Here is a 244,617-nt window from a genome sequence, read left to right on the forward strand (position 1 = left end):
GGCTCGGCGCCCCATGTCTGTGTTATCACTACCCTGTGCTGCTTTCTCCTCCAATTGTACATACAGAATTTTGTAAGCAGTCATGCAAAGTTGTCTCTCTTCTTAGAAGTCAACTCCGTGGGTCTAACAACTGTGTCTGTCCTATTCCCCAATGAGGGACCCAGCATGCAATTCAATACCTTCATTATAAGGGGCACTTAATAAGCATTTGTTGAATGAGGTGCCCGAGATGGGTAAACACAAAAGCCAATGCATTTCATGTTATAAATTGCTTAGAGACCAAGGTCCTAAACCTTGAATAACCACAAGAGCAATGCTTAGGCTTTTAATTTCCAGTGTATGTGTGTTATATGTTACATCCAATATGACTTTTAAAAAAGATTATGAGCTGTGTTATGCTAAACACTAAGGATTCAAAGATGAATGATACACGGATCCTGCCCTCAAGGAGTGAGTCTAGTAGAAAAGACAGTCATTTAACTATTTGAAAATTGGTAATTTCTCATGTTTTATGTATATGAATCAGCATATTTAATTAGCTAGAGCATCTGTAAAAAGTGTCAAACAACCAAGAATAAACATAAATTGTTATACAAATAATAGCTGACATTTACTGGGTCCTTCGTTTGGTCCAGGTATGGCAAAAAGCGTATTTCACACATGATGTCATTTAATCTTTATAACACCCTTTGAGATATTCTTTAATCTCATTTTGCCTTTTTTTTTTTTTTTTTTTTTTTTTTTACTAAAGAGACATTAAAAGCTTAGATAACTTTAAGTCTCCCAGGATTTGAAACCGGGGCGTCCAACTGACCCTGACACTCTTTGCTGGGGTGCTGGGGCTGACAAGTAATCTTGGAGTACTGCTACAAGAAAAAAATAAAATAAAGGACACTTTCATCAGTGCTTGCTACTTGGTGTCCCAGTTTCTGAGCTATGTGTACACACTTTCATAGGAAAACAGCAGCTGTTGAAAAACCTGTTACTGATAAGGTAGGGTTTCTGTGGGCCCAACGCTCTAATCACTGAATGTGGACTTTGAACCAAATCTTTCCTATAAAGAAATATAAATTAGAAATTATCAAATTGTAAAGAAAACTGCCTGCTGTGAACTTAGCCTGTCTCCTCAGCCAAATTGAAAGCTCTGCTTGTTTCCTTCATTGTGCAGTGGATCTTGTCTGCTTAGTTCCTACAGATGGGTTCTGATCAAAAGGAAATTTATTATGTTTTAAAAGGGAGAAATTGTTAGGGTAAATTACATGTGTGCACTCTGAACCATGAAAAACGGTTTTCTATTAATTATGAATATTTGGGAATCTGTTTTCAATTTTTTTATTAAGGAAAAATCTCCATCATATACAAAAGTAGTCCAAATAGTATAATAAACCCCCTTGTACCCATCACCCTACTTCAACGATGATCATCAACTCACAGCCAATCTGTTTCACTTATATTGCCATGGACTTCTACCTCTCTTGTTTTGTCTTGCAGCAAACACGTTTGGGAATATTTTGAGTGCTACATTCTATTAGTAAAATGTAGAATGTTTGGAAGCAATAACGTATATAAACATGACTTGGTCAGCAAGATGCTTGGGGAAACAGGAACAAGAAAGAGGAATAAGCTGTGTGGTTTTGAGCACAGGAAAGACGGGAGGACTGGCATGGATGGTTGGGGGCATTTGCACAAGCAGACAATAATGCACCATGTGGGCAAAGTTTTGATTGTGGACAAGGGAATATGGTGGGTCTGTCAAGGGTCTTGAACACATAACCTCTGCCTCTGGTTCTTCCCCTCCGGCATGTTCACCACCAATGTAATTAAGTCATTTGTTTATGGGTCCATCTTGCCTCCCTGTCTTGCCTAAACCATGAAAGGTATCCCCTAGAGCAGCACTATCGTAACATGAGCCACAGGTGACACTTTACATATTCTCGTGGCCACATTGTAAAAAGTAAGGAGAAGAAACATGTGAAATTAATTATAATTTCCTATTTCATCTAACCTAATGTATATAAAATATCATCATTCTGATACGGTATCAATATACAAAAATCATTATTAAAATATTTCACCTGCTTTTCATTATGCAGTGTATACTTTGAAGTTACAGCATATCTCAGATTGAGCCACTGATGTTTTAAGGGCTCAACAGCCATATGTACTAGTGGCTACTCTATTGGGCAGACTAGCCCTAACGATCCCAGGGCAATGGACTCAACAGCGACTTTGTCACTTACCTGAAAATAATGCTCCTAAAGGTTTCTGGTGAGAGTTGAAGTATATTATGTCACTGCTCGGCTTCTCCAGGAAATCTACTGAGATAACAAGAGAAAAATACAACAATAAAAAAAAAATGTAGACAAGTCCATCCAAAAGCAAGGAAATAACTACAACCTCCACAACCCAGGCTATGAAGAAATGTGGCTCTTTGGATGTTGAGAAAGGCTATTGCAAGTGTAGAAAGCAGGTCAGTGGTTCCTGAGAGGTTCTTCATTTACAACAAGTGTGGTGATGTGCAGTGGCTCTGGTTACTCAAACCCTGGTTCTGTTCTTTACATCATGTGTCTTGAGCATGAGCCTCAGTTTTTCCTCTGTAAAATGGGGATCGTAACATCAAGAGCGGCTGTAAGGATTCAGTCAGGTAATACCTGTAAAGCATTTATAACTATGCTTACTTCTCTGTGAACGTTCACCAATAGCAACAGAATAGTGGACAGACCAAGAGGAAAGTGGAGCCGGTGCTAAAACTGAATTCCCAAGTCATTTTTATTTTCTCTGAAACCTGGGTTCTAACCTAATGAAGTGGCTTGGAGGTAAGATGAAGAGAGGAAACCAAAGCAGGCTTGGCCGGTGTCAACCAGAACCCTTTAAGCACAGTTAAACCCCAAATCACCAGCTATGGTCCAGGACATCCAGCTACCTCCCACTTGGGCAACCTGCTCACGGGAGGGGAGCCGTCCCACCCAGAACGAGCACCACACAGATAACTTGGCGAGAGCATCCTGAGGCAGCATCTTCACTTGGAAGCTGCCCACCAAGCCGGTTCACTCCGCCGACCCTCCTCAAATTGTTTTTGAACAACAGACAGACCCAGATACAGCTGTTCACATCTGGAGGGGAGTCAAACACAGGAAGTGCAACTTAAGTCATAGCAGCACAACTGAAAGAGAGAGACACGTATGGAAGGCTTTTTAAGAAAACTACTGCTCTCGGAGAATTTAAAAAGAACCTATGATTCATTGAACCTATGATTTGAGAGCTTCAGGAAGAGGTATGAGACATGAGACAGGAAGATGAAGGAAGAGGGCATCAGCCAGGAAAGAAATGAAATCCGACGTTGAAACCATTTTGGAAATGAAAACCACAACAGAAGTGATCAGAAGTACAGATGTGTCTGAAAAAAATAATCAACGACTTGGAAGATGGGCTTGAGAACATATAGAAGGCTGAGGCAAAGGGAAGGCAGTGAGTCGAGAGGAGAGCTCTGAGGAGGGGTGACTCAAAATAGGGCACTCATCAACCCTTCTGGGAAAAGTTGGCTGCAAGATCTGGACAATTGAAAGACAGGCTAAGATAAAGAATTTAAGAATTGGGAAAGACACTGCCCTAATGGATCACTGGTGAGCAATTCGTCCTTTAAACATCAAACAATAGCAAGAATTATGCCAATGTGGGGTACCTGGGTGGCTCAGTGGTTGAGCGTCTGCCTTGGGCTCAGGGCGTGATCCTGGGGTCCTGGGATGGAGTCCCACACCAGGCTCCCAGTGGGGAGCCTGTTTCTCCCTCTGCCCATGTCGCTTTCTCTCTTTCTGTGCTTCTCATGAATAAAGAAAGAAAATCATTAAAAAAAAAAAAGAATTATTACAATGGATTGCAAGGTTGATATCATCAAAGTAAATCATCAGGCAGTCTAGGAGGGCAAGCTGGGCATCTGGACCCCGAGGCACCTGCAGTGGGGTGTTCATGGGCGCGGTCATCAAGGCACAATTTGGCATTGTTCCTGTCTGCAGAAGTGCATTTGGCTCTCTGGTCTGCCCCGAGACTCTCTGAGCTTCCATTTTTAAAAGTTTCTTTTTTGCCTAAATTAGCCAGAGTGGATTCTGTTGTTTATCATTGAGACCCTGTCTGATGATCCCGTCAAATAACATTTAAGAAAGACAGGTACGTGGTCCATGGGGTGAGTGAGGGAAGGCCAGTGCCCAGCCGGTAGCAATGTTGTTCCAACCCGTTGAAAGGGCAATTTGGAAGTGTTGATGAAAATTTTAAACATAAATCCCCATGACCCAGAAATTGTACTTCTATTCTAGGAACTTATCTTACATATTTAAACACTTTCATTCACTCAACACGTCTACACTGAAAACTGCTAGATACTAGGGATACTGCAATAAACAAAACAAATCCCTACTCTCTCAAAAAAAAAAAAATAAATCCTAACCCTCTTGGAGCTCACATCTTGAGGAGGAAGGCTGGAGGGAAAGCAGTAAAGAAAGGCAAACGCTTCAAAGATCCAGTATGATAGGAGGTGAAAAGCACTAAGGGGAAAGGAAAATGCAAGAAAGGGAACCGGGAGGTTATCAGGCACTTCGTAATTTGTGGTCAAGGGAGACACTCACGTGAATAAAGACTTGAAGGAGGTAAAAGACGGAGTGTTACAGTATTTGGAAGAAGAGATTTACGAAAAGAGGACATGGCAAGTGCAAAGGCCCTGACGCAGAAGCGTACATGGCACATTAAAAAAAAAGACGAGCTAGGAAGCTAGTGTGGCTGCAGTAGAGTGGAATATGGTTCAGAGAGGTAACGGTACTGGGGGCAGACAGAGGAGCTTTACAGGCCATTGTGGGGACTTTGGTTTTCACTCTGAATTTGAGAGAGAAGCCACTGGAAAATTTTGAACAGAGAGGGGTAGTATCTGATCTGACATTTTAACATGCTTATTCCAGCTGTTGGGTTGAAAGAAAGAGAGCAAGGGCTGATACAGGGAGCCATTCAGGAGGCTGGGCAAATAATCCAATCAACAGATGGACAGTGGCGTGGATTTGGGGGTGGGGGGGGAGGCAGGGGAATGGGGAGACATGGTCAGCTTACAGGAATGGGCCGAAGTGTAAGGGACAAAGGTGTTCCAGGCAATGTTTGTAACGGAGAGAGACCAAAATAACCTAAATGTCTAGTAATAGAAGGCAGGTTAAACTATGGTAAATTTTTATTATTTAAAAGCTACAGGGGCATGTGGGGTGGGTCAGCTAAATATCTGATTCTCTCTCTCCTTTTTAAAAGATTTAATTTATTTATTAATGAGAAACACAGAGAGAGAGGCAGAGACACAGGCAGACGGAGAAGCAAAAGTATCCAAATCTTGATTTTACTTTGGGTCACAGTCTGAGGGTTATGAGATCGAGCCCTGCGTCAGGCTGTATGCGGGTGTGGAGCCTGCTTAAGACTCTCCCTCTCCCTTGGCCCCCCTCCTCCAAATAAAAATAAAAGTAAGAAATAGAAAACAATTAAGGAAGGCACTTTTTATGATGAGCACTGGGTGTTGTATGTAAGTGATGAATCACTAAATTCTACTCCAGAAACTAATACTGCATTGTATGTTAATTACCTAAAATTTAAATTAAAAAACTGCAATTGTTGAAAGAATGTATTTTTTAATTAAAAATCTTAGTGAATAAAAAAAATCTAAGTGAATAATACTTATTTTTAATGCTATTTAATCTCGGCAAAGAGGAATATGATGTAGTTTCAACAAAAACATGTTTTGGGAGCATTAAAACATTCTGTTTGGTAATTAAAAATGCAAACCTATTAAAATTAGAGTTTCTTATTTAAAAAAAAAAAGAGTCAAACAGAAATATGCACCTGTATCTGTCAAACTAGGGTGCCAATAATTCATGACTAGTCACGACAAAGCATGTGTTTCTTTCTATTCTTTCATTGTTAAAATATTTTATTTATTTTAAGTCAACTGTACACCCAACGAGCAGTTCGAACTCATGACCGGGAGATCAAGAGGGGCAGGCTCTATGGGATGAGGCAGCCAGGCACCTCTCCATTCCTTTTTCAGAAACAACTTTTGGGACAGCAGATATAGTCCAGAAATTGAGGAAACAAGATACCAGACAAACGACAGTTTTTACTTAAAGATTCACTTTTCTGTTACAAAGTATTTAAGATCTGAATAGGCAAAAAAAAAAAAAAAAAAAAAAAGCCTGCGGGGTGAAACTGGAAAGCAGATATGTGATTCTGAATCTCTCTAGGCCAGGTATCCATCTGGTGGAGGCTAAAAACTATTAGACAGGAATTATCTCAATGATCATTTATTAATCACTCACCATATGCCAGGCACTGTGCCTTGTGTTTTTATGACAACTTCCAATTATACCATACAGATTCTAATTTCACAAATCTGCCCAAAGTCGTTAGCAAAAACAAAAACAAAAAAAAAAAAAAAAAAGGAAGAGCTTAAATTCACATTCTCACCCTTGGGTTGTCTCATCCCAAACTCCATCCTCCTTCTGCCGTTAATACTCCGCATCAGGTAGGCTATTAATCAGGGCTGATTTTTGAGGCTTATTCTTGGGAAAGAATCTGTGTCCCCTGGGACTGTGTGCAACTGCCCGTGACACCCCCTGAGCGAGGGTGCCTAACCCGCGTAAGGCAGTTCTTCCCCTGGCATCCGGAGCCCGGAGCTAGGCAGCTGGGGGGGGGGTGGTGCTCCCCCTTCTCTCTGGTGTGTCGCCCTGGGGTCAAAGACCGGCTGCTCCTCCTCCGACTTTGCAGCCACCTCCCAGCAGGAAGGAAGCAGGAGGGCTGGGGCGGCAACCGTCCTGGGAGAGCAAAGTCTCCGGGCGCGCTGGGCGACCGACCTCCTCCTGCGGCTCCAGGGCCAGAGTCAAGTCTTGCGGCTGCCCCGCAAGGGCCTCTGGGAGCACGAGCTGCCTTGGCTCCGCACACCGCCTCCCTGAGCAAAACCTGGGTTCCCTTGGGAAGCGAGGGGAGCGGGCTCCAGGAAGGCGGCGAGCCGCGGCAGCCCCACGGAGAAGGGCTCAGGGAGCCAAGGGCTCGGGGGAGGAGGAGCCGGGGCCTCCAGTGGATCCCAGGAGCTTCAGTGGATCCTAGGGGCTTGGGCGGATCCTAGGGGCTCCAGTGGATCCCAGCGGCTCCGGCGGATCCCAGGGGCTTCAGTGGATCCTAGGGGCTCCGGCGGATCTTAGGGGCTCCAGTGGATCTTAGGGGCTCCAGCGGATCCTAGGGGCTCCAGTGGATCCCAGGGGCTCCGGGGGATCCCAGGGGCTCTGGTGCCACCGCTGGGGAGTTGTTGCAAGACGGGCAGGGGGTGGCGCCTCCGCGCCGCGCGGCCCCAGGCTCGGCTTCAGCGGGCCCTGGAGGGGGGCTGGCCGCGGGGTGAGCTCGGCCCGCTCCCTGGGAGGCCCCGCACCCCCGGCCCGCTGCCCGCCTCGCTCCGCGGCATCTCCGCGGAAACAGTTCACGTCCTGTTGGGTTTTGCCTCCAAATTCCTGGTTTAATACGGACTTGCTTGTTTGAGGAAAAAAGGGTCCCAAACACCAGGCTGTTCACAAAAACAACCCACAGTGTCAACTTCAGTTTTCTAAATCTGAAGACCATCACACTAATTGTTTCTCTAGAGGATGCGTTTGACGTGCCAACCGTCACTCACAACACGCGTTGTTGGGGTGGCACAGCCCCACGCAGCCCTCCCACGGGGGCCTGGGTCCTTCCTGGCAGCGCCCCCCGCCCCCGCCCTCGGCAGCGCGCCCAGGCCCGGCCCCGGACCACGTTCCACGTGTTTAAACGCCCACGAGTTGTAGGCGTCCAGCGAACACTCTTTTTCTTTTTAGATTTTATTTATTTATTCACGAGAGACACACAGACAGAGGCAGAGAGACACGGGCAGAGGGAGAAGCAGGCTCCAGGCGGGGAGCCCGATGCGGGACTCGATCCCGGGACCCCGGGGTCCCGCCCTGAGCCGCAGGCAGACGCTCCGCGGCTGAGCACCAGGCGTCCCAAGCAAACACTTTCTGAACAAACACAACATCGTAGCACGTTGTTGGAAAAAAGGAAGGCGATGCAACAGGCCTGCGCTACCTGCACCCGGGCTATCTGCAGATTTTGGTACCAAGGCGGCGTCCTAGCGGCCCCTGCCGCCCCGCACCCCCGCCCCGCGGCAGCTCCGGGGGTCTCCCCGGGCGGGGGCGGCCCCCGCGGACCGCGCGCTCGCTCGCTCGCTCGCTCGCTCCCGCCCCCCCGGCAGGCGGCGCCGTGCAGCAGGCCTCCCGCCGGGGTCGCGACGGGGCGTGCGCGTCCACGGCCGCCGGGCTCGGGCGCCCGCACTTCCTGGTCCGAGCCGGCCCGGCCGCCGCGGGGTCGCCGCGGGGTCCCCGGGGCCGCGCCCGCCGCTGCCGCTCCTCCTCCGGGGAGCGCTCGGGGCGGAGCCGGCGGGCGCGCGGGGCTCCCCCTCCCGGCGGCCACCTGGGGCCGCGCGCAGCAGGTGTCGGGGCGGCCGCCCGGGGCGCCGGGGACGCGGAGCGCGAGCCGGGAGCCGCGACGCGCGGGGTGAGTGCGGGGGCCGGCGGTTCGCCGCTGCGCGCGGGCCCGGGGCGGGGGGCACCGGCACCGGCCCCGCGCCGCCCGCCCCTGGCCCGCGGGACCCCTGCGCGTCGGCGAGGGCGGGCGAATTTCTCTTCCAGGGCTTCGGACGCTGGCGTTTCTCCGGCACCGACGGGATCGCGGGGCGGGGGGGGCGCTGGCGGAGAGCTGAGACACCCCCCGGAGCTGAGCCCCCCCAGCTGAGCCTCCGACCCCCGAGCTGAGCACCCCCCAGCTGAGCCCCCCAGCTGAGCTCCCCCCCGGAGCTGAGCTCCCTCAGCTGAGCCTCCGACCCCCGAGCTGAGCACCCCCCAGCTGAGCCCCCCAGCTGAGCTCCCCCCGGAGCTGAGCCCCCCAGCTGAGCCTCCGACCCCCGAGCTGAGCACCCCCCAGCTGAGCCCCCCAGCTGAGCTCCCCCCGGAGCTGAGCCCCCCAGCTGAGCCCCCGACCCCCGAGCTGAGCACCCCCCAGCTGAGCCCCCCAGCTGAGCTCCCCCCGGAGCTGAGCCCCCCAGCTGAGCCTCCGACCCCCGAGCTGAGCACTCCCCAGCTGAGCCCCCCAGCTGAGCTCCCCCAACTGAGCCACCCCCGAGCTGAGCGCCCCCAGCTGAGCCCCCCCGGAGCTGAGCCCCCCCAGCTGAGCCCCCCCACCGGAGCTAAGCCCCCCCCGGAGCTGAGCTCCCCCGGAGCTGAGCCCCCCCAGCTGAGCCCTTCCCCGACCTGAGCTCCCCCAAGCTGAACCCCCCGAACTGAGCCCCCCCAGCTGAGCCCCCCCGGAGCTGAGCCCCCCCAGCTGAGCCCTCCCCCGACCTGAGCTCCCCCCAGCTGAACCCCCCGAACTGAGCCGCCCCCCGAGCTGAGCCCCCCCGGAGCTGAGCTCCCCCAGCTGAGCCCTCTCCCCAGCTGAGCCCCCCCTCCCCGGAGCTGAGCCCCCTCCCCCGCTGAGCCCGGGCTTGCGGGTTAGCACGGGGCCTTCGCGGCGGCGGTCTGTGCGGGGTTTGGGGTCCGGGGATGGAAGCGGGGGGCCCCCCCGGGCTGGCCAGACACTCGCGCCCCGTGTTTCCGGTGGACGTGGGTTCCAAACAGTATAAAATAGGGGATGTCTCGGAAATGGTGTGTGTCCTGCCCGTGCTCCCGGCACCGGGGCGGGGCGGGGGGGGGCTGGGTCTGTACAGGGACGCGCGCTGGGGGCCCTCGGCGTCGGGACCGGGACCCCGGGGCGCTGGCGCCGGGCCCGGGCTTCGGGGGTCCCCGCCTCCCGGCGGCCGCCCCTGGGCCTGCGCCCCGCCACTCGTGGGCCGAGGCTCCGCTTTCTCACCTGGGCGGGTGGCCCCGGCAGGTGGCGGCGGGCGAGGCCGGTGGACGCAGGTGGAGGCGGGTGCGGCCGAGCGCCAGCGGCCGGGAGGGGACCTGCGGGTGTCAGCCCCGGTGATGCGGCGCTGCAGGGCGCCAGCTTGGTTAGGTCCTGACTTGAAGGGAGGAAAGTCCATGAAAAATTGAGCCGATAAAAGGGGATTGGGCCGGCTAGTTGGTCGTCTGAAGGATATTAGGTTTGCTTAGCTATTTTTGGTACCGGTGTTACGGTTTTGTTTTGTTGTTGGTTTTAAAAAACCTTTATCTTTTGGAAATACATACTGAAGTTGAAATATAGGGGCAGGATTTGCTTCCAAATAATCCAGTTTGGGGAGAGGGCTGCAGGGGCAAAAGTGAGCGATGAGCTCCGAGGACGGGGGCTGTGAGTTGTTATTGGTTGAAGCGGGATGAAGGCTGGGCTGTGGAATTCCTTACACAAGTGTCTCTGCTTTGGTATGTTTAGCATTTTCCTTTAAAAGTAACATCACCACTTTTTTTGTTGTTGTTTTGTTTTGTTTTGTTTTGCAGAAGGTAGAGTTGGAAGGCACTGCTAGTGTTTCTGGATTCAAGGCCTTGTGCACACCCTCACTCTTTGTAAATCGGGTGTAAAGTCTTTTTTTCTTTTTTCCCTCCTGCGGTGCTGCTGCTGCTTTTTTTTTTTTTTTTTTTTTATTTTTGCTACGAAGGCACCGGGTGTTGCTGAGCATGACTGAGCTGAGGGGATCAAGTTGATGCAGGTGGATGCTGGGTCAGCTTTTTTTTATACAAAGGGTATTAGTAAGCTGGGAATTGAGTTGTGTCCCAACAGACAGGTTGTGTAAAATGTGTTAGCAAATTTTTAGAACTGCCCAAATCCTTTCTAAGTTATGCTCATCAAAAAACAGAACTTAGAGGGACGCCTGGGTGGCTCAGTGGTTGAGTATCTGCCTTTGGCTCAGGTAGTGATCCTGGGGTCCCGGGATCGAGTCTGGCATGGGGTTCCCTGCAGGGAGCCTGCTTCTCCCTCTGCCTCTGTCCCTGCCTGTGTCTGTCATGAATAAATAAATAAAAACATTTAAAAAAAAAAGCAGGTCAGAGTAGTAAACATACAACTTACCCATTTAAGTTTTGTGTATACTTCTGGAAACATGGTATACATAAATAAAAAGTGTATATTATAAAAACAAATCATGGGGTGAATGGAGATGTACTTATTGCCTGAAAGAAATCTTATATTTGTATTGCCCTTTTCACCGTGTTTGCCTCCGGCATCAAGACGTGTAAATATTTAGTGAAATATTGACTCCTAAAACATTCTGCACTGTTCTTTTTGCTTTCCAAGAACCTTGCTTTGAAGAAGAGGGACGTGGGAAGTAATATCTGTATATTTATCCAACTTGCTCATTTTTTTCACTGTAGATTCATCATACAATTCCTACTCATCCTGTCATGCTTGATTAGTAATTTGGAAATGTGATTGCATAAAGGGGCCATTCAAGTCTGGGGTAGGAGAAGGCATAAGATAAACCTACATTTCTTAGTAGCTGCAGTGGAATTGATTTTAATGCCTCTTTGCTTTTTTCTTTTTTTTTTTTTCCTTAAAGATTTTATTTAATCATGAGAGATATAGAGAGAGAGGCAGAGACACAGGCAGAGGGAGAAGCAGACTCCTCCTGGTGAGCCTGATGCAAGATCCCAGAAACTGGGATCACGCCCTGAGCCGAAGGCAGATGCTCAAACACTGAGCCACCCAGGCGTCCCTGATGCCTCTTTGCTTTTAAGAGAAAAACTAAGTAAATGATACTGTAATTGTTGAAAGTCAAAGTGCTAGGTTGGCCCGTCAGCCCAGCCCTGGCTGGGATGGTTAGTCTAAAAGGAGTTGTAAAGATGCTTTAAGTCAGTTGAGGAAATGCCAAAGCATGTCCCAGTTTGGTCACAGGGTGTGGGGAAATGAGAGAACTGACAAAAATCCTTTTTCAGTTGGAAAATGTCATAGCGAATTCTCGATGATACTTAAGTGTAGTTGTTTGGCCTGTGGCTCCAGGTTTTTTGTGTGGGTAAGAGAAAGATGCAGCTGGTAAGTGACTTTATGTTCTACCTCAGTTCTCTAAGAGGAGAGCATGGAGAGAGAAAACAAACCTGCTGGGCCTCTAAGTGACCAGGCGGTGACCTAATGTTTCCTGGCCTCTGTGAGGGTGGGGGGACTGTCGGACCCTGGGGAGTTGATTGCTGAGAATCACCACAACCGCGATTCCATCTTCTCCCCGCATCGCGCTATGGAAGGGGTAGAAACACTTTAGGAAAGCAAATTAGTGCATCCTGGGCCTCGAAATGGGAGGAAAGGGTGTTGGCGTTCAGGTCGATCATACTTCTCTAATTTGTAAGCACCTGCTTCCATCTGCACCACTTCATCCCATCCAGTGCGCTTAGAGCAGCAGGGCTGGAGGGTTATTCTTGTTTGTAACAGAGGAGAACCGTGACATCTAAAGAAGCTGAGAGTTGGCCAAGTTGGTTTTTTGGGGGTTTTTTGTTTATTTATTTTTTTTAAGAGCTATGGGGGAAGGAAATTTGACATTTAGGAAGAGTTCATGGTCGTCTTCACACACACACACACACACACACACACACATTTTGAAGCCTCACAAATTTCTCAGTGTTGGGTATTATCAGCCCATCTTGCAGACGGACGTGGAGGTACGGGAGGTTGGGTAATAGTTCACTTGAGGCCTTGCAGGTAGTCGGAGGTGAGCCGGGATCAGACTCAAATCTGTTGGATCGCGGTGACTCCACGGTTCTCCAGCCTCCATGCTGAGCTGGGCACACCCAAGAGCGGGTGAGTCAGTCCGGGCAAGCTGTCTTCTGACCTCTGTCATCTGCCTTGGGTACAGACTGGGGGCAGGGGCCGTATTCACCCAGCAGATGTTTCCTCAGGCCAGCCGAGGGTTCACACTGAACCAGTGTTGAAAACTGGGAGATTCAGCGAGTCTGTGCCGGGGGATTCCCACAGGCGTTCCTGGAGCAGAGGAGTGCTCCCTGGTTCCCGCCGTGTCCGCTCCTCCCTGAAGTGGCCGCCACCCTCGGGGTCCGGCCCCAGCACCCTGGCGTTGTCGTCTTCTCCTGCAGTCAGCAGTCTTTCTGGGTATCCGTCTGTCCAAAAAGGGATAAACAAAAACAGGTCGAGAGGCTCTCGTCCCACGCACAGTGGGGAAATGCACATGTTCACCTGCGGGAATGAAGAGTCCTGCTTTCTCTGCAGGGTTTCCGTGTCAGAAGAACACCAGGTGTGTCATCCTTTCCCCACACTCTGCCTGCTGTGCCTGTCGCACAGAGCTCTAGTGTCCCACCCCTGCTGTACAACACGACCGGGTGCCGCGTGGTGGGCAAGCCACGGTGGAGAAGAGCAATGTCCCCGATACCCCAACCATGAACTCTCTGTGAGTGGGGAATATGGGTCTTGTGCACCTTGGGAGTCCCCAGGAGGCCCCATGGGGATGGGGCACCAAGAAGCCCTCTGTCTCTAAACAGCCTGGGACGCACCTGGATCCCTGAGCTGGTGCACTGGCTCGCCGTAGCTGCCCAGGGTGCTGAGGACCTGCGGGGGTGCTCCCCACCCTGCGTCCGTGTGCACCTGTCTGCAGCCGGCGAAGGTCTGCTGCTGCTCCCACCGCCTAGGTGCCGCCCCGTCTGAGCGCTCTGCAGAATGAGGAATGAGAGGTGCCCACGGCCCAGCCCTTTCGAAATTTCTGTGATACAGGTTGAAGGACGGCCTAATCCTCATCTTGAACCTTTGAGCTAAGGGTCACAGAGTAGATGTCCTCGCCCCTGTGTTTATCAGGAGTTTTATTACAGTTGAAGCTTCTGTGTTGATCTTTATGGCCTTCCCCCCAAGTCTGAGTGTTCATAGATCTCGGGGGTGGGGGTGTCAGAGAGGAAGAGAAGAGACCCCAAGTGGAACCTCGAGGAGTAGTTTTGAGGAAGCGTCGGGTGGTCATGAGGCCTTTGTCACTGTCCGTGTAGCATGTACCTACCTCTGGGTGGGAGGAGAGAACAAAGCAGGGCTGCAAGCCGAACGCCTTGTTTAGTTGAAAGACACGCATTTAGAGACTCAGGTATTTGGGAAATGCTAGAAGAGCCAGTTGATTGGATCCCTTAACAGAACTCAGATCCCGGCTTACAGGTGCGTGCTCCCTCAGAGGCGCTTCTTAGTCCCTGGTTCAGCGGACAGGTGGCGAGGGAAGGCGGGCTGATTGGTTAAGGGCCACACCTGACAGGTGAGGCGGAGCCATCCTGCCTGTGTGCTGTCACCAGGTCGCTGGATTTATTTCTGGTTCTTCTGCTTCCTGTGTGTCCTTCACCTTTTTTTTTTTTTTTTAACCACTCTGAGCCTCAGTTTTCTCCTGTGTAAAACAGAGGTAATAATCCTCGCCATCCTGTAGGGCCGTGCAGGTCCCCTGGCCCGTCCTGAGTTATGGGGTAAGGATCCACCTTGTGTTGGCTGTCGCTGCCGTTGCTAGAGCCCTACCCCTTTCACCTTTGCCCGTATTTGCAAGATTTTCCCCCAGAGCTGTTTGCAGCTCTGACCACTCTGTTCTTGAGCAGCCCCGTGGCCTTAGAGAAACGTTCTCCACGACAAGTGCTGTAGCGGGGTGTTTGGTGCAGCTGCAGCTTTGGAATCGGTGAAGCGGGAGGCCCGGGCTCCTGGCCCTGAACCCCGAGCTTTGGCCCCGTTGTTGGGGGACTAGACTCTACCCTGACCCGGGGCAAGGGATGGAATCTCCTGGCGTGTGGATGCGGACGGCATCCCGCGGTGGAAGCACGGGCGATGTCAGCACGGGATGGGGGGACCGGGAGGCCTCTGGGGGGCTGGTGGCAGACCAGGACTGTGCAGCCCCGTGTCCAGCTTTGCCCCGTGCCAGCGGCGAAGCCATGGGGCAGGTTCGCTGGCGGGTTTACCCTTCACCCCGGAGAAGCGACGAAGCTGCTGCCAACTCCTGCACCGGTCGTGCAGCGGCCGCGAGTGGTCTGGTGGGATCACGGGCCGTGGTGCAGCTTTCCTCGCATTCGTCCCTGCGGCCCCTTGTTGCCTATCGGGGAGGTACGACAGCAAAGCGAGGATCGGGCCAGAAACGAGCCCAGAAGTGGGAACATAGCAGTGGGCGTTATTTATTTATTTATTTATTTATTTATTTATTTATTTATTCATTCATTCATTCATTCATTCATTCATTCATTCATATTTTTTATTGGAGTCTGATTTGCCAACATACAGCATAACAGCGACGCCGTTATTAGGGAAGGTCAAGGTGAGCGCGTATCCTTAGGCCCTTGAGGAGCCCGACGCCGGGAGGGAAAGGGAGACACTGGTGGTTAGGGTGGCCCCAGGAAGCAGAAAGCACCTGCTGTGTCCAGGGAGGCCGAGCGGAGGAGCAGCCGGGCGCCTCGAGCCATCCGAGGCAGAGGTGGCCCCTGTTGTCAGCTGGGGGTCAGGGAGGAGGGTGGTGGGCTGTCGGCCGCCCCCAGCCCCCCGAATCCAGCCTCGTAGCTTCAGTACGGGGTGCAGCCTGCGCTCTAAGCCTGCCGTCTTTCTCCTTCTCCCACTTCTCTCCCCTCCAACCAGCCAGGGTTTCCAGCAGGCTCTCTTACAGCCGCACCCCGCAGCCTGCTCCGGGGCACCAGCCCTGGGACGGCTCCTCTCCACTGCCTCCTCCACCTGCCACGGGTACCCTTGCATCTGTTTTTTTTGTTTGTTTGTTTTTGATAAAGAGAGACACACAGAGAGACGCAGAGACACAGGCAGAGGGAGAAGCAGGCTCCACACTGGGAGCCCGATGCAGGACTCGATCCCGGGACCCCGGGGTCAGAACCTGAGCCAAAGGCAGACGCTCAGCCAGTGAGCCCCCCAAGTGCCCCGCATCTGTTTATCCTAATCACATTTGAGCTCCTTCCTTTCCATTTTATCCCGGAAGGGTGAAAGGAAAAAAAATCCCCCCACTCTTCAAGGATCCAAAGACATGAGCAGTTTGGCATATTTCTTGCCAGTTTTGTTGCATTTTGCTTTTTTTAAAAAAAATTTTAGGGATCCCTGGGTGGCACAGCGGTTTGGCGCCTGCCTTTGGCCCAGGGCGCAATCCTGGAGACCCGGGATCGAATCCCACATCGGGCTCCCGGTGCATGGAGCCTGCTTCTTCCTCTGCCTGTGTCTCTGCCTCTCTCTCTCTCTCTGTGACTATCATAAATAAATAAAAATTAAAAAAAAAATTTAACTTGGAGGCGCCTGGGTGGCTCAGTCCTTTAAACGTCTGCCTTCGGCTCAGGTCAGGATCCTGGAGTCCCGGGACCCAGCCCGGCGTTTGGCAGGTTCCCTGCTCAGCGAGGAGTCTGCTTCTCCCTTGCCTGGTGCTTGCTCTCTCACTCTCTCTCAAGTAAATAAAATCTTTAAAAAATAATAACAATTTTAATATTTTATAAACTTATAATTCATTTTACATTAGCATCTTAACAAAGTTCTCATACTGTGATTAAACTTTAAAATTTATTGCATTTTTTCCTATCATTACAAATATGTGTAGTAATTACATGCTATTTCAGCCCTTTTTTAAGCCATTCTTTTAATAGTAGAGAACTAGGTGGTTGCTTAGTTCTTGCTATTGTAAATCATTCTAAGTTGCACGTATGTAAACCTTTGATTCTGTGATATAATAGGAAATAAATACACTTGGTTGTCATCCCTGGTTCTGGTACAGAGCTCCTGGCCAGAGGAGTGTCTTGTTATTCAGAATAAGCCTCTTTGGATTATTCAGGAGTTTATGCTAATGAGGTGACCCTTGCAGGATGGGGGCTGCTTGCCGGAGGAGCCTACACTGTGATTAGAGGGGTGGGGTGGAGCTTTCAGCCCCTCTCTCCCCCCAACTGAGGGGCTGCAGATTGACTTAATCATTAATGGCCAATTATTTAATCAGTCCTGCCTGTGCCATGGGGTTTGGAGAGCTCCGGGTTCGTGAACACATCAAGGTGCTTGGAGGGTGAAGCTCTGCGCCCTCTCCTCCTACTTCACACCCCCCCGCCCCTGCTCTGCTTGGTTGTTCCTGAATCATAGCCTTTATGATGAACCAGTCATAGTAAAGTGCTGCCCTGCGTTCTGATAAACTGGTAAGCCTGAGGAGGGCATCGTGGGAAGCCCCAATTTTCAGCTTGATAGAAATGGAAGTGACAGTCTGGACTTGTGGCTGGCCTCTGGAGTGGGAAGCAGCCTTCTTGTGGGGCTGAGCCCTTCCCCTGTGGGGTCTGCGCTCACTCTGGGCAGAGGCAGAACTGCTTGGTGTGGAAAACCTCACATTCGGTGTTAGAAGTGCTGTTGAGCAGAGACCATGTTTTTATCTTTTGATTCCATCACATTATATTTGGGATGGACTCCTGTAAGAATAATCACCAAGTCCCAGGCTTTGAATAGTAGGAAGTTTTCTTTCTGATTATAAAAGCAATACATTTTCGTTGCAAAGGATCTGGTGACCATAGTGGGGGTGTAAGAAGTAAATGCACCCATCCTGTGACCAGCCAGAAAGTCACCGTTAGTGCAGCTTGGCTGTCCCGCAGGATGTGTACATCCCCAGCTTTGCTTCTCCGTGTGTGGCCTGTGTGGACCGGCCGCCTGGGTGTCACCTGGGAGCCAGAAATCCAGAATCTCAGGCCACGCCAGACATCGAATCAGAATCCTTTATTTAGTTAGTTAAGATCTTATTTATTTACTCGTGAGAGACACAGAGGCAGAGACACAGGCAGAGGGAGAAGCAGGCCTCATGCAGGGAGCCCAACGTGGGACTCGATCCCAGGACCCTGGGGTCATGACCCGAGCCAAGGGCAGACAGTCAACCACTGAGCCACCAGGCACCCCCAGAATCCACTTTTTAACCAGACGCACATTCAGGTCTGTAAGGCCCCAGCCTTCCTCGTCAGGGGCCTGGCGCGGATCACCCCGGCCCTCTGTGGCCACACGCGTTTTCCCTTCCCAGCCGGTCCTGGGGTCGCACTCCAGGTGAGGACGAGAGCTCATTCCCCGCAGTAGCGTGATTCTGGGGTCACAGGATCTTGGGGAAACGGGGGGAAGTCCGCCGATGCCCCCCGAGAAGCCCTGCGCTGCCCTTTAACCTTATGCTGTCAGCATTTTCCGACACTCTTCCTGCAAAGCTTGTCTTTCAAGGCAGCGGATGGTGTGACCTTCATAACTCGTTTGACCACTTCGCTGTCGTGGGGCATCTCAGTTGTTTGGATTCTTTGGGGCGGGGGGGGGGGGGGGGGGGTGTGTGTGCAGGAGAATGTTCCCTGGGCCCTGGGAGTCTGTAGCAAAGGCGCTGCTCTGCTAACCTCCTGGAGTGCAGGTTTGGGATCAAGGGCCCCAAACATCATAAACACCCTTGAAAATGTGCCAGGAGCATAGGACGTACCCCGGCCTCCTGGGCCCCGGCCCACGCGGCGTGGACAGGCTCTGGGGAGCAGGGGTCGTGCCTCATTCATCCTCACGGCTCCAGGCCTGGCTTAGAGCAGACTCCAAGGTAGAGACTCCTCGGAGGGGCCGGGGGAGTGGAAGAGAAGCTACTGGAAGGGGGGTGGCTTCCTGTGGTGCTGGCATCCCTTCCCCCTGGCCCGAGGCCTGAGTTGAGGAGCCACTGTCCAGGCAGCCCCTTCGGGGCCATCTCCGGGGTGGGGGGGCTGGATGCACCTGTAGCTCCGGGAGGCCCCAGACGGCGCCCCGTCTACTAGTTCTGAACCTGCTGACTGGGCTGGCGGCGGCCTTGGCTCTGCTTCCTGAGGCTGGGACGGTGAGGGGGCCGGACACCGTCTCTTCCCGTGACCAGACGAGGAGGCTCACGGGAAGCAAACAGGATTCTCTGAAAGGTGCACTTGAGTCCCACCTAAAGGGGAAGTGAACCCTCAGTATTGTATTTTTAATTGAGTTTCCGTTTGAACTTAGATGCCTAGAGAATATTTTGAGCCCCCCATAAATATTTTTGGAGCGAAGGAGCCAGTGAACGTACAAAGAATACATGAGTCTGATTCTGTTCCGTAACACACGTAAGTTGAATATATGTGTTTGACATGATACAGTTAAAACATTTAAAAATGAGTATTAAATCATTAGCCACTCATCAACCGCTTGACATGTTACAATTTCCAAATAGACATGTACCGTGCCTTCTGGAAATAAGTGAGATTGATTGATTGATTGATTCAGAGTTTGCCGAGCAATAAGGTTTGCATGGAATTTCGGAGGGCATTTTTAATCATTTGAAAATCCATCCAGGTGCATACAGTAAAATGCACGGATCTTAATTTTTGTAAAGCTTTGATCCGTGTGTATGCACCCAGACAAACAACATCCTTGTCAAGGTACAGAACATTTTAGGGCGCTCAGTTGGTTAAACATTCAATTCTTGATTTCAGCTCGGGTCATGATCTCGGGGTCCTGGGGTAGAGCCCAGCACTCAGCAGGGAGTCTGCTTGAGGATTCCCTTTCTTTCCCTCTACACGGCCCTGCAGCTCGTGCTCTTTCTCTAAAAAAAAAAAAAAAAAAAAAAAAAAAAAAGGATATAGAACATTTTCATGCTCCAGAAAGCTCTCTTTGCCCCTTCGCAGTCTCCCTACCCCAAAGGCAATTGCTGTCCTGATTTCTAGCACCATAAGTGAGCTTTGCCTGTTCTTGAACTTCGTATAAATGAACATGTAATATGCAGTATGTTCTTTTATAATGGACTGCAGTATACAATAGAACAAAACTGGCTTCTTGTCAACATGTTTTGGAGATTCATGCGTGTCATGTGTTTCAGTAGCTCGGTTTTTTATTAATAACTAATACTCCATTTTTTAATATACCACAATTTATCTCTTCTCTTTTGGAAGACCATTGGGGTTGTTTCCAGTTTGAGGCTATTATGATGAATAAAGCTGTTATAAGCATTCTCGTACAAGTTTGAAAAAAAAGTTTTATTGAGGTGTAATTTACATGCCCTAAAATCCATCCATCATAAATGTACAGTTTTATTTTTATAGACTTTTACACCCATCACCACGTTCCAATTTCTGTCCTCCCCCCCCCCCCCCCAAATTTCCTCATGTCAGCTTACAGCCAAGACAGCCATTAATCTACTCGCTGTCTTTTGCCTTTTCTGGATATTTCCTACAAATGGAATCCTAGACTATACAGTTTTTTGTGTCTAGCTTCCTTCACTTAACATAATAGTTTTGAGGTTCATCCACATTGCCACTTGTATCCGCAGCTTGTCCCTTTGTATTGTTGAATAGTATTTAATTTTACAGAGGTACTGTATTTTGTTTATTCATTTACCAGTTGATGGACATTTTAATTGTTTCTAGTTGTTTGGCCCTTTTGGATCATTTACAGGTATTTGTGTGGACCTTTGTTTTTATTTTTCTTGGGGAAATTCTTAGGAGTGTGATTACTGGATCATACAGTAAGTTTATATTTAACCTTTTAAGAACCTGACGAACTTTTCCCAGGAGTGGCTGTACAATGTTAGAGTCTGACCAACAATATAAGAGGGTTTTTGGTTTCCCAATGTTCTTGCGAACATTTGATATTCTTTCGGTTATAGCTGTTCAAGTGAATGTGTGGTGATGTCTCTCTGCAGTTTTAATTTACATTTCTCTAATGACTGATGATGTTGAGCACCATTCTGTGGACATCTTCTTTGGCAAAAAGTTTAGTTAAATCTGCTCGTTTTTAAAATTGGGTTCTCACTGTTATCTTAGGTTCAAAATATTTTAAATCTTTAAATTATAAAGGGGCACCTGGGTGGCTCAGTGGTTGAGTATCTGCCTTTGCCTCAGGTCGTGATCCCAGGGTCCTAGGATCAAGTCTGGCATTGGGCTCCCTGCATGGAGCCTGCTTCTCCCTCTGCCTATGTCTCTGCCTCTCTCCCTGTGTCTCTCATGAATAAATAAATAAAATCTTTAAAATATTTAATGAAAATAATCAGATTTTTAAAAAATTATTTTAAAAAGTCTTTTTATCAGATATATGATTTGAAGATATTTTCTCTGAGTCTATGACTTACCTTATTTTTCTAATGGTGCCTTTTAAAGAAAAAGTTTTAGATTTTGATGAAGTCTAAGCTACCCAGGTTTTTTTTTTTATGGTTTGTGCTTTTAATTAATATGTAAGGAATATTTCCTAATCTACAGGCTTTTTTTTTTTAGTAGACTTTATCTTTTAGAGCAATTTTAGATTCACAGCAAACTCGAGCAGAAGGTACAATTTCCTGAAGAGATTCCCCATACGCGCCCTACCTGCACACATGCACAGCCTCCCCTGTTATCAGCAATCTCTACCAGGGTGCTATATTTGTTGCAGTTGTTGAAACTACATTAATACATTCATAATTACCCCAAATCTGCAGTATACATTGCAGTTCACTCTTGGCAGTGTATAGTCTATGGGTTTGGACAAGTCCACAGACATGTATTCACAGTTATAGTATTAGACAAAGTGATACTAAAAATCCTCCGTACACCCCCTGTTCTTTCCTCCCTCCCCTCTATCTCCTGGCAACCACTGATCTTTTTACCATCTCCCTAATTTTGCCTTTTACAGAATGTCATTCACTTGGAATCATAGAATGTGTAGCCTTTGTAGGTTGGCTTGTTTCACTCAGTAATATGCATTTAAGTTTCCTCCCTGTCTTTTTGCGGCTTAATAGCATTTTTCTTTTTAAAGCACTGAATAATAGTTTATCCAGGGACATCTTGGTTGCTTCCACATTTTGGCAATTAGAAGTAAAGCTGTTCTAAACGCTTGTAAGCAGCCTTTTGTGTGGACATGAGTTTTCAACCCCTATGGGTAAGTAAATACCAAGGACGACTTTTGCAGGATCGTATGGTAAGAACAGACACTGAGCTGTTTAGGGGCACTGGGCTGGCTCAGTTGGTGGAGCATGTGACTCTTGACCTCTGGGTTGAGTTTGAGCCCCATAGTGGGTTTAATGACTTAAAAATACAATTAAAAAAATGTCTAGTTTTGTAAAATACTGCCAAACTGTCTTCCAAAGTAGCTGCGCCATTTTGCATTCCCACTAGCAGCGTTTCTGTTGCTCCACATCCTCACCAGCACATGATGTTGTCATACAAGTTCTTTGGCGGACATACAAGTTTCTCCTGAGTAAATACCTGAGAGTGGAAGTACGGAATCATAGGATAGGTATATGTTTAAGCTCAGCGCTGTTTTCCAAGGGATTTCACCATTTTATACTCCTGCATTTTTTCCAGTACTTGGTATTAGTCATTTTAATTCTAGCCATTCTGATAGGTGAAATTGTATGTTATTGTGTTTCTAATTAGCTTTTTCCCAATGACTAATGATATTGAGCACCTTTTCACTTGCTATTGATCATTTGTACATTTTTCTTTTCAAGTATTTTGCACATTTTTTGTCTTTTTATTCTTGATATATATATATATATAAAAATGTTGATATATATATATATATATATATATATATATATATATAAATGTAGTCTGGTAGTCTGAGCACAAGTGCTTTGTTAGATAGACATATTGTGAATATTTTCCCCAGCGCGTTTCTTGCCTTTTTGTTTTCTTATGAGAAGAGTTTAATTTTATTGAGTATCAGTTTTTTTCTTTTATGGTTGGTGCTTTTGTATTTTGCTTAAGAATTCTTTCCCACCCCAGAATTGCAAGGATATTCTCCTTTGTTTTCCTTCTAGAGGGTTTAGTCTTAGCTTTTATGCTTAAACTTGTGATCCATCCTGAATTAACTTGTGTGTATGGTATGAAGTGGGATTGAGGTCCCTTTGTTTTTCTCACAGATTTATCCAGTTGGTCCAGCACCATTTATTGAAAACACTTCTTTTCTTCCATTGAATTGCCTTTGGTATTTTCTTGTAAATCTAATGGGCCTTTGGAGCCCTCTAATTTGTTCCGTTTGTTCTTAAGTCAGTACCACACTGTCTTTGGTTCTGTAGTTAATAGGTCTGGAAATCAGGCATTGTAAATCTTTCAACTTTGTTCCTTTTTCAAAATTTTTGATTCTTCCAGTCCTTTGTATTTGCTTATACATTTTAGAATCAGCTTGGTTGATTTTTCTACCAAAAAAGCATAATTGGATTTTGTCAGGACTACATTGAATCTGTCAATCTGGGAGCATTGCTATCTTAATACTTCTCTTTCTGTTCATGGACATGGTATATTTTGCCATTTATTTAGGTCTTCAGTTTCTCTCAGCAGTATTTTATAGTTTTTAAATTTGATGTTTTGATCATATTTTAAAAGTTATGTTTCTATGTATCTGTTTATGAGTTTTTTGTAAATGGTATTTTTATATTTAAAACTTTTGAATATGTATGTGTGTATATATGTAATTTTTAAAATTGATCTGAAACCTTAATTAATATATTAATTCAAGTAAGTTTTTGGTTGATGCCTTAGCATTTTCTATATATTTGAATAATACAAGGGTTAGAGGTGCTGGCCTCCCCTCACAGTCCAAAATCCACAGTAAACTTTTGATTCCCTGAAACTTAACTACTGTTGACCAGAAACCTTACCAATAACATAAAAAGTTACTGCATATTTTATAGATGTATTATATACTGTATTCTCACAATAAAGTAAGCTAGAGAAAAGAAAATGTTAAGAAAATCATAAAAGAAAATACATTTACAGTGCTGTACTGTATTTATTGATACCATAAGTTGATGTTGCTTGCTCACAAGATGAATATTTGTCTGTCAGTACCTACATCAGTTATTGTCTTATATGGTATAAATACTGTGGCTGTTACATATATAGCTAACACTAGATGTTAAAAATGGAAAATAATGTGAAAAAGAAATTCATGTTTATTTACCAGTATAATGATTCATGCGTTGATAACAAAGAAGCAACGATATGATTGCTTTTGGTAGCTTAGCCTGTACACTAATGAATGAATCATTATAATATTTTTGTGGCAGGGGCACCTAGGTGGCTCATTTGGTTAAGTGTCTGACTCTTGGTTTTGGCTCAGGACATGATCTCAGGGTCATGAGATCAAGCCCTGTGTCAGGCTCCGTGCTCAGCATGGAGTCTGCCTGAGATTCTTTCCCCTTCCCTTTCTGTCCCCTACCCCAAATCACACACACTCTCTCTCTTTCTCTCAAATAAATAAAATCTTCAAAATTTTTATGGCATATACTATTACAGTCATATTTGTAATGCAGTGTTGGAAACATTGTTAAATTTTTTAAAAAAACCCCTTACCTGTGATGATAGGCTGATACATAGTTTCTCCAATTAGGAGAGAGGGGAGCATACTGTGTGGTAGTGTTAATCTTTGAAAACAGAGTTATTAAAACAGAGAATTAACACATTATTAACGTTACATTAAATATCACTCAGCTTGTGCCTATGTAGGAGACGTCATCTTCTTCCACTCAAGCTTGTTGCATGATGGTTTACATGGTGAATACTTAGGTGATGATGTTGATGATGACGCAAAAATGTGTCTTGTGGTTCTTGCCATACAGTTATTAGACTTTCGCACAAAGATGCTCACACACACACACACACACACACACACAAACAGATAAGCTTATTAACTGTACAGCATGATTATTTACTGCTCGTTAAGTGCAAGGGGACCATTATAAAGGTCTTCATCCTCCTCATCTTTGCACTGAGTAGGCTGAGGAGGGTGGCAAAGGTAGAGGACGTGGAAGGAGAGTCAGGAGGCAGACGCACTTGGCGTAACTTTATGGAAATACATTATGATTTCTGTCTGATATTTTTTGCTCTTTCATTTCTCTAAAAAAATGTGCCTATAGGGTACCAATCCTCCTCCTACCATTTGCTTTAGCTTCTCTGCTGGTATTAGAAAAGAGTCCATATCGTAAGAGTAAACAGCAACCTTAAATAAGCAGAACCTGTATTGCCTGCAGGTTGGCAGATGCAGTTTGGTTTCTGGTGCTGCTGCTTCCACATATTCTTATGATCTTGGCCCAGGTTTGGAGGTACTCAAGTCATTTCCTGTTAATTCCTCTAGCGTGGTGTCCATTAGCTCTTGAATTTCTTAAAAACTCGTGTCTTGAAACCCTTTCCCTCCACCTGCATTTTATTTACTTATTTACTTTTGCTGCATTCACAGTCTCTTTCGTGATTTCTCTGATTGGTTCCGTTGTGAGTCCTGTGAAGTCATGCACTACATCTGGACACCGTTTTCTCCAGCAGGACTTTGTTTCAGGTTTGATGGCATTTGCAGTGGCGCAGTCCTTCCAGGCTTTGCTGATGATCTCTCCACCAGGGTTCTCTTCCGTAGCATTGGCAATCCTTTCCATAGAGTGCCATGTGTAACGGGCCCTGGAGGTCCCTTGATCCCCTGATGTAGAGGCTGAATTGGAGGCATTGTGTCTGGAGGCAAGCAGGTCACTTTAATGCCTTGGCTTGAACCACTGGGGTTCCGGGGTTTGTAATAGGGGTCCTTTCGTGCAAGGTGCTATGCGGAGATGATTAAGTCAGCATCACGTGGTGTTTTAAGTAGATGCTCCTAGCACCTGAGCCGACTGCAAATAGGAGGTGGCTAGGAGATTGTTACAGTAGTACAGTATATACAACAGTTAATTTAATGCAGTTATGATTTCATACTGCATCTCTCACGCCTGTTTACATTTCTCTTGACTGTAAATGGTGCCTTGGGCAGCCTGTAAGTATTTGTGTAAGTTTTGATTACGTTTACGTTTTTATAATAAATTTGTGTGTATTTCATGGTAGTAAATGTTAAAACAGACTAGTATAATATATCTACACATATTTTATGCACTCGTGGCATACCTTTTTGTTAATTTTTTTCCATATTTCTAAGCTACACAGTTCATGTCTGAGTTTTTTTCAAACTGTCACGGATCTCCAAAAAATTTTCCCATAAGTTTATTGAAAAAATCTACATGTAAATGGGGCTGCACCGCAGAACCCCTTATTGTTCAAGGGTCAACTGTATATATGCATCACCTACAAATAGTTTTACTTTCCCTTTCTAATCTCTGCTCTTTTTTTCCCCCCTTGCCTTACCGAACTGGCTAGGATATCCTAAAATGGTGGATTGAAGTGATCAGAGCAGATATCCTTGCCTTGTTCCCAGTTTTAAGGGGAAAGTAAGTGGTCAGTCTTTCACAGTTAAGTAGATGATAGATGTTCTTTCTCAAGTTGAGGAAATTTCCCACAACTCTAACTTTGCTGAGAGGGCTGAGAGGTGTTTTTTGTTTTTTGTTTTTTTTTTATCATGACTGGATATTGAATTTTGTCAAAAACTTTTTCTGCATCTCTCAATATTATCATATGATTTGTTTTCCTTTATTCTGCTAATGTAAATAGGTTTCTTTTTCATAGGGACTTTCTCCTCAAAGTAAGGAAAAATTATTAGGAAAAAAAACTATTACTCAATTTTAATGCTTGAACATCTTAGTATCATTCATGGAATGTAGGTTCAGGAGCATGATTTAGACACTTTGCATCTCATAACCTCCATAAAATATAAACTAAAAAAGCACCGTATATGTATTTAGGTAGAATTATTTGTCTTAAGGGATACACCTGCCCAAAAAAACTTGTTTTAATCTCTGAAACTTCCACCTTTAGTGTTGACACTTTAAAAAACAACAACAATCAATCCAAGGAGATGTGTATGTTCTATTTTCTGAACCCTGAGGGAGTGGAAACAAATTAGGCAAGTGTTTATGGTCTTAGAGTAAGCTGGTGCGGGACTTGGGTGCCACTGTGGTTGGTTGGTGAGGCTATCCCAGATTGGGAGCTGTTGAGGACAGGCTTCCCTCAGGTAACTGGCTTGGTTCACTTTCTCAGCAATAACAAACAGCCATGGTTTTAGAAGCCATAGAAAACTGAACTTGAGCAGTGTCATCATCTCTGTAGTTGTTGAGTCATCCCAGGAGCTGTATTCAGTAGTGGGGGACCTCTGAGTAAGGTCTCAGGAATTACTGAGTATGTATTTCTGACTGGTACTTCCTAGGTCATTGTATGATCACTTTCCCTTTGCTTAAGAGCAAGGCTAAAATTGATGATAATCAGTGACAACCAGGAAGCAGTCTGTAGTTCAAATGTGCTTTGATGACAAAACCTCTTGTATGAGTGTGTTTGCTAAGCAGTCATCCTATCTGTATTTGGACGTTTCTGGTGGTGGTGCAAACACAAGTTCCCAAACGAATATATCCTCCTTTCCAACAACTCTAATCCTTATGACCCTTGAACTGTTGCTGTTTTGAATAGCTTTCCCGGGTTTGTTAATTATTTCAGGCATATTGCTATTTATTGGTATCTTAAAATTTTGTAGCAAAAAGATAATAACTAATACAAGGTATAGAACTCCTTTTTCCCTAATTCTGAACATTGTACTTATATTATCAGTTCCCAACAAGGTGATGCAGAGGTAAATAAGAAGTAAATGCAGTAAATAAGAAGACACAGTCATATTGTGAGGGAAGAATATGTTAAAATATACATCACCAGAATATTAACTTCTGTTTAAGCAAACTTAGGGCTTTGGGTAAAAATTAATGGTAGCTGTATGGAAAACTGAATCATATCTGTATAACCTAATTTTTTCAAGAACATTGGAAGGATCTGGAGGAAGCAGTGCACATATATCTTGACTTTCTCATACCGTTGATTTAATTATGAGAAATGTAATCATCAACAATCCAGGGAAACATAGTTTAGCTCAGATGATACCACGATTAGATGGTGGGACCGTCATACAGAGACATCATAAAGGGTATGATGCTGGTGTGGATAGCTTTTATCAGTTAACCTTCCAGAGGTCAGGCTGGGACCCAGTTTTATTTCATCAGTTTTTGATCCATGATTAGTGACGCACTGTGTATATCTTTATTTGTATGCTAGAAATACTGGAAACAAGTCAAAATAATCTGGATAAATTGGGTGCTTAAAAACTGGACAAAGTCAAATGAAGGTCAATTAATTTTATAAGTAGAAAGTTCAGATTGCTAAATGATTGGCTTTGTCCCTGTTCCTGGCAGAAAACCCCCCTGGGCCAGGATGAATCACAAAGTGGTTGAGCCATCAACAACTATAATACGAGTATATGCAGAGTACCACACTTCATAAGTCTGTGCTCCGGTTCAGAATATTTATATGAGGCTGGCAGCAGGCAAAAGGTATAGTGAAGGCTTCTAGTGAATGAAAATTGTGTAATAGAAGTAGGGACATATTCAGCAGGAGGGGAAAGATAATGAGTAAGAACCAGTTAGACATATATTGTATTAAGTACAGTGGGCTAAAATGCTGTACAGATAGGCCAAAAATGCAATGGCTCAAATCTAGTACAAGTTTCTTTGTTGTAGGTGGATATTTCAGGTCATTGGGTAGCTCACAGTTGTAGGTGGGTATTTCAGGTCATTGGGTGGCTGTGCATATTCAGGGGCCCAGCTGATGGTAGCTCTGCTGCCTTCACCATGTGTGTGTGTGTTTTTTTTTTTTTTTTTTTTTTGAGTTGTTCTGGTTGTCCACAGGAAGGTGAGCTCAGCCCTGAAGTGGGTAATAGTACATCTGCTTACATCCCTTTGGCTAGAAATCACCTTTGCATCCATACCCAACTACAAAGGAGTTTCCATAGCTGGGAAATACAGGTCAGCTCTGGGCTTCAGAAAAAGAAGGGGACATAGATTTTGAGAGCCACTGGCAATTTCTGCCAAACTATAGCTAAATTGACAGCAGATTTCTCATCAGCAATAGAATTTAGAACACAAGAGACTAATATTTCAACTTAGAATTCAATATTAGTTAAGCCATCATTCGAGATTGAAGATCAGCTAGGGAAAAGATATCAAAGTATCCCACAGGCACACTGAGGCAACAATTACATCTCTGCAACTGACTCTGAAAACATCCTGAAGATTGGCAGAACCAATCTAGTCAGAGATAGAAGGCCACATTGAAAGGAGTTGGATAAGTAGAAATGCAGTCTAGAACCAAACTCCCCACTGTGACTCACTACAAACAGGAAGCATGGAAGAGCAAGGGGCACTGGGCACCCTAGGCCTGGAAACCCACTCTGGGAAAATAAGTCCCTTTAACATCTGGCTTTGAAAATCAGCCCAGGCTTAACTTTGGGAGAGTCCGCGGGTGCCCAGAAACCCAAGTCCTTGCCCTTCTAGAGCCAGCACACTAAATAACTTTCTGGAGACACAGCATAGAAGCTGCAGTTTGAAAAGCCCCTGGGGTATACATGAAGGAGATTTATTGATTAGTCTTAGGTGCTGCAGGGACAGGAATCTGCAGATTTCTCCTGCAATGGAAGCGCTGGGATGCCATTTTTCTTACCCTCCCTTAGCCCAGACAGCCAGACACTTGCAGGAGCCAGTTCAAACATTCTCCATCTACCTTGCTAACACTGTGTGCTCTGGTCCAGAGTTCCCTGCAGACTCATCCCTCCCAGCCCACCTGCCTCTGCAGGTACCACTCCAAGGGGATTCGTGTCCTAGGGAGGCAAAGGAAATAATCCCACACACTTGCATACCCTGAGTTCCTGCAGGCAAACCTCTTAGGTAGCGGCTGGGGGAGCAAGCCCTTCCCTGCAGTGTGCCTGCAGCTATGGCAGCAGTTAATTGCAGATAGTTAGGCTGAGTGCCAGCCCCGCCCACCCAATGAGCCCACCACAGCTGCAGCTGGGCCTCTCAACAGCACAGGCAGTAAACTCTGCTCAGTGTATCCACAGTAGGTGAAGCAGGTCATTGCAGCCAGGTGGGCTAAAGGCCAGCGCCATCCACTAGCATGCCCAGCCAGTGCAGGAGGACTGATGCGACCCACACAGGGAATACCCCTGGAGAACTGGTATTGTGGCCAGCAGGGATTATGCCATAGGGAACCACAGAACCTTTTCTACACAAGGCCACTACTTTCAAGACTAGGAGACAGCTGACCTACCTAATACATAGAAACAAATACAGAGTTAGACAAAATGAAGAAAAAAAGGAATATGTCCCAAATGAAAGAACAAGACAAAAATCACAGAAAGAGAGCTAAATGAAATGGAGACAAATAAGCAATATACCTGATGCAGAGTTTAAATTAATGGTCATGAAGATACTCACTGGCCTTGGGGGAAAGAATGGATGAATGAACTCTGAGAACTTCAACAAAGAGATAGAAAATATAAAAAAGAACCAGTCAGAGATGAAGAATACAATAATTGAATAAAAACCACTCTAGAAGTAATCAGCAGGAAATTAAAGGATTTGGAAGAATGGATCAGAAATCTGGAAGAAGGGTAATGGAAAACAACCAAGCTGAATGGCCAAAACAAAAAAAGGAAAATAAAATACAAGAATAGATTAAGGGAACTCTGTGACATCATCACGCATAATAACATTCACTTTCTATGGATCCCAGAAGGAGAAGAGAGAAGGGAGCAAAAAACATATTTGAAAAAATATTAGCTGAAAATCTCTCTAATCTGGGGAAGGAAAAAGATATCCAGGTTCAAGAAGGACAGAAATCCGCTAACAAGATGAACCCAAGAAGGGGCACACCAAAACACACAATAATAAAAAATGGCAAAAAGTAGTGATAAAGATCATCTTAAAAACAAGAGAAAATAGTTATACACAGGGAAACACCGTAAGGCTGTCAGCTCAGTTTTCAGCAGAAACTGTGGGCGAGAAAGGAGTGGCATGATATGCTCAACATGCTGAATGGAAAAAACTACAACATAGAATACTCTCCACCAAGGTTGTCATTCAGAGTTGAAGGAGAGAGTTTCCCAAACAAAAGTTAAAGGAGTTCATCACCAGTAAACCAGCCTTACAAGAAATGTTAAACAGAATTCTTTAAGTGGGAAGAAAGGGCCATAAGGAAAAGAAAATTATGAAAGGAAAAAATTTCACAGGTAAAAGCCAACGTCTAGTAAAGGTAGTAGATTCACCACTAATAAAAAGCCAGGGGAGGTCAAAACGACAACAACAAAAAATCGTAAAATCAGTTGTATCTAACAAAATTAGTCAAAGGATACACAAAATGAAAAGATGTAAAATATGACCTACATAAAATGTGGAGGAGGGAGTGGAAGCTTAATGCTTTTGGAATATGTTTGAATAGGATGCCTGGGTGGCTCAGCGGTTGAGCGTCTGCCTTTGGCTCAGGTTGTGATCCTGGGATCCGGGATTGAGTCCCACATTGGGGTCCCTGCGGGGAGCCTGCTTCCTCTGCCTGTGTCTCTGCCTCTCTCTCTCTCTCTCTCTCTGCATCTCTCATGAATAAATCTTTTTTAAAAAATGTGTTTGAATTTAAATGACCATTAATTTAATATAGACTCTTACACAGGATGCTAAAAATAACCCAATGGCAATCACAATCAAAAACCTCTAACAGATATACAAAAAATAAAGAGAAAGGAATCCAAACATAACACTCAAGAAAGCCACCAAATCACAAGAAGGGAACAGAGAAGAACTAGAAAAAGAACCAGAAAACCGTGAACAAGATAGAAATAAGTATGTACCTATCAACAATTACTTTAAATGTACTAAATGCTCCCACAAAAAGATGTAACTGAATGGATTAAAAAACAGCATCCATCTATATACTGCCTGCAAGAGACTCATTTCAGACCTAAATACACATACAGACTGAAAATGAAGAGATGGTAATAGATATTCTCTATGGAAGCAAAGCAAAACAAAACAAAGAAAACTGAAGGCATAATTTAGAGAAAATAGATTTTAAAACAAAGACTATAGCAAGAGACAGGGGCATTAGTTAATGATAAAGGTATCAATCCAACAATAGGACATAACAATTGTAAAGATCTATACACCCAACATAGGGGCACCCAAATACATGAAGCAAATATTTATTGGCATAAAGGGAGAAATTGAGAGTAATAAATAGTAGGAGACTTTAACACCCCCACTTACATCAATGAATAGATCATCCAAACTGAAAATCAACAAGGAAGCAATGGCTTTGAAAGGCCAGGGGAGGTCAAAGGTGGACTTAATAGATCTATAAAGAACATTCTGTCAAAAATACGCAGCAGAATACACATTCTTTTCAAGTGCACATGGAATAGTCCCCAGGACAGATTACATGTTAGGTCACAAAACAAGTCTGAATAAATTTAAGAAGATCCAAATCATGTCAAGCATCTTTTCTGACCACAATAGTATGAAACTAGAAGTCACAAGAAAAAATCTAGAAAAACCACAAACAAATAAAGGCTAAAATATACTAAACAACCAGTGGGTCAACGAAGAAATCAACAAAATAAAAAATACATGGAGACAAATAAATGAAAACACAATGATCTAAAAATCTTTAGGACACAAAAGCAGTTCTGAGAGGGAAGTTTAAAGCAATACAGGCCTATCTCAAGAAACAAAAAAAATCTCAAATAATCTAACTTTACCTAAAGGAACAAGAAAAAGAACAAACAAAACCCAAACTTAGTAGAAGGAAGAAAATAATAAATATTAGAGTGGAAAACACTGAAATAGAAACTTAAAAAACAACAACAGAAAAGATCAGTGAAACTAAGAGGTGGTTCTTTGAAAAGATAAACAAAATTGTTAAACTTTAACCAGACTCACCCAAGAAAGAAAAAGGGAGGACTTAAATAAATAAAATGAGAAACAAGGAAAAGTAAAACCACCACACAAATGCAAAGGGTTATAATACTATAAAAAATTACATGCCAACAAATTGGACAACCTAGAAGAAATGGATGAATCCCTGGAAACATACACTCTTCCAAAACTGAATCAGGAATAATACAAAATTTGAACAGACTGGTAACAAATTGAATCAGTTATCAAAAAACAAATGTAAGTCCAGAATGAGGTGCTTTCACGGGAGAATTCCACCAAACACCTCAAGAGTTAATACCTATTTTTCTCAAACTATTCCAAAAAATAAAAGAGGAAGGAAAACTCCCAAATTCATTTTACAAGTCCAGGATTAGCCTGATACCAAAACTAGACAAAGACATTACAAATGAAACAAAACTATAGGCCAATATTCCTGATAAACATAGATATCAAAATTCTCAATGAAATGTTAGCAAAGCTAATTGTAATACATTAAAAATATCATTCACCATAATCAAGTGGGATTTATTCTAGGGATGTGAGAGTGGCTCGATATTTGCAATTCAATCAGTGTAATGTATTACATTAACAAAAGAAGGTTAAAAACCATGTGACCATTTCAATAGATGCAGAGAAAGCATTTGGCAAAGTACAACATCCAGTGATGATAAAAACCCACAACAAAGCGGGTTTAGAGGAAACATATGTCCACATAATACTCAATGGTGAAAAACGGAGAGCTTTTCCGATAAGATCAGGAACAAGACAAGGATATTTATATTCTCCACTTTTATTTAACATAGTACTGGAAGTCCTAGCCTTGGCAGTCAGACAAGAAAAAGAAACAAAAGGCATCCAAATTGGTAAGGAAGAAGTAAATCTTTCACTATTTGCAAATGACATGGTATTATATAGAGAAATCCCTAAAGATTCCACCAAAAAACTATTAGAATTCAGTAAGCCTGAAGGATACAAAATTAATATACAGAAATCTCTTGTATTTCTATATATTTATAATGAAGTAGCAGAAAGAAATTAAGAAAATACCATTTGCATATTGCATCAAAAAGAATAAAATACCTAGGAGTAAATTTAACCAAGGAGCTGAAAGACCTGTACTCTGAAAACTATAAAACACTGATGACAGAAATTGAAGACAACACAAATGGAAAGGTATTCCATGCTCATGGAATGGAAGAATTTTACTACTCAAAGCAAGCTACAGACTCAGTGTCTGCAATCTCTATCAAAATACCAGTCGCATTTTTCACAGAACTAGAGCAAACAATCCTAACATTTGTATGGAACCACAAAAGACCCGTAAGAGCAGAGCAATCTTGAGAAAGAACAAAACTAGAGGTATTGCAATCCCAGATTTCAAGGTACACTACAAAACTGTAGTAATCAAAACGACATGGTACTGACACAAAAAAATAGACACATAGATCAATGGAACAGGAAAAAGCCTATAAATAAACCCATGCTTATATAGTCAATCTGTGACAAAGGGGGCAAGAATATCCAATGGGAAGAAGACGCCTTCAATAAATGGTGTTGGGAAAACTGGACAGCTACATGCCAAAGAATGAAACTGGATCACTGTCTAACACCATACACAAAAATAAAGTCAAAATGGATTAGAGAACTAAATGTGAGACCTAAAACCATAAAACCCCTAAAAGAAAAATAGACAGTAATCTCTTAGGCATCGCCCTTAGCAACATTTTTCTGGATATGCCCTTCAGGCAAAGGAAACAAAACCAAAATAAACTATTGGGACTACATCAAAATAAAAGGCTTTTACACAGCAAAGGTAACCATGGACAAGACAAAAGGACAGCCTACTGAATGGGAAAAATATTTTCAAATGATATTATTTGATAAGGGGTTTTTATCTAAAACACATAAAGAATTTTTACAACTCAACACCAAAAAAAAAAAACCAAAACTATGTATGAGGTGAAACTTTGTTGGGGAGCAGCGTAGTGTCACCATCTCCCAGATTTACCCTGGAGGTTACTTACTGATCACAGGAGGGAGAAGGTGCCCAGCAGACACCTCAGGGAAATACAAGTCAAAACCACCATGAGATATCACCTCACACCTGTCAGGATGGCTAAAATCAAAACCACAGAAAATAACTATTGGTAAGGATATGGAGAAAAAGGAACCCTCGTGCACTGTTGGTAGAAATGAACACTAGTGCAGCCACTGTGGAAGACAGTGTAGAGGTTCCTCAAAAAACTGAAAATAGAACTATCCTATGATCCAGTAATTGTACTACTGGGTATTTACCCCAAGAAAATGAAAACATTTGTGCAAAAAGATATATGCACCCCTATATTTATTGCAGTATTATTTACAACAGTCAAGATATGGAAGCAACCCAAGTGTCTGTAGATAAATGAGTGGATAAAGAAGGTACAAGTACACACACACACACACACACACACAAATACAAATGGAATAGAACTCAGCTATAAAAAAGAATGAAATCTTGCCATTTGGACAACATGGGTGGAGCTAAAGGGCATTCTGCTAAGTGAAATAAAAATACCACATGATTTCACTTATATGAGGAGTCTTAAAAACAAGACTACTAACCAGGGATCCCTGGGTGGCGCAGCGGTTTGGCGCCTGCCTTTGGCCCAGGGCGCGATCCTGGAGACCCGGGATCGAATCCCACGTTGGGCTCCCGGTGCATGGAGCCTGCTTCTCCCTCTGCCTGTGTCTCTGCCTCTCTCTCTCTCTGTGACTATCATAAATAAATAAAAATTAAAAAAAAAAAAAACAAGACTACTAACCCAGAAAACAAACTCTTAACTACAGAGAACAGAGTGGCTGTTGCCAGATGGGAGATGGATGGTGCGATGGACAAAAGTGGTGAAGCAAATTCAGAGGACAAACTTCCAAGTATAAAGCCGGTCAGTCATGGAAATGAAAAGTGCAGCATGGGGAATATATTCAATAATCTGTGACAATGTGGTATGGTAACAAATGATGACCAGTTATTGTGGTAAGAAAAAAAAAAAAAAAAAGGAAGTCAGCAGTCACTATGGAGAATTTGGTGATAACCAACAGAAGTATATAAGCGTTTACCCTCTGACTGGGCAGTTTCACTCCTAGTAATTTTTCTGGAGGAAACACCTCCACAGATCACTTTTGCAGAAGATGCTTAGGAGCTATAAACCAGAAACAAGTAGTAAGTGGGTGGTGGATATGCTTGGAGGAGGATAAGGATGGAAATGGGACTTTCCTGAGTATTCTTTCATATATAGTTTTACTTTGAACCATGTAAATATTTTACATATTCAATTACATAAAATTAAATAGAATGAAAACAAAGCAAATCCTATAATTGAATATACAAAGAGCAACTAATAAAAACAGATTGATTGTAAACATAAAGTGAAAAACTAAGAATTTGGTAACTTTAACACTGTGTTAAAGTCACTGTGTGACTATACACGTAGTGGGATATGGTCTCAGGACAAAAAGAGGGGAAAAGAAATGTTACCCTTTATTTTATTGTTAGTTGTTGGCAATGGTGTCAGTGTGGTAAGTCAGAAACTAGTTTGTATTGTAGTCAGAGCAAATAAATCAAAATACTAATGCAATTGGGAACCAGATTCTAATTATGGGAGAAGGGAGATAAAATTTTGGAATGAGGTAAGGTGAGAGGAGGAATCCTGTGATGCTGGCTTTGAATTGGAGGTTATCATCAGTATGAACTCTTGGTTTTTAAAAAAATGAGTTTCTAGCTCCACCTACTGAAAGGGCCTAGACACAGTGACACCCCAGTGCAAGGTGCATACCTTGAGCTCAGATTTTGCTGTCTAAATACCTTTTTTTTTTTTTTCCAATAAAAGGAACTAGGGTTCCTTGAAAATAAAAAAATGACTCTGGGTCAGCAGAAGGTCAAGATGCCAGAAAGCAAACGAGCACTTAAAGCCCAAGACATATCAAGAGGACACAGGAGCTAGCTTGAAAGAACTCTAATGGGAGAAATTTGGAAAACCTTTGGGCATTCACAAGAAAAATGATGGCAGTGGATTATATAACACATTGAGTAAAAACAAATCCAAAATATAGTTCCAGGAAAAAAACAATTGCCCATTTGTGAAAGCAGAATGAATCCTAGAATTAGAAAAATCACTGTTTTGCAATTCCCCATATGGTCATTGATTCAGGCAAGGACGATAAACTATGTATGAGGTGAAACTTTGTTGGGGAGCAGCGTAGTGTCACCGTCTCCCAGATTTACCCTGGAGGTTACTTACTGATCACAGGAGGGAGAAGGTGCCCAGCAGACACCTCAGGCAAGTGATCTGACCTCACACGAGCAGTAACAAGACCAACTGACATGACGGGAAGCATGACCTAGATGGTGGTTTTGTGGAACATGTTTAATACTGAGGACAGTGATTGCAGGGGGCCATCAGCATCCTGATTTGAGATAAAGAATGTTGGGGAACGGTGTGCCCTAAAAATAGATGAATACAGACTCATGTCTTTTTTTTTTTTTCAGACTCATGTCTTAAAGTAAAATTTCCTTATTGTCATTTTCAAATATAACTTTGATTTTTACCCAAGTAACAGAGGTGCCTTATTCAAAGGAGTGTCTAGTTGGGTCACAGATTTATTCAGGACTTAAAAAAAAAAAAAAGTCCTTTCTCTGCTGGCTCCTCACAGGCAACTTCAGTTCCTTTCGTTGATGGTATTTACCTTCCTACCTCTGGTAACATGCTTACTACACAAACGGCATTTCTCCCTCTAAGCATTACCTGTTTACTCCCTAAGGGGAAGGTGATGATTTAAGCCTCTTCTGTCCTGCTGGGCAGCCCCACAACCATTGCAATACCCATGCACACTTCCCAGGCCCCGGGCCGTCAAGATTACTATGTTCTAATCATGTTTAGAGCACTGTCAAGTGTTGACTTGAGGACTCTGCAGAAACCGTCCCCGGCTAGCCACCGTCGCCTGTGTATTACCATTACATTTCCTTTCCTCAACAGCTTGTTTTCCCTTGGTTTCTTTTCTTCTTTATTTCTTTATATTTCTCGCTAGTTCAGCCTTAAACTCTTCCCTATTCTGTAACTCTCTTCAGGTACACTCAAAGGGACTTGGGATATCCATCTTCTAGAAATTTCTCCTGTAGCTGTATGCTTTACTCTGATTTATATGGAGTGCTGTACATCTGGTGTATAAATACACTTTGCCCTCCTTTTCCACCTCAGGAGCCTTCTTCCCCTCTTCTAATGCATTCTCCATTGCCTTGGTTCCATGATTTTCTCTCTCTCTCTCTCTGTTTTTGTTTTGTTTTTTAGTTTCTTCTCTTGTTTTGATGGGATATGCCTTCTGTTGGCTTCCTGAGAACTTAAAGTGATGCAGACATTTTTAAGACCTCACATGCCTAAAGATGGCTTTGTTTTGTAGAAGTACTTATTTGAAAAAAATTAAAATAAAAAAAAAGTACTTATTTGACCATTTAGCTGGGTATAGAATTCTGCATCAGAAATTTTTCTCATTCTGGGAAACAAACAAGGGGTGGTGGAAAGGGAGGTGGGCGGGAGGTGGGGGTGACTGGGTGACAGGCACTGAGGGGGGCACCTGATGGGATGAGCACTGGGTGTTATGCTATATGTTGGCAAATTGAACTCCAATTAAAAATATATATATGTAAAAAAACAAAAAAGAAAAAATAAAAAGAAAAAATTTTTTCACATTAAAGGCTTCAAAGCTTCTTAAACTGAGTACTTAAATCATTTGTAAGTTGAGAGTTGTACCAATTGTAAATAACTTAGTTTTTCCTTATTCAGTGTATTTAATTTTTGGAATACTTGATACATTCATGTGATTAGGAGGACTTTAGTAGTAGGGAAAATGTATATATTGCCAGATAGGCAGTTTCTAACCTATATGAGCCTATATAACCATTTCTAACTTGTTAAGTGTCCTTAAGTTTCATTATGCATATAAGGAATATGTTTTTAACTATCCTTTTTCTCTCCCCCCTTTTACACAGAATGGTGATGCATTCTGTGTACTCTTCTGTGTCTTGCTTTTTTTTCCTTAACAGTGTATCTTGGAGACATGTCCACATCAGTATGTGGAGAGTTTGCTCATCTTTGAAAGACAGCCCCATTCTATTACACTGGTTATGTGTGTCATAATTTATTTAACGGTTTTCTTACTGATGGACATTTAGATTATTTCCATTCCTTTCTTACCATGAACAGTACTTCCATGAATAATCTTAAAAACTCCCAATTTTTCATTCATACAAGTAAATTTGTAAGATAAATCCTGAGGAGTGGAATTCTTGGCTCAAAGAGTATTTATTTATTTATTTGCTTACTTATTTATTTTTAAGATTTTATTTATTTATTAATGAGACATACAGAGAGAGAGACAGAGACACAGGCAGAGGGAGAAGCAGGCTCCATGCAGGCAACCCGATGTGGGACTCAATCCTGGGTCTCCAGGATCAGGCCCTGGACTGAAGGCAGCGCTAAACCACTGAGCCAGCCAGGCTGCCCACGAAGAATATTTATACTGTGTTTGTAACTTTGACAGATATTGCCAAGTTGCTTTTATTTATTTTTTTTAAGATTTTTATTTATTTATTTATTCATAAGAGACACAGAAAAAGAGAGGCAGAGACACAGGTAGAGGGAGAAGCAGACTTCCTGTGGGGAGCCTGATGTGGGACTCGATCCCAGGACCCAGGATCATGACCTGAGCCAAAGGCAGACATTCAATCACTGAGCCACCCAGGAGCCCCAACCAAATTGCTTTTCACAGGAGGTATACCAGTTACACTCCAACAGCCTCACAGAGAAAAATATTCTGTTGATGAATTTTGGAGGCAAACAGTATCATTTTTAAGAAGCAAACAGTATAGTTTAAGTTTCTATGTTTCTTTTTTGTAAGTGATGCTGACCATCTCTCCATATGTTTAACAACCCATTTTATTTATGTGTGTTAATTGCCTCTTTGAATCCCTTGCTCATTTTACTATCTCACTATTGGGCTTTGGTATTCTTTTAATTTATTATTTTTTTTAAATTTTATTTATTTGAGAGTGTGAGCTCACGAGATGAGAGGAGGGGCAGTGGGAGAGGGAGAAGCAGACTCCCCGCTGAGCAGGGAGCCCGATGCAGGGCTCAATCCCAGGACCCTGGAATCATGAGTTGAGCTAAAAGCAGATGTTTAACTTACTGAGCCACCCAGGTGCCCTTATTTATTTATTTATTTTTAAGTGGGCTCCATGCCCAATGTGGGGCTTGAACTCACAACCCTAATATTAAGTCATGTGCCCTACTAAATGAGCCAGGCAGGCACCCCTTGAACTTTGATTTCTTTTCCTGTTTAATCCAAGAGTACTTTATAGTTAGGGAGACTAACATTTTATAATGATCCCCCACCCCCAGTTTGTTTCCTTTAGATTTTGCCTATATTTTTTATGCCCGCAAAGTTTTTTAGTTTTTCTTGTTTGATTTTTGGTTGAACTACTTACCCCTTAGAGTTAAGGGTATCTCTGGCTTCCAGTGTTGCTGAGGAGCCCAACCCCATTCTCACCCTTTTATTTTTTACAGATCTTCTTTTAAAAAACTGAAGTACAGACACAGAGAGCCATACATAAAAATGTATAGTTTAATGGACTATGAGACAAATACCCTTGTAACTGCCACTCAGATAAAGAACTAGGCCTCTGTCCCATACAGCCCTTCTGTGTGACGTCTCCCCATACCCAGTTCCCTTTCCCCAGAGTAACACGGCTCATAGAGCAGTCACTTTCTTGCATTTCTAAAAAACCGTTTTATCACCCAAATGCGTATCCCTGGAGACTTTAGTTTACTCTTTTAAAAAATTATTTGAGAGATCTTTCCTTTTTTTTAAAAAAAAAAAAAAAAAAGGCTCCACTCCCAGCGTGGAGCCCAACATGAGGCTCGAACTCACGACCACCTGAGATCAAGACCTGAACTGAGATCGAGAGCCAGACACTCCACAGACTGAGCCACCCAGGTGCCCCTGACATGTCTTCAGTCTCTTTTTTGGACTCTGCTGATTGCTTCTCCATTCCGTTTTCCCCTTGTTTTTCTATTGAAGAACTGAACCATTGGACCTTCCGAGTTTTCCGCAGTGGAACTTTTGCTGATGACGCACTCATGGTACCACCCAGTGTTTCCCTCTGTCCTCTGTATTTCTTTTCTTGATGGACGTATAATTAACATACAGTAAACTGCACATACTTCCTGTGTACAGTTGCTACCTTCTGCCCTATGTTTGCACCCACGAAAAGATCCCCAGCATCAGGATTGTAAATACAACTATCACCCCCAAAAGTTCCTTGTGCTTCTTTGTAGTTTCTCCCCATTGCCTCTCTGGATCTCCTCTCAACTAAGGATCTGCTTCCCTTATCACAGCAAGTGTGTATTTTCTAAGATTTTATATAAATGGAATCATGCAGTGCACACTTCTCTTTTTTCTTTGGGCGTGGCCTCTTTCATTCAACATAATTATGAGATTATGTTGAGATCCATCCCTCTTGGGCCTCTTTCATTCAACATAACTATGAGATGAATTGAGATTCATCCCTATTGTTGCAAGTTTCGATACTTTTCTTCCTTTTTCTTGCTGAGCAGTATTCCATTGTGTGGATACACCACTGTTCATTCAGTTGTTGATAGGGATGTGAATTGCTCCCACCTCGTGTCCTCTGTATTTCTTTCAGATTGGCAGCTGATCTGGAGATTGTGTCAGACTCAGGGTCAGTCTGTAGGAGACAGAGAACGTCTGGTTTCTCTCCTGTTGTGACGATGATAGTGATAGTTGGTTAATGTTCCTATCTGTTAATTCCTGGGTAGGAGGTTGGGGAAGAAGAGTTAGTTGCAAAACGATGGAATTCTAAGTCTACGATTTATTTTACATTCTGCAAGTCGGAATCCTCTTTAAAGAGATACTTGCCCTCATCTGCTACTTGGTTATCCAGGCGGCCCTCTTTTATGGGGCAGGTAAATGCTTTCTTCTTTCCCTTAATTTACCTGTTTTGAAGATATCTAATCCAGGTCTCATTTCTTTGAATGAAACCTGTTCTTTTTATCTTTCTGTTGGAAAACTAGTGATCTCTTTACTGTTTTGAAATTCCTAATGATGTGCCTCCATGTGGGTCTGTTTTCTTCCATCAAGGTGTGGGCACTGATGGACTCTCTTACTCTTGAAAAACTAGTTCTAGAAAATGTTATAGCCCTTTTCTTTTATTTCTTCCCTTCTAGATCATTCACTTTCTGTGACAGCCATTATTGAGATTTTGTACCTGTTGGAATGGTTATCTAATTTTGTCCTTTACCTTATTCTGTTTTTGGGAATTTCCTGAATTTTCTAACTCATGTTCAGCTTATCATTTCTGCCATGATCATATTTTTATTTTCCAAGAGTGCTTTCTTGTTTTCTGTTGTCATTTTTAAATTGCCTCTCTTCATGTTTCATGGATGAAGTATTTCCTCCCTGAAAGCAATGAGTTTCTAAATAAAGTTTTCTTCTAACATTGATTCTCTTTCCTCCAAGTTGTCTTTTTCAGTCCTTGTGGATTTGACTTTTCATAGTTGAGATTTTCTTTGGATGTCTGGTTCTTTGGATGTCTAGTCATATTGATCAGTAGGGCACTATCTAGTATATTTCCTTAGAGAAGACTCAAGCTCAATATCGTTAGATATTTTTGTGATAATGGTATTCCTAAAACCCAAAAGTGGAAAAGGCGGCTGCACAGGTCTCAACATTTAACATGTGTATTTTGTCTTAGTCTCCCTGTTTTCAGCATTCTCAAAATTTTTCAGGGTCCAGAGACCATCCCTTTTACTCTTGCCAGAGAAAACCTCCATTCTTATTCCATGGAGAGGTAGTCATCTGTTGTACTGAGTCAGAGAAGGGACCTGGGATCTAATTTTTTTTTTTTTTCTCTCCTGTCTACTATAAATTCTTTTGTCCTTGGAGGTTTTTGCCTTTAAAAAATTTCATGAAAAATTTCAAACATACATACAAATAAATAGAATTACCATTAACCTGTGACCAGTCCTGCCCCATCTATGCTCCCATCAACCCCCACCCCGGCCAGACCTATATACTGTGTTGTTTTGAAGCAAATTCCAGAGAACGTATCTCATCTAAATATTTCATTATGTATTTTTACATCTTTTAAGTTGCCATAGAAGTTGTGTAGGGCTAACATAACAAAATATTACATACTGGCTTAAATATCTATTTTCTCATAATTTCAGAGGCTAGAAGTCCAAGATCAAGGCCTCAACAAATTTGGTTTCTCCAGAGGCCTGTCTCCTTGGCTTGCAGATAGCCACCTTCTAGCATGTCCTTGTGTGGCCTTTCCTCTGTGTGCGCCCTGCCTATGTGTCTCTTGTGTGTGTGCAAATCTCACCTTATGAGGATACCAGTCAGATTGGGCTAGGTCCCATCCAAGTGGCCTCATTTCATTTTAATTTTCTCTTTCAAGGCCTCATATTCAAATACAGTCACGTTCTGAGGTACTGGAGATTAGGGCTTCCACATATGAATTTGGGGGCCACAGTTTAGCCAATCACAAAATACCATTATAATGCCAAAAAATTAATAACTCATTAATACCCCCAAATTTCTATGCAGTGTTCTAATTTCCAGTTGTCTTATAAATGAAATTCTTTTGTTTCATTGAACTCAGATAAGTTCTACACATTGCACTTATTTGATATTATCTGAAATCTCATTTAATCTTTTGTTACTGAGACAATTTATTGAGCAGATAAGTTGTTTGTCGTGGAGAGTTGAGTACCATCTGGATTTTGCTTATTGAATCTTCTGGGGTTATTTAACATGTTTTTTTCTTTTCTTTTCTTTTTTTGTTAAATATTTGAATCTGCAGGCCTGGTCAGGTTCCGTTTTCAGCAAGTCTACTTCATAGGTAGTGGTACATCCTTCCATCTCTTCCTTTGGTTGTTAGTAGCTGCTGATGATCATTGGCTGCTTCCATTTAATACATCAGGAGTTACAGAATGGTGATTTTCACTTTTTATTATTCCTTTTTCACTTTAATTAGAGTGCTTCTATAAAAGTAAATATCCCCTCACTTACTGTTCTTGTCACCAAGTGGTAAAGAAAGAAAGAAAAAAGAAAAGAAAGGGAAGAAATAAGGAAGTGTTTTGTTTTCTGTTTTTACCAGTTTAAAAACATAGTGACTTGTTTTCCTGGTGTCCTCACCTGTGACAAATTAGGTTTGTTTGTTCATTTTAGAATTGGGTACAAATTCAACTTAGTTTAGTGGCAGTATGAGAACGAGTAGAGGTAATTGTATTTATTCAAAATGCCATCTTTCATTGGAAGTTATATCATAATTTATATAGCTAGTTTCTTATTGTTGGTATTTAAATTAATTCCGGGCTTTCACTTGTATATCCAATACTGTGAGATGAACATCCTTAAAAATAAATAAACCGTACGCTCATTTTCAGTGTACAGTTTGAATTTTGAAAAATGTATTCTCAAGAGAGTCGAACCACCACCTCAATCCAAATATAGAACATTTGCGTCTCTACAGAAAGTTGCCTGGTGCCCTCTTGCCACCACCTGGCCTCAGATTTTCCCTCATGGTCTGTCTGGTTTATGGATTTGTTTTGCTATTTTGGAATTCCATATGATGGGAACCATGCAGTCAGTACTCTTTTGTGTTGGGTTCTTTTCATTCAGCACATTTCTGAGATTTATCCCTGTGTAGCACATATCCTTTTTAGTCATTCCTTTTAATTGCCGAGAAGTACACTGTATGGATACACTACAATTTGTTTATTCATTCTCCTATTGATGGACGTATGAAACATTTCCAGTTTGGACCCATGAATGTGCTGCTACGCACATTTGTGTACACATTTTGTGGACATATGTTTTCATTTCTCTTGGCTAAATAGCTAATAGTACGGTTACTGGATGAAGTGGGAATTGAATGTTTAACATTGTCAGAAAGCTCCAAACTGATGGAGCAGGGTCTGAGAGGTCGAGTTGTTCTATTTCCTTGCCATCACACGTATTGTCAGTCTTCTAAATTTTACTATTCTAGTGGGTGTGCAGCGGTATCTCATTGTGGTTTTCATTTGCATTTGTGTCTTTTCAGTGTGTCTGTTCAAAGCTTTTGCCCATTTTTCTAATGGGCTAATTGTCTTACTCAGTGGTGAGACTCCTTTTACATTCTGGATTCAAGTCACTGGTCACATTTTACATTTTCTCCCAGCCTGTAGCTTTCCTTTTTCCTAACAATGCTTTGAAAAAGAAATATTTAGGACAGCCCTGGTGGGTCAGCGGTTTAGCACCGCCTGCAGCCCAGGTGTGACCCTGGAGACCCAGGATTGAGTCCCATGTCGGGCTCCCTGCATGAAGCCTGCTTTTCCCTCTGCCTGTGTCTCTGCCTCTCTCTCTCCTCTCTGTGTATTCTCCTGAATAAATAAATATTTTTTAAAAATACTATGTCTTAAAAAATAAAAATAAAAATAATAAAAAAATAAAAAAATAAAAAAATACTGTGTTTTCATGGGACACCTGGGTGGTTCAGTGGTTGAGCGTCTGCCTTTGGCCCAGGTCATGACCCCGGAGTCCCAATTGAGTTCCACATCGGGCTCCCTGCATGGAGCCTGCCTCTCTCTCTGTCTCTCTCATGAATACATCTTTTAAAATCTTTAAAAAATGAAAAAAGAAAACTTAAAAAAAAATACTGAGTCTTCCAACCCATGGTATATGTGTGAATTTAGATCTTTGATTTGTGTTGTTTAAAATTTTCAAAATACTGTGCTTGCATGTGCTTTGTCAAATTTAACCATAAATGTTTCAAATTTTTAGCACTGCTACTGTTATTTCATTTTTCAATTGTTTATCACTAGTGTCTAGAAATAGAATTTTTTAAAAACCTGTGCCCTTGCTAAATTTGTTACTTTTAGTAGCTTTATTATAGGTTTAGATTTCTAAGAACATGATCCATGATTATAGTTTTCTTTCTTTCCAGTCTGCATGCCTTATATTTCCTCTTAAGGCCTTATTGTACTGGATAGAACTTCCAAAAAAATGTTGAGGAGTGAAGGGTGGATCTTAAGTGGGAAAATGAGGCCATTCCTTCATCACTAAGCATGAGGTTAGGTTTTAGGGTTTCTTTATAGCTGCTTTTTATCTGGCTCGGAAGTTCCCTCTTATTATTTGTGAAAGTTTTAATCACGTTGGGTTTTGTTACTTTTTCTGTGTCAATTCAGATTATCTTAACAGTTTTTCTCCTTTATTCTGGTAACAGTGAATTACATTATATTGATTTTCTAATGTTAAACCAAGCTTGCATTGGCTGTGATGTATTAGGGTATATTATTATTTTTATATATAGATGGGTTTAATTTGATAATATTTTAAGGGTTTTTTTGGACAATGTTCTTGAGGGATGTTGATTTATAATTTAGTTTTCCTAAAATGTCTTTGTTTTTGGTATCACGGAGATTCTGGTCAAGGATGTTAGGAGGCATTTCTATCTTTATCTGTGTAAGTTTGGTATTTTTCCCTTAAATGTTTAATATAATTTAGCAATGAAGACATCTGACCCTATGTTTTCTTTGTGGGAAGATTTTAAAGTGCAAAATCTGTTTCTTTAATAGAGATTGTTAGGGATGTTTCTGAATGAGATTTGGTATTGTCCTTCCAGAAATTTGTTTCATGACAGTTGTCTCATTTATTAAGATTATTCGTAATTGTCCTTTGTTATCCTTTTAATGTTTGTAGGATGTGTAGTGAGGTCCTCCCTTTCCTTATTTTGGCAGGTTCTTACTTAGTTTGGCTGAGGTTTTATCAATTTGTTGTTTTGTTTTTCCAGAGAACCAGCTTTTGGTTCATTGGTTGTTCTCTTTGTTTTATAAACTTCATTGTTTTCTGCTCTTATAGCCTTCCTTTAGCTTACTTTGGGTTTAATTCGCCTTTTTTTTTTAAGGTAGAAACTTAGGTCACTGAATTGAGACCTTCTTTTCCAATGCAGACAAATATAATTAGAACCAAACAATGCAAAAGCAGTTAATGTAAGGGAAATTAAACCTGAATTTTTACTTTACCAATTTTCTGACATTTGCACTGTTACTTTTTCTTTTTTTCTTTAAGATTTATTTATTCATTCATGACAGACACAGAAAGAGAGGCAGAGACATTGGCAGAGGGAGAAGCAGGCTCCCTACAGGAGCCCGATGTGGGACTCGATCCCAGGATCCTGGGATCACGACCTGAGCCAAAGGCAAACACCCAACCACTGAGCCACTCAGACATCCCGCACTGTTACTTTTCAAAGTAGTTTTCTACTATAGCTTTTTAAAATTCTGATAATATTAATAATACATGCTGTTGAAAAATTTCAAAGTACATGAAACTGAGTTAGGATAGGCCATAAGAAATAATCACAAAATCCAAGCAGCTTGATACGACAGACTTTTATTTCTTGTTCACATCATCCACTGTGAATCATCAGGGGCTTTGCTCCAGTCACTCAAGGACCCAGGTTGACAGAGGATGCACCATTTCAGGCCGTACCATCTGGAACACGTGGCCTCTTTATTCCCTGTGGCAGGAGGAGAGAGCACTGAAGGGCTCTCCTCTGCAATTAAATGCTTTGGCCTCATAGCCCTTTGGCTAGAAAGAGCCACATCGTGGGCCCACCTAATAGTTAAGGGTCAAGGAACTGAAATCTCCCCGTGGGCCTAGACACAGAGAAGTAGGTAGGAGTGAGCACCGCGATTGTATACTCCAGGAAGAAGAGATCACCTGTCACCCTACTCTGAGGTAATCCCTACTCCGGTCTTCCTGCCAAGCCTCGCTGACCTTCCTCATGGCCAGCCTTATGTTTGGGATTGGTGGGAAGTACTCCTCTGATCTAACTAATCATTGAGTTTGTATTCTGTTGTGTTCTCTACCTTTGCAGCTCTTATGTGATTTTATCAGTCTATGAATGAGACTTGGGAAAGGGCATGTCAAGAATTCTTTTCTAGGTGCCTTAACAACATGGAAATATCAAGTTTCTTTTTAAAACCTTGCTTTAGAGTATCTCTGAAAAATACACAAGTAACTGGTAACCATAGTTTTATCTAGGGAGGGAACTGGACTGGATCGTGAGGAGTCGGGGCTGAGGGGTGTTGAAAGGGTGGGAAAGATGAATAATTTTCACAGCATACACTTCTATAACTTGACTTTTGTGCCATGTAAATTATATTATGTATTTTTAAAAACAAGTAAAAACCTGTTTCCTGTATTTTAACTTCCTATATTGAATTTAATTATACTGTGGAAATGTATAAAAACATGTTTCTTCAAAAGTTGTCAGAGTTGAATGACATTTTGTTCTTTCACTGAGTTTTGACACATCGAGCCAGGACAATATTTTGAAAAGTTTATTTATAGTTACCTTTTGAAGGAATAAAATTACGTTATCCACATAGACTAGTTTAGTTACAGCCCTTTGGGTACCAGTAATCAACACAGTCACTTTTATTTGGATTGTTACCTTTTCAGAAAGTTGTTTCAAATACATAAATTTTTTTACAATTCCAGTTGTGAGTTGAGCCATAATGTAGCTTACTGAAGAACATGAGCTTTGAATTCAGAACTGAGCTTGAACCTCAGCTCCAACGTTTATTAGTCATCCAACCTCAGGAAATGTATTTATTTATGCCTATTTCCTTATGGGGGAGAAATACCTACCTTTTGTGATTGTTGTAAGGGTTAGGTAAAAGGTACATATACCCCTGGAAGAGGGTCAGTATGTTGTTTCTGCTATAGGCTTTCTCCGTTCATTGGGATCAGCAAATCTAGCTACAGTGCTCATTCCATTTTCTGTACAAGAGTAGACCACAGGGTTAACCCTGCTCCTCTCTACATACTGCTCTTTAGTGCAAATGGTTCTGTCAGACTTTTTTGAGACTGTATAACACAACTATTGGACTATAGTATTATGTATTTTTATTCTCAAGTCTCTCATTGTGTACATAGGACTCTGCAAAAAGCTACATGATGTGTGATATCACAACTGATCAACTACAGATGAGAATTCAGCTACCTGCTGTTGAGCTCAACACCAAAGCAGTTTCTGAAATGTGAAAAAAATGCCATTCTGCTCACTAAATTTTTCTGTTTGGGAAAATACAGTAATTTTTCCTTAATATTATTATTATTATTATTTTTTTTTTTTTTTGCTTATGTTAACATGCAACAAGTCAAAAGGTCCTGAAACCAAATAGTTTGAGAACTATTGGTTTAGACTCTGAAGCCTAGAGGTAAAAACTGCAATGCAAGCAAGACTTCTTTAAAGAGATGCCATGTTCTATATACCCACATCTCAGGGTCTTTGGGGGGACTTCAACCTAAACGTATCCCCTTTCTTCCTTTTCCTGAAAAAAAAAAATATAAGCAGTTAATGACTGGCTCTAATCCCACAGAAAGTTGTAGTTTCTCTAAACAGGAGAGTTGGAGCCAGTTACTTACACTGAACTCCCATTATGACTGCTATTGATGATAGTTTTTTATGTTTTCTGTCTTTCACACAGAGCTTATTCACGTGGCATTTTGGAACGCCAGGTATCAAAAGTAAGATCATTGAAGGCAGTAAAACGGAGATCATCAGCCAAGAAAGACCTGCTGGAGAAAGCAGAGTAAGTATGTTGTGTCATGTTGTTAAGAATTAATTGGGTTTGTTGTTGAGTGAGAGAGAGGAGAGGAGAGGAGGGGAGAAAGAGAGTGAACATTGGGGGAAGTGTAGAGGGAGAGGGACAAGCAGACTATCCTGAGCACGGAGCCCAACACAGGGCAACAGGGCTCAATTCCACGAACCTGAGATCATGACGTGAGCGAAATCAAGAGTCGGATGCTTAACCAAGGTGCCACCCAGGTGCCCCACCGAGTTTTAAATAGGAAACCAGAGACTGGATCAGTGAAAAGAAATCATGGTTTGTTTCTCTAAGGCTCTGCTAATTCTTCCAAACTGGCCAGAATCGGAAAGCAAGCCCAAAGATGCCTTAAAAGGACTTCCACTTGAACTATTCACATTATATATGAAACATATGAGTTGATTTATATGTAGTTTAAAAAATCATTCAGGAAACAAGCTGTATCTCACAAATCTCTGGATCTCTGGTGGTAATGTAAACATTTTTCGAGGCAAAATTCAGTTCAGGTAGCCTATACAAAGGGTTTTTCGTCTTGTATTGGGAGGCTGTCTAAAGAACAAAATAGGGATCCCTGGGTGGCTCAGCGGTTTAGCGCCTGCCTTTGGCCCGGAGACCCGGGATCGACTCCCGCGTCGGGCTGCCGGCATGGAGCCTGCTTCTCCCTCTGCCTGTGTCTCTGCCTGCCTCTCTCTCTAGGTCTATCATGAATAAATAAATAAAATCTTAAAAAAAAAATAAAGAACAAAATGGAATTTTGAATACTTTCAGTGGTTTATGGGGAAGTGTGGTACAAAATCGGTATCCTGAGAAAATTTTGATTGGTTTCCAGGATCACGATGTTCAGGAACCATTGTAAAATGACTAGAATCCTCGTGTTCCTATATATTTCCTTTTGATTACTTTTTATTGCCTTTCGTACCTTCCCAGAGCCTTTTCCCCCTCATCTCCAGTTTCTTACAGCTTTCTTACTCTCTGACACATTCCATTTCAAACTTCTCTTCATTTTTCCACTCCTCTTCTAAAGAGGTTCATGGCTTGTGCCTTGGTGGCTGTAGGTGACCATCCTTCTCGGTTACTTTCTTCCTGTCTTTGTCCTTCCGGTTGGCCCCTCTCTAAAAGCCAATGAGATTATGGAAGCTCCAGAAATATCCCTTGGATGCTGACCACTTAAAACATGGATTCTTTAGCTTTATTTATTTATTTTTGGATGAGTTATAAAGGATAAAATCATTTTATACAGATAATTCTATTTCTTTTATCCTAAAGATATTTTTTAGATGGGTCTTTATAAATATGAACCTATTCTATTTGCCTTGTTTACAATCCTGAACTAACCTTGGCACGACCTTTTTTTTCCTTGGCACAAGAACAACTTCAGATATTATCATTCCATCTGGACTTCTTATCCAAACACCACCACTTACAGGGCCAGTGGCATTTGTCAAGGTGGTAGCCATGATTCTATGTCTTTTACATCAAATCTGAATGGAACTTTTTGGCACTGGGTCAAGTTAAACTATATATAAACTATAAATTTCTCTTTTTTTAAGATTTTATTTTATATATTCATGAGACAGAGACAGAGAGGCAGAGACACAGGCAGAGGGAGAAGCAGGCTCCATGCAGGGAGCCTGATGCGGGACTCGAGCCCAGATCTCAGGATCAGGATCTGAGCCAAAGGCAGACACTCAACTGCTAAGCCATCCAGGTGTCCCATATTTAAACTATAAAGAATTTATATATATATATATTTGGGAAAAAATTTGAGCATACAAAAATTATTAGTTCCTCAATAGTTATGAAAAAAGGTGTTAACTGATTTTTTATAACTGTCTTTACACATATACACTGTGTGTGTGTGAATACATAAATTTGTATACCTTAGTAAGACAGCTTTTGACATGGTAGATTTACAGCCATGACAGGATGTTAAAGAAAAAATCATTCATGACCCTTGCTAAAGAATGGGAAGGCCGACTTTACCCAGGACCTTTGCGGTAGGTGTAGGGACCACTACAATAGGATTTTGCAGCAGGGTACAAAGACTGAGCTCAACTCTGAATACAACAAGGAATAGTGGGAATTCACAGCTAATGAGCAAAGGTGGTTACTGGGTGGAATATTATGTAGGAAACATCAGAGATGATAAGAGATTCTTGCTAAAGGCATGCCAGGGTGATAGGTCATCATTGGAGGATGGTGCAGGATGAGGAACCTGACCAGATACTGAGGGTGACAGCTTTTGGCTAACCTCACTTAGCAGGATTCTTGCTAAAGCTGGGCAATGAAAACATGGACACAGAAGCTCAAGAAATCAGTTGAACTTTCTTCTCAACGTGGAAAGAAGACTAAGTTAGGGTTCAGTCTGTCCAGAGAACTGATAGCCACCTCTCACAGGGATCTTTTTCTTTACCCTCTGACAATATCCTCAGCTACTCCCTTGAAATTATTTAATTATCTATCTGGTTTTAGGGAAATTCCGTTTTTTTAGTTTTTAGATGTGATATTCCTTTACTTATTCCTCAAAGTTTGAGAAACTCAGAGTCCTCTAACACTGTCTTAATAACCTGATGTGCACCCTTAGATATGTTGATGCATAAGGCTTTAACATTTAACGAGTTTAAAAGAGGCAAAGTGAAAACTAAGTCTTCCTCCTATCCCGAGAAACATTTTTAATAGCAAATAGTACATCATAAGGATGTACCATGTACTATATGTCAACTAGAATTTAAATAAAAATTTGGAAAAGGAAAAAAAAAAGATGTACCATGTGTCATTTTTAGCCCATCTCCAATAGTTGACATTTGTGAGGGGATTTGTTACTGTTGTTGTTTAATGATAAATTTCTTGAATTTCCTTCCATCCTTTAAAAAAAAAAAATTTTTTTTTTCCTTAAGTAATCTCTACCTCTAGCATGGGGCTCAAACTCACGACCCTAAGATCAAGAGTCACATGCTCCAGCAACTGAGCTAGCCAGGCACCTCTCCTTCCATCCTTTTCTGCTTTCCTACCCCTTTGGCCTTGCTTTTTCAGCGTCTTCTCTTTTTCCTACCAGCCTCAACTCCTGTTCCTTTTTTACCTAGCACTTCTTAATGTTCTCTGGTATCCATAGTCTGTCTCTATTCCTTACCCAGATTCCCTTGTCTGTCCAGGTGCCAGATCTGAAAGATCATGTACCTAAGAGAAATCTTTCTTTCCTTTACCTATGTACCCAATATCTTCAGCTTTACTGTCTGCTTTAACTCTTTTGAGTTTCAGGATGATGATCCTGCAGCAAAATGCTCTCCTAAATTTCACTGACAGAAAGCTGGGTGGGGTAATGTTCATTGTCTGGAGTCAGAGTGAAACTGAGTTAACAGCCATCAGTGATTGTTATGGAGCATTACTCTCAGGCTGCTATTTTAATCCTGTGTTTTGGTTCTGGTAGATAGAAGTACTTTTCTTATCTCTACAAGTTATTAAAACCTGTATTTTTATAGAAGTTATAGTAATTTATATGTAACATTTTACTTAGAGATCTGAGAGTTCCCAACCATCTGGGTCTCAAAAAAACGACAGAAGGGTACACATTAATTCCTTCTGATCACATTCTGTATTATGAAAAACATAAATTTCTATTTATATGTTTATAGCTGAACCTTGAACAACACAGGTTTGAGGTGCAATGGTCCACTTATATGCAGATTTTTCCAATAAATATAATAAATGTATTTGCCCTATGATTTGCCTATTTTCTCTAGCTTGCTTTACTGTAAGACAGTAATAAGTTATATAACACATATACAAAATATGTGTTAACTGACTTATCAGTAAGGCGTCTGGTCAACAGTAGGCTATTAGTAGGGAAGTTCTGGGGGAGTCAAAAGTTATAGATTTTTGACCGTACAGGGGATCAGCACCCTTAACCCTTTCCTTGTTCAAGGGTCAGCTGTAATTATTTGGGGAGATGACTGGATTAAATTAGTTCTTTGAGAATAAAGTTTTAAATTAGACGTCACATCAAGTTTTCTTTTTCATCTTTCCTTACAGGGATGGAAAACAAAGTGAAATGGTGTTTTAGCCTATGTATTTCAGCAGACCTTCTGCAATTCAGCTAAAACCATGACTGCTCTTTCTTCAGAGAACTGCTCTTTTCAGTACCAGTTACATCAAGCAAATCAGCCTCTAGATGGTAACTGTTTGCTGTTTCTGATTATACTTGGGAAAATACTACTGAATATCCTCACACTAGGAATGAGAAGAAAAATCACCTATCAAAACTTTATGGAGTATTTTTGCATTTCACTAGTATTCATCGATCTTTTACTTTTAGTAAACATTTCCATTATATCCTATTTCAGGGATTTTGTACTGTTAGGCATTAGGTTTACTAAATACCACATCTGCCTATTTACTCAAATTATTTCTTTCACTTATGGCTTTCTGCATTATCCAGTTTTCCTGATAGCTTGTATAGATTATTACCTAAACTTCTCTAAAACCACAAAACTTGGGTTTAAGTGTCAAAAATTATTTTATTTCTTGACAGTAATTTTAATTTGGGTTTCAGTCCTTGCTTATGTTTTGGGAGATCCAGCTATCTACCAAAGCCTGAAGGCACAGAATGTTTATTCTTATCAGTGTCCTTTCTACATTAGCATTCAGAGTTACTGGCTGTCATTCTTCATGGTGATAGTTTTATTTATGGCGTTTCTAACCTCTCGGGCAGAAGTTATTGCCTTGGTACAGGCTGTTAGGATGACCTCCTATATGAATGAGACTATCCTATATTTTCCCTTTTCATCCCATCCTAGTTATACTCTGAGCTCTAAAAAAACGCTCTTGCCCAAGTTCATTATCTGTTTTCTCGGCACTTGGTTACCATTTGTACTACTTCAAGTAATTATCCTTTTACTTAAAGTCCAGATTCCAGCATATATTGAGATGAATGTTCCGTGGTTGTACTTTGTCAATAGTTTTCTCATTGCTACAGTTTATTGGTTTAATTGTCACAAGCTTAATTTAAGAGACTTCGCATTACCTGTGGATCCATTCGTCAACTGGAAATGCTGCTTCATTCCACTTACAATTCAGAATCTTGAGCAAACTGAAAAGCCTATATCAATAATAATTTGTTAATGTTGCCATGTTAAAATTAATTAAAATGACAACTACAGTAAGAATCATAATTTCACAAACGGGAAAGAATGAAGACTCAGGACATATAAAGATTGAACTGGACTGAAGCTCCCCTCCCCAGCCCCAACTTTCATACCATTTCAGAATGTGTCTTTTGGGAGCTATTGTATTAAAAAAAAATTCCAAGAAAAATTTGTATACCTGTTCAGGAACACTGTGTGTTACCAATATTAATTTAATACAAAAGTGAAAGAAGTTAATATTTGGCCATACTGATTTCATGTAACCCAAAAAACGACTGGATGCAAAACTGTTATGTAAATCTGAGATTCTCTGCCAATAATATAACAAATGTAAATAAACACTTTTATTAAATTCAGAGCACGAAAATCACGATCATTTTCTTAAAATTATATTCGTTTAACATAAAGGGAAGATTAGCTCAACTTAAATTTAGGTAATTTTCAGAAATATCTCTCTGTTCTTAATGCAGATACTCCTGGAAGAAAAGTTTTAGTTGCTCACCTTACAGAACTGGGAGTAGTGACTAGGCCTCTTTCCACAACATACCAGATTCATGTTCATTTATAACTTATATGTCACATACTTGCATGTCAAATCATAACGACATTGACAATGTATCACACACTGTAAAAGGAGGGTTTCTTATCCTCAGCACTATACACATTTTGGATTGGATGATTCTTTGTTGTGGGAGGCTGTCCTGTGCCCTGGAGGGTGTCGGCAGCATGCCTTTCCTCTGCCCAAGACACGCAGATCCGGAGTATCTCCAGACACTGCCAAACCTCCCCTGCTGGGCAGAGCCACCCAGCCCTCAGGTGAGAACTGCTGGAGCAAAGCATTTAAATGGCAGAATATCTGAAGTCATTTTGTCAAACGACACAGATACTAATAGGTCACAGTTTCTAAACTTGGTCCCTGCCACTTCTCTGACTGTACCACTTTCTAAACTGGCCAATACATAGGACTGGGACACTTTAAAATATATTGTACTTAATTAGTAAAGATTTACACTCTGCAGTTTTTAAATAGGCAAATTTATAACTATATCAAAGCCCTCATAAGCTTAAAGAAAAAAAATTATTCAATAGACCAGCCAAATGGAAGAGGCTTTTATTTGTAAAGAAATGAACTTACAACTGGTCTACAATATATTATTGTAATATAAACAATATAAATAAATGATCCTGTAGGCCCACTAACCTTCCATCCAGACCCACATGAGGCAATGTTAACAATATTCTATGTGAAAATGTGCAGGTAACAAAGGTGCAATTACAAGCAAGTTTAAGCAGCAGAGTATAAGGTGCTTTAATTTAACAGTTAATGTTGCCATCAACAAACATTTGAATGCTCAATTTTACTTCACTGAATACAGACACAACAAATATGAAAATCTAAAATTCATACACATGCTACTTGTTAATATGAAAGTGCTTTCTCCTTTAAAAAAATACACCAAATGGACAGTCTTTTTACATAGATCATGGTGTGCTCTTAAAATGCAAAATTAACTTCATTTTCAGGTTATACATTTTAAAACTGTAGCTATAGACACCAATCTAGGAATGCTAATGCTAAGAGTGCTAAAACTATTTCATTTCCTGTAAGGAGGACTCTAATACAATATCCAATGGAAAGAATACATCTATATATAATCTTAACATTTTTTTTTTCTGTAAAAGTAAAAAAGGTTTCCTTTCCCCTTGGTGATGCTTTTGTTCAACCTGGGTAGATGAGCTTCTGAGGTTTTAGTAATATGAAAGTTCTATTTTAGGACAATGGGAGGAACCAAAAGGAATTTAAAGATCCGTTAACAGAAAAAAAAAATCAGTGAACATGTGTTTGAAGCATCAAAAAAAAAATTACAATTTGCCTTTGTTAGATCAACAGAGTAACATTTCTTTTTAACAAGCAAAAGCAGTAATTTAGCAAAGGCTCGAAATGCCCACCTCTCTCATCAGTACCTCTCCTGCACCCTGTGTCTACAACTCCAGCCTTCACCACAGCTCACTCTTTACTCTGAGGATGGTTTTAAAACTCGCTTTGACTTTTTTTTTCCCCTATGGAAAAAACAAGACCAAGCTTTTGAATGAGGTGATTGGGAATCTAGTTGAATGTCCTGGCAACTGGACGTCTAAAATTACACCATCTCAGCACACTTCCTTAACTTTTTAAAATTTAAAAATACGTATATAAAAAGTATGCAATAGATATTTTAACAGCATAAAATATTTGAAAAATTAGGTATATCAAAACATTTTAAAAGTAATTTAAAAGTTTTTTTAAACACAGACTGTCTGGTTACTTGGATGTCTGTGTCCTATTTTCAGTCAGTTTTAGATTCTAACATGTATTTGGACATTTTCCTGCCTAAAAACCTGCAACTGTGGTGCATAAAAGATTTTTAATATTAGGTATTTTTAATTTGAAGAGGTGAAGGGAAAAAAAGATATTTTCATTTTGTACCTTTATGGAGAAGTTAGCATCAAGTGATGTTAATCTGTATCGCTGGGTCAACAGGAAATAGAACATAATTTCACAGAATCCCCAAGTGGTAAGGAAACTTTACTCCATTAATCAATGCCATTCAATGTATATTCCCCAAACAGTTGTCAATTCAAGCATGGAAAGGTTTTATGTTTACCAGTTCTGCATTTTTTAAAGGAAACCCTTTTACTGTGGTAATACATGTGTGCTTTCTTAAAAAGTTGCTATTTGTAGTAACAGTAAGTTTTGTGTAATTTTTTGGCTTTAAAAACAAAAGAGAATTAAAAAACAAACCTGTTCAGCGATCTCCTTTGATTGAGACTTTTCAGTTTTAGAAACTTACTTCACTGTCAATACTGGGTGTAAAGCTTTTGTAGTTAAAAATGTACAGTAAGTCAGCACCAGCTTCTGTATGTATATCCTTCTGTCACACACCCTGTATAGCAACACCTTGGAATAGATTCAAGTGTCAAAATAATTCTGAGAAATATGGGCTGTCACAACAGTCTCAAAATGTAAATCCTTATTAGGTACCCTAGATTTTGTAACCTCATCAGGTATTTGACTATGATTAGTATGTGAAATGTGTTTTAGGAACAGGACTGTGATTCACTCAGACCCCCCCTTAGATGTCATCTAGCTTAACAGTTTATTTACCCAGTGCATAAAAAATTCCCCTCTCAGTTCCAAGTTTACATTCAATAGAGTAAATAATAATAATGTCCATGTTTGTTTAAAGCCACAGTTGGAATTTTGCTTGGGAAGGTTCTGTTTACTTATTACTAGGCTCCTTAAGTCATGTATACCACACGTTGCACATAAGTGTTCAAAGAGTTTGCTAAATGAATGGATGAATGCATTAATGAGAATGTTCAGATGTGTTCATGTGTTCAGTGGTTAACTACCAGGAGGCATTTAGAAAAATGCCCTCATTTGCTTGTCTATACAATTTTTCTTCTCACTTAAATCGGTAAGAGAACCAAGCCTACAGGTGACCCAGGAAATGGATGCTTAACAATTCTCTTTTGGCAAGAGCTCTCAGTATGAAATGAACCATTAAAAAGGGAAAGAGAATTAAGTAGAAGCAACTTTAAAAATACCCCATTATGTGGCCTAGAATCATAGTTTTAGAGTTGGGAAGTACCTGAAAGATGATTTAAACCAAAATCAGCCTTTTGAGTAGTAGAGGCTCCATACTGTATATTCAGAAGACAAAACAGATGAAAGGCTAAGGAGAGGATGAAGGTGTCACATGCTGCTGTTGCCAACTGCAAGTAAGACTCCCAGCCCCCCAGCCAGCATTTTATCTTCATTCATCATGTTAATTTAATGATTATGTTCATCTATTTACTACTGAAAGTAGACTATTTAGTGCTATCTAAAACAAAAAGAATTCAGACTTTAACAACACATTCTAAACAAAGATTTTAAGCAGTGGACACTTCTGGTTTGCTTGAGGCAAGACTAAAAAAGTTCCTTCTTTCTAAAACAAACTGATGTTTATTTCACTACCAGCCCCACACTATCTTATGAACACTAACTTCTTCACCTCCGTTAATTAGGATTTAACACTGATAATATTCCCTACAGCATAACTTTTAAGCCAATAAATGATGGCTACTATCAATCCTTAAGAAGATTACTGGAATCAGTTTAAATAGTTGGTCTAAAAGGACTTACTAAAGTATGCTTATATTTAAAACTATGCCATGTTAGCATAACAGTATTTTAAATTTATATTAAGTTCTTTTTGCTGATTAAAATTCATCACTAGTCTTCTTTTCAACAATACATTTTAAAACCTTTGTACAGGTTCTATGGATTCTTTCTATGGATTCATACTGAAGCCATCAATATCACTGAGAGCAATTATACTTTTCAAAAGCAGTGGGAACAAATACTTCTCTGATGTACCCTCTTTAACATCTGAGATTAAAATTGTCATCTTTAAATAAAATTAAATGTTCACAAGCTATAAAAAAAGAAAAAAATGAAACATTCATAGAAAACCTTTCCCAAAACGTCCCATAAACATGACACTTAAGAGGTGTGTGTTCATGGGTTTGAGTAGAACAGGGTTTTCATTAGCGAAGCTGGGCCTCAGATCTGAGGAGGAGGTGGCCACTCCCTCTTAATGTCTTGTGAGCTCAAGTGAAAGTTCAGAAAAAGCCAAACACTGTGCTCTGGAAAAATGCTAATTTGTATTAGTGCTTTACAACTTCCAAAAAAAGCTTTCTTTTAGTATTATTTTAAAATAGATTAAATAAGCTCTAAAAAATAACATGTAAAATTTTAAATTCTTAGAAATTTAGGAAACTTTTTCCAAAGAAGATAATATAATTTTCAACCTTTTTTTTTTTTTTTTTAATTGAAGAAATTGCTGCTATGAAGGAAACTATATAGTGGTACATATTGTCAACTAACAAAAAAGGATTATCTTCCCAAAGAATTTTTTAAAGATGTACAGCTTATAATAGGTTGAAATTAAACTTTAGTAAGATTGCATATTTATTTTTCTAATACTGTATTTGTGCTTATCTAAATTGAATCACAATCTGTAAGATAAAGTCAAATGCTCTTAAATAGACTCATAAAATACCAATATTGATGAATGTGAATTAAACAGTTCATTTCATGATCCACACTACTGTGCATCAAAGAAATAGAGGTAGGCTTCTGTTGAAATCCACACTAATAAAGAGAAAGCTAGTATAGCTCTTTAGTCATCCAATTCAACCTAACAAATAAAATACTATCTTAAAATGCCTTTATTAACAATCTACAAGGTTGGTTCAACTACAGTATCTGAAAATGGATACTCTCCTCTAGAATTCCAATAACTCAATTATAACTATTAACATTTGAGTTTTTGACAAATATTCTCCAAATACAATAGCTGTCACCTTTTTTTGAAGTAAAAAAATCACTAACATGTATTATTGGAGCTATTAATATGCTCTTAGGGGTAGGATCACTTGACAGAGAATGACAGAATGAGTATGATTACATACTGTAAGTGAATCTTATTGCTGTTAACTGGGATCCAACCATTACAATTTATCATTCTGAACTACTGAAGGTCTTACCAATACTACACAACCTCACTCCATTAACTGTACTATCCTCTTGGGTTTGGAATACTTTTCCTCCTGTTTGTCTCTTCTTCCACTTCCCTATCCTTCCCCCTGAAAAATCTCCCTCATGGCCCAGCTACATACATGGTACACAGGAAACAGACTGAACACTGTGCACAAACGGGCCAGTTTCTGCTGCTCAAAGGTTTCACTGAAATAGGACTTAAGTATTTGAAAGTCCTGCCCCAACTGCCTTCCTAAAATTAACCCCAGTACAAAATCCTCTCTAAAGTTTCAGGCAGAGGTGTCTGAGAAGTTTTCACACAGTTCTCTAAGGGCTACAACAGGCTTTAGGGAGGAAGGCAGTAAGTGAGGCCCTTTGAAGCTGTCAGGTTAATGCTCGGTGCCAGCTGCACATAGACAGCATGTGTTCTGCCATTAAAGGGTGAGATCTTCAAACCACAAAATATTATCAGATGGTTCTAGTTCAAATTGTCTTTAAAACTTTTTAACAGTGTATCCAATCAGGGATTTCATCTACTCAGTATGGCTGTGAGGACAGCATCATGCACATACACTTAAAATAGTTTATTCTTTCCAAAACTGTTTGCACACAACGTAAACACAACCTAAGATTATACAACCTATATATTGCCTTCCTGCCCTACTTCTGCCATGATGGTACCAGAACCTTGCAAAAGCAAGTAACAGGACTTTATAACATTTAATTAAACAAGTCTGTGATATGGGACACTGTGACAGATGATTACAGTCTCAGACTGGTATTTGAATAAATGTCTGACTAGAATTTCACACTAGATATATGAAGATTAGCTAGGTCAAAAATTATTCAAAGGCATGGCCACAACAATACCTACTTCATACATTTCTAAGTAAGTGTTTCAACATATTAGGAAACAAAAACAAACAATGGGCTACCTATAAAAATTGTTTCTATTTTAAACTAGGTAAATTATGAATATTAACTTCAAAAGTGCAGAAATTTGCTCAGTGTTGAAGTGGGATAAGCAAAGTGGCAGGTCTCCTGTCTGCCTCTCCCCCATTCTCCAGCTTCTTCATCAACATGTCTTCCCTGCCCCATTCCACCTTCTCTACTCCTCCCTGACAGCCCTTAAGCTGAGACCAAGAAAAACGGCTGTTTAGTGATGCCACAGCAAATTAAAAGTATCGTTCTGGAGAACGGTATGCGTCACTTAAAAAGTGTCACTTAAATGTGTCACTTAAAAAGTGATGGGTTTGAGAACAGCACTCTGCCTCATATGACAGTGATTATATCAAAGCTGCACAGCTTGTCAGACACGTGCCTACACAAGGCTTGATGAAAATCCATGTCATGTAAAAACGTTTACAAACAGCTCTCAGTTTATTTTCTTAGGAACACATGGCTTAAAGCAAATAAAATTTGAAAAGTGTAGGTTTTGTTTCCCTCAATGGGAAAAGAGTGCATCAGTTTAAAGAAGTCAGAAAATGCAAACTTAGGTAGCAAAAGTAGGAAGAACCTCCCATTTCCCTTTTTTGTCATTCCCTCTCCTCAATGAAAATCCTAAAAACAATCAGTAGTGTGAAGGAAAGAGAAAATAACACTCTCCCCACCTACATCATACCAGAACTGTGCTCAGAACTTAGGAGGGAGGTGGCCGCCCAGTGTTATTGTCCATATCCATCATATGTAACTGAAGCGCTGGTTTTAAGATGGTTAAATCCTCTAAAAAGAAAGACCTGCAGAGCTGCATCAACAGGGAAAACTACCAGTTGAGCAAATGAATAAAATAGCTCACTTGAAAAAAGCAAGTATATTTTCTAGGTATGTTTTGAGTGCAGACAAGAGAAGATCTGGACTAGTCTTGAAATTATTACAAGATTTAAGATTATAAGGTGCTCTCAAGTGGAAACCCCCCTTCTTAGAAGCTTGCTGGGATATTTAACACAGTGCTAGGCACAGGGGCTTTCAGATAGTACATAATGACTGGTATTAGAAAAGGAAGAAAATAAAAGGAGAACCTATACAAAACTCAAATTTAATACCTTAAAGGCTATCTTATACAGTTATGGGAAGTAATCACTATTGCTAGGGGAGTCTATCCCCAAATAATCAATTTTTTATGGATTATCTATGATAAAGTTTTAATTCCAGGGAAGATTTTCCTTTGTGCCCTCCCTGCCCCCCCTACAGTGGGCCATCTCCTACTAACACTTGGCCTATACTTGTGTTCTGAAACTTAAAGATGAGGGGGAAAAGTCAAGCACATGACAACTCTGTCATAACGATTAACTGCTAATAAGTGAACATTGACTGTAGAGTACCTACCTTTCCTTGAAACTTTAATCCAATAATTAAAAACGTGGAAGAAAGAAATATGTAACGTAGACTACAAGCTATTGTAGGTCTGGAACATGAGCCTTACACTATATTACACATTCTAATCCTACACATAACTATCAGTAAACATCTTTTTTTAAAACATTACTACACGAAAGAATCCCACAAAGCATACATTCAAACAAGAGGCATCTAAAGATTAAAAAAATTACCCGCTGTATTTTTGTATAAAAATAATCAACATTCTCTAATGTACACAAAGCCAAAAGATAAATATCTGTGATGTCCTTAATGACATCTTTAGTCCTCTACTAGCTCAACACAATCTTTTTGAAAAGAGCAGTGACAATGACTAAAACCCATGGACTCTTCCCCACTTACTGAACTTCTGCCAAATATCTGTATATGATCCTATTTTAAAACATTTCCATCGTGTGACAAAGATATAAAAAAACAAGGTTAAAACAAATTTTTTATGTCCAGGACTATAAGGCTCTCAGGGCTCCCATAACAATTTTATTTTAATGTCATAATTCTGATAGGACACTAACTGTTGAGTGAAAAATTTTCCTTTGAACTTTTTTTCCCTAAAACATGTACATATAAAATTAAATCTGATAATCCAAGAGATATTATTTGGTGGGTACTTCGTAGGAAGCATGCGAGGGTTTAGTCAAGGAAAAAGGAATGTGCATTCTAGCTAGACCCAGCATGTTCAATGTTAGAATAAAGTCCAAAGACCAACCACATACCCACCACAAACTACTGTCATGCCAGCAAAGGCTATGCACTGGTTCATAAGGTATAATCACATTATGCCTTCATCAGTGCAGAGGAGCAGATATGAAAGATAATTAATATGAATCTGTACTTTCTGAGAGTAAAATTATTTGTATGCTATCCCTTATTTTACAGGTCAGTTTGGAGTTTTCTTTTCTCTAGTATGCATAAAACTGGGAAAAATACTTCGGCAGAACATTAATGCTATCTGAACTATTTCCACTGTATCATGTATTCCTTATTATGTCCCATCTTTTCAAGATATCCCTTTGGGTAAAAAAGAGCAACCTTTATCACTCCTATGTCAGGGTTTCCAAACCTTGACAGTACTTGATATTTTGGACCAGATCTATCTTTGTTTTGTAGGACTGTCCTGTGCACTGTGGGATATTTAGGAACATCCCTGTCCTTGGTCTACATGCCAACAATCCTACCCAGCCCCTGCAAGCCATGACAACCAAATGTCCCTAGACATTGCCAAATGTCCCCTGGGGAGCAAAACTGACCTCTATTGAGAACCACTGCTCTAAATATACAAAAACTGAAAGGAAAACTAACTTTCTCAGCCGCACCAAATTCTTGGGCAAGTTTGGAATAGAAACCAAACTTCTGACTTCCAGATCAGTATTACTCATGCTAGAATGCAATCCTTTTTTATAGACAAAGCAATTGTCTGACAGGTTTTTTAAAATGCACATTGATATCTCATTGCATACAATTCCAGTCACTGGACTTCTAAACTATTCCTAAATTACTCCTAAATTATCTCTCTCATGGCAACCTATAGAAAACTTACAGGGTAGAAAAATGTGTAAGAAAACCGAATCAAAAGAGGAGAAATGTAAATCATTAAATTACTTTTAAAAGGATTCTTTATATTAACGATAAACATCACCTTTAAAAAATTATCTAGTATAACACGTTTCTTTGAAAAATATCATGGCCCTCTATATCAAGTCTTTCATTGTTGCATGTAACCTGTAAAATTAATTTTACCAATGTTGGCTAATTATGAAAATGTATGATGAATTGTATCTGTAGAAGAAATGTCAGCTTTTGATGTGGAGATCCCAATGTGCTTGGCTATCCACCACAATATATGATAATATTCTAGGCCAACTTGAGCCTTTACCTTACAAGTCTGTTTAAGAAGAGTAAAACTGCTGTTTTCTCACAGCCTCATGATCCTGTTAAGATTCCTTCAGAGAATTGATGCGTGCACAGATCTTTAGGGCCGGGCCTAGTTTGATATTCATTGCACTCATAAGATGGTCTTCTTTTAGCAAAAGAAGGGCCTGTCCATCAATCTCCTGTGCTCTGAACTCATCTGCGATATCTTGACAGCCTGGAATTTGATCAGAGGAAGTTAGCATTAATACATAACAATTAGATGTTACTTCTAACAATCATAGTTATGCACTCAGTGGGTCTGAGTATCTGAAAGACAGGCTGAGAAACAAATGAAATTTATTTTTGGTAGTCTTGGGTTCACTCCTGAAGAAGAGAGTATTTCTTGGCATTCTGAAAATAAGAATTAATTCAAAATCCAGGTAAAACAATTTACTTGGAATTCTTGTTCTAAAAATATTATTATAGAAATAGTAAGAGTCAGGAAAAATGTAGATTCATCAGTTCTGACATAATATACCTTGACGAAAAGGACAATGGTATTACCTCAAAATATGCCACACGTATAACAAGTTTGGATTAACTAGTTATTATACCTCATGAACTCTTCTTTGTTTAGTATACGCTTCACATACAGGTGTAGAGAAATAAAATATACTGTTCTGTCATGTTAACAATTTAGAAATATTTTCTCAACTACCAGTGTACCACTTTCATTATCATTTGTACCTTACTCTAATTTACAACCTTCAATTGCCAAGCACATGTAAAACATTTTTATTTTTTGTTCAGGAAAGAACTAAACCAACAAGACTGTAATATCAATCTATTGCAATGCTGTTGAAATGTATTTCACGGCTCAACTTGTAATTTCAACTTCAAATCTTAGTATCACTGGACTTGTCTCCACTTCTGATAAGAAAACATAAATTCCCATTGACATTATGAACTTGCCCCCTAGTCTCTTGCCAAATATTTTCTCTCAGCATAAACCAGGTGCTTTACTAACATCTACTTAAACCTCAAACATTTTTATTATCTACCAAATTTTGCACAACTAGGTTACTCAATAAACTTCCCCACTAAGGGTAAAGAAACAACCAGGGAAGGTAATGAGTTTAAGAAACCAAGAAAGGAGAGAATGCAATAATGTAGAAGCTTCCTTAGAAGAGACAGTGAAATTATAAAAATGAATTTAAGAGTAAAAACTAAGAGCTTCAAGTCTATTTTATCCAAATCAGGATTCTAAGAGAAAACACAGAGATAATGAATAATGGAAATGATTACATTACACCACTGGCTAGCACAACTTTGCTGGAATGATTATCCCATCTATTGCAAACGTATGATCCACTTGTTTACCTAAGATAATGATGTCATCCCTATAACCCCTACACCAAGCACAAAAAGTTGTTAGGTGCTAAATACATATGTTTTTGTGTAAGTGAAGGTCTAGATGAGTGAATAAACAAACAATAAACAAAAAAGAATCTGCTATAGAGGAGCTATTTTTAAGAGTAATACACTTTATTCTGTATTCAGCTACATGGCCATCTTTTCTCTTGGTTATTTCTTTTCCCATATTCTCTGTTAGTTGTTTCTTTCCTGTTTCATATATAGCAGCCAGCTTTTCAATTTCTCCATTTTAATTTCTCAGACTTTAAAACTGACATTTCAAAAGTACCCTGAGCAGATTGTTGTGGTTTTGCCCATTTACCATATAAAAGAAATGATACAGTTAAAATGGGATTACTCACCATAGAAAAGCTCCCTTTCTTTTCCCAGAGGTAGCTCTCAAAACTGGGCAGACAAAACTGACTAATCTTGCATCTAGTTGTGACTTCATCCTTCTTTTTATGAAAGAACTAATGTTCTTCTCTCTTCAGTCTTAGTTACAAGAACACAGGAAAGAAAAGAAGAGAGAGAAAGACAGGGCAGGACTTACTTAGATTCAGGAAACAGGAGCAATGAGAAGTAATGAGGACTGTAAGAGCTACATTTGGGAATAGAAACAAGGAGTTCTCCATGAGGAGATATATATAGCATGTTTTGTTCCTCTGTATTGTGAGATCCCTCTTCAAATGTCTTCTTGTGGTAAGTAAATGTGTTAGCAAACTAATAAAGAACAAAAAATGTTTTGAGAAACAGCATGATTGAGTAGGAATGCATTATCTTCAGAATTTCAGATCACAACTTCCATAAGCCAATCACTACACAGAGCAGTTATACTAAACATTAGTATAGGAATGAAAAAATAAAATTACTTAAAAAAAAAAGAGAAAAAAAAAGCAAATTTTTTCCAGAAACTCATTAAAGAAAAATGAATTTTCAAAAACTTTTTAGATGCTCAAGGTATACTGAGCTAAAGTTCAATGAGTTTCTGATAGAATCTACCTCTCTAAAGCAGCTGGTGCCCCAGGGACTCATACAAAACCTATCCCAATTGCAGCAACCAGTCAGCACTGCTGGCTTTATGTCACCAGAAGCAGCTTATCAGGATGGGCGTGGACCTCTGCAAATGGACCTGAGTCCCAACTGAACTTTGCAATATCCAGTCACTTTTCCAGCTAAACCCAAAAACAAAACACTCTGCACAAAAATGATCTCAGTAAGCCTGGTGAAACTGTATCACCTGCCACTTAGTATTACATAATAAACAAGTCCCAATATTAGTATTATGAAAACCAATAGTCATATGTTTTTAGGTAATTCCTACTCTATATGCCTACAGAGAAACCCAATCTACTACAGATTCACAAATCAATACAGAATAAACTGATCTTTGCACTGTATCAAGAGTTAAGATAACACAGTTCATTGAAAATAAGAAGGAATCCTATAGTTTTCCTACAGAAAACTTTTTAATGCACAAAAATTAGAAGAAAATGAATTTTAATTTAGAGAAAGAGAAAGCGAGCACACACAGCTATGGGGGGATGGGGACAGAGCGGGAGGGGGAGAGAGAATCTTAAGCAGGCTCCAGGCCCCAGCAAAGAGCCTGACTCAGGGCTCCATCTCATGACCCTGAGATTACAACCTGAGCCACAACCAAGAGTCAGACACTCAAATGACCGAGCTACTCAGGCCCCCCAAAGGAAAGTAATTTTTCACTGTGGTAGCAGTTCCAAGACTGGATATACAGCATACTGGCTCTAATACGTTCCCACCAGGATAGTTCACAAGATGACATTATACAAAGAGAAGAGAAAACTCTAGGAGTAAATATAGGTGCCCTGATAAAAGAGGGAAGCCTATCTCAAAATACTAGGGATTACAAAATTTGTAAGCTTGTTCATTTTATGAGGAAAGTTTGGGAGTAGACTACTTGGGAGGGGGGAACAACACAGCCCCAAATGAGCTTGAAAGAGGATCAAAAGATGTTTACAAAGGCCAGCGGAGCATAGAGAAATGAAGACAAAAGCATCTTCTGATACGAGATTTTACTTTAGGCCACAGGCATTCTCAGAGAGAAACACTGGGAAAGAAGATGTAACTAATCACAGAAATAAGCCTGTTATTTAGCCTGCAAAGAAGTTTGGAAATACTCCCATTTAATCAGTAAAAGCAAAGCAGACTCTTACATAGTACCAAGCAGTTCTAAATTATAAAGCAGTTTCCCTTTAATGATAAGTAATGTTCTCTAAATAGCTGGCAACAAAATTGGGTCCTGATTAACTAACACAGCATCCCAAATATAAGCCATCTTGTTGTCTTAACTGAAATGAAGCAAGAATGAGACAGGAGTTTAGCCTTCGTTCCAACAGAGCAGCCAAGAGTAACCTCATGGCAAACGGATGTTGGGGAAAATTAGAAAATCAGCCCTAAGAAAAAGCATATGAAATGATAGAAGAATCAGATACCTATTGTTTGTTCATTATTTGACTAAATACTTTCCTCAGGATATGAACCAACCCCCACCCTCTCCAAGGAAAGAAAATAGTTTCCCCAAATGAAATCAGGCTAACAGCTCACAGGTCCCATGTGGAAGACTGAGACTGACTACTTCTGAAGATGACAATATCAAAGTCTAGCCCTAGGGGATCAGTACAGATTCCACTGTTAATTCTCAAGATACTTAGACCAGTCTAAAAATTAAAATTTATGTCATTAAGTATTAAAACCACAACCAGTGAAGACTCATCATCTTCTAACATATCAGTTTTGAAGCAGATTCTAAACCTATCAGGACTTAACTCACATCTAAGTTTTCTTAGGTGCATGCTTAAAAATCTTCCATGAAAAACGTATTCCCTTCAAATAACTGCAATCTTCCTTTAAAAGTGACCATATCTCTTGTTTAAAAAAAAGAAAACTTATTTAGCATTTCTGAAACAAGCTACTGAAAAAATAATGTCATAAGAATGCTGTATATAAGGTAAAACGGCAGACGGTCTTTTTTTTTTTTTTTTTTTTAAAGCACTAATAGTTCTGAATATACTTTCTTCACTCAGCACGTTAACTGTAAATTTGCTTCGGAGATAGTGGTTACCTTCACAGAAAGACTAATCAGCAAAAATAGCTGAATTAATTTTAATAAGTCTGTAGACAAGTTCAAAGAGGATATATTTTTCTGGAAAGCTTGTGTCAAGAGAAATAGTATGATTCACAATAAAATCAAAGTGGAGCAAACATTTAAAAAGTCTCCTTGTTTTTCACATTCATAAGGTCAAAATGAATAAGATTTGCTGATTTTAAAAAATATAGTCTTAACATATATAATCAGTGTGGGTCTCATCATGGGCAGTGGTGCAGTTATCTTTAGTAACCAGCCCCTTGGAGAAAGTAGATATGAAAGATTGCTGCATTAAAGAAAAAAGATAAAGAACATAAAGAATTAAGCTGATGGAAAGAGTACCAAAACGAGAGATCAGAAAAACAAAGAAAGTCACCCTCAATATTGGAATGGGATATCATAAATGGATTTCAGTTGTCTACTTAAAAAATCAAATTTTAGAAGTGTTCTTGATGTCTACTTATTGAAAAGAATCAAGGAATGCAGCTTCCTTTAAAAGAACCAGCTTGATTTTTAAAAAAGAAACCAAAATGTTATCATATACTAAAAGGTCTTGATTAGCTTTCAAAAATGCAAAAAATATATATATATATAGTCCCTCTTATTTTATTTTAAAAAGGTTAAATTAGGAAATAAAGAGGAAATAGAATAGAAAAATAGAAGAGCAGAAGGGAAGAAGTGTCTGACTCAATCTCTCTACTGACCTCTCGAGAGAAATCAGACTGAAGAGAAGAGAGCACCTTTAATATCTTCACCGGCTGAGGTATCACAGCAGAAGCAGGACTAGTCAGTTTTTATCGACTTGGGGGGGTATGAGAAAATACCCAGTTGTGCTGAGGGAATAAGCAAGAGGAAACAGATCACATTTCAATAGCAAATGCCATTTAGTTAATACATATACATAGTACTTCTCTAGCCCTTTTGTGCAATAGGTGTGGATGGAGCTAACATCATTCCTGTGTGTGAACGCACAAGAAAAACCTAAGGCCAAAGTGGTAAAATTACATACCAGGCAAAGAATGGATGAAGGCCCAAACATCATCAACTGTCCATATAGATGGCTCTGCTTGTGCAACTGGTAGCAAGTCATTGTTCTCAGGCATTTTCCTAATTCTCACATCCCGAAGCTCACGTTCTCTTTCCCGCTCACTCTGCCTGCGCAGGCGTGTGGTCATAGCAGATGAAACAGAATCTTCATGAGAAGCCAAGTCTTCTTCTGCAGATGGATAAGTAATTGGAAGCTGGAAAATGTAGTACAAGTAAAATACAGCATTGCACTTTCCTTGCATTTCTGAAAAGGGTATTGTACATTGAAGCAAGGTTTCTACAGACCTGCCTAAGGATATGTTCTCTTGCTGCCCCATCAGGGCCACTTGGACGACGGCCACGATGCCCAAGACTTTGATTATCAGGCTTACGATTCCAACGACCAAGTGCAAATTTTTTAGAACAGCTAACATTGTACCTAAGAAATTCAAGTAAGAAAAAATATTAAGTGATATATGGAACACTCCATTTAGTACTTAATTATGACTTTAAAGTGCACTTGTGAATCAGTAAGTGCCATGTACTTCATTAAGGACCGTAATACCTCTGAAAGTAAACCATAGTGTCCAAAGGATTTACTTATGCTGACAGTCAAAAAATGGCCTCTGTGTACTTCATAATATAACTCTCAATACACTACTGAACACCTATAACAAGATATTGATATTTTCTCCTAATAACAGCATGATAGTGGGAAACTTAATGCAAAATACAGATAATTTTTTGCAAAATAATCCAAGGTTCAGGAGAAAATGAAGTTATGAATTAATTATGTAGATGTTCAAACTGATGTTTTCCCAAATAATAATTTCTGAAGAGAGATTAAGAGGTTAAGAGAAGGGATCCCTGGGTGGCGCAGTGGTTTGGTGCCTGCCTTGGGCCCAGGGCGCGATCCTGGAGACCCGGGATCGAATCCCACGTCGGGCTCCCGGTGCCTGGAGCCTGCTTCTCCCTATGTCTCTGCCTCTCTTTCTCTCTCTCTCTCTCTCTCTCTGTGACTATCATAAATAAATAAAAATTAAAAAAAAGAAAAAAAAAAGAGGTTAAGAGAATAGAGGGGGGGGAATCTCAAAGGCTACTAAAAGATTTTTCAAATATTACTGAAATCAAAGTCTGGAAATGTAAAGTTGAGATTTCAGAGTTACAAGGAATTCATAGTTCTCACTGTTCAGGAAAGTCAAATACACATAGTTCTTTAAAATTAGCTTAAAGATTATTTTTAAATAGACTAGTATTTTTCAATATAGACCTTTATAAGACACAACTGACAGTTTAAAAGAGTCCTATGCTGTTTACTGGGTTTCAAGGCCTAGAACAGGGCTGGCAAACCTTTTCTATATAAAGGGCCTAGATATTTTAGGCTTTTTGGACAATACAAATCTCTGTCACAACTACTCAACTCTGCGACTGGAATATGAAAAGAGCCATAAACAATAATGAATGATCACGGCTGTGTTCTGATAAGATTTTATTTAGGTTAAAATGTGAATTTCACATAATTTTCATGTGTCGTGAAATATTCTTCTTCATTCTTTTCTCCCAACCACATAAAAATTTAAAAACCATCCTGACTCAGGCACCATCCAAAAATATGCTAAATGAAGGAAAGACTTGGCCTGGGTACAGTTTGCCAACCCCTTCCCTAGAAAGAAGAGCAAAAAGAATCTAAGAAACAAATTTCTGCTGAGTGAAGTCAGTCGGAGAAGGACAAACATTATATGTTCTCATTCATTTGGGGAATATAAATAATAGTGAAAGGGAATATAAGGGAAGGGAGAAGAAATGTGTGGGAAATATCAGAAAGGGAGACAGAACGTAAAGACTGCTAACTCTGGGAAACGAACTAGGGGTGGTAGAAGGGGAGGAGGGCGGGGGGTGGGAGTGAATGGGTGACGGGCACTGGGGGTTATTCTGTATGTTAGTAAATTGAACACCAATAAAAAATAAATTAAAAAAAAAAAGAAACAAATTTCTGAAAAGCTAAAGAAAGGCTAAGAAAAATATATATAGTTTCTTTTTTTATATACATATAAAACCGCCACTGTAATTTCTTATTTTTAAAACTCTTTTGCTCTACGAAGATTTCTCAAGAAAATGACGAGAATAAACCCCAATGAACTTTCCTACTATTTGCTAGATAACTAGTCTAGGACCAATATACAGGTACCAAAATAAATATTCCTCATCTATGTTTTATGAAAATATCAGGGTGGAATAAGGAGTACTCTGAAAAGGAATAGGCTTTTTTTTCCCTTAAAAAAAGTATAATTTTTAAAAAAGTATCCTGATGGTCACTTCATTTTACCTTCAAATGATTCAACAAGTTCCTGCTGTGTTCAATATACAGATCTGTGGCTCAGCTCTATAGGTTTCTGATTTGCATTCACAGCAGTCTACAAAACTTCCTCCCCCACTGACTAGAGAACAAAGAGAGACTAACCTTACACTTATTTAGTCCCTAAATATTTAGATCTCCAAGGTAGACATGCACAAAGCAATTCTCCCCTTAATTTATCCTCTCCTTGCTCTCTCATCTGCATTTCCCTTATATTAAGATCCCTAACCTCCTAAAGAGGTTCACCTAAAGGTGTAATAACTTGACAACTCAGCAATCATGTCTGGGAGGAGTGATGGTAGTGTTAAATGTTCTGAAATATTTAATAGTCAAGATATTTAAATATCGTTGAAGACCGTCCTTTTCCCTAGAGTAGTTAATCACTTAGAATCAGAAAGCCACTCGTCCTTTCTGTGGTGTATGCAAACTGGAAAACTCCAGAGGTAAAACGGGAGTTACATAACTTAGTTATTACGGCTGTCAATAACACAGGATAATATATGAATAAAAGACTGACAACTGAGAAACCAAATCAAGACATTTTTGTAGGAAAATACTCCTATTATTTATTTAACTTAAGTTTTACTAAGTATATTGTAGTGGCACCATACAAAAGCATATGTTCAAGCAAGAAAATCCCTAGATGCAAACAATTAAGATCTTATATTCTTTGAGAGAATAATCACTTTTTGGAACACAGAGCAAATTGTAAAATAACCTGTGCGTACACTTCACCTCTAGTGGTAAATATCTATATTTGGATTTTCAGAATCAGAAGGTTTTTTTTTTTAAACGTAAACTAAAACTGTGACAAGAACAATGAAGATACTGAACGTTTCTTTTATTATTAATAGTTTACCTATAATAGTTCTATTGAAAATAGATTTAGAAAATATTATTTTGCTCTCTGATGATGTAACAATGTGGAGAACTTGTGCTACAGCTGTCCCACTTAAAAACCTAGAATAAACAGGATATAATTAAAACAAATGAATACAGTTTACAACAAAACAACGTAAATCCTAGTATTTTCATATTGATCAAAGAATGACATGATAAAACAAATACTGTTCTGATACTTTAAGGACTAGTAGGTCTGTTCACAGGAGAGAGTCTCCTAAGCATATTCTTATCAGGAGATTGCTACTTCAATATTAGAATATGCTATAAAACTTACTATAAATGTTATGAATATGTAACTTTCACATAGAAAAATTTAGTAACTAAATATCAAAGCTCCAGATAATGCCTATTTGGTATTCTTCCTCTATATTATAGTGTCTAGTTTTGGTTACTGGTAAATTCTACAAATTCTGGGGCTTTGTTACAGTAGTCGTTGGCTTACGCTTTAGGAAAGTCAAGAGCACAGAAATACCTTTTGGCACAAGACATAGTGCAGAATCGTTTTGACCGAAGAAATTCATTAGCATATCCCATCTTCCCACAGAATTCACATTTGAGCAACTCACTGTCCATTTCTTCTAAGGTCTCTAAAAAAGAAAGAAACAAAGGAAAAAACTTCCAAAAATTGAATTGTGGCAAATTTTCTTTTAGCATCTACTTTAGTTGGATACAGCTAGTTCAGTCCCTCCAGAAAACTTAAGGAATGGTCTTTTAACTTTTTAATCGATAGCCACTGTGGCAAAGAAAATGCGTCAAAAACAGCTGCATCCACCAAATCCCTCTTACTCTTCCTTAAACATTTCCACAAATAGAGTTTTCTCTGTGTAAATAAGCAATGCATTTTTAAAGGTTCATTTTGTTAAGACTCCAACATACCTAAAATGTGCAAATGACTTTCCTGAGCAGTGTAAAAGAAATGAAGATGAGTAAGACAAAGTGACAACCTCCAGGAGGAACACTTTCAAAGCACTGTGCAGGATATGAATTTTGGTGCATTGTGGTTAGGAAGATACACAGCAGAGAACAACTTGATTGTAACTCCAGAGAATGAAAATGACTTCAAAAAGAAGCTAAAATTTTGCTATGCTTAATTTTAAAGGAGGATGTAAGATAATTAACACTTTCAAAGTCTGCAGTGTACAACAGAAAACATAGATACAGATATCCAATTATAAAACAGTCCCTTTTAGTCTCTTCAAGCCATATTACTAGACCCGAGGACACTTCCTACCTAAATCCTCAACTATCCAGCAGTAGTCACCTATGAGCAAACAATTTTATTTTCCTAACCCACAGTATTTTCATCTGTAAAATGGGGTTTATATACTTTTCCAAAAGAACTGCAATGAAGACTACCTAAATACCCAGTAGATAGATAGTAGGCACAAAAAAGTGACAGTTCCATTTTCTATTTTCCACATAAGAATTAAGAGTACCAAGACCTGTAATAAGTACTTAAGAAATAAAAACTGTTAATTCTTTTTTTAAACTGTTAAATTCTTAAACCCACCCTATTTTGCCATGTTCCTCTATCACCATAATTCCTATGCCAAGTCATGCAGAATACACAAAAAAGTAGTTTACTAATAACTAAAGCTTTTAGCTATGAGTTCCCGTGTGCTTTTCTGTTACTCATTTCACCAAAGGCTTATTAAGATGAAGAAAGGGACTCTGAAATGTAGGTATGGATGACATGTACTCAAAGTTTAAGTAGTCATGCTATCCTACTATTAACCAAAGAAGCAAATGGCAAAGTGCTAAATCAGTACAAGACAGCAAGAACTACTAAAACACATACTACGAAATATCTGAAGTTCCAAGGGACATCCAAATATATCAACGTGACTGATCAAATCATGAGCTAGCAGGAATTCATTATAAAAAAAAAAATCTCAGGACTACTTTCATAAGCAAGTCATCTGGTGAGTAGCAAAGAGAAGGAAAGAGTCTGAAACAAGTAAAATTAAAATTGCTCCTTCCAATGACCTAGAAATGGCTTTTACACAGCTGTGGCTCAACAACACATTCCTGGGACCTGATGTCACAACTTCCAGTATTGTTTTCACTTTGTCATGCTTGTAAACTGGTCTGACAGGAGACAAAACCTCTCACTCCAACACCACTACCACCAGTCTGGCCCCAAAGAATCTAGTCATGAAGTTGTTCCACTTCCAGACTACACTGGAAGTTTTAAAAAGTTTATACTCAGGGCGCCTGGGGGGCTCAGTCGATTAAGCATCTGACTCTTGGTTTCAGCTCCGGTCATGAGTACAGGCTCCTGGGATGGAGCTTCGTGTGGGGCTCTGTGCTCAGTGTGGAGTCTGCTTGTCCCTGTGCCTCTGCTCCTCCCACTGGCTTGGTTCTCTCTTGCACTCTCTCTCCATCTATCTCTAAAGTAAATAAATAAAATCTTTTAAAAAGTTTGTATTCATTAATGTAGCAACATACAGCAATTGATAGGTTAGAATTCCCTATAAAGAAGGAAACGTTTTTGCTGGTGAGAGGGGAGATCCAAACAGGTATGGTCTAAGTACTAACAACCTAACAAAAAATGAACATGTTTTATTTCTCATAATGAAGAGAGGAACATTAACATTCAAAAATCCCTGTTTTCATGACTGTCAGAATTCTTACAAATTTGGTATTACCAAGGCCACTTATTCACTTTTGTGAATAAAAAATTACAGAGCCAAATGAGTTCAAAAACTGTTCCTATAGCTAATAAAGATGGGAGTCTGTGGCATAGACACCTGGTAATTCTCCCAACACCAATTCTTCACGGTTCTCCCACAGTAACAAAATCCTAATTTTCAGCTAGGTATAGGGGCTCTGAAAAACTACAGTTTCTGCCCTAGTTGTGGCCATCCATAACACATGAATGGAAATGCTTGAAAATTCCAGATGGTGTCCTTTTCCCATCTCATAGATTAAAATGTAATAATGAAAATTAGCTATCTTGGAAATGAAAGCAAGATTCTAGGGATGAGAGCACCATAGCACACCGGCAGCTTAGGTGCTTAACACCTGCAAGCCTTTGGGCAAAAATTAAACTTCTACCTTATTTAATCAAATATTATTCTGGGTTTCTAATGGAGTGGCCAAACATATACCTTACTAAGGGATGTCCCCATTTTCTGTGTGTGAGGAGTAGATACTTTTTAATTTTTCTTAAGACTTGAGATCAGGTAACAATAAGAAGCAAAAGAGAGAGGCAATGAGATAGAAACCATGGTCAATGTGATTTCCCAGGAAAAGAAAAGATATTCTGGTAAATCACAGTCTACTGGTTAGAGATACTAGTTACAGAACCAGTCCAAAGAGAAACAGTTTATCCTTTAAAAAGAGAATAATCCTTACACTAAGTTTCTAAAATACTGAATTAAACTGTATATCCTACTAAAGCTACTAAACAAGTGACTTCATCATTTCACCCTATAGTACTTCCCATTAACAGTAATAGAAACAGTTTATAAAATTACCTTGGGAAATTAAATTATCAAATATTTAAAATTTGGCCTATTCTAAGATTTTATTTGAGAGAGACACAGAGAGACAGACAGCGACAGAGATAGCAAGACAGCGTAAATGAGGAGGAGAGAGGAGCAGGTTCCCCGCTGAGCAGGGAGCCCCACACTGGGTTCAATCCCAGGACCCTGAGATCATGACCTGAACCGAAGGCAGACACTTACCAGACTGCACCACCCAGGTGCCCCCAAATTTGGCATATTCTATGTAAATATATCTCCACTATGAAACAGATTAATCTTTTTTTACTATATTTACCTTTTAACACTGCGAATTTAAGTGTACAGTGTTAGTTTGATACATTTCTGATTGTTGTAGCAATATTTAGCACCTCCATCATCCTCTATCACTTTACATAATTATCCTTTCTTTTTAGTAACTGGGATACTTTGAAGTTTTAGTCTCTAAGCAATACTGTTGTCTATACTCATTAGACTATGCATTAGATTGCTATGGCTTATTTACTACTCAATGTATAGATTAATCATCTTTAAATCTTCCTCTTCTTTACTCTGGTAACTTATCCTATTAAACTACCCTTTATCTTGTCTTGATAAATCCTTTCCTTCCTCTTCCCCCACAATCTACTCTTCACTCTCTCCTCCTAAAGTTATGTGAATATCCTTTGTACATTCATTTCATGGTTCCAACCTGAAAGGTTCTTCCTGTTTGTTATCGTAAATCTACGTCTTCCCATTCAAGAGCCAGATCAAATCTCATCTCTACAGAAAACTTATCAAACTGGCAATAATCTCAGCCAGGTTAGTTGTTGCTTTTGTTCTGTTCCATTATGATAAGTGTATTCTTTAATCCCCATCACCTATTTCACCCACTTCCCTTCTGCTAACCAGTTTGTTCTCTATGTTAATGGTCTGTTTCTTGGTCTCTTTTTTTCCTTTGTCGTTTGTTTCTTAAACTCACATACGAGTGTGATCATATAGTATCTGTCTTTCTCTAAATTATTTTACTTAGCATTATACTCTCTAGCTCTATCCATGTTGTTGTAATGGCAAGATTTCATTCTTTTTTATGGTTAAGTAATATTCCATTATATGTATATATCACATCTTTATCTATTGATCTACTGATGGACACAGGCTGCGTCCATAGTTTGGCTATTGTAAAGAATGCTACAGTAAACATAGGAGTGCATATATCCCTCAGTGTTTTTGTATTTTGGGGGTAAATACCTAATAGTGCTATTAATGGATTGCAGGGTAGTTGTATTTTTAGTTTTCTGAGGAACCTCCACATAAGTTTTCCACAGTGGGTGCACCGGTTTGCATTCTTTTCAAGTGTTCTACAGAAACAACCATAAAACAAGTAACAGGGGCACCTGAGTGGCTCAGTGGCTGAGCGTCTGCCTTTGGCTTAGGTCGTGATCCTGAGGTCTTGGGATCAAGTCCCACATTAGGCTCAGGGAGCCTGCTGCTCCTTCTGCCTATGTCTCTGCCTTTCTGTGTCTCTCATAAATAAAATCGTTAAAAAAAAGAAAAATGTAACAAAGTAGCAATAAATACATGTCTATTAATAATTATTTTGAATGTAAATGGACTAACCACTCCAATAAAAAGACATAGGGTAACAGAGTGGATAAAAACACAAGATACATTTATATGCTGCCCACAAGAGACTCATTTCAGACAGAAAGACATACTTTCTTGAAAGTGTGGGGATGGAGAAACATTTATCATGCAAATGCATGTCAAAAGCAAGCTGGCATAGGAATACTTACATCAGACAAAACAGACTTTAAAACAAAGACTGTAAGAAGCGACAAAGGACACTAATAATTCAACAAGAAGATATAACAATTTTAAGTATTTATGCATCCAACGTGGGAGCACCCAAACACATAAAACAGTTAATAAGAAACAGAAAGGATATAATCAACAATAATAACAGTAGGGGACTTTAACACCCCACTTCCATCATGGACAGATCAAACAGAAATCAACAAGGAAACAGTGGCTTTGAATGACATATACTCAGAACATTCCATCAACCAGGTTTTTTTTTTTTTTTAATTGAAATGTAATATTAGTTTCAGGTGCACAACAGAAGCATTCAACAATTATATGCATTATAAAATGCTTGCTACACAGGTATTAAATATTAGTCACTATATTCCTTCTGTACTTATTAATCCTGTGACTTATTTATTTTATAACTGGGAGTTTGTACCTTTTAATCTCCTTCACCAATTTCACCCAGCCTCCCAACCCTCCTTTAGCAACCACCAGTTTGTTCTCCATATTTATATATCTATTTCTTTCTATTGTTATTTGTTCACTTGTTTTATTTTCAGATTCCACAAATAAGTGAAATCCTAGGGTATTTGTCTTTATCTGACTTATTTCATTTATCATAATACCCTCTAGGTCCATCCATGTTGTCACAAATGGCAAGATTTCATTCCTTTTTATAGCTGAAAAATACTCCTTGCATATATATACCATATCTTTACTCATTCACCTATTAATGGACACTTAGGTTGTTTCCACATCTTGACTATTGTAAATAATGTTGCAATAAACATAGGGATGCATATATCTTTTTAAATTAGTGTTTTCATTTCCTTGGGGTAAATACCCAGAAGTGGAATTACTGGATCATATGGCACATCATTTTTAGTTTTCTGAGGAACCTCTATACTATTCTCCAGAGTGGCTCCACCAATTTACATTCCCACCAACAATGTATGAGGGTTCCCTTTCCTCCACATCCTCTCCAACACTTGCTGTTTCTTGTCTTTTTGATACTAGCCTTTCTGACTGGTGTGAGGTGATACCTCATTGTGGTTTTAAAACCAAAGTGTAGTTTATTTCAACTGGCTTTAAAACCAGTTTTAATTTCCGAAGTTCTTACCATCTATACAATTCATTTAAAACTTACCATAGGATACTCCTTAGTTATCTTAAATTCACTAGTTCCTACTAGATTAAAAGCTCCTCTCAGGTTCTGACACAGTCTAACATACGCTGTATGTCTATTACATTTAAAACCATGAGTATCATGACATATGCTGTGAAGCTTCCTGAGCAGTTTTCCATTTTTCTCCGATGTATACACACAACAGGGCACATCAAAAATGCTTTTTAGCCTAAAACTTTCACTTATACACTTTATACACTTCTTGTAGTTAGAAGAAAAAAAATCCCTGTGGGGCATCTGGGTGGCTCAGTCGGTTAAGCATCTGACTCTTGATTTTGGCTCAGGTCATACTCATGGGGTTGTGAGATCCAGCCCCGAGTCAGGCCCCACATTGAGCATGGAGCCTGCTCGCTATTTTCTCTCTTTCAATCTGCCCCTCCCCTCCAAAAAAAAAAAAAAGAGAGAAAAAAAATCCCTGCATATTCATCTTTACTACTCTTCAACTCAAATGAAACATTTTCTCAGATAAAATTGTATGCACAACTAAAAGTATCCAGGAATTAAATGAAATTAAAGTCCTAACAACAAAAAGCAAAATGTAGACACTGTCTGGATTCTGATTTGAAAAATAACTATAAAAGGATATTTATACAATTTATACAATTCTACAATTAAAAAAATCTCAATATGAACCAAGAACTAGATGACCCCAAGGAATTATTATTAATATTGTTTTGTGTGATATAGCATTATAGTTACATACTAAAATGGATTTTTTTTTAGAAATTCACAATGAATTATATACCAGTGAAATGAAATGAGGACTGTGAATTTTTTTAAAAACAGAAAGGAGGAGGGAATAAAAGAGAAAGTGAAAAGCAACAGAGAAAGAAAAGGGGGCATGGAGGGAGGAAAACAAAAGGGATAGATGAAGCTAGTGTGGCAAAAATAATGTTTGAAATTGGGTAACAATGTTGAGTCTGGGTGAGTGAGGATTCATTATACAATTCTAATTCATGTATGTTTGAAATTTTTCATTGTTAACATTCTTTTAAAGTAAAAAAAATCAAACTGATCTCAGTAGAAGTTAGCAGTAAAAACCAAATTTTATACTACTATCATATTCTGCTGTTCAAATAAAAAGTAAACCAGTGATGAATACATTTCAACAGTTTGTAACTTCCTGACAATGACTGAGGTGCCTTCCTTTTAACAATGAGGAAAACTGTGGGAAAGACTATTTTGTTTACCAGCATGCTATTTTGCTTATTTTAGCAAAGTACAGACACATAGTACATGCTCAATACATATGTGAAAATTAATTTTAGACAAAATATACTAAGATATTAAGGATAATTACTTAGATGTAGATGTTAATTAAATCACTACTATTAGAATTCTGAACACACTAAATGCTATCTGATTAAGTTAAACTGTATCATAATTACAGGGCCATGATCAGAATCAAGAAAAATAAAATATATCACTTCTGCATTTGTGTTTGTTTTCCTATGGTCTATCTGTATATAACTGATTTTCCTGGAATATTTTACTATTAGACTTTAGTCTAATTTCTGACATTACAAAGATTTAGTGTTATTTTCCTCTTTGAACATGTTTAATCACCTCTTGATTGACAAGTACATCCTTAATACAACTGTAATACCTACCTGACATCAAACATCAGAATATAGAAAGTCTAAAACCAAACAACCCGGAGCTTTAAGTTAAACAAACTCAGTAAAGCAGACAATTAAGTCTGCTTAGGGAGAAAGAGAACTGGTTGCTTCAATGCTAAAATTCTAAATTAATTTCATATCTAATGGAATATTTTTCCTCCTACACTCCTTCAAAAGTCAGGTTGACATTATGCAAATTAAAAACATCAATCTTGCTATTTGAATTATTTGGCCATTAAAGGCCTGATTAGCTTTCCATTTACCTCAGTTAAATAATGCATTATATAGGAATAAAAGTGAATAACTTCCTAGTATGTGAAAATATATGTAGAATAAAAATCCATATCCTGTTTCAAATGGTAAAAGTCAAAGTTAATTTAAACAGTATTGTAAGTAAAATCCACAAACCTTCAGCAATCATGTCTTCCATCTCTGTGTCAGATGAATTATCTGCATGCTTTGCATTATTCTGTAGCTCTGGCTGCACACATACAGAATTTATCACCTGATTATCCAAAAGAGGCCTTTTTTTCACAGGTTGTTCTATTAGCAAAGATGAACGACTCACCTTTAAAACAAAGAATAAAATAATCTTTTAAAAGGCTTTTCAGGGCAGCCCGGGTGGCTCAGTGGTTTAGTGCTGCCTTTGGCCCAGAGTGTGATCCTGGGCACCCAGGATCGAGTCCTGCGTCGGGCTCACTGCATGGAGCCTGCTTCTTCCTCTGCCTGTGTCTCTGCCTCTCTCCCTCTCATGAATAAATAAAATCTATAAATAAATAAATACATACATACATAAAAGGCTTTTCAGAAATAACTTTGTTAAAAAAAAAAAAACTCTTGAAATCACTAGTATCTGTGCTAATTTACTTGTTCAACTGATCAGATTCATTAAGTGTTTTTTATTCCTTAAGAAAATTTTAGGCAATCTGGATTATCAACAGTTTGTATTTCAAGTCATCAGCAATATGGATGCTTCAAAATCTCTGTCAAATGGAACCTAGTGTCCTAGTTTAGGGAAGTAGTTAAAAAAAAAAAAGTCTTTAAAAATCAGTAATAGGGATGCCTAGATGGCACAGTCAGGCGTCCAACTCTTTGTTTTGGCTCAGGTCGTGATCTCAGGGTCCATGAGATTAGACTGAGCCCTGCACTGGGCTCTGAACCCTTGCAGAGTCTGCCTGTGACTCTCTCTCTCTCTCTCTCTCTCTCTCTCCCTCCCTCAACCCCTTCCACACTTGTCCCAACACCACCACCCCATGCTCACTTGTGCGGTCTCTGAAATAAACGAATCTTTTTAAAAATAAATAATTAAAACCAGTAATAAATTTTGATTAGTCAGTATCCTTATTTTTTTCTGCAAGAACTTTTAAGATTTATTTTTCATGTACAAAGCTTTTTATTTGCAGCAATGTCTCCTCAGGATAGATCATTACTGTATGTATTTTAAAGATAAGTGAATTAATGTTCTAAGTATTTAGGTGATTTCTTTACAAAAGCAGAATCAGGACTAGAACTCAAGTCTCCTGACTCCTAGTTCAGCAACCTAATCCATGATAACACAAAAATGAATAGATAAATCCTCAAACATTAACATGAAAATCAGTAACAAAATATTCACATGTTCAATATAGTTGGTTAAGTCATAAATGCTACTAACTTTAAAAATGTTTTCAGTACAAACAATCCAGACCGAAAATATTTACTGATTTGCTAGTGAACTGTCAGCTAATCTAAAACAGAACCTCCTATTTAAGAATGCTGGTTAAGTCTCCCATATCTGCCATACATAGTGAACAATATAGCTTACTATAAACTTCTCCATTTAACTTTAGAGAATAATCACCCAACTTTTAAATTTTGTTCATTTCAGTTAGTATATTTAATATGCCTCAAGTAAAATTTACAAAAGGTATTGATTGCTGAAGAAACTGTAATACACTCAGTGCTGCTAAGAGTTCCCACTTCTGGTGTGAATATATTTAAATAATCTTTCCAGGAGCGCCTGGGTGGCTCAGTAAGAAGGGCATGTGACTCTTGACCCTGGTGTTGTGAGTTTGAGCCCCACAATGGGTGTAGAGATTACTTAAAAATAAAATCTTTAAAAATAAAAATAAAGCAAATAAATAATCCTTCCAGAAAATAATTTGGCAATATATTATCATGAGCCTTACGAACACATATGTAATATGATTCAATATATGTACTTCTAAGAATTTGTGCTAAAGAAATGATCAAGTATGGAAGCCTAAAATGTCCAACAATGCAAAGATTCCGTAAATTATGACTGCCCATAAAGTGGGAGTATTATGTAACCTTTCAAAATGTTTCCAAAGTACTATTAATCATATGAAAAAACAAAAGCTCTAGATGTACTGAAAGAAGAACTATATATATGATAATCTTGATCATATGAAATATATATGTAAAAAAATATACATTGTGGTATTACTGAGGATTATTTGCTCTGTATATTTCCCATATTTTCCATTCAAAATAATACATTATTAATTTTGTAATCAGAAAAAAAGTTGTAATTGTCACTAGTGATTATTAATAATAGCAGCTATGGGTATCAAGTGCCAGGCACTGCACAAAACAATATGTGCACATATAATCCTCACAACAACCCTAAGAGCAAAGTATCATCTCTACTTGCCAGATGAGCAAAAATGAAGATCAAAAAGGTTGAGTGACTTAACAAAGGTTATGTATGCAACACTGCCAAGATCCAAACCCTGAGGAGCAGGGGAAAAAGACTATTGCTCCACTATCAGAATTCTTATAGGAGATCCAAATTTAAAATACACAGTTAGGGCAGCCCCGGTGGCGCAGCGGTTTAGCGCCGCCTGCAGCCTGGAATGTGATCCTGGAGATCCAGGATCAAGTCCCACATTGGGCTCCTTGCATGGAGCCTGCTTCTCCCTCTGCCTGTGTCTCTGCCTCTCTCTATGTGTGTGTGTGTGTGTGTCTCATGAATAAATAAAATCTTAAAAAAATAAAAATAAAAATAAAATACACAGTTAACTGAAGACAAAGGCAAATGATGAAGCAACCCATTAACACAATGCAAGATCTTCACCAGCCATGAATCTAAAACACCTGGTATGATTCAAAGGCCTCTGAAATGAATTCTTTGATTGTCTTAGATTTTGGCTTTGACTTTGGCCACTTGCCTTTATTTTCTAAGGAAAAATGTTCATCTCTAGATACTAGCATATAAATTATGTACAGCTAGTCTCAACTTAACAAGAATTTCAGTGATAGAAATAGCACTTCCATTTTGAAGTGAAGATTTTAAGGCATTTTTAAAATCTGACTGAGGACTGAGATTTTTTTTCATGTTTGGAACTTTTTAATAAATTTATTTTTTATTGGTGTTCAATTTGCCAACATAAAGAATAACACCCAGTGCTTATCCCATCAAGTGCCCCCCCTCAGTGCCCGTCACCCAGTCATACCCACCCCCCACCCACCTCCCCTTCCACCACCCCTAGCTCGTTTCCCATAGTTAGGAGTCTCTCATGTTCTCTCTCCGTTTCTGATATTTCCCACTCATTTTTTCTCCTTTCCCCTTTATTCCCTTTCACTATTTTTTATATTCCCCAAATGAATGAGACCACATAATGTTTAGGACTGAGATTTAAGAATGAAAAAACCTATCTGCTAATTGTAAACTATCAACTTGGTAACTTCAGAAGTATTAGGTCATTGGGAAGTTATTTTGCACACTCAAGTTAAAATTCTCAAAGCATCACATTATATAAGAAATACCATTTCCAAAAAATAATGCATTTCAGTGCCCTTAAAAAGAAAAAATTTATTTCACTGGAGTACACTTACAGTGATCTTTCTTTAAAAATTATAAAACTGATATCCTTAATATCTTGAAAACATTTTCCTTTGTTTATATATAGCTAGCATAAAAATTCCAGAAATATATTTGGAAATACATAAAAGAGTACAGAGAGAAATTCTATATAAGGGATTGACAACTTTTTTGAAAAAATTGTAAGCATTTTATTAAAGAATACACTACAATTAAAGATAATGCTACATGGAATAATTTTAAAAATACAAATTTGCTTACTACTTACAGGAAATGGCTCCAATCCCTCCTGAATCACAAAGCCTTCAATGACATGGGTTAAGATCTGTGGTTTAACAATAGCCTGTGGAGGTTTGTTTTCTATATTGGGAATGCTACTGGGCACTGATGTACTATTACTCCTTGTGGTAGCAGCTGGAAGTAAGAGTGGAGGTGGAGGAACAGAAACATGTGAAGGATCTGATGGAGATTTAATTACTGAAGCACTGACTGATGCCACAGCAGGTAATTCCACTTGCTCTGGAAAAAAAAGTCATTTTTTTATCTTTAGCATTCTGTGTAGGCAAATATGAAAAAAGAATCACAAAAAAACATTAATAACAGTAACAGTCCACACCTGGTGCTTTAAAACATCATTCTAAGAACTTTATATTTAATTTCATTTAATCTTAGGAGATAGAAGCCACTATTATCCCCTCTTTACAGGAGGGGATACCTTGCCCAAAGTGATCATTCCAATCTTGGTTAAAAAGAACTGTCCCATAAGACATGAAAGTGTTTTAGAACATCAATTTAAGAATAATTGTCAATGTTGGTGCTTTTTTAAAAAGTTTCAAGCTACAGATATTAAATTCCCTATGTTCCTATTTATATATTCCAGATGGCATGGAGGAAAAAGTACTTTGAAAGTACACTTAAATAGGAGCATAAAATCCATAGACTAAGTACAGATTTTTAAAGGATTACACACCACCACCTTTATTTCAAGTAGTAAGGCTAATCCAAATCTATGCACAATTTTTCTTTAACAACTCTTCAGTAGCCCTGTGTATGTCAATTTGGGGGAACATTTTAGTATCAGGCAATTGTAAAATATTGGGTTGGATCACTGTGATTCCTCCCCTTCAAACTCTGAAGACCGCAATAAGACTCCATAGCCTGTAATCAACTTTACCTACCCATATAATAGCACCAAACCGGGATGCCTGGGTGGCTCAGAGGTTTAGCGCCTGCCTTCCGCCCAGGGCGTGATCCCGGGGTCTAGGGATCGAGTCCCATGTCAGCTCCCTGCATGGAGGCTGCTTCTATCCTCTGCCTGTGTCTCTGCCTCTTTGTCTCTCATGAATAAGTAAATAAAATGTTTAAAAAAAAAAATAGCACCAAACCTTTACCGACTGTATTAAAGTAGAAAGATAAACCAGATGGCAGCTAAAAATATATGTGAGTACAGATGTCTAAGAAAAATAACAAAGAGCTCATGTGTAAAGATAATAGTACAAGTTACTGAGCACTTCACATGCCAGGTACCGTATAAATGCCTCACATGTTGTAACTCATTTAAAACTCGAAACTACCCCAAGAGTAGGCAGTACTGTTATCTCCATTTCATAGTGTGGAAACAAAAAGATAAAGTAACTTGCTGGAGGGCACACACCTAACTAGGTAATGGAGCTGTGATAGTAACCTAGAGAGTCAGTTCTTGAGACAAGGCTCTAAATTGCTATGGTAATTCCTCTCCACTAGTATAAAAAGGGTTGACACCACTACCGAAGATGCTCAAAATCTTAGGTAGAGAAGAATAGGAATCCCTAGAGAATAAAAATTTCAGCTAACAAAATAGTGTAGTTATTATCTGTATAATCTCAGAAATGGAAAAGCTCTAACAATTCACACTCACAAACACCAATGTGATTAATATAATATTGCTTATCATAGCATTATTATAAGCCATTTATTAACCTAGTTCCACCAAATAATCCACCAAGATAAACTGCACTGGAAAACCAGTTTAAAATTACACAATCCCTTATTAAAAACTAAGTAAGAAAGTCAACAGAAAATGCTCGTTTGCTGATTTCAGGGAATAAACAGAACATTGTACACACGCATTACCAGACTGAGGAACTCCAGGAAAATCCTATCCCACATACCAAATCATCACATCTACTCCTAGAGGGATAAAAATTATAAAATTCTAAAGTGGGACTGAAAGGTATTTTTTCTGCTTAAAGGAAAATACAAATCTATGAGGTACTGAAAAATAAGATAAAATATTTATGTCCCTTACAGACTTATACATACTTGTTACTTTAGAAATATAAAGTTGCCTTGGGAACCTGGGTGGCTCAGTTAAGCCTCTGACTCTTGGTTTCAGCTCAGGTCATGATCTCGGGGTTGTGAAATCAAGCCCCATGTTGGGCTCCCGGCTCAGCACGGAGTCCACTTGAGATTCTTTCCTTCTCCTCCTTTCTCTGCCCCTCCCAACCACCTTGCTTGAGCTCTCTCTCCCTCTAAAATAAATAAATGAAAGCTCTAAAAATATTTATATAAAGCTGCATTAAGTATAATATGGTTTGTTAAGAAAATACCGGCTTGGCATATGCTCTAATTAATTTTTAGATCATACATACAAATGCACCCATCTTTTAACATCCTAAATGTTTTTAATACTAGAGCTGTTGGGACGCCTGGATGGCTCAGCAGTTGAGCGCCTGCCTTTCGCCCAGGGCGTGACCTTGGAGTCCCGGGATGGAGTCCCCACACTGGGCTCCTTGCATGGAGCCTGCTTCTCCCTCTGCCTGTGTCTCTGCCTCTCTCTCTCTCTCTCTCTCTCTCTCTCTCTGTGTCTCTCAGGAATAAATAAATAAAATCTTTAAAAACAAACCAAAAAAAAAAAAAAAAAAAAACTAGAGCTGTAAGTTATTGACTTCTGAAGAAGCTAATAGCTATTACTTGCCAAGGTATAATCAGCTGTTAAAACATGTGAGAAACACTGATGTATTACAGTAGAACAAAAACACAATTTTACACTCTCTAGATTTAAGATAACTGTGAAAGAAAACACAACTGATAGAACTTTGCCACAGGGTACTCTCTGCCTATTCAAAGACTCATTTTCTGAGTAAGATCTATGAGCTTTTTCCACCTTTTTTTATGGCTGCTTTTTACTTTTAAGGAATTTTTAGAGATTTATGAAAACTGAATGCTGGATGGAAACAAATCCCTTTATGTTCGCAGGTCAGTTTATTTTGTGATTTGATGAGATATTCTAAGAATCAACCTGTGCTTGCTTTCCCCCCTCATATACACTGCAGAAGAGTAATTAGTATGAAATAAGTTATAGGAAGATTCAGAAGTCTACACTATAGTCAGGCAATTTAGCCAGAGGGATATGATTGACAGGATCTTGAATTGTATTCTTGAGGAAAAAAATGTGAAGATGTTCTTGTGTTCCAATATTTCAGAAGCATTCAAATTTTCTTTGCATTACTATTACTAATGCTTTTTAGGTAACTAAATCATAGTCACAATGCAAGGTTAGTATTCAATTAAACTTTTATTGCTGCCTTTAAATCAAACTTCGGGAACATTAAATCCATTTTCAGTGTAGAGAAACTACAAAGATTTAATACTACAGATTTTCCTAAATCTACCTTTTGTGGTAATGATTATAATAAATAAACACAGGCAGTACTACTAAACTTGTCAAATATTTTATATAATTTTATTTGACTAGACATTTTCTATTTTTCAGGAGGGAGAAAATATTGGAAGAAAACTGTTTTTCCCCTTCTGTGCTTTCAAGAGAGTCACACTGATAGGGAATAAAATCAGAGAGAAAGGAAGGGTTAGAGCAGTGGCACACTTGAAAAAAGAGGGAGGGCAAGGGTAGCTTTGGTAGCAAAGTCAGTGACTGATTACAATTTGTTTCCATCAGGTGACAGTGGTTCTTGTTTACTGTAAATAATTACAAGGGCCATGAGATGTTCTAGAGAACTGAATACTTACATGGAAGACTGAATCAGATTAGTATTATCTAATGGTCAGGGTCAGCAAGCTTTCTCTAAAGGGCCATATGGGCTTTGCAACTACTCTTCTTTGCCACAGCAATACAGAAGTAAACATAGATAATATTTGAACAGGTGAATGCAGCTGTGTTATACAGAATTTTATTTATGGACACTGAAATTTGAATTCTGCATATTTTTCTCACATGGCATGAAATATTACTCTTTTGATTTTCTTCAACCATTTAAAAATTTAAAAACCATCCTCAGCTCATGAGCCATGTAAAAACAGCAGGAAAGATTTAAAGCATGAGCTAGTCTGCCAACCCCAATCTAAATAAATTATTTATAAATTTTTCAAAAATCTAACAGTCGGTAGAGCATGCAGCTCTTGATCACAGGGTCATGAGTTCGAGCCCCATGTTTAAAGGAAAAAAAAAAGATGTCTCTAGTAAGAATTAGTGAAGTTTAAGAACTGTCTAAGAAAGAACACTTTTAAAAACATCCTCAGCCTGGATCACAAGCAATTATGAGGCATCTCAGATAGGACTCAACATGCTTTGTGATTTCTGGTAAGTGTAACTAAAATCTTTTAATAGAACTCTGATTTATTCTAATTTTTAAGCTTAGAAATAGCTTGACATATGAATCTGAATGAGCATATAAAATGTATCTGTGCAAACCACTAAAAACTACAAAGCTATTTTTTTTTCAAAGCTATTTTTTTTAAGATTTTATTTATTTATTCATGAGAAACACACAGAGAGAAACGCAGAGACACAGGCAGAGGGAGAAGCAGGCTCCATGCAGGGAGCCCAACATGGGACTCGATCCCGGGTGTCCAGGATCATGCCCTGGGCTGAAGGCGGCGCTAAACCACTGAGCCACTCGGGCTGCCCTAAAGTATGTTTTTTTATTTCGGTGGTTCTTCAACAACTCTTTTAATTGTTCCTCATTAAAAAAAATCAAGTTCTATTAATATTTTGCTGCAATTACAGAAAAAATCAGTTTAATACCATTTCCAGTTATTAAACTTCACTAACTTTACTAAACGGTATTACTAACATTTACCTAATAGAAAATTCCCCAAAATTTAGGTATATCCTCACCTAACAAAGGATGCTCAGAAGTTAAATCTTCTCTCCCCACAGTTATAGCTGCTGGGGACAGTGTGGGGGGCGGTGGGGTTCTGTCCATCCGGACACATTCATCTGACTCTTCCGGCATTTCTTCTTCACACACATCTTCTACTTGATAAACCTGCAATGACAAACCACACTGCCTTATTAACATGTTTCTAAAAATACATTTACTAAGGTGTTCCTAAGTTAATTGAAAAAAACATAAATTCTAAGTGTTTTAAATTTTAAAAAGGCAAAATGATTATTTGACAGGTGAGAAAAAAACTTTAAAAAGTTCAAATGAAGTTTTTCATAATGTTTGACAATATTTTACTAAAAACAAGTTATGGATCAATATCTAAGCTACAAATTACTAAAGTTTCCAAAAAGGTGACCATCAAGTCAGAACATATTTTTAATTTTGAGAGTTAAAAAAATTTTTTTGATCTTATAAATTCAAATAACTATTTGGAGAATTTACTATTGATCCTATTAAATTCAATTGTGATAAATCAAAATAAATACTAGTATTTCTCACAAGCACACTAAGTAAATCTCCAAAGTGACATATCTCAGGAGCTGCTTAAAGGATGACACCCCAGGCCCTTCTTCATTATGCTTATGTGAACTAAAGATTAAATTATGAAAAGTAATATCTGGAAACATACAAAAAAGGTATGCAATTATATCTTTAATTCTTTAATCTTCTGATCTACTCAAGAATCGAATTAGCTTCTATAAGCTAGCATCAGGTAACCAGAAAATATATGTCCTTAAAACATAAACACACCCCAGCTAAGCCATTTGACACATTATTTTAGTTCTTTAATATTGTTCCATACTTATAAAATTTTTAAGTTTTTAACCTAACAGCCTTGTTAACTAATGCTAAGGAGCATACTGTAAGACTAAAACATGAATTCAATCTGAGAAGGTATTATGTAATTAAAAATAACTTACTAATTTTTTATGAAACTTAAGACCGAGTTTTCAAAGTCCACTTTTAGACTATTTTGTCATCATTATTTAACCATTATTTCTGGAAAATGACAGGTTACTAAAAACAAAGCCACAAAGCAATTCCCTTCCTTTCTTATAATACAAAACTTATCACTTAAATTTGCAAAAGGTCCTGAGTTTTATTTAAGACTACTTACCTAAATTGATTAATATTTCTAATAAATATTAAAACAAAAAAACCTTTCAACAACATTCACAAAAAACTTTGTGATATTTAAAATTTTATTTGTAATCAAACTACTGAAAAAGTTTGAAGTATATAAAAGCTAAATATAAAAATGATCAAGATTTTTAAAACCAGAATAAACCATGTTATAAAAATGACTATCAAGTTTCATCTACAAAGACACCTAGCTAGCAGAAGGGAGTTTAAAAAAAAAAAAAAACCAGGGCAGCCCCAGTGGCACAGTGGTTTAGTGCCACCTGCAGCCCAGGGCCTGATCCTGGAGACCGAGGATCGAGTCCCACGTCGGGCTCCCTGTGTGGAGCCAGCTTCTCCCTCTGCCTGTGTCTCTGCCTCTCTCTCTCTGTGTGTGTCTCTCATGAATAAATAAATAAAATCTTTAAAAAATAAATAAAAATAAAAATAAAAAATAAACAAAAACCTAACTTTCCAAGCCTCTGTTAATATCTTTAAAAAGAGAATGTCTTTTTAAAAATTTAAAAATCCTAAAAAAAATTTAAAAATATTCCAGTTACTGATACTTTTATACCAAATATAATATCCAGAACTGTGATCTGTATCAACTACATAGGCTACATTTTTAAAAGTTATTTGCTCCCAACCCTGCACCTGGAAACCTCTTTTTTTTGTTTTGTTTTTTTTAAGACGTGGACTCAATCCGAGTCTCTAAGATCAAGCCCTGGGCTGAAGGCGACACTAAACCTCTGAGCCACCCGGGCTGCCCAATATTATCTTTTCTTAAAGTGTTGAAATTCTCTCTTTAATTATTAATGCTGTCACAAGTTTTTCAAACACCTATTACAGTATCTCTTAAGGAATCTAAGTTTGATTATGCATAGAACTCTGGCTTTTAAAAAATAATAAAAGTGGGTAGCTGGGTGGCTCAGTTGGTTAAGTATCTGCCTTTGGCTCAGATCATGATCCCAGAGGCCTGGGATCAAGTCCCTCGTCAGGCTCCCTACTCAGCCGGGAGTCTGCTTTTCCCTCTGCGCCTCCCCCCCTGCTTGTGCTCTCCCCTTCTCTCTTCTCTAATAAATAAAATCTTTAAAAAAATAATAAAATAAATAAAAATTTAATGAAAGAGTTTTAAAGGATAAAAAAGTCGTATCATAAACAGCATATTCTAAAATAATCCATCATAGAATATTACAAAATTCTTGTGTTTCTTTATAGGTAAGCCTAACTACACATACTTTCTTTCAAATTTGCTATGTAATGGCAAAATAAGTTAATAAAAGAAATAGGCAAAAACTGATCTGTCACAGACATCTGGCACCATCAGCACAAAAAATCTAAGTGCAACAACTAAAATACTGCATAAAGCAAAGGAATGGAGATTTTACTCACAAGATCATTAGGAAACTGCACAACACAATTTCTGTTTAGCTCATAACTACTACTCTAAAACTAGCAATGACTGCCAAACTTACCTCAATAAAATACATTAGTCCCATCTGTCTCCCTTCCCTAAACAAACTGTAGAACATTAGTTCTAAATTATCTATTCTCACATATCTTACTTATCATACCCAAATGTCAGTGAAAAATTTTAGTTTTATAAATGCATCTTTTATAAATGTATTTTTAAGTAGACTTTTACTTTGATAATTCATACGGAATCTTTTAAAATTTCACATCTCTTAAGAAGTAAATAGATATTACTATATATATACTATACTACCTTTAAATATTTGAAACCAGGTAATTGTGAAAAAATGTGCAATTCATGAAAGAACATGATTTGATTAAAACAATAATAAGATGTGATCAAGAGTAATAAAAGAAAAACATAATAACTTAAGACTATGGTACTCAAAGAAAGATAAAAGGCAAGAAAGATAACATAGGAATATCTATAGCAAGTATGACCACACCAGTGACAGCAGAAAAAGTTACTATTTTTCATGGGGGGGAAAAAACTTCCAAAAATTGGATAACATAAATTTAAAAAAATTTTTTAAGGGAAGACAGAAGTAACAACGTAAGACCTTAAATTTTTAATCTTTAAAATTTCTCCTAATGAAAACAATTAGAAAATTAGAAGGCATACAAAGAAATTTTACTTTTTACTTATTAAAACCCAATTCACTGAACTAGAAATAGAAATTTAAATTTGATTTCTTTGAAATTACACTTTGAAGCCTATGTTTTTATGTTACAATATCCACTGTAAATTTTTCAAAAATCTAAAAGATATAGAGACATGGGAATTGAATGACAAATTTATTTCTAAATGCTCAATGTTATTTCTATTGAGCTGCTTTTAAATAAAAGTAAGTTAAAAGTGGAACTCAATCCCTTTATACCTATTAATAACATCAGTGAGGATGATAAGAATATCTATAAATTTGCAACCTGAAAACCAAAATGTTTCTCATTAAGGAAAGACTTTGAAACTCCTTTCTGAGTTAATGATTATTAATTTTTAAGTGATAAAATCTTTTCAGTGAAATTTAGTATGAAATCTCCTTTGAGAAAACTGTTTTCCTCAGTTACAAATTATTAATTTGATCATTCTGCCTAAACATTTAGAGATCTTATTTCAATTTTTATTGTAAATTATTTTACAAATTTAAAAAGTCTTTTAGAGAATTAAAAAAAAAAAAGTTCCTCAAGCTAATTTTCTTTTCCAGGCAACATGTACCATTGCTAGAGGTGTATTCTGATAAATTGCACCATGATCCCAATTATGCAAAACTTTTACTCCACTCAATGGATTTTTTCATTCTTTTATTCAATTTATCCACTCAGTTTTTTTAGCTTTTTAAATGAGAAATATTTAAAGTAATACTTTTTCTTCATAGAAATTTAAAAATCAGAAGTTTAAGAATACTAAAAGATGGTCTATAATGTTTTTTGCAAAGCTGGATTCTTAATTTTTTTCCTACAAAATCTAATTTTACCCCCAAATTACATCATATAAGCATACCTCACCTTGAAACCAAAGCCCCTACTGGCCCAGGACTTCAGAATGCACACAACCAAAAAGGTTAGGTAGATAAACCATACGTTTAAGAACATAACAAGCCAACAGAAGGGATCTATGAAGGATAATCACCTTAAGAGAAAAAACTTTGTGCAGATGACACTGGTTCAAATGCATTCCCTTGGGGAAAAAAAATCAACTCTGTAAAGATAGCAGATGGATTTGTTTAAATAGTAATAAAATTAACGAGGGACTTTAATAACCATCACAAATTATCAAGCATGCAACCATACTACAACAAATGGCATTTTTTTTTTGCCCATACAGCATGTTTGTCAGACACTGACAGATGGAAATTTCAAGCTTTTTAAATTCATAGGCATTTAGATCTAGCAATACAACATAATGTGGAAGAAAATAGTTTTTACTTTCAGTTCAGCAAGAAAGTCAAAGAGCTTCCAAGGGCTTACCACTGGTGGATCAACAGGTGCTGGTGGTTGTACTTGTAGGTTTACCGCAACAGTCTGTGGAGGAGGAAGGGTCTGAAATGGCAACTGGACCAAAGCTTCTGCAGCTGGAAGCTCCTCTTCTGACACCAAAGCATTCTGCACCAAAACCTGGCCCTGGGACAGAATTTCAGGCTGCACTTGTAAAGACTGCATAGACTGCAAGGGCAGTGGTGGAATCTGAGCTGGAGGAGATGCCGACATCTGCGGAGGGGTTGCGATTGGAATTGGAGAGGACTGCAGGGCTGAATATTGCTGGTGTGATGTTGGAGACACAATCTGCTGACCTGGGGACACCAAAGTGGACTGCTGAACTGGGCCAATGTGTACAACAGGGGAAGCTGGAAGTGGAAGATGGGATGGAAGATTCAGCTGTGCTGTAGGCTGCACCTGATTAGCAGTGGACTGCTGCAGGTTTGGCCCTGGCTGGAGAGCTGATGACACAAGCGAGTGTGGCTGAATAAGTGCTTGTGGATGAATAATTATAGTAGGAGACTGACTTGGTGAATGAGGCGGTGGAGGAGACACCACTACAGACTGCTGTGCTGACTGGGACTGGCTAGGAGACATTGTCAAAGGAGGGGGATGGCTCTGAATTGGTGAACAATGTTGTGACTGGGCATTACTAGGAGCTGGAGGAAGGCCATGGTTTTGGAGTGGCATACAGTGCTGGGATGGGGGTGGGTCTTGAGTTGGATTTTGAAGTGTGATTGGCTGAATTTGCTGTTGCTGCTGTTGTAATATCAGCTGATGATGGGAAACCTTGGGAGGTGGTGAATGAAGAGGAATCTGCTGATGTTTTATTAGAGGATGAGGCTGAATTGGAGGATATGAAGCTGCGAGAGAAAAAAATGACAATTAGTATTTTTTTCCAAAAACAGCATAGAAACTTCTAAATATATCTAAAGAAGGAAAGTTTTCACATCAGAAGGTCATAACCATCAGAAGTCTATTGTAAGTCTTCCAAACAAGAGTGATTAGAAAATGTAATGACAAACAACTTTTCCTTGGAAAACTAGAACAATTTCATGAAATAAAATGTACCGTGATAAGCTCCAAAAGAAAAAACTGCCTAAAACAATTGATTCATGAATCTGAAACATGATTTATTCTTACTAAATTTTAGAGGTCACCAGAGTATCTGCATTAACTTTTAACAGTTTTTCCAAAGAATTCCTCCTTTGGGGAGAAGGAGTATCAGTGAACAAATATATCTATAAAAATAACTTCGAAATCATAAAAATGCAGTATCAGAATGCATAAAGGTCTCATACTTTCTAATCTATGTCTAAATATTCTTCCAACAGTCAATGTAATTATTTATAAACCTTCTCAAGTAAGTTTCCAAATTTGAGCCAAGATGAAAAGTTGGTATTATTTGACCCAGAAAGAGAAAAATTAACTTGTATAACAAGTTAATTTAGCTAAGCAAAACACATGTGTGAATTCTATAGCACTGTTCTATAATCATTATAACTAACAAAATTTCAGGGGCCATTCCAAATCCAGGAGAGCACTAGTTTTTGCTTGCAGAGAGAATGAGGCAATCAGAAGTCCATGCTGATTATAAAGGATCTTGTTTTACTTCTCCTCCCTACCCCCCCCCAAAAAAAAAACAAAAACAACAAAAAATCCTACAGCAATCCATACATGTCCATTTTCTCCACAAAGGAGTCACACACAACAGAGATTTTATATAGAAGAATTAGCAAAATCAAGTAGTATATAGTTGTCCCATCATTATGCCTCTTCTGCATACTAGTGCCTATGTTTACACAGAGAAAATGCTGGTGAAATCCTCCCTAAATAAAAGTGGAAATGGGGTTCACTAGAAGGTAAGTTGAAAAAATTGCTTAATATCTTACAAAGGCTATATGCATTTAAAATAGGTCTAGAGAGATGGCACATATTTTTCTTAATCTCAGAATAATAAGATAAAGGCTATAACATCTTGCATCTATTTTTATACTTAACCACATTTGTGAAAAAGGCCTTATAAAAACTTGTAACAACTTTTTTTTAAGACTCTTACACTTGGTTATCATTTAAAATTTTGGAGATCCTTTAAGGAAATTAACATCTGATTAACATCTCAAAAGAGGCATTTAGAAGTTCAAAAAAATACCCACAAATTGTATTTTTTTAAAAAAATGGAAATTAGGTCTAAAATTTCACCTAACAAAGTAATTTTCACATAACTAGACTAGCACTTCAAACTAAGACTGAAAATTTTATGCTAGCACTTTATAAAGACTTTATAAAGCATTCAACAAAATCTTAGAATTCTAGAATGTCTTTCCTCCAAAGGGTTCAAGGTGCTTTCACATTTCTCTCACTTGTATTCACAAAATGCCTGGAGTAGGTTAGTATTATTTTTCCTCTATAGGGAAATAGAGTTTTTGCCAGCATGGCAGCAAAAGCCCACTTTAATTCAATTTTTAAGGTATAATTAAAATGTACCATATTCTTGAACATACACTGGATATCATATTTATGTGAATAAAAATTCTCAACTCAAGTAAGCAAACTTTTTTTATATTCTAGAGTCAATAATTCAGTAGATTAATACTTTCACCTAAGTTAAATTTTACTCTGATGAGAATTCAAAATGAGTCTATATAATTTTATATAGTCCTTAAGCCCAACTGACAAGCATATATATTACAGAATAATTACAAGGATATCTGAAATAATACTTCTATATAAGAAAAGTCCTAGTGCTCTGGAGGACGGTACCATGTTGTTAATTTCTCTGATTTTAATAAACCCTTTATTATTGTCAGGATGGCCTTTATTTGGAGAATTAATGATTGGCATCATCTCTCACATTATATAGATAGAATTCTTTATATAATTACTTACAATTAAATATATTATTAAATAATTATATATTATTGCAAATTATTAAGCACATATTTTACTAAATAGTTACATCAACCCTATGAGGTAGACAGGGTACTATATTAGGCCAATTTATTACCCGTCAAGAAACTGGGCAGTTAAGTGCATTGCCTGAAATCGTTCCAATTTTAGTATATGTGCTGCCGAAGCGAGCACCATTGCCTGAAATCACCTGGCTATTAAGGGGCAGCCCTGGGTCTAAAAGAACCCATAATCCTAGCTGAATCTGGCTCCTACTACAGACTGAATGCGAGTCCTCAAAAATGTGTATGTTGAAACTATAACCCTAATGTAACTGTATTTGGTAATGGGGACTCTAAGGAAATAATTAAGGTTAATGAGATCAGAAGGGTGGGGCCCTTACAAGAAGACGCACTGGCACTCAGATGAAAGGCCATGTGAGGACAAAGCAAAAAGGCAGCCATCTGCAAGCCACGAAGAGAGCTCTCACCAAAAACCAAACACTGCCAGGCATTGATCTTGGTTTTTCCAACCTCTAGAAGTGTGAGACAATAAAGTTCTTTTGTTTAAGCCACCTAGTCTATGGTATACTTCATGGCAGCCTGAGCAGACTAGCATAGGCTCTTCACTACACATTAATGTCTACAAAAAGTGGTATGTAGTTTTTCCAACTAATTTCATAAAAGCTCTAAAAACCGCTATAAAAACTTGAACTCAAATACAGTTCATGTAATTTCTAGTCATATAGTTAAAATTCACCTTTATTTTATATATTAAAAATAAATTAACTATCAAATGAGAGCTACATTCAAGAAGAAATGAAAAAAAATGATTTTAGCACTCTAGAAATAAATATAAAGAAACAAGAACCAAAAAAAAAAAAAAAGAAACAAGAACCATTTTGTTATAATAATTAGTCTATACTATATTAGAACACCAGTAGGTTTTTTCCTATTTGAAAGATACGTATACAAATAAGCCTTTTCCTAACTGAGGAATAGAACAATTTACAATTCAGGAATCTCAAACAAAACAAAACACAACAACAAACAAAATCACTTAGCTTTAGACTAACTTCCCACCAACAAGAGCAGAAAAACTAAAAGTGGAAACATCCAGCTATTGCCTAGCCAGAAGATACAAATTGCTTTGAATCACTGCAGTGTAAGGCTTGAATAAATTTCTCTTTAATTTTTTTTTAAGATTTATTTGATAGAGGGAGAAAGAACACAAGCAGGGGGAGCAGCAGACAGAGGGAGAGGGAGAAACAGGCTCCCCACTGAGCAGAGATCCCGACATGGGGTAGGGGGTGGGGGGGTTGATCCCAGGACCCTGGGATCTGAAGGCAAATGCTTTAACCAGCTGAGGCACACAGCTGCTCGGGTTTGAATGAATTAGTAAGTTTAGTAGCTGCAAAAGTTTTTGTAGCTTAGGGTGTTTCATTTGGTTTTGTTTCTAATCAAAACCACAATGGGAAAAAGATCTAAATTTGGAACTGGAGTTGTTCTAAGAGTCTTAACAGTTTTAACTTACTGGTCCCCTCCATATATACATAAAATATTGGCTGTCAGGGGAAGGCAACTATAGGGATCCTATCACACTATTAGTGAAAGAAAAGGGGAAGAGTAATTGTCAACTTAGAACCAGGTATCAGGAGTTCAGGAGAACTGAAAATCTAAAAGTAGATCTCCTTGCTTGAGCTAATCCTGCAAGAAGTCCTAGCTTTATCTGAAAGTAGCATTCTCTTTGAAAAGAAAATAACCTACCCTCCATTATAATCTATCAAAATTGTAAGAATCACTAAAAATTGCTCCCTGGGCAGTCATGTCCTGTGTAGTGGGTCATTAATGTTCCACAATGATTCCTATTCAAAACTAGCCAGAGACTGATTTGAGGCTGAAAATACTCTGGATAGTACAGTATAAAAATACTATTATCAAGCCATACAGACAGCAGGACCTAGGCACACAGATGTTTATAAAAAAGAATTCACATCACGCTTTTATGTGAATGCTTTTATTCACATTGTCCTTTTTCTTTTATAGGTATTTATATACTTATTGATCTTAACTTTTCTACTATATATAGTAAGCTCTTTGAGAGCTTACTATGAATGGATTAATTTATACATTATAACAAAGCCTGTACTTATCTGAAGATTCAGATTTAGTTAAGAATTCCAAGCAGTGGTACCCAATCAGTACAAATGAAAAGAATTGTGCTGTAATTTCCAAAATTCAAATGGAAAAGAATAATCAACTATTAATTCAACAAATATTCACTGTCCACCTACTGTAGGTACATACAAGGGACAACTTAAGTGCTGTCATGACAAAAGGATGAAAGGTGAATCTGAAAAAGGATTAAAGGAGTTAATAACTGTAATGTACTTGACACATAAGTGCTCATTATTATTATCCTACTCTCAAAGAGCTTACTATATATATAGTAGAAAAGCTAAGATCAATAAGTATATAAATAGCTATAAAAGAAAAAGAACTACAAAGAGGCATAAAAATGCTATAAAAGTTCAAAGTGCTGAGAGGTTTTTATAAAAATTTTATTTATTTATTTGAGAGATAGAGAGAGCAAAAGCACAGTGAGCAAGAAAGGGAGAGGTAGAAGCAGACTCCTTGCTGGGCAGGGAGCGCAATGAGGAGCTTGATCCCAGACCCCTAGGATCATGACCTGAGCTGAAAGCAGCCACTTAAGGGCCTGAGCCACCTAGGCACACCCCCGAGAGATTTCTAACTAGCAGAATCAAACAATTCCAAGACACTGAGATTGGGTGCTACAGAGAATGCAGGCAATATTAGCACAGAGAAAAGCAAGAGAAATAGGTTTAGGTGGGGAAAAAGCACACTTCAGTAGTATAAAATGAATCTTTAAAAAGTAAGTAAAGTTATAAAAAGACAGAAAGAAGGTGCTTACTTGAAGCCGAATCAAGGGAGGATTTTTTTTTTTTTTTTTTTTTTTACTGAAACATACGTGGTGTCGAGCCCAGTGCTCACACACAGAGTTTCAATAAACAATATTTGGACTGGAATAAAAATATATGCAGATGTATTACAAATAGGAGAGATCCAAGTATGCTTGAGAAGCAAAGGAAAGGATCCAGCATGAGGAAGACAAAAGATGCTACAACAACTACAAGAGAAGGTCAGGAGCTGGTAAAAAAGATGCAATCAATGACATAAGCAAACAGTGTTAACTTTAAAGTAGAAAATGAATATAACTCCTTATTTTTTTTTTTTTGGTATAACTCCTTATTTTAATACAAGTGAAGAACGCTCAACACTGAGTAATTCTGAGATGAACAGAAGAGATGATAAGGAAACTCACTCTGGATGGCCCCAACATTTCCTGCATGAGAACCATAAAGCAAGGTTATCTTGTGGATAGCAGAGGGAACACAAGTGGGATTCAAAGGTAGATGAGAATGAAAACAACTTAGTTGATTGCCTGACCATCTTCCTCTCAGAAATGAAATGAGAGATGGAAAAAAAAGCAACATGGTAAGGAAAATAATTACACAAAATCCTTATTTTTGGAAAGTGGTAAACTCCACTCACTTTAAACAAAAAATATATGTGCTTTCTTAAGAGCTTTTAGTTTTGTTCCACTAAAGCATATTAAATAAACTACAGGCAAATCTTTTTCTTTTTTTTTTTAAAGCTAAAAGATTTTACAAGAAACAAGTGTTGACGAGGATGTGGGAAAAAAGGAACCCTACTGTACAGCTGACAGGAATGCAAACTGGTGGAAAATAGCATTGAGGTTCCCCCAAAATTAAAAACAGAACTATCCCACAATCCATTAATCACACTATTGGGTAATTACCCAAAGATGAAAACACTAATTTGAAAGGATACATGCATCCCTATTTATTGCAGCATTATTTACAACGGCCAAATTACAGAAGCAGCCCAAGTGTCCAACAACAGATGAATAAAGATGTGATACATACACACAATGGAATATTATTCAGCCATACAAAAGAATGAAATGTTGCCATTTTCAACAACACAGAGCTAGAGAGTATAATGCTCAGCAAAATAAGTGTCAGAGAAAGACAAGTACCATATGATTTCACTCACATGTGAAATTTAAGAAACAAAACAAATGAATAAAGAAAAAGAAAGAGACCAACCAAAAAAACAAACTCAACAGAACAAAAGATTACCAGAGGGTAGTAGATGGGGGGGATGGGTGAAATGGGTGATGGGGATTAAGAGCACACTTTTTTTTTTTTTAAAGATTTTATTTATTTATTCATGAGAGACACGGGGGTGGGGGGCAGAGGCATAGGGAGAAGCAGGCTCCATGCAAGGAGCCCGACGTGGGACTCGATCCTGGGTCTCCAGGATCACGCCCTGGGCTGAAGGTGGCGCTAAACCGCTGAGCCACCCGGGCTGCCCACACTTTTCTTGATAAGCGCTGAGTAATACATAGAATTGTTGAGTCACTGTATTGTATGCCTGAAACTAATATAACACTGTACATGAACTATACGGGAGTTTTTTTTAATTAAGTAGATAAATAAAAAATAAATGCTATTGGTTTTACCAATATAATGGAAGACCAACACATAGTGAAGATGTTAATCAAATGTCAATTAACCAAAAAAATTTATTTATTATAATTTGTTTTAGTTCTTGGGCTCTTTTGATTTGTTTTTCCAAGCTATAATATACTATTTTTAAAATCATGAAATTCACATTTAAAAATGTTTTAAAATTATTGTTCTCATTCAAATAATAGATATCTTTTTGTTTTGCTCTGCCTACTAATAAAGTGAATAATGCAACTATTTTCAACAAGTTTATCCCACCTGGTGCTATTAACTGGTGAATACTTGATGTCCGGGTGACAGCTGTGCTTCGTGATTCCAGACTTGGACTTTCTCCTTTCTTATTACTTTCTGGAGAAGGATCTCGTTGGCTGATTTTAGAACTCGTCACTGTTGTTTTGTTATGACAAATTGTCAATGACTGAGTTTGACTAGTGCTTTTTGGCGGACCATTCTGTGAGCTAGATAATACACCCAACTTCTGGCTGCGTAATGTTAAATTCTGAACCTAAGAACCACACAACAAAAAATAAGGATGAAACAGATGGTATTAATTGAGATGTGATAATCGTTACCAGTATAACAACGATGATACATTTATATTATTTTTTTTACATCAAGTTCCAAGCACTTGAAACGACTGATTAATCCTAAAGGAAAGGGGAGTTATTCTTCTAAGTAATCATACCTTAAATATTAAGACATTCTTAAAAAGACATTAAGGGAATCATTAAGAATGAAATGAAAACTATATATATATATATGTATATATCAAATGAACTACGAATATGAGGAAATAACTCTGCAACATACTGCCTTTTGAAGTTACCAGCTCAGATACAGCCAAAAGGAAGGAGAGAGAAGGGTACTCCAGATAAAAGGGAAAACTTGAGCAAAGTTGCAGGGGCAGAAGAGCCCGGGGTATGTAAGGGAAGAAGGAGCAATTCCTTCAATTTCACTGACTTCTCCAGTCCAGAAGTGTGAAACATTGAAGGTTACAAGTGCTTGATACTCTTCAGACATTACTAGAGTTAGAAGTGTGCATACACAATACTGCCATTCTCATAAAGATCAGAAAGAGAGAACTCAAAAAAAAAAAGTTACCCATTCTACAGAGATTATAAGAGAACACTCATCTTGTAAGTTAGAAAACGAATTTATCAAATTACCTACCCATTGTGATAATTACAAAAACCATTTACCATCAACTCCTTTTTAAAGTCCCACTGTTGTTATGGAATACACACTTGCTCACTTTGAGAACCAGACCTCGTGAACTGAAAAGATTGTGCATGACCTCGAAATGGCTCATGTCAAGGCTCCTGTCTACACCTAGGGCTCTTCTAAACATACCACCAGTCAGGATGGTAGGCAAGATGATCCCAAGGACTCTCACTTGAGGTTTAAAACATTTCCAAATGGCAAGGCAAAAAATGCCTCTCCAATAGCTGCCTAACCTTTTACCTATCTGGAATGAATGCATTAAATACATTTATGCTAGCACTGACCCTGAGAAGGAAACTGAAGCAAAAGATTCTAAAGTAGCAAAGCAAATGAGATACTGCTGCTTTATGAACATTCTTCAGGTCTCATGTGTTCTGTCTCTACTACTACATTATTAAGTGACAGTCACAGGCTAAACCTTCTCTTCCCAAGTACTAAATGCAGTGTGCAGCCAACAGCAGGTGCTAAACAAATGTTCACTTCAGAGCAGTTGAGATTTGAATTAGTCTATTCTAAGCTACTGAAAGAATTTTCTGAGACCATATGGAGCGTGTTCTTGGATTTTTGTCAAATATTTCATAGCAATATAAGTAGACTAATAATTGCTGTATTGCTGAAATTTAATACAAAAATAAAATGTGCTAAAATCCAGGTTTCTCAGCTTGCCACTCAAAGCCCTCCAAAGTCTAGGCCCAAACCACTTCAAGCCCCATCTTCCACTATTTCAATCAACAATATTCACATTCTAGCCATTCTGTATTCCCAAATAGACCTTGCTCAAGTTTCTCTTGCCTAAAATGCCATTCTTCCTCATGGCTGTCTCCTGAAGCCCCATTCGTTTGTCAAAGCCCAAATCCCACTCTCTCCCAAAGAAACCTCTCCAAGGTCTCTGTTTAGAAAGAATTTCTCCTCCTCTATAATACCTTTCCCACAGAATCTGGATCATAATGGCCTACAGCACTGACAAATGTCTAGCTTATTTTAGAAGTACTAATGTGTCTGTGAAATGCTGAGACACTGGCAGGCTCTCATCACTGACATTCATTTTCATATTCCCCACAGTTGTGTACTACAGACATTAACAGAAACTCCACAAGTCTGAGATATTTTCCCAGAGCTGATTTTAAATTATATATTAAATAAATAAATAAATAAATAAATTATATACTAACTTTTTTTTTTGCTAAGTATTTAGTTCTATTTGTTTTTTTTTTTTTTTAAGGCAAACATGAAAATCTCATATTGAACCAAAAAAAAAAAAATCTCAACAAATATCTAGTGGAAGCACCTTAAAATCTTTCAGGAAGCAAGGGAAAAACAGCATAAAGTTTAACAACTGCCATAAATGATCTATAAAGCAAACCAAATCATAATGATAACCAAAGGCTAAATTATAATCTGAAAAACTTGAAAACTTTCTTTCAAATAAAAAACACATTCACAGTAAATGAGGATTAAACCCTAAACCTGCAGCAGTCCATTTCTATAGAATATACTTTTTGGTCTAATTTTGTTCTTTGGAATTCTGAAAGAAAATGTACATATGTGCTTATTATATATATTATATACACTATTTATATGAATAAATTTTGGAATATGGCTTTAATAGCTGTGGTCATCTGGCTTACATATTTAAAATAAATTTCAAACATATTCCTAAAGTATATTAAAGTTAATTTTACTGTTAAGAGAAAGATCACATATTCAGATGTCCTTGAAAGAGCTTCCCTTTTGAGAAGAACCCACCCCTTCTAGATACAGAACAGTATCTCTAATGTCCAACTTTTATTTCATCTGAACTTCTCCTATGATCAAATTATGGAAACATTCCGACTTTTGAAAAAGTCCAGGTTTCACATGACTTATTTCTGCTAATTTCACACATTATATTTTTATAGTGGATTACTCAAATACTCTCACATCGATTATTTAATTTGGTTCTAAAAATACTGTGAATTACTAAGTAGCATCCCATCTTTGCAGAAGAGGAAACTAAGATTTAATGTCACATTGCTAGCAGTAGAGCTGAGTTTCTAGCTTTTAAATCCAAAGTGCTATTTTCTTTGCAATTCTAAAAGCATTCCCTAGGTAGCCTTAGTAAGTAAGATTTGTTACTTTTAGTCCTGTATCTTTCTGAAAGTCAGATTTTTTTTTACTTATATTTATTTTCCTGGTCATGGTGGGGAGAAGGGGTGAAGCATTTAAAATAGTAAATAAGGGTAAGATTTCCAAATTTCTTATTGTTGGACAATATGCTACAAAAGAATTTTAATACTACAGAAAAATTAACTGTTACACTGGCTTCTGTAAAAGAACATTAAAATGTCAATTTTGGCATTTCTCAACTACAAATTCATGGTTTTAAGTTTTTCAAATAGAAGTTTAAAAATTAACTAAGTGGAACACAGATTTTTGCAAAACTAACAGTCCCAAATTTGAGGAAAGTTACCACTAGAATATTCAAAGTATTAGCATCCCCTACCACTGCCAGCTTCATTCACTGCCATTTCAAAAGCACAGCAAAGAAAAAAAATGTGTAGATAAATTCCTGAAAGTCAATTCATCCTTTAGTTTCAAAGTCTTTCCTTGAATTAAGTCCAAATATCACAGAGCCACATACCTGTATCATATAAAACTGGACCCCAAAGAACCACTTTCATTAATTACTTTGACTGTGCTCACGTTAAAGATACTATAAAGACATTCTAAGATGTTTTCTCCATGAGAACCCACAAGACAGACTAGAGCACACTGGAGAGCACATTAGTTGTTTTTCCAACAATTGGTTTACTTTACTTTGGAAACTGTGAATCATTTAATGGCTGTCTTTCTCTCATCACTATTAGCTACTCGAAAGCTAAAAACTGAATTCATGACTCCTCTTTAGACAATATATAACAAACGTGGTGATTAGCAGCATGGGATATGTGCCAGGCAATACACTAATTACTTTGAATATTGTCTCATTTATTCCTTATCACAACTATGAGCTATTCTAGCTCATGGTGAAGAAACTGAGGTTTGAGAAGCCAGACACAATATTATACCCAATAAAATTTCATTTAAATGCAGTTTAAAAACAGGCAAAACGAACACACACCAGGATAGTGTTATCCTTGAGGGACAGTAATGGCAGGACCAAAACAGCATCAGGGAGGCTTCTCTGGGTCACAGTAAGGTTCTCCTTCCTGATCTGGGTGCTTGGGATATACCCATATTCTGGTAAGATTACTGAACACTTAAATATGTTCTGGATGTATATTATACTTTAATAAAGACTTTAAAATGTTAAAAGGAAAAAAAGGGGGCAGACCCAGTGGCGCAGTAGTTTAGCGCCACCTGCAGCCCAGGGTGTGATCCTGGAAACCCGGGATCAAGTCCCACGTCAGGCTCCCTGCATGGAGCCTACTTCTCTCTGCCTGTGTCTCTGCCTCTCTCTCTCCTCTGAATGAATGAATAAATAAATAAATAAATCTTTAAAAAAATGTTAAAAAAGAAAAAAGAAACTGAAGCTTGGGGTGCCTGGCTGGCTCAGTTGGTAGAGCATGCACACTCTCAATCTCAGGATCATGAGTTCAAGCCCCACACTGGGGGAAGAGCTTACTTTAAAAAAAGAAAAATGGAGGCTCGTCATAGGTAATAATATCAAAAACTAACATGTAGTAAGTGCTAAGTATCAGATACTGTTCTATTTTTCAATTATTTTTCAAAGATGTTGGGACACCTGGGTGGCTCAGCGACTGAGCATCTGCCTTTGGCTCAGGGCATGATCCCAGGATCCGGGATCAAGTCCCACATCGGGCTCCTTGCATGGAGCCTGCTTCTCCCTCTGCCTGGGTCTCTGCCTCTCTCTCTCTTTCTCTTTCTGTGTCTCTCATGAATAAATAATTAAAATCTTAAAAAAAAAAAAAAGATGTATTCATTTATTAGAGAGCACATGCATGTGCGCGCACACACACATAAAAGCAAGAGAGTGGTGGAAGAGCAGTGGGAGACAGGAGAATCTCAAGCAGACTCCTCACTGAGCTCAGAGCCCAACACAGGGCTCGATCTCAGGACCCCTGAGATCACCACCCAGCCAAAACCAACCTGCAGATACTTAACTGATTGCACCACCCAGGCACTCCTTCTACTCAATTGTTTTAATTTAAAATTTATTCAGGGTGCCTGGCTAACTCAGTAGAATGTGTGACTCTTGATCTCAGGATTGTGAGTTTGAGCCCCACACTGGGTGTAGAGATTACTTAAGAAAATAAAATCTTAAAAAAATAAAATTTTAAAAAATAAAATTTATTCAATTAAATTCACTTTAATCAACTTTACTGAGGTATAACTTACATATAATAAGATGAATGGACCAGTTCAATGAGTTTTGATATATGTAAACAGGATGTTACCACCACCTTAATGAAATTATGAAACATTTCCATCACTATATAAGTTCACCCATGCCCGTCCCCAGTCAGTCTCTCCCATCTTCTGTCCCAGGTACCACCAATCCAATTTTTCTCCCTATAGGGAGAAAAACTAGCTGTGCCTGTTCTGGAATTTCATATAAAAAGAATTACAGCAGGGGAGCCTCGGTGGTGCAGTTAGCTGAGCACCCAACTCAGTTTCCACAAAGGTCATAATCTCAGGGTTGTGAGATCTAGGCCAGCTTCGGGCTCCACGCTCAACGTGAAGTCAGCTTGGGATTCTCTCTCCCACTGCCCCTCTCACTCATGCTCTCTCTCAAGTATATAAATAAATCTTTAAAAAGTAAAAAAAAAAAATCACAGGGTAGGTACTCTCTGGTATCTGCATTCTTTTGTTATTACGTTTCTGAGATGCATCAGGAGTGTGTCCTTTTTTTTTATTTTTGAGTAATATTCCACAGTTTGTTTATCCATTCACCAATTAAAGGACATTGGTTGTTCCCAGTTTGGGGCCATTATGAAAAGAACTGCAACAAACATTCATTTACATGTCTTTATATGGATATAGGTTTCCAAACCTCTCAGAGTAAATAACTATAAGCAGAATGGCTAGGTCACATGTTAAGTATATGTTTAACTTTGTAAGGAACTGACAAACTGTTTTTCCAAAGTCATTGCACCATTTCACACTCTCATCAGCAATATCACGAAATTATGGTTGCTCTAAGTTCTCACCAACAGGTGGTATTATGAGTCTCCTTCATTTCAGCCATTCTAGTGAGTGTGCCATGATATTCATTGTGGTTTTGATTTTAATTTCTATAAAGATTAATGATGCTGAACATTTTTTTTCATACACTTATTGGCCCTTTGTTCATCTACCTTTGTGAAATGTTAAATCCTTAGCCCATTTTTAGCTGAACTGCTCATGATCTTACTATTACTTTGTATATTCTGGATACAAGTCTTTTGTCAGATATATGTGTTCTGAATATTTTCCTTCAGTCTGTGGCTTGATGCTTCACTTTTGTAACAGTGTTTTTTGAAGAAGATTTTAATTTTGATAAATTCTGATTTGTTATTATTTTCTTTTATGGTTACTGCTTTTTGTGTCCCAAGAAAGCTTTGCCTACCCTAGAGCTATAAAAATAATCCTTAAGTTTTCTTCTTTTTTTAATTTCTTAAGTTTTCTTCTAGAGATTTTATAGTTTAGGCTTTTACCTTTAAGTCTATATTCTACTTGTGGCTCATTTTTGTGAATGGTGTGAGGAAAAAATTAAGGTTCCTTTCATAATACCAATCAAAATAATATTCTATTCAATTTTTCAAGTTAAAAATTTTCCCAATTCATTTTTAAACTTAAAATCTATCTTGACTTAGTGATTACACAACTGCTTGTAAAGGAATCTATCTACACAAAAGAATACAACTCACATAATAAGAACAATAAGCCTGCTTTATAATAAAACTAAACACAATGTTATAGTAAAAACTCATTGCTTTCACTAATGTCAAATAATTTAAATGTCTTGCTTATTGGTGATATAATTTCTACATAACCAAAAAACCTTCTCAAAGTTTTCATGTATTTTATTAAATTCCAATCTGAAACGTATGGCAAAGAGCACTGAAAGCATCAGTAACTTAAACACAATGTATGTTTATCTTTAAACTGAAGATCCAGACCTCAAGTACCACATTATGAAGCAGACAAGCTCACCTGAGTAGCTGCAGACTGACAGGAAGATGACGATGACGACGAGACAACAGGAATGTCAGACTGTACAGCAGCCACAGTGGTAGCGGGTGTGAAAATCAGCTGTACAGACAGAAAAACCAAAAAAATACCCTAAGACAAAAGAACGTGTCCCACACACAATGTATAGCAGGCAAGAGAGACTGAAATTTGTGACAGAAAGACAATGCAATTTAGGACTGTCTCCTAAGCAAAAAGGTTTTACGTGACAAAGAAAAGTTTCTAATAGAGAACTCAAAAAAAAGTATAAACATTTTGAAACAGCTCATGATTCTGATGAGTAGCAAAATAAATCAGTGCTCAAAAAAGAAAATGTATTTAAGTAATATGAAATTCTCATACCAAATTTTGCCCCAAATAAGCTATTGTTATACTTAAGCTTTTCCCAGCTCGAAACTACTATGGTAGGATTCCAAAACTGGAAGTTATTTTTGATAGACAACCATATTCACTACTCTTGAATACAAATTTCAGTGACAAACCTGAAAAGAAACACAAAAGTCTTTTCATCTTTACCACAAAATATAACTATGCCACATACTACACACTATTTCACTCAACTACATGGGATCTATAGTACAAACCTAGGTTGCTCTTGATTTTAAAACTATTCATAAAGAAATATTCATTCCAAATGTAAATGCCACATGTCAAAATGCAACAACAAAACAGTCTGCAAAAAAGCTTCGCATCAAATAAATAAAAAATGATATACTCGATTTATCACCATCTTTTCAAATGTTGTTTTTCAGTATTGAAACAGAATGCCATTAGTTTAAAAAGACAACACAATCCACTCAGAGATTATCCAATCCAATTAAGTAAATTATGACAATGTGTAAATACTCTTATTTCAAAATTGCATTATGAGTTATTCAGTTCCTCAAACCGTTCCTATTTAAATTAAAATTACTGATTAATGAATCTTTTAAGTTTCAGTTCTTTATAGTACTAAATTTAACTGAATTAAACAAAGTATAACTTTCACAAGAAGGTAATTGCCAGAACAAACAGCTGAAAGCACTAAATCTAAAGAGAAGATGTTTGTTCTATTTAGCTTGAACATATGAGACTGCGAGTTTTATAAAGAAGGCAAAAGTGGTCATTTCAAATGATTCAGCCTAATTTTAAAGCATATTATTAATTAAATAAGATCTCCTGGGGAAAAAAACTAGAAATATGGCAATGTCTACTGAATAATCTGTAAATAAAAGGTGGGTCATGTCACTGTTTCCTGTTAGAAATACGATGGAAAACTTTCTTTGTAATTTTAGTGGAGAACAAGGGATCCAGATACATATTCATTGGACAAAAAAGAATATAAGTAAATATATACTAGGCCAAAGCTCTTAGCTACATGTAAAGACATCTAGCTACATGTAAAGACATCAAAGTAAATGCCAACCAATTCCTTAAAGAAGCTTAAAGTTAAATTAGGAAATCAGTAGATACTCTAATATATAACAGCCTTAAGAATTAACGTTCCTATGTTAACAAGAGATCAAAGTGAACATAAGAACACAAATACCTTGCAGATTTTGAGATGGGAATAACCAAAGCTAAAAATCATCTGGTAAATTACTAAGAACTCCAATCCAGATTTAAGAAGATCCCACAGTATAAATTCTAACTTACAGTTAACCACCAAATTTTTAACATTGCTAACTACTTCATCAAATTTAAGATGTCAAAGATATCTATATATCACTGCAAGTATCAATTATAACTGTACGATGCCATCAATTATAAATGCATCTCAGTTTCAGAGATGTTAAGATGTGAAGGTTTGAAATCAATAAAATTTGATAAAAAATAGTCACTCCATGTTACAGAATCTGTTAGTTTCCCAATGTTGCTATTTGATACACCAAGAAGGCCTACCAATTAAAAGTAGAATTTTTCATGACATAAATGTATAAGAGCTAAGCATACACATACAAAAAAATTTGTTAAACATTTCTTAAATATTAAAAATGCCTCTTATTGCATCAAATCAAGAAACATTTCCATCTCTCTCAAGCCCTTAAACACTGAAAAAATTTGGTAGCTCATATCTTACCATTTGAGCTCGGAGATACATTTGAGCTTGGCTTGCCGTTAGGGTAGGGGAGGTACTCCCTAGTAACATAGTCTGTTGGGTAATACTGCCGCTGGTAGAACTGGAAGCCTGGGAACGGCTTATTAACTGTGCAGGTGTAGGAGAAGTGGAGAGGTTGATCTAAGGAAGAAAACATATTAGGTCATAGGCTTCCATTTCTTGCTTCCATGCCAGTGATTTTCACCAAGCTGCAGTTAGGCAATCAATGGTACAAACTATGGCTAAGGAATCTAAAGAGAGGGCTTCATCTTTGACAGAGCCTCCCTCACTTCTTTGGGCAATTATTTGCACATATGCAAACAATTGTACGTACTGATTAGTACTTAGGATGATGTTTAAGGATATCCTCAAGATGTTTCATTTGATAAGACTCCAGTATCTTAAAATATCATTTCCACTACCTCCCAAAAATTAGGGTTAATGTTCCATTATTTTAATATTCCACATACTATGTTAAAACATCCGAATCAACAGTTTATACTATTTTGTCAGATTCTGTCACATTATGGGGGTTTCTCCAAGTGAACAAAAATTAGAACACAGACAATTCATTCACATATATATAAACATATATGTAACATATAATTAGTATAATGTTCTCCCTCAAAAGCTCTCAAAGAAGAAAATACAATTGCTACTTGTCAAACAGATGGAAAAATCCTAAATACTGGTTACAAAGTTAATTTATAAGCACTATTTTAAAGTTAAAACTACTGTTACAAAAAAAGAAAATAGTGCACAGTCTATCTCTAGGACACATAAGAACCTGATAAGTGGTGTTGTTATCTGTGAAGGCAAACTGGCTGAGGCAGGTAGGGAAGAGGGCAAAGGGAGACACATATACCCTTTTTTTATCTTTCCAATTTCACACCACATGCATATGTTGTCCTCATTTCTTCTTTTTTTGTGTTTCATTTCTCGATTTAGGTTTTGTAGGGTTTTTTTATTTTTATGTTACCCATTTTAAAAATAAATATTTTAACAAGAGTAATATAACCTGACATCAAATACTTTTTGTGGACAGAGTAAAGAATAAAATTAAGAAATAAGACGTTATAAAATAGTTAATTAGACTTTTGATTTGGGCGCCTGGGTGGCTCAGTGTTTGAGTGTCTTTCAGGTTCCAGAAAGGAAGAAATTTTAGCTGACACCAAGCACCACAATAGTCTCAGGGGACAATGCTCTAGAGACAGAAGACCTGATTTTGAGCCTATTTCAGGCAAGAGCTGGAGGTAAAACCCCTGCTTTGAGCCAAAATCTTCAAAAGTGGTGCTCAGTATGTAAGGAGGGAACAGAAAAAGTTCCACTCATATCTCCTAAGAACCAGCAAGAAAGCTTGTCATCTGCCCTGCCCCTGATGGAAGGAGAAAGTCTATGAGAATCAAAATGCCAGGCTTGGGACACCTGGGTGGCTCAGCGGTTGAGCGTCTGCCTTTGGCCCAGGGTGTGATCCTGGAGTTCCCGGATCAAGTCCCCCATCAGGCTCCCTGCATAGAGCCTGCTTCTCCCTCTGCCTGTGTCTCTGCCTCTTTCTCTCTCTGTGTCTCTCATGAATAAATAAATAAAATCTTTAAAAAAATTTTTTAAAAAAATGCCAGGCTTGTGCCATGTGAGGAATAGAAAATCCAAATTTAAACTACCTGCAATTTCATAACCCATCCCAAAACACTAGCATTTAAACCAGTCCAGGACATTTGTTAAACTAAACAAGATATTTATTAAACTGAACAAGTGCTTGGAGGACCTCTCTGTGGTGATTTTGCAAACCTCCTAATGAGTCCATAATTATTTAAAAATTTAAAAGTTTTTAAAAACTGTATAGTAGGTCCACAAAAGTTGGTTAATTCTTTAAACTTCTCTGTATCTTTTAAGTATTTTTAATTTTAATAAAATACATTGTACTTAAATCTATAATTCAGTGCATAAAGGCAATGAATATGTAGAATTATTTTGCAATATGGTTTTTACTCCTAGCACACCACTGAACCCATTAGCAATAATTATCAATGCCTTCCATCTGACAAATTCAATGGATCTTTTCAGATCATTCCCTTTCAATCTTCTTTACCAGCTCTTCTTTCTAGCCCACCTTCAACACTTTTCTTCTTGAACACCTAGATTATCACATCCACACTCATAGTTTCAAAAAACTCAAACCTGATGACTCTGAATCCTTAATTATAAACTCATCCTGAGCTCCAGATCCAAACACCTACAGTACACATCTTTCTGAATTATCTCAACTCAAATTCAACATGTTCAAACACCAAACTCATAATTATTCCTTCTTAAACCAGCTTCTCCTCGAATGGTCACTGGCATCTCCTAAAATCCTACAAAACAAATTATCTGGAAGTCATCCTGATTCTTCCTTCTCCTTTACCACACATACAAAATCAATCACACTTACTTATACACCTTTATTTTCTTCTAAGTGTTTTCTAAACACTTAGTTTGAGAGTCTGGGCCCATGGCACTTCCAGCTAGATTACTTTAACAGCTGCAAAGTGATCTCCCGGCCTGAAATCCTGTTTCCTCCTACATGTTAGATAATCTTCCCCTGATTTAATTAATTAACCATTTAAAAATCTGGATAACGTTCGACCTCCCCTGACTACCTCTCTAGCATCATCTCCTCCCACTCCTTCATACATACCCTTCACATTAGTAATATGAAGCTATTCAAAATATCAAAATGTCCCAGACATCTGTGGCCCTAGTAACAAATGCTCTGGACTGGTCTGAGCATCCCTCTACCCCCACACTCTATCCCATCTGCACCTATGTAGTGAACAACCCTCTCTCAAAAATCATCTACATAATAAGCTTTTTCAGGTATCCCTACGTCTCACAGTAGAACTATTTCCCTTCCTTTTTTGCTTGTTATCATTCATATACCCCTAGCTCACCTTTCTTCTTCTTCCTCTTCTTTTTTTTTTTGACTTATTTATTCATGAGAGAGACAGAGAGAGAGAGAGGGGGGCAGAGACATAGGCAGAGGGAGAAGCAGGCTCTTCGCAGGAGCCCGATGCAGGACTTGATCTCAGATCCCAGGATCATGAACTGAGCTGCAGCCGCCCAACCACTGAGCCACCCTGGTGTCCCGTATCTCACTCTTCTAAACAATAATTTCTGTAACAGTAGGGATCATGGACTACTCATCTTCAAATATCCAGTATCTGCAAAAGTACTTTCATTCAATAAGTTTACTAGGTTAATGAATGCCGTGTTATTTTAAGACCTACTTCATAGTTTTAATGTGATATATAAGCTCATCACAAAGTGTTTATGAGGAAAAAAAAATTTGGCATAGTCCCTAACAGAGTAAAAACAATGTGACATTAGTTCAACTCTATTTTTGATATGCTATATAATAAATTATTAGTAAGCCTCCACAAAAACTTACTATTTGCCTTACACCTCTACAAACGAACATTTTAGATAAAGCCTAGCTGCAAAGATTAAATCACTTAGCAGAATAAAACTGGACCCAGGTTTTCGGACTCATGTATTTTGGCATTCAGAATGGTTTCCTACATCCTGATAGCTTATGAATTTGGGTCACTCTCCAATAATTAATAGTGCCACAGCACTTTCTTTTAGTCAGTGGAAGGAAGAAAGGAAGGGACAGAGAGAAGGGAGGAGGGAGGGGAAAAAGGAAGGAACTCTAGTAAGGATAGACCACACAGTCTTTAAACAGAAATACAATAAAAGTCTTTTAAAAAAATGACTAGCTGGTAGATAAAATGCCTGAGAGGCTTTTTTTTTTTTTTTTCTTTTGAGAGTGCTCTTTAAGGAAGCAGCACACAAGGTACAAACAGAATGCTTTTTTCTTAAAAAAGAAAAAAAGGAAGAAACAGAAATAGTAACTTCCTAACCACCTGCATCCCATTTTGTCTAGGTTGTGAGATCAAAAAACCATTACCATGTTTATTTTTAAGTTCCATATAGGAAGTAACATTTCAGGCAGTGTCTACTCACAAATGCTTAACCCATGAATGATGGCATTTATATCTCTGCAAGAAGTCCATCTCCACAACTGGCCTACCTAAAAAAAAAACTTCCCTTCCTTTCCACAACTGATAAGGCTCTCCTCTATTCTATTTTCTGCTTTACTGTACTGCCTGAACCAGTGCCCTTAACTGTTTGCATTATATTCTCTATCAATTCCATCCCAACATTGCTAATTCCTTTTCACTTCATAGCCAATCTTGCCACCTCATACCTCAAGCCCCATACTCCATAAAGGAACTCTTATTACTAGGAGCTTTCTCCCCAACTGGAAGCACTAATTTCAAGAGTCACCAGAGAAAACCACATCTACCAAAAAAAGCCATTCAACTCACAACCACATCTTGGTGTCCCTCCAAATCGAGGTTACAAAGGGTTTCTGGCCCAGAGTACTCCCTAAGCCAAAGCCCATTTGAGAACCACTGCTGCCATCTGACTGATCAATCAGGAATACCTACAGAAGCACAGCATAGAGATATTAAAAGGATAATGTATACCTGTATTATTCAATGACATGGAAATATCTTTATGACCCATTTCTGAATGAAAAAAAACTACAGAATAACATATACTGTATAATCCCACTTACATAATTACAGAAAAATGTGTTCATGCAAATGTAGGTATCATGTGAAAAACACAGAAAAACAAATACATTGTATATACACACAATAATGCATACTTATACAACTGATATGATTAAATTTGATATAGATATATAGGCATACACACACACCACTCTGGAAGAACAGCCACCAAAATGCAAAGGTGAATAATGCCTGCTAGGGGTAAAATTTGGGATAACGTGTATTCATTCTTTTTCTTTTTTTCTTTCTTTTCTTCCTTCCTTTCCTTCCTTCCTATTTTTGTCTCTTCTGTGTAAGTATTAGGAATCACAGAGGCTCCCCGCGTGGAGCCACTTCTCCCTCTGCTATGTCTCTACCTCTTTCTCTGAGCCTTTCATGAATAAATAAATAAAAAAAAAAAAGAATCCAAGAGGGAATGTGTTTCCTTTTTTTTTTTTTTTTTAAGATTTTATTTAGGCAGCCCCAGTGGCTTAGCGGTTTAGCGCTGCGTTCGGCCCAGGGTGGGATCCTGGAGACCCAGGATCAAGTCCCATGTCGGGCTCCCTGCATGGAGCCTGCTTCTCCCTCTACCTGTGTCTCTGCATGCCTCTCTCTCTATGTCTCTCATGAATAAATAAATAAAATATTTTTTAAAAATAAAATAAAGATTTTATAAAATAAAGATTTTATTTATTTATTCTGTGTGAGAGACACACAGAAAGAGAAGCAGAGACATAGGCAGAGGGAAAAGCAGGCTCCCTGCAGGAAGCTGGATGCAGAACTCTATCCGGGATCCTGGGATCACGCCCTGAGCCAAAGGCATACACTCAACTGCTGAGCCACCCAGGCATCCCGCTATTTCCTTCTTTTTTTTTTTTTTTTTTTTTTTTTATGTTTAGTACATTGTTTTGTTTTTACCACTTTAAAGCACTGTATGCATTTTCTTGCCTCATCATTCAGTGGGGATTTATACGTAATTCAAGTATCTAAAAGTGTAAAATGTTATATTAAAATTTCAAATAATAATATCTACCCATGAAGGATTTCCTTTAAGAGACTACACACTTTCAAGAACAATATGAAATAAAATGTAAAGCTTATTAATTATAGAAAACCATTATTTCTACTATTTGCTATACAGACTATAAACACAACAGCGAAACAAATAAGAAACCTCATAATCTCCCACTGGCTTTCAGACTTGGATGTCTTAAAAAAGTTGCAAAGCTGAAACAATTAAAATATTGGAAGTAACTTAAAATGTTCAGCAATGGGGCTGGTTACATAAAATAAAGTGCATCCATGCTGTGCAACATTATGCAACAGCTTAAGTGAGCGAGACTGAGCTGTGTGTGCTAACATAGATCTCAAGTCTGTCAGGTGCAAAAAACCAAAATGCAGAATACTGTTTCCAGTATATATATAAAAAAATGACTGTTAACACACATTTCTCTATGCTATATATGTCCATAATGCATAGGTAAAGATATGGAGGGATATCCAGCAAACTGAGGAGTCAGCGTACTGAAGAGAACTGAAAGATGGCTGACAAGGACTTAACACTTTCTCAATTTTTCTGTACGATCGGAATATTTTACAAGAATGCAGTAAAGCTGCTCATGACCATACAGATACTCAGGCCAGTTTTATTTTAAGGTAATACCAACTTTTGGAATAAAGTTCTAAATTTAATCATTTGAAATTACATTTTTTTAAATGCTTGATTAAAGTACCTCCTAAACTAGGTAAGAGGATGAGGACATTAGCAATAGATCACTGAGAATGACTGGTTATAAGCAAGTACTCTTCTCTCAGAAAAAAAAACTTTAAATGGGTTCATTTGATATGTGATTGATCTTAGACATTTTTAGAGAAAAGTAAACATTTTTAGAGTTCTTGATCTAAAAACCATCTCACTGGCCCAGTAAGTGTACTACTAAGAAATTTTTAAAAAACAAATAACTAGATATGTATACAAAGAATTACAACAGCATATCCAATGCAGGCTTACTTGCAATAGCAAAATTTCTAATACAGTCACATGGGGGTTAGGGCTTCAACACACAAACTTTGGGGAGATGCAATTCAGTATGTAACACCCTTTTACTGAACCTTCTGTTTGAGATTGACCCAGGGTTATCTGGATGAAAACAGTAATAAAAACACATAATTAGACAATTTAATTTTACACAGAAGAAAACTGAGGTATAAATGACTAAGGAGGCTAACTGACTTGCCCTAAGTTATGCCACCAGTCAGATAATGAAGATTAGAACCCATGGCCCTCACCTCTTCCAAGCTACCAATCTTTTATAACCCAGAATTGGTAGTAAAATCATCATGTACTCTTTTTTTGTGACTTGAATTTTCAATGAGATGCACAAGACATCACTAATCACCAGACCTCCACATGAACTCATGTATTCAATGTTTATTCAACATCCACCACAAACTCAAAGTCTAAAACCGAACTCCTGATTTTCTTCTCTAACACCTTGTTTTGTCAGGTCCTTCTAGATGTTCAGGCCAAATACTACAATTATGCTGGACTCTTCACTTTTCCTCACATCTTTTATTCAATCCATCAGCATATCCTATTAGCTCTACTTTTAAAACATATGCAAATTTCTATAATAAAATACTGGTGAAAAAAGGTATCTAGAATCTGGCCAACCACTTTTCACCACAGCTACTGTCACCATCATGGAGCAAGTCACCAATCTCTCTTGTATTACTACAAGAACTATTTAACTGGTCTCTCTGCTTCTATCTTTGCCCTCTACAATCTAAGTTAAAACCTGAGATCATGTGGCTTCCCTACTGAAATAGCTCTCTAATAGCTTCCCAACTCAAATAAGAGTTTATAATCTCATGATTAGATTACAATTACCTCTCTAATGTCATCTCTAAACATACTCTCATTCTCTCATTCTATTGCAGCCACAATGCCCTCCTTTCTGTTCCTTGAGCATGTTTGCCTCCCTTACCCTTTATTAGCAATGTCTTCCCTGACCATCCTAGTTAAAATAGCAAATTCCCTCATCCCATTCTCTTTTCTTGCTTTATTCTTCTGTATAGCATTCACCATCTGACATATTATATAACAGTTTACCATCTGTCTATCCCTACCTCCACTATAACAGAGAGTCTGTCTGTTGTGTTGCTGTGTTCCCAGCACCTAAAGGCTTTTGGCACATATTAAATGTTCAATAAATATTTGTTGTATGAATGAGTGAATGTATGAATAAAAAAAAAATCATGAAACTAACCAGGCTTCAAAAGCTCATTTTGTCTAGTACCATAACTAGAAAGCTATCATAAACAAGATTTTTTCTCTTTTAGACTAAATAGTACAGTGAATTAAAGTCAAAACATCTGGGATTAATGTAGATTCTGCAACCAAAAAATAACAAAGAAAGAGAAAGGGAATGAGATACAAACAGCTCTTGAGTCATTTAGAGACTTATGATTGCAATTTCAGCTACATAATCCTTTCCAGCTGAAAATGCCGAATGAAGCAAAAGTATCTAGAGAATGATGGCACTTCACTTGCATTAAAACAAATAAAATTAGCCACAGGCCTATCTACTTACATTTATGTATAGAAACACAGAATAATAAAATAGGAAAGCTTCACACAAAACTTTTTTCATGGCAAAGAGATTACTGAAAAAGAGATGTCCTTTTTACTCTACACATTGGTAATGCCTGTCCCTTAGACAACAAGAGTATATTTGTGTTTTATTTAGGCAATATAAAAATTAACAAAATAAAGCTCTTTAACTTACTTCCTCAAAGATAACCACCATTTAACAATTTGTTGTATATTACAGATTTTCTTCCTGAATAATCAGGCAGATATATAGATATAATTTCTTAAAAAGTAAGTTAAATGACAGGAATTCTGTATCCAGAAAGATGGAACACTTGTACTTTTCCCTATTCCTTACCCTAAATACAACTAAAATCCCTGGATGTTACATATAAAATAAGCATAGGAAGTTCCTGAAAGGTAGAGAAAAGGAGACTGGCTAGTGACCTCAGAACCCATAGAATCATGTGGTTGTGAGCCCTCTGCGTTTTCCTTTTGTCTTAGCTAAGCCAAACTTACAGCGGAAAAAGTCTGTAACCCAGAAACACAAATGGGTGCAAACAAACAAAAAGAGCCCCAAAAGAAGCCTACTCTTTCTAGCCAAAGGAGCAAGAAAGGGACTACCTAGCAACATAGAAAACTTTTAGACAACTGCTCTACTCCAGCCAAACACAGAGAACATTGTGGCCCCACCTACACGAGCAAAGGTTTCTACCTACACCAGGCTGTAATGAGACACCCCCAGTTCCCCTAATCCCTCCAATGGATAAGCATCAGAGAAGGCGAGGTAGAGAGCCAGGACTTTCATCCTAGCCATACAGGAATAGACTACCACCACAAACTCACCCCATCCCTGTAGAATCAGTGGAGATCATGTGGGGAGCCATAACATGGCACTCTTATTCCCTCCCCCACCACCTCCAGCCAGGGAGGCATCTATATAGAGGTCTAGTGAGGAACCAGAACTCTCTCCTCCGTTTAGCAACTATGGTTGAGGGTGCACCGAAAGCACCCTCTCAGGTGTCAATGGAGACTAAATGGATAACCCAGACTTCTACCCTCAGATGATATTAAGGAGTTGGTACACATTCCCTTTAAGAAGCCAGTCAAAAAACAATTTAAATATGATCCAGTCTCATAATACTCAAAATGTTGAGGTTTCAATCAAAAGTTATTCATACCAAGAACCAGAAAGACATGAGCTGAATAAAAAAAAGACAATCAATAAGTACATGCCAACACCAAAATGAAAAAGATGTTATGATTCTGACAGATTTTAAAGCAGTCATCATAAAAATGTTTTGAACAAGCAACATGAGTCCACCTGGAAAAAGCAAAATCTCTCAGCAAATAGAAGATATAAATAAGAACCAAATGGAAACCTTAGAACTGAAAAAATAGAATAACCTAAATTTAATAACCTAATGAGATCACACTATACATTTTTACTTTTTTGACCTAATACCTAATGAAAATCTAAGTTTCTCTGTATACACACATACAGCATTTATTAGCTGTAGTATTTCACTGTATGGATTAACTATAATTTAATATTTGATTAATGCCACTTATTTTTATTGTTTACCATTTTCACTATTATAAACTGCATATTTACATAATTATGTCATTTTTGCATGATTATCTATCATAATTATCTGTCATTTTTACTAAATGACATCACCAAAAATAACAGTGGTAAGTTAAAGCGAATGCAGAGTTTAAATATTTTCATACACATTGTCAAATAATCCTCCAGAAAAGTTGTACCAAATACATTCCCACTAATAAGTGCATGAGTTTATCTACTTTCTCACATCCTTACCAACAACGGGTAATGGCTTAATGCTTTTCCTAGTTTTCTAATTTGAGAGATGTCACTATTATTTTACATACATTTCTTCATTACTAATATGGTAAGTACATTTTCATATCTTTAAAAGCCAGAAATAGTCTTTCTTTTAAGAATTACCAAAGCAAGTCTTTTGTGAATTCTCATTGTATATCTCACCATTAGAAAAGAGCCCTTGTTATTTCACAAATATAAGCTGGCTGACCTAACAAGGTACAATACATTTTCAACCATTCTGTGTTTTTTAACTTTGATGATGCTTTTTTCTCTAATTGGCTTAGATTTCATCTTGATAAATCAAACATAACTAAATCTAAGTCCTGTTAAAATATAAAGACATCAACATAAACACTCAGTCCCAATTAGTTTTAGAGCCAAACAATCATAAAATCACCATTCTCACTACTGATTGCTTTCTAGAATTGATCTGTTTTAATGAGAGTAAAGAGGAGGATGCTGACACTTACTCTTCACCAAATATTCAATTAACAATAGCCTTCTCCAGTTTCCCCAGGTTGTAATGATGGGACTTCTGACTCCACTGTTCAATAATATTCCATGTCCCCTTATCCCACTCCTACTCTAAATCCAAGTCTGACTGATGACTTAACAATCTACCTTCTAGCCCTTTTATCTACTGGAGGCTAGGCCCTTCTCTATGGGCTTTCACTGTTACTCGGGAACCCTATCTTGAAATAACCAAAACTCTGAAAACCACCAGCCTGCCAACCTGACATGGGTCATTAATATAATTATCTAGAGATTCCTACTACCATGTTCTGCCTCTCTTTTGGAGAATGACCTGTATTTAGTAAAGCTACCTTGAGTACCATAATTTGGACAATTAGTCAACTCACTTGAGCTATTATTCAGCTGGGAATAGAAAATGAAACAAATGCAACGCATTACTCATTTTTATTTTTTTTCCTCCTGGACATCTGTTCTCCCTGCTTACTTCTTTCCCCCCCGCCAACCAGTCATGGGTTCTGGCATACCTGAACATACAAGGCTGCCTGGTTTATGGCAAGCAGCACTAACACTGTTATAAAAAAGTAAGCACAATCACTGGAATTGTAACTTCTGTGAAAGTCACATACATAAAATCATAATGAGAGAAAAAGAGTTTAAAAGGATACCTTTTAATAATTTGAAAAAATTCAAAAACATCTCTTTATACATATACATCCTAGTATTATTCCAATATTTCATAGAATAAAAAAATTGTCTATAGGTTATTTAACCAGACCACAAATGTTTATCAGTGCTTTCCTTAGCTACTAACGTATTAAAGACATACATAACATCAATAACCATAATTACAGTATTAATTATAATTCAATGAGAGAGAAATATGGGGGACAGGCAGAAGAAGAGGGAGAGAGAGACTTAAATTTTTCATCTTCTTCAGTCTAACATTTTAAAGTCATAAATAATTTCTTTTTTTCAACTAATTTTATTCTTGTTCCAGGATACTTCCATGCTAAGAAAGAATAGAATTTTTTAGTTAAAAATGTCATGGCTCAGTTGGTTAAGCATCCAACTCTTGATTTTGGCTCAGATCATGATCTCAGGGTTGTGAGATAGAGCCCCACAACAGGCTCTGCACTGGGCATGGAGCCTGCTTAAGAGTCTCTCTTCCCCTCTCCTTCTGCCCCTCCCTCACCTTTCTTTAGCTCTCTCTTTAAAAAATGTCAGATCAATAGCCAGAAAAATTACCATATGCTCCAATATATGTACTCAGACAGTAAGGACGACATCCCTAACTAAAGAAATATAGCAAAAGTTTATCTTCATTTCCTTAGCAATCTACAAACTAAACTCCAATGAAGTCAATTTTACAAAGTATCAAAGTATTATCCTACTGAATCAGGAAAAAATAGCCAGTAAGGATATTATTAGGTTAACTTAATGGCTCTCAACCAGGGGCAGTTTTGCCCTCCAGGAAACATTTGCTAGGATCTAGAGACATTTTTGGTTGTCACACTGGCAAGGAGGAGGGCCACAGCCCAGTAGTATATAGTGGATAGATGCTAGGGTGCTAAGAAGCATCCTATAATGCACATGATAGCCTCCCCCCACAATAAAGAATTATCCAGTCTGTAACATCTATAGTGATGAGGTACAGAAATCTGGAACTAATGAAATGTGAATACAGATTATACTGAATCAATGTAAAATTTCCTGAATCTGATCATTTTCATGTTGCTCTAAAAGAAGGACTTTATTCCTAGAAAATACATACCAAAGTATTTAGAAGTAAAGGAACATGTCTCAACTTACCTGCAAATGGTTCAGAAAAAGAAATGTCTATATGTGTATATGTAGAGAGAAAGGAAGAATTATAAAGCAATGAGCCAAATGCTAACAACTGGTGAATCTGAGTAAAGAATATACAGAAATGTTTATTATTCTTGCAATTTGAAATTATATCAAAATTAAAAGTTAAGCAAGTATTACCATGCCTATAAATTTCTTTTAACTGGGAAATTTTGCAAAATTTCCCAGTACATATGTGTAATATAGCAAATCAGATTTACTCCTTTCTCAAAATAAATTACATTATCTTGAATGAATACTTATAAATTTGATCAAGATAAGCAAGCATAACCTGAAAAGTATTAATTTCTAAAATGTGAGGTGCCCAGAAAAAACTAGAAACATTTAGATGTCTACCAAGGATTGATTTTCTTTATGTATCACTGTAAATGGCCTAATACCCCTTGCATTATATATTTCAGGCTTTCAATACACACAAAAACTTCAATCAATTTGAACCACAGAAGATCTAAACAAAATCAGTGGGAAACATGTATAAGAAATAATACAAAAACATTTTTTTTAAGACTCAGATTTTCAGAAGCTTAACATAGTTCTGAATTCTTAAAACTTACCATTCCTATTTCTAGGCACTTGTTAGTTATGTAGCAATCAACAAATACACAATAGCAACCTTACAAATAGTAACAGTTTACTTTTGGAAAATAGTTATTAAAATTTTTAGATCCAGGAAAAAATTTAGGGCACTTACAGATGTCTGGGACATACTTGACTGTTGTGTGACACTTCCTGTGGGAGATGTAGATGGTCTTCCACTGGACAAACTTGCCTAAAATAATAAGATCTTATAATAGGTCTATAAAAATCTGAAGTTAAAAACTTTCTGGTACCAGGATACCACAAAACCACAATAAAAAATCAAAACATCTAGGTTACAGAGAAAAAAAAAAAAACATCTAGGTTATGAACCAATTCATTTCACAGTCAATATAGATTAAGCTTTGGCCAAACAAATTAAGAAGAAAAGAAAAAGATGACTGACAAAAACAGAGGACCCAAAGGCTAACCTTATTTTAATAGCTGCATTCATTGTCAGTTTTACTCTGCAGCTCTGTCTTCTATGAAGTGGAACCACTACTCCAACATTATGAAAAAGAAATTGGAGCTACATCAAGTGCCACTGGGTTTCAGTTTCCTAACTTGTATCATGAACCCAAGGTTATTTAAAATTACACTACGAAGAAGAAGCAACAGCTGGGGATGTGTTTCTAACAGAAATAACTCTTTTTCAGATATAATCAATTGAGATCCTCCTCTAATAAGATTTAAGATTAAATCTCATATATGGTTTTATTTAAATAAACAGTATAATAATAATGAAAATCTTTTTTAAATAAATAATCATAAAATTATCCTGTTATCAGTAGGAACAGTATGCATGGATATTAGAAAGCATACAATATTAAACAGTGGCCATCTGCTAAAGTGGCCAACTCTGAAGAATGAAAAATACTAGTGAGTCAGGAAAAGGAATACCTTCACTTCTTTTTAATGAATGCAAATTACTTACATTAAAAAAAAAACTTTTTTCATTGAAATGTAAATACAATTCATGCAACCCCAAGTATTCACTGTTGTACCTAGAATTTTATACAGTATGGGATCCCTGGGTGGCTCAGCGGTTTAGTGTCTGCCTTCAGCCCAGGGTGTGATCCTGGAGTCCAGGGATCAAGTCCCACATCAGGCTCCCTTCATGGAGTCTGCTTCTCCCTCTGCCCCTCTCTCTCTGTGTGTCTCTCATGAATAAATAAATAAAATCTTAAAAAAAAAAAAACAATTTTACACATTAAAACCATGACACTAGTATTTCTGCAATGCAGATAAAAAGTAGTGAGATAAAAGCTAGTAACAGAGTACCATATAAAATATATCCACATTTGTTTTAATTAGCTTCTATTTGGCCATCTATTAATTTCTTTAAGAAAAAATAATCACAGGACATTTGAGAATTCTGAAATAATACACCCAACATATTTATTTTCAGTAATTATCTGCAAGTGTCAATTTTATGTCAACTTTAGCCTCATAAATTCTTAATTTATTTAAGTCTCACCTGAACAGCAGCAAGGCTCTGAAGCTGGGAGCTGCTTAAGTGCTGCTGCTGAAGAGCTGCTGTGTGCAGCATCAAGTGTTGCTGCTGAGCTGCATACATTTGCTGAAGGTACTGAGCAGCTGAGCTCGGGGGGCGATGCAAGGCCTGTTGAATTACCTGTGATGAGTCGATTGAATCAAGGTCAAACTATGATCTTAACATTAACCTTAACCATAAAATAAAGTATAAAAAAACTGTCAATTTAAAATTTCACTAAAAAATAAATAAAATTTCACTACTTTAATATTCAATGTCGTTTATAGTTCTCTCCAGTTACATATCACTAAGATTCACTAATCTATACAAATTAAAAACACCCAGAAGAGGCAATTCACAAAAGAAATAAAGAGCCAAATAAGACTTGAAAAGATCTTCAATCTCATTAGTAGTCAAAATTTACAAATTAAGGGGTTCCTGGGTGTCTCAGTGGGTTGAGAGTCTGCCTTCAGCTCAGGTCATGATCTTGGGGTCCTAGGATGGAGCCCCACATCAGGCTCCCTGCACAGAGGAGAGCCTGCTTCTCTCTACCTCTTCCCCTCCCCCTGCTTGTGTTCTCTGTCAAATAAATAAATAAAATCTTAAAAAAAAATTACAAATTAAAACAAGATTCTATTTTCCAACTTTCAGATGAATAAAGATTGAGAAGAATATTACCACAAAATGGGGAAACAGAAACTCCTACAGTGTTAGTAAGAATGTAAATTGGTTTAACTTTTTAGATAAAACTTAATAGAATTTGGGGCCTGGGTGTAGAGAGGAATACGCATAACCCTACAGCCATTACAAATAGTAACGTAGAGCACCCAGGTGGCTCAACTGGTTGAGGGTCTGGCTCCTGGTTTCCACTCAGGTCATGATCTCAGGGTCACGAGATCAAGCTCCACATCAAGCTCTACACTGGGCACAGAGCCTGTTAAGATTCTCTCTCCCTCTCTCCACCCCCCAAACTCTCTCACTCCCTCAAAAATTTAAAAAATAATAATGTATATCAATGCTGCCCAATATAACAGCTACTAGTCACATTATCTCTTGAGGACTTACAAACGTAAAATGCAGCTAATGGAACTAAGATAATCAGTTTTTAATTTTACTAAATTTTAATATAAATAGCCACATGCACCTAGGAGAATACAGAAATAGCTATATTTATCAACAATGACAGAAATTCCCTAATCTATCATTAGGTGAAAAAAGCAGATTACTAAAGTGTATAAAGTAAGATACCATCTTATATTAAAACGTATTTGAAAGAAAATACAGAAAAACATTAAAAGACTACCAATAGATAACTAGATTCGAGGTGCTTTTTACCTTCTCGTTTTTTTTTTTTTAAGATTTTATTTATTTGAGAGAGAGCAGGAGACCACAAGCAGAGAGATCAGCAGAGGGAGAGGGGGAAGCAGACTCCCCAAGTGGGGTTCGATCCCAGGACCCTGGGATCATGACCTGAGCTAAAGGCAGCCGCTTAACTGCATGAGCCACCCAGATGCCCCAGCTTTTTACCTTCGCATTTGTACTATTCTTTAAATGTCTGAAAAAAATCTACTAGTATAATATTAATAATCATAATTATTTCATGTTTCAAATTATTTCATGTTTTAAATTATTAAATAATTACTTCTTAAAATGTTTTTTAAATGTCAGATTCCTTTCAACATAGAATAAAACTATTCTAAAAAAATTCCTGAAAAAGTGTTAATTACTGTGAATATTTATTGGCAAAATATAAAATATAAGCCCGAAACTTCATAAATAGATAAACATAGAAAAGTCAAGTATGGGATGCGTGGGTGGCTCAGTGGTTGAGCGTCTGCCTTCAGCTCAGGGCATAATCTCGGGACCCAGGATCGAGTCCCATATCAGTGTCCCCGCAGGGAGCCTGCTTCTCCCTTTGCCTATGTCTCTGTCTTTCTCTCTGTCTCTCATGAATGAATAAATAAAATCCTTAAAACAAAAAATCAAGTATTCCAAAAACAGAGAAAAATCCTTTATCTGTCCAAACCCATAAATCAGACTAAGCCAGTCCTCTGCAACCACATCCCAAAGTCACATCATGCCCACAGTGACCCTGAAACAGCACAGAACCCTAATCTCAGCATCAAACTACAGAGTTTTCAGAGCTAAAGGGGGTAATAGAGCCATAATCCTACAGCTTGAGGTCTGAGTCAGGACACCATGAACTCAAAGCAATGAATCTCTTTATACAAATTCCAAGAAAACATATTTCCTTGTGTTTACTTTCGTATATTCATATCTCTCCAACTGTAGATTGCTAAACCTGCTAGAGATTCCTGTCACAAAATCAAAATAGGCTTTTGACTCCTACTTACAGGAGACTATAAAACAGCATTAAGTGATACAGAATTATAACAATATGTCTTCTTGGTCAGGTAAACCTATATATGTTCTTTAAATTCCATAACAGGGGATCCCTGGGTGGCGCAGCGGTTTAGCGCCTGCCTTTGGCCCAGGGCGCGATCCTGGAGACCCGGGATCGAATCCCACGTCGGGCTCCCGGTGCACGGAGCCTGCTTCTCCCTCTGCCTGTGTCTCTGCCTCTCTCTCTCTCTCTCTCTCTCTCTGTGTGACTATCATAAATAAATAAAAAAATTTAAAAAAAAATAAATTCCATAACAAAACTAAAATCAAACTGAAATAACAAATGAATAATCTATTTGACACTTTTTTTTTTTTTTTAAATTTATGATAGTCAGAGAGAGACAGAGACAGAGACACAGGCAAAGGGAGAAGCAGGCTCCATGCACCGGGGGCCTGACGTGGAATTCGATCCCGGGTCTCCAGGATGGCGCCCTGGGCCAAAGGCAGGTGCTAAACCGCTGAGCCACCCAGGGATCCCTATTTGACACATTTTTGTCAGAGTATAATCATTTTTCTATTGTCAGTGCGGTCTTTCATAACATTTCAATGATACACTCATGGAGAGAGACTCTTTACATACAAGTTAAAGGCACAACACACTGTTCTTGTATTATTTCTCTAAATAAACAAAGAGGGCAAAGAGAATTCACAGGATTGAACAAGAATGCTGGAAGGTATTAAAGAACTCCTTGGGTAATTCAATGAATATTGATTTGATGGCATTTTAGGAGAAGCAATTATATGATTTCATAAGAACTAGTATAATTGCTATTTGTGAGAAACATGTATATCTATACATCTCCAGGAACACTTTATTTTTTATTAACACATCTAGCTCAGGTAAAAACTAGAGATCAAAAATGGAACATTGGGCAGCCCTGGTGGCTCAGCAGTTTAGCACCACCTTCAGGCAAAGGCGTGATCCTGGAGACCCAGGATCGAGTCCCACATCGGGCTCCCTGCATGGAGCCTGCTTCTCCCTCTGCCTGTGTCTCTGTGCCTCTCTCTCTCTCTCTCTCTCATGAATAAATAAATAAAATCTTTAAAAAAATAAATAAAATAAAAATACCACATCATTTGCATGCTCAAAGATCTAGATACTCTTTTCTATATCCCTTGCCTCAAAGAAAGGTGAAGAATTTTTTAAAACACATTCCACATTCCCGTTTGAACTTCTGCTGAATTGACTCAGTCTCCAAGAATTCTGATTCCACCCTATGGTAACTTCAGAATCCTAAGAATAGGGATCCCTGGGTGGCTCAGCGGTTTAGCACCTGCCTTCAGCCCATGGCATGATCCTGGAGTCCTGGGATCGAGTCCCACGTCCAGCTCCCAGCATGGAACCTGCTTCTCCCTCTGCCTGTCTCTGTGTGTCTCTCATGAATAAATAAATAAAATCTTAAAAAAAAAAAAAGAATCCTAACAATAGCCATTATACTGGGATATCCAATCTAGAAAAATGGAGTGGAGAGAGGACTATTTTGCAAACAAGTAAGTTATTTTCAGGGCAGAATGAAGTTATGGAGATCGCAGAGAGAGTAAGCAGGTATAATGGAAAAAAGAGTGGCTAAAGGCACAACTCTAAAACCAGATAATCTACTAGCTATGAGAATTTAGGAAAAGTTATTTAATCTATTTTTTTTTTTAAGATTTTGTTTATTTGTGAGAGACACATGGAGACATAGGCAGAGGGAGAAGCAGGCTCCCCATGGGGAGCCCGATGTGGGACTTGATCCCAGGACCCCAGGATCATGCCCGGAGCTGAAGGCAGATGCTCAACCACTGAGCTACCCAGGTGTCCCTATTTACCCTGTTTAAAACATCAGGTTTCGGGGATCCCTGGGTCGCGCAGCGGTTTGGCCCCTGCCTTTGGCCCAGGGCGCGATCCTGGAGACCCGGGATCGAGTCCCACATCGGGCTCCCGGTGCATGGAGCCTGCTTCTCCCTCCGCCTGTGTCTCTGCCTCTCTCTCCCTCTCTGTGACTATCATAAATAAATAAAAAATTAAAACATCAGTTTTCCCACCTGTAAAATGGAGATAATAACAGTATCTATTTCATAGAGGTGTGGTGAGGAGTAAAAGGGATAATCCATGTAAATGGATTATCAAATGTTTGGCCCACGGCAACTGTTCAACAAACATTAGCTATTATTATTGACTGAGCACATATAATGTGCCCCACAGAGTTCTAACACTTCCTTTAATCCTCATAACTGGTACACCTGGGTGGCTCAGTCGATTAAGCGTCTGACTCTTGGTTTTGGCTCAGGTTCTGATCTCAGGGTCCTGAGACTGAGCCCCCACCCTCCCAAACTGGCTCCAAACTCAGCAGGGAGTCAGTTTGGGATTTCCTCTCTCCCTCCTCCACCACCCCTCCCCTAGCTTCAGCTCACGCTCATGCTCTCTCACTCTCTCCAATAAATAAATAAAATCTTTTGAAAAAGTCCTCATAATAACTAAAGAACTAGTTAGTCTCATCCACATTTTACAGTTTCCTGATGCTCAAAGAGATCATGCCTCTCAGCCAAGACTGCGTAGCTATTGATAAAGAAAACGGAATTCAAACAAAGAGCATATCAGACTGCAATGCCCATACCCTTTTTATGCAATACCATACTATCTCAACCTCCACTATTATAAAGATTAACCAAGTAAACTTAATTTTCTCAACCAAGTGCAGACCTAAAAGTTTTCCTCATTAAATATTCCCTGCCCCACTTTGTCCCTAAGAGCTTTAAATGAATCCTCCTACTCAGGTTCTTAGGCCACTTGAGTTTAAAATGAACCTCTTAAGAAATCTACAGACCTGAATAGATCTTCCAAAGTCAATACTTTGGGTTCAAATACAAAAGAACCCAGAAGCTAGAGTCATTTTGCATCTTAAGGCTGTAGGGTTGAGTGTCTCCACATTGTAGCAGCACAGAGACCTTCCAATTATAATTTTCCTGACATACGGTTTTATAAGTCACATGCTGACAAACAGAAGCCCTCTCAATAGAACATGGAATAACTTTTTGATTGCTTCAAATGTTACTATTCTTATTGTATTCATTTAGAGAATATCACGTGACTCATTTGAGGATATGAAACAATAGCTTCATTTGGCTTAAGAGAAAAAAGGTAATGACATCCTAAGTCTTAGCCTACCCCTCAATCTAACTGAAATACCTGTACAGCATGTCGGTCTGAGCCACTGTAAACAGAAATCTGCGGTTGCTGCATTCGAGAGGAGGAAGTGGTGATGGTGGTGGTGGTAGTGCTACTGGTTGTTGTCGACACAGAAGATGTGCCAGGGTTTGGTTCGCTATCCATAGCTGTATTGTGGTCCTTGAATCTGTCAGATAACACAAAGGATCTGCATTGGCAAAACATTATTTTATGGGCTTTAAAGAATATTTAATTATTTCGAAGAAATAATCAGCAAATCTAAATTTTTAAGACCCTTACAAAATAGCATAGATCACACACAGTCACCATAAACACTTAAAAAGGAAAAGTATTTCACAATGATATAGCATATTGGATAGTTAATACCTACTAAGTTTATGTTCAAATGATTCAGGATATGCAACTTAAATATATCCCGGCCTAAACTTTTATCTTTCCATTATTGAAAGATAATAACAGGTTAATAATACTAAACTACCTTAAAAATACTTAAGCAACATCAGAGTACTTTGAAATATTTCTTTACATTCTTTGACCTACTAATTAAAAGTTAAAATAATTCTTATCTATACATTAAAATAGGATGCCTAAGGACTTGTGTTAATTATAATTAGCTTATCTCTGGTTACCATATGCACTTTGCTTTAAAAATATGTTCTATTGGAATTCCTGGGTGGCTCAGCGGTTTATTGCCTGCCTTTGGCCCAGGGCGTGATCCTGGAGTCCCACATCAGGATCCTGCATGGAGCCTGCTTCTCCCTCTGCCTGTGTCTCCGCCTCTCTCTCTCTCTAATGAATAAATGAAATCTTTAAAAAGAATGTTCTATGATTAAATAAGGAAATCTAAAAAAATTTTAAGATTTTTTAAGTAACTTCTACACCCAACATGGGGTTCTAAGTGGCACCCGGCTGGCTCAGTTGGTAGGACACATTAACTCTTGGTCTCAGAGTCACCGTGAGTTCAAGCCCAACGTTGGATGTAAAGCTTACATTAAAAAAAAAAAAAAAAAAGTAAAAAAATAGTAATTTTGTATTAATTCACACTGGCTTTTCCCCTAATTAGTCTACAACACTGTCCTTACTATATCTAATAACTCTGGTTATACTTATAAGCAGATTACTCCAGGAAATCAGAGAAACAGCTGACAACAATTTTCCCACTTCCTTACAAAAATCTCTTTTCACAAAGACTTGCTCCAACTTTTGAAAACAGCATAATTATGTCACTTTCCTCATGAATTAACAGTAAAGTTCATAAAGTACATTTCTGTACCAGACTTTGAGTCCTTCCCCTCAAGTATTGCAAACTCACCTCATTCTTTTGGAAGTATAAACCTCCACTTAACACTGAATCTATATACTTGGATAAATTCAAACAACGTTGTATTTTAGGTCAATTCCGAGGGCCTCAATATCGTTAGAAAGTAGAACTACAATAGTTTCTATAGTGTTAGAAACGCCCCAGGATGGTGAAAAGCACACCTGATAATACACTGGTTTTACCTGTCTTTCTTAACCCTTCTTTTCTCCTGAGATACAAAATCTAACGCACAGCACATGAACATCGTTGACAGGAAATGTAACCGCCACACTTTCAATTTTATGAAAAGACCAAGGAATTTGGCACTAATTGCGTATGCACACACATGCTATTCCCATATGGCATCCTTTAATGCACGAATATTCTTTGTTCTTTACGTCATTTATGTAGATAGTATTGATATGCTCTTCAAGGAATCAAAAAAAATATTTAAATCTCCATTTAATAAAAGAAAAAGGGAAAGGGAAACGATGGAGGGGGGGAAAACGGCTGACTTCATTTTTTTTGATTAGTAAATGACTCACACATCTTTACGCTTCTCTGGGGTTTTTTTTTAAAATAGTTTTTCAAACTGCCTTCCAACCATCAAAATCACAGCATCATACGGTAACCGTCCAACATCATACAGATTCAGTGATACAGAAGGTAAACTTTTTTTTTTTTTAACCAAATTACTGGCTGTCACGACACTTGTGAAACATGTAGCAGTGATAGAGGCACAAAGCCAGTTTAAAATTGCGGTCTTTTTAGAGGGCTCTTCTGGGGGCCCCTGGGTGGCTCAGCCGTTGAGCATCTGCCTTGGGCTTAGGTCGTGACCCCGGGGTCCCGGGATCGAATCCTGCATCGGGCTTCCCTGCATGGAGCCTGCTTCTCCCTCTGCCTGTGTCTCTGCCTCTGTGTGTGTGTGTCTCATGAATAAATAAATAAAATCTTTAAAAAAAAAAAAAAAGCAGAGGGCTCTTCTGCGCGACCGTGTCCTCGAAACTCAAAACCCCTGTGATAAGTTTGTTGGGTAGACAGACCCAGGTGGAACCCACGCTGCGGGCGCTGAGTCCGCAATCGGTGGTAGAGCCGGCCAAACCATCCCACTGCATCCCGGAGCCCCGGCGCACGGGCCCGGTCCTGCCAACTCGGCCGTCGGTGCGTGGTACCGGCCGCAGGATCCGCGGGCAGAGCCCGGCGCACGAGAGGCCTACCCAGCAACCTCGAAGTTTGCGCGGCGGACTAGGGATGCCGCCACGCCACGGCGCCGCGCAGGGACCGGGCCCTCGGGGGGCATCGGCGCCGCGGCCGGACTCCCGGGGGGATGCGGGCCTGCCCGGGCCTTCCCCGCCCCGCCGGCCCCGCGGCAGCGCCCCCCACGCCCCGAGGCCCGCGCGGGGGCACCTCCTGCACGCCTCCCGCGGGAAGGCGGGAGCTGCCCTGTCTCGGCCCCCCCCCCGGAGGGAGGGGGAGGGGGAGGGGAGGGGAGGGGGAGGGGCAGGGTCCGCCGGGGCGGGAAGGAGGCCCGGCAGTGCCCGGCCCGAGCCGAGGCTGCCCGCGGGGCCCACCTGCGGGGATGACAGCGCCGGGGGACCCCTCGGGGGCTCGGCCCCCGGAACCCCCCCGCGATCGGGGGCCCCGCGGCCCGGGAGCCGACCGCGCCAGGGGCGCTCCCGCCCGGAGGGAGCCAGACGCCCTCACCGTTGGCCTCCGCCCCCCCCTCCCCCGACACGGGCCGAGCGGGACCCTGCACGGCAAGGAAGCTCCAGCGTCTCCGTGTCCCCGCACTGCCCGCCGAGGAGCCCCGCGCTTCCCCCCGAGGGGACGTGTCGCTGCCCCACTCGCCCCCCGGTTACGACATCAGTCACCAGCGAGTCACTCACTCCGCTTCCGCCATCTTCTCTCCTCCATCACTGACCCGGGCTGCGCATGCGCCCCCCGGCGGCGGGCGGAGGGGCGGGGTCGGCTCAGCCCCGGGCCCCGGGGTCACGTGGTGCGCCCCCCTCCCCCCCACCGCAGGCCCTGCAGGCCCTGCAGGCTCGGCGGCCAGGCCCGCGCTGGCTGCCCTCGCCCCTGCATCCTCCCGCCTGCGGCCTAACGCTTGGGGGCGTGGGGGTCTGTAACCAGCACGCGACAAGTTCGAATTAGAAATGTAGGGGATCCCCGGGGGGCCCAGCGGTTTAGCACCGCCTTCAGCCAGGGCGTGACCCCGGGGTCGCGGGATCGAGTCCCGCATCAGGCTCCCCGCGTGGAGCCTGCTTCTCCCTCTCTGCCTGGGTCTCTGCCTCTCTCTCTCATCAATAACTCAATAAAATCTTAAAAAATAATTAAAAAATAAATAAATTAGAAATGTAAAGACCATCCAGGGCCTGATCTGGAGACCCGGGGTCGAGTCCCACATTGGGCTCCCTGCATGGAGCCTGCTTCTCCCTCTGCCTGTGTCTCTGCCTCTGTGTGTGTGTGTGTGTGTCTCCATAAATAAATCTTAAAAAGAATTGTATTCTTTTAAATAAATAAAAATGAATAAAATATCTTTAAAATAAAATATACTAAGGCCTATGTAAAGTGCAGAGAGCCAGATGAAAGAAAATGCAACCAGGTTGCACGGTGAAGTGTCAGTAGGAAAGGAAGTGCTGTGGTGGGTGCAGAGCTGGTTCCCCTGGGTGTGTGTTTGGGGGGGTTTCATTGGAGTTTGTGAGTCCAAACCAGGCGGTTCCTCTCTCAGGCTCAGGGATGGTGTTCTAGACGCTGGTGAAGCTAGGGAATCACCCTGCTTGCCCTCTATCGTTCGTGCCTACGACATGAATTTACTGAGCAAGACTTGGTAGGGACTGCAAACTTGAATACCGGAGGAGGGAACAAGCAGGCCATTCCACCCATTGGCTAATAGGTTTTATTGTACAGTATGGATGGCAACTCCTTCGAGGCAGAATGAGACAAAGATGAGCATAAAAAGTCCCTGTCTTCTGAGAAGTCTTAATCTGGAGAGTGGGGAGAGTTCTGTAGAAATATCCGTGCGGTGTTAGTGTTCTGAAACAGATCCGTTAAGTGCTTTGGAAACCTTAAGTTCACAGAATAATCAATCTTTACTGCCCTTAACAGAAAAAAAAAGTGTACTGATCACAAACTGTCTTCTCTTGGTATTTCTTAAGATGGTGGAGTTGCACTAACTTCAAGACCTGAGAAATGAAATATTGATATAAATCCATCATAAAGTGTAATGTGGCCTAATGAAAAGTATACTTAATCTTAGAAATCTTGTGTTTCAGGCTCTCCCTAAGGAAGGGAAAAAAACCCTTCCAATGTAAACTAAATTGTCAGTTGACCTCTTCCCAGCCGGCCCTCCCCCCAGAACATGGGGCTTTTTGTTTTGCTTTGTTAAACACTTTAAGTAGTCTCCACACCCAACTTAGGATTTGAACTCCCAACTCCTAGATTGAGAGTTGCACACTATACTGATGAAACCAGCCAGGGACTCCTGAAAATGTTTTTTTACTTTATTTTCCTCTCTCAGAACACTGCCTTTCCTACTACGCCTAGGAGAACTCCCTGAGAAAGTCCCCTTTGAAAAGTCCCTGTAGATACTTAAAAATAAGATATTACCACCTTTTCTTTCTTTTCTGACCTGCTTGTTTGATGTCATTGTCATTTGACCCTCAAGAATCAACTGCCAATTGGTATGGCTTAAATTTTTGGTTAGAGAAACAAAGGGGAAAAAGTATAGTCTTTTTTTTTTTTTTTTTTTTGAAAAAGTATAGTCTTAAGCGTAAAGATGGAAAATGGGTGATTCAAAGGAGTGTTTGGAATAAGTGAGGCAAAATTGTTCCTTTCCTCCCTCTTCTGCTTGAACATCTAAGGCCTATATCTATACTGTCACCTGGTGAGGATCAGCTTTAAAACCCAGACCTATGTTAGGTAAAGTCAGATCAGTATTGCTTTTTAGAAACATTTCCAAACTCAATAGTTATTATAACATCAACCATTTCCACAGACTTTTACTAAGTGCAGAGGATTTTCACAAACTCATTTACTCTTTGCAACAACCCTGTGGTATAAGTATCATCATTCCCATTCAGCACAGAAGCATAGTGAAGCTCAAGGTGATTAAGTACCCATGGTGTCTCTGCTCAATTGTAGCAGATGCAGGATTCTGATTTAAGTTTTCCATCTCCAAAGCCAAGGTTTTTTTTCACAACAGAATTCAGCAAGCCACTGTGAAATGTTAGAAGAGATAAAGTATGAGGGACTACTCTTAAGAAATTTATCATCACTTACCTGATCAGAGGGAGGAAGCTATTTTACTTCTTCGTGATTTCCTAAGCAAAGGACATATACAGCATGCTAGCAGATGGAGCTTCTTTTTAAAGTTTCTGGGAACCATTACCTTGGAGAAATGCTAGGATCCCATTTGATTTTAGAAAAGCCCCTCTAGGTTTATGAAGGATAGATTGGAAGAAAATGAAAGTGGGCACAGGGCAACTAATTGATAAACTGTATGAATCCTAGGAGAAATGATAAGAGCTGCAGGAGTGGAAGAAAGGGTTACGTTAAAATTTTAGTTCCGGGGATCCCCGGGTGGCGCAGCGGTTTGGCGCCTGCCTTTGGCCCAGGGCGCGATCCTGGAGACCCGGGATCGAATCCCACATCAGGCTCCCAGTGCATGGAGCCTGCTTCTCCCTCTGCCTGTGTCTCTGCCTCTCTCTCTCTCTGTGACTATCATAAAAAAAAAAAAAAAAAAAAATTAAAAAAAAAATTTTAGTTCCTAGGGTGCCTGGGTGGCTCAGTTGGTTAAGCATCTGCCTTTCACTTGAACCAGGATCCCAGGGTCCTGGAATCAGCCCCTCATTGGGTTCCCTGCTCAGCCTGCTTCTCTCTCTTCCCCTCCCCCTGCTTGTGCTCTCTCTCTCTCTCCATCAAATAAATAATATCTCTTAAAAATATTAAAATAAGGGATGCCTGCATGGCTCAGTGGTTGAGCATCTGCCTTTGGCTCAGGGCCTGATCCTGAGGTCTTGGGATTGAGTCCCTAGGGAAGCCTGTTCTCTGTCTGCCTATGTCTCTGCCTCTGTGTGTGTCTCTCATGAATAAATAAATATTTTAAAAATATAATAAATAAAATTTTAGTTCCTTAGTTGCATTAGTCATACATCAAGTGCTCAATAGCCACATGTGGCTAGTGGCAACTATATTGCACGGTGCAGATATAGAACGTTTCCATCATTACAGAAAATTCTATTCAACAGTGTCAGTCTGGACTCTAGATCAGGGGTTGGCAAACTACTATTTCTGCCCTACACAGTTGGGGCCACTTAGAACAAATACCACTGACTGGGTGGCTTAAACAGCAAACATTTATTTCTCACAGTTCTGGATGCTGGGAAGTCCAAAATCAAGGTGCCAGCAGATTCAGTGTCTAGTGAGAACCCTCTTCCTAGTTTGCAGACAGCTGCCTCCTTGCTGTATCTCACAATGTAGCAGGTGTGGGGACCATAGGCATTTGGGCCACTTCTTCATGTAACCCACTTGTGCCTTCAGGGCCTGCTGGGCCCTTTCCATTTGATTATGGAACGCTGCTATCCACACCCAACTTTATGGCTTGGTAAGTCAGATAACCCTCAATTTATGATAGATAGCTCAGGTCTCATGGTGACTGGGTGACCCATTCAGTCTCTACTGAGTCCCAGTAGCAGGCCAAGAGCTGGTTCTCAAAAGAAAAGTAGTTACCTGCAGAAGACGGTAGGGTTTTTTTCCCAAAATTCTATGGGCCTGCACAATAATTCACCATAGAGCCCTAATCAAAGGCTCCAAACAGCACCCCCATCAGCAAAATATACTTCGAGCACCATCGGATCTGCTGGATCATATGGCCTAACTGGCAATGTAGTTAGCACAGCAGACTGGCCCTGTCACAGAGCCCTCTCTTGTTCTAGGGCCCATATAAAACTAGCATCAATAAATGGGACGGAGTGAAACACCAAAATGAGGAATATGTTGCCCCAAAATCCAAGAGACCCACTAGGCATTGTCCCTCATTTTTGTTTGTAGGAGGCCAGATGCAATAATTAATTCATCCTTCACGTTAGAAGGGATATCTTGACATATAATAATACCACTGGACCCCTAGAAATTTCACTGAAGTAGAAGCCCCAAGATCTTTTCGGGTTTATTTCCTGTCTTGTGACATGCAAATGCCTTACTAATAAGTCTAGAATAGTCGCTACTCCTCGCTTACTAAGTCCAATCAGCACAATGTCATCATTGTAATGAACCCGTGTAATACCTTGTGAAAGGGATGAGTGATCAAGATCCCTGTGAGCTAAATGATGACATAGGGCTGGAGAACTGATATACCCCCAATGTAGGACAGTGAATGTGTATTGATGGCCTTGCCGGATGAAAGCAAGCTGTTTCTAGTGGTCTTGACTAACAGGTGTCACGAAAAAAAGCATTTGCCAGATCAATAGCTATGCAGCAGGTACCAGGGTGTGTGCTAATTTGCTCAAGCAAGGAAACGAAATCTGGTACAACAGCTGCAGCTGGAGTCACCACCTGATTAAGCTTATGATAGTTCACTGTCAGTTTCCAGAATCCATCTGTCTTCTGTACAGGCCAAATAGGGAAGTCGAATAGAAGTGTGGTAGCAGTAATCTCTGCAATCCCTCCAGGAATGGGCTATAGATTTTTGGCTTACTATTTTTCCAGGTAGAAGCAGTTCCAGGGCCTCCCACTTGCCCCCTTCCACCATAAGAGCCCTCACTCCACAAGTCAGAGAACCAATGTGGGGATTCTGCTGGCTGCTAAGTATATCTGTTCCAAGTGTGTATCCCAGAACTGAAGAAATAGCCACAGGATGGAGTTGGAGACCAAGTAGGCCCACTGTGAAACAAACCTGAGATCAAACTCCACCAATCATCTGACCTCTGTAAGCCCCTCCTGTGACTAGTGGGCCACAGTGGCATTTGGGTCTCCTAGAATCACTGTTAATTCAGAGCCATTGTCCAGTAGTCCCCAAAGGGTCTGTTTATTTCCTTTTCCCTGGTGCACAGTTACCCTAATGAAAGGTTGGAAGGTCCCTTTGGTAAAGGCTAGAGGAAGATTAACTATGAATTTTTGGTAATGTCCCAGCATCCTTTCCCACTAGGGGAGGTGGCCTCCCCTTCCTTTAAGGGTTTCTAGGGTCTGTAAACTGGCTGGAGTCTGAGAACTGATTGAGGGCCTATGACTCTCTTTTCATGATTCAGGCTAAACTTTTGTTGACTTAACCAAGAACTTTTCTACTAATCCAGCTCAAGTAAGAATTTAGTAAGCTTCCTATTTCACCTCTAGGAACACCATGAGGAACTAGCCAGTGACATAGGTCTGTATAAGTCAGACTATTCTGATTGTCACTTTGACTCTGCTGTCCATCATGGTAACCATGCCCACTTAATCTTGAGCAGTTAAGTGCTGCCACTTGGCCTCTGCCACCTTAAGATCCAATTACTCCTCTTTCATTAGTTTTCCAAGTCAGTGGCTGCAGTTCCCACTGTAATGGTCTGGCCTGCAGAGAAAAGTGATCACAGAACTCTTCAGGATGCCAGGGCTCCCTTCATAAATTGCTATGAGTGAATGTGTCTCCCCAAACTTCATTTATTGAAGCTTTAATCCCCAATGGGATGCTATTTAGAGCTGTTGGGAGGTATTTAGATCAGAGTGGAACCTTCATTAGTGGAATTAGTACCCCAATAAGAAGAAACAGGAGAGAGAGAGATGATCTCTCATTGTCATGTGAGGATACAGCAATAAGGTGGCCATCTGCAAACCAGGAATAAGGCTCTCACCACACACCACATCTGCCAGCATCTTGATCTTAGACTTCATAGCCTCTAGAACTGTGAGAAATAATTGTTTGTCCCTTGAGCCACCCAGGCTGTGGTGTTCGTTATAGCAGCCCAAACTCACCAACACAAGCCCATGGGCCAAATCCAGCCTGCTACTTGTTTTTGTACAGCTCTCAAACAGAAAATTGTTTTTACATTTCTAATGATTGTGGGGGGAAAGGGGATCAAAAGAAGGATGGTTTTTGGTGACAAGTGAAAATTAAGTGAAATTTAAATTTCGTTATCTATTAAGTAGAGTCCTATTGGAAACAGCCATGCCCATTCATTTATGTTTTGTCATCTATAGCTGCTTTTGTGCTGCAAGGGCAGGCCTGAGTGGCTGCAACAGACAATACAAAGATCTAGTCACTATGTGGCCCTTTACAGGGAAAGTTTGCTGGCCTCTGTTCTAGATCACTGACCACCACAGCTACCACCACGCCCCACCCCTTGTTCTGGACTCTTTCAGGATAGTTAATATGGCACACACACTGTCCTATACCTCAACTAGACTGTGATCACTCTCATAGGATCCCATGTGGTAAGACAAAAAATCCTAGATCTTTTTTTTAAGATTTTATTTATTTATCATGAGAGACACAGAGAGAGAGAGAGAGAGAGGCAGAGACACAGGCAGAGGGAGAAGCAGGCTCCCCGCAGGGAGCCCGATGTGGAACTCGATTCCAGGATCCCGGGATCACACCCTAAGACTAAGGCAGACACTCAACAGCTGAGCCACCCAGGCGTCCTAGACCCAGATCTGAATACTGGTCTCACTACCTCACAAAGTGAGCCACCCTGGGCCAGTAATTAAAATGTTTCCAGTTTGAGTTTTATAATTCGGGGAAGAAGGGGCAATAACAGCTTATAAGATTATTGTAAAGTCTTAAAAGGCCAAATGTAAAGTCTAAAAACGTCCTCCTGTTTATGTTTTACCTTTATATCGTGGTGGCCCTTCACCTAGGTTTGCTCAGTAAGTGTTATTGAGTATGCCTAATACTCAACAGGTTTTAAATGCTTGTTGAAGGAACAAATGCTTGAATATTTGGATGAGTGAGGCGTAAAATTCTAGTGCGTCCTGAAAATTAGAATGACAACAATGTATAGATCTGCTTTCTCTTTTCTTTGAAAGTAGTCTACTAAAGCCAAATGCTTTTTCTAAACCAAATAGTGTTGAAACTGAAAAGACAGTCTCTGGTCCTGCGGCCTCTCCTCTGCTCTCACAGTAATCAGTATGCTAATCATATGCTAATCCGTGTTATCTTCCCTTGTACACCTGTGGGCGGCACCATACACGGCCTGCTGTATCTCCTCAGGTGTTGAATAGTAGAAACACCGAGCATTAAAGCTGGAAGGGCCATTAGATATCCTGTGACCATGCTGCTGAAGAAGCCAAGGCAAAAGCAGTTTGAACCTCAAGCTCCTATCTGCATGGGACATCGAGTCCAGAGTTTTTTTGCCTTGTGCCATAAAGCCTTACTTCAAGCATACAGGTGCTCAATAAACACTTAAAGATACCATGTACTTTCCATCCAAAAAATATGCTTTTGCTCTTTAGCCCTGCGGTACCTAGAATTGTCATTAGAAGCATGGCTGTGGAATCAGACAAACTTAGATTTGAACAATGGCTCTGCGACTCCTGAGCTATGTGACCTCTTTCGATCCTGTCAGCTCCATCTTCAAAATAAAACCTCAGTCGTGGCTGCACCACGGTGAGCATGCAGGAGATCATCAAGATACTAAACCAAATCTGACGTTTCTTACCACCTCTGCTCTTACCTGCCTGGGCCCAGACACCATCATTCCTCTGACTGCTGCAATAGGCTCCTGAGGGGTCACACAGCTTCTAGTCTTGCTCCTCTCTGGTATCTTTTCCACCCAGTAAGTAAGCTTTTAAAACTTTAAATCAGGGGCACCTGGGTGGCTCAGTCAGTTAAACGTCTGCCTTCACTTCAGGTCTTGATCTCTGGGTCCTGAGATCAAGCCCCTGCATCTGCTCTGCAGGGAGCCTGCAGCTCCCCCTGCTTGTACTCTCTCTCATTCTCTTTCTTTCTGTCAAATAAATAAATAAATCTTTACAAAACAAAAATAAGAGGGGCACCTGGGTGGCTCAATGGTTGAACATCTGCCTTTGGCTCAGGTTGTGATCTCTGGGTCCTGGGATCAAGTCCTGCATCAGGCTCCCCACAGAGAGCCTACTTTGCCCTCTGCCTATGTCTCTGCCTCTCTCTGTGTGTTTCTCTCATGAATAAATAAATAAAATCTTGAAAAAGAAAAAGTTTAAATCTGATCACATCACTGTCCTGCTCAATTCCTCCTGTGGCTTCCCATTACATTTAGAAAAAGAGCTCAGAGGGGCTACCTGGGTGGTACAGTTGGTTAAGCATCCAACCCTTGGTTTTGGTTCAGGGTCCTGATCTCAGGATCGTGAGATCAAACCCCATGTCAGTCTCTGCACTCAGCATGGAGTGTGCTTAAGACTCTCTCTCTCCCTCTCCCTATGCTCCCTCCCCTGCATGCTTTCTCTCTCTAAAATAAATAAATAAATCGTAAAAAAAAAAAAAAAAAAAAAAGAAAGAAAGAAAAAGAGCCCAGAGTTTTCTCTTGCTCTTCTGCTCCAGCTACACTGGCCTCCTTGCTTTGTTTTCCTCCTTTACACCTCCTGCTTCTCTGGCTAGGAATGCCTTCCCATCATTTTCTTTCCTTTATCCTACTTTTCTTTTCTTCATAACACTTCAATGCATCAGACATTATGTGGTGGACATATGTGTTTGCTTTGACACCCATCAACTTGTAGTTCATAAGATCCATGTTTCATTGTTTTGTTTCCTGCTGCATTCCTAGTTCTTAAACCATTATGTGCTCAATAAATATGAAATTATTTACTCTCTCTAATTAGGGATTTCCTAATCTGAAAAATGGGCATATTTACCATAAAGTGGTTGTAGAAAGTTAAATAAAAATGAGGGTAACTTCTGGGTGGCTCAGTTGGCGGAGCATGTAACTCTTAATCTGGGATTTGTGAGTTCAGCCCCACATTGGGTGTAGAGATTACTTGAAAATAAAATCTTAAAAAGAAAAAGAAGTTAAATAAAAATGGGGGACGCCTGGGTGGCTCAGCAGTTGAGCATCTGCCTTTGGCTCAGGGCATGATCCTGGAGTCCTGGAATTGAGTCCCACATTGTGCTCCCTGCATGAGGCCTGCTTCTCCCTCTGCCTGTGTCTCTCTCTCTCTCTCTCTCATGAATAAATAAATAAAATCTTTTAAGAATATGCCCATAAAAATGAATGAATGAATGAATGAATGAAATAATGAGCGGCTCAGTCTGTTAAGTGTCTGCAAGCATCGAGCTCCCTGCTCAGCTGGGGGTCTGCTTCTCCCTCCGTCTCTCCCCCTCTCCCTGCTCATGTTCTATCTCTCAAATAAGTAAAATCTTTCTTTAAAATGAAAAAATGTATATAAACGGTAGAGCACAACAAACACTCACTAAGCGTAGCTGTTATGGTTGGTCACTTGCTTTGTTATTCCACCACATGCTATTATTATGCTTAAAGAGAAATAATCTTCCTATCCTATTTCTAAAGGACATGCATTTTTAAAAATTATGAGGTCATCCTTACTTTTGAAAGTTAGCATTATACATTTTTAAAACTTGTATAAGCTCTATCCAAAATATTTAGTGTTATCTGAGAATAGATTTTTGCCTGTATGTTCCTAATGTATTAAACAGTGTCATATTGGTTTTATGTCAAATCTTAATTGTGATGCCCTATTTATGATAGATAAGGCTTCCATAATGACATGAAATGCCAACAGGAGGCAGACCAAAATACATAATGGGGAACAAGCAAAACTTGTGAACAGGGATGAAAAGTTGGGGGAAAGTTATGTGACAGAAGCATCCAATGAAACAAAATTTAATTTAATTTTTTTTAAGGATTTATTTATTTATTCATGAGAGACACAGAGAGAGGGGCAGAGACATAGGCAGAGGGAGAAGCAAGCTCTTCGCAGGACCCCAATGTAGGACTCGATCCCTGATCCTGGGATCACAACCTGAGCCAAAGGCAGACGCCCAACTGCTGAGTGCCACCCAGGCGTCCCAAAAAATTTAATTTTAATATTCATCCTCAGTAAATCTGAAATACAAAATTGCATAAAGATTTAAATAATGCAGAAATACATATGAAGTAGAAAGTCCATTATAAATCCATACTTTCTATGTCCCCAAATAATCATTATTAACAGCCTATTATATATTCTTATTGATTTTCTATGTACTGACATACGTGTAAATGTGTATATCTCTTTTGTCAGAATTGGTATTGGGGGGCACCTGGGTGGCTCAGCCTGTTAAGCATCTACTTTCGGCTCAGGTCATGATCCTGGGACCTAGGAATGATCCCTGAGTGGAGGTTCTCTGCTTTGAAGGGAGCCTGCTTCTCCTTCTCCCTCTGCCTGTCGTTCCCCCGGCTTGTGCATGTCAAATTAATAAATATGTCAAATTAATAAATAAAATCATTAAAAAAAGAAAAAGAAATGGCATTGGATTATACATACTCCTCTGCAACTTTTCCCGCCTAACAGTATGTTTCCACATCAGAGTGCCTAGTTTCCTTCCAGTTCCTCAAACATGCCAACCTGGGCTTACCTCAGGGCCTTCCATACAATCCTAGAATGTTTTTTCCCACATTTTTCAAATCTAGTTCCTGGCTTCCCTTTAATTTGCTGTATAAATGTTATTTATGTGCACAGATTTTTTCTGATGAATTTATAGAGTTCTCCCATTATTCTCTATAACTGCACAATATTTATTTTGCTTGGAGCACGTACCACAGTTTGTAATTATGTGTTTGCTCATTTTGTTTTCTTGCCTATTTTTTCCTCTCTAAACTGTGAATCTCACAAGGACATGAACTAAATCTGTTTTTATTTCTTACTGGATACTCAGTGCCTAACATAGTGCCATGTACATAATAAGCTCAATAAATAAATGTTAGAAGAATAAAAACATCGTATAAATAGTGCACCAAAAAAAGTGTATTTGATTTTTCATTTCCTGTACATAATGGATAGAGCATCAGTTTCATTTTTTTTCCACAGTTCTCATATACTCTTAGTCAAGGAACAATACCATAGTTGTCTTGATTTGTACCTGAGATTTGTTTTATTTTGGTATGGTAAGGTGAGAGACACAGAGACAATTGCTTTTGAAAGAAGAGTTTATTATTACAGCCTTCACAGGGAAGGGGCATGCCACACTATGCAGAGCCATGTGGGGAAATACCAGGGTCAGTTAGGAGACAGAAAGAGTGAAAGAAAAAGGAAGGCACAGAGCATTTATTGTGGTTTCTGCAGGAAGGAATAGATAGACAGTATAAGTAAGTTTGAGCAAATTTAGGATTGGATATTTAGAATAATTTTGGCAGGCTCTTGTCTATAGTGGTGGTCTCTAGTTGTCCAATGCCTGCCCTGGAGTTTAGTGGCTTTTAGTGAGATAAAAGAAGTGGTTGGGGATATAGACTTTGGGTGGGTTGGTTTGCATATGAAAGGCACAGTCACACAGGAGTCATTTGCTGTCTCTAGGAACAAGCTAGCCCTGGGAGGGGCTCCTCTGTCACTAAGGCCATCATGATGGCAAAGCCTCACAAAATACACAAAATAGAAAGCACGATTAATGCATTTCCAAATTAGGTATTATGAAATTCATTCCCTGATTGAACTCTTCAGATGAACTATAAACCATTCTTACCATGTGGCATTTTAAATACACTATATGTTTACCCAAAGCATAGTATAATATACACTGATTTTAGAATGATTTCTGCTATGATGATTTAATCCATATAGTTTAGTCAAATAATTTGTGTAATATTGCCATATTACTTTAATAAATGCTTGGGTTACTTATTTGAAGTATTTTTATGGAAATAAAACATTTAAAAGCTGATAAATTTCTTTTCGCCAATAAGATACTATTTAATCCATAACTAAACTACCTCTGACTCAATATAGTATTTAAGAGCCCAGAAGCAGTCTATTCTTTGTAAGTGGTATGGAACATTTTGTAGGGAAATTAAATATCTGTGTGTCTGTCTGAAAGAATCTTTGTCTAGGAATGCAGGAAGACAGGCAGAGCTTGGAATCTAGAGTTAAGGACCTGAGTTTAAGCACTGGGCCTACTCATTTCTAGCCAGGTGCTCTTAGGCAATTCATTTAACCTTTCTGCATACCAAGTTCATCAACACTAAAGCAGAGATAACAGTAATCTTTACCAGATGAACTTGCAGGGAGAAATCAATTACTGTAAAGGTGATGGTCTTTATAAAAGTGTTCAGTAAAAAAAAAAAAGTGTTCAGTAACAGCAGTGCACTATGTACATGTGTTTAGAATTTATTCTTACAGCAAGATACTGCAGGGACTTTTTCAGAGTAAGAACTCTGAAGGTTTTTTGTTGTTGTTGTAATTGTAGAAATGTTCAAGGGCAACATTGGAGGAGGGAACACTAAAAATTGATTCAGGAAAAGAGTAATAATTCACTGTCTATTTATATAGTGAAATTTCAGATTTGAAGGGTACTTTCCATCAATGGACTTCAAAGAGCTTTGAAGTGTTTATTTATTTTCATAATATTTTGAAGTCAGTCAGGCTAAAGTTGTCATCATCTATTCTCTGAAAGGGAAACAAATTCACAGCAAGTTACATAACCTGCTTGAGTCAAAAATAGAGCCAAGTCTTTCAATTTTGCCATGGAGTGTTCAGACTGGAGATTGTAGCTTCGTACAATAGGCACCTTTTCTGCTGGAATCATCTAAGATTTGGTTTTATCAAAATACTTAACTGGAGCAAGCAATTAAAATATAGAAAAACTGTTATTGTCAGGGGGTACCTGGATAGTTCAGTTGGTTGAGCCCTCAGACCCTTGGTTTCAGGTCAGGTCATAATCTCCCAGTCAGGAAAATCGGTTTCTGGAGCCCACATCAGACCTGGTGCTCAGTGGGGAGTCTTTGCCTTTTCCCTCTAACCTGCCTGTCCCCACCACACCCCATGCTCACCCCCACTCACACTGTCTCTCTCTCTGAAATAAGTAAATAAGTCTTTTTTTTTTTTAAGGTACACTCTTTTTTTTTTTTTTTTTTTTTTTTAGATTTTATTTATTCATTCATGAGAGACAGAGAGAGAGAGAGAGGCAGGGACACAGGCAGAGGGAGAAACAGGCCCCATGCAGGGAGCCCGATCCCAGGACATCAGGATCATGTCCTGAGACGAAGGCAGATGCCCAATTGCTGAGCCACCCAGGCATCTATCTCTAAATAAATGTCTTAAGAAAAAAAAAAGAAAAAGAAAAATCTGACATCAAATAATTAACTCATCAGCAAATAGGACACGTCAAGTGCCTCTAATATTCAGGCATTTGGTTTACACTTAATGAAGTTAAAACCCTACATCCTGGGATCCCTGGGTGGCTCAGTGGTTTGGAGCCTGCCTTTGGCCCAGGGTGTGATCCTGGAGTCCTGCGATCAAATCCCACATCAGGCTCCCTGCATGAAACCTGCTTCTCCCTCTGCCTGTATATCTGCCTCTCTCTGTGTGTGTCTCTCATGAATAAATAAAATCTTTAAAAACAAAAAACAAAAACAAAAAAAAACCTACATCCTCTCCTGAGGTCCCAGAGTGACCATTCTTGTCTACTCTGGACCACTCTTCTCTCTCCTTTCATCTAAAGAACTGATATCTTCACACTCTTCTCTAAAACTTCAGATTTAGAATGAAATCATAGGACCAAATTCAAAGCTCCTTCTTTGGCTTGCAGAGTCTCTATTTTCTGACTCTAAAACACCTTCCTCTGCTTCCAACTACCTTTATGCTTAAACCTCATTGAACTTCTGGCCATTCAGACACAAGCTATGCCTTTTCCCTGCTCTGCCTTTACACTGAACGTGAATTCCACCTACAATAGTAATAAGAGATTGAGGGAAGAAAGAGAAGACTATGCTTGTTGAATACTTACTGAGTGCTCTGCATACAGTATCCTATCTAATTTGCACAGAAAACCCATGAAGTCGGTGCCTCCATTTTGCTAATGAGAATATTCATTTTAGTGGGATTAGGTAACCTCCTTCAGGGTCATACAGCAAGTGTAGAGCGGGATTAGCTTTGGAGCCAAAGTCCAACTCCAAGATCCACATTCTGGCCTTTTCAGTATGGGTGACTCTCTTCTTCCACTGTTATCACCTGGCATTATCCTTCAGATTCCATTCAACATTTTCTTCCTTTGGCCTACACAGCCTCTCTCAGATGTAGTTAGCCGAACGGTACTCTGTTTATACTACTCAACGAGTATATTTTTAATTGAGATATAATTTACATAATATAAATTCCATCTGCTTGGGATGCCTGAGTGGGTCAGTGGTTGAATATCTGCCTTTGGCTCAGGATGTGATCCTGGGGTTCTGGGATCAAATCCCATTTGGGCTCCCTGCAGGGAGCCTGCTTCTTCCTCTGCCTATGTCTTTGCCTCTCTCTATGTGTCTCTCATGAATAAATAAATAAAACCTTTAAAAACAAAAATCCATCTGCTTAAAGTATACAACTCATGGGGCCCCGGGCAGGCTCTGTCAGCAGAACATGTGACTCTTGATCTTAGGGTCATGAGTTCAAGCCCCATGTTGAGGGGTGAGTTTACTTAAAAAAATTAAAATATTATAATAAAGTGTAGAACTCAGGGACACCTGGGTGGCTCAGTGGTTGAGCATCTGCCTTTGGCTCGAGGTAGGACCCCAGGACTCCTCTGCATGGAGCCTGCTTCTCCCTGGGCCTGTGTCTCTGCCTGTCTCTGTGTCTCTCAGGAATAAATAAATAAAACATTTAAAAAAAAATAAAGTGTACAACTCAGTGTATATTCAAAATGTTGTATGGCCATCATTGCTATCTAATTTCAGAATATCTTCATCACTCTAAAAAGAAATTTTGTAATCATTAAGCAATCATTCTTCTTTATACCTTCTCTGCAATCCCTGGCAACCACTAATCTGCTTTTTCTTTCTTTAGGTTGCCTATTCTGGACATTTAGTATAAATGGAATCATACAGGGGTGCCTGAGTAGCTCAGTCAGTTAAGGGGCCAACTCTTGATTTTGGCTCAGGTCATGATCTCAAGGTCTTGGGCTTGAGCCTCACATCAGGCTCCCTGCTCAGTGTGGAGTAGGCCTGAGGATTCTCTCCCTCTGTCCCCCCGCCCTTGCATGCTTCCCTCCCTCCCCTGCCTAAGTGAATAAATCTTAAAAAACAAAATAAGGGATACCTGGGTGGCTCCTTGAGTTGAGTGTCTGCCTTTGGCTCAAGTTGTGATCCCAGGGTTCTGGAATTAAGCCCTGAGTTGCACTCCCTGCTTAGCAGGGAGTTTGCTTCTCCCTCTGCCCCTCTGCCCACTCATGCTCTCTCTCACATAAATAAATTTAATCTTAAAAAAAAAAAAAAACTAAAAACTGGGATGGCTGGGTGGCTCAGCGGTTAGGCGCCTGCTTTTGTCTCAGGGTGTGATTTTGGAGCCCCGGGATCGAGACCCACATTGGGCTCCCTGCTTGGGGCCTGCTTCTCCCTCTGCCTGTGTCTCTGTTTCTCTTTCTGTGTCTCTCATGAATAAATAAATAAAATATTTAAAAAAAAACCCTAAAAACTAAAAACCAAAATAAAATAAATTGAATTGTATAGTGTGTGGCCCTTTGTGTCTGGCTTCTTTTTACTTAGCTTAATGTTTTCTTTTCTTTTTTTTTTTTTTTAACTTAATGTTTTCAAGATTCACTCAAATTGTAATATCTTTCAGGACTTCATTCCTTTTATAAATAAATATAATTCCATTTTGTGGATATACCATATTTTGTTTATCCATTCTTCAATTAATAGACATTTGTTTTGGTTTTACTTTTTAGGTATTATGAATAACACTTCTATGTACTAGTTTCTGTGCAGACATATGTATTTAATTCTCTCAGTTATATAACTGGGAGTGTAATTACTGGGTCATATTCTCTGTGTCACATCTTAAGGAACTGTCAAACTTTTTCTTTTTTTTTTTTTTTAAATTTTATTTATTTATGATAGTCACACAGAGAGAGAGAGAGAGAGGCAGAGACACAGGAGGAGGGAGAAGCAGGCTCCATGCACCGGGAGCCCGACGTGGGATTCGATCCCGGGTCTCCAGGATCGCGCCCTGGGCCAAAGGCAGGCGCCAAACCGTTGCGCCACTCAGGGATCCCTGTCAAACTTTTTCTAAAGCAGCTGCAGCACTTTAGATTTCCACTAGTCATTTATGAGGGTTCCAACTTCTGCCCATCTTTGCCAACACTTGTTATTACCCACCATTTGATTATAGTTAATCTAGTAGGTGTGAAGTGTATCTCATTGTGATTTTGATCTACATTTCCCTAATGACTGATCATTTTTTTCATATTTTTATTGGCCATCATATGTCTTCTTCAGGGAAATATTATTTCAAATTCTTTGCCCACAAAGAAAGTGAGTTTATGTATCTTCTTATAGATTAGTTTTGAGTTACTTAGATATCTGAAAACTAGCATCTTATCAGATATATGATTTGCAAATATATTCTCAAATTCTATGAGATGATTTTTCACTTTTTTGATGGTGTCCTTGAAATAGCAGTATTTTGGGGGGCACCTGGGTGGCTCAGTCAGTTAAGCATCTGACTCTTGATTTCGACTCAGGTCATGATCCCAGGATTGTGAGATTGAATGTTGCATCAGGTTCCAAGTTAGGCATGGAGTCTGCTTAAAATTCTCTCCTTCTCTCTTTGCACCTCCTCTCTCAACCCCACGTTTGCATGCCCCCTCTCTCTCTCCAAAAAAAAAAAAAAGAAAAAAATATATATTAGTGTTTTTAATTCTGATGAAGTTCAATTTATTTTTTCCTTTTGTTATTTGTGTTTCTGGTGTCAATCCAAGAAATCATTGCCTAATATTAGTTTACAAAGATTTACAATGAAAAAAAAAAACCCCCAAAACAAAAAACTAAACAAACAAAAAAACCCCAAAGATTTACAATGTTTTCCTTTAAGAGTTTTATAATTTTAGCTCTTACATTTAGCTCTTTAATCCATTTTGAGTTAATTTTTGTAAATGGTTAGGGTACAGGTCCAACTTCATTTTTTTGTATATGGATACCCAACTGTTCCAATATCACTTGTTAAAAACTAAAACAACAATTATTTCCCCCGTTTAAATGGCTTGGCCCTTACCCCATGTTTGTTTGTTTTTTGTTTTTTTTTTTAAGATTTTATTTATTTATTTGAGAGACAGAGAGAGAGAGCATGAGTGAGAGGGGAAGGGCAGATGGAGAGGGAGAAGCAGACTCCCCACTGAACAAGGAGCCTCACTTGGGGCTTGATCCCAGGACTTGAGCAGAGATTGACTTGAGATCATGACTTGAGCAGAAGGTAGACACTTAACCAGCTGAACCACCCAGAAACCCCCCTTACCACATGTTTTTAAATAAATGTTGACACATATCTACTATTGTGAACTTCTTGGGGGCAAGTTTATTTGTATTCCTACCTCCATGTCAGGCATGGAACCATGACATAGTAAACCCTCAATAAACGTGTTCAATGAATGAGATGCTGATTGGAGATTCCTAGTGTCCACCAACAAATACCAAGTGCCATAGACTTTGCTGGAGAGATTTTATACCTAAAGAAACTTCACAGTCCAGTGAATTTTTCAAACCAAAAAGGATCAAAGGGGTCCCAGAATCCTATGATTCTAGACTGGAATGGGTCTTGGAGATCACAGATCCACCCCTCCCCCCCACCATTTTCCAGCAAGAAAAATCAGACCTTGAATGGCTACATAGCAGTTGGTGGCCTATCTCATGTAAATTTGCTGAGGAACCCAGGTCTCTTTGAAATTACATTCTATTACAAGTTAACAAAGGATTTTTTCAGCGAGTCCTTGATAAAGCATTTTTTTCAGTTAGTCCTTGATAAAGTCCGTTCCAGATGAAAGACAACTGCTTCTGTTTTATACCACACTTATCTTCTGAGATAACTGCTATCAGAGATGGAAAACAAAATTCCTCCACCCTCGCTGTACATAATTACTCTTTTCTCTGAATTTCTGTGGATCATACTTGCTCTTCCACAAGATTAGCAATTTCTTCTGTACTGCCCTATTGCTTTAGATTGTTACATAATCTTGAATTGTTATTTATCACAGATTTATGTGTGACCCTCCTAAGTAGACTGCTCCAACTAGACTTAGGGGCAAAAAATTGGATATTACATGTTATTGTATGAAATATAGAGCCTTGTATCTAGGGAACATGCAGTACATGTTTCTCGATATTATTTGTGTATTTAAATAATTCATGTTTAAAATAAGAAGCTAGTTGGCCTCAGTGTCATTCTGTTTTCCCCCCTTCCACAGATAATAAGGCAGCTTACTCAGTTGCTCAGGGTGAGAGGCTCTAAGGAAAAACACCTCTCATTTGGAAATATTTTAGTGCCTCTCCACTTGCTTTCCTCAAGGAATGGAGAGACTAGAGACCCAATAATTTGTGCATATATATATATATTTAGATAGTTCTTAATATTACTATTACAGTTTTAAAATTCTGTTAAAAGAGTAAAAAAGATTGGTAGAATCTTCCCAAGAACTGAGTAAATTAAACTAATTCTCAAGGGAACTCTGAACAGTAGTTTTAGATTACTGAATTGGAAAGTAGAGAAAGACACCGTTTCTCTTATCTCAAGCTTGCTTTCTAGTTATGAGATGGAGAAAGAAGATGGAATTATCTAGCCTCATATCTAGCCTCATAGTGCCTTGCAAGACATAACCAAAATCTTGGGACTGTTTGAGTTAAAATTTTATTTTATTTTATTCTAAAGAGGTTTTTTTTTTTTTATTTTTATTTTTATTTTTTTTTTAAGAGTTTGTTTTTTTAAGTAACCTCTACATCCAACGCAGGGTTCATATATAACCCTGAGATAGAAGATCTTGTGCTCTACTGACTGAGCCAGCCAGACACTCTGATTTAAAAATTTAAATTAAGACTGAATAAGAGGTTGCGAAACGAGAAAGAATGAATATGTCAGGACTTGATACTCAGTATACTGTCATACATCTATGGGAATACAGTGAGCCTATTAATTGATTGTGATGAGAAAAAATTATGTGTGGGTTAAAGTGATTCTCTAATTACAACAAATCCAGACAGCGTTTTCATATGTGGTTAGATCATGGAAAACAAACAAATGAAAAACAAAAAACAAAATGATGAATGTTGAGAAGTTAGTTTTTTTTTCATCTTCCAGAAATCACTCATTCCCTGTTTCAAATTCATGATATTTAAAAATTATGCTAATGAATGAAAAGCTTTGGAGCAATGATAAAATCATTATCATTTCATTATTATTTCACTTCTCCGGACTTCATTTGTAAAACAAGGCCCAGACCTTGTTTTGCTCCTCAAGCTCATCAGTAGACCAGCAGCATAAGGATCCCTCAAAAGCTGGTTTGAAATGCAGAATCTCAGTCCCATTCCACACCTTTTAATTCAGAATTGGAGCTTTAATAAACTCTCCACTTAATTCATATGCATATTCAAATTTGAGAAGACTGACTGAGATTATATAAAGGAACTTCTAGCTAGTAAACTCTATCAACCTGTGATTCAAGTTGGAAGGTTCCAAGTTAGGTAAAATGAGAGTGACTTCCTTACAAGCTGTGTTTGACTTGAGCAAATAGATTGCTCAGCAAGCTGAACTAACTTTTCAGGTCACAGCTTTAACAGCTCTAAGGCAAACAGAAAATGAAGACTTGCTCTGCTGGTTTGGTGTTGCCAGCTTCCTTCCTCTTTCACTAAGATCAATTTTAGTATTTATGTGGACATAAACCAATGTAAAATTATTTAAATATCAAACTAAATGATTTGATGGATGTTGAACACCTAGAATTTTCTAAACACTAGAAGAATTTAAAAGGTAAGATTTCTGCTCTCGAGGTACCTAATAAAGATAGTAGCTTTGCTTTAAAAGTCTCAGTTTCTGGAGCCCTTTGCTGACTTAATTATAGACTGATTTGTAATTTGTTAATATCTGGAAGAAGAAACCATACTGATTCAGTGAAATACCTCACGTTCAAGTTGCAGGATGATAAGCACAGTGTGCAGATGAACTAACAGGCAGTTTTATCTCTGGAGTCTTGCTCCCATTGACATTGTATATGTGATTAAGTAGCTGGAAATCATTATAGACTATGAGTCCTGCTTTTTCCTCTGATTTCTCTGGGCCTGAAATAGAATACAGTTTAATTCAAGGTCAGCAGAAATGGAATAGGAAGTAGGCAGAGGCTATAGAGAAAATGAGCCAATCGTCCATGGCAGGGGAGAGAGGCTGGCAATCTTGTTGGGGAGAGGGGTTGACTCCAGAGACTGTGAAAAAGAACTGGGTCACTGAAAAGGCCAGTGCTGGGGTGAGTGAGAGACTGGAGCACTGAGAATTTACTAGATAAAGTTTACATTTTCTACTGAATGTGCCAGCCTCAAGAGCAGGTTTGCTTTTTCAAATTGGAGGGTGGCTTACATTTAATGGTTGACTGCTATTAGCAACAGCATCCTGGGTAGGCAAACATCATTAGACAATGATACTTCTAAACAAAGTTTCTGTGTGTTGATGGAAGCTCTTTCAACATGTTGTTTCACTAGTCAACCTTGTGCCTTTCAATCTAGCCAGACACAAGTGGGTTCTTCTGGTTCTCAAAGAAGACAAGGTAGTATTCATGAGCTGTTGCAATGATTCTTCTTTATCAACTTATTGGCACACAGCTTGCTATTTTGCATTTTTCCCCCTCTTTATTGGTATAGGTCCTGACATTCTATTTGGATTATACCTTTCTTGAAAAGGAGACAACAGTGCCTGCCTCCAATTAACCTTACAGGAGTTAATTATGTTGAGATTTCATAGGCCTCTGAGTATTCAGCAACTTTCATTAAGTAAATGTTTTATAATATCTTGCATTACAGACTCTTTTGCTCAGTGGGATTTTCCATCGATGGCTCATTAAAACAAACCTCTTCTTTCGTGTGTTTTTCTATTTACAGAGTGCTACTTTATATTTTAAGAATTAAATAATTAGTCCAGCCTCAGGACATCCTCATCAAATAAAACAAAGACTTATCTTTGTCTTACAGATGAGAAAAATGAAGCAAAGTGGTATTGTTTGGCATCACTAGACATTATTGAGAAACTGATATGGGCTAGGCATAGGGGACACAGTGATAAACCAATTAGTTCCAGCCTTACAAACATGCTGGCAAGAAAATAAACTATGATACTATGCAATGCATGCTATATTTGTTATATAAACAGAATGCAGAACAAGAAAGAGGAAAAATGAAGAGAATGGACTATGGAGCAGAAGTGAGTTTGTAAATGGTTCCTAGAGAAAGAGAGCAGCAGTCGGCCAGGACTGGTGGGGAATGAGTTTGGGAGGGGATTTCATTCTGTATATATGCAAAGACAGGGACATGCTGTCATCAATATAAATAAATGGCCTTCCTTTTCTGTGAATGTCAAGGAACATGGCATGAATCTTAAAATTATTTTAAGTTCAAAATGAAGACATTTTATTTTGTAAAGGTCTTATCTTTTAAGTAATCTCTATACCCAACATGGGGCTTGAACTCACATCCTGAGCCCCAGCCAGGTACCCCCAGTGAGGATATTTTAAATAAGTTAAGGCTAAAACTGCTATATGTCATTATCTATAGTGTGGGAGTGAGATTGGGGAACATAATGGGGATAAGTTTGCCAGGCAAGAGTGAAGGGAGTACCCAGATGACTCAGAGATAAAGTAGGCCATGTCAACGGGGCAGTGAGAGGGCAAAGAAGAAGGGAGAAGGAAAAGTCTTGGGGCACTGTCTGTTCTCCCTTCTAAATCAGCAAGGTTAATTAGCACAATAAGGGACGCCTGAGTAGCTCAGTGGTTGAGCATCTGCCTTTGGCTCAGGTCATGATCCTGGGGTCCTGGGATGAGTCCTATAACAGGCTCCCCACATGGACCCTGCTTCTCCCTCTGGCTATGTCTCTGCCTCTCTCTCTCTCTGTGTCTTTCATGAATAAGTAAATATTAAAAAGGAAAATAAATTAACACAATAAAAACTAAACTCTCTCACTAACTTCAGCTGTCAGGACTCCAGTCAAGGGTTTTGGTCTAGGCTTCTCTTGAAAGTTAAGCACAGGGATCCCTGGGTGGTACAGCGGTTTGGTGCCTGCCTTTGGCCCGGGGCGTGGTCCTGGAGACCCTGGATCAAATCCCATGTTGGGCTCCCGGTGCATGGAGCCTGCTTGTGTCTCTGCCTCTCTCTCTCTGTAACTATCATAAATAAATAAAAATTAAAAAAAAAAAGAAAGTTAAGCACAATAATGTGATATTAAGACATGATCACACAGGACCCATGTCTATTATTTATTATCTCATTCACCCTTTTCCCAGCAGGTTATTTTTGCTTCCCGTTGGGACAAGTACTCTTATAATCAAGAAATGAGAAAATGTTGGCCAAAATATTTTAAATCTCTTAAGCCCGTGGATTTGAGCATTAATTAATTTTTCCTATTAAAGTTATGTCAGTGAGCTAAAGGCAGGGTAATTCAGCCCAGTGCTCACTGCTTATCTCTTCAGGTCACAAAGTCCCCTCTCCACTCTCCCAAATGATCAGGACTTGCAGTTTAAACACTTTTTTTCTCCTTTTAATGACATTATCCCATGCTCAGTGTAATCACTGAAGAATGCTAGGTTAGGAGCAGCAGATTTACCCGAAGCTGAGGGTATTAGTAAGCACCATTTTAAATATTACAGGAAGAACATGGGCTGTGGGAGACTTGGTCACAGCGTCTACGTTGATTTTTACATTTTGTACCATTTGATTCTCAACTGAGGAAGAGGCATCAGAAGTACAGTAGCAGGATTTATTAGTTAACATAAAGAACACGGCAAACAAATTTTCATACTTGATCTTTACTGCAAGCCACCCTGGTGAGGCTAATTAAGACTTAACATAAAGGTCAACCTCTTCTGATTATTTCTGTTAGAGCAGCTCAATCTAGAGAAAGGAAGTGAAATTTTCCTAAAGATATGATTTAATGTGATGCCAGGTTCCTTCCTTTTAGATCTTTTTGCAGAGTCCTGTTTTCTTTGAATTAAAGAGATGACTCAATAGTTTTCAAGGTTTTTCTTTTTTTTGTTACTGAAAAATAACATCATTTCTGTAACCTGATCCTCCTGTAGGCATAACTCTTTGTGCCTTTTATCTGTTTAAATTGCATCACATTGATTTTAAAGACTAATGTCAGAGCACTTCCAGAATGGAAACATGAGGAGCTCCCTATATATTCTCCCCAGTGAAACAACCATAACTGTGAAAATTTTTAATAAAAAATAACCATTGAGTCATTTGTGCCCTAGGACAGTCAGGAGCAATCATTTGCCAATTAGTGGAAGCTAACAGCTAGGAGTGATATCAATAAAGGCAACCCAGCCAAAGGCTTGCTAGGAGATGAGGGAAAGAAAGAACCTGACTGAAACCATTGTCATGCCCCAGGAGAGGGAGAAGGAGTCAAGGTGACAGTGTGCATGCCAAAGCACTGAGGAGACATCAGACCCTGTACACTGTGGGGGAAATAAACTCTATTGAACTAGTCTGGCCAAGTCATTAAACAAATAAAGAAGTGAACAACAATGACAACAAGCCTTGGAGCCACTCCGGAACAGTCTCCAGAGTTGCTACAATGGAAATGTACAGTTTGCAACAAAAAAATAGTGAGACATACAAACAGGTAATTGAGATGCATGCACACAGACACTGCCTTGAGAGGACACAGATGTTGGGCTTAGTAGACAAAGACTTCAAAACAGTTCTCACAATTATGTTCAAAGAGCTAAAGGAAATAATGCTTATGAGTATGGATCCAAAATTCCTCAACAAAATACTAGCAAACTGAATGGAGCAACACACAAAAAGGATTATATGTTATGGCTAGTTGGGATTTGTCCTAGGAATGCAAGGTTGGCCTACACCCAAAAATCAAGTAACACCATATCAATAGAATAAAGAGTAAAACTACATGATTATCATGATAGAGAAAAGGCGCTAACCAAACCCCAACATTCTTTCAAAATAAAAATAGTTTGGCGCCTGGCTGGCTCAGTTGGTAGAGCATGTGACTTTTGATCTCCGTGTCTTGAGTTCAAGCCCCATGTCGAGCATAGAGTTTACTTTAAAAACAAAGAAAGTCAACAAACTAGGAATAGAAGTTCCTTAACCTGATAAAGGGCATCTGGAAAAAAAAAATCTAGAGTAATTATCACATTTGATGGTGTAAGACTGAAAAGTAGCCACATAAGATTGAGAATAAGACAAAAATATTCACACTCTCCTCTTTATTCAACATAGTACTAGAAGTCCTAGCTAATGCAGTTAGGCAAGAAAAAGAAATAAAAGGTATTCATTTTTTTTTTTTTTTAATTTATGATAGTCACACAGAGAGAGAGAGAGAGAGAGAGAGAGAGAGGCAGAGGGAGAGGGAGAAGCAGGCTCCATGCACCGGGAGCCCGATGTGGGATTCGATCCCTGGTCTCCAGGATCGCGCCCTGGGCCAAAGGCAGGCACTAAACTGCTGCGCCACCCAGGGATCCCATAAAAGGTATTCAGATTGGAAAGAGGTAAATCAATTTGTATTCTATATATACATCTTATTTTTTATTTTAAGATTTTATTTATTTGAGTATTTGAGTATGTGAGAGCAAGAGTACAAGAATGAGTGGGGGTGGGGAGTGGTGGTTGGTGTGTGCAGAGGGAGAAGTAGGCTCCTGCAGGCTGAGCAGGGAGCCCAATGTGGGGCTCAAGCCTGGGACGTGGTCCTGGGCATGACCCGAGCCAAAGGCAGATGCTCACCCAACTGAGCCACCTAGGCGCCTCTCAATTTGTATTCTAAAATGGCATAATCTGGTATATAGGAAATTCTAAGGGATCCATCAAAACACCATTAGAACTAATAAATGAGTTCAGCAAGCCTGTAGGATACAAGGTATATGCAAAATTAATTTTCTCTACACCACCAATGAATAATCAAAAACTGAAATTAGGGGCGGCCCCGGTTGCGCAGCGGTTTAGCCCCGCTTGCAGTCCGGGGTGTGATCCTGGAGACCTGGGATCGAGTCCCATATCGGGCTTCCTGCAGGGAGTCTGCTTCTCCCTCTGCCTGTGTCTCTGCCTCTCTCTTCGCGCTCTCTCTGAATGAATAAATAAATAAATCTTTAAAAAAAAAAACTGAAATTAGGATGGGAATGTAAATTAACACAGCCACTATGGAAAACAGAATGGAAGTTCCCAACAAAATTAGAAAAAGAACTATGATAACATGCAGCAATCTCAGTTCTGATTATTTAGCCAAAGAAAACAAAAACACTACCTTGAAAAGATATCTGCACCCCCATGAAGCATCATTTACAATAGCCAAGACATGGAAACACATATTTACTATTTATAGATTCTTACTGATGACAAATTTAATATAGGCAATAAGCCTCCTGTGAAAATGAGGCCAATGAAGGATTTTTCAAACCGCTAAGAAATAAGGACCCAGAAGAAACAGGTGTTCACACCTTACCTTTCTTCAGTCTAACGCTCTCCCAACTGAGCTATCTCGGCCGCTTCGCCTTACCGTTCTAAATTCCCATTTCCCATACAATGCAAATTTCCTTTCCAATAGCATTATATAATCTTTCAAATTTGTCACAAGCATACTACATTTTCTATGAATCCAATTAAAACTTCACAATCTCACTTCAGAAATAGTTTATATTCCACAGCTAATTGATTCATATTTAACATGTGGATGTAAGTCCCGAGTTCTCAAAACTCTGATACCAAGGTCTTTCAACAGTTTTTATTAGGAGTCTATAATCCACGTTTGTAGCAGTTAAAGGACATCACCGCAGACGAAGTGTCAGACATAACTCTGATGAGTCAATCCTCCAGCCCTATTTTATCACAGTAAAGCAGGTTATAGTCTTGATTATTTCAACCTTTTTTAGCATGTGCTGGTGCCAGGACCAAAGCCGGAGCTGGATTCATTGCTCCTTGTAGTTGCACTATGTGCCAGAGCCAAGATCAATGGAAGATCAGAGACTAAGCTACAAAGACGGATCCTTTATACTGTCATCTTTGGCTAGCCAGTGATAGAAAAGAATAGAAAAAAAAAAATAGTGCTGATGGATGGCTCGGATAACCACTGTGCACCTGTGCCAGGCGATGGCGATATACCAGGGCCAAGGTGCGGTGGGGGGGGGGGGGGGGGGCTGCAAAGGAGGCAATGCCGGTCTTCCACACCTTCTAGCTGAGTTTCCTCCTTTACTACATTTGTTACATATGTTATTAAAGTCTTTCCATAAAAGAGCGTGTGCCCAGCCGGTTGACCAGCGTCTCGTCCTCCAAAAAAGGCACCGTGCACTGGAGCTGGTGCATGCAGCTGGAAGGGGGACTGCATCGGGGAACCCACTGTAGAGATGGGGACGAAGCCCAACCGCTCGCCGCGACCTCAGGTGCCCACGCTGCAGCCGGGGTTCCAGGCGGGCGAGCCCCTGGCCGAGGCTGCGGGGGGCGCGCACGCGGGGCTCGGACTCGGGCGGCTGCGCGGGGGAGGCCGGGTTCCGACGCCGAGAGCCTCCAGGCCCGGCCTCCCACCGGGACTGCAAATCCCAGAAACCCGGCCCAGCCCCGCTCGGGCCGGCGGCGGGCGGGACCAAGTCAGGCCGCGGGGTGAGATGCCGCAGCCCGGGCCCCCGCCCGTGTCCCCCGTGGGGAGGGCGCCCTTCGCGGACAGCTCTGGCCTTCCCTCAGTCGCGGGGGCCGCGGAGGCCCCTCCCCGGCCCACCGATGTGCCACCCGGCGCCGCCATCCTCCCGCCCCCCTCTCCGCGGCCCCCGTGAGGATGGTTCGGCCCGGCGTCGAGGCTCCTGGAGATGCTCGGATGGTCGCGCCCGCCCTCCCCCGGAATGTGCGCCTTTGGAGCGGGCGAGGTGGGAGGGCCCGGAGGGGAGGCGTGCTGGGCCCGGCGGGAGGAGCCGCGCGGTTCCGGCTGCCCCGGCCAGGCGCCCCTCGGGTCGGGCGGACCGCGCAGGTGGCCGAGCGGGAGGCCGTGCGGGAGGCCGAGCGGGAGGCCGAGCGGGAGGCCGAGCGGGAGACTCTGCAGCGGAGCGCGCCCGCCCCCGCCCCCGCCGCCCCCGGCGCCCGGCGCGCCCCCCGCAGCCTCGGCCTCCGCGCTGGGGCGGGGGAGCAGGGAGATGCCGACCCAGAGGGACAGCAGTGCCATGTCTCACGCGATCGCGGGCGGCGGCAGCGGGGACCATTCCCACCAGGTCCGGGTGAAAGCCTACTACCGCGGGTGAGTGTCCCGGGAGGCGGGGAGGGCAGCGCGGGGCGGGGGGCGCCGAGCGGTCGCGGGGTGGCGCTGGGGCGCCCGGGTGCAGCCGGGTCCGGCCCGGGTCCGGCGAGGGTCCCAGGGCGGAGCCTGGGCATGGAGAGGGTCCACCTGGTGGCTTCGAGACCCGCCGCCTGCCAAGAGGCGCGCGGGGGCTTTGCGCCCTTGAGCCCGAGTGCGTGTGGGGTTCAGGGCTGGTTCCGAGGGGCGCCTGGGCGAGCTAAGGTGGCCGCGGGCTGAAAAGCCAGGACTCCCGTAGTCCGCCGGCTCCGCCAGCAGCCCAAGGCCCGAAGCCTCGGCTGCTCCGGGGCCGCCCCACCTTCGCGGCGCAGAGGAGTCGGCGCGCTGCTCTGAGCCCGCCCGGCTGCCTGCCTGCCTCCCTCGGAGACGCGGAGTTACTGCTCACGGGTAAAGTTGCTGCCTTTTTAGGGCCGTGCATTAGGCACTCAGGTCTCGCCAAGAGCAGGTCGTATAGGTGCGAATTAAAAATTTGTGAACGCTCCTTTGTCAGTGTTGGCTCAGGGACCACTTACTGGACAGGGGGAGACGCTGCAAGGAGAGAGGGGGGCGAACCGAGGCGTGGTTTTAAAATCTGTGCTATGTACTCAGATTCCCCAACTTAGAGCTCCTGTGCTTACCAGGAGGGACCTAGTGCTAATACTGTTGTATCAGATCATACCCTGTAATCAGTGACCTGGAGTATCCCCCTTCCCTTGTTTTCAGTTGCGTTTTGAAATTTGAGATGATTACCTTTAGTAGCATTAGAAAGGTGAAATGGTCGTGTGAAGGCCAAGATTTGAGGCAAAGGGTTAACAGCAAAGCCAATGGCTTTGGCCTGTCTTACTGTTTGTCCAAGCAGAAGTAAATTGCTCAAAAAAAAAAAAAAAAAAAAGAAGAAAGAAAAAAAGAAAAAAAAAAAACCCTCAAGCACTAGGAGGTTGAGACTGCAGTGCATACTTGTACATTCCTGAGAGGATCAGTGAAGATAGCAAACTTTCAAAACACCTCTCTTGTTTTGATTTTAAAGGAAATAGGAGCCGTCAAACGTCTTATTGATTTGATGTAACCACTTAATCACTCGCTGCTGTGTAGCCGCTGACCTCTTGTTTGTTAGCCTATTCAGCATAGTTTACAAGAATTATTTTGGACAGTATCCGCGTTTTTGCTTAAATTGATCAAGGAGGTCTTCATTTTAAAAACAATACTAAGAAGTGTGTGTATGGTTTTTTTTTTTTTTAAGTTTGTAGTGGTCACAAGCGCAGTTTTGACATGAATATGGTCAATGAACTTTGCACTGTGGGGGAAAAAAGCTTTGCTTCCTTTACCTTACCTTTAATTAAGAGATTAATTCAGTTGCCATTTTATAAAATTGACAGTCCATGAGCTGTTAGGCAAAGAGAATGAAATATATAGTATGTGTTTTTTTTTTTAAGTGTTTCATTATTGACAGTTAAAAAAAACGGGATTAAAAATGAATATACTCACATGGTAGGAATGTGCAAATTGTACAGAGGTATAAGGTGAGTGTCTCTCGTGGCACCTGGGTGGCTCAGTGGTTGAGCTTCTGCCTTTTGCTCAGGACGTGACCCTGGGGTCCTGGGATGGAGTCCTGCATTAGACTCCCCGAAGGGAGCCTGCTTCTCCCTCTGCCTGTATCTCAGCCTCTCTCTGTGTCTCTCATGAATTGACAAATAAAATCTTAAAAAAAAAAAAAAAAAAGTGTCTTCCATCTCATCCTCCCCACTTCCAGAGGTAGACTGTTAACAGTTTATTTCTGTTCTTCTGGAGGTTTGCCTTTATTCTTTATTACCTTATTCTCTTTCATGATTCAACTTTAGGTGGTACCTATTGGTTCCTTCCACTGAAAGATGAGAAATTGGGTGAATGCTACCTTTTGCTTGTCCTTCTCCTGGTTGGTGCTTTTCAATTTTTGATTCTTAAGCTATTATTTTCAGTTCTCTGGTCTGCATTTATGACTTTAAACAATGCAAATTCTTGGCTTATTAAATTTAAATAGTTTCCGATGACTTTAAATATGAAGAGGAAGGAATTAGGTTTCTTTCTCCTGTTTTTATTCGTTTGACAAATCTAAAAAGGCCTAGTTAGTAAATTAAAATCATTATAAACTTCTTTAGAAAGAAATAAAAATATATTTAAGGAATGTTAGGTGTCAAATTTTCTTGGCTTATTACTATAATTATTGTTATAAAAGAAAATAGAAGAGGGCATATACTTTTAGTGCCTGACTAAAATTTTTCTAAGACATTCTCAAGTTAACATTTTGTTTTTTAACATCTGTGAATTTTTGCTAAGGAATGAAAGAATCTAGCCCTTGACCTTTATTGCTTTTTATTCGTTGAAAGCTTTCTAATAGTGCCTTCATTTCAAGCCTCATTTAAAGACAACATCAGCACTCTCTAAATTGTTCCAATTTCTGTCCCCTGAAATTAGATGTTAAGATTATATGTTTATTAACAATAGTCTAAACTGGTGGTTTTGATATTACATAGTCAGCTGCTCATTACTACAGATGAAACTAAAATGAGTCACCAATGAGGATAGCTAATAAACAGGTTGGCTAACTAGAACACCTACCTCATTTTTAAATAGAAAAATCCTTTATATCAAGAAATGTAGGGTCAATCTGCATTTGAAAAAAGTTTTTCTTTCAGATCTTATGAAAGGCTGTTATCAGAAAGCCTTCTTACTCCCTTCTAACAGTATTTCTTTCCAGTGAACGTTGAATCTTGGAATAACCAGAATTTTTTAGCAAATAAATTGCGTTCCCTCTTTAAAGTTGTGTATGGTGTTCTCTCATTCAGTTAAATTTGTTCTTAGGGCAAATGTGTTGTCTCTCTAGATATAACAGACATTTAATTAGATTTTTTCTAGTTTTTAAGCAGGAGATTAATAGCATCGAGAATCCGACTGTATTGGGGGTGCTTGGGTGGTTCAGTTGATTAGTTGTCAGACTCTTGATTTTGGCTCAGGTCATGATCTTGGGATGGTGAGATTGGGCCTAGCCTGGGGCTCCATGCTCAGAGGGGAGTCTGCTTGAGTTTTTTTCTCCCTGTCCCTCTGCCCCTCCCCCAGTACACACATGAGCTTTCTTTCTCTAAAAGAAATCTTAAAAAAAAAAAAAAAAAAAAAGAATCTGACTGTATTGGAGACCACCTAAGAGTGCCTGTGTCATGTCCTATATACCCTTCTTTCCTTAACATGGGAGCTTGTCAGTGAGTGGCCTTCCCTCTTCAATCATTACCTAGTAGTGTTAGGAGGAAGAGAAACAGGTTTTGTTGGTTAGTGATAAATTGCTATTGTAGGTGCTTATCCTTATATTAAAGTTACTTGATATTATGGGATAAGAGTTTAACAAGGAAATGTCCAGACTACGCATTTCATTTTACATTATAAATGTATGGGAAATTTTGCAAAAAGGTTGTAAACAGGGGGGATCCCTGGATGGCTCAGCAGTTTGGAGCCTGTCTTTGGCCCGGGGCATGATCCTGGAGTTCTAGGATCGGGTCCCACGTAGGGCTCCCTACAGGAAGCCTGCTTCTCTCTCTGCCTGTGTCTCTGTCTCTGTCTCTCTCTCTGTGTATCTCATTAATAAATAAAATCTTAAAAAAAAAAAGGTTGTAAACATGCTTTTTAAACCACTGCCATTGAACAGTTACAACAATCTAGAGGGTTCTTTTGTGCGCATCTATAAATCGGAAGAGATTAACTCCTTGTATATTTGGAAGGTAGAGCTGGTTAAGTGAAGAAGTATGCAGGATTTTTCTGTGAACAAGTCTTGGCAAGACTTGTTTTTAAAAGTATTGCAAAATAATTTTAGCAATATAAAGTATATCTCTATAATGTTCTAAGGAAATACAAATAGTATATTGAGTTGGAAGTTGGGGGAATGTTAGTTATTGGTCCTGGAGCTTCTGGCATGGTAGCTAACCACAGGACAACTGATCCAAGAGAAAGAGAAAGGATTTGGTGGCCTGGTGCCAAAAACCAAAACAGCTCTTTGAGAAATTTGAATCAGATAATATAGAGATAAATTGCTTGTTAGCAGTGGAGACTGGAGCTAAAGAGTTAAGGGAGAGTCTAGTGAGGCCAAGACCAACCGTGTGGAAACGTGAGGTTTGAGAAAGCAGAGGAGAAGGAAGCAGCTCTCTGCAGAAAAAATTCTTCCTGGAGGTCCGTGATAGCTTTCTAATATGACTCCCAACCCTCTTGTTAAGGTAAGTTGAGTGTCGCGTGTGTGTGTGTGTGTGTGTGTGTGTGTGTGTGTGTTTTAAATAGTTGAAATGAGTGTAATTAAAACCTGAATTTTTAAAATTCCAGTCTTGGTTAGGATTTCACATATTACCTAACGTGTGTTTAAACTCACTTTAATATTGTTAAATACCTACTGCCTGCTGTAAGGTACTAGGTACCGTATGACACTAGGGTGGACAGAGCATGTAGAGGTGGATAAACTAAGGCTCTGCCCTCAAGGGACTGAGAAACTTACAGGAGGAAAGATATAGAAGAGTTAATAAAGGAATGTGTATGTGTTGATGCGTAAGGTACTTGCAGACATGGATGTTGGGGGGGTGTTTGGGGCGGAGGAAACCTTCCCAGAGGATGAAATGTTTGAGGCTTTTGAAGGATAAATAGGTTTGCCTGGTTGATGAAGATGTTGGGTGGGGGGGATCATTCCAGGCATTGCACAACTGCATGGTATGTTTGGGGAATTCGGATCAGTTTAGTTGTTACTCCCATAGTCATTCCTTATTAGGACATGAAGTGTGAAGTGGACACTGATAAGAAGTGAGGCTAAGATGAAAGCTCATAGGCACTACTCATGAAGATTCTCGAATAACCTACTTGGGGCTGCGGACTTTTTCTCATTGGTGAGGGTTTTAAATAAGAGATACCTGCTTAGATTTTCATCTTAGAAGGATCACTCTTGGACCGCCCAGGTGGCTCAGCGGTTTAGCACTGTCTTCAGCCCAGGGCGTGATCCTGGAGACCCAGGATCGAGTCCCACGTTGGGCTCCCTGCATGGAGCCTGCTTCTCCTGTGCCTGTGTCTCTGCCTCTGTGTGTGTGTGTGTGTGTCTCTCATGAATAAATAAATAAAATCTTAAAAAAAAAACAAACATAAAATAGGGCAGCTCTGGTGGCTCAGCGATTTAGCACCACCTTCAGCCCAGGGCCTGATCCTGGAGACCCAGGATCGAGTCCCATGTCGGGCTCCCTGCACGGAGCCTGCTTCTCCCTCTGCCAGTGTCTCTACCTCTCTGTTTCTCATGAATAAATAAATAAAATCTTAAAAAAAAAAAAGATTATTCTTGGAACCAGGATGGGCAATGAATTAGCAGTAGGTGAGGACTAATTTGGAGGCTTTTGAAGTAGTCCAGGTGAGAGAATCAGAGGAGGAGAAGAGGATATGGATTGAAGGGCAATTTTAGGAGGTAGAATCAGTATGAATTACAGATTGGTTGCCTGTGGGGAAGAGAAAGGGAGTTTGACAACAATAGGTTTCTTATTTGAGAGAGACTAGGGAATATAGGAGGAAGAGATTAGCGAGAGGAGGTAATTCATTACGTGGAACAAGTAACCTAATTTTGAGTTCATCATGCTTTGGGGGCATCCAGGTGGAAATACTCAGAATTAACAGTCATTTATTGTGTGCCTGCTGTGTTTCCCAAGCCCTGTACACGACAGCTGACCTATATAGGAATGTGGCTGAGAAGGATGATAGAAACAAAAATGTCACCAGTGACCAAATGTAGATGACAAAGACAGGGCACTAAAACTAAAATTTAAAAATACAAACAACATAAAGTGGAAAGTACCCCTTGTAGCCTCTCCCACTTCCTAATGGTAGCCGTTGTTAATAGTTTGGAGTATTTACTCCATTATATTGATGTATCTATAAGAATAGATGTTGTGTACACACCCTTTTATTTTTCAAGTAAACAGATTCATATCTCTACACGTTTCTGCAACTTGATATTTTTCATTCGTGATCATCTTTCCATGTTAAGATGGTCAGGGATAAATAGATATACATGTATAGAGAGCAATCTGCTTACTTTATCAGTGATATATAGTGTTCTATTGTCTTGCTATACCATAATTTAATCTTTTTCCTGATTGAGGAGCATAAAAAATTGCTTTCATTAAATCACTGTTTCAAATTATGCTGAAGGAACATCTTTATATTTAATATATATTCTTACAAACATGGTCCAAAATTTGCCCATTGTAAAACTTGATATTGTCCTCCAAACACTTACCAATTTACATTCCAAACAATGGTGTACAAATAAAGTGTTTTCCTTGTGTTCCCTTTGCACATTAAGGGTCTTTAAAAGTTTTCATAATAGAATAGCCAACAAGTACTAACTTTTTTTATAGCTATCTTTTTATACATTACTGATCATTTGTATTTCCTTTGTGGCTTGTTTATTCATGTCTTTTGCCCAGTTTTTCTCTTGGATTCTATCTCTTTTTTTAATTAATTTGTTCTAAGGGACATTGACATTTTGTCTCTTGAAAAAATTGTAGCATTTCCCTAACCTGTTGCTTGCCTGGAGTTTTTCACTTTTATTTAATCAAATCCATCCTTTTTTTTTTTTATATATGGCTTCTGGGTTCCCTTAGGTATGTGTATTTCTCATCTAAACATATTTTATATTTCATCTAATAACCATGCAGCTTTTCAAGTGATTATCTTTTCAATAAATCTGATATTTGGGGGTTTAGTTATTTGTAGTGTACTGATACAACTTAATTTTTTAAAAATGTATTCTAAGACTGTTACTGAATAGGTTCTTTCTCCGCTGATTTGAAGGACAACTTTGTTCTATAGTAAATTTTTCAGATGAATGTAAGTACTTTCTATTCTGTTTCATTGATTTTCGGAGCAATATTTTTTTATATATACTACCATTGTTTTCATTATTGTAGTTAGTTTTGATATATGCTATGGAACAGCCATTTAATTAATTTTCTATTTCCAAATTTTCTTGGCTATTTTTGTATATTTATTTTCTCTTCCAGATCAATTTTTGAAGGTTTTTCTAGGTTTCAGAAAGAAAAATCTTTTATTTTTTTTAAATTTACTTTATTTTTTTATATATTTTAAAAAACTTATTTATTCCAGAGATAGAGCAGAGGGAGGAGCAGGGACAAGCTGACTCCATGTTGCCATGTGGAGCCTGACTCGGGGCTCGATCACAGGACCCTGAGATCATGACCTGAGCCGAAACCAAGAGTCAGGTGCTTAACTGACTAAGCCACCTAGATGTCCCCAGGGGAAAAAAAAATCTTATTGGTATTCTGATTTGGAATTGCTTTGAATTTATAGATTAATGTGAGAACTGATAGTTTTATAATATTTATTCTTAGCTGTTTTATAGTTTTGTTGCTTTTGTGAATGGGATCTTCTGTTTTCTTTCTTTTTTCATTTTTTAAAAAGATTTTATTTATTCATTTATGAGAGATGCAGAGAGAGCCAGAGACACAGGCAGAGGGAGAAGCAGGCTCCCTGCGGGCAGCCTGATGTGGGACTTGATTCCAGGATCCCACGATCACGATCTGAGCGGAAGCAGACCCTCATCCACTGAGCCACCAAGGCGTCTGGATCTTTTGTTTTCATAGGCCTTTTATATACCATCTATTTTTGAATATTTAAGTTTAACTGGTCACCTTATTCTAATAAATCTTAATTGTCTTAGAATTTATAGCTAGATAATGTCATTTGCAAATAACAATTTTGCCTCTTCTTTACTATATATCTCACTTTTCTTAACTATTTGGCTAAGTTTTCCAACCAGTTGAACTTTAGCAGTGATTTTTTATCTTTTTTTTTTTTTTTTGAAGATTTTATTTATCCATTCATAGAGATGCAGAGAGAGAGAGAGAGAGAGGCAGAGACACAGGCAGAGAGAGAAGCAGGCTCCATGCAGAGAGCCCGACGTGGGACTCGATCCAGGGTCTCCAGGATCACGCCCCGGGCTGCAGGCAGTGCCAAACCGCTGGGCCACCGGGGCTGCCCTTTTTTTTTTTTTTTCAAGAGAGGGAGAGGAGGAGCAGGGAGGGGCAAAGGGAGAGAAAGAGAAAGAAAGAGAGAGAGAGAGTGAGTGAGAATGAATCTTAAGAGGATCCATGCCCCCAGCCCTCTTCGGGCTTGTGTCTCAAGACCCTGAGATCATGATCTGAGTGGAAATCAAAAGTTGGACGCTTAACGGACTAAGCCACTCCAGGCTCCTCAGCAGTAATCTTTTATTTTAATGAAATATTATCAGTAGTTAGAAAACTTTCACAAATTATCTTCAAAGATACCCAGTCTCCTTTTCCCCCTTTAAGGTATGCATAGAAACTAAACTAAAGAGCATAGAAACTAATCTTTTATGTACCCGGTTCTAAGAACTATGATAAGTGTTTTGCCTTTATTTTTATTTAATTTTCACGACAATATTCAGAGGCAGATATCATTATCTGCATTGTATGGATGGTAGCCTTGAGGCTTAGTAAGCCACAGTACAAAGCTGAGTCTCACCCTTCAGAGAAATAATTTTCTCCTTTTACTATATTGATAGGTTTTTTTTTTTTTTTTAAGATTTTATTTATTTATTCATGAGAGAGACAGAGAGAGAGAGAGGCAGAGACATAGGCAGAGGGAGAAGCAGGCTCCATGCAGGGAACCTGATGTGGGACTCCATCCTGGGTCTCCAGGATCATACCCTGAGCTGAAGGCAGCGCCAAACTGCTGAGCCACCGGGGCTGCCCTGATAGGGTTTTTTGAAATCACTTTTTTGCTTTCCTGTCAAATTCATATTTCACAGTTCTTTTTGAGCCAATTTTCTTCTCTTCTTCTTCTTCTTCTTCTTTTTTTTTTTTTAGATCTTTAATTCACTTGAGAGTGAAAGAGAAAATGAGAGAGTGAGTGAATGCAGGGAGGGGCAGAGAGAGGGAGAGAGAAATTCCAGCAGACTCCTCAACTGAGCTTGTAGCCTGATACGGGGGCTCGATCTCATGACCCTGAGATCATGACCTGAGCTGAAACCAAGAGTCTGACACTCAACCAACTGCATCACCCAGGGGCCCCATCTATCTATCTTCTTGATCACTAAAAAATGGAAGTTGCTTTATGACATTTTTACGAATAACAATCAATTTGAGGAGTGATACTATGAGATTGCGTGAATATTCTCTTTCCTCAGAACCTTTAACCCAGTGATTTTACCATTGTCCCTGGATAATTCTGCCTAAATCTATTATATGAGTGATTACAAATAAGGCTTTTTTCTCTTTATACTACATTTAATTTTGGAGAAAAGGTTATTTTGAGATAGCAGAAGGATTGAACTGGTGGTTCTTACTTCAGGTTTATTTTTAAAAGCAATTAGTCCTACAGAAAAACTTCAGATTCTGTATTTTAGAACATAGGAACATAATGAATGCTTAAAGCAGTTTGTCTTCTGAAGCCCAGTAGCAAAATTAAAACTACCTTTTTTTTTTCTTTTTTAAAAATTCAGCTGAAACTATATCTAAATTTGCCGTTTTGGGAATCTTTGTGGTGAGGCAGGCTACATTCTGTCGAAGACCAGTGGTAAGATAATTTATGCTAACACTGAAATTAAACCAGAAAAAAATATTTCAGGCACAGTTTGTTTTATACCTTTTAGAATGTAATATTTTTATTTTGCAGCTCATTTTTAGCTTTAGTGCTATAATAAGGATCTGATGTTTGTAGAGGGTATGAACATGGTGCTCTCTCAATTACTTAGAGAAGTGTTTATATAAAACTCCCTTAAATGTTTTAGTTCCTGGAACTTAAGGAGTGGCAGTTGATAAAGCATGACTCCTTCATTGAGTCTCGTTAGAATGTTTGCACTATGTTTTTTAAGGATTATTTTAAAAATATTTGTGTGTTCTGATAAATATGTTTTAGCTCTTGAAAAATGAGATTTCCTAAAAATCCCTATTGTTTACAGACGTGCTTACATATGTGCTAATTTTAACTTCATGTGGACCTTAATAAGGAAGTCATATTTTGATGGTGTCTGATATTCATTTTTTTCCCCTGCCTTCAAAAAACATAATGCCATACTTGTTTTTTGCCCGAGAAATTGTATGACAGCTTTTCCTTCTCTTACTTAATTCTAAAATACAAGGACACGTGGGTGGCTCAGTGGGTGAGCGTCTGCCTTCAGCTCATGGCGTGATCCCAGGGTCCCTGATCGAGTCCCACATCAGGATCCTTGGATGGAGCCTGGTTTTCCCTCTGCCTTTCTCTGTGTGTCTCTCATGAATAAATAAATAAATCTTAAAAAAAAAACCAAAAACGCTCTAATTCTAAAAAAACATTCTCTCAGCCCTTACTCCCTCATACTAATAACCTTGAGGGTATTTTGAAAGAAAAATTTCTGGGAAGGTAGGTGGGGGTTGGCCAAATGGGTGATGGGTATTAAGGAGAGTGATTGCTGTGATGAGCACTGACTGTTCTGTTTAAGTGATGAATCACTGAATTTTACTCCTGAAACCAAACTACATTATATGTTAACTATTGTGAGTTTTAAATAAAAACTTGGAAGAAGAAAAAAATGGAATAAATACCCCCCAAATTGCTTTAACGTAAGCATGTTCTCTTCCAATGTTGTTAGAAGAAGGAGCTATTTTCTGTTTTTATTTATTTTTAATATTTAAAATATTCAAAACAATTTTATTTATAGAAGTCATTTAACATTTTTTATTTTTTAACTAGAAGGTAAATTTTATAATAAAATCATACTTTTCTATGGTAGAGAAATTAATGATCATCTATACCATTTGGAAGGGTCTAAGTACAAAGTACATCTTTCCATCTCCAGCCTCTCCTCAACCCCCAGTTCCACCACGCAGAGTTAATTACTTTTAAAATTTTGTTTTGTTTTGGGGCACCTGTGTGAATCAGTTGATTAAGTGTCAGACTCTTGATTTCAGCTTAGGTCATGATCTCAGGGTCCTGAGAGGAAGCCAGTGTCAGGTCCCATGCTGGGCATGGAACCTGCTTAACATTCTCTCCCTCTGCCCCTTCCCCCCTCCCATGCTTGCTCTCTCACAAAAAGAAAACAAACTTTAAAATTTTGCTTTGTTTTATTATATCCATTGATCAATATGAAAGATGAGGAATTTAGTACTTCTTCATCACTGCCTCTCCTATTTTTAGTTCTAATGATGATGATTATTTTTTTTTAAAGATTTTATTTATTTATTTATTCATGAGAGACATAGAGAGGCAAAAACAAAGAGAGAAGCAGGCTCCATACAGGGAGCCCGATGTGGGACTCGATCCCGGGACTCCAGGATCACGCCCTGAGCTGAAAGGCAGACGCTCAACCGCTGAGCCACCGAGGCGTCCCTGATTATTATTTTTTAAGGTTTTATTTATTCATGAGAGACACAGAGAGGCAGAGACACAGGCAGAAGGAGAAGCAGGCTCCATGCAGGGAGCCCAACGAGGGACTCGATCCTGGGTCTCTAGGATCACACCCTGGGCTGAAGGCAGGCACCAAACTGCTGAGCCACCCAGGCATCCCTCTAATGATTGTTTGTAACTTAAATAGTGTACCTTCTTCTGTTTTTCTTTTTAATTGTTAAAAAAAATTCTTTTTTTTTTCTTTATTATTTATTTATGATAGTCACACACACAGAGAGAGAGAGAGAGAGAGGCAGAGACACAGGCAGAGGGAGAAGCAGGCTCTGTGCAGGGAGCCCGATGTGGGATTCGATCCCGGGTCTCCAGGATCGCGCCCTGGGCCAAAGGCAGGCGCCAAACCGCTGCGCCACCCAGGGATCCCCAAAATAAATTTAGTTTTTTTTTTTAATTTTTATTTATTTATGATAGTCACAGAGAGAGAGAGAGAGAGGCAGAGACACAGGCAGAGGGAGAAGAGGCTCCATGCACCGGGAGCCCGATGTGGGATTCGATCCCGGGTCTCCAGGATCGCGCCCTGGGCCAAAGGCAGGCGCCAAACCGCTGCGCCACCCAGGGATCCCTTAAAAAAAATTAAACTTATATCTTAACCATTTAAAAAAAATCTTTTTCAAAAAAGATTTTATTTATTTGAAAGAGTGCACATCTGTGTGCGGGAGAGCACATGAAGGGCTGGGGACAGGCAGAGGGAGAAGCAGATTCCTTGCTGAGCAGGGGGCCTAATACCGTGTGCTTAACTGACTGAGCCACACAGGTGCCTACATCTTAACCTTTTTTTTTTTTTTTTTAAAGATTTTATTTATTTAAGAAAGACACAGAGAGGCAGAGACATAGAGGCAGAATCAGGCTCCCTGTGGGACTTGATCCCAGGACTCCGGGATCACACCCTGAGCTGAAGGCAGAAGTTCAACCACTGAGCCATCCAGGTGCCTACATCTTAACCATTTTTAAGTGTACAGTTCAGTAGTGTTAACCATATTCACATTGTTTTACAACCAACCTCTAGAACTTTTTTATTTTGTAAAACTAAGTGTATATCTATTGAACAACTCTCCATTTCCTTCTCTCCCCCAACCTCTGGAAGCCCCTGTTCCAATTAAGTGGAATCATATCTGTCTTTTCATGACTGGGCCATTTCACTTAACATAATGTCTTCAAGGTTCACCATGTGTCAGAATGTCTTTACTTCTATTTATTTATTTATTTAAGTTTATTTGTTTATTTAAGTAATCTCTTCACCTAGTGTGGGGCTTGAACTCTTGACCCTGAGATCAAGGGTCATGTGCTTCTCTGAGCTGGCCAGGTGCCCCATAATTTCCTTACTTTTAAAGGCTGAATAATATTCCTTTGTTTTCATATATCACAGTTTATCCATTCCTCTGTCAATGGATACTTGGTTGGCTTCCATCCTTGGCTATTGTACATAATGCTACTGTGAACATTGACATACAAATATCTGTTTGAGTCCCTACTTCCAGTTCGTTTGGACCTCTACTCAGAAGTGGAATTACTGGATCATATGGAAATTCTATTTTTAATTTTTTTGAGGAACCTCCATACTGTTTTCTATAGCTACTGCACCATTTTACACACCCACCAGCAGTGTACAAGGCTTCTGTTTCTCCTCATCCTTGTCAACACTTGTTATTCTGTTTTGGGTTTTTTTGATAATAGTTATCCTAATAGGTGTGAGGTGATATTTCATTATGGTTTTGATTTCTATCTCCCTATTATTAATGATGTTGAGCATCCTTTCATAAGCTCCTTGGCCCTTTGTATATCTGAGAAATGTTGGTCCAAGTCCTTTGCTTGTCTTTTATTTGAGTTATTTGGGTTTTTCTTGTTCCCTGTTTTTATTTTTAAATTATTAGTTTTATTTTCTTTTATTTTTTTAAAAATATTTTATTTATATTTATTCATAGACACAGACAAAGAGAGGCAGAGACACAGACAGAGGGAGAAGCAGGCTCCATGCAGGAAGCCCGATGTGGGACTCGATCCGGGTCTCCAGGATCACACTCCAGGCTGCAGGCGGCGCCAAACTGCTGCTGGGGCTGCCCTAAATTATTAGTTTTAAATAGAGTATTGACTTTCCAATAGGAAGAAACGTTTTATTTATTTATTTAAAACAATTTTATTTATTTATTATTTGAAAAAGCACAAGCAGAGGAGAGGAGCAGAGGGAGAGGGAGAAGCAGACTCCCCACTGAGCAAGGAACCCAATGTGATGCGGGCCTCAATCTCAGGACCCAGATACCTCGGAAAGAAACATTTTAAATTTATACCACCTTCTACTTTCTCTCCATCTTGATTTTCTAGGTAATTTTTACATTCTAAAAATTTGTAACATCATCCTATTCTTTAACTTATAAAGTTTTGTTTAAAGCAATTTTAAATATATTTTTTAAAAGATTTACTTTTTTTTTTTTTTAAGATTTTTATTTATTTATTCATGAGAGACACAGAGAGTAGGGCAGAGACGTAGGCAGAGGGAGAAGCAGGCTCCCTGGAAACCAGGATCATGCCCGGAGCCCAAGGCAGATGCTCAACCACTGAGCCACCCAGGCGTCCCCAATTTAAAACATTTATAGGGGCACCTGACTACTCAGTTGGTGGAGCATCCAACTCTTGATCTCGGGGTTGTGAGTTCGAGCCCCACATTGGGTATAGAGATTACTTAAATTATAAATCTGGGGCAACAAGGTGGACCAGTTGGTTAAGCATCTAACTTCAGCTCAGGTTGTGATCTCTGGGGTCTGGGTTTGAGCCATGCATTGGATTCTGTCACAGTCAGCAGGGGGTCTGCTTGTACCTATCCCTTTGCTTCTCACCCACCCCCGTACTTGCTCTCTTTTGCTTTCTCAAATAAATAAATAAATAATTTTAAAAAATCTTAAAAAAAAAAGCATTTATAGTGAATGCTTATGTAGGTGTCAAGCACTTAGAAGAGCCAAGTAGTATGATTAGATGCGTAAAGAAGGAAAAGTAATCTCATGTAAATAAAACTTTTATTTATTTTTTATTATTTATTTATTTTTTATTTTTTAAAGATTTTATTTAAGGTTTTTTTTTTTTTTTTTTTTTTTTTTTTTAATTCATGAGCGGCACACACAGAGAGAGAGAGAGAGAGGCAGAGACACAGGCAGAGGGAGCAGCAGACTCCACATGCAGGGAGCCCAACGTGGGACTCGATCCCGGGTCTCCAGGATCACACCCCGGGCTGAAGGCAGCGCTAAACTGCTGAGCCACCAGGGCTGCCCAATTTTTCTCTTTTAAAGGTTCCACTTAACTTTGTTGTTTGGGGCTGATATGTTTTCTCGCTCACTTTTATCCCATCTGTTTTCAGTCAACTGGGATTTTCTTACACTTTCTGGTCTGCTTCTGGTGCCTTTTTTTTTTTTTTCTAAGACTTAAATAATTTGCTATTTCAGATTTCTGTTGTTTCAGTGGGCCCTTAAAATGAATGGATATAGATATGTGTTCCCTCTGCCATATTAAACCAGAAGCATCTGTTGCTTCTGCGTGCTTTTAGAAGGTTAGATGGGGACACAGGTGTTAATAGATTTGGATTTGAATTCATATTCTATTTTTTAACTGAGAGACTGGCAAATATTCTTTGTACTTTGCTTTTTAAATTTGTAAAATAGATTAGTATGTCTAGTTTGACAGTTACTGTAAAGCTTACATAAGGTAAAGTTTATTTAAACACCCAGGGCACACTCAGTATTCTATAAGTGTTTATAGGTAAAAGAAACATAAACAGTGATATTTCCTTGTCAAAAGTGCATTTTCTGGAAGATGAGTTTCTCCTTGAGAGTATTTCTTCAACATTCAGTTAGAAAATGTTTGAGTCCTTAATTATGTTAATAGTTATATGAAGCTATGGAAAAGTCCGAGAATTTTTGTCTTCCTGAGTACAATTTAGTTGAGACTGTATCAGTATTTGAGTCAGCAGAAAATGGAACATAGGATACATGTTGGACAGGTTTAGAAGTATAGACCATTGGGCTTGTGTGGTTGAAAAAGGTTTAATGGAAGTTTATCTTGAAGCACCTGTTAAAGAATTGATCCCCACCTCCCTATGTAAACTGGGCCTTGAGTTGCAGAAAGGTCAGAATTAAAACTTGGATTATTAGGGTCTTCTGTGTTGAGTTATGAGTAAACCAGATGTCTGTAGTAGAATGTTTTTGTTGGCAAAGGTGGGTTCAAGTTGAGAATAGAATCAGATCATCAACAGACTTAATTACTACAAAGAGAGCTGGAATGACAGATTTAAGAGACCCCTCCATGGAGATAGTAGTTAAAACATTGAATGTGAACTAGGTTTTAAAGAGAAAGGAAGAGTGACAGACAATAACCAAGAGAGAAAGTGTAAAGAGTATCTTGTGATTGAAGACTGAAGGAGACATGAGTTGAGAAAAGCAGAGAGCCAGGGAAGCATACTATTGTGAAAGCCAAGGCAAGATGGTTCTCAGAGGCAGGGGCAGAAAGTGATGAGATGGTTAGAATGATTATCAAGAAAAGGCCAATCAAAATTGATGCTCTGCTCTCTCCTTACCTTTGTTTTTTTTTTTTTTTTTCTCTCCTTACCTTTGACAGCTCCTAAAGACTATAGTTTTTTTAAACTTTTTTTTTTATACAGATGACTAAAATTCTAAATTCCTTATATCCCACTCTGTGTTCTTTTTTTTTTTATTTTTTATTATTTTTTATTATTTTTATTTTTTTATTTTTTAAAAAAAATTTTTTTTTATTTATTTATGATAGTCACAGAGAGAGAGAGGCAGAGACACAGGCAGAGGGAGAAGCAGGCTCCATGCACCGGGAGCCCGATGTGGGATTCGATCCCGGGTCTCCAGGATCGCGCCCTGGGCCAAAGGCAGGCGCCAAACCGCTGCACCACCCAGGGATCCCCCCACTCTGTGTTCTGTGTTCTAGCTACCCATGTGTGTTCCCAGTTCCTTTTTTCCTTTAGTGAACATTTTTCAAATATCCATTCTGTGCTAGGCACTGTGTTGGCCACTGGGAATATAATGGACAAAACAAAATCCCTACTTTTTCACCAAACTTACATTCTAGCTGGGGTAGGTTGTAAACTCTAAACATTGGTTTACCTTTTCAAGTAGTAGTAGAAGTTGCCCAGAGAGATAGCCTGGCTCTTATAGACCCTGCTAGGGATTTTGGATTTTATTCTGCATGAGAAAGGCATTTGAAGAGTTTAAAACAGGAAGTACATGAACTACATTAACTTTGTAAAACTGTTGAACAGGCTGACACTAAGTGATCGCTCTATAAGTTTGTTAAATCAGAGTCATTCAGTCTATCTGACTTATATTTGAAAGGGTACTGTGGCTGGTTACTGGGCAGAGATTCGATCGTAGGAAACTTTCTCCTGGCTTCTTGGAGGAAACTCCAGGCATCTGCTCTAAAACATTTGTTGCAATTTTAAGTTATATAATAAGTAGCTGCTAGGTAGTTTTATTTGAATACTGTCGCTTATCTAACACTTAAGACAAACATAAATACATATTTATGTCTATTCCTATGTTTTTTGAGTATCTAAAATAATTAGTCATATATTAAAACCAATTTTGGGGATCCCTGGGTGGCGCAGCGGTTTAGCGCCTGCCTTTGGCCCAGGGCGCGATCCTGGAGATCCGGGATCGAATCCCGCGTCGGGCTCCCGGTGCATGGAACCTGCTTCTCCCTCTGCCTGTGTCTCTGCCTCTCTCTCTCTCACTGTGTGCCTATCATAAATAAATAAAAATTAAAAAAAAAAAATAAAACCAATTTTGGCAAATGGGAATTCTTCGGGAAAAATGAAGGTGTGAGGTCTAAAAATCATACCATACAAAGAATGGATGGCAGTGTCATGGGTGGTTAATCTATGTGAGAGCTGAGGAAGAGGACATGACACATGTTTGTCAAATAATTGAAGAGCCATCTCTTTGATGAAAGGTAGACTTCTTAGGGAGGGGAGATCTGGACCAGTGATTGGAACAGATTTCAGTTAAATGTAATGTAGAAGCTTATCAATAACTGAGCTATTCATCTGTGGGGTGCGGTGCTTCACAAAAGTGTGTGCTTCTGAAAACTGATATTAAAGCAAAAGTGGGACAACCATCAGAGCAGTTAGGGTGGGCTTCCTGAATGAGGAGGGAGATTGAATTAAAGTTTCTCACAAATCCACTATATTAATTTTTTAATTTAAATTCAATTTAGTTAACATTCCACTATTTTTATTTTTAAACATTATTAATACGGATTTTTAAAAATCTTTACAGAGATAGTTTACTGGAAGCAATGCGTGTTGATGCACTCACAAAATGATGTTTTTTTTTTTTTTAAAGATTTATTATTTATCCATTTATGATAGACAGAGAGAGAGAGGCAGAGACACAGGCAGAGGAATAAGCAGGCTCCATGCCGGGAGCCCGACGCGGGACTCGATCCCGGGACTCCAGGATCTTGCCCTGGGCCAGAGGCAGGCACCAAACTGCTGAGCCACCCAGAGATCCCCAAAATAACTGATGTTAATCAGATTGTCAGGCATTTGGTAGTTTGTGGAGGATTATTAGTTTCAGTGATCGTCAAACTTAAAACTCTTTTTCTTTTTCAGGGATATCATGATAACACATTTTGAACCTTCAATCTCCTTTGAGGGCCTTTGCAATGAAGTTCGAGATATGTGTTCTTTTGACAACGAACAGCTTTTCACCATGAAATGGATAGATGAGGAAGGTGAGTGATAAAGAGAGGGCTATGTAAGCATTTGATTTAAGATACTACTTTGTCATTTGTTTTTTAAAATATAGTTAAAGTCCTAATTAATTAAGACTATTAGGTATATTAGAAATTTGATGCTATTTTTATTTTGCTTCAGGTACTTGAAATAATACCAAAGAATACAATCTTTGTTTTGTCCTTTATACCCCAAAATAGAGTAAAATTAATGTGACTTTCTTTCACCATTAACATAAACATCTCATCAAATAGTGTTATATTTTACTTCAATTTTGAATTTGAATGTTGTTTTATATTTTAGAGATTACCCTCAATAATTTGGCAGTATTTTTTGCTGAATATTACTTCAGAGAAAATATTACAGAATAAAAGTAATTGTGACAACCATGATTTCAAAGGTGGTGGCAGAAACTCAATATCTTAATGACTTGGACTCAGAAAACATTTATTGAATATCTGTGTGCTGAAGATAGATATTTTCTATCCCCAAATTCATTGTCTCATAGGGAGATGGACATGTAAATAACAAATATGATAAGTTGAACATAAATGCATAGGGATCTTGGAATGCAAAAGAAGCATCATCTACATGTGCCTGAAGTATTTGTGACATTTGGACTAAAATAGTAACAAAGAGTAGAAGTTTTTGAAGTGGAAGAGGTGAGGGGAAAGCCATTTTTTGACGAAGAATAAGATAGAAAAAGGGCAGAGGTATGAAGAACATGGTGTTTGTGAAAGAGCAGTAATTTACTAAATTGAAGTGTGGGGAGTGGTGCGGTATGAACCGAGGTTAGACCCTTGCTCCTCAGAGTGTGGTCTGCAGAACTTTTAGAAAAGGCCCCATCACAGACTCCTGGATCTGAATCTACATTTTAACAGGAGCTCTAGGTGAGTTGCATGAATATTAAACTTTGACAAGTTTTGGACTCAATCCTGGAAGGCTTTGCGAAAGACATGAGACTTTATTTTACACGATGGAACGTCATTGAAGTATAGCTTAAAGATACCCTAAATATACTAGTTTTGTATTATGGGCTTCTACTGATTGTAATGGGAATGGAATTTCGTTTTAAGGAATGTCATTATAATATGTAGCTCAGTATTTGGGGCCATTTCTTTGTTTCCTGATATGAAGAGCCCTGGGAAGATATCCTAGATCCAAGCTGTATGTAAACTCAACACTCATTTTACTTTTTAAAGACATTAAAAAAAAAGTTTTATTTGTGCAATCTCTCTACCCACTGTGGGGCTCAAACTCATGACCCCGAGATCAGGAGTCCCGTGCTCCTCCAACTGAGCCAGCCACGTGCCCCTTTAAAGACATTTTTAAGAAGTTTCTCTAAAGTAATCCATGTTCATTGTTTGGGAAAAAAAGTAGTACAAATGTTTTGAAATTTATTTTTTATTTTTATTTTTTATTTTTTAAAGATTTTATTTATTATTTATTCATGATAGACATAGAGAGAGAGAGAGGCAGAGAGACAGGCAGAAGGAGAAGCAGGCTCTATGCAGGGAGCCCGACGTGGGACTTGATCCTAGGACTCCAGGATTGCGCCCTGGGCCAAAGGCAGGCGCCAAACCGCTGCGCCACCCAGGGATCCCTGTTTTGAAATTTAAAGGCAGTCTTCTGTTTGCCCTTTCTCTTCTTTCCTTCCTCACCAATCCCAGGTGTAAGAGAGAAAATCACTGGTAACAACTTTGAGGTATTTTCTCTGGATACACAAACATTTTTGTTTCTGTACATTATTTATAAGCACACTTTTTTATACAAAAAGAATTAAATCATACAAACCGTTAAGTGATATTTTCCTTTTACATTGTGAATTGGACATTTTAAATTTTTTTCATTTCGGTGTGCATGAAATTATATCATTATATATATTTTTTAAGATTTGTTTTTTTAAAGTAATCTCTATACCCAACGTGGGGCTTGAACTCACAACCCCAAGATCGAGTCACATGCTCACCTACTGAGCCAGCCAGGCACCCCTATAGCATTACCTTTTTAGACGCTGTATAATATCCCACATTGTAAGTACTTCATGATTTATTTAATCCCTTATTGATGGATGTTTGGACTATTACCAGGGTTTTTTTTGTTTTGTTTTGTTTTTTGTTTTTTGCTACTATAAGCAATACATAACGAATATCTTAATATGTGATTTTGTGCTATTGTATGGGACTCTGTAGCAAGGTCATAGAATATTCACATCATAAAGTTTGATGACAATTTGTTGCCATAAATCTAGTGACCATGTGCTATCAAAAAAGTTTAAACCAGTTTATGGCACAACTACATTGAATGAGAGCATCCATTTGTTCTTCCCCTCACCTGAGATATTATGAGCCTTAACATTTTTTGAAGTCCAGTAATGGAAATACTAGCTTGGTATTTTAAATTCTGTATTATTTAAGGATAAGACTATCTTTCTCTTCATCCACTTTTGATCACAAAGGTAGTTTAAATAATATTAATTCTAAATGATGTGGTTATCTCACAGTATATCTTCTGCCTGAAAATGAGACTATATAATTTAGCACAGTATATACAATATAATTAGCATCAGTAAGTTGATTCTTATCATGAACTAATGTTATTCTCATTTTTTAAAAGTAAGCTCTGTTCCTCATGTGGGACTTGAGCTCATGACCACAAGATCAAGAGTCTCATGCTCTACCAAATGAGCCCGCCAGGCGCCCCAGTGTTATTCTCATTTTAATCCTGTCCTGATCATTTCATGCCATTTAGGATTTTCTTCAATCAATGGTTTTCTAACTAGTGCACATAGGGAATCATAGATAACACATTTTATTAAGAGAAATTTATTTAGAGATGAGCCATTAAAAAATGTTCTAGTACTCGGGGTGCCTGGGTGGCTCAGTCACTTAGTGTCCGACTCTTGATTTCAGCTCAGGTCATGATCTCAGTGCTGTGAGATCAAGCCCTGGGTTGGGCACAGAGCCTGCTTTTAAGGTATTATGCTCAGCAAAATAAGTCAATTAAAGAAAGACAATCATCATATGATCTCACTGGCATGTGGAATTTAAGAATCAAAACAGGATTATAGGGGAAGAGGGGAAAAAATAAAACAAGACAAAATCAGAGAGGGAGACAAACCATAGGAGACTTTTAATCATAGGAAACAAACCTGAGGGTCACTGGAGGGGAGGGGGCAGGGGGATCGGGTAACTGGGTGATGGGCATTAAGGAGGGCATGTGATGTAATCACTGGGTTGTAGAAGACTGATGAATCACTGACCTCTACCTCTGAAACCAATAATACATTATATGTTAATTAATTGAATTTAAATTAAAAAAATAAAAGGTTCTTTCTCCCTCTCCTCCCTCATCTCTCTCTCTTTCTCTCCCCCGTCCCTCCCTCCCTCCCTCTCTCAAAAAAATAATAAGATAAATAAATAAAATAATTAGTTAATTTTATAGTACCCTATACCTTGTATTGTCTTTACCTGGGGAGTTCTGTTCCCAGATTGTTACATGGCTCTTTCCCGTCATTCAGGTACTCAGATGTCCTGTCCTCCAAGAAGCCTTTCACTCCTATTCCCTTTGTATCTTGTTTATATGGTTGGATGTAAGCTCCATGAGAATGGAGATCTTGTCTTTGCTCTGGAGCTCCAGTGCAGTGTTTTGAGCAGTACTCAATAATAGTATGCTCAGAAAACATTTACAAATTCTAGAAAAAGCTGATAGGCCTTTTCACAGTATAGTTTTATGTTCATTATTGGAGATTTAAGCGTTGGGAGTTGTGATTTATTCTATTTTTTCTTAACATTATAGCATATTTTAATTAACAGAGTCATGTAGTAAATTAAATTAATTCTCTGGTGAAACAGTCTTATCCTTTTATAATGCAATTCAAAGTTGTCTCTAAATAGCTATTAAGTGTCCTAATTTTCTGGGGAAAATTGTGAGACTATAGCCTCATTCAACTAAAAGGTTAAACTTTCTATTAAAGTCTATTGATTCCCCTGTGATCCTTCTTACCCTCGTTAATTTTGATACGAGTCTCTTCTTAATTTTAGGCATACAGAGCCAATAGTAATTATTTTTAAGTTCCTTGCAATTATTTTTCAGTTGTAATTTTGTTACCTTTATTTTTAGCCATGTAGGCATTGGGGCATGCTTATCTAGAGAAAAAATTCTCTCTAGAATTTATGGAACACAGGATTATGATTTCTCTGGTTTATGAGCAACACTGTCTAGAAGCTAAGCTTTCAATTATGGGATTTTTAAAATATTAGAGCAAATAATGATCATAAGCTTACTTCATTTCTTTAAGTAGATGTATGACGGCTGTTCTTTTTCCTTGTGTTCAAAACCAGTTTTACTGATTTGTTTTGATGTGTCTGTGGAGAAACTGGTTTGCTTAATTTAATTAAACATTTTAGGATGAATAGTAATTTTGTAACAATTATACCTCCCTTCTCAAGTGAGGAAAGAGTATGGGACAGAGAATGATAAATGACTTTTTAGTTCATCATATTTTAATTGTGACTGTTTTTCCATAAGGATATGCTTTTTTAAATATTTACAATCTAATATTAAGTATTTTCTAAATTTCTAATTTTATTAGTTTTTAATTTATTCCAAATCTGATTTAACTGTTTCTATTTTGTCATGTCTCTTTTATTAGAAACTAGCCTTTGGATATTTTATTTCTTAATTAAGTTATTTTATTAAGAGTAGTGCATGCTTTTTTTTTTTTAATATTTTATTTATTCATGAGAGATACAGAGAGAGAGAGAGAGAGACAGAGACAGAGACATAGGCAGAGGGAGAAGCAGGCTCCATGCAGGGAACCTGATGCGGGACCCGACCCCGGGACTCCAGGATCACACCCTGGACTGAAGGCAGGCACCAAATGTCTGAGCCACCTAGGGATCCCTAGTGCATGCTTTTTAACAAAAATATTGATTTGTTTGAAGGAAAAAATATCTCTGAGGATCCTCAGATTTCACCCAAATAGCTCCTATAAACAAATTGGTGATGTCTTTTTCTGTGAATATACAACTAGAAGGGATAGGGTAACTTTTTTTCTTTCTTACAAATAGCTGAACATTGTACAAGCTGTTATTTAACCTGCCTTTTAACTTAACATCTTGTGGATTATCTTTCCATAGCAATGTATGTAGATTTATATAATGTGGTTTATGTAATGTATATATACCATGGTGGTACCATAATAATTTATTTAACCAATTCTCCTTTGATAGATATTTAGATTATTTGTAGTGTATAAAAATATTAGGACAGAGAATATTTTTGTGTATCTTTTTGTATATTTTTGGGGCACCTGTATTGTTATTTATAGAGTAAATTCCCTGAAATGGGATGTGTCCTTGATAATAATAGGTGGTACCAAATTGACCTCCAAAAATATTGTACCTTTTGTTATACTTTTTACCAATGACATATATAAATTATTATTTTATTTACGCCTTATACAAGGTTATGTGTGGGGAGAAAGTAAGTGATTTGCAGAGAGTAGGAGAGGATTTTTGGATGTGATTCTTTAATTCATATCCTGTTGGCTTCAGTAGGTGAAATTCATGGAAATTTGAAACGCATGTAACCATTTTTTGACATAAAGAGTATGTTGGAGTGTTTCTGAATTCTACAAGGTTAAAATTCTTCCTCTTTGCATTATCAAATCTGATGCATTCACGGGAAAATTAAGTGTCAAGATGTAACAAAACCACATTTAGGATGGTAAGAAACATACTTATCGTATGTGAAGCTTTCCAAACATCTTTAATCTGATGTACTTTTAGCTGGTATATTAGGAACTGAAATAGCAAATTACTCTTTATACTTTTTCTCCCTCACGTAACACTGTATATTGACACTGGTAATCATGTCAGAAGAAACTGTGAGGAGAAAATTTTTTGACTGAATTAAGTGTCATGTCACTTATTTAGATAGCAGTATTATGGATCTAAACCTAAAAATTAGAAAAATGAAAATCAACATCAATAAAAATTCTACTCCTGGAGCGGATCTTATTTTGAACTGACATTTTCCTTTTACTTTGAGAACTTTTAAACATTTCCTGTAGTAGAGGTTTGTGTTTGATCACTTCTTCCCTCGTTTTCATATCTTTATTTCACCTTTAAAAAAAACAAAAAACAAAACAGCTTTATGGGGCGCCTGGGTGGCTCAGTTTATTAAGCATCTGACTCTTGATAACAGCTCAGGTCCTGATCTCAGGGTCATGAGTTTAAGCTCCTGTGTTGGCTCCATGCTGGGTGTTGGAGCCTCCTTTAAAAAAAAAAGAAAAAGGAAAATAAATTTAAAAAGCTTTATTGAAATTAATTGACACACAATATATTGTACATATTAAAAGTGTGCAATTTGTTGAGTTTGGACACCCAGGAAACCATCATCACAAGTAAGATAGAGACCATATCCATTACGCCCAAGTGTTTCAGTGTGCTTTGCATTTCCTCATTCCTACCCCTCCATGCTAAACAACTACTAATTTGTTTTCTGTCATTATAGATTAGTTTGCATTTTCTAGAGTTTTATAGGTGTGGAATCATACAGTATGTACTCTGTGGGGAGGGAACTGGTCTGGCTTCTTTCACTCAGCAAAATCATTGATAACATGTGTTGTGTTCATTTCTTTTTATTGCTGAGTGGTATTCCTTTATGTGGATGTACCACAATTTGTTTATCTATTTCTCTGGTGATGGAAATGGAGGTTGTTTACAGTTTGGAGCTATCACAAATAAAAGCTCTATGGCAATGATGTATAAGTCTTTGTATAGATATATATTTTCTCATGGGCAAATACCTAGAAGTAGAATGGTTAGATCATATGGCAGGTATATATCCTTTTTTAAAAATAAAATAGGAAAAGAAATATTTGAAAAGGAGATAAGGTGGGGTACTGCACCCTAGGTACATTCTTGGGCTGATGAGTTTTAGAAAGGAATTTATATGGAAGTTAAGGATATGGAATTTGATACCTTTTAAAAACTGTAAGTCTCCCAGGGGTAGAGCACCCCATGTAGAAGACAACTAGCTGACTTAGAGAAGTCCTCAAGCACTTCTTTTAGTTCTGGCCTCTGCCCCGACTCTGTGCTCCAGGCATTCTGTTGAGTAAACCCTGGGCTGCTGCCATTTATACAATAGGCCATGGAGATGCCTGAAAGGCAGAGGGATCAGACTGAGGCCCACTGGGAGAAATCCTTGGGGTGGTGGGGTGGAGATGAGTTGAGAGGTGAGACAAGAGAGGCTGTAAGAGCCTTATTTGGCACCGGGGATCCCAAACTCCCACCTTGTGCACTGCTCTGTCCCTGTTGGCATCCCCACCTCCAATTACATTGTCTTCCTTCCCTTGCTAAGGGGCAACTACTATCATGGGATAAGTTTAGAAGCCAAACTCTTTCTCATTCACATTCCTCCATCCCCAGGGAACCACTGCTCTGTTTTCTGTCATTATTCTATATATATAAATAACAAAATATAGTATTATGTGCTTTTAAATTCATATAAGTGGTATTAGCACATATTCTGAAACTTCCCTTTTTTCACTGGACATTATTGAGGTCTATTTATGTGCATAGAGAACTAGTGTACTTTTTTAAATTCTTTTTTTATTGTGGAAAAATATATATCTGACATAAAATTTTAATCTTTTTTAAGTGTATAATTTAGGGACATTAAGCATAGTCATGATTTTATGCAAATATCCCCCCTACCCTATTCCAGAATCTTTTCTTTTTTTTTTTTTTTTCCAGAATCTTTTCTTATCATCCCAAACTCTATGCTTATTAAATAATAACTCCCCTAATTGAATTTATTTATTTATTTTTAAGGATTTTATTTATTTATTCATAGACACACAGAGAGAGAGGCAGAGGGAGAAGCAGGCTCCACGCAGGGAGCCCGATGTGGGACTCAATCCCAGGTGTCCAGGATCACACCCCAAGCTGCAGGCGGTGCCAAACCGCTGCGCCACCGGGGCTGCCCCCCTAATTAAATTTAAATAAAAAAATAGTTCCCCCTTTCCCTTTCTCCAGCTCCTCCTCTTCACATGACTCTCTCATACTTTCTGTCTCTATGAATCTTTTTGTCCCTATGAATTTCTCAATGAAATGGATTTTCTGGCTTCTTGCTCTCTAGGTCACTTTTGATTTTGAAAGATAATTTTGCTGGGCAAATAATTCTAGGTTGGCAGGGTCTTTTTTGCATTCTATACACTGTCTTCTAGCTTTTGTTGTGTCTGATGCAAATCGGCAGTCAGTGACCTTTGTTCTCTATTTAATGTGTCTCTTTGGCTGCTTTTAAGATTTTTCTCTTTATTGTTGGAAAAATTTTGGCCATAATCACTTCAGAAATGTTTTTTCTGTCACCAGACCCCTCCTCTAGGGATTCCAATTACATGTATATTAGGCCTCTTGAGATGTCATAAAGCTCACTAATGCTCTGTTCATTTTTTTCCAGTCTTTTAATCTGTATTTCATTTTGGGTAGTTTTATTGCTATCTATTTAAATTCACTAGTCTTTCTTCTGGCATTAATCTATCTAGTATAGTTCAATTTGGGCCTTTTAAAGTATCTTCCATGTATACTGGACATGCCCAATTCTTTCAGCTTCTTGAGCACATTGGATATAATTATAATAACCTTTAATATCTGTTTCTACAAATTCTTTCATCTTTCAATTCAGCGTGAATTTCAATTGATTGATGTTTCTCCTGGTGTGGGTCATATTTTCCTGCTCTTTATGCCTGGGTATATTTTATTGAATCCTGGACATTGTGACATTGGTGTTATTGGGTGTTGGATATATTTTATTTGTATTTTTATAAATATTTCTGGGTTTTATTCAGGAATGCATTTAAATTACTTAAAAACAGCTGACCCGAGCAGCCCCGGTGGCTCAGTAGTTTAGCGCCGCCTTCAGCCTGGGGTTTGACCCTGGAGTCCCAGGATCGAGTCCTGCATCAGGCTCCCTGCATGGAGCCTGCTTCTCCCTCTGCCTGTGTCTCTGCCTCTTTCTCTCTGTGTGCCTCTCATGAATAAATAAATAAAATCTTTTTTTAAAAAAAACAAAAAACAGTTGACCCTTTGTTATTTATTTCCAGTATTTTGAATCTTTTTTTTTTTTTCACTTGTTTAGTGTAGGTTTTTTTTTTGTGTTTTAGGTTAACAATTCCTATTACCTCATCATCTCCAGAAGAGGAAGTTGAGGATGGGCAGCTTGATAGGATAGCATATACTTCTGTAACCACTGATTCTTCCGTCCTAGAAAATAGGAAGCAAAAAGCCAGAAATCCATTACTATTGTGATTGGGCCTAATATTGAAAGGATGACCACTTAATAAAGATAGCATTCTTGGAAGATTTTTGCAAATCTGTATTTTAAGCAATGCAATTCCTCTTCAGAGTAGGGAGTGTAGGAACTTTCACAGATGCTGTGTAGTGTTCTGAATCCAGTATCCAGTGATGGGCTGGCAGTAGGAAGGTCTGGTGGGAACAGAGTGAGTCTGTAAATCTACAGCAGACTCCAGCATCAGGGAGAGGAGTGTGGTGATGCTATCTCAGGCAAATGTTAAAGGTTGCCATCTTTGGTTTTATGCTGTGTTGATTCTTTCAAGTGTGCGGCACTGAATTGAGTCATATGCTGAAATACCTAATATAACTAGTGTTATATATGTGTTTTAAGTTCTGTACCTTGTCAGATTATCTCATAAATAACTGAATCTTGCATATTTATCAAACACTTGAGGTCTAATGCCCTAATTTGGTTCATTCTTTTTATAGGTGAAAGAAAATGTACATGCATTGAAAAAAAGACTTGATCTGCTGGTTATAATATATACATTTTATTACTGTGAAATTCATTGATCTGAGCAGATCTCACTCTGGCTGTATGCCTGTTTCAGGATGTGAATTTGGATGTTAGTAATATAGTGGGCTTTGAGAAATAGCTTTTCCTCCTCCTATCTTTGTTTTGTGATGACTCTTCATGGAATTTTTTACTTCTGAGTCATGTAGCCTGCTTTATCAGGCATTAAACAGTTGGCCCAAAAAGGTAATACTTGAACCACAGATATTCAGTCCAATAAAAACAAAATAGATTTGAATATCCACAATGTCAGTAATTAACTATTTTCACACTTCCTTGTGATTATTCAAAAGAGTCTCTAGTTTAATACTGAATGCAGGTACATTATCCAGTGTACTAGTCTGGCAAAAAGACAATGTCTAGCAGAAGGGAAAGATTCATTATTTAAAAAAAAAAAAGACGGTTATAATGTACCTTTAACAATAGTTAATTCCATTCAGGGCATTTAGTCAAAGCACAATAATAAAAGCCACATGTATAATGGACCAAGCATACTATGAGTCACTTTAAATATATGATCTTTAGTTTTCCCATCATCCTTACAATATAGGTAACAGCCCTCTGCAGAGAGAAATAAATATTTATATATACACATATAATATATATACATATGAATGACACATATGTTTCTCATTGTTTAAAAACAACCTGAGGTTAGTTTAAATGTATTTGCCAGCGTGGATTCAGTTTCCTCACCTAGAAAATTGGTATTGAAGTGTTAATTAATTTTCAGACTCAATCTACTTCTAGAATTCTTTTTTTTTTTTTTATGATAGTCACACACACACACACACACACACACACACACACACACACAGAGACACAGGCAGAGGGAGAAGCAGGCTCCATGCACCGGGAGCCCGACGTGGGATTCGATCCCAGGTCTCCAGGATTGCGTCCTGGGCCAAAGGCAGGCGCCAAACCGCTGCGCCACGCAGGGATCCCCTACTTCTAGAATTCTTTGAATATTTCATTATTTAGAATTAATTTAGTCAACTGGCTTGTTTGTCTAACTGAAAGAATAATTTACACTTACTGATGTGTGAAATTTTCATTATTTTTGTTGCTTTTTTATTTTTATACTTAAATCTGTAGAAACAAACGTTTTTTTAACCTATGTCAAAAATGATATATAATTATATTGGCTTTCACTTTCATAAATGTGGCAAAATGGGAGAAATTTGAGTAACTGAGAAAGTGAGTCTATGAATGAGTGAATTTATTTCTTTGAGGCAAACTAAGACAGGCCTTGCTTTTGGACTAGAATGTTACTTTGTTATCAGAGTCACTTTTATAAAAGTGCTGCAGTAAACAGTTTTTCTAAAACAGCTTCATTGAGATACAGTTTATTATTTAAAGTGGTTTTTAGGATATTCACAGAGTTGTACAACCCATCACCGCAATTTTAAAAACCTTTCATCACCCCAAAAATAAATCCCATGCTTATTAAAATTCACTACCTAATTCCTCGTAAGCTCTTTATCCCCCACAGCTCTTACGCCTAGGTAAAGCTCTTAGGCCTAGGTAACCACTAGTCTACTTCATGTTTCTATAGATTTGCTTAATCTAGATGTGTCATTGCAATATTTGTTCAATTGACGGACATTTGGGTTATTTCCACTTTTTGGCTGTTAAGAGTAGTACTGCTATGAACATTTGGTTACAACTTTCTGTGCAACCATATGTTTTCATTTCTCTTGGATATATACTTGGGAGTAGAATTGCTGGGTCATATGGTAACTATGTTTAATCTTTTGAGGAACTACTAGACTGCTAAAGTGGAGGCACCATTTTACAAACGTATATGGGGATTGATTCCAGTTTCTCTACATCCTCACCGATACTTGTTACTTAACATCAGTGTATTGAGTGTTGATCCAAAAGCTGTTTATCTCTGTAAGCTGGTTGAAACATTTGACCTCAGTATTTTTCATCGAACATCTTTTAAGATACCAGTAGTACTGAGTTATAAAGTGGGTATATGAGAGAGCCAGTCTTTTTTTATGTAGATTATACTCAGTCTGAAAGTATATTGGAAGAAAAGATTTCATCCATAATAACAACACACAATTTTTTTAAAAATCTAGGATTGCTATTTCTAATATAATTAGGTCAAAAAGAAATTGATGAAAAATCTACTTAAAGAAGTGTAGATAGCTAATTCCTAAATGGAAAAAAAAAACCCTCAAAAATTACTAATAATTAAAAAACCAAAGATTTAAAAATAAGACATTTTCACCTATCAGATTAGGAGATATTTAGAATTTAATAATTACTGGGATCCCTGGGTGGCTCAATGGTTGAGTGTCTGCCTTTGGCTCAGGTCATAATCCTGGGGTCCTTGGATCAAGTCCCACATCAGGCTCCTTGCATGGACCCTGCTTCTCCCTCTGCCTGTGTCTCTGCCTCTCTCTCTCTCTCTGTGTGTCTCTCATGAATGAATGAATAAAATCTTAAAAAAAAATAAAATTAATAATTACAGAGAATTAGGAAAGATACACGGTTGGTTGTGTATATAATAACCTTTTGGAGTTCCTGTCATTCTAAAATTTGGAATAACTCAAAATTTTTAATGAGGACACTTTATTTTATTTTTAAAGATTATTATATATATAAAGAGAGAAGGAGCAGAAACAGGGAGAGGGGAAGAGTGAGAGGGAGAAGAATAGAGAATTTCAGACTCTATGCTGAATGTGGAGCCCAACGCATGGCTGGATTTCACAGCCCTGAGATCATGACTTGAGCTGAAACCAAGAGTGGGACACTTAACCAGCTGAGCCACCCAGGCGCCCCAAATGGGCACCTTTAATCCATCGCACTTTTAGGAAATTATCAGAAGTTATTCAAACATACAAACACTTCAGTTCAGAAATATTTGCTATATTATTCTCTAATAAAAAAGACTGAAGTACTGATACATACTACAGCATGGATTGAAAACAACTTGAAAACATGCTCAGGGAAAAAAGACAAACATGAAAACTACATATTGTATGATTCCATTTATATGAAATGTACAGAAAAGGCAAATCTGTAGATACTGAAAATAGATTAGTGGTTGCCTAGGTCTGGCAGTAGGAGGAGAGGTTGGGGGGAAATGGGGAGTGATCATTATGGGCAAGGGGCTTTTTTGAGGAGGAGATCATCAAAATGTTCTAAAATTGATTTTATTGATAATTGACAACTCTGAACATACTGACAACCATTGTATACTTCAAATGGGTAAATTGAATGCTATGTGAATTATACCTCAATAAAGCTATTATTAAAAATTAGGTTATCTTTAGGCTTTTAATAAAATGTGAAATATTAGCTCCTTAGGTAAGGCTGTTCCAAAGAGGTGGCATTTGTCCTGGGTCTTGTAAAGATTCAGAGAATTTCAAGATTCAACTTGAAAAATAATAGTAAGATGCTTGTTCCATAACAAATCATCTCAAAGCACAATAGCTTTAAAAAAAACCCACCACTTTATAATCTCTCACACATCTATAAGTTGACTAGCTCTGCTGGTCTCATGAGAAACCTCATGCAGTGGCAATCAGAGGGCAACTGGGCCTGGAGTCCGTGTGGAGGCTCACCTGGGATGCTGGTATAGTCGGTTTTCTCTGCCTCTTTATATAGTCTCCTCACAAGGAAGTGGTATCTCATTGATTTTCATTTTCTTAATGATTAGTGATGTTGAGCAGCTTTTCCTATGCTTATTGACCATTTGTATATCTTTTGAGAACTGTTAATTTTTTTTCTTGCCTGTGCCTGTGGTCTCAGATCCAATAAATCATTGCCAAATCCAGTGTCATGAAGCTTTCTCCCTAATGTTTTCTTCCAACGGTTTTATAACTCTTATATTAAGTCTTTGATCCATTTTGAGTTAATTTTTGTTTACTGTGTAAGATTAAAATTCAACTTTATTCTTATGCGTATGGTTATGTTTGGATATTTTATAGTGAATTTTTGTTAGTTTTTGTAGGTTTATAATGGTATTGTGATTATATTAAGGAATTTTAATCGAGAGTTACAGGGATTTGTTCAGAATGATACAGTAGAAGGGAATAAGTGTAGGGGGAAGCCAGATTTGGCAATATGTTTGAAAATTTCCAAAATGAGGGGCACTTGGGTGGCTTAGTTGATTAAGTGACTCTTGATATCAGCTGAGGTCTTGATGTCAGGGTCATGAGTTCAAGTCCTATGTTGGGCTCCATGTTGGGAGTGGAGCCTACTTTAAAAAAAAAAAAAAGAAAAAGGAAATTTCCAAAATGAAAAGTTAAAAGGTAGCAAACCAGGAGAATGGTATTTAGAAACCTAGATGCATGTTGGTGGAGGGATGGGGTAACTGGGTGATGGGCATTAAGGAGGGCATGTTGATATAATGAGCATTGGGTGTTATATGCAACTGAGGAATTACTTGACCTCTACATCTGAAACTAATGATATGTTAACTATATGTTGGGATCCCTGGGTGGCGCAGCGGTTTGGCGCCTGCCTTTGGCCCAGGGCGCGATCCTGGAGACCCGGGATCGAATCCCACATCAGGCTCCCGGTGCATGGAGCCTGCTTCTCCCTCTGCCTGTGTCTCTGCCTCTCTCTCTCTCTGTGACTATCATAAATAAATAAAAATTAAAAAATATATAAAAAAAATGTTAACTATATGTTAACTAATTGAATTTAAATAAAATAAGTTAACAAAAAAGAAACCTAGATGCAGAGTTTCTATTAGATGCTATAGAGAGGTCAATTAGAATAAAGATAGAAAAGGAGCTTTTGATTTTACCAGCTCTTTCCATGACCTTGGATATAGCAGTTTTAGTAAAGTATGTGGACTCAAACTGGTTAGCAGAATTTTGAGATACTTCTGGAGGATAGGAACATGGAGAAAATGGGGGAGAGGGAGGTCACTCTTGATATTAAGAAGTTATTTCTAATAAATCTAAAAGATTATAAACCTATGATTTAAAAAGTACTAAAGTATGGTGTCAAAGATCAAAGGCCCTCCCCTTTTTTCTTGCCCTTCTTCTCACCCACCCCCTCCATTTTCAGTCTAGTTTGCTCTTGAGATGTGTGGCTACTGAATGAATGGAATGGCAACCTGAATGTGAGGGAGATTATTGAGAAGGAAACTCACACATGCCTTTGCCTGAGAAGAGCTAGTGGAAGGAAGGAAAAAATGGAAATGGAACTGAGGGGGGATATGGGATAAGGCCCAGAGAAGAGAAAAGGAAGAGATTCATTAAGGGATTCCCCAAGTTGGAGAAAGGTATAGAGGCATTCATTTCTTTGAGAGTGGAGGAAAGGAGATGGCTTCGTTTTTCTCTCTTGAATAACAGACATAGTTCTCTGCTGAGAGTGATTGAGGTTTGGATCAGGTTGGTGGCATCTTGTGTGTGGTAACATTTGGTGGACCACAGGAATGAGCAAAAGCATTGCAGTGTGGAGGACCCAGCTCAGGCCCCAACTATGATCAAGATGACTTTTTCATTGAGGAATGCCATCTTAGGGGGAGATGTGCCATCTCATTGTTTGCCAGGGATGACTCAGTTCTTTGGCTGGTTGACTAGGGAGGTATTTTTCCCTTAGCCTTTCTGTGAGTAGGTTTACTAAAACTATCTATTCACATTTGGAAACAGCTCAAGTAGAGCTACTCTTCAGTCCAGAATACTTTAGTGGCTGTGCTTCCTTTCTGTGAGCCTCTTGGGTGAGGAAAGGTTCTCAGGTAAAGGAAAATTTTGACAAAATGATTACATGGAGACCTCTAACCAACCATATTGTGGCAGTGAAACCACTTTCACTTCCTCCTTTAAAGAGGTAGGTAACAGAAAGCTTGTCCCTGGCCATTAGTCATATTGTAGTAAGAATCCAAGTGTAGTCAGAGTAGATTCTGTTTGTTATACTTTGAATATATATGTTACTGAGAATTAAATTGTTTTTATATGTACCAAACTTGGTTTAAATGAACCTCATGTAATATTTTGTAGAAACCGTAAAGAAAGTTATGTTACCAACTTTAGAAAATAGAATTGTCTAAAGAAATATATTTGTCCTTCTCAAATCCTTCTCTATGTGCATATATAATAGTTTTTCTCAAGATTTTATATAGTAGAAATGGTCTTTTCTCAAGATTTTATGTAATGAAAATTGTTTATTAAACATTACATTTTAGAAGATTTAAAAAGTGAGCTTTACTTTATACTTTTTATATTTTTTTTAGGAGACCCGTGTACAGTATCATCTCAGTTGGAGTTAGAAGAAGCCTTTAGGCTTTATGAGCTGAATAAGGATTCTGAACTCTTAATTCATGGTAAAGGAGTAATCATTTCTTACTCTTCTAGAGCTATAATTTTCTTTCAAATAACCCTATATTCTTGATCATTTTAAAACATAATCCTGATGTCATTTTTTAAAATCTCTATCCGTCATTGCTTTGTAATTGTTCATATTCAGTAGTTTCTCAAATGCTAGAGAAAATAAAATCAATCATCCTAAAATCTTGGGAAATTTGTTATTTGGGAATGCCTTCATGGATATTAAACTGATTATCTCTCGTGTTTAGTAGTATTCTCCTAAGTCATCACCCTACGGTTCTGTAATGTATGCAAATAATGATCTCCAAAGAGAAGGTATCCGAAATGTCCTTTCTTTTATATGAGGGCTAACAGTGAAACTATTTACATAATTAGAATAGTGTGTCAAACATCTGCAGGCCCATAAGCAGGATAGTGGTAGAGTAGAAGAGCCCAAAGTCAGTTGTCATATAACTGGTGCATTGTAGACCGGGGTATAGAAACTAGGTATTCTGGTTCCATGTCTGTGTTCTTTTCATTCTACTGTGCTACCCCTCAAATTTTTTACGTTATGTAAAACCCACTTAATATATCACATTTAAAGGCTCTTGGGTGGCTCCATTGGTTAAGCGCCTGCCTTTGGCTCAGGTCATGATCCTGGAGTCCCATGATCGAGTTCCACATCAGGCTCCCTGCTCAACAAGGAGTCTGCTTCTCCCTCTACCTCTTCCTTGCTCATGCTCTCTCTCTCTCATTCTCTCTCTCTCAAATAAAATCTTAAAATAAATCTTAAAATCTTAAAAAATAAAATCTTAAAATCTAAATAAGATCTTAAAACAGATACATATCGCATTTAATTGAAATTCATTGGCAGTATTTCATGTAACATTTTGAGGAGATCAGACCTAGAGGACTCTTTAAAACTTGAACAAATATAAATCTCCCATAAGTATAATGAGTCAACACTTTGTTATTATTCCCTTGTACTTTTGTTCACAGTGTGTTTTCAAAAAATCAGTAGTTTAATATTTCCCTGCCTTCAGAGTTTGACATAGTGACTCGTAAGGGATCCATAATCTAATTTGTTGAGGTCCTTACAGAACTTCAGAAGTCATCCATATCTGGAACCATCTCTTTCTGGAATAAAACTACAATGAATGTTTAAAGAAGTGATTGATCAATTCATTATTTTTGTATCATATTACAGAACTATTTTTCAGAAACTACCTTATATTTCAACTTTTAGGAATATATTAGGAACTGTGCATCTCATACTTTGTGTTCTTTTTAAGCCATGTCCTTTTGTACGTCATAGACTACTAGTTTTATATTCTGTTTATAAAAATGGCCTGGATTAGCATGTTTATAAATTTATAGTTCCTAAGATAAAACTTACAGTTTTTTGGATTTGGATACTCTTAGTGGTATAAATTTTTTCCTAAAGTTAGTATACATCTTTTAAAAACTATAATGGGGGACACCTGGGTGGCTCAGTGTTTGAGCGTCTGCCTTTGGCTCAGGGTGTGACCCTGGGGTCCTGGGATCAAGTCTGGCATCGGGGTCCCCACAGGGAGCCTGCTTCTCCCTCTGCTTTTGTCTCTCTCTCTCTCTCTCTTTTTTTAAAGCATATAAGCAATATTTATTTATTTTTTTAAGATTTTATTTATTTATTTATGAGAGACCCAGAGAGAGAGAGGCAGAGACACAGGCAGAGGGAGAAGCAGGCCCCAAGCAGGGAGCCTGATGTGGGACTCGATCCTGGGTCCCCAAGATCACACCCAGGGCTGAAGGCTAGGTGCTAAACTGCTGAGCCTCCCGGGCTGCCCCCCGCCCTTTTTTTTAAATAGCTGAGAATGTTTATTCAAATAGGACATTTATTAGCTCCCATTGCAAAACACAGTCTTATAATAGTTTCAGTTAACAGTAATACTTAGCATATTTGATCATATATACCACATTCTAGCTTTTAAGGTGAGTGATATAGTATCAGAGAATTATTATTTTTAAAGATTTTATTTATTTATTCATAAGAGAGAGAAAGAGAGAGAGAGAAAGAAAGAAAGGCAGGGACACAGGCAGAGGGAAAAGCAGGCTCCATGCAGGGAGCCTGACATGGGACTAGATCCCTGGACTCCAGGATCACGCCCTGGGCTGAAGGCGGTGCTAAACCGCTGAGCCACCCGGGCTGCCCTGTATCAGAGAATTATTATAAAATGCAATGCTTAGATCAAATATCATCAACACTTAACAGATGCTTCTCTCTGTGTCTCTCATGAATAGATAAATGAAATCTTAAAAAAAAAAAGAATAAACTAATTTAAAAAATAAGTAAAAAATAAAAACTATAATGGTTTACGTTCATACTTGTATACATTTTTGTAGTTCAGTTTTAATTCTTCATAGTAGCCGACTTGACACTACAACAAAAATTTAAGGAAAATAGTAGTTAATGACTTCTCTTAGAATAAAAAAAAAACAATTAGTAATATAACAGGGACTAGAATGAATAATTTGAGCTTCTAATGCATTTGATTTTGGTTGTTCACTTTCATGAAAACCTCTTTCATGTAGTCTTGGTAAATGAATCCCTTGAAAAAATATTACTGAGTATACGCTAAGTATCTTGTGTCAAGAGAGGGTTAAAATTTGGGTCAGTTTTTTTATTTTAGAATTTGAAATTCTCTATAATTTATGTGTTTTAAATTTCCTGTATTGATTTTAGTTTATTTTCTTTCAGTCTTCCCTTGTGTACCAGAACGTCCTGGAATGCCCTGTCCAGGAGAAGACAGTGAGTGTGTATATACTTCATATCTTTGAGTATAGGGTTATTTATGGCACAATTGCACAAGTGAAAGGAAATCAGAACTTTTAGGCTACTTCAGTGGCTCAGTTGGTTAAGCATCTGCCTTCGGCTCAGGTCATGATCCCGGAGTCCTGGGATGGAGCCCCACGTCACACTCCCTGCTCAGCGAGAAGTCTGCTACTCCCTCTCCCTCTGCTCCTCCCCTCCACTCATGTTGTCGCTCTTTCTCTACCCCCCTCAGATAAATAAATAAAATCTAAAAAAAAAAAAAAGAAATAGAATTTTTAGTCCATCTGATTTCTTTTCAATTCTTCAGTCTAATTTAGACTATATTAGCATCTGCCTAAACTCTTTTCCTTTGCCAGATGAAAATCAGATGGTTTGGGATGCCTGGGTGGCTCAGTGGTTGAGCATCTGCCTTCAGCTCAGGTGTGATCCCAGAGTCCTAGGATCAAGTCCCACATCATGCTCCCATTAGGGAGCCTGCTTCTCCCTCTGCCTATGTCTCTGCCCCTCTATGTGTCTCTCATGAATAAATAAATAAAATTGTAAAAAAAAAAATCAGGTAGTTCATAGTTGCAAGTTACTGACATGTGTCTTGTCACTTAATTTTGAAGATACCATGTGCCTTTATTCACCAGTTATTAACATTCTCTGTGTTTGCTTTATCTCTGCGTCTGTATGTGTTCACACATAGACATGTATATACATAAGAAACATGCTTTATTGATTGATGAAAATTTTATTTATTTGACAGAGAGAGAGAGCACAGGCAGGGAGAGGGAGAAACCAACTTCTCGCTGAGCAGGGACCCGGATGTGGGGCTCCATCCCAGGACCCGGGGATCATGACCTGAGCTGAAGGCAGATGCTTAACTGACTGAGCCACCCAGGCGCCCCAGTTCCTTGACTCTTTATGCAACTTGATGAAAATAAAAAATTAAAGAGCTCTGAGTCTTTATGTATAGAGTTGAATGGGGGCCATGTACTATATAGGAAGATGGGGAAATTTAAGGAAGTAGGTAGAACCCTGAAACAATAATGAAAAATTTAGGTCTGGATTCAGCTAAGAATGTTTTACCAGAGTTGTGATGATGGATGGATCCAAGCCAGCGTAGGCTGCCTTTATAGGTCTGTTGGAGAAGCAACTATGTAAATTCTTTGTCCAGGCCAGAGTTTTGAAAGACTTGCCATTATAGCAGGTCCTGGTTTCAGAGTCCTATCTACAAATGAATTATGGATCTATAGTACACTTTCCAGATAAAATAATCATTTCCTAACTTTTCACTATATTTCATGCTCACTTTCCCTGTGTAAAATTTGCTGGTAGAAATTTGATACCACTGCTTCCCCAGTATAATAAGTATTATTAAAATAGAGCATGGAGGAAAATTGATGACCACTAATATAGTCTCTTGGCTCTTTTAATTCCTAGGCAGCATTAATATGTTTGAATTTAAGGTATATCAAGTTGTAGTTCATGAAAGCTTCTAAAATAGGAAATTTTTTTAGGTTAAGATATTATTACTATTTTTTTAAAGATTTATTTACTTATTTGAGGGGCACCTGGGTGGCTTAGTCAGTGGCTCTGTGTCTGCTGCTCCCCCTGCTTGTACTCTCTCTCTCTCATTCTCTGTCAAATAAATAAATAAATCTTTTAAATAAGATGAGGCAGAGGGAAGGGAGAGAGAGAGAGAGAGAGAGAGAGAATCTCAGGCCGACTCTCCACTGAGTGCTGAATGTGGGACTTGATCCCACAACCCTGAACTCATGACCTGGGCCAAAATCAAGAGTTGAATGCTCAATCGACTGAGCCACCTAGGCACCCTAGGTTAAAATATTATTAACAGAAATTTTCTGCTTTGGTTATTCCTAACAGAATAAAAAAAAAAAAAAAAAAAAAAGCATCAGGGGATCCCTGGGTGGCGCAGCGGTTTGGCGCCTGCCTTTGGCCCAGGGCGCGATCCTGGAGACCCGGGATCGAATCCCATGTCAGGCTCCCGGTGCATGGAGCCTGCTTCTCTCTGCCTGTGTCTCTGCCTCTCTCTCTCTCTCTCTCTCTCTCTGTGACTATCATAAAAAAAAAAAAAAAGGCATCTGTATTTAAGGTTCTGTATTGTGCTATTATGTTAAGATTTCTGATTCAGAGCATTTCAACTAGTCTTTTCTATGGTAATTTTAAATAGTAAACCCAGTGCTACATCTGCTTTAAAATAGGAGTTTAGAAACCTAATGGAATCCTTCTACAGTATTAACTATCACTATGGAATATTAATATTAATGACTAATAGACCATATGTATAATAGTGATTGAGTTAACTAAAATTACTCAGGTCAACTAGATTTGGTCTCATGGAACCTCTTAGTTTGTTTAGAAAAAGTATTAATATAAAAACCATTGGATTAAAGATTAATGGAGAGGAGCATCTGGGAGTCTCTGTTGGTTACTGTCTGACTCTTGATTAGGTCATGATCTCAGGGTTGTGAGATCAGCCCCACCTTGGGCTCAGGGCTGGGTGTGGAGCCTGCTTAAGATTCTCTCCCTCTGTTCCTCTTCCCCCTCTAAAAAAGAAAAGATTAATGGAGAAGATAATATTCTTATGGCTACAGAATGTCCCTTTCAGGGCATCTATAAAAAGTAAAATGTACCTTTACAACGAAGAGAACAAGCAATCACTGCCTTTAACAGAGTTCTTGAATGCTAGTAGTGGGAGTCAGCAATCTGACATTTGTGTATCTCTTGATATGATACAGTAAGCAATACATATCACCTATGTATTATTTTTGCCAAGAGTATTTGATATTGATTCTAGTAAGGAAGCAGACAAATCTAGAATGTAGGACATAATATAAGACAACTGCCTGGACTGTTTCACAAAAAAAAAAAAGAAGAAAAAATCAACATCACAAGGAATAAACAAATACGGCAGTGGGAATGTTTCAGCATACATTAGAGAGAAAAAAGGTCTAGCAACCAAAGATTCAATGCTTGAATCTTGATTAGATCTTGGAGAGAAAAAGAAAGCTATGAAAGATACTTTGAGGGTAAATAGGGGAATTTGCATATGAGCTTCTGTTAGGTGATATTGAATTAATGTTGATTTTCTAAGACATGGTAATGGTATTGCCGTTAAGTAGAATTAGGGGAAACACCCTTATTCTAAGGCGGTGAGTGAATCCTTAGGTATTTAAGGGTGAAGTGTTATGTCTGCAACTTACTCTTAAATGATTCAGGGGGAAAAAAGGCAAGTGTATAGAGAGGAGAGCAAACGTGGCATAATGTTGGTAATTGGTAAGTCTCCGGGAAGGATGCAGCTGTTTATTCTATTCTGTCAACTTTTCTATGGGCTTAACATTTTTCAAAATTAAAAGTTGAGGGGGGAAAAAAAACAAAAAGCCCAAATAGTAATTTTTAATACATTTTGCTCCATGGGCTTTGTTTTCATTTAGTCCCTTGAGGAATTCATTTTATTTTTTCACTTTCAGGTTTTTATCAGAATCGTTTTTTTCTCAAAGTGAATATCATGAAAAAACCCACAGATTTATTTTTTTTTTTTTTATTTTTTTAAATTTTTATTTATTTATGATAGCCACACAGAGAGAGAGAGAGAGAGAGAGAGAGAGGCAGAGACACAGGCAGAGGGAGAAGCAGGCTCCACGCAGGGAGCCCGACGTGGGATTCGATCCCGAGTCTCCAGGATCGCGCCCTGGGCCAAAGGCAGGCGCCAAACCGCTGCGCCACCCAGGGATCCCAAAACCCACAGATTTAATTATAAAGACTTTTATTTGGACTTACTCTTTTTTTTTTTTACTTTTTTTTTTTTTTTTTATCTCTTCTTAGAATCCATCTACCGCAGAGGTGCACGCCGATGGAGAAAGCTTTATTGTGCAAATGGCCACACTTTTCAAGCCAAGCGTTTCAACAGGGTAAGCCTTAATTTGTTAAATACTAATAATTTGAGTCTTTTTTTACTCTACTACTGTAAAAGAAAGGTAGTCTTATTTTCCCTTTTAAAGAAATAAGGTGACACCTTTTCCAGTTTGCCTGGGACAGTATCCCAGTTATCTTGAGGTAATTTTTAATAACATCTCCTTTCACTCTTAAAAATACCCCCTATTGAATTGTATGGTTACCTTAGCTGAAAGAAAGTTGTTTTTTTTTTTTTTTTTTAAAGATTTTATTTATTCACGAGAGACAGAGAGCGGCAGAGACACAGACAGAAAGAGATACAGGCTCCCTGCAAGGAGCCCAATGCAGGGTTTGATCCTGGGACTATAGGACCACGCCCTGAGCCTAAGGCAAATGCTCAACTTTGAGCCACCCAAGCGTCCTGAATGTTGGTTTTTGAAATATAATTCCAGACAACCAGAAAATAAGCAAAGTTTATTTTGCAAACCATTTAATGTAATTTTAACTTTCACTATTTCAAAAATAATAATTGCAAAACACTTACCTAGCTTTTACTACGTAGCAGGTGCTTTTCCAAATGTTTGACACATATTGACCCATTTAATCTTTACAACAGCCTTGTGAGATGGGTACTATATATTTCTGTTTCACAGATGAAAGGGCTGAGGTGTGGGGCGCTTAGGTAAGTTGCCCAAGATGACATAGCTAGTAAGTGGCAGAACTAATAAGGCTTGAAAGAAGTCTATTTCCAGAAGTCCGTGTTGTTTTTTTGGTTTGTTTTTAAAGATTTATTTATTCATTCATTCATTCATTCATTCATTCATTCATGAGAGAGAGAAAGAGAGAGAGAGAGAGAGAGAAAGAAAGAGAGAGAGGGGCAGAGGGAGAAGCAGGCTCCTGCCACCCAGGGATCCCCAGAAGTCCATGTTCTTAACTACTCTCGATAACTACAAATATATGGACTCAATTTCCATTGTAAAGCTAGTAGCATGTTCTGAATTCATTAAAGTAAATAAAAGCTACTACCTGAGGTTCCGAAAATCCTTTTTTTTTTTTTTTTTTTAATTTTATTTATTTATGATAGTCACAGAGAGAGAGAGGCGCAGAGACAGGCAGAGGGAGAAGCAGGCTCCATGCACCGGGAGCCCGATGTGGGATTCGATCCCGGGTCTCCAGGATCGCGCCCTGGGCCAAAGGCAGGCGCCAACCGCTGCGCCACCCAGGGATCCCTCCCAAAATCCTTTTATTCAGTAGCACTGATATTTAAAAAGCTTTGAAATGAATGGTCACTTTGATATTGCTCTTTTAGAGAGCAGGGCTTTGGTTTGACCTCTGAACAGTCTGGAAGGTTTATGTTTGCTTGGGAGTCCTTGCATAGCTTTTTCTGCTGTATGTTTTTCAAGTTTAATTCACTTTTACTCTTTTCAGTACTCTGAATTTATGTGAAGAATAGAAATTCTTGAATATGTAACAAAACAATATGGTTGCAAATTTCACTCTTGCAAACAAAACACTTTTTCTGTTTATTTTTTCCATAACTATGATAGTTTTGGAAAAGTTTTATATAAAGAAAAAGGAATTGAGTTAGAGAAGAAAGCTACATATTTTCACTTAAAAAAATTTTTTTTTTGAGAGAGAGAGCGTGTAAGCGAGTTGGGTGGGAGGGCGGCGGAAGGAGAGGAAGAGAGAATCCCAAGCAGACCCCATACCCAGTGTGTAGCTGGAGTCAGGTCTTGATCCCATAACCCTGAGATTGTGACCTGAGCTGAAATCCAGAGTTAGGCACAGGCACCCCTTATTTTCACTATTTTATCATTAAACTGTTGGCAAAAGATTATGATCTTTTTTTCTGCTAAGAAAATACTGTTGAATTACTCTTTCCAGCGTGCCCACTGTGCCATCTGTACCGACCGAATATGGGGACTTGGACGTCAGGGATATAAATGCATCAACTGCAAACTCCTGGTTCATAAGAAGTGCCACAAACTCGTCACAATCGAATGTGGGCGGCATTCTATGCCACCGGTAAGACACAATTGTCTTTTTTTAATAGAACATTTTCAGTAATACTACTAGAGCAGAGGGCTGAAATACAGGTACTAAGGAATCACAGGTCAACAGTGTTATAGAATGTAACTTTACAGTCCAGTTGACATATTGTGAGTTTTGAATTGTTATTATAAATTTGTTTATATTATGTAGTTAACTTCTTGATGTAATCTGCTACAAAAATCATCTGGTCTAAATGAGGAAGAGGTAGGGAGAACTATTTAAGAGACCTTTTTCTCTTTAGATCAACTAATTTGTAGCTCCTGTTGTATTAGCAACCACACTAAACAGATCAGGTAAGAAGAGTCAGAGGTTTCATAGTTGCTATTTAAAGTGTGAAATTACTGGGGAGTCTTTTAACTTAAAATTTTATTTTTACTTTCTCTTTCAAATATACAATTATAACATGTTCATTATAGAGCATACTGATAAATAAAGAAAAATTAAATAAAAATACCCCATGAAATCTACTGTCTAAAGGTAATTGTCTTCTAGTATATATCTTTCTAGAACTTTTTCTTTTGCAAATTTATATGTATAAATATAGAAAATTTATTAAATTTTATATAATTATTCATATAAATTAAAGTTAATTATATAACTAAAATATAAGTTATATAATTCAATTTTAAATAATTTTATATAAATATTAAAACAATAAAAATTTCATTTTCTATTTGGAAAAATTTTAAATCTATTTAAGAGTAGATATAACAGTATAATGAACTGCCATAAGCCAATCACCCAGATTCAGTAGGTAACAACTCATGACCAGTCTTATTTCAGCTACACCCCCACCCATGTAACCTGCTCTCATCCTGTATTTTGAAACAAATCTAAAAGATAAGGACTCGTCAAAAACTAAAAAGCAATTCTTTATATCAAATATTCATCTAGGCAGTGTTCAAATTTCAGTTGCCTCATAAATGAGACAATTTTGTTTTTAGTGTTCATTGTGAATCAGGATCCAAATGAAGTCCATATTTGCAGTTGACTGATATGTGGCCTAGATATTTTTTAATTTACTGATTCTTCTATCTCTGTCACTCGCTTTTTTCCCCTTTAAAATTTCAATGTAGAAGAAATTATGTTGTCATTTAAAGCATTGGAATACTCTTCTCTTTGCTTTCATGGTTTTGTTTAAAATGTTCCCCTGTCCTCATTATCTTCTGTGTTATATTATAGCTGGATGTAGAAGTTTAATTTAGATTCTGGTTTTTGGTTCTTCTAGGTTGTTTTTGAGACTGCTTCATAGAAGGTGGAGCGTTTATCCATCAGAATGCACATAGTGTTTGACTGGGTCTTATTCTTTTACATACTTTTTAACAAAAATGAGATCATAGATGTATATATACTGTTTTCTAACCTATTTTTTCACTTAACTATATATTTTAGTCACCTTTCTATATCTGTCTATATCCTCATCAATGTTAGCATGGTATTTTGTTATATACCTAGGTCATGATTTACTTAACTGTTCCCCATGATTATACATTTGAGTTGTTTTCTACATTTTCCTATAAAGAAAATCATGAACTTTCTGATAAGTAAATATTATTTCCTTAAGAAACTAGAAGTAGAATTACTGGCTTAAAGGATATGCATTTTTAAAAAGATCTGGATGCAAAGGCCCTTGGGTGGGCTCAGTTGATTAAGCATCCGACTCTTGATTTCAGCTCAGGTCATGATCTCAGCGTCCTCAGGTCATGATCTCAGGGTCGTGAGATCGAGCCCTGTGCTGGGCTCTGGGTGTGGAGCCTGCGTAGGACTCTTTCTCTCCCTTTCCCTCTGCCCCATTCCCTCTAAAAAATAAATAAATAAATAAATAAATAAATAAATAAATAAATAAATAAGCTAAATGCATCTTTCTAAATTGTCTTCTAGAATGAGTATACCATGTTTATTCATAGTATCTTCTTTGCACATTGTGAATATAGGTTATTATTGGTGACTTGTTGGTATTAGAATTATTTAACTAGTTCATATAAGCTCAGGAATGGGTTTGTTGTTAGGGAGGTGAAAATCCCATCTTAAGGAAATGATCAAGGCCAAAAATTCTGAACATAATTTATTTAGGTTACTGTTGATATTCCTGAATATTCTTAGGTGATAGAATGACTTCAGACCATGTACAGTGATTATGTTAATAATCACTAAATGTATTGTAAAATCCAGGAGCCTATCTGTAAGGCACCCTTAAAATTATAACTATGTAGGGACACCTGGCTGGTGCAGCTGGTAGAGTTTGTGTGACTCTTGATCTCGGAGTTTTGAGTTTGAGCCCCACACTGGATGTTGAGATTACTTAAATACAAAGTCTTTTAAACAAAGAAATTATAACTGTGTTAACTACTGCTCTTTCTCAACTTTACCGTTTCTTGCTGGTATTCATTAAACCCTGGGTCCAAGATTAATGAATTAGTAATATTTTGGTTTGAATTAACATTTTTCCTGAAGTTATTGGCAGTTAGTTGGGTAAGTCAGTTTCTAGAAGGTATTTCTTCTCCTTGTTTGAGTCACTGGCACCTTTGAGAATCTTTAGAAAGGTGGGAAACCCACAAATTTTAGGTTTCTAGACCATTTTTGAAGTTCATTTCTAAACTCAGCTAAGGAACTTATGTACTAGAGACTCCTTTTGCCAAAGATTGAAGAGAGTGTATGGAGCTGAAAGGAAGAATACATAGTGTAGAAGAGAAATGAATCAAAGTATATAGAAGTTTCATTTGATTTCTTTTTTTTTATTTGATTTCTAATGGGTAGTCTGAAATTAGTTTTCTGTTTCTTTTGTTATCTGTAAAACGTGATTTTTGTTATCCGTAAAACATGACTAATGTTTAGCTCATTCACAGGAATATTGCATGGTTTTATATAATTAAAATAAAGTAATACAGTTTTCACTTACTAAGTTTCTTTCAAGTTTAAATTTTAATATGCTATGTCTCATCGAAACAAAGTTGTTTCTGCATTTATAGTGGTATTGGGATTTAAAAAGAACCTACTGAGTTACTGTGTCTTTGGAAATGTTTATAGGAACCAATGATGCCTATGGACCAGTCACCCATGCCTTCAGATCATGTACAGACAGGTAAGAATGACACTAGCAGGACCATTGTTCATCAACAAGTATCTTTAAATACTTCTTTAGGTGACTCTTTAACTTAAGTTTAAAACCATTTATGTTCTTCCCAAATAAAAGTTAGTTAACACTATTTTGCAGTGGTACTATCAGTTACAATACTTAATATATACCTTTGGCATTTTAAGAAGACAGCTACGTAAACTATAACAAATGATTCTTTCCTCTAATTCAGATAAATTTCTTCTGAGACTTTTTAAAAATTCAGCAAACCTCATTTTTTCAATAATGAAAACACAGATTTTGTGGGCCATGTTAGCTCTTTGGGTGATCTGTTTTGATTAGAAGTTTTATTATCAGAAATAAAAATTATGTAAGAGATACAGAGATGCAATATAGAAAATTTAAAAAAGATCATGTGAATTCAAACATCAAATAAACACAAAACCTTAAATATGTATCTGCTCAACTTGGAAAGTGATTAACTGAGTGGAGCATTGTGATCTTGGATGAATCAAGAAAGGGAAAGTGAGGGAGTTTTCCTAGAAGGACAGAATGTAGTCTCTTGTTCATGCAAGAAGCCGGTTATATGAAACATGGGCTTTTTTGTGTGTGCCCCAAATAGCTTTAAGGAATAGAAACCTAGAGTTCAGTCTTTTCAATTCTATACTTGACCTATGTGGTATGGTAGTTAGGAACGTTTTGAGTATGAAGGAAGTGAGGAGTAAAACCCAAAAGTTCCCTCTCTCTATGCCTTAGTCATACTAAAATAATTGAATAAGATTTATAGAGTTACCCTTATAGAAGGAATTGATTAATTGGTGAAGAGGTGAAATATTTTTAAAATACCAAAAATATCTGTTAAAATCAGTACTAGGCTGCTAATTGGTTCTTGCTCCTCATTCTCATTTAAGATTAGGTTTTAACTCATAAATACATGCAGTTTATTACTAGTAGGACAGGTACTCAATTTTAAGTCAAACTCCGTTAACGGGTATTATGTTTCTCTCTCTTTTTTTTTTTTTTTTCATGTTTGGGATTGGATTTTCAGTAATTCCATATAATCCTTCAAGTCATGAGAGTTTGGACCAAGTTGGTGAAGAAAAGGAGGTAAGATAATTAGCTTTATTGTATATTACGTCATCAGCTTTTTTATTTTTTCCTCATCAGCTTTTTAATAAGACTTGAGAGTTTAAAAATATGGCAGTTGCTTAGATTTTTTAGCTTTTACAACAATAGGCTTTTAATTAAAATATATAATTAAAATGATAATTTTTGAAATAAGCTCATAGTATAAAAGATTTATCTTGCCTCACACTTTCCACACCCACTTTGACTTCTGAGAGACAACTCTTTTTAATAATTTCTGTTTGTGCCTATAATGTTTATAACTCTGTTTTTCAATTTTCCAGCTTTATATATTTCAGGCCATAAAGATTTAATTCACAATACCTCCCCCTTTTCGCTTCTCTTTCCAAGTTTGAAAGATGCATTATGTTTTACTCTTGGATACCTTTAGGAAAACCCCAACTTTTTATTATGGAAAATTTCAAAAATAATTAAAAGTAAGCAGTAGTATAACAAAGCCCCTGTTTCTATTACCCAGATAAAACAGCTATCAGTATAGGCTAGTGTTGTTTTGTCTACCCGCTGCCTGCATTCCTGTATTATCTGGAAGCACATCTGTTGATTACAACTTAATCTCATATCTTAGTTTTTTTGTTCTATTTAAGTCAGTACCTTGACTTTCCTTTACCCATCCTTCTCTTCTAACTTTCCTCTTTTATGTACATATTTATTTTTACATTGCCAAGGTTGTTAACATTTATAATCTTTCTTGCATCTGTAACTACATCTTCCATATTTTGTTCATAAGTTGAGTGAATCATTCAAAAGAAGAAATTCCTAATAATGAGAAATGAATTCTCTATTCTTCTAACATCACGAATTGCTAATACTTCTTTCTTTTCAATTCTTGATGCTCCTTTATGGCTTTTTGTTCCTTTTTTGGAGTTTCTCATTGCCTTTATTATTATTATTTATTGGTTTGGTTGTTTACCAAAGGCTCATTGCTTGTATCATCAAGATTTTTAATATATTTTAAAATTGAAGAATAACATACAGTGAAGTACACAAATCACGAGCATATAGCTAGGTGAATTTTCAGAGTGGATACTGTGTAATGACCACCCAGATCAGGAAATAGGATCTACTAATATCTCAGAAGCCCATCTTGTGCCATCTCCCAGTCACTAACACCCTCTTCTCCCTGTAAGTAATCATTGTCTAACACCAGAGGTTAGTTTTGTTTTTTCCCCCAAACTTCATATGAGTGGATTCATTTAGTATGTATTTTTTTGTTTCTGGCTTCTTTTGCTCAATATTGTGTTTGTGAGATTCAGTCATGTTTCATGAAGTAGTATTTCATTTATTTTCACTGTCGTTTCAATTTATCTAGTCTGTTGATTTTTTTCCCCCTGATTGGGATTTTTATGATATGTTGTTATGAACATTTATAAACATTTCTGTTAGGTATATAATTAGTGGGAATTCCTGAGTCATGTGTAACTGAACTTTAGTAGATAATTACCAAACAGTTTTCCAAAGTACTTGTATTAGTTTATACTTTCACCAATAATGTGTAAGTTTGGCTCCACAAATCTTTGTCAGCACTTTGTATAGTCTTTTAATTTTAGTGAATCTTTTGAATGTGTAGTGGTATCTCATAATTTTTTAATGCTCATTTCCTTGCTACTCAACTTTTCATGTATTTATTGGCCATTTGAGTATCATCTTTAGTTAGGTGTCTGTTTTTTTTAAACGAGGGGGTCTGGCTTTGTTGTGTTGATTTATGGAAGTTCTTTGTATTTCTCAACATTATTAGCCTTTTATTAGTTACATATTGCAAATATATAACTCCCATTCTATGTATTTTCACTGTTAATGGTTTCTTTTGATGAATAGAAGTTCTGATTTTTAATGTAGTGAAATACATTTATCTTTTCCTTTTTGGGTAGTGGTTTTGGGCCTTAAGAAACCTCTGTCTTTCCCAAGCCTATTGAAGATATTGAAAAGGCTGTACCTTCCCTCATTACTCTGAAAAGCTATCTCTTCATCAATTAATATGCTCATTACATGATCTCACTCTGGATTCTCTTTTGTTATTTTATTATTATCGGATATCATGCTTCATGATTATTATAGTTTTATAATAATAAGTCTTTGTAAAATTAATTCTTTGCTCTTCTGGGGATTATCTTGGCTACTCTTTCTGGCTTTTTAAATTTCATGTAAATTTTAGAATCAGCTTGCTGGTTTCCACAAAATCAAGAGATAAACCAAACCTACTGGTACATTTCAGAAAAAGACATCTTTACAATATGAAATCTTCAAACCACGAGCATGATATAATCCTTCATTTATTTAGGATTTCTTTAAATTATGTCAGTGTATTTTTCAGAGTCCTTGAACTATAGGTATTTGATGTAAATGGTATTATTTTAAAATATGATCGTCTATTTAATACTCTTATATAGAATAAGGTTTTTCCTAAATTACTTTGTATCCTGACACTTTGCTAAATTTGCCTATTAATTCTGATAGCTTATCCACAAATCCTTTTAGATTTTCTGTATGATCATCTTATCTATGAATAAGTGTCATTCCTTCATTTTCAAATCTTAAAGATTTATAGTTTCCTTATTGAATTAGAAAAGACCTCTACAGATGACCAAAATGACGTTGAAAAAAAGTAGTGATCAAAAAAAAAAATAGTGATCAGATATCATTGTCTTGTTTTACATCTCAGTGGGAAATCTAATATTGATGTTTGCTACAGCTTTTCATTTTATAGAGGGAGTTTATTTCTAGTTTGCTAAGATTTTTGTCTTTATCATGACAAGATATTGAATTTTATCAGAAACATTTTGTGACATTTGTGGAGTTGGAGTTGGTCATATGTAAACTTTATTAATTTTCAAATGTTAAGCCTATTTTTCATTTCTGGAATAAACTCCATGTGTCATGATATATGATTTTTTTATATAGTTGTGGATCTCTTTTTATATAGTTGTGTATTCTCTTTTTCTTCATCAGTTTTCCTGGGGGGTTATTAATTTATTAATCTTTTTGGAGAATTAGCTCTTCTCTATTGAATCCTTATTTGCTCTTTTAATGCATTGATTTCTCCTCTGACTATCTCCTTAGGCTTTTTTGTCATCCACTGTAAAATAAACCTTTTTTTTTTTTTTTTTTTTTTTTTAGTAAAATAAATCTTAATCTCTATTGTGATTTCTTCTTTGATCAGAGCATTATTTTAAAGTATACTTCTTTTTACATATTTGGGAAAATTTTTAACTTCTAACTTAATTCCACTACAAATTAGAAAATGCGTTGTGTGTGATCTCTGCCCTTTGAATTTTTTTTTTGAAACTTGCCTGAAGGCCAAGCACATAGGCATTAGTGTATGTTCCATATGTATTTTCAAATACAGTATGTTTTATGGTTGTTGGGTGTGGCGTTCTGTACAGGTCAGTTAGGTCAAGATTATTAATGATGTTATTCCATCTCTGTTACCTCACTGGCTGTTTGTTCTTTGCCTACCACAAGGTTACATTGTGGATATATCTGTTCCTTTTTTGTTTTGCTAGCTTTTGCCTTATATATTTTGAGGCCATGTTATTAAGTACATACAAATTTAGAATCATAATATCTATAATTGGATTAACCCCTTTTCATCATGAAATACCCCTTTCTGTTTATAGTAATGCTTTTTGCCTTAAAGTCCTTATGTTAGGTAATTGCTATGTCACAAATAACCTCAAAATGTAGTGACTTTAAACAAGATTTATAATGTCATAGTTTCCATGGGTCAGGAATCCAAGCATGACTTATCTGTGTCCTTTGCCTCAGAATCCCATACAGGCTACAGTCAAGGTGCTGGCAAGGACCGCTGTTCCCTCAAAGCTTGACTGGGAAAGAAGCTGCTTATATACTTCCCTAATTGTTGGCAGGATTCTATTTCTTACCACATGGACCTCACTGTATGGCAACTCATAACAAAGTAACTTGATTTATTTCATCAGAGCTAAGCAGTAAGATCCAGAGAGCGTGAAGGCTAGCAAAATAGAACTCAGTCTTTTGTAACCTAATTTCAGAAGTGACATCCTATCACTTTTGCCATATTTCTTTAATTAGAAGCAAGTCGCTACATTTAGCCCATACTCAAGGGGAAGGGATAACACAAAGGCATGAATACTAGATGGTGGGGAGTACTGGGAGACATCTTAGAGTCAGCCTACCATAGTAGGCTACAACTACTTTGTCTTATTGGTTTAGCTACAGCAGTCTTGGTTATATATATTACATGTTAGCTACAGCGGTCTTGGTTAGTGATTACATGTTATATATATACATGTTTAAATTGTTTTAATCTTTCTGTACCCATATACTCTAGGTATGCCTTGTTAACATCATATTGTTGAGCTTCCCCCCCTCTTTAGTTTGACAGTCCTTAGCTATAGTATTTAATGTATTTTACTATTTGTGTATATTTTACATTTAATGTATTTATATTTAAATGAATTACTGATTTGTGTTTAAATCCTCCATTTATGGGGCACTTGAGTGGTGCAGTTGGTTGAGCGTCCAACTGTTGGTTTTGGCTCAGGTCGTGATCTCAAAAGATTGTGAGATGGAGCCCTGCATCGGGCTCTTCAGCTCAGCATGGAGCCAGTTTTGGATTCTCTCTCCCTCTCCTTTCCCCCTCCCACTCCTGCTCTCTCTCTCTCAAATAAATCTTTTAAAAACATTCTCCATTTTACTATGTTTTCTATGTCCCCACTCTTTGCTACTTATTTTTGCCTTCTTTTGGGTTATTTATTATTACCTTTTCATCTCTTTTAGCTTGTTTGACATTCTTTCCTACTCAATTACTGGATGTTCTAGAGATTGTATCTTACATCTTTAGCTTACTTAAATTCAATGCAAATTATTAATGATACTTTTACCACTTCCCTGGATATGCAAGGACCATAGGAATGCTTTAAATTTACTCACTCTCCCTCGTCTTTGGTGTTACTTCTTTCGTATTCAAATTTTTTCTTACATATTTTAAAATTCTATGTATGCTTTGTTTATATGTACTAGTGCTTTTTTTAAAAAAATTATTTATTAGAGAGCATGAGTGGGTAAGGGAGCAGAGAAAAAAGGAGAAGCAGACTCTTGGCTGAACAGGGATACCAACTCAGGGTCCAATCCCATATCCCCGGGATCATGACCTGAGCTGAAGGCAGATGTCTAACCAACTGAGCCACTCAGGTGCCCGTACTAGTGTTTTTAAACAGTCATTATTTAGGTTTATCCACACTATATTTTTGCTCTGCATTCCTTCTTGTATGTCTGTCCTTTTTTTTTTTTTTTTTTTTTTTAAATTTTTATTTATTTATGATAGTCACAGAGAGAGAGAGAGGCAGAGACACAGGCAGAGGGAGAAGCAGGCTCCATGCACCGGGAGCCTGATGTGGGATTCGATCCCAGGTCTCCAGGATCGCGCCCTGGGCCAAAGGCAGGCGCCAAACCGCTGCGCCACCAGAGCTGCCCTGAAAAATGTTTTTATTGCACTTTCATTTTGAAGGCTATTTTTATAGATCAGCAGGGTTATTTTTTAGATCCTTTGAGGGTGACATTCCACTGATTTCTCACTGCTGCCTTGTTACTGATTTTGTGAAGGTATTGTGCTTTTGTTCCATGTAATTCTCTTTTATAGTTTCCAAACACATTTGAAGTCTGTATATTGCCTTATCTTCTTACCATTCTATGCTTTCTTAATCTGCTCTAATCCAATTTCTTTTACTCCTCTTTATTTATCCTTGTTACCACATCAGATTATTATTTCTAGATTTTTGTAAGTGACCCTTTTCTTGAAACATCATTCTCCTTCAGTTTCCTTAATACTTTTGTGCTTACAGTTTTTCTCAAAATCTGTTCTTTGGTGTCTTGATACTCTTCACTTGAAAAAATTCATATTTAATTCTTATGAGTACATCTGTTGATTGTATGCAGGGGATTTTGCAGATATGTTAAAAAAAGATTATCTTCGGGGTACCTGGGTACCTCTCATGAATAAATATAATCTTAAAAACAAAACAAAACAAAACTATCTTCAGTCTTCTCTATAAATCACCAGAAGCCTAAGTTTCTAGTTGTAAGTGAATTATAAGGGTGATTTTGTCATTCCAAAGGAGCCTTGACATTGTGTAGAAAAGAATGTTTTCTATTAGTTAAGCTGCCTCATGCTTATTTTCTGTCTATAGCTTCTAAAAATGTTTCTGAGCGTGTCCTCCCATTAGTTCAGATTTCATGTATCAAACTTCCAGTAGACTCTTTATTCCTGATATCCCATTGTAGCTTATGTCTTCAGTATGAAAAACCAAGTCTATTATCTCACCAGATCTGTCGATCTTATTTGGTGTGCATACTTTGTTATTTTGTCAGTATACCTTCAGTCTCCCAGTCATCAAAGTTAGTGTCATTTTTTAAATTCATGTATCTTCATTGCCTCCATACCCCAAATTTATCAGATCTTACGATACCCTTTAACACTTCTCAGATTTCAACTTCCTATCACTATCCCTCTGACCTCAATTCATGAATCTATCCTACCTCTTGAGTAATTTGATTTTATTGTTTGGAATGAGTTAAGAAAAGAATAATGAAGAACTTAGAAGATATTTTAAAATCACATTAGGTATAACCAGGTGTTAGAAATATAATGGATTATGCAAAATTCCTCCAGGTATAACTTTGATATAATTGTTCTCGACAGGCAATGAATACCAGGGAAAGTGGCAAAGCTTCATCCAGTTTAGGTCTTCAGGATTTTGATTTGCTTCGGGTAATAGGCAGAGGAAGTTATGCCAAAGTTCTGTTGGTGCGATTAAAAAAAACAGATCGTATTTATGCAATGAAAGTTGTGAAAAAAGAGCTGGTCAATGATGATGAGGTAAGCCCAATAATGTTTTATGATTTCTGAACCGTTAAATTGGCTTGAGTATACTATTTCAGAGGAAACCTCAATGTTTGTGTCTTGTAATTTCAGTCTACTTTTCTAAATATATGCTTCAAACAGATTACATAAGATATATTTCATGTAATATGATGATTACTAGATTTTTAAAAAATAAAAAACCATATTATTAAGGGAAAGTACGTGAGCTTCGTAAAAGTTTTCTAGACCGTTTCATAATACTGAAAGATTTATTGGTGGTATTTTTCTCTTTGTACATAAGCTCTTGTTCATGATTATCAATGCTTTTGATATCTAGCCTATTACTAATTGTGTTTATGGTAATTGAAGTACTAAGAACAAATTAACCACAGTTTGATAATTCAGTTTGACATTGATTTCTTTCATATTTTGAAATAGGATATTGATTGGGTCCAGACAGAGAAACATGTTTTCGAGCAGGCATCCAATCATCCTTTTCTTGTTGGGCTGCATTCTTGCTTTCAGACAGAAAGCAGGTAAGATTGAAAGATAATGGGATGATTACGGGGCTTTACACATTTTGGTATATCACACAATGAGAACTGCTTTCTACTATAAGCCGGAAGTGGAAGACATGGAGATGGACACAACAGTACTATGCTTAAAATTTCCTACTACTCATGCCCCAGTCAGTGATATTTTAACATTGGATCATCATTAAGAAATTACTGGCTTTATTAGGCAAAAACAAAACAAAACAAAACTAGGTCATACATATCTCTAAGAGTCTAGTTTTAGTACTTAGTTTCCTAGAGTTTAACTAGAGGGGGAAATCCTAACCTCTTTATCTTAAGTTAACAGTTGCAAATGACTTATCCTGTAAATGCTAAAATTGGGGTAAGAATGAGGCTCTGAATTCTAGTGGTACTACTTTCAAATAGAAGAAACTGTTTACACAATTATGCTGATTTATTTTCTTGTATCTTCTGTGATTAACAGCTTTCTCCTTCAGCTACCCTTTGTTTCCACCAAATTCCTGGAATATTTGTTAAGGTTAAATCTATAGAATGTCTTCTACAACTGGTCTCTGTAGTGTTCAGTATATGTGCTGCCAAAGCGAGCACTCTGTCATGTTTAAAATGCCAAGTTACACTGCCTAATTTTGGATCTTGGTTTCATGTGCTCTCTCCTGTGTTTATTTTTTTAAGCCTGCTGACATGTCAAGTTCCTGGATTTAAGTCCTGCTGATTTTTTTTTTTTTTTTTTTTTTTTTTAGTTACAAAATACTTTTTTTTCCTTTAAAGTTTTTATTCAAATTCCAGTTAGTTAACATAAAGTGTAATATTAGTTTCAGGTGTACAATATGGTGTATCAACCCTTCCACACAACACCTGCTGCTCCTCACAAGTGCTGTCCTTAATCCCCATCACCTATTTCACATCCCCCCCACCCACTTCCCTTCTAGTAACCATCAGTTTGTTAAGAGTGTTTCTTGGTTTGCCACCCCCCATGTTCATTTGTTTTGTTTCTTATCTCTCCTGTGTTTTAGATTGTTCTTTGTCATAGAGTATGTAAATGGAGGAGATCTAATGTTTCATATGCAGCGACAAAGAAAACTTCCTGAAGAACATGCCAGGTAAATGTGTACTGTTTGTGTTGGATTTTTGCTGGAGGTGAGGCTGGTGTGGGGGTGCAGAGAGGAGGCCGAGGGAAATTGACAATGCTGTGGGACTTTTTATGTGTCAGTGGTTGAAAAGAGTAGATAAATCACTTATTTCGATGCTATTTTTTTTTTTAAGTCCTGTAGGAGCTAAGCCAAAAGCTAGTTTACATTATAATGTATAACATGTAACATATATATAAATATAGGCAGTTGAAAAGTATAAACAGTGTTAAAGGAAGAACCCAATTATTTACAAATATTTTGTCTATTCAGCATCCATAATTGAAATAATTGATGACTTTACAAACATTTATCTAAGGCTTACAGTGATCTCTAACAGTTTTTCAATACTATTTGTAAAAGCTTGAGAGTAATAAAGCAATTCTTCTTAAACTATTATGTAATTCTGACTATTCTTGTGATGATACTTTTTGAATTGTTCTACCTTTGGCTTTTTTTTTTTTTTTTAACTCTGATCTCATACCTGTTGATATTTAAGAGAAATATATCATTAAATATTATGTCTTTAATTTGATGTTATTATGTAAGATTGTAAATTGCTTATATGTTGGAGGAATTAGGTGGGGAAGGATCATCTTGGATAAGTTCAATTCATACTCATAATTAGCAATAATTCTTACCCTTTTGTGTTCCACAAAAGTAATGCCAAAATGAAGCATATGAGTTTGTATATGCATGTAATAAAGGTTAAAATTTTTATTTTTATAGATACTTATTTAATGGAGATCTTGCTGGTACATTGATTATTTCTTGTCAAAAGAGATAGTATCCTTCAATTTTATCAGAAGGTAGAAATAGTACTAATCCAATCTCAGGCCACATTGTGATTTTGTTTCTTGTTTTTTTAGTTTCCTGTATGTTCATTTCCTGTATTTAGTCTTTAGTAAATGATCACCCTTCATGGCAGAGCCACAAATGATATTTCTAATTGTGACCATAGCCTGTATTTGTTCTCGTTTGTTCAGTTGGACCTGGTGGAAAGTAGTTTTTATGGTATTCAAGTGTCAGTTCTGGTTTTATTTCATCTTTGCTTTTCTGGGAACCAAAGTACAAAATAAAGACTCAAGTTCTTTATTCATAGAATTAAGTAGCTGAGAAGGTATGTGTTATATGCACCTCCATACATGATCTTGATAACATTCATCAAAGTAGCAATGAACCAACTTGGGTGTTTCATTTTCATCATTCAGGTCAAAAGTTCTGGTTATCACCAATGAGTTAGTGGCAGTTCTAAAAAGCTTTTTAATATCAAATAGTATGATTGTATAATAATTTTAATTCCCTCCCTAAAATTTTGGTATGGATTTTATAGTTTGAGTAGAACTTTTAGTATTTTCTCTATTCTAGTGATTCTTAGCATTTGGGGAGATCATTTGTCTCTTAGAGAAGTGCTGAAAGCTATGGAAACCCTTATAGAAGATATACATGTACACATGTATGCACAACTGTGCCTCTGGTTGTAGCAGTATGGACTGCCTGAAGTCTATCCAAGGACTTAGATTAAGAACTTCTATAGAGGGGATCCCTGGGTGGTGCAGCGGTTTGGCACCTGCCTTTGGCCCAGGGCGCGATCCTGGAGACCTGGGATCGAATCCCACGTCAGGCTCCCGGTGCATGGAGCCTGCTTCTCCCTCTGCCTGTGTCTCTGCCTTTCTCTCTCTCTCTCTCTGTGTGACTATCATAAATAAAATAAAAAAAAAAAAAAGAACTTCTATAGAGACTTGCAAATAAATAATTTTATGAAAAGTATGAGTTTAATGTAAACTAGAACTTTTATAATTGTGTTTTGGGCTCAGATACTTTAAAGTGGTACTTCAATTTGTGTTTTGGTGTTGTTTCTAAAAACACTGGGAGATAAAAAATCTTTTGACATGATTTTGGTGTTATCATTTGCAGATGGGGGTTGAACTTCTAGAAATTTATCACAATTTAAAGATTTGAATCAAATGAATTATTTTTCATTTTTAGATTTTACTCTGCAGAAATCAGCCTAGCATTAAATTATCTTCATGAACGAGGGATAATTTATAGAGATTTGAAATTGGACAATGTATTGTTGGACTCAGAAGGACACATTAAGCTCACTGACTACGGCATGTGTAAGGTGAGGGAAATTTCTAGTTAATCAGAAGCTCTTAGCAGCTCATAAAATTGTTTTGGTAAAATAACAGTATTATTAAAGGTGAAGTGATTGCTGCTTTGTTTGGGATACTTTTTGGAATTTTAGCACAAAGACAGATGTATGTATTTTCTAACCATTTATAAAATTCCATATTTTCTGTGAGTGTTATATGTACTACAATAAGAGTTTATTTCTTTTTATGTCTGTAACTTTTTATCTTGAATGTTGTGATACTATTGAAGAAAATTTGGAAATGAAAATTGTTTGCAATCCCATGACTTCAGCGCAACTACTTGCATGTCACCTACCAGTTTTTGCCATTTAATTGTAATTCTTGATAATGCATTCAAGATTTTCCTAGGAAATCTATCATTTTTTATATGTAAAGTTTAAACATTTGACATAAAGTACAGTAGAACAAAATGAGAATTTCTGTTAACTCTCAGGACATGTCTTTTATTTTTTAGTACTTTATTCTTTTTCTAACAGTGTTTCATTTAAGGGTCCAGTGTTTTTCCACGAAATGTGTAGGGAGCTGCTCTCCTTGTTACAAATAGCTGAGACAGGGGCACCTGGGTGGCTCAGCTGGTTAAGCATCTGTCTTCAGAACAGGTCATCATCCCAGGGTCCTGGGATTGAACCCTGCGTTGGCCTCTCTGCTCAGCTGGGAGTTGGCTTCTTCCTCTCCCACCCCACCCCCCTGCTTGTGTGCCCTCTTTCTCTCTCTCAAATAAATAAAAAAAAGTGAGATATAATTATCCTCATACAATTATATGGCAAGGCGGGGGGGACAATTATATGGCAACAAGCATGTAAATGTGTGAGTTACACTCCCATTCACCTGAGGGAAGTGCCTCCAGAGCTTGGAGATTATTTAAATGCTAACATAAGTAAGACATTCTAAGTATTGAAGATTTAACCTTATTATCTGTTCAACATTAGAAAAGAAAATCTTTACCTAAAGTATTTTTGCTTTTAGGTACATAACTTTTAGGTACATAACTCAGACATTCATCTTATTTTATTTTATTATTTTATTTTTAAAAAATATTTTATTTATTTATTCATGAGAGACACAGAGAGACAGAGAGAGAGGCAGAGACACAGGCAGAGGGAGAAACAGGCCCCATGCAGAGAGCCTGACGTGGGACTCAATCCTGGGTCTCTAGGATCAGGCCCTGGGCTGAAGGCAGTGTTAAACTGCTGAGCCACCCGGGCTGCCCTCATCTTTTTTTATATTAAATTTCTGTTTCCTTACAGTTTTCTAATATGCAAATCTTTATTCATAAACAGAGATTCAATAGGCAAATCCCTACGTACCCATCACTGAAATTTGTAATACCTTTTTTATCCATAATTTTTTTTTAAAGATTTTGTTGATTGAGAGAGCGAGCAAGCACCAGAGGAGAGAGGGGGAGAGGGGCAGACAGAGAAGAAGAAGCAGACTTCCTGCTGAGTAGGTAGCCCAACACAGCCTGACCCCGGGACTCTGGGATCATGACATGAGCTGAAGGCAGACACTTTATCGACTGAGTCACCCAGGCACCCCTGTCACTTTTTTCCCAGTGGATTTTTTTCTTATTTCAGAAGAAAAATGACAATAACATAAAAGTCTATAATTTGTCAAAAGAAAAGCTGAATAACAATAGCAAAAAAAAAAAAAAAAAAGCCATGAAGAATACTAACCTTGTTACAAAGTGTACACATTTTAATAATAAGACTTCATTTTTGCATGCCAAATACTATTTTTTAAAATTATAATAGTCTGATTATCAGGTTTAAAGAAATGAGTATTCTTTTGTATCATTGATGAATATATGCAGTGTTACAATCTTTTGGAAAGCAGTTGGTTGTATCAGGATTCTTCAAGATGTACAGCCACACTCTTATCTAATACTTCTGCCTCTGGGATGTTTTGAGTAAATATTTTGGTCTGTGAGGAAGGCTTTATGACCAAAATTTTTTTTTGTAGTTTGTGATAAATATTATAAATAATCTAAATGGCCATTGTTAGGGAGAATGATTAGGGAAATTATGGTATGACCACAGAACATAGGATTATGAAGTCATTAAGAAGATGTTTACCAAGAGTTCATAACAAAGTACAATGTTTATAATATAACATTAAATAAAGTTCTAAAATATAGCATTGTTCAATTATATATGTGTTGCTCTATTTTATAGCATCACATAATGGGCATGCATTACTTAAACAGTGAAACTCGCAAAACTGAATTGTCTTTCTCTTGGTTGCTTGATTGTATATTTAATATTACTTAGCTTATTTTTAGATGTTAATTTCTTATTTAATTGCCTTGTGGCCAGAAAATGGTTTGAATGATACAGGTTCTTTGAAAATATATTCAGAGTTCCTTTGTGACTTAGTATTTGATCAGTATCCTACATGTACTTAAAAAAGAATATGTAATCTCTTGTTTTCACGCAAGGAGTCTCTCTCCTTCACACTCTTCTTTTCTTCCTCCTCTTCTCACATGTACATAGATTATACATATTCTGTAAGTATATATATTATATATATATTTAGCTCTAGCTTTTTCCACTTACTAATTTTTTTGATCTGTATATCATTTTCTGATATAGATGTGTTAAAATCACCTGTCATGATTGGGGATTGTATTACCAGTTCAGGGTGCTATATTAATACAGTATAGACTAGGTGGTTTAAATAATAAACATTTATTTCTCATGGTTCTGGAGGCTGGGAAGTCCAAGATCAAGGTACTAGAAGAACCAGGGTCTGGTGAAGGGCACTCTTCATGGTTTGCAGATGTGTCTTTTTGTTGTATCCTCACATGGCAGAAGGAGAAAGAGAGAACTCTCTTTTTCTTATAAAGACACTGATCCCATCAGGATTACCTCCCAAAGGGGTAGCCCCGGTAGCTCAGCAGTTTAGCGCCGCCTTTGGCCCAGAGCGTGATCCTGGAGACCTGGGATCGAGTCCCACGTCGAGCTCCCTGCATGGAGCCTGCTTCTCCCTCTGCCCGTGTCTCTGCCTCTCTCTCTCTGTGTCTATCATGAATAAATATATAAAATCTTTTAAAAAAAAAAAAAAAGGATTACCTCCCAAAGGCCCCCATCTCCCAGTGCTATCATATTAGGTCTTCAGCATATGAACTTTGGGGGCATAAAAATGTTCATTCCAATTTTCTAATTTGTCTATTTTTACTCTTTGTATTTTGAGACTGTGTTGTTCGGCACATACAAGTTTGTTATAACTTTTTGGTGATTGTTCCATTGTTATTGTGTAGTTTCTCTGTTTATACACATCAGGATGTTTTGTCTTAATTTTTTCCACCCGATATCTATTGAAATACAAAATCAAAAAATTTGTGTTTTAGGAAAACAACCAGAAGGAAACATCATAATGCTGGAGTGCTTGTGTTAGGAGATGGGATACACAGTGCTTTTCTTCATAAAATATGATTCCTTTTACTCATACAATTTAAATTTTTGTATTACATTTTTACTTGAATATAAATTATATCAAGAGTAATTTTTGTCTTAATTGAACTCTACCAACATCTAATAAGGACAGATTTTCTATAAGCTATTTAGTGGTTACTTGTGATTTTAATATGGACAACCGTGCTAGTGATATTTTATTTAAGCTGAATATATTACCTGTAAATGCTGAGCTTATATAATAGGTGAAATAAAAGAGATGAATTTAGAAGATAATTTTCTATCTTACTACATCTTTTTTTCTTTTCTTTTTTATAAAAGGAAGGGTTACGGCCAGGAGATACAACCAGCACTTTCTGTGGAACTCCCAATTACATTGCTCCTGAAATTTTAAGAGGAGAAGATTATGGTAATAAATAAATATTTTTAGCTATGTGCATGCTAGATGGGTGGTTAAAAATGTGGTATTGATTGCATTATAGTACACTATAGTATTTAAATGTTAATCTTATACACTTTATCCCCTTAAAATCTGCATGAAAGCTTATGTAAACTATGAAATCGGAGACAATAGGGGCCTTAGCAGTATTTAGGAGTACAGATATGGATAATATTTTTTATTAATGGCAACACTAAAAGTATAAGGCGCTATTATAAGCAGTTTACACATATTAATTAGGCCTCTCAATAATCCTAGGAAGTAAGCACTAATTCCCATTTTACAGGAAGTTTAAATAACTTGCCTGAGGTCATACAGCTAGAAAGTGGCAGAGTAGGGATTTACATTTTAGCCATGTAACTCCAGAGTCCTGACTGATTGTCCACATTTCCTGGGATGTTTCCTTCAGGAATCTGAAAAATGAGGGAAAGATTGACTGCTTGTCAGGAACCAGAGGATATATTTATCTTAAGAATACATTTGACTTTTTGGGTCTGGCCCTCTGATTTCAGCAGATGTATAGGAGGATGGGTACTTCCAACAGCTGTTCATAATCTGATTCCAAGGTCCTTCAAAGATCTTTAATCGGCTAGCAAAAGATCAGATTTCAGACCTAGGAAAGTTGTCCTCAAATACAATTTAATTATATCCTCAAAAACAACATATTAGATATAGGTCAGGAATCTGAAATTGCAGGCATATTTGGGAAAAGAAACATGTTTAATTTCCAGTATTTCATTTATTTTTAAAGATTTTATTTATTTTAGGGAGAGAGAAAGCAGGAGCCTGTGCAGATAGAGGGAGGTACAGAAGGGGAGGGAGAAGAAGAGGGAAAGAATCCCAAACCGACTGCACTGACCGTGAACCAATGCAGGGCTCAAACTCATGACCCCTGAGATCACGACCTGAGCTAAAGCTAAGAGCTGAGTGCTTAACTGACTAAACCACCCAGGCACCCCTCCAATATTTTATTTTTAAAGTTATCTTTTGGGTACCTCCCCATTGTTAAGTAAATTGTTCCTGTAATCTTCAGTGCCTACCACGATAGTTCTAATACGTTTAGAGTTTAGTTTTTTTAATAATGTTTGTTTTTAAATTATATAATGACTTTCAAGTTACTGACTTTCAAGAGTGCAGAACAGATTATTTGTTGCTTCAAAAATTTTTTTTTACTGAAGGTTTCAGTGTTGACTGGTGGGCCCTTGGAGTACTAATGTTTGAGATGATGGCAGGGAGATCTCCATTTGATATTGTTGGAAGCTCTGATAACCCGGATCAAAACACAGAGGATTATCTCTTCCAAGGTAATTTACAATATTTTACAGAGATTCTCTGTGAATAACCTACTCTAGAGCATGAATGAGGATGCCTCACATTTTTAATTTGAGTAAGAAAGGGGAAAATAATCTGGACAGTATACTTAATACATGAGTCTTCAGTTTTTTAAAAAATATATCTTCCTACCTCCATACCTTCAGTCCATTTGCCAACTACCTTCTCAAACTCAAAAATATACAAAGAGGTTCCCTCAGATTGTGTATCACAGAGGTTGGAGGAAGGAATCCTGTGTCTAGAGAGGACAGTCTCTTTACATGGACCCCAGGGGTGAGTGCATAAGTCCAAGAACAATATGGAAAAAAAGTAGGTACCAAGAGTGTAAGAGAATCAAAAGATGGAAAAAAAGGGCCCATGATTGGAAATACAAAGAATCAAACTGAAGAAAAACAGGCATAAGCTAAAGTAATATACATAATGTCTGTTTTTCTGCTAGAATGCCTTTGTATAATAAAAATGCAAAGATTGAAACCATGTAAAAGTTAAATAATGCCATAATTTTATCTTTCTAGTTATTTTGGAAAAACAAATACGCATACCACGTTCTCTGTCTGTAAAAGCTGCAAGTGTTCTGAAGAGTTTTCTCAACAAGGTATAAGTTGCATATAAAAATCTTTAGCAGTTTATCTGTTTATAAATGAAACTGTAAATATTCAGGCAGTATAGAGTTCCAAAACATCAGTGTATATAATTTTTTTAGTTAGATCTGGAATTTGTCTCTTAACCAAAGAGTAATTTGACAGCCTTAGATCCTGAGATGAGCTGTCCTTTCCATTTTGGGAATGTAATTCACCCCCAGCTATATATTACATATGATGTTTTTAATGTAAATGATACATACCATGTACACAATTAGGGAAAAATGACTTCTTTGGGGATAGCCTCAACCACACTGATATTCAGTTTTCTTTGGATCATTATTCATAGAAACTCATTACTTACTGAGCACTTGGCAGTAGTGTTCCCTGCAGATTATCATGTCAAAAGCCCTAGATAAAATTCGGAAGAAATGAAATGCTGTCCTTGGTCTTAACAAATCATTCAATTATTTGTTGTGGTTGGTAGAAGAGTTTTAAGATCCAAGATTGATTCTGAACAGTTTTTACTCCTAACACTTCTAACACTAAACATGGAGGTTTTTTCCACACCAACAACCAATTCTCCGACTCTCCAGACATACTGGGTGTCCTACAATTCAATTTATTTCTGACACTAACTACCCAGAGTTAGCATCAGATTCCAGGGGTTTAAGGGCTCTCTGTCCCACAAGACTGTGATCACTTCAGATGCCAGTCACAGGTGCTGAATATCCATACTTCGTCTGACTTGGCTACAAAGTTGGGGGTTCCCACAGCCCTCCCATTTCAGGTTCAATAATTTGCTGGAATGGCTCACAGAATTCCGGAAAATGGTTTATCTACTATCACTGGTTTGCTTTAAAGGATACAAATGGACAACCAGATGAAAAGGTACACAGGGTGAGATCCAGAAGGTTCCTGAGCATAGGAGCTTCTGTTCCTATGGAGTTGGGGTGCACCACCCTCACATCACGTGGATGTGTTCACTAACCCAGAAGTGCTCCGAACCCCAGGGTTCAGAGGCTTTTATGGAGGTTTCATTACATTGGCATGGTTGATTAAATCCCTGGCCATCGGTGATTGAACTCAATTTCCAGCCCCTCTGAAAATGAGGCTGAAAGTTAAACTCTAAACACATGGTTGGTTCCTCCAGCAACCAGATCCCATCCTGAAGCTATTACAGGCCCACTAAGAGTCCCCTCATTAGTATAAACTAAGGTATAATTGAAAGGGACTTGTTATGAATAATGAAAGACCCTTCTACGACTCTTCAAATTGTAAGGGTTTCAGAAGCTCTTTGTTGAGAACCTGGGACAGACACCAGATCTGCTTCTTACATATCACAGAGATCTTGGGAATCATAAATCTTATTTTAAATAAGTTGTAGGTTAGAAAGGTTGATGTGCATTTACCTTCTAAGGGAAATATATAAATAAGATGAATTTTAATAAAATAAGAAATTGAAGCTTTTGAGTACTTTATATGAGGAAAGATTTAAAGTGGAAACCTAAGTATTAACACACTGAAAATTGAAGATGAGAGGTTTTAATATTCAAAATAAAATGCCTTTCGTTGGAAAGGAAAATGGTAACATGTTCTCATTCACAATAATGAGTAAGCCATGACTTTTTATAAGTTGCAGCCCCTTTCTGTCTAGTGGTTCACATAATGGTAGTAGTAGTAAGTAGTATACACAGATTATGGTTTGTTGCTGTAATTGAGCATAGGGATTTTAAAATGAGCTAAGAACAAACTTGTGAAGTTTGGGATTTGACCAGCACTCTAACCTAGGCCAGAGAAACATCAGGGTGCTGCTCAAACGATTCTGCTGCTTTTTCCTCCCATTTTTCTTTAGTAAGGAGTAGTGACCTGTATCAGCTATAATCACATGATAGCTGGAGAAAGAGCCGTGAGGAAATCTTACTTGTCACAAGCTTCAGATACTCATCTGAGTCTAGTGTTGTACTGTGTAGAAATGAAAGGCAGACCATTCTGATTTCAGACATAATAGACACAAAACCCAGGTCACAAAGATGATTTATCCTTAAAGGTTGACATCCACCCATTTCTTGAAACCTTTCTTCCCACCACAGGACCCAAAGGAACGGCTGGGTTGTCATCCTCAAACAGGATTTGCTGATATTCAGGGACACCCATTCTTTCGAAATGTCGATTGGGATATGGTCTGTAAAATTTCATTGTTTTCTCTATTAGGTTTCATTATTATCTTGGGCCAAATTTAATTATCTTAAAAGAATGTTGAAAAATATATCATGGCTTCAGTAACTGAAAAGCACTCTCTAAAGTGCTTTTTAAAAAGCCTTTAAGATAAAAGCTTAGGATATTAATTTAATGGAGCAGGTTATAGCATCAGTAAGGCCTGCGTCTGTGTTCAGTTCTGTAAATGATTTCCAACACTGAATACTGTAGAACCATTGCTAAGAACCCACTGGGATGGGACGAGGAGGCATCTGAGGGCAGAGGAGAAATGTAGAGGTGGAATTTTTTTCTAAGAATGTAGGCTTGAGCTGTCATCTAATACGTCTTTTCTAGATGGAGCAAAAGCAGGTGGTACCTCCCTTTAAACCAAATATTTCTGGGGAATTTGGTTTGGACAACTTTGATTCTCAGTTTACTAATGAACCTGTCCAGCTCACTCCAGATGACGAGTAAGTAATTCCATAGACTGAAATATTTCTTTTTTTTTTTTTTAAGATTTTATTTATTTATTTGAGAGAGAGAGTGAGCGAGCAATGGAGCACAAGCAGGGGGGCAGAGGCAGGTTCCACACTGAGCAGGGAGCCCGATGCTGAGCTTGATCCTAGGACCCCGAGATCATGACCTGAGTAGGAGGCAGCGCTTAACCAGCTGAACCGCCCAGGCGCCGCTAGACTGAAATATTCCTAAAGTTCTTTGAAAGTTTCGATGTTAGTGGCTGCACAGTGCTTCACTGCTAATGGTAGTTTAACTTATTTAGCCATTCAGTTATGGGATGTTCGAATCTATGACACTTTTACATAAATTATAGCAACTGTCCTCTTCTCCTTTCCTTTCCATGCCTTATCTTGAATCCTCACGACAACCTTGTAAATCTGCTTACTGTCCTCTTCGTCTTACAGACGAGGAAACTGGGGCTCAGAGAGGTCAAGCAAAGTTTCACAGCTGCCAGGCAGCAGAGTCAGGGTGCAAAGCCAAGCGTGCCCGAGGCCCGCGCTCTTGCCACGGCACTGCCCTGCCCCGTCATGCGGATGGCCGTCTTTGTCTGAGTCCCTGCGCGTTACATTAAGATAGATGCCTAGAAAGGAAATCAGGTCCCAGGAGATGAAATGCTTAAAGCTCTTGATATTTATTGCCAGATTGCTTTTTTAAAAAGATGATATTACCCTACCAGGTCCAGCCAGCAGTACTCTGACCTATTTTTTTTTTTTTATGTTGATGCTGCATCGTTTAAAAATATGATTTAGAATAATTTGGAGATATTTGATCGTTTACCTGTCATTACAGATTCGCTCTCTGATCTCAAGGAGGCCCTACCTCCTCCGTAGTGTTTTTGCTTCTGTGTTGTCAGTTTCTATCACGTTGCTCGTGCAGCTGTTGCAAACGTGTCAAGCCTTCAGCCCTGAGCCCGCATCCACCACCGTTAGAGGATCAGCCTTGCCGTACCTCAACTGCAAGGGTTGGAGCCTCCCCGGCCTGCGCTGGCTCCCTTTTCTGCTCTCATCAGACCACCTTGCATCTCACAGTTGCTCTCTTACCGCCTTTTCTTCTTCCCTAGTCTCGGATATCTCGTTTGCAGGGGGTGCCCCATTTGCCTACATCTGCCTCCTTCGTTTCTGCCAGGCTTTCTGCCCATTCCTCTACCTCCTTTACTTTCTCCTTCCCTGCTGCTTTTCTTCTACTTATCAACATGCTCAGAAATCCTGATTTTTTTTTCCCCCTAAATCCTAGCACATCTTTGAACCATCACATTTTCTTCCCTTCATCTTCTTTTCAAAATAATTAATAGATGCTCATGGTAAAAGAAGAATAAATACACAGCATCTCTGTCAAACTCCTTCAGATTGGTCAACACTAATTGCCATGGACTTTCTCACTACCAGCACTTGAACTCCTTACAATTTAATTTAACCTGTTCCTTCAGTGTCTGAAGGTTGAACTGACTTGTTAATTTCTGATTTTTAAAGCGCACTTTGATCAGTCCTCATGTCCCCTGATGTCTGTACAGCACTTGGCGCTCGCGGCCTTGCTTTGGTTGGCTCTGGCCATCCTGGTTCCGCTTCATCTCTGTGACCACTTGTCATCCTTCTTTCCCTGTCCCCTTGAGACTGGGATGTTCCACAGTCCATGACAGCCTTCTCTTCACTACCTGCAGTTGGGGCTTGGGAACTTTCAGCCAGGCCCACAATATTGATACCAGCTTTTTAAATGACTCCCAGCTAAATTGGCAAACAGTTGTTGAGCAAAAGGCACTGTGCTAAGTATTAGACATTCAAAGAAGATTAAGATGTGGGTCAATCTCACAGAAAGTTTCCTGTCTACCAAAGGAGAGAGATATGTACCAAAATCATTACTTTTGACAGCATCATGTATTAGAAAGAACACTGGATTCAATCAGAAGACAGGAATTTGAATCCTGATACCACCTCTTAACCAACTGGATAACCTGGGTTTGAATTTCATAACTTCTCTGAGCCTCTTTGTTCTCTTACCGCCTACGTCACACGGCTGCTGCGGAGAATAAATGAACCATGGTTCTCAAGCCCCTAGCCTCCACCCAGTATCTCTCGAGCTGCATTTCTATCTGCTTGCTTAAACATCTCCCCTAGCTCATCAGATAAGTACCTCAAACATACAAAATTCTAAAATACTTTTAGTAATGACTCTTCTTCGGGTCCTGGCTGGGTCAGTCAGTGGAGCATGTGACCCTTGACCTCAGGGTCATGATTTCGAGCCCCCCAAAAAAGAAAAGTCGTTACTTTTTATGGTCTCTTTTTCTGTCGTTCTCAATCAGTTCCTTATTTCTGTTTACCCTTTTCTGCTCATTATGCCATCACGTATCCGTTCAGATTCAGAATGTCCGTGACTATTGGCTCTTCCTGTTCCTTAACAAACTATAACATATGTGCAGCTGCCAAGTCCTTGTCTGTTCTTCCTTTACTTCATTACGTGCAGCAGATCCTTCAATTCTGTTCCCATTGCCATGAGCCCAGTTCACCTCTCTTGCAGATCATACCCAGAATAGTACACCATCCTCCTCACTGGGCATCTTTGCTTGGCAACCCATTCTGCACATCTCATGAAGGAGCACTCCCAGTTCTGCAACCCCCCTTGTCAGAAGCTTCTAGGAACCTCCTGCTTGCCTGGCAGATAAAATCTGTCCCTTTGGCCAGCAATTGCGGCCTCCCACCCCCTCCTCCTGCCTGACTCCCGGGCCCTCTCTCAGCGTGCTCTAACACAGATGCTGTGTTCTGACCCGTCTCCATGACTCTCCATGTCCCGGTGGTGTGCTGCTCTTACCTTTGGTCCTGCCGTTCCTCCGTGTGCCTCCATCATTTTTACATGTTGGAATCTTCTCCATCTTTCTGAGCTGCCTCAGATGCAGCCAGACCTTTGATGAATCAAGGTGAAGCTCCTTAGTGTAAACAGCATTGGCTTCTTTGAGCTAGCCATTTGCTTCCAGATCATCTGCCATTTGACATGCTTCTGTTCCCATGCTTTGGCCTCAAATAAATTACTCGCATTTTCTCAGACCAAACATCATCCTTCATATTTCGTTCGGTATGTGTTTATGCAATGAGTGCTAGCATTCTGGATTTCTCCCAACCAAAAGTCCCCCATTTTATTTTTTTAAGAACTGTTGTTAGATAAGGACTTAGCTGCCCTGTATGCAGGTAGTGCTTTCTCTGAGAGCTTTTCTTTGTATGAGGTACCTTCCTCCTTGAAGGAGGGGACTGGGATCTTGTGTAACTGCTCTGCAGTCTGGTGTGTGCATTTAAGTATTAAGATTTCCTGCCTATTAAATTAGGAGCCCATTCTAATGGAATGCTAACATCTCTACACCCTGTGACCCATTACCTCCCTGCGGGGTCCTCTCCTTATTTCAGGTCTTTCTCTGTACTTGTCCCTATGGCCTTTTTCTTTTGGTTAACTCCTTCTGGGCCTTGTCATCACCATCTTCCTATGGAGGTGACTCCTAATTAGTATTGAATGCTACTTCAGACTTGGATATATTCACCTATAAGTATGAATGTTGTTCAGGTCAAAAGTTAAGATTAACTAGAATTGTGACAATTTATGACTTTTTTATTCCTAGCCTTCAATTTTGGAGCACTTAGAACTAAAGTTCTAAACTTGCTTGAGAGATCGTTAGTCTTATTTTCAGTACTCTTGATTTTTCTAGAAAATGTTTTAGAATTAATCTAAATACTTAGAGATTTTTTTCTCCATGATTTATGTAAATTAAATGGTAAAATCTTATTTTAAAAAGTTGAAATCTAGATTATGAAAAGTAATTTATTCTCTCAACAGCGACATTGTGAGGAAGATTGATCAGTCTGAATTTGAAGGTTTTGAGTACATCAATCCTCTTTTGATGTCTGCAGAAGAATGTGTTTGATCTTCATTTTCCAACTATGCATTTTGCTTGTGTTGCCATTTAATGCATGAATAAACTTGTTACCAGCCTGGATACAATGAACCATTTTATATTTTTCACCTACAAAAAGCACTCAATATCTTCTGTTGTTGGCTATTAGAGTCAATTATTACATCTAACTATGAAAAAGAAAATGAAACTAGTTTCCAGACAGTCGTGTCAACACTTAGCTATACTGGTAACCCAGCAGCCTGCTGATGAGTAATGAAGTTGTCCTTTTTGTTTAGAGGAAATACCACTGCTTTAAACAGAGTATCCGTTGCATTAAGGCACCTGGTGGGATTACGTCATAAGCCTCCCGTGAGTTTTGTCATTCTTCATTCACTTCACCTTGAAGTGTTTAATTTTGGTATAAAAGAATAATTCAAAAATACAGCAATTTATTATATTACCCTATTACTTTCTGAGTTGTGTGTAAAGATTCAGCTGTAAATTGTATTGCCTTGGATAATTAAATTATTGATTTTTTTAAGGCAACAGTCATTAAATTGGTAATAAAAGATGTTGCTTGCTTAGAATTAGAGAATACAAATTCTCCTTGAGGGAAGAAACCAGGCACATTTTATTAAGCATTAGATTCCAAATCATTAGCTGTTTTTGAAAAACCAATGAGATTGATTTCTTAGTATATAGGGGCTCTGGCTTCTGAGCTAATAACCCTTTAGCCAGAACTTTAACTGGAATGTTAATAAATGTAATCAGAGAGCCCAGGATGCAGTCGAATGGGGGCATTTCTCAGTATATAGAAAGGAAAAAAAAACAAATATAAAATAGATACAGAAAAGTGCAATGGCGAGATTTCTTATTAGGAAATCCCACAGTTATTTTTGTGGTTTGATTTAGATAATAAAGAAGTGCTCGTTATCAGACTTGCAAAAACATTCCATTTTCCAGTGGAGACAGAATGTATTCTATTTTTTTCCCTTATAATTTAGTATATAGAAAAAGTATTTATCTTCCAAATAGTGTCTTAACCTTTCTTCACCAAAACCAGATTATGCATACTTTTGGACTCTTGTTTATGGAGTCTTCAGTGAAATTTTAAAAAATAAAGTGAACATGAATAAATATCAAGAACACACACATATGTATATGTTCTAGCTCCTTAAGTAAGATTTTGTTAAGTAGATAACACATGTAATCAGAGGGGAATACATTTCAGGGGCAGAGTTCTTCAGATTATTTTTTATTAATATTAGTGTTTAGCAATTATTTAAAGGGATGCCAGTGATAGCATCTGTTTATTTTGAATAATTTTTTTAATGAAAAGGGATGTAAAAAATAACCATAATCATCTAAGTTTACTTAACACTTGTCCAATCTTAGTAAAATTGAATTTGGAGGAAAGCTATCTAGTCTTAAATTTAGAATGATTTAAATTTTATAGGCATTTAATAAATTTTTTTGGATGCTACATTTTATTAGAAATGTAATTTTTCTAAAGTTTCTGGCCAATTACTCATTTTTTTTCCTTGAAATAACGAAACCTGAAAGCAATGAAAACCTCAAAAGTTTATATACCTTCCCATGCTTATGTAACAAGTATATATGTTTTTCTTAATACCTGAAACTTGTTTCAAGAAGCAATATTCACTTCAAACCATAAACTCATAGAAAATTCTGACATATCAGAAATATATTTATGATCTTGCTTTAATTGGTACTGTTTTCCTAGGGCATTAGTTCTCAAATTTCAGAAACGGGGAACAATCACCTGGGACATTTTATTTAAAATGCACATTGCTGGGCCCACCTTAGAATTCTGTTGGGTCTTTGAACCTTATTTTAAGAAACACTTTCTTTGAGCTATTCTTTGATTTTGTCCTATAGTTATATATTAGAATATTATGATAAGTTTTGAGAAGGGGGTAGGCGATGAGTTACTACATCTTATCTACAATTTTAAATAAATTTTGAATGACTTCCAAGTTAAAGATCTCTCCCCCCCATCCCATCTGTTTTCTATCAATAATGTTACAAATAATGAGCATTTTTCTGTGATGAGGTTTTAACCATTATTCAGGGTTGTCTTGTTTTTAAAATATTTTTTTTAACTAATAAGATTACCATGTATATTTTATACAAAATTGCATTACAAATATGTTTTTAATTACATTCTGTTTTTTGTAGTTTTTAAGTGCCATGCCAATTCCTTTTATATTATAAAGAAGTTCCCTCAAACTACTCAACGGGAATAAGGCAGTTGACAGAATGGAATTTTGGTGTTCTAAGAAAAAATTTATTTTGTTTAAGCATGTACGTGGTCAGATCATTTTATGTGTGTGCAGCCTGAATTGCATATCAGGTATGATGCTTGTTTAGTACCTGTACATTTACTTTTAAAATTTTGTTTTGATTTTTGTCTTGTAGAATACTGCCTTGGTCATCATTATGTAATCTGTATTTGTGTACCCTTTTTTTTTTTACTTTAAAATCTTTAAATAAAATGTTTAATACTCATCAAGACTGGAACTTTGGAACTTTTTTTTTTAAGATTTAGTTTATTGTTTTTATTAAGATTGATTTGAGAGAGAGCATGCACACACACAGAGGGAAAAGCAGGCACCTCTGGAACATGTTTATCAATCTGTAGCATTTCAGAAATTTGTGTAAGAACAGAGTGCATCAAAATTTGTTCAAGAAAGACAGTAACATTTTTGAGTATGGAATCTTGCTATACTTAAAGCAGCATTCTGGTAGTACAAATGCTGTATCACAGGAGCATCGGGTGGCTCAGTCCATTAACCGTCTGCCTTCCCTCAGGTCATGGTCCCCGGGTCCTGGGATCGAGCCCCACATCGGGTTCCCTGCTCAGTGGGGAGTCTGCTTCTTCCTCTCCCTCTGCCACTCTTCATCCTTGCTCTCTCTCTCTCTCTCTCCACCAAATAAATAAAATCTTAGAAAATATTGTTCAGTGTATTTTTAAACTTGCCCTTCAATGTGTTCCTTTCTTCTGTTGGAAAACAAATGAGTAAAAAGCTGAACATAGAGCATTTTAACTAGTTTTAAAACAAGCAAATTTAAACATTCACAACAGGTTATTCCTAAATTAGATTGTACAGTGATCTAAAGTTCCAGAACTTCTCCTTTCTCAGATGTAGCTGGTGTCTTTATATAACAGCTGTGAGCCTGGCACCCCACACTTACAAACCTCCTTCCTTTCTCAAGGAGAATGAGAGCTGAAGTGCCTTTTCTTTTTTTCTCAGTGGACTTGCTAGAGTGCTAGGGCTTGTATGTTAAAACCACCAAAGACTAATCTTCTGTATCTTATTTTAAGATTTTATTTTAAAAGTAATCTCTACACCCAACATGGAGATCAGACTTACAACCCCGAGGTCAAGAGTCACATGCCCTACCAACTAAGCCACCCCGGCACCACCTACGTCTTATTATTTTATCCTAATTTCAATTCTTGCTTAAAATGGAGTTATAGGCAGTATTGCCGAAGGCTAGCCCCTGTATCAAATCACAAATCTGATTGTTTTCCTTGAGACAGTAAAATCCCAAAACAATCCAAAGAGGTGTTTGAAGCTTTAAGGAAATTGTATAGTTGTCAGTAGGGCAACCTGTTTCTCCCTGAAAGGTGAAGCCAACCTCCAATCTTTAAAATACAGCAGCTTAGGGGCACCTGGGTGGCTCAGCAGTTGAGCATCTGACTTTGGCTCAGGTCATGATCCCGGGGTCCTGGGATCGAGTCCCACATCGGGCTCCCTGCATGGAGCCTGCTTCTCTCTCTGCCTATGTCTCTGCCTCTCGCTATGTCTCATGAATGGATAAATCTTAAAAAAATAAAATAAAATTCATCTTAATTTCTAGACAACACCCAAAGGTGAGTCGTTTGGTATATTGATGGTGTATTTCCCTTCCTAGATTTACCTTCCTCTGCCCTAGCATTTAAGGAACCGGTTAAGGCCCAGATAGGCTGAGGAGTTTGTATCCATAGTTTATTGTTCCAGAATATACTGTAATTTACTATGAATGGTGCTAAAAAACCATCTCTGGCCTTGACATTCAAGCTGAGGAATGGACATAACTGTTCATGGCTACAACAGGTAGTCCAATGGCAGGAGCCAAATAAATGCAATAAAATAGTACGTAGTCCTGCTAGTTTATCAGCCTCACCAATGAAATGTGTATGAGTTTTACTTGACATTTGCATGTAATTTATGCTAGACATTTTTCAGATTTATGGTAGACTCCACGAAGCTTTCGGTATTCATACATACACACTAGGAATTCATTTATATACAATAAGAATTCATATATACATATGTATTTTGGTATATTTATATTTGTTTTGGCTTTTGTGCCCAGAAATATGAATGGGAGAGGAACTTGTTAGATGCTTCTGCTTAGATTAGATTTTTTGTACAATTCATCTCTGAAATTTATTTTTTGAAGATTTTATTTATTTGACAGAAAAATATTTAACATATTTTATGTTAGCACAAGGAGTGGGGGCAGCAGAGTGGGAGGGAGAAGCAGGCTCTCCACTGAGCAAGGAGCCTGATGCAGGGCTCAATTCCAGGACCCTGGGATCCTGACCTGAGCCGGAGGCAGATGCTTTAATGGACTGAGCCACCCAGGGGCCCCTGAAATTTTTTTTTTTTTTTAAGATTTTATTTATTTGACAGAAAGAGCACAAGCCAGGGAGGAGGGGAGCAAGCAGCAGGCAGAGAAAGAGGGAGAAGCAGACTCCCCACTGAGCAGGGAGCCCAAGGCAGGGCTGATCCCATGACTCCGGAGGTTCATGACCGAATTCAACTGACTGAGCCACCCAGGCACCCCCATCTCTGAAATTTATGATTAAAATGAATCCAGCTCAGAATCTGAGAGTGATTTCCAGCAGCCAGTTCACCTTCATGTAGCAATGTGTGCCTTACTGGCATTAACACTATTTTTACTCTACTATTCTTAATGTTTTTATTGAAGAAAATGAGATGAAAATTTTTCTAAGGGTTAAGTGATTGCTTGGTGTGATCTTTTACAGGATGTCTGAAAGTTAAAACCCATCCCAGATGGATTTGAGATTTGAGGAATCTTTAGCTTTTCGTTGACAGTTTAGCTGATCAGAAGCAAATTCTAATTATGTAGGAAAACCTGTTAGAAAAGGAAAAAGAAAGAGCCAGTTGAAAAGCTCTCATGAAATCCTTGAAAAACTGGATGCTGGTTTTTAAACTTCCCATAAAAGGTAAGTACTGGGTGTCTAGAGGTAGTGCCACGTAACGAGATTTAAAACTTACATGATATAAACTGTCTGCAATGTGGGTGGTTATACTGGGTGACTTTTTACATTATTCATAACATATTTAGGGGAAAATCAGGTAAAGGCAGTTCAGTACAGGAACCTATTCAAATTCACATTTCATGGCCTTTTACAGAACATTTTCTTCCTAAGCAAGATTTTCTTCTAGGCACTCTAGGTTTTTACTGAAAAGTCAGGTTTTTACATTTAAGGATCACGAAAGGATGTGCATTTGTGAACAGTTCGGAAGTTTACCCAGTTTGAAACCATGATTTAATGAGGAAATCTAAATCACTGTGGCAAAGGCCCGATATTTTGCTGAATTATTCGTTAAGTTTAAATTTTTAAATGATATTTTTGGAGGTGTTACGACGTGTCTAGCACTATGCCACTCCTGCAGGATTTAGAAAGATCTCATTATGAGGAATTATTTTTTATTTTTTAATTTTTAAATTGTTTTTTATTACGAGGAATTTTTTGTGATACGAAGAATAAATTTCATTCGGAAAAGTTGGCCTAGGTTCAAAAGAAAAGTCCGTGTGCGTGTTGTCCCTTTAGGTAGGGGATAGATCCGACGATTAAAAATGATCGGTGTCCCCCAGGTCGTGAGGTCTGAAACATGTGGCATTGGGAGACCGCGGTGTAGCCACGTCTCCGGATGATGACTCTATCCACTTTACCACCACCAGGGGCCAGTCTGCTGCTGTAATCGAGGTCACTGTCAGCAACACCTCAGCCCTCTGGGAGAGGCAAGTGTATTCACTACAGGCCAGTTAACAAGAGGTTCCAGAATTTCGCTGGTGCTACACCTGTGCATTTTGATTTTATAGAACTATGGGGAAATCAACATTTGAATTGCTCTTCTGGAGGAAACCACAAATACGTTATCTGGGAGTCTGGCAAATCTTCATAAAAATGCTTTGCCTCTGGGGGTTAGAACTTGGATATTTATCCAACACAAGTGGGCACCCACTATGGGCCAGGCATGGGGATCTAGCAAGCAAGAACTTAGTCATAGCATATTTCGTGCTATCCGGGCATCCCCCCTCCCACCCCCCACCTGGAGGGTATCTTTTTTTTTTTTTTAAAGACCTTATTTATTTATTTGAGAGAGATAGTGAGAGAGAGCACGAGCAGGGACCAGGGAGAGGAGGAGCAGGACCCCCCATGAGCGGGGAGCCCAACGTGGGGCTCGATCCCAGGACTCTGGGATCACCACCTGACCCCAAGGCAGCCACTTAACCAATGAGCCACCCAGGCGCCCTCTGGAGGGTATCTTTAGCTGAAAGTAAAACGAGGGCTGGTCTTTAGTCATTTAAATACTGAGAAATTCAGTGAAAACCAAATCCAAGACATTGTCCACATTCTTTAGTTGTGGACCTTTCTGTATCAAATACCGCCTGGCATCGTGCCTCTGACCCGTGAATGTTTGTGGACGCTCAGATTGTCCACTAAAAACATGACTTCAGGAGAATTTTTGACTCTTGCTATATTTTGAAAACACAACACTTTTGTACTGGAGGTAAACAGTTGAGAGCACCGATCTGCCAAGAAAAGGCATTTTCTTGTTAGTCCTGTTGAAAATTAATTTCCACCATGCCTCCCTTCCAGGCAGGTATTTACTTCATTGCCCAAAATAACTGTACGATGCGCCGTCAGTTGCATCAAACAACCTCACACCTTCTCCTTCACAGGTTTTTCATCAACTTTTTTAGACTGGTTGTGTTGTTGACGCCGCTTTATGATCTGCACAATGTAACGTGGTAGTAAGAGTAACTAGGAAGTACCATATCCACCCACTTGCAAAGTATTCTTAAAAGGATTCCTTTTTGTTTTGTCAAATAGAGGGGAAAGCTCGTACCTTATGAGGCCTTCTGTTTGATTTTCAGTGATGCCAGAGGAAGTTAAATTTCCTGGATGTTGGGTCCATCCCGGAAAGGAAATTATGGATTTTAACGGGTGGCCTGGGCCAGGCATATGCTAACCATTTTGCATTGGATCCGAAGGCTCCTCTGGCCGTGCTTCCCCCCTAGAGCTACTAACCTGAGATCCTGGAGGTGGGACTTCAGACCAGCATCTCAGACTGGTCTCAGTTTAAATTTTGAGAACCACTACCTGTATTAATAGGCACTATTATCACCCATTCCACAGATGAAAAAAAAAAAAAAAAAGGAGAGATTTAGGAAATAACCTGCTCAAGGTCCTTATGGCTTCGGGACCTCTTCTCAGAAAGAATTTATATGAAGTTAACTGTAAAGTATCAGTCTCCTGAGAAATTCCACACGACGAATCCACTGGTCTCCAAATTCTGTCCTGCCAAGTCGAGGGCCGTCTCGGGGGTCTGTTGAATGCCTCGATCCGCTCTCTGCATCCGGGTCAGCTCCAGGCCACCAGCCCCTGGGGGGATGCTCCATCCTTCCACAGCTTAGGTCCCCCCTTCACAGAGCGCCCAGGACCCCTTCCTCCCAAGCCTCCGTCACCCAGCCGGGACACCCTCGATCAGGCCGTGCAGGGTGCTGCTGATTCCCGGGAACACACCGGCCTCTAATGCACCAGGTGGCCGCGGCGGCTGCTTCTTTCCCGTATCTGGGGGCTTCTTGTCCCCCCCATGCCGGTGATCGGTGCTGAGAACCACCGTGTGGCTCCAGGAAGGAGGCCTGCTCCATGCCCACTCCCCGTCTTTGCTCTCAGCCCTGCCAGACTCTGCCTAGGCCTCCCTTCCCTCCTGCTCTGTGTCCTGTGTCTCGGGGACCCTCCCTCCTGGGTCCCCAGCATCCATGGTCCCAGCCGATTCCTCACATGTCCCTTCCCCTCTGACTCCCCCCCCCCCCCCTCCGCCCCGCCACCGTCTCATGCTGTTCTCCTGATGGTCCAGGCTGGGGGGGGGGGAGGGGGGGTTTGGGGGGCGGCCTTCTGGCTCCTTCAGTCCACTGCGTCCTATTACTCCCCCAGCCCAGTAGGAAAGTCCCACTTCTTCGGGGCTCCTGCCTATTCCATTCCATCCAGGGGCGACTTGGCACCTGGCGCGCTGCCCTCTCTACCCTAAGGCCTGTGGCCGCGGGGCCTTCAGTGTCTCGGCAGGTTCGGGATCCGACATCCAGCCAAACGCCAACTCCCTCCCCCCCTTCCTTCCTTCCTTCCTTCCTTCCTTCCTTCCTTCCTTCCTTCCTTCCTTCCTCCCTCCCTCCCTCCCTCCCTCCCTCCCTTCCTTCAAGATTTTATGTATTATTCATGAGACACACAGAGAGAGAGGCAGAGACACAGGCAGAGGGAGAAGCAGGCCCCCTGCTGGGATCCCGATGGGGGACTCGATCCGGGGACCCCGGGGTCACGCCCTGAGCTGAAGGCAGATGCTCAACCGCTGAGCCCCCCTGGGCGCCCTCATCCCTTCTTTTTTACCAGTCTTCTTCCTCCCAGGCCTGCTGCCACCCAGGGACCTTAATGCACGCTGTCCCCAAGATACCCACCCCCCAGGATGGGCACCTTACGTCCTTGAGGCACATGTGTCACTTCTACGGAGAGGACAAGCTCGGGCCACCCCGTCTGGCCGCCCGTCCACTATTCTCTGTCCCTACCCTGGTTTGTTCCCTTCACAGCATCACTCAAGACCTGCAAGTAGGTACTTGCTGGCCTGTCACTTCCACCAATCTGGGGGCTCCATGAGGACAGGGGCCCCGCCAACCCCAGGGACCACGGGAGTCCTAGCACCTGGAACAGCGCTGGGCCCTCGGACCCTCCAGAAATCTTCCTTAAGGGAATGAATAAGGGGGCGAGTGAGCAAACATTAGCTCTGTACTTGGGAAAGAGGAAGCTCCCGGTGGCTCGTGGTTTCCCTACGACAGAGTGGCAGGGTGGCTCTCGTCACTCCTGCAGCGTCAGGGCTAAGGAACCGGGACTTTCGAAGAGACCACGCAGATGGTTTTTATGCTTTAATAAAGACGGGGCAGCTGAGCTGGGAAAAGGCCTTCACCCACACGCCGAATGCTGACCTAGGCTAAAGAAACGAGTTGCTGCAGTTGGGAAGGTGAATCATTCTGGGGTTTTGTGGGATTCCCCAGCACTGATGTAAACGGAAGCTTTTAGAGAAGGCCCTAAATTTCTCAGGTAATAAGTGGAAATCTGGGCAAAGGGGCCTCCTGAAATACTGAGGAGACTGCAAAGCATAGACTGATTCGGTTGATTACTGGTTTTCTGTTTTCATAGGAAGAATGTAGGGGAGGACGATTTTAGTTTATAGATTGCCTCGATTGCCCTAACCGGGTGGATCCTAGTGAAAATCCTCAGCAGCAGCACCTTTCATGCTTTGCAGTTGGGTTTGATTCTCAGAAATACTCAAAAGCTATTGGGAGTCAAGTCTAACGTGGGTGGCAAATCTGGGAAATATTTTTCTGGAAATCTGGACCCAAATTTCCCCTCCTTCCTCCCGCCTGATGGAAGATCTCAGCTGGAAGGACTTCGAGGTAGGACTTCGAGGTAAATAGGACAGGCTGTTTCTTCTCGTTGGCCCACGGAGGAAGACTTGAGTTCTTCTCAGGGGAGAAGAAATGATGACCTAGAGAACACATTTTTTTTTTTTCTGTCCAGCACAATGATTCCCCAAAGCTGTGTCCTTTGTCTTCACCCTGAGCCCACTGGAAGTACCTTAGGTGCTCGCTGTGAGCCAGAGGGTGGAGAGGGTGCACTTCCAAAGCTCTTCTAAGCCTATATTTGCAGAACCCAGAAGAATATTTAATTAGTGCTGTACTCCCGGCCGCTCAAAACAGGATTTCAGAGAGTTGGGATGTGGGCATGAGAAGAGAGGCCTTGCACCTCCAGTTTGGAATCCTGGCCCTAGAAGCTTCACATTGCGGGGTCTCAGCCACAGGCCCGGGGGTGTTCTCACATGGTTGCTCTCTATGATAGCAGGAACCCCCTTTTCTCTCCTCACCCTCCACCCTTACCACATGCATAACGTCATTCGTACCCCACATCCCACCTCGGCTGCTGAGACGGGTGGGGGAAACAGGCATTTTCGGGGCTGGAGGAGGGCAGAAAAGAATTGCAATGGCCTTGCCTTTGTTTGCTGTGTCTTTGGTTTTGGTTTGTGTTGTTTCAGGTCACTTCTAAATTCTTTTTTCTAAAAAAAATCAGACATCCTGCATCCGTGAGGATTAAATATCCCGTGGCTACGTGTCCAGGTCTACAATTAAGAGTCCTACTCTCCCTGCTTGCGTGCTTCTTGGACCTTTGGGACTTAAGGAGCATCTGTCTCCTTTTAAAACCTGGAGTAACATTACCAAGTCCTTTTCTATTAATGTGAGTTTAACAGAAACCACGTCTGATTTCCCCTTCTCAATTTCCTGTTTTCTTCACCCTCTGACAGCAGACAGAGATGTTATAAATGATGGTGGACCGTATTGAATTATTGCTTTTGGTATCGTAGGTCAAACAAGTGTAGGTGTGAGGACCCAACTGCCATTTCTGACACCATCTACGTGGGGAAAGATCTTCTATGTTCCAAATAAGGACAGACAAGCAGACTAGTAGACCTCGTGTTACCGTGGAAACAGCCTCTGTGTGTATGCATGGGTGGTCATACACACAGCACACATGAGGGCGACGCTCTGGGCCATTCTCTCTGTGACAGTCCTTGGGGGGCCTTGGCGAATCCGTGGCCTCCCTGAGTATCATCACTTAAAGGCGGGCTACGCAGCTCTAACAGTTAGACTCGTGAGGTAAGGGAAGGGTCTTCCTCCCTCTCTGACTAGGCCAGGGCAGGTGCTCCGGGTCTGGAGCTGGAAGGATGGGGTTCTGTGTGTCCCACTGACGCTCAGGGCCCCCGGCTGGTGGTGGCTCTGCATCGGCCCGCCCCAGGAAGGGGGAAGGCTGGGAGGTGTATTCGTGGGAGGCGTGATGCCCAGGGCCTGCGGTCGCTTGCCTCGCTTGGGCTCCCCTCACGTGGGCTCGAACTCCGTCCTCTGGCCTGAAGCAGGGGAGGCTGGGCAAGGCCAGGCCGCTGGGCGCCTACGGAGGAGGCCGATAGATCAGCTGGTGGCCCGCCAGCGGCCTCCAGGAGTGCTTTGAGATTGAGTCACATCACACGGGAGGCCCTGGACTGGCCCTGGGAGGGACGGCAGCATATGTTGCAGACTGCGACAGCCCAGGTGGGACGCCGTGACCTGACGAGCAGAGGGTCGGCGGCTGCAGCTGCTCTGTCCCGCAGCTGGACTTCCAGCTCCTTCTTTCGCTCGCTCTCCTCCGTGCCCCCTTGAGGCCTCAGGCTCCCGCCTCTCCGCGCTACCCGGGATCTGCTGCCTGCACGTCCCGGCCCCGGCCCAGCTCCCGGGCTCCCGGGCTCCCGGGCTTCTGGCCCGGCCGGTGTCCTCCTAACGCAGTAGGGCCGGGCCGCTGCCCCGTTGCGGCCTCCCCTTGGCTCTGGCGCTTTGCTCTCCCCCTCGTGCGTCTCCCTCCGGGCCCACTGCTGCCTTGGCCTTCTCCACGTCGTCCCTTGCACACTCAGACACACTCGGCCTTTCGCTCCGGGGCTGCCCCTGCGCCGAGGGCCTAGCGCCTCCTTCCTGCGAGGAGCTCCCTAACTGGAAATCTGCGGCCTAAGCCGTTCAGAAGACACAGACACATAAGGTACTCTCCGGCGGAATCTTTACTGTCACTTTGACCCACGTCAACAGTCTTGTAATGGTGGGATTTGTCT

The 244,617-nt window shown here is 38.8% G+C and overlaps 3 protein-coding genes and 1 long non-coding RNA gene across 15 annotated transcripts; 2 read left to right on the forward strand and 2 right to left on the reverse strand.

The window, feature by feature from the left end:
- Positions 1–8,460: 8,460 nt before the first annotated feature.
- Positions 8,461–54,777, forward strand: GPR160 (G protein-coupled receptor 160). Of its 3 annotated transcripts, none has more exons than XM_038583866.1 (3): positions 8,461–8,577; positions 49,150–49,254; positions 53,299–54,777. In XM_038583866.1, exon 3 carries the CDS (start codon positions 53,371–53,373, stop codon positions 54,385–54,387), a length of 1,017 nt encoding a protein of 338 aa, XP_038439794.1. In that variant the 5' UTR covers positions 8,461–8,577; positions 49,150–49,254; positions 53,299–53,370; the 3' UTR covers positions 54,388–54,777. The 3 variants fall into 3 exon arrangements, with proteins under 3 accessions (XP_038439794.1, XP_038439797.1, XP_038439796.1); XM_038583869.1 differs by lacking the exon at positions 8,461–8,577 and adding an exon at positions 17,072–17,090; XM_038583868.1 differs by lacking the exon at positions 8,461–8,577 and adding an exon at positions 18,910–19,010.
- PHC3 (polyhomeotic homolog 3) lies at positions 47,982–134,877 on the reverse strand. Of its 8 annotated transcripts, XM_038583859.1 has the most exons (19): positions 134,791–134,877; positions 131,605–131,770; positions 126,018–126,173; positions 124,656–124,733; positions 111,571–111,729; positions 109,476–109,574; positions 102,378–102,624; positions 94,649–95,520; positions 94,311–94,358; positions 90,037–90,187; positions 85,189–85,439; positions 81,506–81,665; positions 73,492–73,606; positions 70,067–70,199; positions 69,744–69,975; positions 64,226–64,438; positions 54,290–54,364; positions 49,088–49,240; positions 47,982–48,993 (listed from the first exon to the last, which is right to left on the reverse strand). In XM_038583859.1, exons 1-16 carry the CDS (start codon positions 134,802–134,804, stop codon positions 64,284–64,286), a joined length of 3,036 nt encoding a protein of 1,011 aa, XP_038439787.1. In that variant the 5' UTR covers positions 134,805–134,877; the 3' UTR covers positions 47,982–48,993; positions 49,088–49,240; positions 54,290–54,364; positions 64,226–64,283. The 8 variants fall into 8 exon arrangements, with proteins under 8 accessions (XP_038439787.1, XP_038439786.1, XP_038439789.1 ...); XM_038583858.1 differs by having other exon boundaries at positions 47,983–48,993; positions 54,290–64,438; XM_038583861.1 differs by lacking the exon at positions 124,656–124,733 and having other exon boundaries at positions 47,983–48,993; positions 54,290–64,438.
- Positions 134,878–135,795: 918 nt separating this feature from the next.
- Positions 135,796–161,122, reverse strand: LOC111093892. Its single transcript, XR_005383598.1, has 4 exons — positions 160,451–161,122; positions 154,915–155,073; positions 137,020–137,119; positions 135,796–136,086 (listed from the first exon to the last, which is right to left on the reverse strand). It is a non-coding gene; the product is annotated as an uncharacterized LOC111093892 (long non-coding RNA).
- Positions 161,123–162,125: 1,003 nt separating this feature from the next.
- Positions 162,126–235,147, forward strand: PRKCI (protein kinase C iota). 3 transcript variants are annotated; one of them, XM_038583870.1, is made up of 18 exons: positions 162,126–162,226; positions 180,348–180,469; positions 196,549–196,638; positions 199,359–199,409; positions 203,265–203,350; positions 205,218–205,358; positions 208,413–208,467; positions 209,510–209,568; positions 216,284–216,460; positions 216,884–216,981; positions 217,995–218,081; positions 220,098–220,233; positions 223,996–224,083; positions 225,292–225,417; positions 225,961–226,040; positions 228,120–228,209; positions 228,580–228,695; positions 232,555–235,147. In XM_038583870.1, the coding sequence occupies exons 1-18, from the start codon at positions 162,126–162,128 to the stop codon at positions 232,640–232,642; spliced, it is 1,791 nt and encodes a 596-aa protein (XP_038439798.1). In that variant the 3' UTR covers positions 232,643–235,147. The 3 variants fall into 3 exon arrangements, with proteins under 3 accessions (XP_038439798.1, XP_038439800.1, XP_038439799.1); XM_038583872.1 differs by lacking the exon at positions 162,126–162,226 and adding an exon at positions 162,385–162,670; XM_038583871.1 differs by lacking the exon at positions 162,126–162,226 and adding an exon at positions 166,368–166,497.
- Positions 235,148–244,617: the final 9,470 nt, after the last annotated feature.

The sequence above is a fragment of the Canis lupus genome, chromosome 34, assembly GCF_011100685.1.
Source record: "Canis lupus familiaris isolate Mischka breed German Shepherd chromosome 34, alternate assembly UU_Cfam_GSD_1.0, whole genome shotgun sequence".
NCBI lineage: Eukaryota > Metazoa > Chordata > Mammalia > Carnivora > Canidae > Canis > Canis lupus.

Excerpts from the sequence above, each read along its gene's own strand:
- GPR160 (XM_038583866.1), top strand. The coding sequence starts at position 53,371 with ATGACTGCTCTTTCTTCAGAGAACTGCTCTTTTCAGTACCAGTTACAT.
- PHC3 (XM_038583859.1), bottom strand. Across the intron at positions 73,607-81,505 it reads GGAAGACATGATTGCTGAAG|AGACCTTAGAAGAAATGGAC; the intron begins GTTTGTGGATTT and ends TTTCTTTTTTAG. Across the intron at positions 69,976-70,066 it reads GAGAACATATCCTTAGGCAG|CTTCCAATTACTTATCCATC; the intron begins GTCTGTAGAAAC and ends TACATTTTCCAG.
- PRKCI (XM_038583870.1), top strand. The coding sequence starts at position 162,126 with ATGCCGACCCAGAGGGACAGCAGTGCCATGTCTCACGCGATCGCGGGC. Across the intron at positions 180,470-196,548 it reads GAAATGGATAGATGAGGAAG|GAGACCCGTGTACAGTATCA; the intron begins GTGAGTGATAAA and ends TATTTTTTTTAG. Across the intron at positions 218,082-220,097 it reads CTTCCTGAAGAACATGCCAG|ATTTTACTCTGCAGAAATCA; the intron begins GTAAATGTGTAC and ends TTTCATTTTTAG.